Here is a 288358-nt window from a genome sequence, read left to right on the forward strand (position 1 = left end):
GAGGGCCGTGAGGGCGGTGAGGGTCATGAGTGCGTGAGGGGCGTGAGGGTGGTGAGTGGCGTGAGGGCCATGAGTGCGTGAGTGGTGTGAGGGCGGTGAGTGCGTGAGGGGTGTGAGGGCCATGAGTGCGTGAGGGCAGTGAGTGGCATGAGAGGCGTGAGGGCCGTGAGGGCCGTGAGGGCGGTGAGTGCGTGAGGCCCCCTTCAGATCGAGCATCTTTCTTAGCAATTTTGGTGTTAATGGCGGGTTGTTCTCTAGCTTTCCCTAGATCGACACGAATTGCTGAGATCGGGTCCGGCTCGAAATAAGCAAGCAACTCGGAGCAATTCGAATACGTTTGAAGCGGCTGCATCCAATCAGGGACGCAAAATTTTCACGTGATACCTCGTGCCGGTGATGATGACACCGAATGACTTGGTTCTGGTTTGAAATCGATCGTTTTTTTGGAAATCAACTGTTTCAGAAAGGTGCATTAGTATTCTTAACGAGGTTTAAATGCATAAAAACACGTTTATAAAGCGTAATTCTGTCTAAATAGTGCAAGAAAAATAAAATTTTATGATGACGATGGCAAATTGCAGCAATTGGTTGCTGCGTGTGATACCGGGCGGCCCGTGTTGCTGGTGTTACGACGTAAAGTTTTTGGGCGAAATTGCCCCATCTGAGGCTGGCCTGAGTGGCGTGAGGGCCATCAGTGCGTGAGGCGCGTGAGGGGTGTGAGGGCCGCATGGGCGGTGAGGGGCGTGAGGGCGGTGAGTGGCGTGAGGGCGGTGAGTGGCGTGAGGGCTGTGAGTGCGTGAGGGCGGTGTGGGCCGTGAGGGCCGTGAGGGCCGTGAGTGGCGTGAGTGGCGTGAGTGGCGTGAGTGGCGTGAGTGGCGTGAGTGGCGTGAGTGGCGTGAGTGGCGTGAGTGGCGTGAGTGGCGTGAGTGGCGTGAGTGGCGTGAGTGGCGTGAGTGGCGTGAGTGGCGTGAGTGGCGTGAGTGGCGTGAGTGGCGTGAGTGGCGTGAGTGGCGTGAGTGGCGTGAGTGGCGTGAGTGGCGTGAGTGGCGTGAGTGGCGTGAGTGGCGTGAGTGGCGTGAGTGGCGTGAGTGGCGTGAGTGGCGTGAGTGGCGTGAGTGGCGTGAGTGGCGTGAGTGGCGTGAGTGGCGTGAGTGGCGTGAGTGGCGTGAGTGGCGTGAGTGGCGTGAGTGGCGTGAGTGGCGTGAGTGGCGTGAGTGGCGTGAGTGGCGTGAGTGGCGTGAGTGGCGTGAGTGGCGTGAGTGGCGTGAGTGGCGTGAGTGGCGTGAGTGGCGTGAGTGGCGCGAGTGGCTCGAGTGGCTCGAGTGGCTCGAGTGGCGCGAGTGGCGCGAGTGGCGCGAGGGCCGTCAGGGCCGTGAGGGCCGTGAGGGCGGTGAGTGTGTGAGGTTCAGTGAGGGTGAGTGGAGGGCTGAAGGTGAGTGTGACTGTGAGGGTGAGGGTGAGTGAGGGGCTGAAGGTGAGTGTAGCTGTGAGGGTGAGGGTGAGTGAGGGGTTTAGGTGAGTGTGGCTGTGAGGGTGAGGGTGAGTGAGGGCGACCTAAAATGCCGACCTCTGCTCGTAACTCGTTGCGTACAAGTCTGCTCATAACACATATTTTGTGTCAAAAGTGTGGGATCCCGGTCCCTGACATACATCTATCTGTTAAAGGCATGATGTTTGATAAAAGACAAACAAATCAAAATTGTGGCGTGCTAGAGGGCCTCGAAAGGTGCTGTCCTAAATAGATATACAGGGTGCTTAATTTTAATTCGAACCCATTTATTTTTAAAAGCCGCGAAAGAAAGAATACTGCGGTCTGTGCAGGGTATTTTACGAAAAGTGGACAAATTCGATATTGCGAAAACTGCGCGTCGCAACAAAGAAAGGGTTGTGACGTTTTGGTCCTGGGCCGGGGCCTATTTAGAAAAATCATTAAACTCCAGGATAATTAAGTTTTTAATTATTTTTGCGTAATTAACTTCTTTAATGTTGTGCTTAAGGGCACGGTTTCAGTTAGAAAATTGCTCAGCATCTTCGAAAAACACGAAGTCAACAAATTGCACAGCGATAGAAGGCACGCGCAGCATTTTACGGCTTTCTGAAAAAACCGCACAAATTCGACGGGCTTTTAAGTTTCGGTTTGCTATCGGAGCGCATCTCGGCCCCGACGGCACCGCGCCCCGCGGATCAATAGTGCAACCAGTCTCTGCTGGTTGCACTCCCTCTCGTGCAACATTATGCTGGCGGTCCGAGAACACGATGAAAGGATTATCATTCGGGCGTTTCCGGACCGTCAGTCTTGCGCCTGCTGCATGAGTGGACTTTAGCGCACCCCTGTGCTTGCTTCAAATTTTACTAAAATTGCTTTGATTTAGTGATTTAGATCAGGGGTCTTCAAAATTTTTGGCTAAGGGGCCGGATGGAGGCTCTGTCTCTGTCTCGAGGGCCGGAAATATAAATGGGCAGATGTAAATGAGGCAAATCTAAATAAATACTCCTAGATATCAAACCATATTTAAAGTTAGAGTAAACATAAAACAAAAAGATTCTAAGGTGGATGAATGCATTCACATTGTTATGAAATTTAATCATTTAGCTGCTTATGACATCACAATAATTGGAGCCCAGAAAACATAGCAGCATAAACCAGAGCGCATAGGAACTTTGGCACGTTCACACGTACAGGCCAGAAGACTAGTGAGAACGATATAAGTAAAGGCCCGTTCACACTCTTACGACCGACTTCGACCGAGAGAGACCAGACCGGTTTTTAAGCCTTTTGCGACTTCTTAGGACCGGATGCGATGCAGCGGAGCTGGTCCTAAGAAGTCGCAAGAGGCTTACAAACCGGTCTGGTCTCTCTCGGTCTAACTCGGTCGCAAAAGTGTGAACGGGCCTTTATGCTGACAATATTTAATAGCTACGACACAGTACACCAAGCACAATATACATAGGGACGTACTCTAATTTTAACGTACTTAGTTACCCAGATATAGAACAGGGGACTAGGAGTGTGGGTTCTGCTAATGACAATGTCCAATTACTAATACGATCAGAGGACACGCCTTACGGTAGGCAGTTTTTTTTTTTTCTCGTTTTTTTTTTTTTCTTTTTTTTCTGGTAACGCAGAGAGAACGACGCAGGCAAAGTGAGCCATTGGCCGGGCTCCATTGGGAGGACTGCAGCCAGCCACGGGCCGGCCGGAAGACCTCCGCGGGCCGGAATCGGCCCGCGGAGGAAGCAAGTTTCTGATTGGTACCTATATGTTCATTTCACTAACTAAAAAAGGTAATTGAGGAATTTGATTTAATTACATGACTTATTGGGAGGGATGGCCCTTTATATTATGTGTCCCAATGTCATATAACCCAGGTGCACAGTCCGCATTATTCTACCTTTCGCGGCTTTTAGAAAAAAATGTATGCATTAAAATTAAACACTCTCTATATGAAAGCTCAAACGTTCAATACAACTTCGAGAAAAGCAAGTGAATCGTGCTCGTGATCTTGTGTCTTCACTTTCACAATGCCAGCTGTCTGTGCAAGAGTGAATAGCCACATGGGGCACCGTAGCAACCCATGGACATGCGCGATCTCACGTCAAGCACCATGAACCGTGAACTGAAGCCAATAGGCGGCGGCATTTATTAGGCGCATTTAAAATTATAGCGGGTGTCTGCTCTGCCTCCTGTACTTTGGGGAAAATTTCAGTTCTTTAGTGTTAACAGAGCTTTCCGAAAAATCCCAGGAGACCCTGCTGCGAGAGGAATTGTGAGGCTGTTCTGATGTACGCTCACCGACTTCAACGCTTTGTGTGTCCTGGAAGTTGCACGATTATTTTTTTCTTCTTTTCTGGTCACTAGGAGGTCAGAAGGCACATAATGTAAAGCGAACACAAAGGAGGTCATCACATACTCTTGTTTCGTTTCTTTCTGCTTCCTCTGCGTTTTGATAACGTGAACCTCGTCTTCGATTCCTGAATAATTTTACGTGCCATATACATCGAAACGTCACAGTGTGTGTCAAGCAGGCGTTAAGGACACCAGGCATTTTTTTGTTTTTTTTTTGGAAAGGTTTATTACTCACACAAAGTCAATAAATGCTTCAAATTCGGATAGAGCAATTATACTTGCAAGTGCACAACCGGAACATATTTCAGCTGCCTACTATGCGTTCAATAGCCGAGTCTTGTGGTGTTTTCTACACTGCGGGGGGCCGAGACACGCTGTGTACACTGGGATGCTCAGCTCCGCTCAGTCTGCTTTATTTTTGCCAGGGCCGGGTAGAGCTTCGCAGAGAGAACGACGCAGGCAAAAACGCACAACGTTATAACCGCGCACGAAATGGCGATGAAGGTCTTGCTTTCTGCCCTGGGGTCCAACCTGCAAACGGCACGACACGCGGCTTTTATTTACTCATCTTTTTTTTTATCTTCAGAACATCCTACGGCGCTGAAGTATTGCAGCGAGGGGAGTGTGTATTAAATAAACAAATAAATAAATGGCACGCATCATTATCACACACCAGCAAAACACACACACATACAAAAAGAAAATTAAACTTTCGATTGCATTATCCACAGGAGTCATGATATGATCCTCATGTTTGATCATACATGGGAGGCGCATTGATTCCAGGAAACTCGTACGAAGTATGGTTTAGTATTATGTACATAGCAGGAAGCGTCGGTGCCCATGCAGTGAGAGCTTCGAAGCAACGGAGACGAACGCTTGAGTCTGGGAGCGGGCGTGAACGAAGGCGTGCGTGAAATCGCCGTGGATGGTCGCTCCCACCGCCGGCTGTGCCCATGGCACCCGAAAGACAAGGCCTTTCCCCCCCAAACGTCATCACAAATGGATCCGCGCAGCGTCGCCTACAGCTCGCGTCTTGCAGCGTTTCACAACAACGCACGCGTCTGACGCTTTGCGGGGACCCACTAACGATGACGTCATAAGCAGGCCTAAGGTTCTTAACCTGCACCACGCGGTTGTGATACACGACGGTATACGGCGCTCATCCAGACCGAAACGGGCAGGGGTGGGGCTTGATCCCAGGATCTCTAGGTTCTGCAGCACGAGCTTTCGTGCCACGTGCTCCTAGCTGGGGCCCTAAACAGGACCATTGGCGAAAAAAATCGGCGAGCAATCTGGCGGCTGTGATTGGCCAACACCACCTAGACAGAAGGCCTCCGCATGGTTTCCTCTTCCTATATGAAACGTCATCACAGTCGGATCGCGCTCGGTCGGCTATTGGACCCGAGCCCGACCTTCGACGCGCTGATTGGCCACGAGCCGCAGCCGAACACTGACGCAGCACTCGTGCCCAATCTCTCGCCTCGATCGATCTGACTATGATGACGCGTGTGGAGGCCTTCTGTCTAGGTGGTGTTGGATTGGCCAACACCGGACCTCACCCCGGCGCCGGCCAATCATAGCCGCCGGATTCCTCGTCGACGTCTTCGCCAAGTGTCCAGTTTAGGGCCCCTGCAGTGCGGTAGCCCACTCGGCCACCGATCTTCCATATTGTATTCGACCATTAAAGAGACACTGAAAGGAAAAAATGCTCCCTGAGGTTTTTATTTGAGCATGACATATGAGAGCCCAACTACCCAGAACGCAATTTACGGCTCGAAATTCATTTTCTTTCCGCCCGAAAACCGCCGATCGAGAACTGGCCGGTTTGAGTCGCGCTCACTCTCTTCTCCGTGGTCACATGCCGTTTTCTGTGGTTCAAACCAACTAGGGGTGTTTAGACACAACCATAGAGTTATTATAATGTACGCTAGAGGTTCAAGTGGCGCTAGTGTGCTGCTGCAAATTGAAGCAGACAGCAACCAGTCGAAAATCGACTTCCGGTAATGCATTTCTACGGAAAAAAGCGAGTGCATTTTCTCGCTGCTCGATTATAAGAGCAAATATCACGAATATTTCGTACGTACTGGCACATTGGAACATTTCTCAGTCACGCAGACGAAATAATTGGACAGTTACGGCGTTTTTATTTGAAATTCGTGGCATTCAAAACGGTGCTAAAACCGCTTCGTACATGTATTTATGTGCACTGTCGGACACTGTTAGCGCGAACACGGCATCGGCGCTTTGCGCCATGGGGGATATGCGTGTCAAACGAACGAAGGACATGTGGCAAACCAAGAACGGCAAAAACTACGCAGTAACACTGAATAAGTAACTCCTTGTGCATGCAGGCGATCAAAATAAATTGAAAGCCACGTAACATAGTCCGATTTGCAATAAATAAGTACTGCTTTATTCTTTCTGCTCATGAATATGTGCTAAAATGAATGTTCTGGGTTAAAATCATCAACCGCACGCTCCAAATCTTTGCAAATAGGGAGAAGTCAGAGAACAGGTGCCCGATAAGAACTGCCCGAATAGGAAATAATGAAAAGGCGCACCTTTCGTAGTCCATGTACTTTATTTCTTACATTCAAATGTTTTTTAACCGATCGTAAAGATGCACGACGGAGTCATTTTCATAGAGTGACAGAACGGGCATATTAGCAATATATATAAGCGCCACCGCAATGCTAGCGAACCTTGAACACACTCTACAGTCTTTTCGATCGTTAGTTTGCTTAGAATCGTCGCTCGTTTTTACATACCTGCCATGGAACATAGGTTTGGGCCTGAAATGTAGCGAAGCTTAACATCGTTCAGTGGTAAAGAAAAATGCTGTAATTAAAGCAATTATACTTTTAGAATATTAATAAACGTACATACTATCCGGTACAACCGAAATAATAAAAGTTATTCCTGTTATTTTCCGGCGAAGAGACAAATTTCACGCGCGTTTTCCCATAGGAATGCACAGGAGCACCGCAAAAGTAGACTGGTTGCTGTCTGCTTCAATTTGCCTCCCGGAAGTCGCATAGACACTAGCGCCAGTTGAACCTCTAGCGTACGTTATAACAACTCTATGGACACAACCACCGGAGATAATAAAAGTCTTGGGTCATCGAAAACCCGCACTCAATATTAAAAATAAAAAAAAAATATGATACCCATTTTTCTGTTATTAAAAAAAAAAAAAAAAAAAAACTGCAAATACATTGATTGAGAAACATAGTTGCACAGGCACGCGACTTCCGGCACTTACTCTCACCTCTATATTTCTTCTTCCTTCCCAGTCCAGTTTCGGCTTTGTGCAGTTGCGTTTTGTGACTTTATTAAAAATGAACGTGACGCTGTTGCAAAATACTGATTGGGTAGCCATCCGACACCATAATTAATCGCCCAGAAAACAAATTAAAAAAAAATCTTTTGGAGGTGTCATTGTCTTTTTAAGCAAGATATTTATTAAAAAAATACTTCTCATTTAAATTTTTTTGTTATTTCTTTACAGCGGAGTAGCTTTCCCAGGATCGTGTCCGCGGTATGCCGACATAAACTTATAGGGAGGCTGTAGTGAGGGTAAGCGCAACTCAAAACCTGGAGAGCGTTTGCAATTTAATGGCGGCGCCTGAGGGAGAGGATTCGGGAAAGGATATGCTCCTATGTTGCCTGCACGAGAACAGACGCCCGCTCTGTTGCAACTCTGTTGCTCCATGCGCCTTTCCTCCTCTCGCCTCCCATTGCAAGCAACGAACGCCTTGGCGCAGCCTCTCTCGCTTCCTCCTCGCTCCGGGAATTGCAAACGTCGAGAGGAGAAAGCAGGGTTGCCAGACAAGCAGCAACGTCCAAGATGGCGGAATTTACCATTTTTCGCATTAAAAAAAATACTTAACCTATCGCAACAAAACTGGTGGCTTTGGAAAAGTAATCATTTATACCTTGTGTAAATTATTCAAGCACCTTAATGGGCTCTTATGACCTGAGTTAGGAAATAAAACGACACTTTTCCCCATAGACTCCCAGCAAAATTTAGCAATTAAATGGCGTCCATGTCCCGTGATCCCCGATCTAGCAGTTGCACCCACCCTCACTTGAGCCTCCCTAATAGGGAGGCAGCTACCGCCATCTATAAGCGACGGCGGCAAGCACACAACCAGTATGGTTTCCGCCGTCGCTCGTAGATGGCGGCAACATAGAATAATGAATAGTTGGGCGCGTTGGTGGGAATTCATCGTAGGAAACAGAGCGAAAAACAGACGACGACAAAGAAGAAGCACACAGTGTATCGAGTACAGCTCCGCTGGTCTTCCTTCTTCACGAGAGTGGAAAGACTGAACGATTTTTTTCTTTTTACTATTGCCCTTTCCATGGTCCGGCTGGACGGAGCACTCGGGGATGATCGCCGATGGCGGGAGCGTCGAGAACTCCGCGAGACCTTCAGTCGAATTCAGGGTCCGGCTTCTCCGCCGGGACGGGGCACTGAAAGTGCAACGGTGTGAGGGTACGGTCGTCGAAAGGAGTGGAATCTTGTAGGGGGCTTGTCACTATGTCCCAACCGGGGTCATTCGTGGTCTCTCGAGAGAAGGCATGGTCCCGCCACATGTGGGTGCCACGGTGGCGACATCGCTAGAGTAGTCGGTGCACGTCTTACACCCCCCTCTTTCCAAAGCGAGGGGGCAAAAGGAAATACCAGAAGCCGCAATGTTTTCCAGACGTTTAATGTGTTTGGGAAAAGGGGGGGGGGGGGGGGGGGGGAGACCAAAGGTGTCTGATAACGCCTTCAATGACGCATTTTCTAGAATGTTGTGAAGAAAATGCTCCATTGTTAAGATTTGAAAGAAAATTGAAAAAGAAGTGCAATGATCTCACTGCAACACTGCTAAGGTAAAAAAAAAAAAAAATCAGCAGTTAAAAACATGGTTATACGTAAAAAAAAGAAAAGAAAGAGAGTTCCCACCCTAGAAAAAGCAAAAAAGACTCAATTACTCAATTTCTAAATAAGAGCTAAAAAAAGGAAATAAACTGTTTATATCAACCTGCCCCACCTGACGGTATAACAAGTTTATGACTGGCGAGAAAAAAAAAAAAAATCGCGGGGGGCCCAGGTTTTTTGCGCTTTTTTTGTCTTTCCTTCGTTTTTCTTTTTTTTAAGTTGAGGTGAGCCTCGCCGAGCTCCGTTTCACTTTGCGTTTGACGGCATCGGACTCTATGAGCCATTCCAGCCACCAAAGCGCAGTTAATGTATCTCGTGACGTCGTTTCCTGCGCGTCACTGCTGCGCCCCTCCCAAAGGTCACGTGACACTCGCATGGCATCGGATGGCGCGCATGGCATCACATGGCATCACATGGCATCGGATGGCTCACATGGCATCGGATGGTTCATGGTAAGTTGAGGCGGGGCTTACATCTGTTCACGAAGCAGCAAGTGTCTCTCGGGTCTTCCCTTCTATCCTACGCTGGTTTCCGAAACGGGGAGATCGGTTTGTCCTACCGCCGATGCCTGGGATACGCGACGACACGTTTGGAAAAGTCAAAAAGGGCTTTCGCCGACCTTGATCTGCATTCTTTGTTTTTACTTTGACGGCGTCCCTCGTATGGAACCTTGTCTGGGCAACATTGGTCAAAGCCTGCATGTTCAAGGTCATGGCGCGGTTGTGGAAGCACGTGAAACAATGCCATTGTCGGATTCTTTGCTGCATCTTTCTCCTTTTTCCAAGACGTGAACTTGCGTTAGTTTCCCTGCAGCTAGTGGTTTCTGATTAGCCTAGGGACTTTTCATCGGCCGCCCCCTTGGCGAAGACATTGCTTTTGGCTGTTTAAGTATGAAGTGCTGTACTCGGAACTCATCTAGAGAATAATGACGACGGCGGCGGTGTTCCCCCAGAGAGCGTCGGCCCCTGAGGGCCTGCACGTGCAGCAGAGGTGGACGGCAGGCTCCAACGGCAGTCCGCCCACGTTAAAGACAGGAGCTCCCGCCTGTCTGGCGCATGGCGAGCGGCACAATGGGAAGGAGGCTGGGAGGACAAGGCGCGAGGCATTGGCAAGAGACTCTCGCAAAAGGATAAGGCGACGACGGATGTGCTCATTGGTGGTGACCGCGACGTCGGGAGACGGCCCGTTTACATGGTCAGGACTTCACCCTGGGCTCGACCCTCGGGGCACTGGGCGAAGACTCTCGCGAAAGGAACGGGCGGCGACCGACGTGCGCGGTGGTGGCGACCGCGACGGCCCGGTGACGTGGTGCAAACTTCACCCCGGGCCCGATCCTCGGGGCATTGTGAGATGAATCTCACAAAGGGAACAGGCGACGACGTAGGCGCGCTGGTAGTGACCAAGACGTCGGGACACGGCCCGGTGACGTGGTCTGTATCACCTCGAACCCGACCCTCGACGGCGGCGCCCACATGATGTGGTGTAGACAAGCTCCACTGGGACTATCGGTAGCTGCAGCGATGAAGGCGTACCTTCCCAAGGATTCCTCGATAATCCTTTTCCGATCCAGAAACCCCCAAGTAGAATGTGAGTGCAATAAACCCTTTCTGCCGAGAGCTACTCATTGCTGTGTCAGGTTCACCCGGAGACAGAAGGCCGGAGAATCGGAAAAGAACCTCACAAACTTCAAAGGTACGCGGCCTGAATATTTAGGTTCTTGTGCAATGCCCCATTGTAGAAATACATCGCGAGCTCTGGAGATGGGTAAAAAGCAGTTTACTGCTTCACACCAACTATGTACGTCTTAATTTTAGCGCATGAGACAAAACAACAACAAAAAACAAGATTTGGCGCAAGAAGTAGAAAAAGCGCAATCCGAAAGAGGGGGGTGGGGGTTGCCCCTCTGCTCGAGAACTCGTTGGTACGCCACTTTTGCATCAGATGCGTGCGTCGTTACACTCACTGTACCTGGAGTGCCCATGCACGACTGCCACTGGCACGTCTCCCACGCCGCCCTCCCGGCGGCACTCGCCAAGCGTGGCTTCGCTGCGTTCCATCGGGAAGACGTCTGGAGCCCCTCCGGCCGGGGAAAGGACGGGCCACGCCGAACCGACTGCTCAACACGTTCAGGAGACGTGTCGCTGTCGCTAGGGTGATTGAAAGGAGATTCAATCTAGATATCGATCCAGAACGGAAGTAGATGGCGCAGTAATCGAATCAGATTAAGATGTCTGCCAAGAATCGCGCGCCTTCTGGTACGTTGCCGTATATTGATAGCGGTCTGCAGTATACTCAGTCGCATGCTGCTGCTCACTACTGCATTGCACTTTATCTCACTTTCTGTAACGGACTCCTGCTACGAGAATCAACTGAGGCCTTCATGAGAACCATATCACGCGGATAATAAATATGATAATTGAGCAGTTCGACTGGGGGACGACCTGATATAGCGTGTTGTACTTCTAAAAAAAGTAGGACGTCTTCGTGGAATCTTGCGGTGTCTCGGCTAATAGCCTAAATGTGCGCCCACTGACTAAAACGGCTTCCAAAATGTAGCTCGCACATTCCTGACCAGCTGTTGCTGTTCGTTTTCCAGGCTTGGAGACGTACTTCGTGTTTTGGTGTACAGAAGAGATACATTTACCCGTAAGGTTATGTGGTCGGGCTCTTACTGGCGCAGGGAATGACGTTGAATAGAATTGGACCCTTTCACACGTCCTTCATTAGCGGAGGTACGTAGTAGTTCTTCTAAACACAAATATTCGTACAGAGCCATTTGTAATTTTCATCGTCTTTTACTTTAATAATCTGCGAAGGAAAACAAGTCGGGTTTTGTGAATATTTAAATAGCAAGAGGTCAATTGTTTCGACGCCGTGGAGGGGTACTCATCCAGTGCGGTCTGAGCTTGTTAACCTGATTCTTTAACATGCTCATAACTACTGTGATTACACGACCGACACACCCGGCCAGGGCAGTTATTGCACAGAAGCTGTACCAGTGCCTGTACAATGACTGCACATGTCGGAACAAGCAGGGGCTCGGCTCAGGTAGATTACTGACTTAGTAGGTCTATCATGTTTGCATCCAATTCAATCCCAGCACCCCCACACTTGTCTTGAAGCCGCAGATTATTTGCCTCAAAGCGCTGAAATTAAAGTGGGCTAGGCGGAAACGTGTGGTCATAGATGGGAGAGAGTTCATCAGTCGATTTATGATAAGTCAGAGCCTTAATTGCCCTAATGCGATGAGCCTAATGTATTGATATGTTCCTTATGTTCATGCGCCAGTCTACACATCTATGAGAAGGGTAAACACTTGGGCTAGTTGGTGATTTATAGTTCAGAGGGTAAAAGCACTAAAAATATAAGGGACAAGTGAAAGAAGTCAAAACCCCAGAGCGCTATTTGCAACTGAGGTTTGCTCATGGAAAGCACATATATACACAATGTGAAATCAAGACTTGTGATGACAGAAATGCGACATCATCAAACCAATGCTTATCTATCTGCTATTTACTTTTTGAGGTATTTTAAAAAACGCCACTTCAGAGTCAAACAGGGCTACCGAGGGTGCGCTGACACACGTGCCTTCAACACACCCCAATATGAAGAACGCTTCTGATATCTTACTTGTCGTTTTGTTTCGGTTTCTGGCTAAGATAATCATGTTGTCAAACTTCGGGACACACCCACATCTGTCACAGTGTACTGCCAGATTTCCCTATGGTGACGATCTTGATGACATTGCATGTTCCCTGGGCCTTTTATTTATACAACGACCCGATCGGCCTATGTATGCTCTGTCACATGATAAATGAATATTGTATACCACGCCTTCGCCGCACTCCACAAACCTGGTCTTATGTTTCTTCTGACATACTCCGACGCGTAGCGCCACTCGCTCTACTTCTCCACATAGTCCGCCTAATTTTTGAGGAGCTGAGAGTAGTACAGGAACCCCATGTTTTTGCCCAGATTATTTTTATGCTGTTGCTCACCTTACGCACATAAGGTACCACAATCGGTCGACGCCTTGGCTTCTCCTTTGCACCACCACACCCTCCCCGAAGTTTCTTTAGCAGGCCTTCTGAGCCTCCTTCTCCAGTTATTATACCTGCAACCTAAAGCTATCCCCTATCTTATGTGGGCAGGACTTCGTTAAGGAAGCCGTCAGGCACGCCCCTCTTAATTACGTTTGAGTGATTAGAATCAAAGGGTAACACCCATTTGTTAGCCCTAAAGCAATAAGACCAACAGACATGTAACTGATGAAGTAAAATCTTAAAATCTAAGAACTGTAAGTTACCATCTCTGAGACTTTCACTGGTGAAACTGAGCCCGGACGCACTGTCCTGAAACTCTTCTAACATCCTTAAAGTGAAGCCTTCTCTTTTAGAACGTTAATTCGAACGAAATAACATTAGGTAATCGTCTACGTACCAGAAAACACGAATGACTTCTTCATCCACCCGGCTTTTAATATCCCTGTCACACTTTAATAAAAAAAACAAAAAAAAACAAGTCGCTTAGCATGGGCGCCACGCTCGTCCCAATTGATATACACACTCTCCTTCTTTACGAGCTTTACCCTTCAAAACCACGTAGGTGAAGTTCAAATAGAAGCGTAACAATTCTAAAAAAAAAAACAAAAAAAAAAAACTTATGCATGCCGCACTTATTCTGAAACTTTAAAACTCTAAATGTTTTAATAGCTTCTCTAACAGCTTCAAAAAGTTCTTCATGCGGTATAGAATAAAAAAAAGGTCTTCGAAGTCGAAGGAAACTACGACCCAAGTACCGGGATTTGAATCTTTCATATATTCCACCACATTCTCCGAATTACTGACCCTAAAAGACGATTACCTGGTGTTATTTCGTTCGAAGGAAGTTTTAGGAAGAAAGGCTTCATTTAAAGAATGTTAGTGGTGTTTAAGGACAGTTCTTCCGCGCTCAGTTTAACCAGTGAATGTCCCAGAGATGGTACCTTACATAAATAAAGGAAAGAACATAAAAAAACAAGGACAGACAAGACGTTTCCCATGTGGGCAGGATTTAGTCTTGTCCCCGTCTATTTATCTCTTCCCCTTTAATTATATTACCCTTACCAGCACGCTCTCGATTCCAAGGTACCTTACAGTTTCTAGATCTTAAGATTTTACTTCAGCCTTCACATGTCTGTTGGCTTTATTGCTCTAGAGCTAGGAAAGGAGTGTTACCATTTAATTCTAACCCCACAAAAGTAATTAAGAGCAGCATTGCCTCTACATGCCTGCAGCTTCCTTAACGAAGTTCTGCCCGTATAGGATAGGGGATAGCTTTAGGTTGCAGGTAGAGAAGCCGCAGAAGGAAGGCTTTCCACCTACGCTTCTTGTGGGGGTGGCGGAAGGCCTGCTAAGGAAACTTTGGGGAGGGTGTGGAGGTGTAAGAGAAAAGCCGAGGCGTGGATCGATTGCGATACCTTGTGTGCATAAGGTGAGCCAAAGAATAAAAAAAAAAAGTGGGGCAATAACATGGGGTTCTTGTATTACTCTCAGCTCCTCAAAAAAACAAAAAAAAAAACAAAAAAACGGGCAGACTATGTGGAAAAGTAGGACGAGTGGCGCAACGCGTCGGAGTATGTCAGAAGTAACAGAAGATCAGGTTTGTGGAGTGCGGCGAAGGCGTGGTATAAGAGATTCATTTATCAGGTGGCAGAGTATACATAGGTAAATCGGGTCATTGTATAAATTACAGGCTCAAGGAACATGCACTCTCAGTAAGATCGCCACCCTCGGGAAATCTGGCAGTACACTGTAACAGATGTAGGTGTGTCCCGAAGTTTGACAACACCATTCTCTTAGCCAGAAACCGACAAAAAATACGACAAGGGAGATATCTGAAGCGTTCTTCATATGGGAGTGCGTTGAATGCACGTGTGTCAGCGCTCCATCGATGTCCCTGTTTGGCTCTGAGGTGGCATTTTTAAAATCTTTCGAAACGCAAATAGCAGATAGATATTCATTGGTTTGATGATATCGCATTTCTGTCATTACATGTCTTGATTTTACGGTGTGTATATATGTGTTTTTCCATTAGTAAACTTCAGTTGCAAGTAGCGCTTTGTGCTGTTGATCTATTTCACTTGTCCGTTGTTTTTTAGCGCTTTTACCCTCTGAATGTCTATAAGAGCTCTGACGGTACACATGGGTGCTGAAAACTAAACAGATCTGAAGCTCACCTTGGTAAAGGCATCAGAACAACTTCGACTTCTTCTTCCTCTCTTGGTGATCAAACAAATTCCATAATTGGTTAGAAGACCCACGTACGATTTCATTGATAGCATAAGTGTCGCCGCGCGAAATATGCACAGTGGGTGTTTCTGCCACAATGCGGAGAAGCGTAACAACACCTATACCATCACATCCAGCCTGCCATGCCTAACCAGGCAAGGAGCACACTTGCCCCTCCAGACCCTGTCGCACAACACAAGGCGCCGGGCATAAATCCTCTATACTTCAGGGCGACCTTTCGCTCCCCGTGCAGCTCGGAACATGGTGCGATATTTCTAGGTTCAGAAACCAGGGTTTTAATCCTGCTGGGTTTCTGGCACTCTCCTGGGCCTGCTTGCTGGTGAATGCGGGTGTCTCCCCCAGCAGTTAAAAAAGCCGCCGGAGAGATTTTGAGATCACGTGACCGGCTCCGTGGGGACAAGAGGCTCACTCTCTGTGGCAATGCAGTAAATCAATAAATCAATCAATTAAAATGTTATTGAAAATAAATAAAAGGCAGGGGAACGCTTGCCCCCTCCCAGACTGAATGCTGTTTAAAACTAGTCCACGGTAGACCGCGGTAGGTCTGCGAAAACGCTGGGAACCGATTGCTGCCAACTACCCGTCCTATCTGTTGCATGAGCCTTTCTTCCTGCATGTAGACTACAGTGCTCTAGAGGTTGTAGTGGCAAGAACGAAGCCCACTTACAATGGGCAGGGTAAAGACGGTCGACGTAGATGGCCGCGAGGGGAGAACGTGGCGCTGGAGTTCCGCGCGCGAGGAGAATTGGTCGCACAAGTGCGATGAGCGAAGAAGAAGGCGAAACTGAGGCGGTACGGAGGGGGTCAGGGCTGCCCAAAGAATCCTCAAGACAGACCCTGAGGGCAGCCCTGACCCCCTGCGTAAATCCGCTCCCGAGCGGAATGGGCAGGGGATCAACGGTGCTGCTCCGGAGGATAATCACAAACACCACATGCACACCGGCACGAAGGACGCATTGGACCAAGCCACCCACATCACCCCATTGCAGCTTCTGTCAAGACCCCAGCCTTCTTGCCGACCAAAGCCACTTACTCTGGGACTGTCCGGAGCTGGAAGAGATTCGTCGAAAACACATACCACCAGACGTATCCAGCATGGAGGAATGGGTCCATCCTCAGGGCCCTCCCGACAAACGTCGGGCGGTTATGACCACGCTCGTGGATTTCATCCACGATGCGGGGCTCACCGCCTATCTTTAACCCCCCTCAACCCCTTCCCTTGGCCATAGATCCAGGCTTGTAAGCCACCGATCTCAGCCCATTCTCCCTCCCCCAAAGGCCAATAACGCTTTCTGAACTGAACTGAACGCTTCTCCCGAACGTGGCACCGTAGCACTTTTCTTTGTGGTGTAGTGCTGGGGGAGTCTTCACCGTTTTTTTGCCAAATCGGTCATAAACGCAAGAAAAACGTCGGACACACACTTCTTTGCGCCGGGATGCAAGTCGGGATACCCGTACAATAAGGGCAGCCGGAGCACCAGCGATCGTAAGCCGTCGCAGTTTCGTGCTCCTAAGGAGGAGTCGCGCAGACTACAGTGGGAACCAAATCTTAAACGAGAAGTAAACGCCTCGCCGAGACATCAGCGGTGTACAGGGTGTCACAAAAGAAAATTTACACGGTCTTTTTTACCGCAAAAATAAACTATTCATCGCCGAAAGCTCATTCTCCGCCCAAAGGTAGCGCTAGAGGACACAACCAGATGCCAAAGTTTCAGCCCGATCCGATAACTTAATCAAAAGTTATAAGTGATTTTCTGAAAATTTCTATGGGAAAATGGCGGCCGACGGAGTTTTCGAACAGATGGGGCTCCATGGCACCAGAAACCGAAAACAGGCGAAAATAGGATCCATTTTCCCCTTGAATTTTTCAGAAAATCACTTATTACTTTTGATTAAGTCATCGGATCGGGCTGAAACTTTGGCATCTGGTTGTGACCTCTAGCTCTACCTTTGGGCGGAGAATGAGCGTTCGGCAATGCCTAGTTTATTTTTGCAGTAAAAAAGACCGTGTAAATTTTCTTTTGTGACACCCTGTACAAGAGACGTTTTGAACCGCGTCTTATCCTTTGGGACTATGTGCACTTCGTCAATGGCGAAGAGGTTAGGATTCCACGGAGTAGGCCAGTGCTCGCGGAATGGTTCTGCGCCGCGAAAAAGGTCCAGTCGAACCACAGTAGTACGCACCGAACAGCGCCGACGACGGGGCTGACGGGGGCGCGCTCCTAGGGCGCAGAACCGCAGCGCCACGGTGTCGTCTACGCGCAAAATCTTCACGAGGCCATGGCCTCCAAGATCCCGAAGCGCGCGCGCTTCGGGATCTCGGAGGTTATGACGAGGCAATCGCCGCTCTTGTCGCTACAACTCTTTAGAACACTGTACGTAACAGGCACCTGGCTTCCGTAAGTCAGTTCTTGGTTCATTTATTCAAGTTAGATTTTGCGCGGGGGATCGGTGTCTGAGGGATTCTACTTCAGGCTTTCGAGCAGAACGGTCGCCTGAATCATGAGCTCCCAAGGAGCAGCGTCATTGGCCGTAACTGGCCCTTGTGCATATTACTCTGTGACTGGCCATGGTTGTCAGATTACGTCGACCGAGGATTACAAGATTGTACTGCCTTCGCTGCCAAACGACAACGCCTCCGAAAATTTTGTTATTTATTTATTTTATTTATTTCAGAATGATACCAGTCTCTCGTGGGTCTATGGTAGGATTAGGCATATACGCTTTCTGACAAAATACAAAAAGAGGTAGACAAGTGCGACGAAGCTGAATTGGTCGTATCAATATATCTTTTAATGTCCGGCTCCGTTGAGGCGTAGTGACATTTCTTTTTCCTTTTCCTATATCTTTCTTCTTTTTTTCTTTCTTTGCTATAGCGGCGTTCCCGCGAGTCCGTCACGGCCTTCTTTCTTTCTTTCCTTTACTAACGGTTACGTGACTCCGTCACATGACGCTGCCTCAAAAAGGCGTCGACCCAAAGTAAACTATAAGCAAAAAAAAAAAAAGCGTTATGAAGACACTCTAAGCACGCAAAAAACACACTACTCCCACGCAATAATTGCAGGTCCTGTACACGTATAAAACATTGTTCTATTAAAGAGTTTTACGAAAGTGAAAATTCCGCAACAGGTTCTAGATACGGTTTCAGTTTTTCTACTTGCACGACGTTTCACCCTGAACCATCACCTTGCGCTACTTTTGAAACATAAAGGAGTTTTAACTGTTCTCGCTGTTTCACTTTGCTGACCCTGCTGCTCAAAGGAGTTTGTTTCTCATGGCCCAATGGTGTATTGTCGTGTCTCGATTTGTACGGTCCCCATCGGGGAAAACTTCTGGCGTGCCTTTCTGCTCAGCGATAAATCCCTTAGCACCTCGTAAAAAAGCAACACACCAAGAACGAATCTTGTTTTCACCAAGTACCCAACTACGGTGTGTGCGTAAGGTCCTCTATTACCTTAGTGAAGCATTTAACAAATTATTGATTTAATAGTAATAAAATAAGTACACGAGAGAATGCTCCTACCCTGCGATTTTTGTGCTGTGGCATTACCTCGGGGAGAGTCATCAGCCTTCAGGCGTTCGACCAGCGCTGTAATTGCTCTTTTTTGAGTGATTCTCTAAATTCACGCACAGAATTAACGTTCACCTTCAGTCAAAGAGATTCTAACAGCACGTTACCCATATGCCTCATATCTAACACAATCAAATAATAGGGCACATCAGGGGGGCTATGTTGCACGTTTTGGACTCCCAGGAGACTATGGAGAAGGAAGTGACGTCAACAATGCTCTTTGGATGTTGATTGGTGGAGCCGCTGATGACGGTATCTGCAGAAGATACCGTTCATGCTAAGATAGGTTCATTCACACCTACGTTACTTCCTTCTTCCTAGTCTCCTGGGAGTCCAAAACGTGAAACATAGCCCCCCAGGCTCCGTGACAGTTTCCAAATGAAATACACGTTCCTTTTCTTCGAGGGCGTTTCCAGTTGGCTTTCACCAGAAAGAGGGGAAGCAAACACGCGTGCAGAGCTTTGATCAGCGTTCAAGCGCGTTCCCATACCTTTAACTGCATGCAAAGCTGCAGAAAGTTACCCTCGAATGTAGCAGAGACCACTCGCTTAGCTAGGCGATCCGGCACACGGGGCCCTTAGATCTTTCGTAGCTTCCCCCCCCCCCCCCCCCCCTCTTCGTCACTACGCCATTGGATACGAGACATCCTATGGCCGCTCGGCGGCGCAGCTTCCGGCCACGCAATGGCGCTTCGAGCCTACTATGTCCACAATGTCCTAAAGCCACTCGATGTGTTCGTGTTTGTCTTTCAAGCAGCATCAAATGCTGCTCCAGTACACGAGGCCTGTGTCTTGAGCGGACCTTGGAAGCAAATGGCGGCATAGCACTGAAATGAGCGGCCCTTGGAAGCGAATGGCGGCGGAGCACCCGCTCGTGGTGCGTGTCTCGCGCATTTCATCAACAATGGTTGGCGGTACTTGTAAAAAGTGTCTTTTTCAAGGAGCTTTAACTATGTCCCAGTGCCGCTTTGGAAACAGGCGCTATCATGCACCACTAGAGAGGCCTTAAAGGGGCGGTGCAATGATTTTCGGACTTCGGTCAAAGATTTCTGGAAGTTGCCCCCAGACACTTCTGAAGTAAAGAACAGAAAACCGATTTCGCCTGCGTGTCCTAGTTTTTGCGTAAAAAAAAGATAAAGATTGGTATTTCGGGCACCCCTCAACTCACTCCCAGCCTTCAGGGTCACACCTGGTGGCACTCCCAGTGACGTCATTCGGAGTGCCGTGTAGCTTCCCTTGTGCTATCTCGGAGGACGCTTCCCCTCCCTCTCTCTGCGTGCATTAGCGGGCGCTATGCTGCGGCTTAGAGCCGAGCGAGGTCACGTAATCTTTCCGCCGTAGTTCCTTCGGCTGCCACTTGGGGCTGCAGGCGGGGGAAAAAGCTCGACCTTTGCTTTGCGATTATGCAGCGGAATCGCGACATTTTTAACGAAGGAAGTGTTTTCTCTATTCTCCGGGACACGATAAACAACGTAAAAATGACGAGATGCAAATTATTTTAATCATAAAATCGTTGCACCGCCCCTTTAAGACAGCGAGCTCTTATCCAGTCCGGCCGTGCTTAGCAAAGGTACAGTCTATCAAAGGGACCATTATGGTCGCCGGCGAGTCAGTTCACGATCCTCCGCGCGAGGTAAGTCTGGCGACACAAGACCGCGGGATGATTTGCCGGTTGCGGAGGGACTTATGTTAAAAAGGGGTACTGAACCAAAGATTTTAGTGCCCACAATAAGTGGCGCACGATCTTTCCACGAGCCAGCAGCCGCCGGTGTGCGCAAGCACACGCAACGAAAATGACGTCAAAGACCTCCATTCGCGCTTAAGAGGACAGTGAAATGCATGGGCTTGGGGCCAAAGGAGAATAAAGACAGGCTTTTCATCTCCACAAGTGAAAGCTACGTCCTTGTTACACCAATTAATCGCTTACCTTTTGCACCAGACACCACTGTGCAGATGAAAAACTTGTCTTTGTTCTCCTTTGGCCCGAAGCCCATACATTTCACTGTCATCTTAACCGCGAATGGAGGTCTCTGACGTCATTTCGGTTGCGTGTGCTCGCGCACACCGGCAGCTGCTGGCTCGTGGAAAGAACGTGCGCCACTTATTATGGAAACTAAATTCCTTGGTTCAGTATCCCTTTAAAGGAGCTGTGCAACGATATTCAATTGGAATGTTTTTCTCTCTACACGAGCTTACTGGCACACCTGGGACTCAAGGATACTCACACGCAACGCCATTGGCCAAGAAACTCCTTTGTTGCGGTGTAATTTCATGGACAAAAGCGATCATTTTCATTCAATCTCTCCTTTGCGAAATTTGATGACGTAACTCGGGGATCGCAGTACACCCAAGTGACGATATTTGAATGTGGTTCATAGATTGGACCCGAGCATTGCGTGGGCACTCGACTTGGGCTCGTGACAATTGCTAGCTCGAGAAGCATTCGGGTAGTGACCCGTGTCCAATCGCTGCAACGACGACAACAGCCGAGCCATAACAATGCCTGGAACTCAGCGCGTGTCCTGCGCTTTGCCAACCCCAGCGCGTGGCTATGATCAACATTGGCGGCATATAATCGGCTCCAGATCACGTGGCCGCTTGTTCTGGCTGCGAGTTGAGGGGGTGAACGCTGCTCATTTTTCTTTAATTTTTTTCTGGGACTTCTATTGCGTGGGGTGAAAAACGAACGCGTGTTTCATAGGTCATTAACGTTAGGGATCCGTTTTAAGCGGTATTTGTGCACAGTACAAAAATTGTTGCATTGCTCCTTTAAAGCGCGGCCGGGGAAGAATAAAGGCACACGGGGCCCTTAGATGTTTCGTAGCTTCCCCCCCCCCCCCCCCCCCCCCCCCCCTCTTCGTTACTACGCCACTGGATACGAGACATCCTATGGCCGCTCGGCGGCGCAGCTTCTAGCGCGTGACTTCGTTCTAATATATAGCGCGTGGTTAGCGCTTTAGTAGCGCCTTGTAAGCGCTCCAGTAGCGCCTTGTTAGCGCTCCAGTAGCGCTTTGTTAGCGCTTCAGTAGCGCCGTGTTAGCGCATCAGTAGCGCTTCTTGTACCACGGTGCTGCGGATTAGCGCGTGTAGCGCGGTTTCGGTTCCTGTGGTTGGGTGTGCATCAGCAGCACCATGGCGGACATGTGGGATGCTGAAATAGAAATGCGACCAATGCTCTTACATACGCGATTAGTGCATATGTGTGTGGACGGCTTAACGCCCAGAAGAGCCTTCTGAGTGCGCGAAATCTTTCGCCCCCGAGATACCGACAGGTACCCGGCGAACCTTAATTGTTCCCAGGATAAGGGACCGAGACACAGAGCTCTTTCGAAGGCGATTATTTTTACCTGCGTGTCCTTAAAACCAGGGTCACACATATCGAATGGAAAGCTGAGGTCGTACCCAATCAATTAGTCGCCCAGAGTCCATGACTCTGGGCCGCCTGCCCGACCCTCTGCTTAGAGAGCGGCTCTTTTACTTCCTCTTCTTTCAATGCCAAAGGGAAAACAACAACCCAATGAATCGCCGTGCACGCGCTATTCCGCAGCAGCAAGCACGGCACAAAGGGCGTGAGAGCGCTAACAGAGCGCTTCTGTAGCGCTAACAGAGAGCTAACAAAGCGCTTCTGAAGCGCTAACAGAGCGCTACATCACGCGCCAGGAAGCGTGCACATGAGTTCTCCTTGGAGCGCTCACGTAGCGCTAACTTAGCGCTCCGCTGTATGTGTGAACCGGCCTTAAAAAGGCGCACTTTCATTACGGTCTTCACAGTGCAGGTAGTTTCTGTCTGCTACCGCAAATCGGTGGGGTCGCTGCGACCTCACCCCTCCTACAGCGCTTTAACTCGTTCTAGCAAGACACCCTAATCTCACCATGTTGGCATTTTGACTCCGGGGTTGAGGTCGCCTGCCTACAAGAACTTACTCAGAACAGTTCTTCTTCGACTTCCTAAAAAAACAAATTTAAATAAACGAGCGCCTACTTATCGAAAGCCAGAAGTATTGTACTCAACGCTGTAATGTTGTTTCATATGAGTACATTGGCACACAGTTTTAATCACGGTGGTCCAAGCAGTTGTTCAGGCTAGTTCAGGCAGTACCAGGAAAGGGGTCGTTGTCGAGCCCTCATGCGATAGAAAAACTTCCATTGCTTCTAAGTTGAGAGCAAGGACCGTATAAGGAATGCCGCTGTCTAGCCCGGCCGTGGTTCAGGGTAAAGCTACTAAATGAGCCCCGGTCTGCTATACTCTGTTTCACCTTATGATGTACCGCAGGAAAGGCTACAAGCGCGAGCTCCTTGCTCCGGGGCACATCTCGGCGGCACAAGCTCTCGTGACTAAAGAGCGGCTGTCAACGCTGTGAGCTCGCGCTTCCAGCCTTCGCTGCGGTACAACATAAGGTAAAACGAAGTATAGTGGGAGCCGTCATGTTGGTGATTATTGCAGAGCAGACGCAACTCTCAATCGCCACAATTCAAAAATTTGACTTTCTTAGCTTTACACCTAGAGTTAGGAAGTTCAGGAGGTTTCATTTTTCTCTGTCGCGAACTTTTTAAACATTTCTGGAAGACAAAAGAGCGTTTTCTGCGATTTCATTTTAAACTTCAGATAACTGCAGGCCACCATGATTTTAAATACCAACATGGCGAAGTGTAGTCACTCTAAAGAGCAGCTTATTTAGTTTCTCTAGTTAAAGGTACCTCTGTGCTGACCGTGTGAATGGGGTGTAAGACGACGGAACTAGAAGAAAGGTTAACGTGCCCTTAACAAAGTCGTTCGCCGTCTGGGGACAACGTCATTAGTATGTCTCAGGATATCCCTGCATTGAAAACAGCTGCAGCCGATGCTGAAAACAGAATTCTTAGAAATATGTTATCCCTAAGCCGACCTGAAGCCGAAAGCCCAAGCGCCGATGTAAACGTCATAGCGAACTTCCGAAGACAGCGCGCTCTCTGTCAGGGCTGCCAAAACGGAAAGGAAAGTCAAAACTTCCCTAGCGGTCGCCTGAAATGTCCCTAATTCTGCTGAAATTTCTTTTCTTGCCCAGAATTGTTTTTTTGTATGACTTCCATTTTTACCATGAAAAATATGTTGGATTCGGAGCTCAAGTTCTTCTCTTCTTGCAGAAGGGTTGCGATGATGTCGGAACCCCGAGCTCTTACTGGCTGATTAGAAAAGATAATGGGTAGGCTTCTAGGCGTCTAGCATTGAGGTCTACCCACTATCCTTTCAACCAAAGCCAATCAGAGCTTGGCGTCGTGCTGACGTCACCGCGGCCCCTGCGCAGAAAGCAGACGACTTGCTCTACATACAGCCTTTACGCCTCGCGTACCGTTTCGCAATAAATTAGTTTATCGGGCCAAAACTGTGGCCAGAGCAAATCTGGCGAGAACAAGTGTTACCGGGAGATTAAAGCTGACGAATGAAACCCTATCTTCGCCTCCTGTGTTATGCTCGTCATCAGAACATAATACTGCTTTAATAACTCATTAGTGCTTTTTATAATAGTCAGTCCAAAACAAAAGGTGTAACACCAGCGAGAGTTCTCGAACTCGAACACACGGAACACGACGGTACTTCACAAAATATTATTAGTCGTGGTATGTCTATATCTCCAGACATTGCAGTACTTCTTCTTGTACAAAGTCTTTTTTTTTTCTCGAGAAGGCACAGCGGCGCTTTCAGAATCTTCGACTGGGCTGGTATCAATTCCTCCATATTTTTCAGGGTACAATGGAAACTGATTTTGCCGAAAATAGTCAGATGGATGGATAGATGCTAACAGCTGTGCCCTTTATAACGGGCGGTATCTTGCGCCACCTAGCCTTGTAATCCTCAGCATCAGTGTTGCCGGATGATCGCACCACAAACCGCCAAGCGGCTGGAGGAAATGACCCAAATGTAATCAAAGCCGCGAAAATTCGATCTCGAACAAAAAAATTGACCTATAAATTCCCAGATATATACGGTGCCCAAAAGTTCCCTCAAACTAGCAAGATTCCCCTTGTTCCCTCATAGACCTCAATATTACCTTTAAGGGGCCCTGCAATCCTATTTAAGCGTCTACCTTTTTTTGCGGTTTCCATGTCTCTTGGGGTTCGGGCAAGCCAGCGGGCACGGAGAGGGTAACTAAAGATCAGTGCGTCATATTTTAACCGGATGACGTGAAAACCTCCTCCACCTACGGGGGCGACCCGCGGTGCCGAAAGCGCGCGATATGTGACGATATCGTGACGTTTTTGGTCCTGGCCTTACTACTGGTCACAGCCGCTAAAAGCTTTTCCTTTTTTAGTCGAGATACAAAATATAAGTTGCGCGAACCGTTTCAATTATTTATGAAATTAGTTTTTGTTCATTATTTTAGATCAGAAAAGAAACAAATGCAGTTTATAAAATACGGCAACAATAAATGACCCGTCGACATACCCGCCACCAAGCGGTGGATAAGGCGGCGCATACTAGAAAGGGGTAGTGGGATCAGGCACCGACAAGTAGCGAACGTAGGAAGGTCCCGGATGTACGCGGCATTGCTGCGGTCGTATGGGCTCGAGGATCGTGACCAGTTCCGAGCGTTCCTAAGGCCTATGGCGAGCAGGTTTGGCTTGCGGTTTGGCCGCTTGGCGGTATGGCAGCGCGAAGTGGCTCCCGTTCTAGACTGATCTTTACCTTGTGTTTACTGTAGTTTGTGGCCAATGAAGTGTCATGCCGAATTAGTGTTCAATCGCTCAGCAAATGCAATGCGAGCCGCCCTGGCTTCCCGCTTCATGCAGCCTATCCAGAACATGCTTTAGTGGCGCCCTCTCGAGCCGTCGACACGAAGTGCAGCAGCCGTGAGCGCTCTCTGAGCTCACTACCCCTCCTCAAGTTCACGGCCACTCAAGCAACCAAGGACGTCATGAAGGAGGTTATTTTTTGCTTGTTTTTGTAATTTTAATTTTCCTGTAACTTTTAAAATAAAGCGAAATTCGAGAAAAGAAGTGTTTAAATTAAGTTACCGTGTTCAGTGCGCTCAGGTCCGGTGCAAATTAAAAACCAGTCAAAAAGTCGTTGCAGGCGCGCCCCTTTAATCTGTAAAATTAAAAATTTCCCTCGCATTGGCAGCCCTGTGTGACGACGCACTTTTAGCGCCATTTATTTGATTCACTCGGATCGTGGCGTCGGCCGTGGTCCCGGTGATAGCGAACCTCCGAAGACAGCGCACTCTCTGACGACTCACGTTTGGCGCCGTTTCATTGGTACCTTTCGTTTTGGTACCTTTCGTGTCGCGACGTGTTTTCGTTCTTTTTGTGTCGTCGACATGTTTTCACTGAAGTACTTTGAAGGTCGACTGAACGATGAGACATATAAGGCTGTTTTTTACCTTAAGAACCTTCTTCGGATCCAAAGCGTCCGTCTCTCCACATGCTGGATCCAGGAGCATTGAGAGAAAAAAAAAAAAGAACACACACACACACAGACACACTAGTTCAAATATCCCCGCACAAAGAGAGGGCCATCGACACAGTGAAGCAAAAACCTACCAACGTTTTTGCCCGATTTTTTTTTTTTTTATTGTCGCAAACAACTAAAAATGATTTAAACTCTGAAACTGCGTATTTGCAAAGAAATCTGTCTGATTTCTTTGCAGAAATCTGTGAATTTGTCTGGTGTAAAATTTATCTGTCCTCTGGAGAGACTCTAGCTGTTGGTTCATATTACCGGCCACCTGGATCATACAATGAGTCACTAATGTACTTATCCGAAATACTATCCTCTATTGCACGTGATTACCTAGTATTGGGGGGCGATTTTAACCTCCCTGATGTTACTTGGCGTGATGGCCAAGTTAGTGACTGTAAATCTTCAGTATTGTACTCCACATTTTCCCATCTTGTTTCAAGCTTTGGACTGATTCAACACGTTACGGAACCGACCCGAGCTGACTCGAGGCGCTCGAGCACGCTTGACCTTCTTTTTTTGTAATTCCCAGACAGCTATATCCTCAGTCACCCACCTTCCAGGAATCAGTGATCATGACATAGTAACTGCAAGAGTAAAGTGCAAGCGTGTTATGGCGGTACGACCATGCCCACGGAAAGTATATTTTTATAACCAGGGAAACTATGCTGATCTTGCAGATGAATTGTTCGACTTTTTTGCCGAATTTGAAATGAGCTCCTACGAGATGGATGTTGACAATTTGTAGAAACTCTTTAGGTTTAAGCTCATAGCTCTAATGGACACTTATATTCCGAACAAAGTAATTAGACCCAAGAAGCGAAACCACAAACCATGGATAGATAAAAATCTGCGCCGTTTATTACATAAGAAGCAACGTGCATATCTAACACATCGCAGAACGTCTAATGCAGCATCACTGGCAAGGTTACGTAACCTAGGTAAACTATTTAAAGTCAAACTAAAAATCGCTAAGAGGATTTTTCATAGCACTCTAAGTGACCGCCTAAAGAGAAGTCCCAAGGAATTCTGGAAGTTGGTAAAGAGCAACAAGAAGGACCAAGTTGGTATCCCGCCGATTGATGTATCTGGTCAGACCCTGCACGATGGCCAGGAGAAGGCAACTTGTTTCAGTAGTTACTTCCAGTGGGTATTTTCTCCATCTCCTGGCTCAAATGATTGTCCCGCTATGGCCCCTACCGCCACCCCGTTACACGATATGAAGGAACTCGTGCTTAACTCTGATGGTCTAGTTAAACTTGTACAATCACTTAACCCCAATAAATCAACTGGTCCTGATGGCATACCAAATAGGGTTCTCAGAGAATGTTCAGGTGTGATTTCAATGTTTTTATATGTCTTGTTCACTAAATCACTCTCTGATTGTACTTTGCCTAGTGCTTGGAAAGAAGCATATGTAGTGCCCGTACATAAAAATGGTCCCAGAAACAAAGTAGAAAGTTATAGGCCTATCTCGCTCCTTAGCACGTCCTCCAAACTGATGGAGCACGTCATTTACACCAGCATTGTACAGCATTTAAACGCTAACAATTTCTTCACCCCTTTCCAACATGGATTTCGCCCGGGATTGTCTTGCACAACCCAGATGGTAGAATTTTTTCACGAATTGGCACAAGCATATGACAAGGGCCTTCAGACAGACTGTATTTTTCTTGACTTTCGGAAGGCCTTTGATCTTGTACCACACAAATTTATTCTCCATAAATTATCAGCCCTCAAAATATCTCCTAACGTTTCTGGATGGCTCGTTGACTATCTTAGATCTAGGACTCAAGCAGTGGTAATTAACGGGAAATTGTCCGATTCTACCCCAGTTACCTCCGGTGTGCCCCAGGGCTCCGTGTTGGGACCGCTTCTGTTTTTGATATTTATTAATGACATTGTTGAAAACGTTTCATCTTCTATACGGTTGTATGCAGATGACTGTGTTATTTATCGCGCTGTAAGAGATTCCGATGAATGTGCTGCCCTCCAGGAGGACATCGATCGTATAGCGAGCTGGTGCTTCACTTGGGGAATGGAATTGAATGTAGCGAAATGTCACTTTGTGAGGTTCACGAAGAAACAAAAACCTGTAATTACCACGTACAATATAAACAGCGTTGTAATCAACTTGTCACTCAAAGTAAAATACCTGGGTGTCTACTTCTCTCATAATCTTTCGTGGAATCACCACATAGAATATATGACAGCTAAGGCAAACCGGATGTTAGGTTTCATCAGGCGTAACTTTAAAGATTGCCCACGCGAAGTAAAAAATACCCTTTACCTCACGAATATCAGGCCGATTCTTGAATATGCCTCCGAGCTATGGGGCCCTTACCAACAGTACCTCATCAACGACATAGAAAGTATTCAGAATAGGTCTGCCAGGTTCGTTCTTAACTCCTATAATTGGCGTCAAAGCGTGACCGCCTTAAAAGAGGAGCTCAAGTGGGAGCTTCTCCAAACTCGCCGTAAATGCCTTCGATTAAAACTACTACACGCGATCCATTACGAACTCTCTGGAATTGAAAAAGGAACATACTTACTTGAACCACATTTCATTTCCCAAAGACGTGATCACTCGAGGAAAATTAGACCTTTCTCATCCAAAACTGACATTTTTAAACATTCTTTCTTCCCGAGCACTATTCAGAGCTGGAATGAATTACCGGAGGAATTAGTGTTAGAGAAAAACAACTCAAACATTTTTCAAGCTCTGCTTGGCCTTTAGCACTCAATGTATGCTGTCTTCTTTATGTGTTATTCCTTGTTACGCGTATATTGGTGCAACAATGAGCGCGTTTCTCTGCGTTACATTTTCGCAGGGCTGGTTTCATGTTGTTCTATGCCTTGCTGCAGGCTGCGAGTGCTTTTACTTAATGTTCTGTGACGCCCTTTGTTTTTCTTCTTTTTTTTTTTTTTTTGCCCCTCCCCCACTATAATGCCTTCACGGGCGCTGTGGGGTACATGTAATAAATAAATAAATAAATATATTTTTTTTTCAAAATGCCTGATTTAAAGCACCATCCTGAATCTATGACGTAGATGGCAAAAGGGCGCACTCCTCGCCTTTTTCGATGACTTCAAATAGGAAGTGCTTTTTAACGTTCTCTCTTTCACTCTCAACGGAGAGTCAAAAGGTGCGAACGTTAACAGGTGCCCTCTCATCGATCACGGCAATCACGAGGGTCCGCGTCTGCCAACCGGCCAATCAGCGCCTACTTCGGTGTGCGTTTTCCACGGGACCTCTCTCAGCGTGCAGACGACGCGTTCCATTTTTTTTCTCTCAGCGTGCAGACGACGTGTTCCCTGGTTCCATTTTCTTTTTCTCTCGGAGTTCTACTTAGGGGGTCACAAACGCTTAAAAGTAAGAGGGACATGAAGTGTTGCTGACTTTGGTGAGCGACGCGGATAGCCCAAACTTCATGATCTCTCAACTAATGATCCCTCTAAGTCTGAGAGGCTATCCGACACCGAAAGAAGCAAGTCATCCGAGCCTTCACCTACTTTACCATCGTCCGCACCATAAAGTTATGTACGCTAGAGGTTCAAGTGGCGCTAGTGTGCTGACGCAAATTGATGCAGACAGCAACCAGTCAAAAATTGACTTCCGGTAATGCATTTCTATGGGAAAAAGTGAGTGCATTTTCTCCCTGCGCTCGATCATAAGAACAAATATCCCAAATAATTCTTACGTACTAGGTAGTCTGGAACATTTCTTAGTCAGGCCGACGAAAGAATTGGTCAGTTACGGCGTTTTTCTCTCGAATTCATCGCACTAAAAACAGTGCTAAAACGGCTTCGTACGTGTATTTATGTGCACTGTCAGACACTGTTAGTGCGAACGCGGCGTCGGCGATTTCCAGCATGGGGGATATACATGCCAAACGAACGAAGGACATCTGGAAAATCAAGAGCGGCGGCAAGAACTACGCAGCAACACCGGATCAGTAACTCGCAGTGCATGTACGATCAAAATAAATTGAGGGCCACGTAATCTATTCAATTTTAAATAAGTGATTACCGCTTTATTCTTTCTGTCCTGAGCGAAGCTGCGTGTTCTACGGTCGAAATATCACCCGCGCGCTAGACATCTTTGAGAACAAGTGCGCGATAAAAGCTGCCCGGCAGAGAAAATAATACGAAGAGACACTTTTCATATCCCACGGACTTTATTCTCTACGTTGAAGGTTTTTATCCGCTCGTGCAGGACGGGATCATTTTCATATGGTGACAGGACTGGCATATTATCAATATACAAGCGTCACCGGAATGCTGGCGAGCCTTGAACACACTCTATATTCGTTTCGATCGTAATTTTGCTTTGAATCGCCGCTTGTTTTTACACACCTGCTGCGGAACACACGTTTGGGACTGAAATGCAGCGAAGTTAAACATCGCTCACTGATGAAGAAAAATGCGCTAACTAAAGCAATTACACTTTTACAATGTTAATTAAGACACATACTATTCGGTACGACCGAAATAACCAAAGTGTTCCATGTTATTTTCCGGCGAAGAGACAAAATGCACGCGCGTTTTCCCATAGGAATGCACAGGAGCACCGCAAAAGTAGACTGATTGCTGTCTGCTTCAATTTGCGTCACGGAAGTCGCATAGAGGAAAAAGACAAGCGCCGAAAGACCAGGACAAAGTAAGAAGACGACAACACAAGGCGCTACACTGGGAAAAGGCCGAGCAAGCTGTCCTTAAGAACTTCAAGCACGCACGGCCAGGATCCCTGAACAAGGTGAAGGTGAGGGCGAAAGAACTGTGCAGCGAACTGTCCCTCTCCGCCTTGGAGAGGAAGGTGAATTCCAGCAAGAAACTTGCCTTGGACCTGTTTTTTACGGCAAAAACCCACAAGGCAGATGTACCTTTTAGAGCAATCGTTACTTAAAGAGATACGTGGCAGATCCAGGTATCTTCGTTTCTCCGCACCCACCTATCGAGCCTAAAACTGCAGGATGAGTTTTTGGTCCGGAATTCAGAAGAAGTGATTGAATTTTTGAAAGAAGGGTGTAGAGGGAAGTGCGACGCTTTTTCAGTTGATGTTGAGGATCTCTTTTATTCAATTCCGCATGCCGTCCTCTTTAACACTGTTAGAAGTTGCATCGAGAGCAGCGGTGAAACAGCCTTTCGTAGCACTTGCGGGATAAGTGTAGAAGGTTTCGTTGAACTCTTATCTTTTTACCTTGACCACACCTATGTCTCCTTTGGTGGAGAGGTGTTTTTGCAAAAACGGGGTATCTGCATCGGTTCGCGGGTTGCGCCTATTCTGTGCGACATTTTTTTGGCACACTGCAACCGCGCTATTCTTGAAAAGCTCGGAGGTGATAGTCTTTTTAAAATATACAGGTATGTTGATGATTATCTGGTCATCGCCCTCCCAGGGAACAAACTCACTGATAACAAGGTGGCTGACGTGATCGGCAAGGTTCACGTCCTGCTCTCATGGGTTAAAATTCATTTCATGAGAGGGCCACGGAGGGCTCGTTACAATTTTTGGATTTAAAACTAAAATTCTTAGATGACCATGTGTGCTGGGCTTACGAACCTCGCTCCAAGAAAGCTGTACTCCCTTTTAATTCTTCCCACTCCAAGTTAGTGAAAAGAGGTATTGCTTCTTCATGCCTCGGAGCCGCTCTGAACAAATCCTGTCCTGAGGAAATGGGAAGGAGTTTCCTTTTACAGGTAGATCGGCTCGCAAGTGCGGGTTTTCCGCTGAGATCCATTGTTGAAGCTGCAGAGGGCCTCAAAAAGAAATTTAGGGGTGCGGAAAGAAACGTTCTTGAACGCCAAAAAGTAAGAACCGCTGTAATGCCTTACATTCACGCAGTGTCTCATAACTTAAAAAAGGTGGCGGAACGTTACGACGTTCCTGTCGTTTTTTCAGCCCCTAAAAAGCTTTCTGCGTTATGCAGGAAAATCAATGATCCCGAAGGGAACACTGACGAGTGTAAGAAAAAACACCAGAATAAGTTTGTAGAATGTCACACTGGTGTTGTGTATGACATTCCGCTTTCTTGCGGTAGGTCTTACGTAGGCCAAACTGGGCGTTGTGTGGATGATCGCGCAAGAGAGCATGCTGCTTCCTTAAAACAGTCACCTTCGGGGCACCTGGCTGTGCACTGCAACCGATGTGAGTGCACACCAGTTTTCAATAACGTGGCAATCCTGGGGCGATACAGCAAAAAGATTACAAGGGAAATTCATGAGGCGTATGCAATAAGGAAGGGTGCAGATAAGTGCATAAGCGAGCCTTCAGTGACTCTGTCAGAAAAAGAGTGTCTATTCTTGGATAAAGAGTGGGCACGTGGAAAGTGACGTGGGTGTTTTTTAGCGCCTTGTGTTGTCGTCTTCTTACTTTGTCCTGGTCTTTCGGCGCTTGTCTTTTTCCATTATGAACCAACTGGCCCAACTCACCATTTTGTTGCAAGTCGCATAGACACTAGCGCCAGTTGAACCTCTAGCCTATGCTCTAGCATACATGATAATAACTCTATGGTCCGTACCCCTCTCAACGTCCTCATCACAACCGCCGAACGCCGCAATGTGGAAAATAAGAAGAAACAAAGTCTGGAGACTTCGTTTCTTTTTCGTCACTAATACTTTCGGGCTCTGAGTTTTTTACATTTCGAGGTAAGTGGCGTAGTGCGTTTATACAATTGTCGTAAGAAACATATTTGTCGAACGGACAGCTCAGAACGCGCGTGTTTGTTGCTTTGCAAGGCGAGCAGAGCACGCGCCATGTACACGGACGCTGAAAAGGTCTACACGCAGGTGAAAGGCTTATGCAACAAACAAACAGATAGGACGAGTGTAGTTGGCCGCAATCGGTTCCCAGCGTTTTCGCAGACCTACCGCGGACTACCATGAACTAGTCCGGCAGGCAGACTTGTACGCGTTACTGAAAAATAGTAAGGAATTACATTTACAATTACTCAAGGCTAAATTGTAATTTATTACAATTACAATTACCCTCCCATGAAAGTAACTGACCGTTACCCCAAAAAGTAATCCGTTACTTTCGTGGCGTTACTTTTGACATTATTGTCCTCAAGTAAGAAACAAAGGGAAGAGGGTTATTCCAGTTCTTATTCTTGCCACCTGTTCCATTTAATGACCTTGAGTATTTTGAGCAACAGCTGGCTCTCGAATGTCTCGTCAGACATTTTGCATTATCTATTACTGAATATGTCGACTGCTACGCTGAACACCATTTGAGCTGAGGCACTGGATGGGAGTGCCCTATATTGTTCCTCAGGAATGCTTTATGCTCTACAGTGAGCTTCTTCAGCGAAGCAAAGGAAGTACTAATTACCTCGAATGTAGAGCAAAGCTTCGTCGTTGCAGCCGTTGCCTGCTATTCGAGAGATTTAGTAGATCTTTCCGATACCTCCGATACCCGCGATAACGGTACCAGATAACGATATGATGTATACGCAAAGACGGCGGTGAAGTATCGGATATCGTTATCGGAGTCATCGGACCGATCTACTAAAATTGTTCAATCTCTAAATCGCGAAGCTGTAGAAGTCATCAATAGCAAAACATAGTTGTAACAGTAAGGTGATAATAAAATAATAAATAAGGTTTGGCTCGATATTCTTCTTCCTTTGGTTCTGAACAGTTCGAGCCTCACTTGAGACGTTGGTGAATAAAAAAAAAAGTATCCTGTATATAAATATAAGTAATAAAAGAAAAAGAAGGACGCTCATAACAACAATTAATTAGAACGTCGGTTAAAACGGAAATGTAAACGCATGTCGCCATGTGTACTTTTCTTGGTGCCGTTCAAAAACGCACGGAGCACGAACAGACTGCAGTTTACTCCGGTGTTCTCCAGATAGACGTCCACTGATGCCACGGGCAGCAAGGTGTAGAGTACTAAGTAAGCCGCGTTATGGCCCCACTCACGAGTTTCACTCTCACCTCAAGTCCAGAATATCAAGTCTACGTCAGCCACCATTATGTTTTATTGTAAAAATATCTGCTTGAGATGAGATGCGTCCTGCTGAGGCAAAACAGGAAGAAGAAGAAAGGAAGAATATTACTATTTTCTAAATGCTTGCAAAAAGCTGACTCACAAAAAAGGACAGGGTAGACGGAGCGTTGTCTCCTGTTGTGACATTATGAAAATGGCTGGAGTCACTATATCCGAGAAGGACATTGTTAATTCTTTTCAGTGCACTTACCGCCTCGAGCTTCTCGAAGAGGAGCACAAACACTTGGTGTCCTCCTCTCCCCGTCTTCGATCGCCAAGAAAAAACAAATTGACTAAAAAAAGAAAAGCGGAAATAACATGCTCCCTCCCCCCCTTTTTTTTCGCGAATTGTTCATTTGTATTTTTTGACACTGATGTTTGAGTCTAAAAAAAAAAAAGAGAGATTCAGGGGCTTGGTGTTGTAAAAAAAGGCTTTGCGGAACTGAAGAGTGCCAAGCCTCCTTTGCGGCTGCGCTGGTCGATTTGTGTGAAAGTGTCACTGCGCTCGACTTTACAAAAAAGAAAAAAAAAAAAAAAAAAAAAAATTTTTTTTATTTAAAATGGGGGCGGGGGGGGGGGGGGGGGGGTTGGTCCCGACAAAAAAAGTAACGGATTACAAGGAATCGGTTACGTCAAAAATGTAAGGGAATTACTTTAAAATGACTCTAGAAGATATGTAATTATTCCGTTACAAAATTACTGATAAAAGTAAGGGAATACAAGTAATTTCGTTACTTGTAACGGATTACGTACAAGTCTGCCGGCAGGTATGCAGACCTGTTTTATTATTAAAAAAAAAAAGTTATTTTCTATGTAATGCACAAAATTCCTGGGATCCTCGGACGCGTTTCTGGTCTCCAGAAACGTTCCTGTGGAAACGTTCCCAGAAAAAGTGGCATCACAGATTTGGTAGGTACCTGTTCGCGGGCAAGTGCGTCGTGTGTGTACACATTTAAGATCTCGGTGGTTGTACCGCTTTGGCTAAATTTCGGAACCACGGCGCAAAGGTCAGACACCCCTAATGATAGAGTAACGCGGCGACGTCTAAACATCCATACAACAAATTACATCTTCTAGCCTTGTTTTCACTATTTACTTCCCTTGTTTTCATCGCTATGTCAATAACATCGACCGAAATCTAGTTTTCCTTTTATTGCTCACGTCCCGGTGATTGGAAACATTGTTTGTCACCGGTCCTCGGAAAGAAGCATGATCTCTACAGGTAAAAAGTTCTTAGGCAATCGGTCTGCGCGCCCGTATCTCCGACAAAGGGAACGTTTAGACAACGTTTCTGCAGCCATCTCACATGTCACTAGTGTCGGGTGCAGCGGTCGCGAATTTCACGTAGAAGGCAGGCAAAAGTGGAGCAGCACTTCAACTGCAGCTGCAGTTTGCGAAGCTGACCGCCAAGGCAGCTGAGATAACCCCATAGTGAGGACACGCTAGGAATATACCCAGAATGAGTGACACAGGAGTTGCGGTTGTTTAAAATTCACTCACTTTTACCGATGGGAAGGGGCTGTGTGAGGATACTGCCTTCAAGGCAGATGATGCAGGCTAACTCTAAGCAACAACGAATCGAAACGAAGTTTCGTACACGTGGAACGAACAAAGAAACAATGCCTTTTATTACAATCGTGTTGCTTGTGTAAGGGTCTAGCCCTTGGTGCCTCTCTGGATCTTGTAGAAGTTTCCCTGGAAACCTATCTCCCGCGGCGCCCCCGCGACGCCGCCCCTCACTTCCACCCCGGAGGCATACAGCACCCTCCGGACGGCGTTCCAGTCCCAGTTCCCGTTGGCCAGTCCTACTGCAAGCGCCCCCAGCTGGTGCGGCACTCCGAAGGACGTCCCACTGTTGTCCAGGATGACGGCGACCCTGAACGTGACCCCGAACCTGACCAGCTTTCCGCCGACCTTCATGCCGAAAAAGTTGCCCCTGTCGTCGACCACGAGCGAGATTCCCAGTCGGTGCAAAGCCACCACAAGCTCGCCGTACTGGAAGTTTGGGACTTGAGTCGGAAGAACGCCCAAGTCCCTCGGAATGAGGAACTTCTGGCCGCGGATGACGACTTCCACGTTGCTCGGGCCAGCGCCTGTGCCTCGCGGGAACGTGTACGTCTTGCCCCGGAACACGATGGAAGCGATGTCGCCGTCTGGTGACCTGCTGACAAGGATACCGTGTTCCCCCAGTGCTTTAACAAGGAATGCGATCGCCCCGGTGCCGCCCTTCCTGACGGTGGTCACTAGGCTGTCGAACTCGTCCGGAATCTTGAACCACTGGCCGTTGAACTGGATCCTCATGGTGGACTCTCCAGGGACGTTCACAGGAACCGGCTTAGGAGAGGGCCCTGCCTCACCCCCCACGTTGAACTCGCGTCCATTGAAAACCAGGACAATCTTCCCGCCGTCGCGTTTCACTTGTACTCCTAGCTCTATGAGATTCTGAACGATTTGCTCGACTACGTGGCTGTGCTCGGGTTTGCTCATGAAAGCGACGAGGTTCGGCAAGTCGTTGGGTATTCGATAGCGGTCGTTGTTGATGGTCACCACCAATCGGATGGTGACGGGGAGTTCGAAGATCTCGAATCCTTTCTGGACGGAAGAAAGCACCCCGTCCGGCCCGGCCAGTAACTTGTAACCAGCCAGCTGAATTTGAAGCAGGAAGTCCTTTAGTAGAATCTTGTGGTTTACGAGAATTTCAGCCAGCTTGGCGTTATCTCTGGGAAGCACAAAGGTCTGGCCAGATACCACCAGTGTGGTTGTCTTCTGCTGCGGAACAGTATACCGTTTTCCGTTGAATTCTATGGCAACAACAAGCTTGTCAGCGTTGCGCACAGGAATGATTCCGTAGAGGCTGTACAGGTCGTTCAAGACCTCGCTTGGTAGACCGCTCGTCTTTAGAAAATCAATCATAGCTGGAATGTCTCTGGGGATAATAAAGTAGCGATTTCCAAGTTTCACACGCAGTCGCACTATTGCTGGGAATGGAATGGGGACTTGGTCTATGACGATGCCAACAAGATTGCCGGTTTGCGGGTCCACCGTTATCGGGACGTGCTGCTTCTGTAATTCAGATAGGAGCTGGCCGATCCAGAGCTTGCTGGGTTGGGAGAGGATAACTCTCAAGTCGGCTGGAATTGAGAACTGAATGTTGTCTATGGTCACCTTCACTGGTTTCACATACCGTACCGGATACGTCTTACCGTTGAGCGTTAAGTAATGAATTTCACCGTTTGGCCCCTTCTTGATGCGCACGCCGTAAGAGGTCAGCAAAGGTAATATCATGTGTAGAGACTTAGGGGTATCTTGTACCGCTCCGATGAGATCGACAATATCACGAGGAAGTTCGAACGCTCGTCCGTTTATCGTGACTGTGGCCTTCACGGGTCTCGGCAGTCTGGTAACCTTATTAAATAATTTATATCCCGTGATCTGGCCGCTGGCGGTAGTGACAAAGGTTGCGCCAAACTGTTGGAGTATGGTAGCAATTTGGGGCAACAGGTTCGGATTTTTTGAAATAAAATCTGCAAATTTCTTTTTATCTTTCGGTAATTCAAACTTGTGGTTTTCGATAGTGATAATGTACCGAACGGTCACTGGCTTCTGCAAGGGGACCCTCTTGCCGTTGACGATTACCCAGGTAACTGGCTTGCTCAGGTTAGGGAAGGTAACACCGTGGCGCACGAGCATCCAGTAGACAAGAACGAAAAGGTCCGGGTTTTTCTGAAGTAAATCCAAGTAAGATTCTACGTCGAAAGGCGTGTTATCCTTGGGGAGCTTGGGAACTTCCGTCAGCTCGTCAAGCTGTGGAGCTTCCGGTACTTCGGGAACTTCTGGGACCTTGGGAGCGTTCGGGACTTGAGGAGCTTCCGGCACTTGGGAAATTTCCGAAACATGGGGAGGTTCTGAAACTTGGCGTGGTTCCGAAAATGGTTCTTCAATAGGGAAGGGGACTTCCGGAACTTCTTGATTCGGCGGTGGCGCTGGGGCTTCGGAAACCTGCGGTTTCAAAGGCGATGAAGATGTCTGGAATATGTCCGGTACTAGATCTTCCGGGAACCACGGTTTCTGGTTCTCCGTAGGCGGCTGCCCGCTTGCGCCGCTACTATTGATGATCCATGTCAATGCTTGTCCTATGTCAGGAAACTTCTTAATGGTATCCAAGATTGTGAATTGTGTTCCCGGCGGTACCCGAAGGTCGTGACCACCGATGGTCACTTTGACAGTCGTCGTTCCTGGCTTGATTTTCCGTAATTTTTTGATGACCGTCAGAATAGCCTGCACTTTGGGCCCTTCGATTATCTCGAGACCTTTGCCGGGCACGATTATCCAGCCCGTGCCACGGCATTCCAACGGGCATTGGACGAGACAGTGGCAGAGGCCGGCAGTGAGCAGCAGCACCAGTGACGGTAACAACAGCGGGATTCCCTGCATGTCTCTCTGACGTTCGGTACCAGGAACAGCGGACGAAGATTGTGGCCTGTTACCCGGGAAAGCAGAGGTGAACATGAGCTTGCTTTGAACGGAGGTACATGCCAAGCACAAAGACAACGGTCTTTGAGAATATGTGCATAAGCCTAAAAACCTCAGGGAGGGACTAAATTTGGCCTCGCACTTTGCTTAAAGAAATATTAACACCTAGTAGGTTTCTTTTTTTTTCTTTTTTTACACATTAGCTCGAGCCCTTTGTTTTCATGAAATGTGCAATAAAAAATAATTAACTATTTACTATAGCTTCCAGGTTTACGTGATCCATTGCTCGCTGATACCCTGGTCATACGAGAGCCCTTAACTGCAATCACGCGTCACCGCACTTGACACACCACAAAATGCCTTCGACGACGTCATTTCGCTAACCATCTTTTTGTTGTTGTTGTTATGAGCAGCCTGGCGCCTGCAGGAGGCGAGCACTTTGAAGATTCTCATCACACTCTTAAATTGATAGTACAGAGCAGCCTATAAGTTTTATCACTACGACATCTAACAACAAAATGGCGGATGGACGTCATGTGAAAACACCCTTTACCTTCGGAGAGGTATTTCAGAAGGAGTGAACAGCGCGCATGCACGGAGTTCATGGACGCTCAAGACGCCCAAGGACACGTGCGCTAATAGCTTTGACTCCCGTTAAGTGTGCGCGTGCAACAAAACGTTGCGTGTATCTAGGGTATAGGGAGTATTCACTGGACGCCATATTTGAGGGCGATGTTTAGAGCACATGCTCAGAACGAGCTCACATTAATAGCCTGCTAAGACCGGCAACCTTGATGGTGCTAAATGCACGCTCCAAAAGGACTGCGGAAGCCAGCCGTCTGCACGCGCTCAGCAACAGCGCACACGAATATGGCCGCCAGTGAATACTCCCTATAGGGAGTATTCACTGGCGGCCATAGCTGTGTGCGCGAATGCTGAGCGCGTGCTGATGGCTAGCTTCCACAGTTCTTTTTCAACGTGCATTCCGCACCATCAAGAGTGGCGGTCTTAGCAGCCTATTAATGTGAGCTCGTTCTAAGCATGCGCTCTAAACAGCACCCACAAATATGGCGTCAAGTGAATACTCCCTATTAGTGATCGTGCTGTTAATGAAGTAGCACTGCACTGTTTATAGATCGCAAGTTGCGCAATCCAGGCCCTGCAGGTGCATCTCGCGCTTAAAATGACGACATAAGATCCCGTCCGCAACGCAAGCCTCTTGTGCATAATCTACGACACTTTTCTAGCGACATAGCATGATGGACAAGACCTGAGCGACATTAACCTCACCGCTGAATACAGTTTCAGACGGAATCTGGCGGCGTGAGAACCCGTCGGCAGCATTTTTACTTTTGACGTTAATAGCCCATCAAATCAAATCAAATCAAATCAAGTTTAGTTTCCAGAAACTCTGGTGGGAAAGCCCATACAAAAAGCTGTTAAAGAACAGCTTGACTAGGTATGCATCGTTTGCAACATCGCCCGAGCTCCTGACAAATCGTAAGCTATACCCGATTCCCCACGAGATTGGGCGGCTTAGAAATTACAGTCTGCATTCATAACTTCACTGTTCGAAATATATCTGTTTACCGCGGTAGGACGTGAATTTAAGGGGGGGGGGGGGGGGGGGTTGAGGGGGAGGAGAGATGTGCATTGGTTTGCACGGTTTCGTTGCTGCCATCGTCTCTAATTGTTCTCTTCCTTTGTTCTCTCGACATTTCTGATTGCCTTTTTTTTTATATAGAGGAAGGAGACGCACGCAAACAAATCATCGCCTTTTAAAACTTCTGGAACGAGGAGGAGCACAGGTTAGCGTCCCAAATAAGGGAATCAAGTTGATTAAAGTAGAAGTTTGGGCTAGTTGGTATTTCATGATTAAAGATTAAAACAGCGCAAGGACACGGACAAGAACGAGAAGGTAGACAAACAAGGCGCTTGTTTGTCTACCTTCTTGTTCTTGTCCGTGTCCTTGCGCTGTTTTAATCTTTAAAGGGATCAACCTTATTTCAGCCCGTCACATGACAACCTAGAGTCAGAAACAGATTCACCGCCAGGGACTGTTAGGGGGTCTAGTGTTACGACCGTGGCCATATTGACCACTGCCGAGTCCGCGGCCGCGGCATCAGATAGTTTTAGCGTAGCGTTACCGTAATACCGTTACCGTTACTGCCGTTCTGGCATCGAGTCAGTCATATAAACCTCCTATTTTATTCCACGCTGGTGTAAAAAAAAAAAAAAAAGAAATGTGGCGTAAGGCGGCGGTGAATTAAAAACTTTCATGCACATTCTGTTCTCAGCTAAGTTTCTGCATAGCGGTAACGGTATCAATATTACGGCAGCGCTATGCTAAGACTCACAATAAACCCTCATTAAAATGTGCGCGCCATCTGGTAGCTTCTGCGCAAATTATCCAAGTCGTCCATCGCTTGGGCACGCACCTTGGGCATGCAGTGGACACGAGGGCCGTGTCAGCGTTCGGCGTGAGCTCGAGACATCTCGCATCGCAAGCAAGGTGTGCGTCGGCGTTCGGTTGCGACTGGTATCCAATCACACGCTTCGTGCCATACGGATGATTGAATGGATGCTAACGGTTGTCCACCTTATAATGGGCGGTAGCTTGCGCCACCTAGCCTAGAAGTTAAGAGCCAAGAGTATGATTTCTTTTTTTTTTTTTCGCCAATCTGCTTGGAGAGAGCCGTTCGAGCCGCCGAAAGGGTAGGACGTGTTATCTCGGCGCTCCGCCATGCTGCAGGGTTCCACCCACCGCCTGCTGCTTTAACAGCCGTTCTTTAGGATGACCTTCGTGGGAAACGTTTTCTGCCGCAGGTGACCAGCTTTTTTAACGTGAGTACTTTATGTGGACACTTCGAGCTTCTTCAAGCAACGGTAGCTCCGACCGCCACGTAGGGAAGCTAGGCCTAACGGTAGGCCAAGCGTTCCCTCCCCGTTCGCATTGACTTCCGCCACCCCGCAAGGCTTTGAAATGGAGGTTATGTCCAAGAATCTTCCTCTTCCCGGCGATTGCATCCACCGACAAGCAAGGCCGGCCCCAGAAGAGGTTTAGTAGCTCCGAATTCGGCGACGATGAAGCCGACGACTATCAAGACGCAGAAGACTCCGAGCAACAATGGATCACCGTTTCACGGCGAGGTACGCACAAAGCGAACCGTGGAGGCAAACTTCCAAGGCACGAATGAGAGAAGTTCCTCGTTACTATCAGACCCAAGGGTCGTTTCGACGTCACCTCAATTCGAGCGCCCATCATTCAGGACAAGCTACAACAAGCCATCGGGGAGGACGTCCTTGACGATCGTCTAGTCTTCCGGCTAAACCCCTCCACAAACATGATGGTGTACAGTCAGCAGCACCTGGCCAGGCTACTTCAGGTCACCCAGCTAGAAACCGGTCACGGGAGGATCGAGGTACAGGCATACAGAATTACAACAGGAGAGTTCCCACGTGGGGTCATCTACGAGTTAGAGACAGGCCTAACCTCCCGGCAGCTCCTCCGGGGACTCCGCTCTGACTACTGCGAAGTAATCCAAGCCAGACCTTTGGGCTCACACGGCGCATATCCACTTAAATTCAAGAAGCAAGACATTCCAAGGGGAATTCGCTACTGCAAATAAATTTTCCAAGTCAAACCATACCGGCTGACCACAATAGTGTGCACCAACTGTCACGGGCTCGGTCACAAATGTGACCGAGCCCGTGACACTTAAGTCAAGCGCCGCGGAGCTTGCGGGAACACCATGGAAAAGGATCACAACTGCTGTAGCATCAAATGCAGGAACTGCGGATTGTAGACGACGTCACCACCTCGAAAGACTGCCCAACACGACGCGAAATGGATGAGGAAATCCAAGCCAGAACTTCCCCAGACCGACGCTCGCCCCCACAACAGAGGCTCCGTTACTATCAATGCAGAGAAAAACAAACGACGCAAGAAACACTAAGCCCCCGCTCCAACCGGGGGCGCCAAGCGCAGCTGCAGCTCCTGCCACGGAAGGAGATTCCGCCACTGCCGACTCCCAAACAGAATCTCCCCCCCCCTCCCCCTCCGCCTACATTACAACGACGACCATTTACGCACAGGTCATGCAAGGCATGGCGTCTCAGACCCCGCTCCTTGACCAGAAGAAAGCTTACCGCTCTCCTCAAGCAGTACGAGGTAGAGGAAGCCCGTCTCGCCCAGAAAGCAGCCGAGCGAAGGAAAAGGATAGCCAACCTCCACGCTAAACTCGAAGACTTAGAGAAGGATTTCCAACCCCAACCAGTCCGCCAAGTCGTACACCCACCGGCTCCGCAGCAGAAGCCCAAAGATAACCCCCAACCCCCTCTCGGCAGGCAAAAATCGCCAAAACAAAACAAGCCCTTACAACTTTGTCAGAACAGAGCAACTTCACGCAATGTTTGCCCAATCGCAAATGCAACTGCAAGCACAGCTCCAGGCACAGCTGCAGTCCCTCATCTCGCACATCCAGCAATAACCCCAACCTGCTTCCCGAACATGGGCAAAAATAACCAGTAACATCAGGCCGAGCCTCTCAACTTCCAAATCCTCCGATGGAATTACAGGGGGCTCGATAAAGTGAAAGGAGAACTTCTACTACGCATCGGCCAACCTCGCTTCGCATACACAGCCATGCTACGCCAAGAAGTCAGCCTCAAAGAACCCAAAATTGCTGAATACCACCACTTTTATACACCAACAATCCACAGAAAATACAGCAACGGGAAGATCACCGAAGCCCGAGGACAGGTGCTAGTTTAACTTCAGAAAACACTACCCCACGTTCAAATCGACACAAGCACTTGGTGCAACGTCTACAAAGGAATCGTCGCCGTCCGAACAACCCTCGAATCTCAGCCTCACCAGGTCATCTTCGTTTCGGCTTACATCAGGCCAGAAGCCAGAGCTAGTGGGACAGACAAGATAAAGGACAACTTCGAGTGGATTGAACATATTCGGAACAGATACCCAGAAGACAGAATTATTATAGCAGGAGACTTCAACGCGCATCATCAAGCCTGGGGCTGCTCTGCCGCAAGCAGGAAAGGGGAGGCTCTCCTGGAAGCCCTCGAAACAGCCTATCTAGCCCTGGCAAACGACACTCAAGCCAAAACTAGGCTCGGCAACACCACAACTCAGGGATACTCTACACCCGACCTCACCCTCATCGATCCCAAACTCCGTGTCATTTGGCTGTAGTATACCCTGACGTCTGAGGAAGCTATCACCTGCCCATCGAAATCGCCTTACCCATAGCCAAGAAAGGACCCCAGAGACGAAAATTCGCTTCCATTCTGTGGGACCGATTCAGAAAACAACTCTTCATCCCCCTTGACCCCCAAGGCCTATCCACAGGCATCTCAAAAAGCACCGTGACTGCGACCAACATTGCAGCCGTCGTGAAGGAAGTCAAGATGGAAGCTCCCACTCCGAACACACACCCCTTCTCGCTCTGGAACGAACAAACCCTTATACTCACGGAATATAGAAGCGACAGGACCCAAAAAGTCATTCGGGAACTCAACCAAATCACGTCGGAAGCAGCTGACTACGCCTAAACTCTTAAGCTGAACGAATTACTCGAGCACTGCGGCTCTTGAGGTCTACACACATCAATACGAAAACTGTGGCGGACTTTTCACGGCATGCTATGTATCAGCAAGACCAGAAATACCACTGAGCATAACCTTAGCTCTCGACAAGCCACTAGAAATCATACTACAAGATTTAGGAAATACCTTTTTCTCCCAACCCTCACCCGCTCCGGAGCCATCTCTGTACGACCCGGAACCTTTACCCGCAGACCCTTAACCTTGGAATTTCCCAATCACCATGTAAGAGCTCGAGACAGCAATCGACAAAGGCAAAGTCAAGTTGGCTCCCGGGCCTGATGACATCACCGTCAGTATGCTGAGGAGTCTCCCCACACCGGCCAAACGACAACTACTACAATGGTTCAACCAGATCTGGATCCACGAGACCTTCCCACAAGAGCGGAGAGAATCTTGGGTCACGCCGACATCCAAAGCCGGGAAACCATCCAACAAACCAAGAACACTCGCCCCATCTCTCTCACTTCCATCATGTGCAAGCCATTCGAAAGAATTGTCCTCGGACGTATCGAATGGATCGCCGAGAATCGCAAGGTGTTTCTTCCCACCCAAACCGGCTTCCGCAACCACCTGGGCACAGGAGACAGCCTTTTCCTCCTAACCAGGGACGCCTTCAGCCACAAATTAGGAAGATTTTGCTCGCTCGTCGCTGGCAACATCAGCTAAGCATTTGATTCCTTAACTCACAATGTAACCATCCGCTCACATCAGCAGAGTGGCATCACACACCGACTCCTCAATTTCGTCAAACCTTCCTAAATCAAAGAAAATATTCCATCCGGTCCGTAAACATTAAAGGCCCCACCCGGCAAAACCTCATCGGGGTACCACAAGGAGCGGTACTCTTCCCAGCCCTTTTCAACATCCTCATGGCTACCCTCGCCTAGAGGTTCAAGAAAGTTCCATCCCTCCAGTTGACCATTTACGCCGACGACATCACTAGTTGGACGCAAGAAAGCACCCCCGACAAGAGACGACAAACCCTGCAGCAAAGACTCGATATTATTGAAACTTTCCTCAAGACATAAGACTTACACCTTTCACGGACAAGACCAGGTTTTTGCCCGATGCGGAAACCCAACCCTAAGGCTTTTCACTCTCAGTCACTCTTTCGAAGGAGCCCCAACCGAGAAAGCTGATAGCCTTAAAATTCTCGGCACTATCTTCAATTCAAGAGGCTTTCCGAAAGAGTGGATCACTCAGATATCCAAAACCTGGAAGCAGGGCGCAGCTTTCATTCGTCGGATTGCCCAGAAAGCAGAGGGAGCTGGCGAACGGGTAGCCAAGACCCCGTGCCAGGCGATACTCATGTCCAAAGTTATTTACGGAGCCAATTCCTACAGACTTGGAAAGAGCCATTGCGAAGCGCTCGAAGATGCATAGCAGGCCTTCCCAAACATACCAAGCTGAAAGACTTGCTGACATGCTCACCCCTCCCCAAGCTACAAGACGTGGCCAGGGACCAACGAGAACTTCACTACATTGCTCTCCAAAACTCTAGGCAAGGCAGGGTCATCCTTCGCTGACTTGGCGAACGTATCTCTCACCTACCCAAGCTTAGACGACGTCTACCTCCTTGGAAACTCACTGACATCGTCTCCAGCATCTCCATATCGAAGAACACTGGGCCAGAACACAAAGAGCTCCGCCGACTCCTCAGTCAACGACACAAACATATCCTAGCCATGCACCCCGAAACCCCCGACATCCTCTCGGTATACACAGACGCCGAATATCACCCCCATGCCTCCGCTACTGCCTGGCACATTCCCAACACAGGCACATGGGGCCGTGAAACCAAGACCTCTAAGACACCCCATGCAGTCGAGGCCCAGGCAGTCCTGCACGTCATGGAACACGTCGCTTGGAACTGCCCGCAGGCTAAGACCGGCAACATCTACACTGACTGCCAGGAAATTCTGTGCAGCAGCTATGACTCAACAAATCCCGCCACCAGAAAAATCCTCGTTCTCGCACGACATCTCGTGGACACAATCAACACTAAAATAGCTATACACTAGATCCCTGGGACACTCGGAAATCCCAGGCAACGAGGTTGCTCATCGAGCTGTGGGAGCGTTAGCTGGTTTATTCATCTCGCAGCCGCCTCGAGATTCCTCCACCCCTGGAGCCCCCGCAACCAGCGGCCAGTTTTACGACTCCGAGGACACCCTCAGAAGAGTCAAAGGAGAAGCCCGCAGCAAGCTTCTCAACTCCCTGCCTAAGAAAGAGCACCCCATACCTAAAGGCTACTCCAGGAGGGAGCTGGTTCTCCTGCGAAGAATCCGATCCAATAGTGCCATCCCCCCACACATCAAACGACTGTGGGGCATCACGGCGAGCAAGACTGTCAAACAGAGAGCGGGAAAGGCGCAAAACGCTACCCTAGGACTCCTTCACTCTCACACCTCCACATTAGACAAACGCGAGACATGCCCTTACTGCAGACTAACCCTCACAGCAGATCTCCACTACCTCATGTAAGACTGCTCACACCTCACCCGCCAGAGACATGGCATTAGACTCACTCCCACTCAATCTGTGGCCGTTTACCCTGGAGGATTGGAACAAGCCTGCCACTGACCTCCTCAGGACGAAGATTATCTTTTAGACTCAGTGCTTTTCTTCTTCAAGACGACCGGCCTGGCCTCATATTTCTAGGGGAGGCGTCGCAAGACCAAGCCCAGCATTATGCGAGTGCTTGATGTATCAATAAACGTTTTCCACCACCACCAACCAGCTTGCCCTCTGCAATTTTGTAACTATCACCAGGCGGTGTGGGATATCACCAGGATAACCCAAGAAATGTCGTCCGCGAATGTTTCTTGAAGGAGATTCGAAAAGGGCCTATTGCAGCCAATTGTGCGAACGAGCTATTCCTTTGTTACTACGGGTCTGCTCACGGTCACTTGTCCCATGTGCTTTCACGGCTCCCAACATCGCCATTGACCTGGAGCAAAGACCGGACGTTTGTAAAGAACGCAAGTTCCCTCGTTTGGGGCGAAGAGAGGGACAGGTTGTTCGGCGACTCACTGAAGCGCGCATCACGGCTGAATTGAGAAATTTCGTAGTTGGCTGTGCCGGAATCTTTCATGAACGCCTGGGAGTCGCAAACAGGTCAGGAAGTTACTTGAATTTATAACGCTTAATGGCGGTACCAAACGGGGCACCTATCTGCCAGGCTATCTTGTTTTCAGCTTAAGTCCAGTCGAAGCCGATGCTACAAGCGCGAGCATGCGGCCCTGAACAGTGCCTGCACTGCACGAGCGCGCGTACTGGCAGGGACAGTGAAAGCCCAGAGCTTGCGCTTGTAGCACTGGCTGCGTCTGGACTTGAGCCAACTTAAGTTGAAATGAATTTTTTTTTCTATAGCAGCACGTTATGGTCGACGAATTAGTTCACTGTGAATTCTAAAAGGGGGCTATCTGTCTATTACAAAGATAATAAACGCCGCAATTCTACCCTGAAGGTTTTTACTCGAGTTCATTAACAAATCTGAGCTTCTCCCGTTTACAGACCGAGTTATCCCCTCGGGCAATATAAGCTGAAACATCGGATCTTGCCTTTTGGCGTCCCGCACAAGCTCTACTACATCTCAGCTTGACGAGTTGTATCACGGCTCTCTCAGACACTGGCACGTTGGCCAAAGGAGCACGAAGGACTATTCTTAGACGACAAAGATGGCCTTTCAAACTGAAAGACCCCGCAGGCGCCTGTAAACAGTGGCGATCTGGTTAGAGGACGGTATAACCGCAGAGTCCGGCGCAGGCGCCGACAACACTCACAGGTGGCGGCGTGCGGCGTGCAGTCAGCTTCTTTCGGTCGATGTCCGGCGCCGCGATTCTTCAGCGACCCCTTTGTTCGGTCCTGCAGTCAGAATGGCGCGATGACGAACCCGACAATCCGCGCCGTTCCCCGTGGGCCCGTCCAGTGTTCCAGGCGTTGTCCCGCCCTTTATTTGACGGGCCCCGCGAAACAAACTACGGTTGCATGACAGGTCGCGGGCAGCTGCCCTCAATGGCCGGCTTAATGAACTCGCTTAGGGGCGTCGCTTAGCGGCCTCTTGGGCTGGCAGCCTGTCGAGTCTCTGACGCGCCGACCCCGCGCCACGCCGGGCAGCGCGAGACGTTCGAAGAAAGGCGACACTTTACGGCTTCGACGAAGGGGACCGCGACGCAGCCGACGCCTGTCGCGGCCGCCGCAGCCGCCTGCGCCAGGCTTCGATCCGGCCGAATTTACGACGCTCCGAACGGGTCTCGGGCGAGCTGGAAGGCTTCCGACACGTTATCCTGTCACTCCGTGTGCTCACCCTTCGCGACAACGGTCGCGCACGCTGCACCCCGCGCCCGTCCCCATGCGTATTTCAAGCGAGCGAGCGCGCTCTCGCGTTACGGGCACCCCGCGACGTCCTCACGAGGCTTAACCACCGGTTCCGCGGAGAGCCCGATCCGTGGCCTGCCGGGGTGCGGCCTCCGACGCGTGTGCAAGAATGGTTCGAGACCGAACTCACCGGTTCGCAGGAAGCTTAGCACCGCGGGGCCCGGTCGAACCCGCGACCTCTTATAGCCGCCCTAGTCTGCACGTGCGAACGTGGCTCGATCGAGACGGCGATGAGAAAATACGGCCTTCTCGGCCGGGGCGAGCCAAGCCGTCAGTCTGTTCCAGCTGCCGATCGGACATCTTCGGCTCATGATTGCCTCTGACGGCAGCGGCTAGAGCCGAACCAGGTGTTCTCGCGTGCGCTCAGGACTTCGCGGAACGAGTGGACCGCTGAAACAACCGGTCTGGACAACGCTGATTGCCCGGAAGTTCGATGCATTGTCCGATAATTAATAAGCAAATGCAATCGGTGCAGACGCGCCTGCGAACCGGAAACATGATCGACAACAGCGCGCGTGGCAAAAGGTGGGAATTTGCGGTGCAGTTTGTCCACCTCTTCCAGGTTGGGGGTTTCTGCTTTCTTATTTGTTTTTTTCAATAAGAAACGCTGCAGAGAAATTGGCCAGCCCCGAACGTCACGAATGGAGCTTTGTCGGTGCACTTATTGGAGTTTGTTACATTTTCTTTCGCTCGTTTGTTCCGCAGTTGATACCGCGCCTGTACTACATGCAGCAATCGCATCGATATTCTTTCTTGACGTCATACGACACTCTCCCGGAAATTCTCTCGACGTAAAACTAACGTAACGTTAGGACCCTGTTTCTCCCAATTTGTGGTTCCGATTGTTAGTGACACGCTTTCGGCGTAACTGCGACGGTTCAGCCTTCTGGAGTTTGGGCATGCGTGTACACCTGAGGCCTCAAATAAACAAACAAGCAAAGAATCAAAACAGTGAGCAGAGGGAGTCTGTGTTGCCCGCCTCACTTTATGATGGCCTACATCGAAGGTTGAAAACGATCTCAGTTTTGGTAGGCGCTTTTACTGCATGAATATTCGTGAAGCCGAGACTCGCGTTGGCATAAATGGCAGGTACAGTCATGTTTAAAAAGTATACAATCAAGGGAGCGGCGATCGAACGGCTCCTAGGGTTCCTCATAGCGGCGGAAGCGGACAGTGTTTAAAGGAAGAATCCGTTTATCTTTTTTAATGCGAAAGCATTATATGCCATGTTGCATGAAAATCCGGCGTCGTCGGCGGTGTGACCAAGCGACGGTACCAAAACTGGCCGACGGCGCAAAGAGTAAAAACACGTAAAAAATGCTCGGATTGGCGTAACATTTCTCAGGGAGGTTCCTGTGAACGAAGCAAATTAATGGTGATTCAAAAACCCCGAGAGACTGCAGGTAACGACACACACACTCAAAAGTCTTGAGACTTTTGCGTGTGTGTGTGTGTCGTGACCTCCAGTCTCGGGGTTTTTGAATCATTTTTAATGTACACCAACTCGTTTGTACCTTAACATTTATTTCATTGATCCTTCAAGATGCAAATTTTGCCACCCATTCGATTTCTTATATGAACTCCAACCCACTTTCCATATCTGTTTTTCCACTTGGTGTGGGTTCTCTGCGAACTTGGACAACGTTTGGCCCAGATGGTAGGTGAGTTGTCGTACAATGGAGACTTTTGAGTGTGTTTGTCATTCATTACCTGCAGTCTCGGGGTTTTTGAATCTTGTTTAATGTACACCAGCTCGTTTGCACTCTAACATTTATTAAATTAATGGCTTCGAAAATAAAATTTGGTACATTTCGGTTTGGGCGAGAATCCAACCAGGGCCTCCGGGGTGTGAGACGAGCACGCTTAACCGACGCCACGGCGGCTCTAAGGTTACGGCTGACTAAAGTTGTGCCTAGTGCATGCGTCATGCTTTCGCGTTTCCACACGTAAGCTGTCTTAAGCGTCTCCGCCAATTTTGCTATTCATAGCGACAAATTTTAACTCTGCGGTTCCCCGCCGATGGTGCTGTTATTAGGCTCTACTCCTGAGTGACCGGCTCCGACAACGATGCAGCTCCTTTATAAAAACTTATGGTACAGCGGCGACCCGTCGTGCAGCCGCAGGCGAAAACTGGCAGATTTCGCTTAGTCATGTAGTTGAAGATATTCTAATTCCATATCGAAGGGGCGTCGTTCTCGAATAATGAACTGCCACTGTGGCTCGTGAGCTACCAATGCAAACATAATGTTGCAATGGAAGAAGCCCACCGTTGATTGAAACAAAAACTCGCGCGGTGAGGTCACTCTGTACTGCAGGTGATAATGTTCAGTTCAATGTTCAATCATTGACGGCCCATCGGTAATGAAGAGCAGCGACAGACCTTTATAGATCCACTAAATGAGCTGCGCTTAGAGTATCGGCACTCCGTTCCCCGAAATTGTTGTGGGCGGTGCCATTTTGGTGCTTGTGCAGAGCAGACGCAATTGCCGATCGTCATGATTCAAAAGTGCGACTTTCTCAGCATTAGATTCGGTGTTAGGAAGCTCATGTAATATTGTTTTGCTTTGTCGCGAACAGTTTAAACATTTTTGGAGGACGAAAAAGCGTTTCCTGTGATTTCAAGTAAAGCTTCAAATAACTGGCAACCATGATTTTAAGCCACAATATGGCCAAGTGCCGTTACTCTGAAGCGTCGCTTATTTAATGGCACTAGACCTTTCCGGATATATGTGGCGCCCCCACCGGCTGCTTTATACATTGAGGCGTTCCAGATGTGAGGCACGTGGCACTGTCCAGGGACCGAAGACGAAGTTGACGTTGGTTTAAAATTTTTTTAATCTCAAAACGCAGAGAAGGCAGAAGAACAGCAAAAGAGACTATGAATGGCCACCTTTCGTGCTTGATTTTCACGTTCTGAGCTCCTAACTCTAAGAGCGATTGAATCGTGCCACTTCCGTGATATACGGCATGCAAGTTCGTTTGCTCCTTGAGCGCCTCGTGCGTTTGTTTATCCACTAATTTGTGCACGTGCCTTTGTTTCCCCCCTACCTTAACCAATGTCTGTGCGCGCTTGGCTGCCTCCGTCGTCGTCCGTTCTCTGCACGTTATCTATGTTGCCCATTGATTCGCGTGTGCCTCCTTGCGTTCCGACGCGCCAAAGACGTATTTTAGAACACTTGCTGACTGTATACAAAGCGTTCAAGTCGGCGTGTATCCGAACAGCCCCGCAGTTACCATCGCCGCGAGGTCTCCTGGGAGTTTCCGAAAAGGTCTGTTCAAGGGCCATCAAGCCGGCGAGTGTCGCGCCACGTGTAGCCATTAGTGGGGAAGATGATGGAGGTTTTTTGTAGACCGTAATCTAGAGATATGTTTTGCTACGCTCTAAGCTCGGTAACCTACAATGTAACTTCTCAACCGGGGTAACCTAGAAAATAAAGGTTATATCGGCAGTCGTTTTGATGTTTAACTTATTTTCGTTTCGACTATAAATTACAAGGCCCAAGTTAAAAGCCACAAAGCCAATCTAAAGGTTACTCGAATGGAAACCGACGTGTAACCTCTCTCTATAAAAAACGAGGTTACGTACGATGACCTTACTGTAACCATTACGCGAGTCTTTATATTTTATTTTCACTCTCCTTCTAGTCACGTACTACGCTCACGTGACCAGACACGTGGTCACGCTCACGTGACAAGACACGGCGAGACGCTTCACCTCCCGGGAATCCGATCTAATTCACATAACATGTGAGTCCACTAGCAGTCATTTTTACTAGCGAACTTAACCGATATTAGCGAAATAGAATTCATCGGTGGTAGTTACCGAAAGAGTTGTTATTTAAAGTGCGCGCTCAAGCTGCCTTCTGCAGAATGGCGAGACACGATCTCATTTTCTCAGATTACGGCTGGCATGTCTCGTTTTGAGACATGACTATTCTCTGTCATCCCGGGGCAGCCCGTCGCTTCCCACCCGTGAACCTGGATCGCGCTCGCCCCGGGCCAAGATGCAGGTTCGTCTATCTCGAACAGGATGCACCGCCTTCCACCTTACAGTAAGACCCACTTGTACATTTAGTGGAAGAAGTGTGTAAGTTTTGTTTATTGACTGTATTGTGTCACTTTCTCATTGCAGTATGGCAGATAACCTAATACGGCCCATCATCAGCCCGGCGGGTAAAGCGAGAGGATATAAAAAGCAACCAATCTCCGGGGCCACAAGAGGCGGAAATCATGCATGTTCCTGGATTACCGAAGTATTACTGGACATAGGTAGCTCCTTTCTTGAACAAACCCCCATGATACAGGTTATCATGAACATAAAGGCGGATGTATAAAAATAGGGGTCCGTATAGTTCCGTCACAACATGTTTTGTGGAAATGCGTTTCGTGGACAACTTTGAGAAACGTTTCATCGGCAGTGCGGCATTTCGTGGAAAAATGCTCCTATGATGTGTCGTCAACAATGTATCGTTTGCTTCCTAAGTGGGTTGAATTGAATGACTGGCGTCGTTTAATTCGCTGCTTCATTGCTTTCAGCGAGGCAGTCATGAAACCTGTTCTCCTTCTATGTTTATCGTCGGTTTGGTTATCAGCTTGTCAGTCGTCGGTCCGGTAGTTGAAGGTGTTGGCCGTCCTCGTCTTGGTATAGGTTGCAGCTGTCGTCATCGTGTCAGTTTTTATGGTCCGGGAATAACTGGAGGAGGTAGTTCGAAAGAGCAATTGGTACCGGTGTGTGTTGCGTAATGGCCAAAGCAATCATATGAAAACTCCCTATTGTATTTATCCGACGCTCGTTCACTGCAGCTGCCATTGTGACATTTCTCTCCAGCGCTCATTTCAGTTTCTTAAAAAAAAATATCACCGAGCAATGAACCATACTAATATTGACAGGAATGTTTTTATACATAAACTTCAGATGTGTGGAAATTTCAACTGACACTGTGTATTCTGTGATGGGAAATTCACGCGCCACTCTCTGTTTTGTTTGTTTGTCCATCACATTCACTATTTTGTTCTGGAGTACCACTTAAACTGAGAGACACACGAAAAATAAAAAGTGTAGCAGTGACTTCAAAGGTAGAGTGAGTAGAGAGGCAAGCTTGGTTTGTGTTACACATTTTAATACGTAACCCACATGACAGGGAAAAGCTGATGACGTCTGTCTGCGGATAAAACAATGGAAAGGGAAGCGCGCCGCGTAGAGAGGAGAGGAGTGTTGAAGGAAAAGGCGAGACGGAGGCAACCTCACGGGAAGGAAGCCAATGCGCGCGGATGCTAGGGCGAGTTTGAACTCGCAGGAGTGTCAGGCAGCGGATGCCAATGCTAAGCGTGCGAGGCGTCCGAACGAGACAGAGGAGCGGAAGCAGCTCATAACTCGGTTGGCCGGAATGCGGCGCAAGAAGCGGCAAGCAGGACGACGCCGTCCTACGCGTCATCCTTGAAGTCGACCTTGAGGTCGCCCTAGACGTCGCCTTTCATGTCGCCCTCTAGGACGTCGTCCTAGGCGTCTTCTTTGAGGTCGCCCTTGAGCTTGTCTTCGACGTCGTCGAAGATGACGTCCTCTAGGACGCCAAGGATGACGTACTAGGATGTCATCCTCGACGTCACCCTTAAGGTCGTACTTAAGATCACCCTAGAAGTCGGTCTAGACGTCGTCCTCGAAGTCATGCTAGGAGTCGTCCTTCATATCGCCCTTGAGGTTGTCCTAGACATCGTCTCTGATGTCGTCCTCTAGGACGTCGTCCTTGACGTTGTCTTAGACGTCGTCCTTGAGGTTGTCCTAGACGAATGCTATCGCAGTTCAGAGACAACTAGCAATAGTGGTTTCTGCAGCCATTTCTTATCTTCGTGTGCTCGCCTCAACGCGACGCACTCCTGTCTGATTGAAACGGCGATAGACGCCACTCCGGCAGCCGTGATACCACAACCTTCGCTCATTGCTCTGGACAGCGGCCGAGCGGCTGAACTCGCGTCCTCTGCGGCACGGGCAGTTCACGCGACTCTCAAGCGCGACTCGGCAAAGTGTTAACCCCCCCCCCCCCCCCCCCCGACCCCCAACCTCCTCTTTCCCCTCTCATTTTTTTGGCGACCCACACGTACTTCTTCGGAAATGGATGGAGCATAGTACACATATGTACCGAGCAATTTTGTTTCCTGTGATTTGCTGCGGAGCAATCACAGGTGTTTCTGTCGGCTGTACACATTTATCTCTATTCAAAGGGTTTGGCGTGAATTGATAGCACAAGGACGTCACAATATCTCGTGCCCCAGAAAGCTTCCACGAACATATTTATTTGTTCTTCGAACGTTCCGAAGAATGTTTCTTCGGAAACTAATACTTAAAAAAAATATTGTGTCTAATAATAATGATAATAAGAATAAAAACACACGAGAAACAAAAGTTAAAGGAAAAGTTGAGAAGGGATCAATGGTTCACCGACAATTTTGCTTAGAATCAAACACCTGTGAATTGTTGCCAAAGCCGCAATATGTGTGGAAAGTTATGCTGCATTGCGCTTGTGATTTGTGCTCTTAAATATTGTGACGCGTACGCTAGGTATTTGTGTAGTTTGGATTGATTTATTTGTGCTGGCATAGTAAATGACCTTATTCGCACGCTTTTAATCCCTTTATTATAACCATAGATTAAGATAATGACGGGAGCAGGAGAGAGGTTGAGCGCGACAACAATTTAATCCCAAATCGTTTAGTATAAAATATAGATCGCTTTAAGGCGGCTATAGTAAAGCTTAGCTCTGGGATACGATTTACTCGGAATACGACACGAGTTCCCGCTAGCAAAGTGTAACTATAGAATACTGTCCACTAAACGTTTATAGTATTACACAGGCACGAGAAACTTTTTTTGTTTATGGCCACTGCTTCTAAGCCCGACAAAGCAGGTGGTGATGGTAGCTAATGGAGTCATTTCTTTTTCCTAGTGAAGATGTGAGCTCGCAGTGGTAGCATCACACCAGCAACGGCGCTTCACCCTGCGGCAGCGGCAGTGGCACAACGCATCATCTCATTGTCTCCTGTATTTAGCATAGGTTGGTTACCGTATTTTTTATCTGATTTGTGCGTATAACTGCTGCTGCTGCTGCCTTTTCGTGTTCTCAATTGTATTTCTATTGTGTGTTTTTGAAATGCCTAAGGACATGACTAAGTTGATAAATGAACTGAAATGTGAGCTAAAAAAAGAGTTCAAGTCAATGAAAGAAGCCCTAGAGAGGGATTTCAGAACTGATCACCGAGAGATTAACGCTGAGCTAAAAAGCATAAAGGATGGGATTAATTTCATGAACAAGGAGTTTGAAGAAATCAAGCTGAAGATCCAATTTTTTTGAGAACGCCGTTCTCAAAAAAAAAAAAAAAAAAATGACGAACTTAGCCAAAAATGTGACATGATGACCGGACTACTGAAAGAAAATGAACTGAGACTTGTTCAGTGCAAGCAGTATTCGTGACGCTACAACATCGAGGTCAAAGGAGTACTTTAAACTAAAACCGATAGCGTGAATGATCTGGTATTCAAGCTTTGTCACCTCATGGGAGAGTAGATCGCCCTTTCTGATATAGAAACATGTCATCATCATAATTTATTTTCCTTGAGGGCCCGTCATTATACAAGGGGGTGGCGATAAAACTAAAAAGGAAGATAGAACAGTAAAGACGATAATAAGACTGTAAGCTAGCTAGGAAGGTTAGATAAAGAGAGGGTAATAACTCCAACAAATTTAGCAGTATCATTAATGGAAACGTAGCTGTGAGGTAGTGAATTCCAATCTTCGATGGCCAATGGTAGTGTGGAAGTCTGGTAAGAAACAGCTGATGATCGAATTGGACGTAATTTACATAAGTGATCTAGACGCGGGAAAACACGATGGGGAGGTGATAGCAGTGGTTCTTTGAGGTGGCTATTGCGGTAAAAAATTCAATGGAGGAAATTCAATGGTCCTCTTGTTCCCACGAGAGATACGACAAAGTGCAACGTGATAGTGCAATTTCAGCGGGGACAGAAATGAGACTCCGTTCTCGATAAAGCAGAGAAAAAATTACTTGCCAAAATTTCGGACTCCTTAAAACATCGCCTGTCTATGTAAATGAACACCTGTGCCGCGGCCTAGAAAAGCAATAGGAATGGCGGTGTCAAAGAAGCGTGAGCACCAGTGGCGATACGTTTAGGTAGATAACTCTAAAGTATTTGCAGGGGAGGCGGATAGGACTCTTGTCATTACTATTTCTTACTCTGGAATTTTTGATAAAATCTGCTAAATGCAGCTGACGTGTCTCTTTTTACTGTTCCCTTTTTACTATCATGGTTCAAAATGTGGGTGTTCTGACAGTAGAGTGTCTAAATACTTTCATACAAAAAAAAAAACAAAAAAAACTAGATCGTTGAGTTTATTTTATTTAAATGTTCTATCTGTCATACTAAAAGAAGATGATATTTCACGGTTTTTTGACTCATTTCAAACTTCTTTTTATGTGCTCATGATAACTGACACGTGGTATAGAAATCAGGATGATTTGTTTTTTGTTCTTCCAGGGAATACTCAGTTCTTTTGAAACCGCACTCATAACCGCGGTCATGGCGTTTCATTGCAAACTCGTGCCTCTGGTTTCGAAATATTCAGTAATTATTCTATTGTGCCCCGGGATTATAAAATACTTTGTGTTAAAAAAAGAAATCATATTTACTCTGTTTTAGATCGACTTCCAAATGGTAATGTTTCAATTTTCATGCAGTTTTAAAAAGTGTTGTTTTGTATTGCTAGTCAAGAGAGGTGCCTCTTGTTCCTGGGGGGTGATTTCAATATAAATAGGCTTGAAGATTATCATCTCACAGATGATTTTGTTGGTTTATTGACTTCAAACAATATTTCCAATGTAATTATTCCTCCAACACGCGTCACATGTGCAACATCGACATCGCTTGATCTATTTCTAACTAATCATGATGAAAATAGTATTAGTGCTGGTGTGCTTAGTAATGTGATTAGTGATCACCTTCCAATAATCATGTTTTTCAATAAGAATATGTCAGATAGCACAGTTCCAAACTTTCCAACAATGTCAGAAGATATAAGTTCAAGGATAGTGGAGAAATTTAGAAAAAACAATCAAAATTATAGACTGGAGTCCTATGTTGAATGCTACAGATGGTGATGAGTGCTACGATTTTTTTGTAAGTACTTTCAAAAATGCTTACTCTACGTCATTCCCAATCAAATGCATCCATACAAACAAGAAATCTAGGAAGCTGTGGGTAAATGGTCCCATTTTCTGAAACTCATTAAAAAGAAAAACGTACTTTATGACTCTTTTGTGAAAACACGAGACGAAGAAATATTCCGCGAATTCAAAAAGTTCAGAAATTTCGTTAACGCTAAAATGAGACAAGATAAATAGCTTTATTACGGGGCTAAATTCGACGAATCCTGTTTAAGGCAGCCCGATATTGTCTTCGAATCCGATATCGATTTGTTCGAAACCAATAGAAAATATAATATATTCTCGACTATTAACCTTTTTTAAAAAAAAAAAAAAAAATATTTTGTGTTCACGGACTCGCAATTCGGCTTCAGAAGGTGCAGGTCCACAGAAACTACGTTATTAGGACAAAAATGAACAATATTAGAAAATTTTGAAAGTAAACTTTTAACGTTGGGAACCTTTGTCGATTTTGATAAAGCAGTTCACGGGATAAATTACAGATTTATTTTTGATAAGTTAGATTGTTATGATATTGGAGGAGTTCCGTTATCACTTATTTCATCCTATTTACAGCCGCGTTCCCTGTACGTTCAAATTAATAATTACATATCATCTACGCAGCGCATTAACTCCGGAGTCCCTCAGGAAAGTATTTTAGACCCACTATTGTATATCATACATGTTAATGATATTGTAAATATTGAATCGTCTGCTAAATTTATTATGTACGCGGATGATGCGAGCATATTTTTTTCTGATTCTAGAGAAGGGGTACTCACTTTTAAAGCAAATTATGTTTAAATAAATTAAAATCACTGGTAATTATGAATTTCCTTGTTATTAACACATAAAAAAACAAAGCCAGTTTTATTTCAGTGTTCAGGATCATGTATTAGGTTGTCACACGATTTCGTTTTAGGGGATTGTGCGATAAAGTGCGTTGATAGCATACAGACGTTGAGGGTAATATTTTCTTGTCGCATGCCTTGGAATAATCATGTTACCCACATTCCTAAAAAAAAAAAAAAAAAATAAACAGTGCAAAGTTGTCAGAATAAAGAATAAATTCAGACACATACTTCCGGTAAATATTAAAACAACTAATTTGCAATGCGTTGTTTTACCCTGTGCTCTGCTACTCCCATCTGGTGTGGGGTTAGACTGCAATGGGCAACATTGACAAGTTACGCCTATTACAGAAAAAGGCGCTTAGGGTAATCGAAAATGTTCCTCGTGACTATCATTCCCTTCCTCTTTAAAAAAAGAAAAAAAAAAACATAAAGTCATTGACATAACCAATTTGTATGTGCATCGACTGAATGCTAATTATTAACAATCCGTAAGAGAGAATATTGGCATTTCTTTAGATCTTGGTAATCTAGGAGCAAACGAGTCTGTATACCCATCGCGACGTAGTCCCCCCTGGCGTATTCCCTTTTCAAAGATATATTTGGGTCTACAAAGATATCGGCACCAATTACCATTTTTATTAAACACTCTGTCTTCCCATGACATTGAAATACTATGTTAGTCATCGTTCCATTCAAGATGGTTTATAATACGTAACCACCACTTTTTTGTATACTGTTGATTGTGAAGTTTAATTCTTGATAATTTTCTTGTGTTTATTCCTTTGTATAAGTGTATGCCTATGTATGTGCACGCCCGGACTGGAAGTGCGCGCTCTCTTTCTCTTCTTACGGCCTTAGCAATCGCCCGGGAGTCAATGGCATTTTTTTGTCCGTATGTAGTTCACTTGCTTGCCGCCAGGGGCGCAACCACCTCACCCCACTCGGAGAGTCCCTTCGAGCTGCTTTGCGCTGGTGTTCGAGCTTCGTAGGTTGTTGTTTTGGCAACGGTTTATTGAACTTCGCTCCGATTTAAGTCACTCTACCGCGTACAAATGCACACGAAGCTCTGCAACTACTCATTGCACCCTATTTTGAAGATGCGCCAACCCTAAGTTGCCCACAGGGCATTGACAACAGTCACTCAAAGCGCCTCGCTGGTTTAATTTGCAACAAGTTTCGCAGAATACTTCTGATTAACCATGCAAAGACTATCACGGACAGAAACGAAAAATCAGCTGGATATCTGCACAAGCCCCCGAGGAAGCACTTTAGGCTGTAATATGCACTGTGCGAAAATTGTACAGACTACTACACACTCGTCTAGAGCAGCTGACCGACTTCGTGTGCGGCCTATGAAATGATGATGCAGACCACGGCAATGAATATATTGGGCCTACTTACATTTCACGAGAGTGTACGATTTATTTATCATTTAAAGTTACTCCACGTAGAAAGGGTCCGTCTCCTCCTGTTCTTGATTTGCAACAGAAGTCCTGGAGGTAAAGACGAGTATAGTTATTTTTATCCGATTGCATTCGCTGTCTCTAGTTACTACTTTTTACTGCCGAATGTCTCGGAGATGTGCGTCAAATATTCACCGTTTTGGGCTCATTAAAAGCGTATTAGATAGTGGCCGAGGGTCTAAACTTAAGGATCAGGTGTCAAAGGCTATAAAAAAATCTCGGCCGCAAGTTGCGACGGCGCTGAGATACACTGTCAGACGCGCTCTGTGCAAACGGCAAAGGGTAGCCCAGGGGTGAGGTGACAGCGCCCCCCGCGAATTGCGGTGGGAGGTGGCGATTGCCCCAATTGCGAAGGCCGTAAGAAGAGAAAGAGAGCGCGCGCTTCCAGTCCGGCCCTGCTCCACTTCACTCTGTCTCACAAACATCTGCAGCGTAGACGAAGGCATCGGCACGAGTACGCGGCTTTGTAAAGTGTTTGTTATAACGGGTTCTCGTAGAAACAAACGCATTCTGCTGAGCTGAGCTCACGCGCCTCTGCTTTCGTCTTTACTGCAGACGTGTGTGAGATGGAGTATAGACGCCTTACAGCAGCTGTGCATGGGTGCCGCCATAACTGACCTTCAGTTTTTGTTCCCTCTTATTCCGTTCGCTTCACTTCATCATTACCACAGCAGGACAGGTTATTGCCATTTTAGATGTTACACTGTTCTTGTGCCCAGCATAGGCCCTTGTGAAGACCCGTCAACGCCCGCTTCAGTGGCTCGGCATCTCGGTAAGACAAGAGAAGGGCGGCTATGGCGGCTCAATCTGGCGCGTGTGTAAAGCGTCGTTTTCCCTTAAGCTTGGACTAGAAGCCCCGCCTTCAGCGCGAGCTTTCTGCCCTTGCTAACGCAAGTGTGAACACGCAGGCACACGCAACCAAAGCACCACAGAAGCAGCGAGCTCGCGCTGAACACGGAGCTTTTAGTCTAGGGCCTAATTAATAATTGGGGTTGTGGGTATATTTAGACAGCGTGTACTTGGTCAGTCATTTATAAAGTTGCGACGAGTCACTCGCTGCAGATGAGCAATTTAGCCAGTGCAGTGCAACCGCTAGCCTGGGGTCTTTAACGTGCACCAATACGCGACTGCACGCCGGTACGATGCTGACCCCGATCGAAACGGGCAGGGGTGGGGGATTGAGCCCAGGGTCCCTGGGTTCTACAGCGTGAGCTTTCGCTTCGTGCACGTGCTCCAAGCTGCTGTGCGCTAGCCCACTCGGCCACCGATCCCCCTAGTCTAGGGCCTCGTCGGCGCTAATTCATAGATTCACTCAATCCCTACCCCTGCCCGTTTCGATCGGGATGAGCATCGTACTGGCGTGCGGTCGTGTATTACTACTGCGTGATGCACGTTAAAAACACCAGGCTAGCAGTTGTATTGCACTGGCTAAATTTCTCATCTACAGCTGGGAGACTAGTCGCCCGTTGAGGCAGACCAGGTTCTAGGCTGTATAAACACAATCACAACCCAATTTTCCTCAGATTCACGCTACTTGACAAACTCAAAAACGATGCCACGGTAGCTGGCGGTGGACGAGCGGGTCCGGCGCGAGGCCCGAGCAGCGCAAAAGCATTTCTCAAGTCCGCCGCACTTCGGCAATGAACTCAAGAAACCCATCTAGATCGACGTTTTTGGTGAAGCCGCAGGCCCTAGCAAGGTGGCAGCGATCAAGCCTTGGTGTTCAGGCGTATTTGTAATTTTGAAAACAAGCACTTTTGTATATGCCCTCGAAACGCCCGTTGGTATCACACGTGCCCGCGCTGAACTATTCACGGAGTTCCTCCTTCCTCCACCGGGGGTGAACGCTCGGAGCGTCACTGGAATCAAATCATTCGCCTGGTGACGAAACGAAAATGGAGGTAGCGAAATTATAAACTTCCCGAGGCGACACGAGAGGTTTTTGCTCATGCGAGAAGAAACTCTCTAGACGTGAAGGCTTCTTTACTTTTACTCTCTCATCTCGCTTCCGAAACGCTGAAAGTAGAAAGCAAAGAAAATACAAAAAAAAAAAAAAAAATGGCGACGCCGTGAATACTTGGCACAGAAGTCTCCACGTTGGTGGATGTCATCGGATAGTTTCGCAGCTGACGCTAGTTGTTAGAGGAATATCTCTGACTTAGGACACTCGAGGCTTTTTTCTCGCACGGTCAGGTGTTCAAGTTAGCTCTTTGACCATCGTGGAACGTATGCTATGTCGGTCTGCGGTGATCCTGGTAACCTGCCCTGCCTCAGCTGTCCAACCTCAATTATTCTTTGAGGTTTCATATGTGTCAGTGATCCTTACTATCTCGACGCCTCCCGTATCACCGTTTGCAGTTGATATAAAAACATCGGTATTCATTTAACATCTGACGTTAAGTGGACGTCTCACATCAATAATATAGTAGCAAACGCAAACCGCACCCTCGGCTTTTTGCGCCGAAACCTGAAACCCGCAACACCAAGGAGAAAAAACAACTAGCATACCTAACTTTCGTTCGGTCTAAGCTCGAATTCGCTTTTTTTCTATGGTGCCCTCGGCAATCTTCGCTAGTTATAAAACTTGAATCCGTCCAACACTGAGCTCTGCGCTTTATTTTTTCCTGATTACTCACCATTCACAAGCATATCTGGATTGCGTGAAACTGCTAACCTTCACACACTTTCATTCATTAAGCGGCCGTGTGTCCCGTCTTTCTCTTCTCCACCGTATCTCTCACCATAAGATAACTCTTCGTAAATCTCTGGTTTTACCCCCGCGGCAGATGTTTCCCCGTTGTGACCACTTTTGTAAGTTGTGCCCTATTTTTTTGTCAACTACTTCATATTTTATCCTTGGCCATCAAAGACTCGAACATACTACCAAACAACATTGTTACCACAATTGACACACAAATTTGCTGCTTCTGTAACCACTTTAATTTCTGCTTTATCTGATTAATTCCTTCTACTGTGTTAAAAAAAAAAAGAAACGTTCGGTAAAAAAAGGCAATTATTGCTTTCTTTGTGTAATGCCCATAAGGGCCTTCAACGATAATACTTTATGATGATGATAATGATGATGATGATGATGACACGGACGTGCAGCTTGAAAGGTTCAGGAACATTGATGTTCTTTCCGGAATCGCAACATGTTTTGCTAGAGTACTTTTTAAAACTCCATCTGCCGGAAAGTTCGATTTCAAGGGTTCATTCGAGTTTTTAAATAAGAGCGCGTTGTATTGATTCTACCTGTACTCAGCAGAGGCGACACTTATGAATATATGACAAAGCCGAACCACAGTGTTTTGCTTACATGCCAAATCAAGCGATTTTCGAGAATGTTTCCATTTTACGTTTCTATGACTAAAGCGCCACACTCGGCAGATGTAGCTTGCGCAATACACTTTGTATTTTGAGTGCCCAGGAAGGCTCTCGCATATGACTCGAGCGGGGCTGCAGAGTTTAATTGCGAATGGTTTTCTGCCATATTTACTCCAGGTTACTTTCTACCTGCGACCGTGTCGTCTATGAAGTTGTGAGACAAGGTCTTCAAGCGACTATACAAGGTGTGCCCAGAAACCTTTTCTCCACTGACAAGGCTTTTGGCACATGGAAGCAAACCGAACATTCAGCGAGAGCTACGAAAATGCCGTTTTCAGTGGACACCTAGTTTGTATAATCTCCATTAAGACAAGAGACAAAACATTGTGAACAACTTTGGGACGTGATCTTCTCATTTTGTTTTTATACTTACAATCACTCCATCTTTAGATCACTTTCTTTAAATAATTAAATTATGTCTACACCCCTCACTAATTGTCTGCGAGAATGATGAAGGTTTGACTGAAAGCTGTGCTTAAGGCTCGTTGTTTTGTTCATTTTTGTAAAATTATTATTCCATTGTCTTGGGTTTACTATGGACGTCATTCACCAGCTCACTTGCGTTTTTTTATTAAATGTTTTATTGTTTGTCCGAAATTAACCCCTTGCCTACTCCTTTTTCACTTCAAGGAACGTACAGCAAAATTTGATTTTAAACAGGCAATTTACATTAAAATGAGACAAAAATATTTTCTCCGCTTCTATACTCTGTTTTATACATAGCGTGAAACGCTGTCAAAGCTACTGGCGCGAGTGCGTGGCTTCATCTACGGTTTTGCCTGCGCGAGAAGGCGTGCAAATGGTCAACGAGATCAAGCCCCACGCTCGTGCCAGTAGCTTTGACAGCGTTGCACCCTAAGTATGAAAGGAAGCATAGGTGTCAAATCTTGCACTAAATCAGGACTTCTGGTCCGAGTCGCACTGACGTGCAGACGCCGAAGTTGATGGAATGCTCGCAGGATTCCCATCGTTAACATCACTCCTGTCACCGCCCATCAAAAAAAAAAACTATCGTCTGATTTCTAAAAATTGAAAAGGCCGAAGGACCCGTCGTCACATAGGCCTGAGCATTAATCCCATTCGATAAGAAGGTTTTGTATCTCTTGGTCGGCTAAAGTGGACCTCCGCGCCAAAGCCATGCTCTTTTAGCGTGAAAGCTCACAAGCTACTGCTTTATCTATAAAAGAGCAAAACAAACGAGCAAACTGTAAAGGCCGCAAAGGGGGTAGTGGGTTGCCATCCGCCAGAGAGAGCTCGCTAAACAAGCGCCCAAACCGAAACGCGGGTCACTATCGTGGACGAGCTTTATGGTCCGTAAGGGGTGGCACAAGTGATACTCGGTATTTTTAGGGGGGGGGGGGGGGGGGGGTTAAAGGGACACTAACGAGGTATTTATTCTCGCCGAGGTTTTTATTTAAAACATGACCTATTAGAGCCCAGCTACCCAGAACACAACTTGCGGCTCGATATTCGCTTCCCTTTCGCCCGAATACAGACGGTCGAGAATTGGCCGGATTCCGTCGCGCTCACTCTCTTTTTTCATGGACACGTGACGTTCAAACTAAAGCGTACCATATATATTTAAAGTTGTGGGTCACGTGATTTCCGGCAACTCTTTTGTCGTCTCAATTTCCCCCTCGTTTTCGGTACACATCGTTCACATGTCGTGGCCTTGGGCTCCCGTGCTCATGTTTCGGTTTCAGTTTCAAGCAGTTGAGGTGTTTTTTTTTTTTTTTTTGCTTTTTTGGTTTTTTTAAAAAATATACGTGACTCTTTAGTAAAATATCGATTGGATAGTTTTCTGACGCCATATTAATCTGCCTGGCGAAAAAAAATTTGTGTGTGTGTGTGTGGGGGGGGGGGGGGGGGGTGGCGTTTAGAGCGACCGAAACGACAGCAACGACGAAGTCACTGGGACAATTTCGTCCCGTACGTACGGAAGATGGGAAACAATGCAAGAGGGAGCTTTGTGAAGCAATCATGAGTTAGCGCTCAATCGGTGTTCCGGTCGTTGCTGTCATTTTTGTCACTGCAACCGACGCGAATGGGCGAACCAGCTTTTACAGTAATATCAATTAAGTGCTGCAAGTTGATCGTTCTTGTTTTATTGTGTTTTTATGGTTTGCTCGTCATCATGTCCTGTTATTCAAGTGCAGTGCTGTAGGTATACACCAAATACATGGGTAAATATACCGCGCGGATATTATATGTTCCTTCAGGACATACATATTTTTTTAAAGTAAAACTTCGAAGGTGACCGACCGTGGGAGTGAGCAGGGACGGCAGAGCCCTGACCTTGCCCTCTTTCGAGCTCGACTGATTTACCGGTTTTTAACGTTGTCGGAAGGGGGCCGTAAGTCCGTAAGCGGAAGTCTGCCTCGCAGCTGGTTCGTTGCACGAAGAGAGAGATCTTAACGTGACGAGGAATATCCCGCCTGCGTTTTGTTAGGGTTGTTTTGTACCCGGTCCGCAGATTAGTGGCGGGTCTACGTCGTCGTAAGTTTTATTTATGATGTCGTGGCTTCCGCCGGCCTTTGCGCATGCGGAAACCGAAGATAGCGAGATGCGATCACGTCAGTGATAGATCTTCTTGCGGAGGTTACAAATAAAAAAAATAAAAAAAGAGTGCTTGGAGATATTCTGAGATCAGATGCCATTTAAAAATTGCACCGAAGTTGCCAGATGCTTTATTTTTTTTTCACAAAGATTCATAATTGGCCTTTTCTTTCAATTTAGTTAATGTGCCAACAAAATATTTATCAGAGGCGTGTTCTCGACATTGGGTTATCTTTCGATATTTAAAAATAAAGCAATCAATTTAATACAAGCTGATAAGTCTCGCTATAATGCATTTAAGAATTAAGAAGTCACGTGGCTTCCTTTGAGACCGACGTCTGCACCAAATATCTTACTAGTCACGATTTTCACCCCGTGTTTTTCAAAATATACCTCCACGGCTTCGTTTTTAAAGCGCCAGGCTTTGTGAAAATCTGATTAGCCCGAGAAGCTAACCTACCGTGACAACCTTCCAGTCTAGCCAGCAGATGCCATCGATTTCGCAGAAGTTGCCAATACTCACGGACAACTTTCTGTGGCTATGCGGAGGGCAAGTTCGTTTGCTTCTCGCGCAGGGGGTAGCGGTGACGTCAGAACGCCGAGCCCTGATTGGCTGATCGCGCCCCCCCTATCTGAGCGTCGTCTGCTCCTTTGCAACGTCGTCTGCTCGCAACGTCGTCTGCGTCTGTCTTACCTTTCCTGCGACTTTCGGAAGTGTAGAGGCCAGATTCACGAAACGATCTTACGCCAAAAATGTGCGTAAGACAAAACTTAAGAACAAATTCGTATTCACGAAACGAAATTTTCGTAAGTTTTGCGCAGGTTACGACAAAATCCCACGACAGCTCCGAAGCTGTCTTACGCACTTCTTACGATCAAATCAGCATGGCCGACAACGTCGCGGTCGCGACGACCCACGGACGTTTATTTTTTTACGTGCGGTTCTGAGGCGTCCCGACTTCAAGCAGCAAGAAAAAAAGTAAAAAGTACTTGAAACAGACCACGACGAACAAGAACGCTGGATCCACAAACACCCGGGAAAAGCTCCCACGGCCACGATCCCACCGAACGCGACCAAACGAGCTGGGCAGTTAGGCCTAGCAGGCTCTCCGCGACTCGGCGACCGTCTGCCCACGACCGGCTGGCGTGCTGAGTGGAATATGCCCCCGCGACCCTTGTGAACCCTTCCCGTATAATATCTTGATTGCTGAGCTCAATTTTAGATTAAGGGGTCAATTTCTTCCTCTTGTTATCTCCTTGTTTCCCGAGGCAACGGTGACTCTCGCCGTTGAAAAAGCGGTGAATCTCCGACAGACGCAGCAAAGGTAAAGCAGCCATCGTTTTGACCGCTTTGACTAGCAGACGTAAAGCAGACGACGTTAACTGCGCCAACCCGCCGACGCCGTTAAAGAGTGAGGGGTCTCGCCGCACACGAATGGAGGGAAAAAGTATTTGGGAGGGAACTTGCCTCGGTTCGAAGCAAAAAAACCTCGGCGCCCCGGGACACCTCGCCAGGGAGTCCTTTGACTTCCCTCCTTGATGCGCGTCTGCTAGTTGTTAGACAAAAACAACGTACCGCTCGAGTTATTTCGTCTGCCCTCTCTTAAAGGCGAGGTCGAGTTCGCTCCGAAAGTCGCAGGAAAGGTAAGACAGACGCAGACGACGTTGCGAGCAGACGACGTTGCAAAGGAGCAGACGACGCTGAGATAGGGGGGTCGCGATCAGCCAATCAGAGTTCGGCGTTCTGACATCACCGCTACTTCCTTTCTTATGCGCAGAAGACGAAAATGAGCCCACTTGCGAGGCGTATTGCAGTCAAAGCTATGGGCGGATGGGCGCTCCTGCCCATTGAGCGTCATTCGAAGCTGTGCACGGGCACTTTTCAGTCATAAAATGCCCCAGAAAGTTCTCCGGGAGAGAATACATTCCATCCTGCTTATTTCCATTAGACAGCGCACTTAGAGCGCCCAATTCACGACCCCCTAGCGGTATAGATACTTTGCGTCCGAAAGAACGCAGGCGCATCGCGCCCTTTACGCCGGGCGCAGACCGATGTCACCAAGCGAACTGCGCAGGCCCGCGCATTCCGGAAGTGGTGCCGCCGCCATGCTACTTGTAGTCATCCTTTTCCGGCTTCTCGGCTACATACGGCTGCGCGTACGTAGATCATCATAAATTATCATTTGGCACGCCCCGGTATCACCTTGATTCTCTTGCATGTTTTTACTTCATAAGATTGTGTTGTTTGTGATGCCTTACTTTCCTCAGCAAGTGCAGAAAAGCAGTATCAGTCGTCTTATCGCTTTAGAATCGCTTTGTCGTCTGCTTCGTCGTCGTCTGCTTCTTCGTCTTCGTGAACGCCTGAGCCCACTGCCGTTCACGGGGAAATCCCACTGCGGCCGCGAAAAAAAAAAAAAAAAAAAAAAAAAAAACCAATGACGCCTTTATTCGAGCATTCCGACTCCTCGGACGTCTCAATTACCTTGCAAACAAGTGAACATCTAGTGCAATAGCAAAGAACAAGAAAATTCGAGGGACCATCGGCTCGGTGTAGCACCACGGAACAGCATCAAATGCGATGAAACACTGAGCATGGTGGTGCTCAGTCTTGTGCATAACGTTTAATCAGCCGTCAAGTAAGAGGAGCTAAATAGATTTTCTCGGTCAGCGATAGTTTTCTAAAAGTTGTTTCATTCTGGTTGACAGCCTGTGCGACAGAGTACAGACGAACAGCGGGAGAAGCCTGCACACAAAGAATTGATCTACAGAAAGGCTATGCCTGACGCGCCGTAATAATTGGCATCTATCAAAAAGAAGCAACCATGCCAGATACCTGAAAGCTTGGGGTGGAGATGATTTTTCGTGTACAGTTTCTATTCAGTTTTATTTTGTTTGCGCAAGATCCGAACGCTAACAGTCGCCCGACGGGGAGAGCTTTTTTCTGCGGTCTCGACTGGTGCTAGTGCAGAATGGATCAGTAACACCAGCCTAATAGACCACCACAAAATCGATGAGGTTCGTTTGTTACATTTTTGGCGGTAAGTACGTGTTGCACTTCTAAATTGTATTATGTAATCTTTTCGCGTTGGTATAGAAAAAAAAAATGAAGGCTGGTTCTGAAAAAAGTTGTTTTATATCAAGTGGTGCATATCGGGAATTGCTGCTCTTTTTTAGTGATTGTCCTGATCTTTTGTAGCACAGTTGTACTTGAAACATGTCGTCGCAATAACAGTTATAAGCACCAAAATACACCGAAAAAGAAGTGTATTAAAAACGGTCTCCGCAAAGCAGTGCGGAGGGGGAACGCGACAGAACAGCACACGACAAAACAGCACGCGACAAAACAGCACGGTCAAAACAGCACGCGTCAAAACAGCACAGCGTCAAAACAGCGCGGCGACAAAACAGCACGCGTCAAAATAGCACGCGACAAAACAGCACGGTGTCAAAACGGCACAGCGACAGAAGAGCACGTGCCGAAACAGCACGGCGTCAAAAGAGCACAACGACAAAACAGCATGCATGTAAAAAGGCTCTAATAGGTAGCGTTTTAATAAAACAAAACAGAACGTAAAGAAAAAGGGTTGGACATTGCGTGGCATTATTTAACAGGTAGTGGAGAAACAATAAAAAAAAAGGTACGTTGGCGGCAACGGGATCGCACTCAAGTCAGTGTCCCGAGTGCTGCTGCCCTGTGATTGCTAAAAACAAATAAAGTTAGGAGTAGTTACTACTACTTAACTACGCTAATCTATGAAGAGATTGGGTAGTTAGAGGGGATACCTTGGCGTCGACGTTGGCTGCGTTCTCTGGCCCTTTTTTTAAGTATCAGGGAAAGACGAAAGGTTATTGGGAAAATATATATCCATAAGTTCAATTTATGAACTGCCTGGTTTGTGGCGGTCCGGTGAGGTTCCGTAGTACTCCTCGTTTCGTATTTACCACCTAAGCGTAGAACGCCCCCCCCCCCCCCTTTTCCAGAAAAAAAAAAAAAAAAAAGCGGGAGATGCGCCGATTACAGATGCATTGATAGAAACGGTAGGATAAGGTGACTTTAATGTGGAGCGTATTCAAGGAGTACCGTGGCATGGGCACCGATTCTGCGGGGTTCATTCGCCGTGAATAAAATCTCCTCGAAACACGCGGCTGGAGCTTGTAGGCGAGAAGTTGTACGTTTTGAGTTAAATTCACAGATTATTGCCGACGAAGGCCTTGATCGAGTGGAGACCGGTGAAGCAGTAACATGCCGCAGCCTCAATGCTGTGACCTTACACTGCAGCATGGGCTGAACACACCGTTGCCGCACACGCTTTCTGCTTTTTTCTTTTCTTTTAACAACTAACGACAGCACATTGCTGTGCGATTGAATTATCTATTGTAGACGATATCCCCAGCAAACTGCGCGTCAAAATGAACAAAACTGCTCGTAAAAATTGCGGTGACTTAGCTCGGCTATGCCAGGATATACGTAGTGTGAGCTTATTTTATGCGCACAAAATGAGAGGCGCTATCAAGCGGCTCCGGTGTAGCGTCAGACTTGGCTACTGCGTAACGGAGGCGCACTGTTGGGCACGCGGTGGCGCCAGTGCGTCTGCCGCGGCTATGACGTCACTCCTCTGGAATGCGCAGATCGGCGAGGCGGGCGCGGCGGCTCCGGCGCGCCAGCTGTGCGCCGTGTGACGTCACTGCTCCTCGCGCATGCGCAGCACGGAGCACGGCTCATTATGCGAGCCACGCGAAACTGCTCACCCTCGGCCAGTGTAGCTCACGCTACAAACTAGCCAGAATGAGCACCAGAGTGGACTTCGGTACTGCCCAGGGAACCGTCATGCGCGCATCGAGTATACTCCCCACTCCGAACTTGCTTCCAAAGGAACAGATTGGAAAAATTGGCCGTCGACGAGTTGGCTTTCGACGAATTGGCCTAGAACCTCAATTCCTTTACGGTGCCTTATTTGAGACGTGTATTTTTTTTACTTCAAACGCTATGTTTAGGGTCCAGAGTTTTCGGGTTAAACCCAATATAACCGGTAAAAGTACGCCGAGATCATTTTTCTAAATTAGGTCTCAACTGCAAAAGTTCAGTATTTTCGAGGGCGTTTGGAGCGGTGTGTGTGTGTGTGGGGGGGGGGGGGGGGGGGGGGGGGGGAATGTGAATCATAACTAGGATTTCGTGTTGCCTGCCAGTAAAAGTTTTGTCTATTCGGATTTATCTGTTTAACTCTGAATTTTGATGTGCCGATCCCCTCCCTCCCTCCCCCCCCCCCCCCCCCCCACACACACACACACACACATATTTTACTATTAATGGTTCAATCAGCGCGTGGAGTAAATGGTCCTGGGAAAATGCCACCACACGTATCTTTCAAATTTTGGTCAGGACAACAGATCATTGTACTATCGGGTCAAGACAAAAGTTACTGTTTATGTTTCCGGTTTGGGTCAGACTATTTGGGCCTGAGGGGAAGGAGAGGTTGTGTTTTTGTAACAGTGAAAGCTATGGACCATAGAAATTACATAAAGTGGGGAAGAGGACAGTTGAAACTTCTCTATTTCATCCTTCTCCACTCTACCTCTTGCGGCCGCGCGGTAGGTTGATGGAATAGCATGGAATGAATACAGGCTTCCCAGCAACTACCTCCAGGAGGATATTGATTTTAAGGTATCGACATTTATCAAAATAACACTTGTGTGCCACTTTTGTTCTGGGAAAAATTAGTATTGCCAGTAGTAATGGCCCTAACGCCAAATCCAAATGAAGAAAATATGAATTGATACAATCGTTTTTTTTTTCTTTTTTGTCCAGCATACGTTCACATTTGGATATTTTTGTTTATTTTTATTAAGAAACACTGCGAAATTGAGCTTCGAATTTTGGAGAATTCGGAATCAAACAAAAATAAACTCCAATAAACTCAGAAAAACATCTTCCGAACTTGACGAAAACTAAACTCCGAAAACACAGATTCCTACTCATTACTGACCTTATGACCACTTCCTTTCGAAGTTTTCAGCTTGTATGCGAGATCGGTTCAACTTTCAACAAAAGCTCCGGGGGCGCAGGGGTCTTCAGCACGAAATCTGGGGTTTTCACCTGATAGGGATTTTTACCGGATTTTTTGTTAAAAGAAGAGAGTTTAATCGTGAAATCAAACAACGGAAATCAAGAGCGTCCATAAATGCCGCGCATTTTTTAACACCCCCAGCTTCCGTCTACTAGAGGAGGGCATAACTACGAGTGTTTTATTGTTATTTCTGCCGTCGGCGTGAATTTATCACCTCTCGCAGTCGTGAAAATGGGGGAAAGCGCGCCGAGTACAACGCTTGCTAATTTCTCCATTTTGATATTTGCCTCTCCGACCGAAGTGGTACTGAAGCTCATGCTCGTCCTGTGTACAAATACGAGCACACGACGATAATGTCAGATCACGATAAGGTTCCAGTGCGTGTTACAGAACAGGTCACGTCGACTGCCAAAGACGGCAACAAATAAGAAGACCAGTGCCTGGTACTCAATATGCATTTTACACAAACGCATTTAATTATTGCATTTTCGTTAGTATACTGATTTGCGTCAATGAACCTAATATAACTGTGAAGTTTATGAGTCTACAAATATTCACCGCAATAAACCGAAAACTTCTGGTTGGAATAAAAACCGAAAAAAAGTGCGCGGAATTTCAAATAATACAAAAAGAAAACGCCGAACTCTGGCTATATTGTCAATGTCATGTTTTGACACTGTGCTATTTTGTCGCTGTGCTGTTTTGACGTTGTGCTGTTTTGACGCCGTGCTGTTTTGGCACGTGCTCTTATGTCGGTGTGCCGTTTTGACGCTGTGCTGTTTTGTCGCGTGCTATTTTGACGCGTGCTGTTTTGTCGCCGTGCTGTTTTGACGCTGTGCTGTTATGACGCGTGCTGTTTTGACCTTGCTGTTTTGTCGCGTGCTGTTATGTCGTGTGCTGTTCTGTCATGGTGCCGTGCGGAGGTCCTATTTGAGATAGAACAACGAATAGGCCGCTACAGAGCAAATGGTAGGAGAGATTCCAGCTTACGGAACACTTCGGCACGCTCTATGTCTCGTGCCCTGTAATCTTACATATTTTAGCTGACGTGCAATAATTGGATATAAATTATGAAGCAAATCGCGAAACAAACCGTAAAACGCTATTTTTCCTGCCGCTCTGTCCGGCTCTGTCGACCTTTCTTTGCCATGCTTCTTTCTTGCGGGAAGACATTATATCCGAGGCCTTTTTGCCTGGTGCTGTTATTATGGCTCCGTGGCATACAACATGTGAAGCCACCGATTGAAAACCATGAGTCAACACCTGGCTAAAAGTCTCGTGCTAACCCGAAAATTTCCAAACCCCGGGCGTACAATGCGCACCGACGCGGCCGGAAAACTGGGGAGAACTACAGGTACCAGAATGCACCGCGGCAGCGGTGGCGTCGCGCAACTCCTCGTGAGATCGGTCTATTGATGGAGAGGGCTGCCGCGGGCGCGCCGAGATACCGGATTCGCCGAGGCGGCAGAGACAGCTGTCTCGGCTGTACTCTAGTCTTCACGACGATAGGTGGCGGTTGCCACCACTACCAATTCGAAGGGTAAAACCCCGAGGCTGCTGCGCGTCCAACCGTTCCAACTACTCAAAGACCATCAGCGACGAGGCCATTGGAGTTTTGCAAAGTAAGTTATATTTCCTTGGTAAAGTATATGTCTGCACACTGGATCCCCTGCAGGCTTTTTTAAGCCGCGGCAAGACTGCTCGTAAATTGTACTAAAGACGCGGTTTTTGCCGCAGTCGTGGTGGCAGAATGATATACGGACACGTCTCGGTGCATTTTCAAAGCATGTTTGATTCATGTATGGTTCAAACATATCACATTTTTTTATGGCCAATGTTACTGGACCGTGGTACAAGGAAACGTCTCATATAACGTCCGCAGACTCCCGGTCGTGTGATGTATGTGTGACCGCGGGATTCAGCGATGCGTGGAAGCCCTTTGGGAGGCGCGCTCTTCCAGTAGCCAGGCCATTGCTCAACTTGGCGTTCGCGTCATGCGGGCAGTGGGCACCCACAAAACACGACAAGCCTATGCCTATAGGTGTCACGACCGCCTATTATGCGTATAATTGTCCGCGTTTGCCGCTAAAAGCGCGGAACAGATCTACACGACATCGGTCTGACAGCCCTCACAAGGCACAGGTGAGCGCAAGCTGGAAGCGTCCGGCGACATTAGGAATGTCACGTTTTCCCCGCCCCGACGTGAAGGTAGTTCGTGATCGAACCCCCTTTTCGAAGGATGACGGCTCGCGGTCGACGCGAGGCCTCGTGCCTCGTTGCTACCCAAGAGCGCAGCTGTGGACGCGATGCAGAGACGAAGCGAGACCAGGCGGCAGGGATGACGTATCTCTCGACGTCGGGTTGAGAAAGCCGCGCTACGCGGGACGTGCGTTTGATTGCAGGTCGCGCGTTGCTCGACTACGCCCGCGATATTGATGCGGGCTGTCTGAATGCCATCGAAACCCTTAGCTTCCATTTGGGGGCAGCGGAATGCCGGGATTGACGTAGCTGCGTCTTGCCGACGTGGGTTGAATGACGTCTGTGCCGCAGAGTAACGGAAAACCTAAAGGGAGTCAGCTATTGAAGCCCCGGCTTCCCCTTTGCGCATGTCCCTGCGTGGTGTGTTTGATGAGTTCCTCGCCTGCCGCCATGAGCGGTCTCGTCGAGGTGATTCTGAGTCTCGTATAGCGTGATTTTGAGACGTCTTACTAGTGAAGCTCCTTGCAGCTTGCGCAACGAAAAACCCTTTGCATAACTAAGGAACCTGTTTACTCATGGTGTAACTTCTATTTCTTGTGTCACGTTACGTCAGGAAGAAAGCTTACTTATCGAAAGAGGTAGAGGTTAAAGAGCCGTTGAAAGACAATATCTTGACGGGGCCGAGAAGGGAACCGCGTCTCTCCGCGTGTTTATGCGGACTCGCTTCTCCTCGTTGAATTCACCTTCGATGATGGTCAAACTCGGAGTCTTTGTATGATGTACATTATCAGTGTAACCTCGGCCTTACAAATTAAGGAGAAAGTTATTGATCAACACAGTTCTAATATTATCTTGATTAGTCGATCACCCTTAGCAATTGCCTGTTGTGCCCATTCTGGCAGACCATCCACTTCGGGGCATAGTTTGATGTTCGTGTCCCAACAGCCTATAAAAGGTGGAGCGGTAGTTCCAAGATGCCGGATGACACGGAGATGGATTTTCTGGGATCTTCCGTGCACCTGCTCGCTGGTCAGTGTGCTTAAATGATTTTATTCGGCTACAAATACGAAGCCGTTAGGGCAGGAGCATATCACAGGTGACAGAGATGTGGATGTGCGTATGTTGTTTCTTGAAAGGAGGGAAACGGAACATGGCACAATTCCTATTTTAACGCCCTCGCTTTTTTTCATTAAAATTGCATAATTTACGGGCACACCGACGAGAACCATGTGGTAAGAACAGCACCAAGTTTTACAGTCCAGGCTGCCACCGTCTTCGCCGTCGTCCCCATTCTTCTGGTTTTCCGTCCGTCCGGGAGAGGGCGCGCGACAGGCTGGGGTTTGAGGATCCGTTGAGGCAAATGGATGGGGACCAATGGGCACGAAATGTTTTCAGCTATTTATACATAATGAGTATAGACACAGAGTGTAGACAGCGCACTAGGAAATTAAGAGGAAAGTTTTTAGGCTATAGTGGAGATACGGAAGTGCAGGTCTCAGTTAAGAAGAAAGTTAAGTCCACAGAAAGAGATCGGTGGTTAGACGGAATGCAGACAAAGACGGCTCTGGAAAGTTATAAATTAAACAAAACATTTATTGCCAAAGAAAGCAATTACGACAATTCTAGGGGAAGCTCATTGTTGTTTGTGGGGAGGACGGGTGTTCTGCGAAGCAGAACATAAAGAGCGAAGTACCAGGAAATGGATACAGTGTGCACTGCTTGCGGAGAGGAGGACGAGACGGCTGAGCACTTGATACTCTACTGTAAAGGGCTTCACCTTATACCTACCGAAGACAACATATATTTAATAAAGTCATTGGGTTTTAGAGACAGCGAAGGGAAAGTGGATTTCAAGACTGTAGAGATTACCAAGCAAAGATTAAGTGAATGGTGGCAGAAAGCGAGAGAAAACTAGGTATTTTCTTAATCGCTGATGGCCAAGGGGGTTTCATAGACTCACTTTCTTTGCACTGCGGAGTGAATATAGATTTCACATTTAAATATTCTAAGCTTAAATGGTAAAACAAAATGGCTATGTGGCGTAAGCTACCACCCGATCCAAAGGGCTCAGCCGGATTCATCCATCCATCCATTCCGAATACACTGCACGAGTAATGTGGGGAAAAAAAAAAAAAAAGAGCCCATTGCGCTTGAGTGTCGACCGTGCTCCGCGACCCGAGTGAACGAACATATGAAGACAAGAGATCTTTGGGCCAGCGCATCCGGTTCGGAGATGATTCCAATTAAACCTTGTGGCCGCAGTAAGTCCGAAACGCCATCCCGGACAGAACGAGCATGCTGGCCGCGCGTCGGCTTTATCGTTTTATTGGGTCGGTGGTGCGACGGACAGCTCGCGTTACGGCGTTCATCGGCGAGGCGGGCTCCTGATGAAGGGGAACTCGAGTGTCGGCGGGGGTTTGAGGGGAGACCCGGCATACGCTCGACGAGACGATTGATTCCGTCCGCTCGTCGTAAAAGGGACCGGCGATTGGAGGACTGCGCGTTTGGCAGGACGGGGGATCTCCGATGGCCCTCCATTGTGGTTTCACGAAAAACAACAATAAAAATTACTAGTGACCTTTATTTTCAAATGTCTACGCTACGTGGGATGCAGTCGTTAAGGCTAGCGATGGTTGACGTTTGTTTAGAAGATCTGAGACAGTCATTTCAGTAAGCGAGGAACCATAATACTCATTATTTTTTCTTCTTAATTTAGCGGAAAATTTGGCGCTATTATGTTAAATGGTGGTCAACGTTATTAGACCAACTTGGTTGTGAAACTCCCGCAAATGGGGGCATCACCTTTCACTCCCTCGAGCCCTCCACCTAGGGTCACTCAAACAAGGTACGTGCAACTCGGCGATCGCTCGTCTCCGATGTCATGTGGTTTATCGACGCCCTTTCGTGACGATTTTCTGCTGTCTATGGGATCGCGACTTCAGAAAAACGGACGGCACCAAGCGGGAAAACCGGGAACCAGCCGGAACAGGTCGCTTTGCGCCTCTCCGCGTCTCTGGCGGCTTTCGCGGGTACGTGTTGTCGGCGCGGTGGCGAACAATGTAAATTGACGAAGATCCGAATATTTCTTAAGGTTGCCTGAGTGTTCACTAGTGGGGTGAAGCCTCAGTGGATTGTTCCCCTCCATCACGTGTTTTAAAGCCCGTTTACTCCACAACACACGGTGTGCTTTCGATTTCTTGGATAGGGAGGAATCACGGAGAAACTTTTTTGATTTCTTGTCTGTCTCGAATCACATTTAAAGTGAAGACTACTCGGCAACTGATAAGTGGTTTCTTTATAAGGATGTAGAACAGTGGATTGAAGACGACAGACGAGGTGTTTCATTGGGTGGAACACCAATGTTCCAGTCATGTGGATAGGAAGGTTCGAGCTGCTTTCCTTCAGTTCGGTTATGTTCGATTAGCTTCAAGATTAAGTCACCCACGCCGGTCGGTGCGTTGGCTATTCATCTCGGATGCTTTTCGCCAAAAATCCTCTGGACCATACCGAGGAAGTGGGGCTAATTTCGCAATTACTTGATTTCGGGAAACCTGCTCGCCGCACACGATTAATGAGGGAAATTTCCGGCTTTCGAAAAGTGGGGGACGCGTCTCGCAAACTTAGAAGCTGTCACGACATTATGATCTGTCGTGCCTCCAATATTTATGACATAGCCCCGTCGAAGCTAGAAGCAATATACGTCTGCATTACTAAAAAAATACTCAATTTCTCCGTTCAGGATTCGAAGTCATCTTCATTGCAGAGGGGTTCCGCGTGAATCTTCGATGAAGACTCTCTTCAGTTTGTTCGCATTCGCATTCGCAACCATTTGGCTGAGTTTAAGTGGTATCTCTCTGTCTGTCAAATATACATTTATTCAGCAGTTCACCTAATAGCGAATCGACTGAGCTCATATTTCAACCCGAAGAATATACTAATATCGCCTTAGTGCCCCCCCCCCCCCCCCCATCGTACGTAATATAATACATAACCCGTATATTCTTCAAAATGACCTCGATTGCTACTAAGACCTGAATTGAAATACGAGTATCAGCTGCTTAGTTGGGCGCCAGCGGGTTAACATGCTCCTTGGCTCACGAAGCGCTTGCTTAATTTTCGTAATTTTCCTGCAGCCTGTGTTGTTGACCGAGCAGATGACTGGAGCTGTTTCTTGAACGCGGATACGCACAAAAGCTCGATTTCACTGGCAGATAAGTCGCATGGTCGATGCATGCGATTTAGCTTAAAATTACTCTTGGTGGAACAATTCTGCAGACATCGCTGCTTTCCTTAGCTGATCAAAACTGATTAGAGTCTATTACCGCCTCTTCAAAGCCCCATTGTTTCGGTTTCGAACGAAATCTCCGAAACAAAAGTTTGACAGGAAAAGAACAAAAAGCACCGGGAAAACGAAACTATCCTCTGCGACTGCAAGCCTATGTGTGCCGGCTACACTTAACCGTCGCAGTTCAAATACTTATAAAATAGGGAATTAAACAAACGAGAATTTATTAAATTGACTGCGCTACCCGTTCAGGTGGCCCGGCCAAGCCGACGCGACTTGTCCCCAGCCGCCCTGTTTGTCTGGTGGTGGCGCCCCCTATAGGTCACTGAAGTCGCGAATAGAACGCTTTTGGAGCTTTTTCGATTTATGAAGAATTTGAAAACACTAAAATATTTTACGATAATAATAAAATGCTACCTTTCATTGCTCATTGTTTTTGTTATGATATGGAAAGTACTTTCTTAACGAAAAAAAAAAGTTAATTTTGCCATTTTGGTCTGTTTGGCAGCACTGATGTGGTGCCAACCGTCACATGTCCGTCACATAAACAATTCTAGGTCACGAATCAGCGAGACGATCTCTGGCCCAGGAATAGTCAATTGTGTGTGCATTTTTTAAAGACTTGAGCGTGTTGGTGATCTACATTGACTTAAAACAAAAGAAACACACAAGAGGACGAAACAGACAACCTCAGACGTCCTCTTTTGTGTTTCTTTCGTTTTAAGTCAAGGTGTGTGCATGCTTACGTTGGCATTCTAACAATGTCCTGGTGTGCGATTTTGCGCAGCTGCAACACCGTTACGGCTTCGAATGCGCGAGCCTACGAGTGAGACACCGCGGAACCGTGTTCCAGGAATTGTTTTGGCACTGCCTTCAGTTCACAAGTTTGATACCTTTCGTATCGGGAAAGATATCTCTATTTTTGGCAAGGCACCCTCCTACTTTCTCCAGCTGTCACAGTCTCGTTTAGAAGCTACGAATATCTTGTCTGTTAGTAGCAGGGTTACACGGAATCCCTCGCTCCCGATCTTTGAGAGCTTTCCTGCTTGAATTTATTGCATGGTTCCCTTTACTTGTAAGTGTTTAGGCTACGTGTGGTCCCCGTGGCACGTTTTGAGTCTGTCGCTCATGTGTGTTTAATGCCGGCTCAGTTCATCGGGGAAGTGAAGAAATACTGGACATGCGCTTTTTGTGCTTCATTTAGACGCCTAGTGTTTTTTGCGTTGCAAGATACCGCCCCAGACTGCTGCCGCAAAGGAAGCATAATTGTTGTTACCTTTGAGACGCTCTTTTATTTTTTCATCTAAGATGAAGGGAATCCAAACTTGGTACGGAAAAATCGGGCACCATCATGTCAGCCCGTTTCTCTACTTGTTCGCTGATTTTCTCAAACCGTTGTTCCATGCGGCTGTCACCGATAATGAGATATGGTAGACAATTATTCATTTAGTGCCGCCCCGCCCTCATCTTCTCAACTCGCACACAGATATACGGTTTACAGGATGACGAGATCGACGATTTCCACACTCGTCAACTTTAGCAACGTCGACGACATTTATTTCTTTTTCTCCCTTAACTAGCGCCCAGTAGATCCGCCAAGTGCTGCCCACGATGGCATTGCGCAGGCACAGACGCGCCATAAAAGGCGGCTCTTTTCTTTTATTAGTTTGTGTTTTTTTCGCGCTTTCTCCTCATCTCCATCTTCGTGACGGATTGCTTCATGTTTGGAGTTGCAAGTACCCTCATTTTAGTGACCCTACCGCCACCCGCCATTCGAAGCGCCATCTAGGGGCTGCATTTCCAGACTGTATTCTTCGGAAACGCTACGGTGAATGGCCATTTCGACGCTGTACTTCGAAACCTGTGCAACTGTGGTTTCCATAGCAACTGTTCCTGCAAGAAGCGTTGGCACGTCGAACGACAGCTTAATTGACATCGTAACATTGGTGGTTGGTGTTACGTGCCCTGGGGACGTGATGTGATGTCACCGTGTCACGTGACTTTGACGTCACGTAACGTCAGATCATGCGAGGCCATTTTTCTTCTTATTAATTTATTTTAGCCTGCGTCGTCCAGAAGGCATTATTGCGGGGAAGTGAGAAGTACAAATATATAAATGTCCACAAATGAACACACGAGTATAATCAAGAATATTTGTGCACGAAAAACGATAAAAAAGACATCCCAACTTTGCGTGTCAGGGGAACAATCACTAGGCGGTCAACAAAGACGGACAAAAATAACGGACGCTGAGATCGTTAAGCATCGACTCAATACGTGCTGTCCATAGCGCGTCACGTGCCATAGCAACATGGAAAACGGAACACAATGCCAAGAAGTACTATTAGTCAATGAAGAACTGAGCAGAAGATATTGTACAGATTTTAGGTAAGCTCATTTATGTCGTTGTTATTAATATACCTGGTATCGACAGTGACAAAATAGGTGACGCTGAGTTGGACAGTGAGTTCGATGACCTATTAAACGGATGATTTCATAGCCCTAATTAAACCGCAATCCGATTGCTCAAAACCACGGAAACTGCAACTACCTTCTCATAATTTTAAAGTTCGGGAGACATACACAAAGCGACGCTTCCTAGGAACACTATTATGCGTGTCGCACAAACGATAAAATAATTTTCAGTCACCCCTGAAATGCCTGCTTTCCCTTTTGCATTCTGCTTGTGCAGGGAAGCTAGCTTTCCGGAAATCCCTAACGTGAGAATCGCGGTACACTCGAAAAAGTAATGGCGCATCCACACACTGGCGTTTTTTTACCACCGAGTTTTTTTTTTTTTTTTTTTTTTTTTTTTTTTTTTATTATAACGAGATATAATACAGTGGCACACTGGCGTCATCTATGAGGCGGCCCTGGAACCGCATTTTATTAGAACAAAGGATTAGCGGTCTGAGGTAAGATAGATGCACAAACACTTGTTTAAAACACTGCCAAAATATTTTCGATCCTAAAAAGAATGATGCGCGAACGAAACGGGCATTGTGCAGAAACGCCAAGTGTTCCTCCAGTACTCGATAGATGGCGCCAGTGTGTTCTCTCGTCGTAATAGATCCGAAGAGCTTTAAAGGCACTCGGTTCCAAGCACTCGCAAGTACAGGGTGTCACAAATGAAAATTTACACGGTCTTTTTTACCGCAAAAATAAACTAGGCATCGCCGAACGCTTATTTTCCGCCCAAAGGTAGAGCTAGAGGTCACAACCAGATGCCGAAGTTTCAGCCCGATCCGATAACTTAATCAAAAGTTATAAGTGATTTTCTGAAAATTTCAACGGGAAAATGGAGCCCATTTTCGCTCGTTTTCGGTTTCTGGTGCCATAGAGCCCCATGTGTTTGAAAACTCCGTCGGCCGCCATTTTCCCATTGAAATTTTCAGAAAATCACTTATAACTTTTGATTAAGTTATCGGATCGGGTTGAAACTTTGGCATTTGGTTGTGACCTCCAGCTCTACATTTGGGCGGAGAATGAGCGTTCGGCGATGCCTAGTTTATTTTTGCGGTAAAAAAGACCGTGTAAATTTTCTTTTGTGACACCCTGTATGTGAACCAGCATTAATGCAAAAGCGGGAGAAAAATGGCGCGCAAAAAAACTAATCTGCGCCGTTTTTTTTTTTTTTTTCTGTATGTCGTCGTAACGCATTTTAGGTGGATCTACTACTTTTAAAACGAACAAGTTCACCGGAGCACCTTAGTGACCGATCCGATGTTGTGTATGCAACGACATCCTCTCAGTTCTTTAGAAGTTTGTGATCTAGCCATGTTGCATGCCAAATTATTGAACGACGACTTTTAACTTCAACAAGATCGTAGAGCTCCAGTCTAGCCAACAAAGTGTAAAAATAAAATATTTAAAACGCAAAATGTTTTTTTTTCTTTTTTTTGTCCGGACGTCCCTTCGTTTGCAAATTTCCCTGCGAAATTGTTTAGGAAAATTGACGTCGCCTGACCTGATGTTAAGATATCTATACACCAATGTAGTTCCTTCGCTAAATTTAGTGGGAAAATTAACGTCGCGTGGCCTGTCGTCACGGGATTTATAGAGACATTTAAAATTTCTTCAGTGCCTTTTTAGTCTGTAACGCCACTTGCCACGCTGCGTTCAAGATAAGTGGCAAGAAGTAAGTATTAGCTAAATATCAGCATATGCTAAGCAGCGGCTAGAGTTCATCACTTTCGAATGATACTCGTTAGGTTAGACTGTTCATTGTTTTTTTTTTTTTTTAATTTTGACATTTTGAATACGTATTGTGTGAAATAGGTGCAGTCGAGTTTCACGTTTTGAACAAAGAAAGTATTATAAATAAATAAATAAAATAACGTAATGTACTTGTCAAGATCTTAAGTGGCGCTACTGAGATTTGTGGGCAGGTATTATATCTGCTTGCCGCTAAAAACAGCTCTACAGAATGCTTGCTGATTAATATTGCGCAAACTTCGTTCACAAATAAGAAGTGCAGCTTCGAATGACTTATTCCGAAAAGCAAAAAAAAATATACAGGGAAAAATTAAAAAAAAAAAAAACAGCAATAATCAGTCAGTTTTTTTTTTTTTTGTTCAGACTCCGGGTAGCGGATACTTTGACAGTGCCTCACTAAAATGAGACGCGTTAATATTTCGCGATTATGTTTTTAAAATCTATAAAACGGTTGTTTAAATATAGCTTTGAATCAGACAGCGCAGCTTTAACACTGGAAGTGGTTACAGGTTTAACACTGTAAAGTAAGCCTGTCATAATAATAATAATAATAATAATAATAAATCGTTTATTGAGCAATTATTGTACATAATTTGATCGAAGGGCTACATAAGCGCACGAGAGCTTGTTTGCGGGATCGTGGCAAACCAACCGAGTGCTCAAAATAATTAAAACGATGGTAACACAAATATTTTGATCAGAACAGGCTATACAATGTTAAGACAGCGCCAGTAAAGTGAAAAGCAAATGAAAGCAATGTATGTATACATTTCAAACATAACGAGAGTAACACTCCTTGAATTTCTGTTTCGTGTCTTTCAGAAACGGCAAGTCGTAAAATTCTTCAAGTTTATTAAAGTAGAATAAAACATAATATTTTTTTAAACGATTTTCGTAATTTATAATAATAATCTTTATTTTTGTTGGGTGTCCAAAAACAGCACAAGGCCTAAATAGTGGTACACCGCTCGTCATCAAGGATAAATGCAGGCAACAAAACAAGGTCGTGACTATGTACAAATAATTGACTCAAGCCTATGTCGAAAAACAATCAGGTCGCTAAAGATATCTACAGCAGATTGATCCAGTTTGTTAAATTCAAGTTGCATTCTTGTTAGTGGTGACGCGACATTCAAAGCAGACGGGTAAAAAGGACTTTGAAATCGATTGGACCGCAAGGGAGCGTGAAAACAGACAGTGCTTAACAAAAGTGGTGAGTCAACAGCACCGTTTACAACCTTATGTAAAAACATTAGATCACGTAATCGTCTTCTATCGACTAACGTACACAACCCAAGTTTTTTAAGTAATTGTTCGTAGCTGTAGTAGCAAGTACGGTCGAAATATCTGTCGTAAATTATGCCTATGAAGCGTTTTTGAACACGCTCAATACAGCATGATGCAGTGAGGTTAATGCAGTTCCATACAGAAGAAGCATACTCCAGCTTCGTACGCACTAGGCAACAAAATAAACGCACAAGACAAACAGGTGAAGAAAACTTTCTCGTGAAACGAGATATCGCCCCAAGGTTTCTAAAAGAGGCGTTGCAGATAGTTAAAACGTGATGATTAAAATTTAACGATGAATCAATAAAAATTCCAAGATCTCGAATGACGGAGACTCGGGTGATGACGCTGCCACCTATTGTGTAGGAAAATGCAAGCGAATCACGCTTTCTAGTGAGAGACATTGTTCTTGTTTTTTGTTGGTTCAGTGGAAGATAATTCTTTGCACACCACTGTGAAATTTGCAATGCGTCCTCCTGAAGAAGTACGCAATCGGAGTGAGATTGTACACGTCGAAACAGTTTGATGTCATCCGCATACAAGAGCACTTTTGAATTTTTCGCACAGAGCGAAATGTCATTCACAAACATCAAAAATAATAGTGGACCCAGGTTGCTTCCTTGGGGTACTCCAGAAGGCGATGAAAAATAATCGGACATGGATCCTGACACACGAACATAATTTGTACGACATGTAAGATAACTTTTGAACCATTGGCAGTAAGTCAAGCACAAACCATAGCTATCTAGTTTCGTCAGAAGTGTGCTGTGATTAACCTTGTCGAATGCCTTCGTCATATCAAAGTATATTACGTCGACTTGCTCGCGGTTGCAAACCAATGGAACGGCATAATCTAAAAAAGAGCATAGATTGGTTTCAACCGACTTACCCTTCAGAAATCCATGTTGTTCTGGGTTCATTTTATGTCTAAAGTGCCTGTACAGACGTTTATGCATTATCATTTCAAAAACTTTGGAAAAACTGCACAACAATGAAACGGGACGATAGTTGTTTACAGTACTAGGGTCCCCTGCTTTATGAATCGGAACAACAACAGAGCGTTTCCAGATAGAAGGAAATATTCCTGAATGTATCGATAAATTAAATATGTGTAATAAGACAGGAGTTAGCAGTTCGGCACACCCTTTCACAATAAAACTTGGAATTCCATCTGAACCAGCAGACAGCTTCGATTTCATATTACGAATGCTTTCCCTGATTTCAGGTTCGTCAATTGGGATAAAAGACAGAAAATCAGATGTGCCATGGCACGTCGCGTTATTGTCAGGGACAGATGCTGATGAAAAACATGATTTAAAATGCTCAGCAAACATGTTGGCAATTTCAATTGAATCACACGTATAGCCAGAACTATTTCGCATCGGTGCCACGCTACTATTCCGCTTCTTTTTTGTCGGTACATATTTCCAAAAGTTTTGAGGCTTGGCGTACATGTCAGACTCAAGCCCATGCAAATGTGCACTTTCGTCTTTCTTAAAAAAGCCATTTTGCCAAAGCACGACACTCACTAAATTTTGCGTACCACTTGTCCAATCCCGACCTTTTAAAAAGACGGTGATAATGAAGCTTACGTCTCAAGCAACTTCTTAATTCCTTTGAGAACCACGCAGGGTACTTGTTTAGTCTCGAAACACGTTTAGGCACGAAGTCATTTATCGCGCTCGAGACCACTTCTGTAAGTGCCTCAGCAGCTGAATCAGCGCACTTGTTATTCAGGATAGGTTTCCAGTCATAGCACTGAAAGTACTTGTACATATTCAAGTAATCGCCACTGCTGTACAGTAAGTACTCATAGCTGCATAGGGCCTGTTTACGCAGCGGAAAACAAAATGACACAGCGAAAGGCGGATGGAAATGGTCAACACGTGTCAAGGGGTCAGTGATTGGCGAAATATAGTTGATTGGAGTAGAAACTAATACAAGGTCAAGCACATTTCCCGCTGAATTCTGGATGGTGTTACGTTGTTCAAACCCATTAAAATAAATAAAGTCAAACAGGCTCGAAGCTTTCAGGCTTCGAGCCTGTTTGTACACCATAGGAATGGAAAAAGTTTACGAATGTCTTAGATGTTCTTTTCTGTTGACGCGATGCTAGAAATTGTTAGTATAATAATATTTAATTAAAACTACAAATTTCCTTAATTCCTCAATATTTGCAGAGAGGAAAATTTGTCATCGTTATCAAGGGCTTCAAAATTTGAACCATATGTAATACCATCTGCAATTTTATATATTAGTCTTTTTAATTTTTTCTTCCGGTGTGCAGAACAGGAGCCGTTCACAGGGATTCCGTAACGCAAGAGGAAGACTTCTAGTGCTTCGTGTACTCTTTTCCTAAGTGAAATATTATAGATATTTCTTAGTTTGTACATACGTGCTAAGACCAGTCATAGGCGTTTTACTAGATTTTCGACGTGTGCATTCCACGTTACGCATTCATTGTAAGTTATTCGTAAATATTTTGTTTCGGTAGAATATACGAGCGGGCATCAGTCGCAAGAGTTGCAATCGGTGGAATGCAGATAGACAGGACGTATAAAGTTCACTCTTTTCTGATGTGTCCGGAAGCAGATTAAGTTGGTCTTGGTTTTGTTTACAAATATGGTAATCAACAAGAACCAGTCTACTAACTTATTTATGTCACTTTGAAAAATGAAAACTGCACCTTCGTTATTGTTATGTGTCAATACAATGTGGCAATGTTGTACGGGTATTGGTATAACTGAAAATTTAGAGACAATTTATCTGTCATTTATATAAATTCTAAATAGCGTAGGACCTAAGATGAACCTCTGTGGTACGCTGGAAGTAACGAACAAGAATTCACTTATGATACCTCTTATAGAAGTACACGTTGTGTACTGCTATGAAAGTAATTCTCAAAAAGCTGAAGAAAAGGTCATATGACCCAATATTTCTTTGTTTATTTAATAACAACCCGTAATCGATTGTATCGAACGCTTTTTTTTAGGTCAAGCAAAAGTGCTAGGACTATATTATTATTCTTTATACTCTCATAAATGTAGTCAGTAAAATCCCCCACCAAGAGAGTTGTGCTTTTTTGCTGTCTAAAGCCATACTGGCAGCTATTTAATAAAGCAAATTGTTCGAAAAACGATCAGATACTTTTAAACAAAAACGTTTTCATAATTTGGATAAAACTGGTAGAATTGCTATAGGTCTTTAGTTTGATACCAACTTTTGATTACCTTTTTTGTATATTGGAGGGACTAAGGCCACCTTCAACATATATGGTATTCTCCTAGTTTCAATATTTCCATTTAATATGGCAATCCTGAACGTCGTTGCTTTCATTGTAAAGGTTAGGAATGACGCAGCGATCTTTTATTTGAGTCCCTATTCCTTCATCCGGGGCCGTAGACTCTTCAGACACAAAGTTGAGGGGCCGGAAGTTCGCAAACTGCTGCGTCATGATCGCAAGAGTTCAATCAACGAGCTCTGTAAACTTCGGCCCCCGACTCTGTGTTTGACGAGTCCAGGCATTTTCAACTGACACCAACAGTTCACAAACGAAAGGATTATCATATTCGAAGCCCCTTAAATTATGACATTGCCCGATAAGAACTAAAAAAAAAGAAAAAAAGAACCACGCAGCAAGCAACGCGAACAAAATAAGCCACACCTCGCTCCTCCCAAGTGGTCCATTACTGTATAAACGCAGTTTTTAGGCGACGCCTGGCACTGTTTGTCAGCACGCCACCATAGGACGTAAATTTCGACACTGGTCCAGCAGGGCGGTGAACGAGGCAACGGGCAGTGCGAGCGCGCGGGCAGTGCCGATAGCAGACGCGCCTCTGGGACAGCTCCGATTGGACGAGGGCCGCTCTGACGTCATCGGGCGACGTCAAGGCGCGTGGGTTCTCGCCGTGGATCCGAAACCCGGGGTGGGTGGCGCTTCGGGCGCGAGCGAGAACCCTCATAAAATCTCGCGCACTCCTTGAAAGTCGACGGGAGACCGCGGAGTTGCGCCACGAGACCACGGTGCCGACTCGCAGCAACAGGTGAGCGCACCCTGCCTTCCTCGGAGTCGCCGGGACTCAGTCGCAGCGACGCGACGACTGCCCCCTCCGACAAACGCGTTGGGACGCCAACCGATCAACCGATCAATCAACGCTTATTTTCACTTTGAGTGTACAGAGGGAGGGCGGCGAGAAAAAGAGCAGTGTAGACTACTCACAGCTTGACAGGCACCAATGCATGTTCCAATGCATATTCCAATGCATACCGCGATGCATACTCTTATGCATACTCGTACGGGTGTACATGGTTGGGGCAGAAATCTCCAACTGACCCGGAATGAGCGAAAGGTGAAGAGTACGCGTCCCACGATGAACGTTCCTCTTTTAATTTTTATCCATGTTTTTACTTCTCTTACCTTTTTTTCTCTTTCTTCTCTTTCCGCGTCCTTTCTTCTTCCACTTTTGTGTGGAAGGAAAAAACAACAACAACAGGGAGTTGTTATCTCCGTTTCATCTTACGTCCGTACGCAGCGGACGCTACGAGCTATCCCAGCCAACCCCGTTCTGTGGACCTGACCCGTGATACGCTTTCCGTGCCTCGCTGTGCCCCGTCTCCAAGGTCACGTGACCCACAAATGGCCTTGCATTGGCTCCGATGGCTCGTAGCGTCCGCTGCGCTCGGACGTAAGGTGAAACTGAGTATAGTTTGCGCTTCTTTCTGTAGGTTGCATCGTCTTTCTGGTCTCAGTGTCGTTATTGGTAATCCTTCGCCGCACAGATTAATCAAAGCCTAAAAAAACAAAAGAAAAACAAACAAAAAAACGACTAGCCCAATTTTTAGCACTCTTAAGCATCAATAAGATAGTCTTCCCAGTTGGACAGTCAAGACGAGTACTAAAAAACAAAAAAAAAAAAGACCGTCAAAATTACCAAAACACAACACTCTAGTTCGATCAACAGTCACTTTGTCAGTAGTTCGCAGAGCCCATAAGTCAACGTTTTACTGGACGAGAGAGAGAAAGAGCTGTAGCTGTGCGGCTTATTCGATCTTACTCGATCTTTATAGACTCTCTAAAAGATGGGGTCGGCAATTAACCGCCCGCCAGGATGTTCCGGCTGGCCCGCCCGAGTCTCTGATTGATGCGTATAATGGTAAAGACAGTTGGTCTTTCGAGGCAGCGGCAGCTTGAGGTTCTATTTACAAAATATTTGAACTGAGAAAGACTAATTTACTGATTTAGGTAACACATCGATTCCGAAGAGATTAATTTCCTGCGATATGCTTTAGGGTAAAATCTTTCATTTTAATGTGTTAGCGTATTATAACGCTCGTTCTGACAAAAACCCGGTGGTGTCTTCCGTTTGTCAGCGCCGGGGAGAGAGGGAGAAGGAGGGGAGAGGATGACGCGTGCGACGCTTCCATTGGTTCGAAGCTCTGACGTCAGCACGCGTCAACCTCTCCCTCTCTCCCCGGCGCTGACAAACTGACAGACACCACCGGGTTTTCGTCAAAACGATCGAGCCCTTTCGTTTTCGGCAAAGTCACGAGCACATCTGGCGCGGAGCCAGAGAGGAGGATGCGCCGTGCAACACCTCATAGATAGCAAAGCCGTAGTGCTGAACGAGATGGCGCTATCAGAGAAGGCCAACGCTGGAAGCAGATTGGAACCGAGTGCTGCGCAAGCGCTCGGCTTCGAGTCAAGTTTGAGCCGAACGTTGACGCAATCGTCATGTTTAATCTGTGGCCAGCGTTGGCCTTCTCTGATTACACGATCTCATTCAGCACTACGGCTTTGTTATCTAAAAGGTGTTGCTCCGCGGCGCGGAGGGATGCGGGCGTGCCCAGTTGCGGCACTGCCGTCGCCGGCTGTTCTTCACTCTGGGCTTCCGTAGCAGCGGTATGTCGCATGAAACGCGCCTCCGACTGGTGTGTTTACCGCGTCTAAGGCTGTGTTTCAAAATTTACTCGATCTGACTCCGGAGCAAAGGTTTCGTACTGTTGCGTATCAAAACTTACTCGCGCTTACTCGATGTCGTCAGGATTTGCGTTCCAGAAGCGGGTTGTTTACTCCGGAGTAATTACTCAAGCTACCCTCCTCGATCGGGGGCTAACGTCGGATCAAATCGGGTAAATACGTCACAAGATCTGTTCGCCGTCTGCTCGTCGTCTGCTTTCTGCGCCAACAGTCGACAAAGATCGTTTACTCCGTTGGCTTTCGTGCAGATGTTCGAAATAACAGATAATGAGGAGCAGCCATTTATGTGTGGTTATTGAGATTTGCTGTTTTCAACGAAGATTTTGTCTGTGCATCAATCCAGACCGCGCATCTTCCCCGGGGAGGTGTAGGGACTGGCGGCCATAGCTGTGTCCGCGAATGCTGAGCGCGTGCTGATGGCGAGTTTCCACAGTTCTTCTGCAACGTGCATTCCGCAACGTGCAACGTGCTTTAAACAGCAACCACAAATATGGCGTCTAGTGAATACTCCCTATACCTGTTGTTATTATCAGAGTGCGATCATAAACAGGAGCTTCTCCGCACCTCGGCGTTGGAAAGAACTCTTTACATAAAAGGATGAAAATGTTCGAACAAATTAGATGTACAGCAAGTTTTTTTCTGCCCAAAGTGTGAGTAATGAGAGGATAACGCTTCTAAAGCAGTGAAATCATCGAAGCTTTTATGTAATATATGATATCGGTCTACAACCCCACAACATCTCCCCTCCTAAGAAATTGTTTATGGTGGTTTTGAAGTTCTCTCCGTGATTTTGTAGTCATATTCGCGTCAAAGCCAACATGAGTTACATATCACTGTTGAGAAAGCCCCGTTTGGAAGCAGTTTCCTCAAAACGTAATACGTGCAAATTACGATGCGTGGAACATAACAAAATTTTTGATGTCTAACTGAAAGGAGTAAGTAATTTTGATCTCAATATACATCCAAAGAGGAAGGTGAGCAAAAAGAGCTGGTGGAGCCACCTCAGAAAACACCGCGTCATCATTGTCAGAGAAAAACTTCGAACCGGTTAACATTATCGTCTCTTCGAGTGGTTTTTTCATGATCAAGAGAAATCGTCTGCTATTTTCCGTCATCGCTGCTATGCTTTCTTTTTGCCGTAGTCGAAGACGAAGCCAATCCGCGTAACATCCAGGTGGTGATCCCGGCCGTTCCAAAATCGAGTTACGGATCGTTTGCTCGCGTTGTCACGTGGTATTACCCACTGGCGTAGGAAACAGGCTACTTGGGTAAGATTTGGAACATACCCCCAAAAAAGTGGTCCCTCGATTTCCGCCTGATGACGTCATAGAGGTGCCATGCTGTCGCCGGTTGCGATCCTGACGGCGTCCCAACAGCTGTGGTATATGTGGCAGACGCCTGTTCTGCTGCAGGTCGCTCTCCACTGCGACAGTTCACGGAAGCTTCGGCAACCAGAAGTTGGGACGCCGTGACGACAGCTACACTCGCCTTCGCTCGTGCTACTCACAGCCTTTTCGTTAGCATTTCTACGACCAACCGCCAGGATCGTGACATGCAGAAGCGTGACACTTCGGCTTCTCTGACGTCATTTTTTGCTACTTCGGGACCACTTTGGATGTATGAGCAGTATAGGACGCTAAACACACCAGTCGTAGACGCGCCCTGGGCACCACAGTAGCGGAGCGTGGGCTGTGATGTGTGTGTGTAGTTAAAACGATGGATGCGGTTTTCTCCGCGAGGGACATGGATGGGGTTCCTTACCCGAGTGTTATGGCTGTGGTTTTTTCTCCATGAGTGATATGGATGACCGTATCCAAGGATGTCGGCGATTACGTGACTTGTGTACTATACTTTGTTTCACCTTAAGTCCAGAGCAGCCGACGCTACGAGCGGATGGGATCAATCTGATATCGTCAAAAACGCACCATAATGGTGTTCGCCGTGTTTCTTTACGTGTTTTATTGTCACCGAACCAATCACAAACAGAAAAGTCCCTGTGACTTGCATTTTTGTCGCTGCTTGATTGGTCCCATTAGCGCGGAACATCGGCTGTTTCTGGACAACAGCTAAAACTCCCTCTTCTTTTCTTCATGTTTGCGCTTTTGAGTTTTAACAATGTATAGCCAACTAGCCCAACAGTTAATTTTAATTTTGATTAAGCTGAAACAAAGTGTAGCCAAACCTTCGGGTGACGGGTGGAATATCCGACATCTTTTTTTTTTCTCTCTCTCTTAATAGTGCGAAATATAATAAACAACTTAGAATGAAGAGCGTGCTGGGGTAAAATATGTTCTTCTCTTTTTTTTGTATTACAATAAACAACTTTGTATCATGTGTTACTCTTTTTTGTACATGACGCTGAATGTAGATTCATGATATTGATATATCTTTAATATCCTTAGCTTCTCAAAAAAGCTTCTTAATACTCTTTTCGACAATAAAATTATTTGTGCTGATTAGTTTTAATTATTGCATCCCAAACAAATAGACAGTAGCTCAAGTGAGACAAAGATAGTGAGTTATATAAAAGGAGATTTGCGTTGAATGGAAGAATGAAATGATGTCTATTCAACAAACCAACGACACATGTCAGTTTAGAACTAATACAGCGATGTGTTCGGCGCACTACATCAGCTTTTTATTTTGGGGGTTAACGAAGATAGCTTTCGTGTTGTTCTCATTTATTTAAGATTAAGGGGAAAAAAAACGAGGCTGCCGAGCTTTTAAATCGTATTTAAACGAGTTTTGATGCTACAATGACTCGCCTACATGATGCAGTCAGTGGTATGAAAAGGTAATATATTGGCTCGCCCGGCAACACGTAAGTCTATACATTATTGCTAAGTTATATCCCCGTTCCTGTTTGTTTCAATCTGAATACGCATCGTACCAGCGTGCACACAGTGTAGTACCGCGTGCTTCACGCTAAAGATCTCAGAGGAGTAGTGGCACTTTCTCGTTTACATTAAAACCAGAGACGTCATTCCTCAAAGGCAGATTGACCTTTTGCGGTCTAAACAATGAACGTCTTAATCGTTTTTCCCATAAAGCAAATTTTATTTTTGCTAAACTGCCGTTGAAACGCATTTTATATTCTGTCCATAAAAAAAAAAAAGAAAAAAAAACAGAAATAGACCGTACTTGAAGAAACACAAACGAAGCACTAGAAGTTTTGTTGTCTGTTTCGTTTTTAAATGTTTCGCAGCTACTATTTTCCTGCATGTGATTCATGGGATGCACAAACAGAGCTTGGGAAATTTCGTTGTCGAAATCTCACTATCTAAGGCCATGTTTTTTTTTGTTTTTTTTTCCTATGAATAAAATGGCGGAACTATCGCGCGTTTAGACTTAGCACACAGTGTTTCTTGGGCGCTACAAACGCCAAAAATAATAAAAAGAATTGTTTCGAACGCCGTCCGTCTTAGGAACGCTGGAACTTCGTTTATCGTGCCGCATGTTATTCATCTCGCGGCATTCCCGCCGTGTTTTTTCATGGCACCCGTCACCCGTTCTTGATACCTACGTCCGTACTTTCAGGCCGTACGTGTGGCAGTCTGCGTCTTATTTCACCGTCCTGGCTGCTCTCGTTGGTCATATTTTAAACCACGAAACAGAGTTCGCACGTTCGCCTTTCGAGTAAACTCTTTTTCTTGAAGTGACAAGATTAGAGTATGACTGCAGGAAAATTTGTTTCCCCAAACTCTCTCGTCGTACCACCGCCGACTGGCAAGAACCACATCTTGCAGACACTGCCAGTACGTCGCGCTATCAACCTTCTTTTGCGAGCGTGGGCTCGATCAACTCGGGAACCAGAGGACGTGCTTGGGAATATGAAGAAGTCATAAAGGTCCTGCGGAAAATCGCTCGACTCTTCGAAACGCTGATTTTTTTTTTTTCGACGGACAACATCGGGTTTTTTTGGCCACCGGCCTTGGTGGAAATCGGCAGTTTTTGAGCACCGACTTCGGCACTCGAGGACAATAAAGGGATTCGCGGCCAGCGACCAAGCGATCATCTGTGAAGCGGTCGTCGCTCCGGTGCCGTTTGCCCGCGAGCCACGCGTCTGACCGCCCGGTCAGACGCGTGGCTCGCGGACGACGTCGGTGTGGCCTCATGCATATGGAAGCCGATCAGCGGGGTCCCCTACCTTTCGCAGCGCCCTCTGGGACGCTGTTTCCACGGCGTCCGCTTTATTCCGTGCACGCGTCATTGTTTTGTTCGTTGTTGTCTTGGCGGAAGTTAAGCAATGCGTTTAAAGGAGCTGTGCAACGATTTTACCGTGGAAAGAATTGACGTCTTCTACTTTTGACATTGTTCACCTAGTCACAAAGGACAGACAATGCATCTCCTTCCTTCGAAATGTTGCGATTCCGCCGCGTAATCGGGAGGCAAAAATTAGAATATTCCCCAACCTGCAGCCGCGAGCGGCGGCCATGAGAAACACGCGGCGTGACGTCAAAGGTGAATCTTGTAGAAAAATAGCAAGTTGTGCGAATACCTGCTCGATAAAAGGTAACTTTTCTATAAATCTTGTCGTTCCAACATAAATATAAATGCGTCAAAAACCTGGTATCATCGACAAAACTTTCATTATACGGAGTTTTAGTGGCGCCATCTATCCTCGACCAGAAAACCGTCACCTCTAGGGTGCCTTCATGTGCGCTTTGCTTAGGGTGGAGACATCTGGCCATTTTGTCTCACACTTTCATTTTTCTGTTTCGTTGAGAAGCGTGTGAAAGAGCGTGTCCCTGAACGCGTTTGTGGCGCCGACTGTGCTATGGCGACATTTTGTTTTCGTCGATTTCTTTGTATTTTTCCCGTGAGCGCGTGCTGTCGGCATCGGGTACTACAAAGGATGGCATCACCCTAAACAAAAGGACATTCAGGCACCCTATAGTCCGTTGCAACGTAAGAACGAAGGGCGAGGGTAAGACGGGCCGGGGAGGAGGAAGCAGACGGAACGCTGGAGAAGAGAGGGGAAAACCTCCTTCTCTCTTTAGCGTTCCGTCTGCTTCCTCCTCCCCGGCCCGTCTTATCCTCGCCCTTCGTTCTTACGTTGCAACGGACTATAGTCAGCTCTATCCGCTACCGCGAACAGCCGCCAGAAGCCGGAGGGGGAGGGGGACAGGGCCGGACGGGTATGGCCGGACCCGGATGAGACTTTCCTCCTTTCACCATATTGTTCGCGCTGCACCCACCGGCACGTGGTCACGCGGTCGCAACTCGCGAGCGGATAAGTTCTCGCTGCTCACTGATGGCTCTAGAGAGAGAGCTTCACCGGAACCCCGCGCCAACCCCATTGACGTCACAGCACACGTGACTCGGAAGATGGGGAAGGAGTTGATTGGTGCCGAAAACCTCAATTTTTGTCGATTTTTTTAAAATAAAAATTTGGAGATGCAGGCACAAGCGGTTTTTTGTTCCTTACTTCAGAAAGGTCGAGACACCAACTCCCAAATTATTTAAGCAAAGCACTGAAACTGTTACACAGCTCCTTTAAGCCGATTCCGTTTGCTTTAAAACAGTCACATAGAGCCAGTCATGCGGCCTTTGTTGAGAGCCGTTTCCAAGGGCGTCAGCAAATTCTCCCTGAATCTTGGACCATCAAGAGGATCTTTTTATAAAACGACTGGAAATGGCTTAGACACGTCACTTCCTCCCGCCACAAAACGCGGTCACGCTCAAGAGCGAAGACACTTGAATCTGTGACAGAGATGTACACGCTACTGAAGAGAAGTAAATGCATAAATACCGCTCAATGTTACTCGCTCAAAAGTAACTTGGTACGCTACTCGTCACTGAGATTCAAAATAAGCACGTTACTTCAGCTCAAAAGTAGAGTTACTTGCTCATTTCTTTTGGATGTGTCGTTCCTTCTCAAGCAGTAGCCGCCTTCCAGTACTTTCTGTTGTTAATAATTCCTGGCTTTTAGAGCGCTGCTCTTAGGCGCTTGTTTCCGGGTAGAGCGGCATCGCCGTCGGCGTCGGCGTAACCACACGGTGCATTATGGGACGCGTGACGTCACTGATGACGTCATCAGTGACGATGCCGATGCCGATGACGTATCAGTGACGTCATGACTATGACATCATTGTGATGACGTCATCGTCATGTGACCTCACAGGGGTCACGTGCCCTCACGAGGTCACGTGACCCCCGTGAAATCACGTAATCCTCGTGAGACGACGGCGACGCCGCTCGGAGGGAGGGGTAGCAGACAGGATGAGGAGGTGAGGAGGAGGGGTATACCCTCCCCTGAGTACCGTTCCCCCCTCCTCCTCAAGAGCTGCGCTCTAATTCGGCGTTACAGGGAGTTGTAAACGGCATTCATCTTTTTAACTAACTCACGAACATCTTTTTTTATCAATAGTGACAGATGGGCCAGTTGGTACATGACTTATTTTGACAAAACGTGCCGCAAGACAAGGACAGAGTAAATAAGGACACAGTCATGTTGTCTTACTTACTCTGTCCTTGTCTCGCGGCACATCTTCTTCATTTTCTTGTTGGAGCTTTTTTTAAATGAAGTCATAGGCGCGAGCTGGTGCGAAAACCAAATAAGGATTAATAATTTTCTTGTGTTGTACTACACGTTCTTCTTCAGAAGTACCTAACTGAATGCCATTACTTTTTACTTCATCAAAAATCAACGAAGATACGTATTCGTTCCTTCTTTCGGAAAGTTGCCATACCGCTACTTCACTACCGAAAAAAAAATACACTACTTGAAGTAACCCGTTACGTATAATACAACGTCGCTTGCTTTTGGTCTTGGCTTGGGAGGAAAAGGGCAAGGTGGGCCACAGCCGAGAACCTACTTAGCCTGAATGCTTGAGTGCCAAATCCAGCTTCCAAGCTCCGAGCTCGTACCCCGATGGCCTCGCCCGCGTTCAACTCTGTGTGCCTCCAGCCACAGTGGGGCACGAGAGATGCGTCGGTTGTCCCCGAGGATGCCGTGGTGGCAAACCAAGGAGCGTGTCCTCCCTACTGAATCCACATCTCGATGCTTGCCGGAAACGAAGACAACGCAGAGCGAGCGATCGACTAGAGGACTGCGCCGTACTGAGCTTGTTAGTTTTCACTTTCCAAGAAGGAGCAAAAACAACGCGGCCAATGTGTTTTTTTTTTTTTTTGCAAGGGCGTCCTAAACATTCGGGGTGCAGGCACTTTGGAATTACTTCCCTTCACTTGGTAAACTAAGCGAAAAAACAAGAAGAATAAAACTTACTGTAGCAGGCACGAATATATAAAGGGGGAGGGGGTATAGAAGAACAATACACACAAGTCTGAGACGGTGTTGATCTGTCCTTTTTAGCTCCTTGTCTCTGGGTTTTTCTACTATGACACAGCGGTTTTTTTCCGTTTTTATTAAAGATAAGCTTTTATTTTTATGGACTGATAAATATTAGGCCAGCAAAATAGGTCTAGGAAACTCTTAGCCCGTGACGTGACATCCGTCTAGGACGCCAGCTCTCTTTGTTGACTCCTCCCCTGACCCATAAATTCGCCCCTATACTGTATTTCCCAAGTTGTTTGCTCTAAATTAAAAACAAAACAGCGTAAAGACGACGACAAAATAAAAGGTAACCAACAGGACACAGCGCTGGACTCTTCACTTCGCACCATGAGACGCTGTGCCCTGCTGGTTACCTTTTATTTTTTACTCGCCTTTAGGCTTTTTTGTTTTTAACTATACCAACTACCCGATACTTCGACGTTGTTTGCTCCCTTTTCCGCGCGGTGCTTTTGTTTGCTTTTTATCTCATAACGCTCTTTTGAACTCAGCGAAGGACGGCAACGCAAACTTTGATAAACAGTGCTTTTTTTCTCCTTCTCACGCCCACATTTCACTCACTGTAGTGAGCGTGAGTCAGTGTGTTAAAAAAAAAAAAGAGTATGTTATTACAACGGTGAAACGAACGTTTCGTGCGGGTCACCTACTTTCGATGCGTTTTTGAGCGACTCGTACGATGGACTCGTGTTTCCTAAGATGACGCCGCACAAGGCCAAATGCTCTCGCGTATGTGAGCGGTCACTTCGAGTACGGATTATGGCTGCGGGCGGCGTCCAAAGTTAAAATTCGCGCGACAATCATCGTAAGTGCCTTCCATCATTTGTTCGAATATTGTGTTTTGTTTTTCGCGCGCCAAAAATTCATGCGGGCGCTTTGAAAATATAAAAAAAAATTAATAAATGTTAGGCAACACCGTCAGAGTAACGCATTACATAATCATATACGGCATGCGACTTGGGGATGAGTTTTATACTTTTTCCGTGACCAGGAATAAACATATTGGTTTTATTAGTGAAAGTTTTTACTAAACTAGTCTAAATATCCGAGCTCTAATCAGAAGAAATAGTGGGCAGACCCAGAGCCCTATATCGGGAAAGTTTGGCTAATGGGCGGAGCAACGGCCGCCTCCAGCGCCGAATATTTCCCCCGCGGTTAGAGCGTTAACTAAAAGTGCGACACAGCGCCGAACAATCGGCAGACCGCTAAGTCACAATATTGGAAACGACGTTTTAAGCGTGAAATAGAAGCGTTAAATCTCGCAGCAGCAAGGATCTGAACTACCCAGTTTGTTCTGGTTTGGAAAGCGCGTTCGTTTATTCTACCGTTGAATATGAACGTGACGGAAACCCAACGAGGTAGAGGGGCTTAGAGCGATAAATTGGTATTCCCTTTCACCAGTCAAAAGTGACCGCTACTTGACTGCCGCCATGTTGTACAATTTTGACCACTAGACACTTATCCGTACCAAATCCCGAGGCTTTTACGCAAAACTGAGACAAAATTTGTATTGCGATCACTTTAAAAACATGATAATTTTTTTAAATACTGTTAGCTCCACAGATCAATGTGTAGCTCCGATGAAAACCCAAAATACAGCACCGCGGATGACGGCATCTAGCGGAGGCATTGCGAAGCTGCCCGAGTTTTTGTTGTAAAAGCACCTTTTTGGACTTAAAACAAACGAAACATAACTTAGGTCGTCGGTACTGTTATTAGAGGTCAATAGTAAATCATTTGTGCGCGATACTTCGTTAAAATCAAGACGTAAAAGTACAAGGTCACGTGTCTAGGGGTCAAAAATGTGCAGTATGGCGGCGGCCAATTGAGGGTCACTTGCAGGTTCCAGCTTATAGCTCTAAGGCCCTCTACCTCGTCGCGAAAACCTCACACGCACCAAGTTTTCAGTCACCAAGAGTTACACCTTTTTACTCTAGCGACACTAAAACGGCTTAAATTAGTCGAGTCGCATTTTTAGGGATCACGACTACCGCTAGGGGTTGTTTCGCGGCCTGTGGTTGACCACGAGATGCTAGCCTATTCAAACCAATGAATGGCTATACTCTCCCAATATACGGCTCTGAGTAAACCTAAAGCTAGATGCCCTTGTATCCACTGCACTCATCGAACGCTTTAGAACACGGAACGCCTCCATCCGGTGTTTGGCTTTCGACGAGTGCAGGGTAGGCTTTAGACCTACCCACTAATCATTCCAACCAGAGCTCGGCATTTTGACGTCACCAGCGCTCGCGTCTCCTCCTCTCCCTCACTTTCTCGGTGCATAGAAATAAAAAAAAAAAAACATAATTATGACATTGCTTTACAATAAAACTTATATTATAACAAAAGAAGGATAGACATATCAAAGGCCGGTTCTCACATGCAGCGAAGCGTTGATGTAGCGCTGCTCACGTGTCGTCAGCTAATTGTCGTCTGCCATCAGCAACAGGTCTGACGGTACAATAAAATGCTGGTGAACGCTCCCGTCAGCACGCCGCGCTTAGCGCAAGGTCAGCGCTATGCTTGTAGCCCTCTGCTGAATGTGTGAACAGGCCTTAAAGCGAAATACACCATCAATAGCATGCGCCTACAGCACGGTGGCCTGCAGTACAGCGCCGCGCAATAATTGCCGATGATGAGTAGGCGGCTGCCTTTGACGCCTGTCTCGGGGTCTGTTTAGCAGGATGGTTCAACACCACCCAGAAGACAAGGCCTACGCCCCCCTCCCCCACCCCAGGAAAAAAAAAAGAAAAAGAGAAAAACTTTACCACTAGTGGGCCCACGTAGTGCCGCCTCGCTCGCGTCAGCGTTTCCGCCAGCGTGTCTTGATAGTCTTGAAAGGTTTCGCTATGCGGAAGCCGCAAAACGGCAGACGCAGCGACGCCTCGAATAAGACGTTTTAGGGGCGAAGCTCCTTAGGGGCTAGCCATGTCCGTATGTCCGTCCGCCGTCGGGTGCACGTGCTCTTGCTCGTGAGCTCACGCGCTCACGAGCACGTGAGCACGTGCTCCCGTGCTCGTGTAGGGAAAAAAAAAAACAAAAAAAAAAACGACCTCATCTCCACGTGTTGAATGATGTTGATTGGGGCGAAGCTCCGGTGGTGCTTGTCTGCGTAGACGGTGAGCCGCAGCATGCCGAGCCTTTCGTTCGTTTTCATCCATGTCAGAAAGAAAATGTGTGCTATAGAACGTGGTTATATACGCATTTGAGCATTTGACCGCAGCGTGACATGGATGAAAACAAACGAAAAGCTCGGCATGCTCCGGCTCAGCGTCTACGCAGACAAACACCAAGCTTCGCTTCAATCTACATCATTCACCATGTGGAGATGCGTTTTTTTTTTTTTTTCTTTTTGCTTTAGTTTTTTTTTTTTAGAAAAGGGGGGGGGGGTGAAGGAGCAAAACTTGTCCTTTAGGTGGTATAAACCTGTAACTTTCAAGTTTTGGAACAGCGCCCCTGGCGAGCGAATTCGGATACCTTATTTTAGGTCGCGTTTCCGTTGTGTTTCGCGTTTCCTCCTTTCGGGCGCTCTGTCAGTGCCCGTTTACGGACGCTGAGGAACGCTGACACACAACTCTTTCTGCGGTCGCGTCTCGTGGAAGCCACATCACCCCCTGGCCGAGGGAAACAGGCCTAATTGCCGCATTGCCCCACGTTTTTTTTTTTTCCTTCTTCATCCCGACGGCTCGTCTGCTTTTCGTCCCGCCCTGTCGGGTGTTCGTCTTTCTTGTCCGATCCTTCGTTGCTGCTTTTGTTATTACATTCCTATCGGCTTACCACGTGACGTGTGCCGCACTCCTCTGCTCTGTTCTGCGCACAAGGCACGGTGGCGCGGGACTCGGCTTCCGAGGAGAATTCCAAGAAGACATCGGTTTCTCCCTTTCTTTGGAATTCCGGCGAAAACGGGGCTGAGCCTTCTGTACACCGACTGCAAATTGGCTATTAACGAGTGCGTGTCGGTATCGCATCGCAGTGTGCCTCCGCATTTCTCTGGTTGGCATTGTGTATAACGAGGTCTCTTTATTCAGACCCCAAGCAACGGGAAAAGAAGGGTTTGTTTTCTTATAGCTATTTTTTTTTTGGTATCCCGATAAAACGTGACTTCGTATTTGTACAAAATATAGAATAAACGAGAAAAGAGACGAGATGTTTGCATTTGCAGCGCGTGGGATGGGATTTTCGCTATTGCCTTTCGCTATTCGCCAGCACACTCGTCTATGATGCGCCCTAGCAGCAAAGTGTGGGACTAAGCTTACTTTCGGTGTTATTTAGCTTTTACACGCCCAAGGATAGGGGTGCGAGGGGGAGACATCAAAGATGCTTATCTTTCGAACTGCGTCTTGCGCAGAAAGCAGCCTACAGTGGTGCACAAAAAGCGATCGGCGGCGATAGCTGTGTACAATGCTGCGTGGGTAGACAGCAAGTTTCGCCGAGGTGCGCGACCAAGCGCGTCGCTGCGGTTGGCCTTTCAGAATTGGCCAAAGGACTATGACCTCTTTGGAGGGATCTTTCATCGGAACAAGAGCGGGTGACGTAAGACGGTCAATTCAGACGGTGGTGGTTGAAGAATGTGATGACTTCGTGCTTCCACCATGCTTTTTACGCGCAGCATCGAACATATAGTTTGCAACAGAAGATTCAAGTCGGGGCCTCACAGGAGGGAACCACGAGAGGTCGCCACCGAAACATCTCGCCGTTAATATCCTTACATGTGTTTTGTAGTTCCTTTCAGCATATATCCGCTCAACCTATTAAGAAATAACAAAGAAAAATGTGCTCAGATTATTGGTTATACTAAAATCTTAGTTCACACTGTGTTTGCGCACAATGTGCATCTTTTTTTTTTTTACCGTTTCATGCCGGGTAAAATAATAAAAAAAAAGTTTGAACCATTTTCAAATGTAAAAAAAAAACAATTGGGGTGTGTGTGTATTTATACAGCCTATAACTTAGTCTGCCTCAACGGACAACTTCTCTCCCAGCTGTAGATGAGAAATTTAACTAGTGCACTAGAACCGCTAGCCTGGGGTCTTTAACGTGCATCACGCAGCAGTAATACACGACCGCAAGCCGGTACGATGCTCATCCAGATCGAAACGGGCAGGGTCAAAAACCCAGGGTTTTTGTGTCCTGCAATTCTCGGTAAGCACTGCTGGCCGCGCTAATACAGTGTACTAGAATACGGTGTAGTGTTAGGACCGGCGAGACTCAATACTGGGAACTTGTGAGTTTGTGCGTGTAGACAACAATCGCGGCGCTGCAGTCGACTAGGCAGCAGAAAAACGCCGCAGACAGCACGTGCCGGCGCACGTGCTCGCGCACACGGTGCACGCGCACAACCACCACCATACTGACCCTACTGCCTATGCACCGGTATCGACACCTATCGCGATATACACCACACGCCTCACGCGAGCCGCTCCGGTCCCAACACTAAACCGTATTCTAGTAGACTGAAGCGCTTGCTTCCCGGGTGGCTCTCAACGCAGCGAAGTTAAAAAGAAAGTAACAATGTCTTTTAATGGAAAAAAGGAACCTGCGAAATTGCACTGTAGGAAAGTAAAAAATTTTGCATCTGAATATTTCTTACGATCTTCATAGAAGCGTCGTAAACGCCAACTAAAAATTACAGGAGAACGCTTAAGCTTCGCATTTATGTGTAACGCGGTAGTTAAACATGAACACCCGCTCGTTGCCAAGCCATTCAGGCGGCCTTACAGTAATAAAAATAAAAACGTGTCTGCGTGAATTAGTGGACAGCGTGTCTGGCTGGCAACTGACGGCGCTGGCAACCGACTTGTGCCCGTTACTTGAAAAAAGTAATTAATTACAATTAGAACTACTTGACCGTAAAACTAACGAATTACCGCTACAAATTACTGGTTACAAGAAGTAATCGATTGATTACTTCATTACTTTACTCGATTACTTTTCAATTACTTCCAGAAAGACATGCAAAGACGTGATTTGCGCCTAGTATCCATGTATGCGCTGATAAAATACCTTATTTCCGATCCGTAGATAGCGACTAATTTATATTTGTCTTCTCCACAGCTGAAGAGAACAAACAGTTGCGTGACAGTTCGACCTGTCCAGGAATATTGGTTCCTTGATTTCCGTCACGGCGGTGTTTGGCCCCGAGCGCGAACCCAAACATTCGGTGATAAATTGATCGTCACCGAGCGCAGTCTCTGTGACTCGTGCTTGTATCGAATTCGAGTTGATTTTTGGGTCGCGTGCGTAGACACGGCGGATCTTCGCGGTGTAAAGCGCGGAGGCGGGAGCCCGCGGATCATCGCGAAGGAGAGAATAAAAGACACTGCTTTCATTAGCGGCGAGATGTTTTGGTGGCGCCCTCCTATTGTTCCCCCTTGTGACGTCATTACCTTGCGAACAACAAGTTCGATGGTGTTTGTGAATAGCATGGTGGAAGCCTGAAATCATTGCGCTCTCAAAGCAACACTGCCAACACCGTCGAAATTAAAGTTCTTTCATTCCTCTTATCTCCGTCGATGGTATACCCTTTCCGACGTCATAGTCAGCTTTTGGGCCGATCGTGGAAGGCCGACCACAGCGACGCTTTCGGTCGCGCACGTCGCCAGGCCAACATGAAGGTACCTTTAATATAAGGTGTATTCACTGGGCGCCATATTTGTGGGTGATGTCTAGAGCGCATGCTCTGAACGAGCCCACATTGCTAAGACCGGCAATCCTGAGGGTGCGGAATGCACGTTACAAAAGAAATGTGGAAGCTCGCCATCAGCGCGCGCACAGCAGTCGTGCACACAGCTATGACCGCCAGTGAATACTTCCTTTGACCTTTGAAGTCGGCGAATCAGCCACTGCTCTGGGGTCGCGAGCAGATGCCACGCGCGAAGGATCGCGAACGAATTCGCCGCAAACCAATGAAGGTCCATACAGCTAAAAGAACCTTTATGATCGTGCGAGTAGGCTTTTAGATTTCATTGCAGAAATAGCGTTTATAGCTCCTCGTGCAATAGGCTGTTTTGACCCACTAGCAATATTCAGTTAGTAATATTCGAGCCCAAAATCGTTTCATGGTCAGTTAAAAAAACTAATTTGAACATATTTCTAGGTCCACAACCGTTTTTATAAATGATTGTGGGCTAGTACGTTTTAGAAGATCGAATGTTTTGCCGAATTGTTTTTGCAGGCCCATACCGCTCCTGCCGCAATACCTACGGTATGCTTGGAAGTAGCATGATGAGCGGCCGATACTAATATCGTTTTACGGAAATACAATTGGCGCCAATTCCCTGAGCAACTGTTCGAAGCGTACTTTACGCCTCATGTCAGTGGAAACACATGGGCGGAAAAAAACAATCAAAGGCAATGTTGCGAGTGCGAAACTGTGATACAATCGCCAAATTATGAACCACACAAAAAATAATTAAATCTTTCAAAAGCTGGTTTCCGCAAAAAAAAAAAAAAAAAAAGTGGGGTGGAGGGCGTTTACCTTTACATGTTTTTTAGGTCGGAATTCGTGGACTTGCATATTAAAGCACCTTTCTTTTGAGGAGGCAGAGTAGGCATTGAAACTCTAAATTCAGAGTTCACTTGGTGTCTTGAAACGTGAACATAGGATCTAACGACGGTCATGGTTACAGTGGAAGAGACATGCTGAATGCTATCTGCTGGAACCTTTCGCGTGTTTTTCTTTTTTTTTTTTTTTTGTAGCCGTGGTCAGCGAGCTAGAGGCGGGACCTCAGTAAAAAATATTTAACAGCACAAAAGAAGATTTCTACAGATAAAGGTGTCCTACATAAGTACGAGGATGATAAAAGGTCTAGGAGAGAGACGGGATTTGGAAATGGCTACACCCTACTAAGGCGACGAGAACGCGAGGTTCTTGCAACAAAACAAAGCTACGGAACGGAAACGGAAAAATTAATTCGCAGAAAACTCATCAGCCGACGTGGTGACTATTGTGAGTATGGTTCTCCAAGACCGCACTAGGTTCGCTTGTAGGTTCAACTAGGGCTCTGGTGTTCGTCTTTGTTTTGACCATAAAGTTGGAAACCTCAAGCCTCTATCACGGGAATAAAACGACATGCTTTCATCGCCGTTTAACAAGAAAATAGAAAAAAAAATGACACGTAAAACATCACAAGGCACTGGAGTTCTAAAATTTTCTTAGAACTGGACATCACCTGGCCTTCAGTTCCTGCAAAAAAAAAACCCTACTCGGAGCTCAGAGCAACTTCGACTCGTCCCCCGCACAAAACGCAAACAAACAAAAAAAGAAGAAAAAAAGGGGAGGGAAAGCTGACGTTTTACCGGCCTCAGTGCATAGACAGCCGCAGTTACTATTGTTTTTATTTAAAAAAAAGGCGCGAAGGAAAGCTATTAGTCCAACTTCGAGCTTACTTTCAGGCTGTTGCTTGTGCCTTGATCCACGTCCTTGTGCTTCTAAACTTTATGTCAGGGCTGGAATTGAATTGCACTAACTTTCCGATAATGATCTTTGCAACACAAAACCATCAGACGCGACCCAACCCAACCCACAGTTTTAGTTTGGGAGATCGGTGCCATGTGAACGTTTTATAAACCATTACTCTTCTATTCTTCCTTCACCGCACCCCGAACCTAGTTGTCAAGGCTCAGATGCCTCCTCTTCTTGCGAAAAAGCGACCGAAACGCAGCGTTTCAGCATCGTTTAAGCGACCCGTCTGTTGAGGCCTCCTAGCTGACCTGTTTTCTGTGAAAATTCCCGTTTGCTTTCTTTGCGTATTTTGTGTTGGGACCCTTCTCTTAATGGGGACCTTTAGCAAACCGTTGCCGTGCTCCGCGTACCGCACTACCGGAGCCTTTAAAGCATGCTTCAAAGGCTCCGGCAGGCTTGTACGAGATACTCACTAAAAGTATTTAAGTTAAGTTACTGAGTACCACGAGAAATAGTAACTGAGGAGAGTACTAAATACTCAAATTTGTAAAGTAATTGAGTAAAGTACAAAATACTCCGAAAAAGTAACTCGTTACTTTCAAGATACTCTCAAGTTACAATTTTCTCTGCAATTCATTGTCAAGCACAACCGAAGTCAGAAAAAATTCTTCCTCCCAGCTACTACTATGGAATCTCCTGAAAATCTCTTAGCAAGACTTTAGCTGCCACTCAGGCTTCTAGGAAGTCTCAAGTAACTACGAATGAAACAAAATAAAAAAACGTTTTCCTTTCTTAAACTTGCTATGGCGAGGACATAGGCGGGAGCAGCGCGGGGCCTGTTCGCCTGCGGATGGAGTGTCTATACAGTCAGTGAATTCTTGCATCATACCCCAGCCACATGGCAAAAGGAATGTAATTCCAATCGAATTACATTATGGGATCGACAAATCCGCTTGCGGCGCTCGTATACTCACTCAAGACTGCGAGCTCATTACATCCCATATCATTTAATGAAACTATATTAACTTTTCCGTGTTGCAGGGATACAAAACTTACTAGTTACAGTCAACTAATTTACTTCTCCCTATGGGCTCGAGCTGCCTTAGAACAAAATATAACTTATTTTGTATACAATAATACTATTATCTTATACAGTTAGGATTCTAGCATAAACGCGGTAAAGGCAATAAAATAACATTAGTATAAACAGATGACCACAAACAACGCACTTTCATTAATCACCCAAACTTGTGTTTCACCTTACAATGAAAACTAGATTACCACGCATATTTACAAATGTCGACGCAACTGCACACGGATAACGTCAAAGAACTAAAAAATCTAGCTAAAAAAAAATCGACTGCAACACTTTACTCGCGTTTTACATGACCAGGAAAGCCCGTAAATGAGTTGTTTCTCACCTGTCGATCGTATCTATACGTCCCACAATATCCGTGACGAAAACATATGAATACAAACTCCAAAAAGTCTCTCTTTATCGAGAGAGAGGTCTATCGATAATCGGCCAGTGCCATCGTTGTCTAGTTGTCACACATTTCACTCAAACCGTAGCAGGACTGGTTCCACAAATCCACGTAAATGCCGTAGTATCAAGAGGACACACACAAACAAAACTATCCGAGACTTCGATGACGACAGAGAAGTGACGGGAAGACGGAAACAAGTCTCAAAGGAACCACACACGAAAGCAGCGGCGACGGAAGGCTTAACTTTGTCGAGCCATCTCTTGCTCGAACGTGCTCCCTGCGGCGATGACTGGATTTTCCTTCGGTTTTCTTTCCTTCTGAAACGTCTAAACGTTCCTTTTCAGGCAGTCAGCAGCTCACACACAACGTAAATTTACCAGAATCGGAGCCCGTATGAGGGAAGATGATCTGAGCTGGTTCATTCGAAAAGTGTGGGGAGCTGCGGGACTGCACGTAGTCCCGCGGTTACGGGGATACTCATAAATATAAATTTGGCACTTTCAACGTTGGTAACTGCTTGTATATTACGTTTATATTATATATATATATATAATAAATTGTACAAGACTGCGCTTTTAAGACGTATATTAATGTCGGATAAACGCGCACGAACGCCACCATGCCGCTCGAGAAGAAACATTTTTTTCACGTCGATACCAGATTTTCTTACGTAGTTGCGCCATGGCCTTCCTTCCTCCGACATTGTGACGTGACCACTCGGAGCGCTACGGCTTTTTTCTCTAGGAGGTGTTGCGTGTAGTCGCGTCTTGCGAGGCTTGTGTGCGGAGAGCCCAGTGGAACGAACGAGCGGTGTGTGCGACTGCGTGCGGATGCAGAGGCATTTCTGAAGCTGGAAGGCTCGCTTTTACCTGCTTTCACTCCGTAACATAGAAAAATAAACCCCGGTTTACTGTCGACTCTTACCAGACACCTGTAGAACCCACCCTCTCTCCGACGCAAGTGCCTCTGGCTTGTACCCTTTTAGACATCTTATGCTTTCACCCGGATGCCCTTTTGTTTCGCAATCTCTGTTGCTCTTGGGCTTGGTCACGAACAAATTGTAAGAAAATGTGCTTTCACGGTTTGCCAAGTTAGAAGACACGTCACGCGTCCACTCGGCTTGACGCTGCGACACCTGCTTCTCCGTGTCACCTTTTTAAGCAGAAGCAGGGAAGTGCACTGTATTACCTGGCACGAAGTGTATCTGCAATGGCAGGGCGCCTCGCCAAAATAACTGGAGTTCAATATTTTCCAAGCTTCCCGCCTCTAAAGAAAATAAAAAATAGAAAGTAACTTAAAAGTAACTTTAAAATGAGCACAAGTTACTTGAAAAAAAGTAGTTAAGTACTAAATACTGAAGTTCGAAAGTATTTGCAAGATATCAAGTTACTCACAAAAGTATTTACGATACAGTAACTTGAGTAGAATATTTAAGTTACGCACAAGTCTGGGCTCCGGTGGTGCCGTACGCAGAGCACGGAAACGGTTTGCTAAAGGTCCCTATTATCGTGCTCGGGGGATAACAGAGTCAACTCCCTTTTTTGTTTTCCTATCCCCACTCTATGTGCCGTGCCCCCCCCCCCCCCCCCCCCCCCCCCCCCCCTGACGCGACCCCAAAAACATATTTTAACGATTCATTTTAGTAATTCTTACTGAAAAAGTAATTCGATTACATTACAAATTACATTAAAAAAAAGAAACGGATTAATTACTAAATTACGAGAAACATAATTAATTACAAGTGATCCCGTCACTTGTAACGGATTACTTCCAAGTCTGCCGAAGGGTCGTGAGCCCGATCCCACTCCGCCCAAACATTCTTCGAATTTTGTTTCGTTAGGCAACATAATTACTAATGGACCCATCAGGATTTTCCAGACCCACCGACGCCGACACCGACGCCGGCTTTTCCGCACAGCGAGCCCCTTAAAGCTATCGCTTTAAAATTCCTACGTAGCCCTTCCCGTTGCGGCGCGCCGATCGCACGAGAGCGCAGGAGCGAACGACAGCCGAGTGAAAAACTAACAGAAGTGTCGTCATCGGTGGGGTCAGATGAGCCCTGCTCGCCACCGACATTACAAGATTAGGTCAGTTACGGAACAGCCCAAAGTCGCTTGCACGAGCGGTACCCCCCCTCTCTCTCTCTCTTTCTCCCCCCCCCCCCCCCTCTCCCTTCCCCTCCACGGCTCGCCTTTCGTCGTTCGACGCGCCGGACGGCTACAATGGTACCTTTAGTTGCACTAGCGTAATCTATGGAATAGGTATAGTATATGTTTCGAAGCACAGCGTTTCTATAGAACACGCAGTTTTGAAACGAAAATCGAGATGGCGCTTCAAACGACGGGAGGTGGACTGAAATGAATGACGGGGGTCACCCCTCTCTTCGAGAGCTCCACAACTTTGAACAGATAACGTGCAGCAGAGATGCCCTGCAACAAATGCTGCACTTTTTGTTTTCCAAAATAAATGCGGTTTGTGTAAAAAAAAAAAGAACTATAGAAGTCCGCTCCTGATTCTGATTCTTGAAAACTGCGCCAGCTTCCCTTTAAGTACAACACGCGGACACTCGCTGTCGTTAGATTCTACTTGCTTCGTCAAGAGTAATGGCGAGGAAGCGAAGCGGAGAAGAGTCGAGCACGAAAGGGAGCGTGCAGTCTCAGGTGTGCGAAAGTCCTCGCCGCGGTTCCCTTTCTCAGCGGGCCGCCTTGGGGTCCCCCGAGGCGTCCCGCTCTGAATCGAGCAAATTCACCCGAAAGAGCATTTGCATGGAAATTGGAGCACTGGAATGACGCCTTCTCATGGCTCTGGTCTCGAACCTGGATATTTTTTTTTATTTTTTTATTCTTTTTTGTTGCACAGAGTTGTGCTCTGTGTCACGTGGGAGGGGGAGGTGCAGTTTCACGGGTGAACCTTAGGATGTCATTTTGAGAAAGCAAGCTTCAAACGCCGTCATTTGTGTGCAGGTCATCTCAAAGACTTTTCTTTTCTGATGGGGCGTTTGTTTTTGTTTGTTTTTTCTAGCTTGTTTTATTGACTTTTTTTCCCGTAAAATCAAACGCGTAGGTCATAGAAACGCTAGACTGTTACTGCAGACGCGATGACATAATGATGCACGTCTCAAGCATGTTAGAAGAATTTATTCCTTGTATACATATTATGCTTCAAACATGCCTACAGACAGTGTTTGTATGATAAATGTACAAGGAAGAAACCATACAGTCTTGCGCCCGCTACTTTAAAAATGTAATGGATTACAATTACAAATTACCGAGTCTCAAATGTCATGGATTACCTCTGCAATTACTTTCGCTGAAAAGTAGCGTACTACTTTACTCGTTACGTTACGAATTACTTTCACGTTACTTTCTCCGTACACTTACCAACTAAACAAAAAATATTTTGTATGTTTTCAAAAACGTTCTGCAAAACTGCTTTCCATTTATAACACACCCGTGTTATGATAGACTTTGTAGAAATGAAATATTGTATCTAACAGGAAGGATGTAGGTGCACTCTGTTCACATTTAAGCTGACAAGGCACCGAAAGCTGCAACCACACCCGCCATCCCACTAGCTTGCAGCGACCGGAAATGATCCCTGGAATTGAGCAGACAAAGGTAGCGGTGCGCATGCCCAGTAGCAGCGTCTACTTCCGCTCATAGATTCGGAGGTAAGGAACCGTTCTACGAAAGCTGCCTTTTGATACGGGCCTTTCAAGCGAGACGGCAGCGTCTCAAAGCCACGGTCTCGTGCCTGTAGCTTGACGCATTGTCAGCTTATTCATGAACGGAATATATACTTCACCGTTCACACTTAAGGGCACAGGGTAAGTCCTATACTCCCCATGCATTTGAGGCCATGTTGAGGAACAGTTTTCTCGGTGACTATTAGGAGTATTCCTGTCATGTAAATATCATTTTGTTCGAAATATTGTGTTTTATCCACTGAACTAGAATTATTTAAACCAATCTAAAAGAAGTTTTTTTATATATTTTTTTATTCTAGTACTGAAATTTTAGTTGTTTTCATCTATTAAACACTTCGTAACTCAAAAACTGCTAGGTGCACATTTTTAATTTTAGTTCAGTATTTTTAAACACCCATGTATGTGTGTAATCGTATGGTCGTTTCAAATAAAATAACTTCTTGATAATAAACGAGGTCTTGACGAATGGGTTTTTGGAATTAAAGAAACACTGGATTTAATATTCTTGATGCAATTTGAGTTTACAAGACGGACACTATTGGTGGTCGCGTACCACCATCGCACACACACTCTCGCTTTGAGTCCCGCTGTTAGACTGACGCATAGTTTTCTTGAGCAGCTTGGTCTCGCCCAAGGCTGTAACCCGATCCGCATCCTGCCCGACGCCAGCCAGTCGCGCCTTCATGGCACGGGCATCCACGTGCGAGATTCCCGGCGCCGAGGAGTTCAAATAAGTCACGATCTTCTGAGAACTGAACCTTGCGCCCAGCGAAATAAAAGAAAAAGGCAAAACACAATGGCGCCTGCTTGGAATGCGCTCGGCGAAATAAAATAAAAGAGCCAGTACAGAATGGCGCTCGCTTACATGTGGTAGGAACAAAAAATCAACCCTCTATAATGTCAGGTTAAGGAAAAAATGGTACCTATGTACTAAAAAACACTGTTTTGAGATAATTGAGTTTAAAGTAAAAAAACTGGTGAATAACGAATTTCTGTTGGCACCAACAGCCTCAGAGTCATTTTTTCAATAGCCGCCAGCTTGAAAGGCATTGCTAAAGTCATGTCTTCGCCTTTAGGCTTATCGCCTTGCTTGCCGGGCCTCTTTTGTGACCTGCCATGTCGCTTGGTCCGTAAAGTATATTAGAGTGACGTCAACTTCCCTCAGCCACTTGATGGCTTTCCAAACAGGGTTCCATCCACAAAACTTCAAAACATTGGCTTGTGCAATGCTGCCACCATTGAATAAAGGAACAGCATCCAATGGCGCCATTTTGTCGTTACGAAAACACAAACGCTTGAATGTACACACGGTACACACCTGGGAAAAACGTGCACCGCGTCTCGTGATTGTCTTGGTTGAAAAAAAAGCTATGCAATAGTTGTGAAATAATTTTTTGAGATTATCTGTTACTGGACAAGCTTTTAGGTCTTGTGTTGATTTTGTTTTGTTGGAGAATTCATCGATAAACAGGGAGTGTATCCCAAAAGGAGGCGTGGTCACCTGCTACTTGCTTTCGGAAGAAGTGATTTTCAGCCCGAAATATAGCTTTCTAAAAACACTGGGACGATGAAAAATGTGCAGAAAGAACTAAACTTTTCAAATTGCGAAAAAAACTAAAATCGAATTTTTTTTCAATTTTACCTTACCCTGTGCCCTTAAAGGCTGACAACCAGACTTGAGATTCTGCAAGACAGAAGATAATCCTCACCAAGAAAGAGGAGGAAACAGGCAACGGTCGACAGGGTAGTAGAGGCCAGAGGGAGAGGAGGAAGCTTGGGAAATGTAGAAAGCGCGAGCTGCTTGTCGGTCTTTAATGTGCAACCCTACTGTGTATGTCGGTATGGTTCCTTTTTGACGCTGTATAACTTCCTTCGTATGTATTCTACAATCTTAAAGTTGATGTCAAATTAAAGAACTGTTTTTCAACTAGACTTTAATGTCTCGATATTACGATTATTTTTGTCGCTTGCTTATTATTTAGCTTCTAATAGACCACAGTCTTAATAATTTTTTTTTCGAGTTATAACACCCCTACGTTTTTAATAATTTACGTGAAGCGTCTGTTGGAAATAAGAAAATAAAAAAGTAAGCAACAAATTGTACAAAAACAGTAGATTTCTGAAGAAAAAAATTTAAAATGATGTTATTTCATTGTTTCATGAAAACGAAATCATGTCAAATCATAAAAATTGAGAGACATTAAATTTTAGAAGCATCCTTCGCTGTTACATTTTCCAGAACTTACACATCGATATATTACACATGAAGTTTGTATTAGACCTCAAACTTTTCCTATTCAGTTACGACAAATTGCAGTTTTTTTATTATCAAATACAGATGGTGACACGTGATCAAGAATAGCTTGACGTGCATTTGCGATTGTATTCCGCTTGGAATGCCGCGTGAAACACAGAAAAAGCGCCAGATGTTAGGGTGTTAGATGATGCCCACAGTGAGCGAGCCCGACACGCTAAAACAACAAGCGCGAGGCTACGAATGCACCACAGCTGCTTTTGCGCACGCTCCACTGTGCGTCGATATACATGCCAGGCACGGCCAGGCGCGATCCAAATGAAATAAGCACCATAAAAGAGATCCCCCCCCCCCCCCCCCCCCCCAGTTGCAATTCCGCTACGTATGCCAAAAAAATCCAATGTTTTTATTAGTTGGAAAAAAAAATTCGCAATCGGACTATGGCTTGTCGGAATGATTCGACTATATATTCTTTCTCAGTCCCTTCTCTGGCTTTTAATTGGCAATGATGTTAAAACCAAACAGAACACATTAAAACGTCTCAGTGGCTGCGTTTAAGCACGTGAAGCTAAAGTTCGCGCTGAGAAACCCAGGAATTTGGGGTTGAAACAGCAACGGTCAGGGACGGTGTTCAAACCAACCCCACCCTGTTTTTTTCAATCCGGATGAGCATCGTACCGGAGTGGGGTCGTGTATCACTAGTGCGTGATGCACGTTAAAGACCTCAGGCTAAAGTTTTACTGCACTGGCTAAATTTCTCATATACAGTTGAGAAAAGTCGCCCGTTGAATCAGACTAAGTTAAGGCTGTATAAACATAAACACACCCCAATAGGTGAGCGGCGTTTGGCGACTTCCGGTTCTTTAAGAAAATGTGTTTAGCTGTTCACAAACAACGACGATGATCTGCAAGCCTGTCTAAACATGGTTCCGAAAACTACAGTCTGAAGGTTTTAGAATTATGCTTGCTCGGGCATGCAGATCATTGTCGTGGTTTGTCAGCAGTGGAACAAAATTTCCTAAGGAACCGGAAGTTGCAAAACGCCGCTCACCGTTTACATGGATTCGACTAGAGCCACTAAATGAGCTGCGCTTAGAGTATCGGCACTCTGTTCCCCGATATTGTTGTGGGCGCCGCCATTTGGGTGATTGTGCAGAGCAGACGCAACTGACAATCGTCATAAATCAAAAGCGCGACTTCCTCAGCATTAGTTTCGGTGTTAGGAAGCTTTGCTTTGTCGCGAACTGTTTAAACATTTGCGGAAGACGGAAAAGCGTTTCCTGTGAGATCAGATAAAGCTTCAGATAACTGGCAACCATGATCTTAGGCCACAATATGGGCAAGTTTCGTTACTCTGAAGCGTAGCTTATTTAGTGGCATTAAAGTCTATCCAATATTTTTTCAATCAAAGCCAATCCGAATATTTAAAAATGTCAACCACACACGGACAAGGAAGATAGACAGAGACACAGCGCTGTCTCTGTCGTCTGTCTAGCGCTGTGTGTCTATCTTTCTTGTCTTTGTCTCGTTACGTTTTTAAATATCATGGACTACAAACTGGCCCAACATTCCATCCTTGATAATCATGGCTCGGCGTCGTTCTGACGTCACTGCAAGTCGTGCGCTAGAAGCAGACGACTTGCTCTTCGGACAGTGATACACAATCCCAGGCTAGTATTTTCATCTACGGGGGTAGAAGAGACTGCTATACTCTTACATCTACAGTCCCAGGCTACAGTCTTATCTACGGGGGTAACAATCTCACCGTACGAAACTCCTGCTGTCTAAAATAATGCCGACTAATTTTGAATGCGCCTTGACATCGCATTTTTACTGTATGTGCGCGTTCGCTTCTTTGTCTTCTAAAACCTTAGATTAGGCGGCTCCTACCTACCATAAAACACAGTGTACTTTTCCGACTTCTGGGAGAACAATATATAACTAAATTGGCACGTTAACGTAAAAAGAAACAACAAAAAACAGGCGCGTTTAATTTAGGAAAACAGGTAATGAGAGCAGTTTTTACAATAGTGATTTAAATGCAGTAGCATTTCGCTCCTAAATCAATTTCGGTTTGAGCGTATCAAAAGCGTTACGTCTTTTCCACAAGGGCGCAGCCATCTTGAATGCCGTCACTGCATCTATGCGGAAAAACACCGTGTTGATCTCTCCACACTGATGGAAGGTGTTTAGGAAAAATGCGTGATTCTCACACATTCTTGCTTTGCCTCACCTATATTTTTCGCATAATCCTGGCTGAAATGTTTTAATATTCTTTTCGTCCCGCATACCAGATACGGAGCTCACGTGACTAAGAATGACAGGAAACAGAAAACGTCTATAAGCTCCGTGCTTTGAACGGCTCTGCCGAACATGTGCGCTTGTTGAGGGCAGCGTTGTCACGCTTGAAGGTTACGCTCGCTCGTACTTATGGTTAAATTACGGTGCCTTTATGTCCGCTTTGCTTAGGGTGATGACATATAACCCTTTTGTTCTGAACGCTTATTTCTCTTTTTTGTTTTGTTCTTGAGCGAGTAAAAGTGCGTCTTCCTGCACGCTCTCTTGGTGTTGACTGTGCTACGAAGGCATATTGTTTTCTGCAATTTCTTCGCATTTTCTTTAGAGCGCGTGCTCTCGGCATCAGGTACTACACTTCGACTCACATTAGCATGGTCTATTGTTAGCCGCGCATGTTAAAAGCGCGAGCTAGTTGCTTTGGACGAAGCTTCGGCGGCTGCACGAACGCTCGTGCAGCGAGTGCTCTATCAAGGCAGTCAAGGTTAGCCGCTCGCACTCGCTCAGCCTTTGCATTTAGTCCATGCTAAGGTGAGACAAAGTATACAAAGGATGTTATCATCCTAAACAGAAGGTCATTGAAGCACCCTAGATGAAACCAAATATATTAGTGGTAAAGTATTTTGTGAAACAAAGCTTATCTTCTGCATATGCAATGCCCTCAGTTTTCACGTGACTACACGGTTGTTTATCATAGTTTTTGTTTGTAGTCCAACTGAGATTTGGCTCAAGTTATTTTGTATGCACCGTGCATTAAACACCAAGGTAACTCAGAAGCAAACTATTTCCCAGATCGCAAAAAAAAAAAAAAAAAAAAAAAAAAAAACACGATGTTAGTGGTCACTTGTGCCACAGTCAGCAAAACCTATACAAATCTTCACATGTGGCTGTTCGCGTAGGTAAGCGTTGTTATTTGTCAGGAACAAATGTGACGACACGGTATAAAATCGCGTGGCAAAGTCTCGCTATTAGCACGCGCTTTATCGCTATCCCTATGCAGCCAGTGAATATTCATTATCGGCGCCGAGATAATTGGCAGATGTCAGAAGGCGGAGTTTTTCTACCAACGCGAGTTAGAGTATTTCGTTTTGTTGTGATGTAAGTAATCAGGAGACAGTAAAATAAATGTAAGGGCGCAAACGAGCTGGTGTACATTAAACATGATTAAAAAAAACCGAGACTGCAGGTAACGACGCACATTCTAAAAGAAGTCTCAAACACAGCTGACATTTTATTTTCCAAAACCTAATTAAATAGGAAAAAAAAAAAAAACGAAAAGGGGAAAAAAAAGAGAAAGAAAAAAAAATGCGTGTCGCGGAGGCCATCATTGTCCTGCTCACAGTTTGGAATGTACATTTGTGGAAAAAGGTGTTCTTGGAGTTTTCGCTTCTCCCTTTTCGTTCGTTTTTTTTTTCTTCCTATTTAAACAGGTTTTGAAAAATAAAATTTCAGCTGTGTTTGAGACTTCTGAATGTGTGTGTCGTTACTTATAGTTTCGGGGGTTTTGCATCATGCAGGAGGCAGCTTACACCAAGCCTGAAAGGAATATAAGGTACCATGAAAATTCCAATATTAGAGCCTGAGCGGTACGTGTAGAAGATTTAGCATTCAATATACCCTTACCTTTCAATGCGCTCAAGGCTGATGTAACACGTAGCGCTGCTTCAGTGGTCATCAGCGTGCGATGTGCGTACATTCACCGTGTTCTACACAACGTCAATTTCCACTTTATGCAATTTTTTTTTTTTTTTTGCACACCATTATAGTTGATGACAGGTTAAGAGTTCAGGGAAAGCTCCTCTCACTTCTTTCCACTTAGGCAGAGCGAACGCTGGAAAACCCGTCATTTCTATTCAAGCATTTGCTCTGCTTAAGTGGAAAGGAGGTAGGGGAGGAGATTCCTTATAACTATTAGACTGTACTGAGTATTAGCCCCGAGAAGTTTGCGTGGCGGCGAACCGGGATGACGTCACGCTGAGGACAGAATTTTTCCCCGACTCGCCCCGTTCGCCTTCTGGAGGCTGTGACGACGCTACTTGTCGGCGCGCCCGTTTCTATTTACTTTTCTTTGTGTGCGTATTTTTCGTATGAAGTGTGAATTTCCATATGTGGTTTCATTGAGGTATGGTCCGTAGCTGCAGGCGAAACTTCAACCAACATTTCAGTCGTGGTTGACGGGGCAGGCAGCCCATAAATCGCAGCTGGTATGTGAAAACGAAGAAATGTGGCCTCACTTGCAGGAGCATCACGATAGATTTACATCCCACAATCAATGCTGCTGATGGTCTGAATGAGTTGACAAGTTATGCATAATATTTCATGTCTTCTTCTTTTTTATGTTTGCGTCCCTGCTTCCGAACAAAAACGCCGAAGCAGAAAGGCTGCGTGCTGCTCGAGCAATGTGCTGCCTCCTCTATACAGATAAAGCTTGGCAGTTCGATGACCGAGCCGTAGAGTGCCCGGTCGCAAATTTGGAGCGCGAGGATCTGGTACTACAGAGCATTTTTCAGGGTGCCTGTAGTCAGCGCACGACTTTTCCAGCGGCGAGGACCCGAAACACGGTTTTTAAACTCGACGAAAAAAGAAGCGGTAGCCCGAGGAACACAAGGAGCACGAGCGGACATTCCATCGCTAGGGACAAGTGTGTTTCGGCGTCTCGCCGCAGCGGGGTGCCAGTTACGTGCCTCTTGTTTGCCGCTCTACCTTTTCACTTTCGGCGGCCGCGTCTCGTGGCGCTCAATCAAAATCAATTTATCCGCTGCATAAAAAAAAAAAAAAAAAAAAAAAAAAAGCAGAATCGTTTTTGCAGCGAAGCCGACCTGCGGAAACTGCGTTTGGTCGTTCCGAGAACATGGGTGCGACTTCGATCACTTCTCGAAAAGATGCACCAAAAAAGGAGGAGATCGCATTAAGCCAATTGAAAGTTAATACGATTGGCAGCAATAATAAAAAGATTGAACTAAATAAAAAAAAAAATTTTTTTCTATAAAGTGGATTCAAAATATCGGTAAATTTCATTTTCGACGATATTTCAGATTTTATATAAAACATTCTGTGAAAATGAAATAAACTAAACAAACGCCCGTCGATAGCCCATGTATAGGACTACACTCGACTAGTATTTGAGAAGCGACAAATATAATACCTCATGATATACACGGCTCTGAATATGCCACCGGATTGTCAAAGAGCCGATGTTTGGCATTTTTTTTACCTCTGTAAAACAAATACTCAAATATTTTCCTTTGAACTAAAAAATGGTGCGTTTCGCTGGTCAAATTTAAAGCGAGAGATAGCGAGCTCTCGAGCACGTCACTTCGTTTTTGTACCCTCTTAAGTGATAGGGCGTGTAATAGCTAAGTATATCTGCATAGATTTAAGCTAAAGTTGCATAGACTCTTTAAACATTCGCCAGATTGAGCCGCCATAACCGACCTTCTCTTCTTTCACCGAGACGCCAAGCCACTGAAGCGGGCGTTTAGAAGCCTAGAGGCCTATGCATGCTGGGAAGAAGGACGCAAGCACTTAAAGGGGTAACGATGTAGTGACGTAAGCGCAATAAGAGGAAACAAAAACTGAAGGTCGGTTATGGCGGCGCCCATGGATGCACAGCTGCTGCAAAGCGACTATGATCTCTAGTCGTCAGGTCTTTCTATTTTTCCTCTTCCGTTATGTAAAGCGCTGTCTGCTTCTTTACGATCCGTGGTCCCACCTATTTAACAAAGAGAAGTCGCGCGGTCATGAAAATAGTTAACGAAGAAAAGTATCGCGCTCGTAAAGTCAAGACTTGCTACAGGGCCAAGGGTACTGTAGTTACGAGCGTCACCGCTTGGTAGCGCCAACGCGTGGCAATCTCGCCTAGTAGGAATATCCGAGGTCTGTACGCTCAATGGCCTATACATAGCTTGCCCGTAACGTGAATCGCGACCGTACCGGTATTTCATGTTCCACGAGCGTTCGTACGCCATGTTTAGCTTCACACAGCAGAAGTATAGCAGCTCGAGGGAACCCGCAAGTAGAAATAGCCGTCACTACGCAGCAATGGCGGCACCTGCGAGCTATGTATATAAGGAAGTCACTGGGAATCATATTTGAGCGCGTTATTCGCAGCGCATCCTGGGGGAATGCGGTATTCGTGGCGAACAGTTTGGGTATCACCGCGTGGTGAAATTTTTTCACAACCCGGAGTGAGGATACTTCAACTTCCTCTGCTGGTGCAAGCACCTGCAAGGTGCTTGCACCAGCACTATACCACTATACACTTGCACTTACACTTGCACTTGCACTGTACACTTGCACTATACACTATGAAAATTTCAACAAAATTGCGTGGGTAGCCCGTGCACTACCGAAAGTGAGGAAAACAGAAGCGCCCCTAGCGAGCGTCTCACAGCGAATAGTTGGTCTGACAAAGGTCCCCGCCATCCTCAGATCAAGCTCCTACCTATCGTCTGCAAAAAACGGCGATCTTAATAGTGTGGAATGCACGTTGCGGAAGCACCGTGGAAGCTTTAACATATGCAACGAAGTAAGCTCTTTAGCATTCTCTGCCGAGTCACATGCTGTAAGTCCACGAGCAAACCAATCTGCCGCGAACTGGCACTGCTTCTTACATACTAATGACGTGGCGGCATTCCAAGTGAGCTTCACGGGCCTCCATCGGGCGCGGTTTCGAAATCTATTCATTCGTTTAAAAATTAGGTTTCTAGACTTTTTCTGGCGGTAGCCCAGAAACGCCAGTATAGACTATACCAATTTTCACCTCAAGAACCTTAGTAAAAAAAAAAAAAAAAAGTTCGGCTCCGCGCGGAGCATTACTAACTTCCCCCTTTATATAGATAAATAAGATATATGTAGGCGAAATCTAGATTAGATATATGCTATCTTATCAAGATGTACACGTTCCAAACACCAGAAGAATCACTATTTCCTCCGACAACCAAATCTCGTAACAACTATACTTCGCGCCGCGTATGAAGAATGCGCAAAACTTGCTTTTTTTTTTTTAAGCTGAAAACCGGTATAGTGTTTTTGGGCTTCCAGCAAAACATCGACCACATCTAAACAGGGATATAAGTTCAAATATTCCGTTTCCTTATCCCTTTTAAAGTTGGACCGGAGCCTACAGTATGCGGAGCGCCAGTTCGTCTGCTTCTGTTGCGGGGGTTGTGGTGACGTCAGAAAGCCGAGCTCTGATGCGTTCTGATTGAAGAAGGATAGTGGGTAAACCTTGGAGGAAGCTGCCTTTCAGGTTTACCCACTATCCTTCAATCAGAGCCAATCAGAATTCCGCATTCTGACGTCCACACAACCCCCGCAACAGGAGCAGACGAACTAGCGTTGCGCACTTTTTGAGGAATTATGTAACCTAGTCCTTTTCACTTCCTCCATATCAACTCCGCCCTAAAGAAAAATGGTTTGTTTCGCCATCACATACATTATATTATAACCACACGCCAAATCACCAATGAACTACTTTATTAAATGAATTATTTTTAAAAGGTGTTGATATTCATGCAATGACGCTGGCAGACGTACGAGCACTATTTCAGAGTTGTTTTCTTAGGTAGGGCTAAGGCACACGGATCATTGTACCATTGTATACCACAATGAATGTATTATTTTTATTTTTTTCTCTCGTTTTTGTTTGATCTATGGTCTGTACATTTAAAATAGTGTTCTTTCTTTCAATGTAGCTATTGTGTTCGTTTTTGAAATTGCTTAGGAATCGCTTGCTGCAAAGGGGGCCAGGACCTCCGTCAAGCTGCTGCAGAAACTCTTTGTCTTGGTCCCCCGTTTCAGTGATGAAACAAAATAAAGATTTATTATTATTATTATTATTATTATACGATCCGATCAAGCCCCGAACTGTGCGCCATTCTCATTGCCTTTGTACTTACGTTTGCTTTCGCCGACTAAACAGATCACGCGCAGTAAAGGGCTGTTTATACTCCGACGTTGAGCGCACTGAACGCAGCGTAGCTCAGAACGCGCGCCTTTCATTGGCCGGCAACCAGGAACTCGATATCTGCGACCAATCAGTATCTGTGCGCTCTGCGCTATGCCGCGCCCGTCGACGTCACGTTGGAGTATAAAGGCCGGTTCTCACGTGCAGCGAAGCGCTGATGTAGCGCTCCTCACGTGCCGTCAGCTACTTATCGTCTGCCATGAGCTACAGTTTTGACGGTGCGATACAAAGCTGGTGAACGCTCCCATCAGCACGCGCTTAGCGCGAGGTAAGCGCTATGCTTGTAGCGCTCCTCTGCATGTGGGAACAGGCCTTTAACGTACCTTAAACGCGTCGCGATGCTACGCTTTTTTTTTTCTGTCGGCGAGTGGTTTTAGGACCGATAAGAGCGCATCCACAAAGGCAAGAAGCACCGCCACGATAAACGTTTGGCGTTGTTTGATTGGCTCCATCGGACCATCCGCTGCAGTGGGTCTTATGAAACAGTATAGCTTCCTGAGATGTTTCGGTGGTGCCCACCTGTGATTCCTATCCGTGGCGTCACGTTTCTTTTTGCGAACAACAATTAAGTTGCACGGTGAAAAGCACGACTGTCGCTGAACGCCTGAAAAAAAAAAAGAGAAATGCGGGGCGCGCTTTAATTTGTATTTGCTTTCTGATCGGTTCTTGGGCATTTTGATCGGCTAATGCGACAATCCCATTGGCTACAGAGCTATAATCAGGTGCCGGGGGGCTCGACGCACGCCGCGTTTCTTAAATTTTTCGCGGCCATTTGCGACTCCAGTGACCCCTACGGGTGGCCACCCGGGACAAAATATGGCGGGCCAAAAACAGGTTCGGTCGTTCCATGTGCCAGTTCAAATACCGAACGCGCGCGTTTAATCGTGTTAAGTGGTTCAATCTCCGCCCCTGCCCGTCTCGGTCTAAATGAGCATCGCACCGGCGTGCGGTCGTGTGTCATCGCTACTGCGTGGTGCACGTCAAAGACTCCGGGCTAGCGGTTGTACCGCACTGGCTAAATTGCTTATCTACATTACGAATTTAAAAGTAGCGCTAAAGCCCGTCACATGATCCTTGTGCTTATCTACAGCTGAGACGCCAGACGCCCATTGAGGCAGACTATAACTTCCGGCTGTATAAACATACGCGCAACAAATTTCTTTATCCACTGCGTTTCAAATCAGCGGCGCAGTGTTGGCGCACGCGTGTTTCTGGAAGCTTAGCCTTCTTCGGGGAAGCGATGGCCTTTACAAACACCATCGAACTTGTGGTTCGCAAGGTAATGACGTCAGGAGAAGAAATTATGAGAGGGCGCCACCAAAACATTTCACCGCCAATAGCTCTCGTTCAGAGCACCCTGGCAACACGCTCGTACGACGGTAATGACGGGTTCACCCGGACAACGGTTTCACCGCGCAAACCGCCGACAGCTCGCAATCGCGGAAGCCGCGACAAACGAGCAGAAATCGCGAAAGGACCGCTTCCGGCCAGTTCAGTGGTTTTCCGCTGGGTAGCGTTCGTTTTACTGGAGTCGCAAGTAAAAACCGTACGCTCAACTAAAAAAACAAAAAACGTAGAGGTTGACTTTCGCGCATTGTCCTCGTAAGTATAATGTAAAGACGTCAAGCGATGCGTAAATGCGAATGATAAGGTTCATCATTCGCGTTGTCGGACCGCCAGCCTCGCACCTGTTGCGCGAGTGGTAAATTCAGCGCACTTTCGCGCGCCCCACGCGGTCCGAATCGTTCTAAAATCTACTGGCTTTTGATGGTACTCAGCAAGTTTCTAACTGGGGCCCTGTGTTTTGTTTTCAAAACCTACAAAGTAAATGAGCAAATCTTAGTTCATTATCTACTTATTGTCACGATGAGCCCACTGTCTTACGACTTCCTGGCAGTGGAACTCATCTGCACAGACCGGATTAGCCTAGCTTTCACGACTTTTTACAGCATCAGTGATTATAGTGACCCGTCCCCCGGTTTCGCAACGGCGTAAATGTCAGCGAAAAAAAAAAATAATAAACGAGCTTGAGAGCGCGCTGCTTGGTCTCTCGGCTGTGCTGTCATTTCACGTGGACGAGTACTATAACCCAGATACGTGCAAAAAAAAAAAAAAAAAGCGTTCCCGTGTGTTTGAGTTGAGGTGAATCCCTTTGATGGCACTCGGTGGAATTCACGTTGCTGTGGCGCATCTTGCCTAATCGTCGTTTTTACAATGGATTTTCGTTTCAGACATTCAGTATCGCCATTTGCGAAATCGTGATACTCAAGAGATCATCGCGTAAAATCTAATAAAACAAAAACACGTCACGACCTTCAAACCATTTTATTCATCAACATCGTTGCTAAATCAACGCAACGTCATTTCAGTATCAGATTACTTTATGACGCACTATTAGTACAATGTCAATCGGTTGTCATCGTCACATCGTCAAATGAGCAGCAGAGTTGACGTTGTCTAAACCGTGGTCTAGACCATAGTCTCCTCTATACTCACAAAGCCTGACAGTGAGCCATAGAGGGCCCAGTTGCAGATTTGGAGCGCGAGGATCTGGTAGCAGAGCGCATTTCTGCTATTCAGCGCACAGCTTCTGCAGCGGCGAGGACCCGAAACATGGTCTTCAAACCCCACGAGAAAAGAAGCGGTAGAGCGAAGATCCACAAGCGAACATTCGATCGCCTGAGAGAAGTGTGTTTCGGCGTCTCGCCGCAGCGGGGCGCCCCTACATGCCTCTCCTCTCATCCGTTGTCTGCTACGCTACCTTTTCCATCTCGGGGGCCGCGTCTCGTGGCGATTCGCCAGGCTTTGTCAGTATAGAGGAGGCTATGTCTAAACGCATCACGTCGTGTGATCGTCGCGCAGTTTTTATTTTTTATTTTCTGTAAGTCTGCAAAGCGAAAACAAAAACAAAAAAAACCTTTACTTATAAACGAAACGCAACCATATGCAATTTGCCTAAAACCTCAAGTCCCCAGTGCCGTCAGTTATCTCCACGCTGTCCACTTTTGTCTCGACAGGGGCCTTTGTTCGATCTTCTTTCGATTGTTTCGATAAAACTCCCGAAACGAGTTTACCCGCGCCGAGGTTCATTTGAATTTGGATTCGATTTTAGAGCATTATGGACTCCAATTTAGGGAGACACTGGATGTAACAGCCTGCATACCGGACGCGCGGGGATTCCCTCTGAAGGATCGGGAAATAGAGTGATGGGGGGAGGGCGGGGGGTGGCGAAGAACGAAGTGTCTTTTTAGGCAAGATAGATTTCGAGGGTTTAGCATATTTTCCGCGCATTTTCGCTCGGGCAGGTCCAGCGTCGACTCGACTGGCGTTTGGGACAAAGAGACGAGGACGTTGTAAGGGTTGCCACCAGGACCTCTACTAGAATAGAGCGAGCCGAGCGGAGGGTAGGACGGAGAATATATAATAATTTTAATAAAAAAAAAGCTAGGAACGCTCCGCGGAGTTCCTTATCGTCTTCTTTTGTTTCGTCAGTTTGTTGGGCGAGCGCCTTAAATATTCGATAAACGGTAGCCAAGCCTTGAATGGGACGAATTTGCATTCGCTTTGCACCTGTCGAGACTGACTTGTTTGAAAACGCAGCGGCTATTTGCAGTCTTCTTTCGCTACATTTGCGGGTCGAAGCGTTCCTTCATCGCCGGTCGCAACGCCGGTGTCCCAGGAGCACTGAACGGAGCGCCCTCTCTCGCGCGGTTGCTCGAAGAGGTCCTTCCGATGTGTCTCTTTGCCGGGGGCACCTGCGCTCATTGTCCGCTTCAGTCGCTGCATCGGGCGCGGAAGGCTGAGAGACCGCAGGTGCGCGATAAACCTTCCGTGGCCAACCGACAAAGTTGGGTCCCAACGAAACTTACGTGGGAAATGAAGGTACTTGCGAGAGAACCATCGGACGTCATGGACATCACGTGAGCGTTAACGACCGCATTTTTTTTTTTTTTTTATGGCGTGACTTTTTTTTTTTTTTTTTTAACAGAACCATCGACGATTTTGACATTTTGTCCGTCCGTCTGTCTGTCCGCGCATTTTTTCCGCTACATTTAACGGGAAAATTGATGTCACCTAATCTATACACCGATTCAGTTTATCCGCTACATTTAGCGAGAAAATTCATTTCACGTGACCTATACACCAATTTAGTTTCCCCGCTAAATTTGGCGGGGAAAATGATACCACGTGACGTTTATGCCAAATTAGTTTCCCTAATACATTTAGCGGATAAATGAATAAAAATATGGATTCTTCACTCCTCGAAACGACTGTTTATTGCGTTCGAAACTAATTTAAGCGATCGCTCCTGAAATACCGCATTTCATGCGTTATTGGCGGCCAGGTGTTTTGGTGGCCACCCCCCTAAAATGCTCCCTCTTTTGATGTGTCATCGCCTTGCGAACGACAAGTTTGATAATGCTTGTAATTAGCATGGTGTAAGCTTAAAATCATTACGCTCTGAACGAAACACCGAAAACACCCTCAACATAGAAGTTGGCACATCACTCTTATTTCCGTCGATGAAAAATCCTTTGCTGACGTCATAGTCAACATTCGGCCAATTCACGACAGGCCCACCACAGCGGCGCTTTCGATTGGTCACGTCGCCAGTGGGACTTTAAAAAGGTCGCTGTGAATTGTTTGGCTTCCTCGAGACAGTTAGTGCTGCTGACGTCATCACGTGCGCAGCGCGTGTAACCACGATTGCGTCATAGTCATCAGAGGGCCGTTTCCATCGGCGTCCCGGTGGCAGGGACGCGCAGTGGAAGCGGACACCTCCACTTCCGATCAGGGACGACGGGGGCTGCGACGGTCCTCGTGTCCGGGAACCGGCAGCTGGGCCGAGAGCGGAAAACTTTCGGAACTCAAACGAACGCCTCCGGAATTATTCGAAACGCGCCGAGCCGTCGTGGTGAAGGAGGGGTCCCCTTTCAAAACAGCGCGGTTAATTGTCACACTATCCGACCGAGGAGGCGCGGCTTGGGTCATAGTAATCTCGCTGAGGACATGCCCGCTGGCCCCAATTAATGCGTGTTCGTTAAAGGTCCGTCTGTTTCCGGCGTCTTCGAGCGCTCGTGATGTTGGGGCGGAGGGATGGTACATGACAGACCCGTTTGACGACTCGGTCGGGGACCAGGTCTCTATAGCTTGAGGGGAAAAGTTCCCCCCCCCCCCCTTCTCCCCAACCATGAAATTGAAAACTTTCCGTATGTTGCCAGTGATTATACATCATTTCAGTCTTTACAACTTCACAACCCAGCATGTGCATATTCGTCGCTTCAGAAAGCGAGCGAAGCCTGCGTCATACGCACGAACGTTGAACATGGCATCGGCTAGAACCCTTTTTCTGTGAAAACCTATAAACCCTTTTTTTTTCTTATAAGGTCGCCGCCATTTTGAGTATTTCGACACCGATGATGCCGTCTAGTGTGATAAAACCACGGTGGCAGAAACACATCTAGGTGATGCCACTGGCCCCCGCGGAGAGCGAGCGAACAGATCGTGTTCGCCGCTAGCCACAAACCAGGAGTTCCGCGCCGCCGCGGAGGGCGCAGTGGCTGGCCCCGTGTTTTTCTTTGGTTCTGTGTCGAAGACAGGTGCCACCATCGTGCACGAAGGTGAGCCTTAACCCGAAAAATAAGAAGAAGAGGAAGAAAGAGAACACAGATTTACGGACTCTGGCGACTTGGTGACGGCGTGGCGGAGGTGAGATACAACAAGAAGCGGTGAGCGAGGGAATACGGGACCACCGCTGGGAGAAACAACAGGAGCGGTCGGTTTGGGAGGGACCCCATACTTGGGCGCCATCTATCCCCGTGCGAGTGAAGCGCGCTCGGAGCGCCGAACATATTGTGACCGCCGCGTCGGACAGAGATTCGTCACCTAAATGTGGTCCTTCCACCATGGGTACAACAAGAAGCGATGAGCGAGGGAATGCGGGACCACCGCTGGGAGAAACAACTGGAGCGGTCGGTTTGGGACGGACATACTTTAGTAGGGTACACATCGCGACACTGTTAGCGCAAACACGACATCGGTGCATTTTCGCATTTTACTTCTAAATCGTATTAGCGAGCACGAAATGTTTTCGCTTACATTATAGAAATAGATGAGCTCTTTCCGTAGCAATAATAACTTGGATCACATCCCTTAGTTTCAAAGAAAAAAACTGGAAAAACCAGCGATCGCTTGTTCGCGTTAACAGTGTCGCGCTCTGTACGTTGTTGGGCTAGTTTGTTCATCTTTGTTAAACATAAAATAGCGCAGAAAAGACAAGGACAAGAATTATACAGGACAAGCGCTAACTTTCAACTAGTTTTAAGGAGGAAAAGCAAAGCATATATACACACCACAGGCGAAGCATCATCACATAAAAGTTGATCAATTTAGTACGTGATTATTCAAAAACTGAAATTCATTTCCATGCAGCACAATAGAAGTGTCGTTGACACATGCCGTCCGACTTTTTTTTTTTTTTTTTTATAAAGAATGTCTTTAATAGTTTGCGAGAGACCGTCTCACGGCTTCTCCCAGAATCCTTATCTGCTGAAGTCACGGAGCACAGCCACACCTGTTGCAATGTATAGGCGAATGCGAGCCATATTTAATTTTAACTGATAGTGCGTGCTACCATGCTCGTTCATTGATGCACCGCCTCGTCTGGCTCATGTCGTACTTTACGAGATTGTTCTTATGCTTATTGAAAATACTTGAGCTCCGGACGACGACACGGTGATAGCTAGAGGACCGTAGACTTCCCGAAACTATAACGCGGTAAAATGAATCACTGGGAACTAACTCACGCAGGACGTCTGTCTTTAAGCCTTTTCGGCCACACCTTCGGTGGCCGCATACCCCAAGGCCAGCGGACAATTCGAAAATGCTCCGGGCCAAGGTTGCGTCAGTTGCGCGCTGGTTCGGGGTGACACAATAAAGGTCTATAGACCATTCCAATGTTTGCTAATTCCCAGCCCACCATGCGATGTTCAGAGTCTAGCAGACGCATATTCGTCTCTTTGGAAATCTAGTGAAGCACGCGCCATACACACAAACGCTGAGCATGGCATCGGCTAGAAGCCTTTTTCTGGTAAAGAATGTGCGAGCAGAAAGTGAGGGAGAGGAGGAGGTCGAAGCGCACGGGGACGCCGAATAGCCGAGCTCAAACTCTAATCGTGATTTTTGTGATTTCTGGGATTGTGATTTCTAATTGTGATTTTTTTTATCCGCCATTACGCTGTCTACCAAGGTGAACGAGGCGACACATGCAGCGAATTGAAATAGAAGAACACGCGTGAAAATGAGACAATTTCTGACATCTTCGATGATTTGGAGCAAGGCAGCGAAATGCGTGTCGTGTTACGCCCTCGCGGATTCCTCGATTTTACGACGGTGCGCGGCGCGGAGGACACCGCGCAAAGAAGGGCGGATTACGAACTGCTCAGAAAACTGAAGGCGCAGAAGTCGAGCCGACTAAGAAATCGTCTCAAATTCGACGGGGTAGCGGATTGTGCCTACGCTATTTGCGCCTGCACAAATTCGGCGTCCCCCCCCCCCCCCCCTCCCCCCCTTTAAAAAAAATTGTGTTTGGAGGTTTGGAACTGCAATCTCGAGAGTTCGGCGAAGGGCTAAGAATGGTTCGCAAGATGCGTGACCTTTTTTTTTTTTTTTGCAAATATTTCACGTTAACTTAGAATTTTGTAAATGCGCTTTTGCGTTTCACCTTTGACAACGCTGCGCATAACTCGAGGAACTACGTACATAGTTTTCGCTTAATAATTACTTTATACTCAAAAGGTACACACCAGGAACGTTCAAATTTTAAAATCTCAAAATCTTTTCTTCTTTTTATTTGTGTGCAGGTATAGGCCCTAAAAAACATTTAAAATATGCGAAATTTCATTGCGAATGAGCGCAAGACGCAGCATCATTGTTATAAAGTCATCCAACGATTGTGGCGCCACCTGGTTGCACCAATGTTTCAGACACTAAAAATGGCAATGTTCACCTCAGAAGAGCAGCATGTTAGATTTTATTTTTCCTGGAAAGCATTGTATAAGGAGATCTTGTCTCATGGAAGCGTCATGAATGATTATTTAATTTCGTCACTTGTCACAACAACAACAAAAAAGTTGAACGCCATTTTTCAATGTCCATTTCAATTCGCCAAGTTCTGGGCTTTTGGTGCTGCGGAGGAGACGGTGATGGGTGGCTATCTTCGGGAAAAGTGAAGGCGTCAGACTCACCCACTGAATCTCGAGGAGCACGACTGCTACCAGTCGTACCCTTCAAATTATAAAATAAAATATCTTCCCGCTTTGGAGAAGAAACGGCCAGAAAAGACCACATTCGCAATCTTTCATTTCATCGATCCTGCTCATCGGGTGATACTTCTGTAAGCGAGCGCCATTCTGTACTGGCTCTTTTATTTTATTTCGCCGAGCGCATTCCAAGCAGGCGCCATTGTGTTTTGCCTTTTTCTTTTATTTCGCTGGGCGCAAGGTTCAGTTCTCAGAAGATCGTGACTTATTTGAACTCCTCGGCGCCGGGAATCTCGCACGTGGATGCCCGTGCCATGAAGGCGCGACTGGCTGGCGTCGGGCAGGATGCGGATCGGGTTACAGCCTTGGGCGAGACCAAGCTGCTCAAGAAAACTATGCGGCAGTCTAACAGCGGGACTCAAAGCGAGAGTGTGTGTGCGATGGTGGTACGCGAGCGCCAATAGTGTCCGTCTTGTAAGCTCAAATTGTATCAAGAATATTAAATCCAGTGTTTTTTTAATTCCAAAAACCCATTCGTCAAGACCTCGTTTATTATCAAGAAGTTATTTTATTTGAAACGGCCATACGATTACACTTCTTCAAACTTTTTTTCAGAAAAAGGCGCTCAAACGCGTGTGAACGCATTTGAGTGCGTTGCGGCGTCTTTGGGACCAGGAGCGGTCGCTTGCGGTACGACGCGCGCCGGCGCGCAGCGCTCACAAAGCGTTGCGGTGCGTTCAACCAATCAGAAGCCGAGAAAGGAGGGGAGGGTCACGTGTTCGCTCGCCCTGGCTCTCCGTTCGCGGAACCTATACGGAGCGCAACTTCGTCTGCTTCCTGCACAGGGGTTGCGATGATGTCAGAACGCTGCGTTCTTATTGGCTGATTGAATCAAAATAGTGAGTAGCCAATCAGAGCACGGCGTCCTTCTGACGTCACTGCAGCTCTTGCGCAGGAAGCAGACGACTTGCACTCCTCCGCATTGGTGAGCCACTAGCGACGATAGCGCGTTCTTATTGGCTCTTGACTGCGGTTGACTGCGTGTCAACGCAGCTGCGTGTACAAGCTTGGCGCAAGGAACTTGAATGCCCTCCTACTAATGGTTGCTTACACGCGATACTGGAAACAAAGGCACCGTTTGAGAGCATGTGTATCAGGGAGGAAACGCGATACGGGTAGGAGAGAGAGGGCGCTCGAGTGACGTCCCTTGAAGACGTGGGTGGGAATGGTGTGGCCTTCGACGCCACTGAGCGAACATCCCGCGTGACACCGGATTTTTCCACTAATTTATTTCAACGTCGAAGCTCGTCGCTGGGTCTTGGAACCCGGCGCGGACACCCCAAGGACAGAAAATAAGATGGCGGAAGAACGTTGCGCAAGAACGTTAGTACAGCGCGACACTTCGGATATCAATTACGTTTTTTCGCAGACATCGCAGGCCCTGGGCAACCCCAAAGAGAAATAGTCTACTAAGAAACTGCAGTTCGTCTCAACTTTTTTTTTTTTTTTTTTTAAGAGTGTTTTGTCTGACGGGGAGTTTACTGCCGCGAACACCGGATGTTGCCAAGCTTTCCCTCTTCACTTCTTTCTTCCCTGGGCCGTCTGAGCTTCGTGACGTCATCCTCCGGCGGAAGTGACGTCACGCTGACGTCGGGCAGTCGACCTGGTAGTTTAAACGAGAGCTGCGGGGTGCGATTATTGCGGTTGGATCCGGACGTCTCGCTGATGAGCTCGTTCTCCGGATGCAAGTTGCGCAGCTCTCGTAACGTGGTAGGCGCAAAGTCGTTTTCGGAACGGTTCTTTTTTTCACTCGTCTGCATCTGGTAATGCGCGCGGCCGACGTCATTTCCCTGGTTTTGTTTGGCGTTTTATCTTCTTGACTTCAGCGCTGGGTGAGTTTCCGTCAATTACCGAGCTTTCGTGTTTCTTTGTTTTGTTTTCTACGTAAACTATAATCTGCTGCTTAATATATATTAACGCTCGAGGAGTAGTGCTCATTGTCGCTGATTCCGATCGTTTATTTGATGCTCACTGAGGCCTTTGTTCAGTCTCTGTTTCGAGAGAGGATTAACGCGGACATAATTTGCTTTTTGTCCGCATTGTGTGGCTTGCACAACTGCAATCTTAATTAAAATTGTATTAAAAAAAGTAAGTAAGAACTAAAATATTTTACGCATTTTAATTGGCTTTTATTACCATGACCGTTGAGCTTTCCTAGCCAGGTCCAAACATATCTAAAGAGTCCACTAATTCTTGTTTAAAATTAAGTAAGACTTCTGCGGTTGCTAGAACCCTCATTTCAGGCAACGTGTGTGTGGATTTCGTTAGCTGCTTCTCAGTCGATACACTCGCTCAGTTGGCGTTAGGAACCTCGGCGTTTATTTGTACATAAAAATAGCCTGAAAATTTAATGGGTGCGTTCTTTATTTAATACAGTGATTCCAGTAAATGATTATTCTTATAATTACGCGTCTAACCTTAAAAATATTAAAAAAAAAAAAAAAAAAAAAAAAAACATGTCAGAACTATACCGTCAGATCATCTTCCCCAAGTACAAGGGAGTTCCTGGGGATCATGGTCTGAAGGCAGTTTCGACATGTTTTTATTTTTATTTTGGCTCGCCGCAACGCTTTGGGAGTACGGAACAGCCAAGGGTGTCGCACTACACAAGCGCAGGAGTACTGCGCATGCGCAGCGACAGGTGGTGAGCTGTTTGGGGGACCCAAAGAGTTGGCTTCCTTATTCTAAAACTCCCTACTACCTACCTGCTTTTTTTGGGGGGAAATGGCATAACAGATAGGCAAAAAGCAACTGAAAAAAAATAAGGTGCTTCAACATTTACTCTATGAGAACATGGGGACAAGGACTTGCGGAGAGAACTGCGTGAACACTAACCCTCATGAATCAGCGCGTATGACTTCTAGCAGTGCAGTTCCAGTATAGATAAAAAGCGGCAGGTTTTGCGTAAAGTGTCCGTGCACCGCGTGTGGACAATGTGGGAAAAAGCGCGAACGAACTCGAATCACTGTTCGTAGAAGAGCGATGCGGAAAAATTTAGGGAATGTGGTTTTGTTTCATCGATGATTACCACAACTTGAACGCGTTTCTATCGTGCACCTTGTGTCAAGCTGATTTGAAAGGCTTTTATCGAAGGTACAGGAGGAGGAAGCATGTACAATTTGTATATTTGATAGAAGTAAACCATTGAAACTGGATGATCAGTGGCCGAGTAAACTAAAGCACACCTACAGATTCGGGATCTCTGGGATTGAACCCAGGGAACCTGGGTTCAGTTCTAACCCTTCCCCATTTCTATCTGTATGAGCATTGTACCGGCGGGCGGACGTGTATCACTACTGCTTGATACGTTAAAGACCTCAAGCTAGCGGTTGCACATCACTGGCTAACTTTCTCATCTACAGTTGAGACACCAGACGCACATTGAGGCTGAATAACTTCCCGCTGTATAAACATACACGCACCATTATTACTATTCTTTAAGTTAAAAACACTGCAAATCTGACAACTTGCTCCTCCAACGTTTATGTTTGTATTCTCAGTGTACCCACAACCTCGGCATAGCGTGTCCGTTTCGCACTTGGTCGAAACGCTATGTTATGGGACAATACAGGCAGCGCTAAGAGTCCCTTTGCGCTTGCGCATACTAAGCGCCGCTCAAAGCTATTCACACGCACTCTTCATTTCTGCAGAAATACCACAAAACGTAGTCCTAGGAAACTGTAAACCGTCCTCACGACTGGTTGCGTGAGAGTCCCGCCAGTCTAGGACTCCCATTAGTTTTTTTTCGAACTTGTAGGATACCGACGTCAATAGTTGCGGCGTACGAGGTCAAGATAACTGAAGCAAGTAGGGGTCGTAGGATCGTCGTCTAGTTTCAAAGTCAAAGTTGTATGGATGTCGAGGCAGCCGGGTGCTAGTTGGGGAGGCTATAATGTCTACGATGCAGGCGAAAAATTGGGCCAGTGAAGAATGGCTGCTCGACTAGGATTTCTGACGCCAATCATTTCGTGATGATGTCACGAACGCAAGCCGGTACGACGCTCGTCCACATCAAAACGGACAGCGGTCTGCATCAAATCCGGGATTACTGGTATCTGATTTGACTTTGCACTCTAAAGAATGCCTGCGCGTCTACTTAGCCGCAAAACACTCGAAGAGCCAATCTCTGCCATCTACGAAATCAGCTCAGCGAATGAAGCCGAGGCTGTGGCGTGCAATGCAAAGCGTCATGCTTGCATTGCGTAATGCCACAGCGCGGACTTAATTTTGGGGTCTGAACAGATGTTCCGCCTCATTATTCGCTGAGCTGATTTCGTTGATCGCAAAGATTGGTTCTTCGAGTGTTTTACGGGTAAGTAGACGCGCAGGTATTTCTTAGAGTGTGTGTCAATAGCCATTCAAGCGCCCCTAAGCTTTTCGCTTTATTTTGTTTTCATCGTCTTTTTATCTTCAACGTAAAGGACGACGCGGTTCATTCTGTTTCGCATCTCGACGATTACGACATCCTCATAAAACGTATTGTCAGGACGGGAGCAAATACTTCCAAGATGCCGATGAAGACGACTGCAGTCAACTGGCCGGGAGCATTCCTCTGACGCTCTGGCAGCTGCCATCAGGTTTTATATCCGGTGTCGTCATCATGATCGTCATAGCGCGGTCTTCATAACCCTGATTATCTTCTTCATTGAATTTTAGCTTTATTGTACCGCCTGTTCCATTAGACTGACTCCAGCTATAGTAACACTACATTCGTACTTGTTCTCGCGGCAACCGCTCACGACGGGACTATGCTTCGGGACAATGCTTTCGCGCTTGAGGGTATGTACAATAAATGAATAAATAAAAACCTACATAATAGGGCACACACTATATGAGTATCCGAAGGACCCAATTTTAACTACGCCTGTACACTAGCAATAGAAACGTTCTTGTAGTGACCAGTATGGTCTCTTATTTTCGTTCAGCGTACATAGAAAAATGTTTAGTCGCATTTTAGCGACCGTCACTTCAATGTGGAAGTGCGGAAAAATTGTACAAGCGCAAACAAGCTCACCGATTGAAAATTTGGTCTATAGCTGCACGAGAATTTGTTCGGTTGAGACTCGCTTTCTCTTCGTTGTTCCATTTCACCATTGGTGGGACCAACGCCGAAGCTACAAGTGCGGGCGTTGGTCCCACCGACCACACTTGCTTGGAACGTCATTGCCCGCTTCTGCTTCTTTCGTGTTGTCGTGAGGCGAAGTCGGTTTCACAACGGCGACGAAATGCCGGTCCGCGGTCACGCTTTGGCGATAGTCCTACCACGGGCATGACCACGCTCACTGTCCAATCGAGACGCGGAAATAGAACTGTCCATGCTGCTGGGTTGACATCGGCGGCGCAGCCTGCGCAGGCTGCCACCGAGGGTCAACCTGCGTTTCGTTTGGTGATCTGGCTGAGCACCGAAGAGGCAAGACGTCGCTTGCTCTCTCGGAGGGTTCCTGGGGTTCCTTCCCAATTTCGCTCCCGGTTGTTTCAGCTTAAACGACGAGAGTTGGCGTAGATTTATGGTTGTTTTTGCTATACGACGGCTTCATTGAAAGAATATCGCAACTCGCGCCCTCCGTTCGCCCTCTCGTGGGCGAAGGAAGAACCAGAAAAGTGGGGACGGCGGCGGAGGCGGTGGCAAGGACTGGAGGGCGGGAGGCCTTGGTGCTGCTGCCACCGCATGCTTTTGGTCGGCGTTCTTGTAAATTATGCAGTTTTAACGAAGGTACAGAGTCCGTTAAGATAGAAATTGTTTTGTTCCGCTTCCTAACAGCGTTGCACGAAGGAATCGGAATCTCTCATATAATTGCGGACATTTTGTAGATCGTATACGCTCTGGATATCGGGTCCTGCGGTCGCCAGCTCAATCTGTGCTCAACGTGAACGTGACGGCAAACGCTCCTGCTAATAGTGCAAATGTCTCGTGTACGATCTACGAAAAGTATATTCTTTTCTTCAGAGTAGAAGACAGCCCCTCGGTCAAAGGTGTGTCGAGCAATCGACATCTTGAATGGGTGAGCGTTTTACGCACTGAAAGGCCGTGACAAGGAACATGACCGTTTGATCCAAACGCTTCCAAGAGACAGACTACGCATACTTGCATCTAGGTAATCATGAAGGCACAAAGAAATGTTCTTAACATTTTTAAGTGCGTTTGTGTAAGCCAGAACAGGTAGTTTTGGCGATGCAGGTCACGGTGCTACAGATAACACAGTACAGAGATGCAGTGCACTGTATATTAGAATATGTTTTTATAGAGCAATAAATGTAATCTTTAATTACGCCGATGTCATTAACATTCAGTTTTAGCAGATCGTTATCGCAGGCGACCGTGGGCATGGCAACGCTCCTTGTGCGAGCCGAAAATCAAGCTTGAAATGTGCAGCATCAGGAACCGGTTGAAATACCGCACCGAAAGGTACCCTGCGTCCACGCTATGATAAAAGGAACTATTAGTAACCACGATGAAGGTTGATAACGCGTTGCAATACATCAAAAACCACGACGGTGTTCATTAACTTCTGAGCCTCTGACACAGAGACATCAGTGTGAGCGCTATTCTTCCGGAGCTCGACGGTCACCCTGCACTGCTCACTTTTTTGAGCACTGGTGGCCAGGCAGAAAGAAAGCGCCACGATATTTCCACCACCCTCAAAAATATTCTGACACACACAATTACGTGGCAGGCGCCCAAAACGCGCCACGGAACTTTTAAACTTGAACATAAAACTGAGGTTTCCGCACATTTTAAAAATGTACCTGCTCTTTTTCTGGCGCACGTCAACATATCGGGCGCACGAAAAATCCTGGCAAATCTATCCCAGTCTCTTCCGCCATGTTGGAAGTACCGCCGCGCCACCTATAGGACGTTGGAGTTGAGATATAAAGAGATGACGATGATTTCTTTTTTTAATAATCTATAAGCCTTCAGACACTACGAAATAAAACATCGAACTGAAGGTCCGTTCGTCTTGTCCGTTATTTTATTTCTGCGTGTCTCAGGGTTTAGATTATGATGTTTCATAGCCGGTTTGCCTGATGACTTTCGCTTTGTGAGATTATACTTTCTTCTTTCTCTTTACCTTTTCCTCGATCTTTATTGTTGCGCATTCTTCGATGAACTCGCCGTAGCGGAGATGCCGCTGCTGCAATGCCTTTGCTGATATGGAAACGCAAGTTTTCGGAGGTCATTAACGAATGCGCGTTTTATGCTTGTTGTTTTTCGGTGCTAGCTTGTGCTTTTATTTTCAGACCAAAATTCGAAGCTTACTTAGCCTAAAAAACTTTTTTTCCAGATATTTAAGACTTTTTTGGTGATAAAGTTCACCAAAAGATATAATGTTGACCAAGTTTTGATGTTCTTACGCTGATCTGGAAATCGACTGGCGCTCATTGAAACTGGCAATGAGAAACTCACACGAATCCTGAGTTTTAAGCAACGGCCTCTATTTTTACCACATAGTTACAACGTCAAGCAACCAGAACAAAAAAAAAATGGTCGTGTATACATATTACATCTTTCAAACGGGCTGTGCAGTCACGAACATAGGGAAACCTAACTGCGATGTTGACCTCATTGGCAACATAATTTTGAGCTCACAGTAGACCCCTATTGATTATCCGCAGAATAGTTCTGGCTGAGAACGTCTTGATCCTAATGCTGCAAATCCAAAAGCAGCTGCGCTATTGGTCATGCACTTTACAGATACATAATTTTAGCTGTATTTTTGTAGACACTTTCGTGCTTAAACTGGAGTTTGCGCGCCACGTGCGGTTAAAGCTTTTTGAAGTTATGCACCGCAATCTTACGGCCGCATCACCACTTTTGTTTCCCACTTAAATCAGTTGGGTCACAAAATGTTTCTCGCTTGATTTGATTGTTGAAAGTCGTTCGAACAAAAAGTGTCGCTGCCAACCGTTCTAATTTCAGCCCCGGCTATGACTTGTTTAACCATCGTTATAAAAAAAAAAAAAAAAAAAAAAAAAAAATTGATTTTTTTTTTTTTTTTTTTTTTGAAGGCAAATTTATGCGTTTTTGTTCATCGCAAATAACTTGTAAATATATTTTTAACGAAACCACATGTTCGGTGTAGGAGCAGTAAATATACTTCCTTTTTTTTTAACGTGAAACGTTTTCATAGGCTAGGCTTTCAAATGAAGTGAAACCACAAGAAACGTAACCACGATTTAAATATTGACGTCACACGACACGATGTCACGTGAACTATACGCAAAATCAGTTTCCCCGCTCAATTTAGAAGGAAAACTGACGTCTCTTGACCTTAACATAAATTCATTTTACTCGCTACATGCTAGTTGTCTAGCACCCTTAGCGCTGAACCAAGAATATATGACGTAGGAACACAACTACAAAACAATTTTCAACACACAAATATATATATAACTGAGAAGAAAAAAACCCTTAGTGAAAAACAGCAACAACGGACGATTTAATCTTCGACGTTTCGGCCGGAGTCCGGCCTTCGTATATATATATATATACATATATATATATATATATATATAGAGAGAGAGAGAGAGATAGATAGATAGATAGATAGATAGATATTTTGGAGCTATTTCTTAAACTTTCACTTTTGAAAGATTTCGATGTTTTTTTGCGGATCTATGCGGAGGGCAAGTTTGTCTGCTTCTTGCGCTGGGGGTAGCGGTGACGTCAGAACGCCGAGCCCTGATTGGCTGATCGCGACCCCCTATCTGAGCGTCGTCTGCTCCTTTGCAACGTCGTCTGCGTCTGTCTTACTTTTCCTGCGACTTTCGGAAGTGCAGAAGCCAGATTCACGAAACGATCTTACGCCAAAAATGTGCGTAAGACATAACTTCAGAACAAATTCGTATTCACGAAACGAAATTTTCGTACGTTTTGCGCAGGTTACGACGACAGCCTACGACAGCTCCGAAGCTGTCTTACGCACTTCTTACGATCAAGTCAGCATGGCCGACAGCGTAGCGGTCGCGACGACCAACGGACGTTTATTTTTGTGCGTGCGCTTCTCACGCGTCCCGACTTCAAGCAGCAAGAAAAAAGTAAAAACTACTTTAAACAGACCACGACGAACAAGAACGCTGGATCCACAAACACCCGGGAAAAGTTCCAACGGCCACGATTCCACCGACAACGACCAAGCGAGCTCGGCAGATAAGCCTAGCAGGCACTCCGACTCCGCGACCGTCTGCCCACGACCGGCTGGCGTGCTGAATGGAATATGCCCGCGCGACTTTGTGAAACCTTCCCGTCTTATACTTTGATCGCTGACCTCAATTCCTCTTGTTATCTCCTTGTTTCCCGAGGCAACGGTGACTCTCGCCGGTGAAAAAGCGGCGAATCTCCGACAGACGCAGGAAAGGTAAAGCAGCCATCGCTTTGACTAGCAGACGTAAAGCAGACGACGTTAACTGCGCCAACCCGCCAACGCCGTTAGAGATTGGGGGGTCTCACCGCACACGAATGGAGGGAAAAAGTATTTGGGAGGGAACTCGCGGACACTAACACGCTCACTCTCGGTTCTAAGCAAACAAACCTCGGCGCCTCGGGACTCCTCGCCACCGAGTCCTTTGACTTCCCTCCTTGATGCGCGTCTGCTAGTTGTTAGACAAAAACAACGTACCGCTCGAATTATTTCGTCTGCCCTCTTTTAAAGACGAAGTCGAGTTCACTCCGAAAGTCGCAGAACGGTAAGACAGACGCAGACGATGTTGCGAGCAGACGACGTTGCAAAGGAGCAGACGACGCTCAGATCGCGATCAGCCAATCAGGGCTCGGCGTTCTGACGTCACCGCTACTTCCTTTCTCATGCGCAGAAGACGAAAATGAGCCCACTTGCGAGGCGTATATACGTTAATTAAACAAATGAATTCAAGAGCTTTGCTCGCTTAGAATGTAACGAAGTACGTTGCTCGTTACTAAGATGTAAGGGTAGCGTTTCAGCTCGAAAGTAACGCGATACTTTCTTATTGTCCTGAATGTGTCCTTTTTTTTTCTTTTTTTTTCAAAGCAGTACCTGCATTCCAATATTTTTCGTCATTAATAATTCCTCAATTTTTAGCCCATTCATTTAAGTATAACTGTGTCTATAGTGCCGTACGTTGTTCACTAGTTTGTATCGTTTATCTAGGCTTTTTCTCTTTCACTAAATACCGTCACACGTTACTTGATCAAAGGGTAACAAAAATACTTTACTCGTTCATACTCTAGAAAAGTAACGAAGTCATTACTTCGTTACCGAAAGAAGTAACTAGGTACAAGTAACTAATTACAAGTCTGGTTTTTCATACATGTCTGTTTTAAAAGCGCAGGCGACCCGGTGGTTAAGCTACAAGGGGGCAAAGCGGCCTGACAAACGTCGAGGCAATATAGAAGGGAAAGTTTAGACAGTGCGGTACGACTGCTCGCCTGAGGGCTTTCACGCGGAGCATGTAATAGCGGTTACGCGACCGCACGCCCGTACGATGCTAATCCGAATCGAAACGGGCAGGGGTGGGGATGGAACCCAGGATCCCTTTGTTCAGCAGCACGGGCTTTTGCTCCACGTGCTCCGAGCTGCGGTGCACTACTAAGCCACCCCTCCATACTTCCGCAATAGTGAACACGACGCCACCTGGTGAGAGCTCGCATCATCTTTGGATTAGCCACTAGAGGAAAACAAAAAGCGAGTAAGCGTCTGGGAGAGGGAAGCAGAAACCCCAGCAGCGGGAAGAGCCAATACCACAACTAAGACAAGGCCTCCGCCCTTACCCTCATGACGTCATCATTGGTGGATCTACTCAACGTTGCCTAAATTGCGCCAGCGTCGCCGCTAGCACGTCTAAAAGCGTCTCCCAACGAGTGCGACGCTAACACGCGTCGACGCCAAGACGGGCGCGTCTGCCGCCTTGCAGAGAGTCTCTTCGAGCTTCGGCGTGTTTGCCGCTTGGGGCGGGTTGGGAATCCACTAACGATGACGTCATGAGCAGGCCTCGTCTTCTAGCTGGTGTACGAAGAGCGCGCGAACTCGCGCCGCTGGAGCGTACGGTTTTGCCGACGTACGGCTGTTCCGGCTGCCCCCTTGGCAATGGAGGTGAAGCAACGTCGTAGCGCCGCGGCTGGGAATGTGCGCAACGATGAGAGCGGGCAGGAAGCAAATTCGATGAGTCGATACGCGCGTGGATGGAGGGCCCAAGGAGGTGCGCGGAGCAAAACAATGACCCGACCGTGCCCAGACTGGCAATCACCGGCGCGGTCGTACCAGGAGCCGGTTTCTGAGCACCGAGGCCTGTTCTACCCATCTGGACATCGGTTGAAATCGAGAACAAAGGCAGAAAAAAGGTAGAAACCCCAAGGTACCACATAACCTAAACTGCATTCTCCTCATGCTATTCGAATGTGGTCACGTGGCGCGTTGCTTAAAAAGTGGTACGCGCGAGCAGCTTTCGTAAGCAGCACACTCTCGAACAAAGAAGTGCCCCAGACATCTCCGCAACAGACCCAACCCGAGAAAGAAGCCTCGTCCCATCGTGCTACCGTTTCACGTTTTTCTGCCTCCTCTGACTTTTATGTTCTTTTTTTGTACAAGTGAAAGGTTTGAGAAAGAGCCGACTGTATTCTGAAGAATCCAAGACAAATTGGTTTCTTACCCCTTTTTTATTATTATTATTATTCTTTCGTCTAGTGCCAACCCGCGTGCGCTTTCAACGGGTTTTAGAGGGAATATTTGGTTTTTCTTGTCTTTTCTCTTGCTGGAAAAAAAAAAAGCGGGGGGGAAAGGGGGGGGGGGGGGGGTTCGACGCATCTTTTTTTTTACCGGATGGATCACGTTCTGGCAGGTCTTGTGTGCGTCAGACACATGGTTGTAACCTGCTTTTCTGCTCACTTGAGGGAGGGAAAGGGAGGAGATAGCTCGGCTCGTTGGACGGCTATTGTGTGCTTCTTGTATCGACTATGACAGACGATGATACAATGATAACGGGAGCTTCTGGAAATAACTAAAGTTGAAAGAAGTATGCCGAGTGGAATAGATACGTAACGTGCTGTTTCACAAGGAGGGCATGTTCAACTTCGAGTGTGTCTTGGAGCCCTGTCTTATGCGCACACACGCAGTCGCGATAGAGAAGCAAGGGAGGACACGTGAATGATGCTTCACGCTTTTCATAAAGAGAGAATGTTCATATAAAGAACTATTTCTGCACACGGGTTACATCCTGAATGGTAATCGTGCCGACAATTCTTGGACTTCGTTATAAACAGTGTGCCCAAAAGTCCCGCCCTGATGGAGAAACATGCGTGTTGCGTTGAAGCGAATCGACATCACTTCGTGCGCCCGCGTTATTAAAGCGTTAACATTAGAACGTTCGATTTGACGAATACCCGGCGGTGTCCTTTGTTTGTCAGCGCTGGGGAGAAAAGGAGAAGGAGGGGAAAAGTCTGACATTTGCGACGCTCCCATTAGTTCGAAACGCTGACGTCAGCACGCGTCAACCTCTCTCTCTCTCTCCCCGGCGCTGACAAACTAATAGACGCTGCCAATTTTTTTTTTTTTTTAAATAAAAATGAGTCGTTTTGTTTTCGTCAAAGGAGCGTCGCAAGGCTGGCGCGAGCCAGAGAGGAGAAGGCGCCGCGGCGTGGTGGAATCCGGGAGTGCTCAGTTTCCGCTTTTCCGTCGCCGGTGGTTCTTGGCTCTGGGTTACCGTAGTAGCGTTGCGTGAGCTACGCTGATGATTGTGTGCAGATGATTGCAGATGATGCAGATGATGATTGTGTGCAGTTAAAACGATGGATGCGGCTCCCTCCACGAGTGGTATGGACGTGGTTTTTTCCACGACTGATATGGATGACCGTTTCCAAGGTCGTCCACTTCCTCTGACAGGCGCTGCACAGAAAAGAAGGGAAAAAAAATTACAGGAAGATTCAATGGGGGATTTTAGGGAACCCATTAGCATGACCCTTGGGAAACGCTACGCACGTCCCTTTTCGGAAACGCTAAAGGCTCATTCACACTTCCCCATTTTCTTACGTTAATTTACGTTACGAAATATTACGTTGAAGTCACCGGGACCTCTGTGTCTCATGGTAAGTGAGGCTACCAGTTCAAGGAGAAGGCATGACACACGGCATTCGAGACACGAATGTTTCGGTGACTTATACGTAACGTAACTTAACTTAAGAAAATGGGGCAGTGTGAATGAACCTTAACACGGACCCTGTAGGCCAAAAAGAGGCGTAACAAAATATAGACGATTGCAAGCTGGGCGACTGGCCGCCGTCATGTCTCTGCTCGAGCAGGCACGCCCGTGCGATTACGAGCTTCCCAAAGCTACGTTCAGAGGAGGAAGAAGAATCCTATTTGACTAGGTCGCCATTGTTTCTTCTCTTGTTTGAATTTTTCGACACGTATATTTTATGACGCCCATTCAAGTCAACCTTGGCCTTACGAGGCAGGGGTACACCTGGTATGTCCTGTGCCGATGGACATCCCCCAGCCACGACCTCGGATATTACCGAATCAGACCATACCTACAATGGAACACAAGTAAGCCCCCAAACTAAGCGACGTAAGGGAGACGGTGATGATGAGGAGATATCAGTGAACGACCACCCGGAAAAAATGGAAGAGACGGAAGCCGGAGAGGACTCTGAGTTCACCTTAGTGCAACATCGTCGACAGAGGACGACAGGGGTTCCAGTCCTGCTAACGCCCGTGCAGGAGGATAAGCGGTTGCAGCAACAAAATCCGCTTAAACTGTCTGCTGAAGTAGAGACACTGGCTGGCGCGCCCATCGTGAGACATCGTTTCACAGCGAGGGGAGGTCTTTTACTTGATGTCTCAGAAGTACCGACTGTGCATCGACTTCTCAAAGTGCACTCCCTTTGTGGGATCCCGGTACAAGCAACAATACCCAAAGCGTACCTACAAAACTTCGGTCTAATCAAAGGGGTACCAAAGTGGTACACTGATAATGACCTTAACGAATTTCTGGGACCAGCCGGTGTGATCGCCGCTCGTCGGCTCTACCAGCGACGCGAAAATGCAACAGATGTTGCCCAACCGACCGACCGAGTGGTTCTAACATTCCGTCCAAACACCGAGCGACCGGACAAGATCAACCTCGGCTTCACACGGCACGAGGTAACCGAGTACATTGCAGCACCTCCAAGGTGTTTCAACTGCCAGGCCCTTGGCCACATTGCAAAGTACTGCAAGGGGAAAACAAAATGCAAAAGATGTGGAGAACCACACTCGTCCAACGAATGCCCTGGCACACTTCCCACCAAATGTGCGAACTGTCTCGGTGACCATCCTGCTTCTTATGCAAATTGCAAGGTACGCCTGGCAGCACTTACAAGGAAAAAATCTTTCATTCACGGACCAAAGCTTGTTGAAACACAACGTGAACTACCTGTAGCACAAGAAGAATATCCTGCGCTCCAAAAAGAAACAACGCACGCAGATCGTTCCCATGCGCAAGCAGGACGAAAAAATCAACCTAAGAAGGACTCGCCAAAAAGAGCTGCATCGAGGTCAATGAATATTTTTTCTAAACGTTCTCCAACCACTGATAAAGAAAACTCAGGAAAGTCAGATGCGAAGAAGGACCAACAAGAAATGACCCAGACTAGACCAAATAGAAACCTTGCATACAGTGATGTACTTTCTGGTCGACGTGTGTCTGAGGAGCCAGCGCAAGAATCAGCCACATCCGCTGATAGCTTAATAGGCTTCATCTTCTCTGCACTGCGGAGTGCCATTGCACAAATGCCACCAAGCACATTGAAGACAATTTTACAAGGAATGATGCTCTTTGAGACAGCTATCGTCGGAATCGTGAAAAATTCTCAACACAGCGATGCCTGAGAGCAACGCTGCAGGATCCCCTGTGCGCGCGCCGGTAGCGCCGGGTCGTATCACGATGCTTCCATCGATCATCCAGTGGAATGTTAATACTCTCCGACCTCGACTTTCCGAACTTCGTCGCCGCCTCCTGGAGCTTCAACCAAATGTTCTTGCTCTTCAAGAAACGTATGTGCAACCAGGACCTCATCGATTATCCCCATACGTCCAATATCACAGTAAGACACCGCACCTCGACGGGAAGTCTAGGACATCTATATTCGTGCAGAATCACCTCAAACAAATGGAAATCGACCTTAGCGACTTGAACACTCTATACAGTGAGCATACAGCCGTAACAATAAGAATGGACAAGCGTGATATTACTGTTGTCTCAAGCTACATACGTCCTCACCAACCATGGGACCCCGATGAAATGAGAAAGATCAGAAAACGCTGTCCTGGGCCAATTATATGGTGCGGAGATTTTAATGCGAACCACCCTGTTTGGGGAAGTGACACAACCACACAAAGGGGAAATGCGCTCATTGATGTAACAAAAGATCTAGGCTTAAGATGCCTCAACAACGGATCGCCAACATTCATTCGTCCTCTTCTTAAAACAGACAGCGTTCTCGATCTAACATTCGTATCACCCGAAATACAACAAATGGTCTGGAATGCAGAACCTGATACATGGGGAAGTGACCACGTGCCCATCTTGCTCCTCCCCATCACGGCCATTCCACGGAAGATCAGAACGCATCAGATTACCAACTGGGCCGTTTATCGCGTAACCCTTAGCACGATATTAACAGGCCAAAATCCTCCAGCAATTGAGGAGGCCGTAATCACCGCCTTCAAAGTCGCCACTAAGCAAATAACGCTCCCAACAACAAAACCAGTCCCAGACCTGACATATCTGAACCTTCGCGCCGCATCCCGGCGAGCTCAAAGAATAGCTAGACGCTCTAAGCGACCCCAAGACTGGACAACATCACGACGAATTGAGGCCAAGCTTCGCAGATATACCGTACAACTTGGCCGTCATCAATGGCAACAGAGAAGTAATTCACTAAACACTGACGCTGGATCCCGCCTCCCATGGACGACAGTCAAATGCCTACTCACTGCAGTCCCACCTAAAGACCACTTCGCAGCAATCGCCATCAAAAACAAAATCTCATTCGCTACCCTCAGAGAACGATTTGCAGATGAATTCACCGCTCATATCAACTTACCAAAGGCGGTTTTTCTTGGACCAAGGCCTCCCGTTCTACACTTCCCTAAAAAGTCAGTTGATGACGACTTCACATTATCAGAGTTAAATTACGCCTTGTGAAACTGCCGTTGACGGAGTGCCCCAGGACCTGACGGTATAACTAACCAGGCTTTAAAAAACATCGACGAAGAAGACCGACCCAAACTACTCGCCTACTTCAACGACATTTGGCAGAGAGGAGTTCTACCCGATGCCTGGCTACAATCGACCGTGATATCTGTCAAGAAAGCAGGAAAGCGCGCGAATGACTTGTCCTCATATCGCCCAATATCGCTGACGTCCTGCACCTGCAAGCTAATGGAAAGGATGATCCACCGCCGTCTCACTTGGCAACTTGAACATACAAACGCGTTCCCACACGAACTGTCGGGCTTCAGAAGAGGTCGATCCACAGCAGATGCCATCGGAGATCTTGCCTCGTCTCTTGAAGAGACCAAAGCACAGAAACATGTTCTACATGCTGTGTTCTTGGATATACATCGTGCTTTCGACGCTCTTCCTCACGAAATAATAATAGAGAGATTGCAATTAATTGGGGTAGGAGGTCGGGCCCTGGCCTTTGTGCGATCTTTTCTAAACAAATGAACGCTCCAAGTTAGACTGGCCAGGCATTTGAGTACGCCACGCGAGTGCACACAAGGAGTGCCACAGGGAAGTGTCCTCAGCCCGCTACTTTTCAATGTTGTCATGGCAGCACTCCCCCCTGCTTTGCCAAAGGAAAGTATATTTCCAGTCAAATGTGCAATATACGCTGACGACGTCCTACTGTGGTGCGCTGGCCCAACGCTCCTCTCAACAACAGTTGAAGCACAACTCCAAAAGGCTCTTAACACCACCTCGGCATTTCTCTTTCACGCTGGCCTCACATTGTCTACTGCTAAGACCTCCGCACTCACCTACAGACCACGAGGGCGATTACGTTCCGAATTCTCAAGACTTCGCGTGGAAGGAGAACGGATTCGAAGGCGGACACAAGTTAAATACCTTGGCGTCATTATAGACGACAGAGTGAACTGGCGCCCTGCTGTTAAGAACGTCATGAAAAAGTCTCGCAAACTATGTGGTGCTCTTCACCGCATCGCGAGTCAAAACTGGGGTCCGTTCCAGTCATCACTGTTGACGCTCTATCGGGGTCTCATTGTAAGCAGAGTGCTCTACGCACTACCCCTACTCGACATAGCAAGACCACAATGGACAATTCTTGAAACTTTCCACCGAACGGCGCTAAGGTTCTGCCTCGGCCTGCCCTGCTCATCACAAAATGTGCCCACACTCGTAGAAGCCGGCGACTCCCCACTACGGAATCAAGCACAAGAACGAGTGCTTCGACATTTCACTAGGCTCCAAAGTGCACCTAATGCAATCAAACTCATGGAAGGCATCATAGCAAGGCATAATTCTTTTTTGGGAAGGATGGGTGAAGCATTTCGTTCAACAATCGGCTATCCTTCTAACGTTCCAGAGACACTTCCGCCTCACTGTGACGAAGAGAAACTGCAAATATTGGCAACTATTCCTGACCTGCCTCGGCGAGGTAGGGTCGCAGATTGTGTAGCACGGTCTATTACTGAAGAGTTGATAACCACAGACTACGCAGGACAAACGCACATATATACAGATGGTAGCATACGTGGTAATTCCGCCACAGCTGCCTACTGCATTCCCCAACTTAGAATTCACATGAAAGGTCGATTGGACATCTGCATGAACACCGCATGTGCCGAGCTTGCTGCCATCTGGCTTGCCGTACAAGAAATTTTCAAGCACGCGGAGCTACACCACTTTGTCATCTTCTCCGACTCCCAAGCAGCTCTGAAGCAACTCACGAACCTGGAAAGAGCATCTCCGCTAGCTCGCACTATAGCCTACCTAGTGCAGAAGGCAGCTGTCGAAGGTGCATCCATCCAGTTTCAGTGGATCCCTTCCCACGTTGGCATTCAGGGAAATGAGACTGCGGATTCTCTCGCACGGGCTGCTCATGCGGATGTCACACCAACAATCTCCGTACATCCATATAATTCGTCAAACAGCCTTATTCAAAAAGCCATTCAGAAACTTCACCCTGACCCTGAAACTGCGGCTGGAACACCGCCGTACATAATTCCCAAGAAAAGCTTCAGCAGGCTGGAACAAGCTCTACTTCATCGGATAAGGGTAGGCTGCGCCCGAACCGCTTCTCGACTGCATCTCATCAAACGCCTGTCATCCCCAGCCTGCAGTGCCTGTGGTGCCACGGAGGACATCGAACACATTCTCTGGCATTGCAGAGCGGTGAGCAACCACCGAGAAACACTTGTGACCACCCTCAAACAGCTTAACATTCCTGCTGGCAACACCAAGTCACTCCTGTTCCCCACCGGTTCGCGGCATTCGAGAACAAAAGCTTTAAGAGCACTGCTTGACTATTTAAAATCCGCAGGCTATAGCAGCCTGTAATACGTCAGGAAAGGACCAAGATCACAATTAGCCACGCAATTCGTTTAATATTGTATCACAGTGTAAATAGTGTATCATAGTGTATTATAGTGTATCATAGTGTTTGTTGCGCCACCTCTCCTTCAACCACTCTTGGTTCCCCCTATTCCCCTAGCAAGGCGAGAAAGCTGACCCCACCACTGGGAGACTAACCTTTCGCCTTGCTTCTACCCCCTTTTCACTTTACAATAAACTACTACTACTACTACTACGTTCACCCGCGCGTTGCACGCGCTTGCACGCATGGGGCACCACCTGTGGCGCCATGCTTGCAATTGTCTATAGACGATTGCAAGCTGGGCGACTGGCCGCCGCCATGTCTCTGCTCGAGCAGGCACGCCCGTGCGATTACGAGCTTGCCAAAGCTACGTTCACCCGCGCGTTGCACGCGCTTGCACGCATGGGGCACCATTTGTGGCGCCATGCTTGCAATTGTCTATAGGAAGCGCAAGAAAAAGCCAAAAACAAAGTCAGAACAGAAAGTGATGGGGTCAGAATTAGCGTTTCCGAAAGGGTACTTGTGGGGCGTTTCTCTAAAGCAGAGGTCACACTGCTCATGCATCATACAAAACACAGTTTACAGACACTAGTCACTGCAATATTCGTAGTTCGAATGCCGCGTGCCAAGCATTCTCTTTGAGCTCATTGCCATAGGGCACTGGAGGCACGAATCTCGTGGTGACTCAGGTTCAAATTTCTTTGCAGTCTTTTGTATGATGTACAAAGAGCGTGACCCGGCTTAAGAATCCATTTTTTTTTAATTTTATTATTGTTTGGTTTGCGATAGCTCGTGCTACGAAATACAAGAAAGCGACCCAAAACCGGAAGGACGGATCTCACTGAGTATTGCATGCATGCGTAACGCCACCATAAGTATAGTCCACAGGAGCTAGATGGGAGTGCACGACACAGCTCATGCAGTTATGTGCCATGTTCGCGCTGAGCCGCAGTGAGGTAGTCGCACGTACAGAAAGAGTAGAGTTCTATCGGTGCATCGTTGCGGCGGCGACGTAAAGGCCGGTTCAGACACTTGCGTTTGAGTGCGTTCGACTGCGTTGCGTCGAGAACCGAAAGCGAGTCACCGGCACATCTGTGCTTCGTATAAAGCGTGCAATCCAATTCAAAGAATCATCTTAGCACGCGATATAAGTAGTAGGGATGTCCTGGTTTCTCGCTGCCGCAACGCAGTCAAACGCAGTCAAACGCAACTGTCTGAACCAGGCTTAAGAATTCTCGCTACTGAGATCGATTCCGGCTACTGAGGTCGGTTATCGTTCTCGCTTTATCTCCTGATTTTCGCTGTGAATAATATTTTTCGCCTGTCAATTGCATTTTTTTTGTATTATTCAGAACGATTGCATACAACTCGGAAAAACCGGCTTAGAACTTTTTTTTTTTTTTTTCACATGGAAACAATCTTCACAGATGAGACACTTGAATGGAACTGCCCAATAAAAAGAATACGACGAGCAAGTGTTCCAAAATGCGTCTTCGGCCCATCGGAACGCGAGGAAGAGCAGGGCACGTGCAATGACGAAGCAGCCAAGAACGCCCCGGCGTCGGTTCAGGTCGGGGGAGACAAAAACACGAGGGCACGTTTGGGGAGTAAGCAGACGAACGAAGAGCGCATGGAGCAGACGAACTTGTACGCGGTATATGCAGAGAGCAAGTCGTCTGCTTCTTGCACAGGAGTTGCGGTGACGTCAGAACGATGCTGAGCTCTGATTGGCTTTGATCGAAAGGATCGTGGACCTTAATGCTAGATGCCTTGAGCTCTACCCACTATTTTTCTCAATCAGCCAGTAAGAGCTCGGCTTTTTGGCAGCATCGCAACCCCTGTGCATGAAGCAGACGAACTTGCGCTCCGTATATTCTTTTTGTTTACTCTCGTCCCCAGCCACCTGGTAGACATACCACAATGAACGACAGAACAAGAATAATTAAAACATCTCAACTTGCAAATTGTAAAAAAAAAAAAAAAAAAAAAAAATAGAGGTAAGGCAAAACGAGAATGTGTCAAGGTTTCGCTTATATCCTGAATGTCTTCGACTGGCGCGCCAATGGCGAAACAATCTTTCTGCCCAAGGTGGAAATGACGAAATTCAAGATGGCGTCGCCCCTGTGGAAAAGGTGTATACATCTGGAGTCTCGCTTTTCATTGTGTAAATGTAGAACGAGTATGTATCTTTTCCCGAGCGATCCGTGTCGATAGAAAACCGGGCGGGTTTGAGCGGCGCGGAGCAGCTAATTTCCCCGAAGCCCGTCCCATACGCGCATCTACGGGCAAGAAGTTTCCCATCCGCCCAACTCCGGGACAATGAAGTAGTGGAGTGAGCCGCGGAGGGACCCGCTCGGTTTTGCGGAGATACGCGGTGGCAGATTTGTAAAGAAACCCGACAAAAGACGATTCCTGGGGCGCTTTGTTAGCGGCTTTTATGAGGGACGGAAATAGTATCCTACTATTTCCGTCCCTTATAAAAGCCCTACTCTTAGTAGGGCGAGTCCTGTCTAGCTTTGTTTTGTTGTTTGTTTGTACAGTCGCTACGACACGCAATGCCTCGGAGTGTCCGTTGCACTCGACGCGGCCAAGCTCGGTTTAATGGAAAGCACGCGATATCGGCCAGCTTGCGACTACGAGATTGCTTTGCAGTGTTTCGTTAACGAAATGAAACTGGCCGCGGAGAGAAAGGGTACCCGAGTCCCACTATATTCCGTTCACACTGAAGCTGAAACTTGAAGCTCCGCCTTCAGCGCGAGCTTTCTGCTCTTGCCAGTGCAAGTGTGAGCAAGCAGGCACGCGCAAACGAAGCACCGCGGAAGTCTCTCGGTACTTGTAAAGTAAGCAGGAGGGATTGCAAGCCTGCTAAAGTTACCTTCGCGTGCATGTTGCCCGTGCCTGAGGCTTGGTGTCTATTGTTTCTGTTTGTCGCTCTAGTGGCACTTTGGTTGCAGGACTTACTTGATCTTGAAACGGTCCGCTGTTTGCCTCGGTGCCAGATGACATCAAAGCAGGTGTAATTTCTACGGGCATACAAGAGCATTACCTAACGTCCCAAATCAGCGATGTGTTCCTCGCAGCATGCGGAATCGGCATAAAAAATCGGGAGAGACCCCCAAATTGAGGACATATTGCGGTATGTGGATGACATCTTAGTCCTTTCTAACACACAAATAGAAGATCTAGGCAAAGGGTGCCATACCTCTGTTATGAGAAGCTTTGAGCAGAGCTGTTCGACTCTTAAGTATACCCATGAACTACCTGTAAATAAATAAATCTGGTTCCCAGATCTCCCTTTAAATTCTAAAGAGGAGCACGCGTGTTGGCGATCCAAAGTTCGGTCCTGAAAAGGAATTCTACGTTAGGACTACGAACACTCAAAGAATATAAAACGTGGAGTTGCCACCATCGCGCTAATATGGGATAAAAACATCTCGGGAACATCAGATTAAAAAAAAAAAAAACACTTTGACATGCAAATCTCTAGATTACTTGATCCTGAATATCCTAACACATTACTGTTGGCGGTACGTGAAAAAAAAAGGTAAACTCTACGTTACCCGTAAGGTGAAACACTGCGACAGCTAAGGTGTGACGTTGAAGCTGCTAAGACGTCATTTAGGAACGCAGATAAACTGGATGAACGGTAAAGGTGCGAGCGCGCATCATAAAGTCCGCAGGGGCGTTTTGTGTTGAACCGAGTAACACACCGAACGAAAATTTTATAGCGGTTTGAAACCAATAAGGTTGTATTACGTGTTGAGAATATCGTGAACCTGTTGGACAATTTTATTGGGCACAAACTAGGACTGGCTTGTGGTGATTAAAGAACACTTCCGAAATCGCGCTCTCAAGTTTGAACCGTGTAGTTCCACCTAATATCACGCCCGTAGTTTCGCCGTATTAACAATCACTTAGCTTTATTGGTTTTATCGCCCGAGAAGATTAGCGAAAACGTTTCGTTTTCTTTTTTTTCCGTTATCAGCAGTCTCATGTTTATGTTTTTATGTGTTGCCATGGTGTTTTATCGCCCGAGTTTTATCGCCCGGGAAGATTAGCGAAAACGTTTCGTTTTCTTTTTTTTCCGTTATCAGCAGTCTCATGTTTATGTTTTTATGTGTTGCCATGGTGTCGATTGACGACGTATTGTCACGTGATGTCTGAATGTCATGTGACGTCATAGTATCACGTGACGTCATGACATCGGGTGATTCACGTGGTTTCACCTGACGTCATTAGGTCACGTGCTGTCACTATGCAACGTGACTTGACATGACAATGGCACGTCAAGGTGTCGGTTGACGCCAGGTAACCGGTGACTTGTCAATGCAAATAATGCAAGGTTGCAGGCGAGCTGGACAGAATAAACGATCCTTCATTCTGTCGAACTCTCCTTCAACCTAGCATTAATTTCATTAACATCGTAAACTCAAAATGCTGGCCGTTCACCCTTGTTGATGTTAGACTGGTGGCAGCTGATAAAACCCGTTTGCTCTACTGACGTCTAACTCTCCGCTCTGTCGGTAGAGCGCTCCACTGGAAATGAAAAGGCCCCTGGTTCGATACCGGGACTATACGGATTTTTTTTTTTTTCAGCAAGTACTAGTCACCCAGCTGCGTTTGGAGATTTGTGTTTGTCCTTTGTCCCGGCTGTTTACCTTCTTCAGTGAATATTACAGTTTAGGTGACGTGGTGCGCGGATCACGTCAAAATCATGTCGAGCGGCGTGACGTAAATGTGAAATCTTTTGGCGGAGTGCTGAAAATGGTCCGCGTCGATGGGAAAAGCGGTCAACGGCGCGGAACTTGCGAAGTGTCCCACGATCTGCTATCGCGGTAATATCTCCAAGAATGTGAAGCCCAGACCAACGGGAGTTGACCAATCAACAAGGAAGACGACTATGATGATACTCACAGGCAGTGTTGTAGGCGTTACCAAAAAAAAAAGTAACGAAATATGTTACTCCTTACTTGCAATTAAAAAAAGACGCGTTACCGACCTAGGTTAACTCGAAAAAAAAGGAACGCGGTACCGTTACGGTTACCGATAGAAAGTAACGTACGTTACTTTTGCGTTACTTCTTTTTAAATTACGAATTAACTCGTTTTACTACTTTGACAATACAGGAATGCATAAGCGCCATATTTCAAGAAGCATTATGTTCATGCAGACACTGATCATAATTACTTTATCTTTCTTACGGGTTTACCTAAAAACTAAGAAGAAAAACGCAAAAAAACTTAAACATTTACACGACTTCGCGCCTAAAACCATAAAAAATAGAATTGTAATTGTTTTTAGATATTGCGAAGAAAATGTAACGAGTAACGTAACTGCGTTACCCGTTACCTGAAATAACTAACCTAAGTACGTTACCCGTTACTGTTTTGAAAAAGTAAAGTGTATGTAGTACGTTACCGAAAAAAGTAACGCGTTAGTGGTAACGTCGTTACTTGCAACGCGTTACCGCCAACACTGTCACAGCTTAAAGAACATCGCAGGCCGGCAAGGGTTTTAAGTTGTATGCTCAGCGCCGGACAAGGCCTATTCCATCTGCGGCAGGGTAAACAAAGACGTGACCAACGGACACAAAAGTGACACAGACCAAAGGACCAACGGAGAAAACTATGACACAGTACACAAAACAAAGTTTGCTCATTGTCAAAAAAGAGGTTGTCTATAGAATAGCCCTGGCAGCTGGTAAATTCTATACTGGTCAAACCGGCCGATGTATAAACGACCGCACACAAGAACATGCTGCATCCATAAGAAACCTTCAACAGCGGGGCACCTTGCAGCTCATTGTCGTGAATGCCGAAGGGTGGCAAGATTGTCCGGCATCTCCGTTCTGTGCAAACGTCGAAACCAACTTGGGCGAAATTTTCTGGAAGCCCTAGCCATTAGTGAGAATAGAGAAGATTGCGTCAGAGCCCTCCTCTCTAGCGCTGCACCAAAAATAGAGAATGTTCCTGCCGGAAAGGGGGGCGGGTGAGGGAAAGGGGAGTAGGGGGGCATAAATGTTTAGAACTCCCATTATGAACAAAAATTACAATCGCCTTCATTCCAACAGCTTGGGCAAATGTCGATAAATGAATATTAAGAGGAGAAGTAACTAGAAGAAACAAAAAATAAGACAAAGCAGAAAGGAACAATTAAGAAAATGGGGCATTAAACGCTTGATATACTCCATTCATCCTTAAGCTGAATGTGCAGCCAATGCCACAAGCGCTTGAGCTCGAGATCGCTGCTTCGAAGCGTCCTTCTGCAAACGAACACTCGCGCTAGAAATGCATGTCTCAGAGCCAGGAGCGCGGGCTAGCCCGAGCTCGTAGCTTTAATAACAGAGTATAGTCCAGCAGTGTTTATGGGTAACGTTTTGTGAATGTATTTATTTTTATTGTGTTCACCTAGCCACTTTCACGAGTAACACCCGACAACAGGCATCGACACGCGTGCAAATATTGCGCGCTCGCAGCAGACAACGCTGTAGTCATATATTGGTGTTTAGGCAGTGGGCGTCAGCAGCGGGGTTTATGCACTCATTTCCTGGGATATTTTGCGGACTCAGTGTTTAACAGGTGCCTTGATTCAAACTCAAGCCACTGAATGTTCAAAGAAAACCGAATCTCTCGAGCTTCCTTTCAGAACCGCGTCACGGGGATGAGATGGACGGCAACAATATGACGGCATTTTGCATCACACCGGCGCGTACCTAACAAAGCCTGCAGCCGAGGGAGAAAGGGCCGGCGTTATAGATTGCGGACCACTTGATAAAGCAAGCCCTAGCAAAACCAACACGCCTATCGCAATTCCGACCGGTCATAATTCACCGGCTTTTGACAGCTCTCGTGCATATACGTCTGTTTTTCTCTTTTTTCTGTTTTCTTGGCATCAACGCGACCATCAGTAAAGAAAAAACTCGCTTAAAACTTTTTTCCCAGTTCGAGCGAGTGCAACGAATTGCGGTACGTGAGGAATGTTCAGTGGCTCTTGTTCCCACGTGTTTCGTAAACCGGTGAACATAGAAAGTTATAGTTAGGTTTTCGCTCTATAAAGCAAGTAAGCGGCGAATAACCGACAAACTTCCCGCGGTACCGTGTTTGCTTTGCGCGCGGCGCAACAGCGCCTCTCTTCTGACACGCCGAGCGGACGCCGCCGCTCAAAGTTCATCACCAAGTTCGCAGAATACTCGCTCAGTGAATAGACCGATCTCACAGCCAGTTTGATTTCGCCACTGCTGCCACTATTCATCGTGGGATTTGTAATCTCTCCGCACGTGCGACACTCGCTTTGAAGGTCTGCGTGAGCGGCATAAACTATCTCTGGCACTGGCGCCTGCCTTCTATGAACTACAGTTATGGCGGCGTCACGCATGCGTGGAACGCTTAGTGAGATTGGTATATTCCAGCTTTTACATCGCATATACCAAGCATTTACCTTGTTTCACCGCTGATCAAAACGCAGTAAAAACCGATGAAAGGTTACGCACAAACAGGCAAAGGACGCTCTTGGCACTGCTCGATTGGCCTCATCTGCTCGTAGCATCAGCTACGCTTCGAAGGATGGCGAAACGAAGTATAGGGTGGTTCAAGTCACCAGGCTCGGTCTAAAATGGACCGTAAAAATCGACGCCTGCACGTAGCCATCTAAACTTTTCGTCAAAGATGTATTTCATAGGTCGGTTTTCTCTCGTAAAATTACAAAGCGTAGCTCTGTTTCTGTAAAAAATAAGGCCAAGAAACTTGCCAGGGTCTACGGCGGACAGCCACACAGACGACAGGGGTCCAGTAGCGGGGTGTGTTTGTTGTCGTTCGTATTGATAGATGGCGCTACCTCCTAGTCACGACGGCTCGTGACCGCCGTGATTTATTGAAATGAATATAATCTTTTTTAAATGCACCTTTGGTTAAAAAATTAATGCGAACAATAAAAGAAAAACTTAAAGTAAAAAAAAAACGTGTCTGCATAACGGCGGCGCTTTTGCTGCCAAGGGATTTCGTTTGCGTGTCGTCTGCTATCTTTCGCTGGTCGGCTGCACCTTCAGACGCTGCTCCCGGCGCCATCTATCAATACAAGCGGCAAACACAGCCCGCTACTGGACTTGCTCGTCTGCATCACCGCCCGCCGTAGACCCTGGCAAGTTTCTTGGCCCTATTTTTTACTAAAAAAGAACTACGCTCCGTAATTTTACAAGAAAAAACGGACTTGTGAAATACACCTTTGACGAAAAGTATAGATGGCTACGTGCAGGCGTAGATTTTTACGGTTCATCTTAGAACATCGAACCTGGTGACTTGAACCACCCTATATAGTGTACGAGTAAGTGGCCCTAGTTTAGCGACTAACATTGTTTAAGTATCAATGAATGGCGTTACTTTTTGCTACTGTCAGCTCTCTACAGCTAAATTCTGGGGCAATTTTTCGTTGCAATGCAGTCGAAGGCAAACACGGACGTAATGCGTTACAAGTAATGCGTTACTTGTAACTAGTTACTTTTTTTTATACTTGTTACGATGTTATAAGAAGGATGCGTCAAGGTACACGCCTAATATCGTCCCTGGCGCATGATTCACTGCGACGCGTCCCCGACGCCCGTGCGCTGCGCTTTTTTTATTTCCACGTGCCAAATGGTCATAGACGGTGTTAGCTTCTATTTATTACCCTCGTAACAATAACTAAGTAACAACTCACTTACTTTTCGAGAGAAGAATCGAGTAACCTACTTTCCTAACTTTTTTTAATAGAATAACGAGTAATGATTTTCGTACTTGTGGAGGTGGAACGCGTACAGGTTACCCAATTTGGTTTTCTTCTAAAAAGAGGAACGTTAAATCAAAGGATGTTATCCCGCTAAAACTCAGAGATAATAGGCTACTTCCATAAATCCCTGCATGCAACACTGCGCGTGTTGCACTCTGAAGTAGCATCAAAACGGGAGGACTTTTGGGAAAGAAAGCGGGAGGCATCAGCATTAATACAGGCCAAAACTGGGAGGGCAGAGGTCCAGTGTAGGGTAGAGATAAACCAGAAGGATGGGAATGCGGCAGAGAGGTTCTGGGAACATATCAGTGCACACGGAAAAAAGACTGAGGGGTGCCAGCAGTCACTGACCATAACAGGAAGGGACAAAGGTAGAGCGGGAAGGGGCAAGAGAATACATTAGACATAAAAATTGAAGTAGCATTTTGGAGTTGGAACCAGATCAGGCCGTAGGGAATGGTAGCGTCTACACAACCCAAGAGGAGGATCGTACTGAAGAAGAGGAAATGACCACGGGAGAATTGGAAAAAGCAGGAGGGAAGGTTCCGGCTGGGACTGCGACAGGTCCAGACGGCATGTCAATGAGTTGGATTAATGTTCTAGGCAAAACAAGCAAATTGAAACTAAGGCAGGTGATTGACCAGATACTTAGGGGAAGGGAGGTACCCAGTGACCGGAAATTGAGCAGGAGGAGATTACTATATGAGGGCAAGGGAGACAAAGTCAGTATCAAATCATACTGACCAATCACAGTAACTTCAGTAATATACGGACTAGCTATGCAAATTGCAAAAGAAGAATGGAAGAATGGGCAAAGAGAGAGCAGATTCTGGGGGAGCTTCAAAACGGTTTCAGAAAAGATAGACGACAAAATAACTTATTCGTAATCACTTAGTGATCACTTAGGGCATAGAGATAGCAATGACAAGTCAAAGGCCGTTATGGGTAGCATTTTTGGAAGTCAAAGGGGCCTATGTGAATCATAAAAAAACTCTGGGTCCAACTAAAGGGATATGGTCTTGGACTTTAGGGGGAACCATGGTTAAGTTTCTTGAACAGGTTTATGCGGAGAATAGGGTGGTTATAACATGGGAAGCCGAAACTAGAAAACCAGCAGCAATAAAAAGAGAACTTAGACATGATTGCCCATTGTCTCACCTGCTCTTTATGATATGCCTCACTGAGATGGAAAAAAAGATTAGAGCAGTGCAACCTAGGTTTTGACCTGACTTAGAAGGAGGAAGGAATTAAAGTGAATCAAGTATTGCTAGGGTTAATGTATGCAGACGACATTGTTCTCGTATCACAAAGCCGTGAAAGAATACAGGGACTGATTAGGATCTTCAGCAAGGAAGGGGACAGTTTAGGTCTAAAATTCAGTAAGGACAAGTCGTGTATAATAGTTTTGAACGACGAGAAGGGGGAACCCCTGGAGATACAAGATACAGTGATAGAAAACGTAGAAACGTACACATATCTGGGAGTATGGTTCGGTGAGGGAAGAAAGTATCTAAAAGAACATGAAGATATTGTAATTAAGAACTCTAACCTAGACTCAGCCATTATGAAACACAGGGCACTCTGGAACTATAATAGGTATGAAGTCGTTAGGGCTGTATGGAAGGGAGTTATGGTTCTAGGATTGTCATTTGGGAATGCGGTATTGTGTATGAGGTCAGAAATGCAAGTAGGTTTAGAGATACAGCAAAAGAGTGTGGGTAGGTGGGCATTGGGGGACACATGGGAATAGAGTCTGCTTTTTCTCGGAAGTGCCTTACAGATTATTGCTACTTTCAGTTGTACAAGGATTCGTTTACAGACTTCTCATGGCGAACACATCGCAGAGAGTTTTTTTCTTTTTTAAGTGTAGCGAGCGGAAGTGGTATTCTACACTTCGGAGAATTGCGGCGCCTCCGCGTGCACCTGATCCGACGGCAAGGGCCTCCCACTCCCCGAAAGATTGAGTCTTCTTTTTAATGGACGAAGAGCGTGTCCGTGCGGGTCAAGATTGAAGAAAGTATAAACATGTAGGGACGAAGACGGCACAATAACATCTCCGTTGTATGCCGGTTCATTGGCCTTCTTCAAAAAGACGCTTCGCCAAGGATTTCATCTCCTGGCGTTCTCTCCGTTCACTTGAATGATGGGCTTGTGCTTACAAACAGAAGTTGTCTCGTGCTCCCCGCGCGAATTACAGTCGCTCTGTTTCGTTAAGCGTTCCGGCCTTGTTTATGGCACACTTTCTAAAACGTTTAGATGCAAAAAAGAAAAAAAAAATAAGACTACGAAGTTGGAGATTTAGTTAGTACCTTCTGCGGTGTTACTAAACTAAATCTAGGTTGTCTTTTTTGTATTATATGAGTGTCCAAACCTCTTCAGCAAACCTCTCACTAACGACCACTTAGCTAAGCACTAATGAATTATCTTTCGTTTTAATTGGAAATATTTTATGGGCGTTGCGTAGAGTAGTGTTATGGTAGGCAATGCTTTTTCTCGCTTTTGATTGGAAGTTTGCAGAGGCCTAACATACGACCGCGCCTTTTTGGGCCATTTTTTTGGTGGGTGCACGGTCCACTTCTGCAGCAAAACACAGTGCACAAAAGAGACTACGCCCACAAAAGGCAGAGCTCGGCTCCCCCCACAAAGGTGCCTGTGGGCCTTCTGGTAAACAGCTGCTCAGTTTAAGCAGCTAAATAATATTTGCAACTTTATGTGGTTCCATGCTGCGACGCCAGAAAAACTGCGCCTTTTTCTTCGCTAGATCTTTCGAGGATTCTTGGACGGCGCCTCCCGCATTTCACGTTGAGGCAAATTCTGGTCCTATTACCGCCACGGCCGACATAAGCCACATACAAAAAAACAATCGCAATTTTTTTAAGCGTTAGTGTATACGTGTTTGTAGTCGATTCTGGCTTGTTTCGCGTTCTTCGTTTCCAAAGCCCGCAAGACCGGGCTGTGCGCAGGTGGGCTCTGCTGCCCCTGCCGACACTTGGGATAAAGGATTGCAGGCGTCTCGGAAAAAGGCGTCAGTGTGGCAACTTTCGGTTTCCCTGTTGCTCTCTCGCCGTTCGATGAGGCATGAGGTCAAAAGGCGACGACACCCTAGATCAGTTACTTCTTTTTTTTCTTTTCCGAACACTTGGAGTGGGGGATAAAGGAACGATTCCAGGGCGCTAAACAAATATAGGCGCGCACAAAACAGGGCTAGGGGACGGGCTATTCGACGGCGGCGAATAAAAAGAAAACTGAAAAATAACAATAAAAAAATTAAATCCGTTTGTCCCTGTAACGCCGAATTGAAGCGCAGCTCTTGAGGAGAAGGAGGCAAGGGTACTGAGGGGAGGGTATACCCCTTCTTTCTCCTCCTCCCCTCACGGGGGTCACGTGAGCTGGGGGGTTACGTGATCTCGGGGGGCGGGGTCACGTGACCTGGGGGCTCACGTGACCTGTGGGGGTCACGTCACCTGGGGGTCACGTGACCTGTGGTGGGTCACGTGACCTGTGGGGGTCACGTGACCTTACGGTTACGCCGACGGCGACGCCGACGCCACTCAAGCCGGAAACGGGCGCCTAAGAGCTGCGCTCTAAAAAAATTAACGTCACGAAGCACGAGACATTTCAGCTTCCTGTGGCACTGTTGTCGCTTTGTGTCTCGTCACAAAGTTTTTAGAGCGCAGCTCTTAGGGGCCCGTTTCCGGCTTGAGCGGCGTCGCCGTCGGCGTCGGCGTCGGCGTCGGCGTCGGCGTCGCCGTCGCCGTCGGCGTCGGCGTAACCGCGCGGTGCATCATGGGAAATGTCCCATAATGCACCGCGCGAGCCCCCCACCAAGGTCACGTGACCTCGTGGGGGGTCACGTGACCCCCCGAAGTCACGTGGCCCCCTCCTCGAGGTCACGTGACCCCCGCCGATGTCGCGTGACCCCCCGATGACGTCATCGTCACTGATGACGTCACCGGCATCCACATCGTCATCGTCATCATCACTGATGACGTCACCGGCATCCACATCGTCATCGTCATCATCACTGATGACGTCACCGGCATCCGCATCGTCATCGTCATCATCACTGATGACGTCACCGGCATCCACATCGTCATCGTCATCATCACTGATGACGTCACCGGCATCCACATCGTCATCGTCATCATCACTGATGACGTCACCGGCATCCGCATCGTCATCGTCATCATCACTGATGACGTCACCGGCATCCACATCGTCATCGTCATCATCACTGATGACGTCACCGGCATCCACATCGTCATCGTCATCATCACTGATGACGTCACCGGCATCCACATCGTCATCGTCATCATCACTGATGACGTCACCGACATCCGCATTGTCATCGTCATCATCACTGATGACGTCATCAGTGACGTCACTGATGTCGTCACCGGCATCCGCATCGTCATCGTCATCATCACTGATGACGTCACCGACATTCGCATCGTCATCGTCATCATCACTGGTGAAGTCATCAGTGACGTCACTAATGACGTCATCGGTACCCGCATCGTCATCGTCACTGATGACGTCATCAGTGACGTCAGTGATGTCATCATCGGCATTGGGGGTCACGTGACCCCCAAGGTAACGTGACCCCCCCCTGGTTAGTTTAACCCCCCCCCCAGTGCCCTTCCCTCCTCCTCCTCAAGAGCTGCGCTCTAATTCGGCGTTACAGGGAGTTGTAAGCGGCTTTCATTTTTTCGCTGTTAACCGTTTTGTAGTTTCCAATTTTATTAAATATTAAATCATATTTTGTAAAAAATTTCCCATTATGTACAAATATTTCCTCGATATCGTTATGTTTATGAACACTGAAACGAAGTCAGATGCGTTGCGGTTGTTTACGCGAGACACAGTGCCAAGAACTGCGTCATTCTGTACATATTGCAATATATCTTTGCGCCACAAAGACTACAGACAACAACTATGTAAAAAAAACACACATACAAAAAAAAAACTGTCGAATCGTTCATGTATTCCAAGATCGACGTGATTCAAGTTTTGTTTTTATATTCCGTTATATTAGGACTTGGTAGAAACACGAGAGTGAAAGAAACCTTCTGTGAGCGTAGGAACGGTATTTTTTTACCTGTTTCCGGGTCCCTGAGCTCGGAAGACCGCTCGCGTTCGTGTGTAGTTTCTTTCTTCCGTGTAAACTGTTTGCTCAACGGGCACCAGGCGGTGCTGTACACGCAATAGTAAAAAAAAGTAACTAGATACCGTTACTTGTTACTAGCTAAGAAAGTAATTAAGTACGTCACGCGTTCCCGAGGTTAAAAAAGAAAAAAAGAACGCGATATTTCAGCTGCGAAAGAACCAGTTACTTTCTCGTTACTTTCGGTGTGTCGTTTCTCTGAAGCAGAAGCCGCCTTCTAATAAATCCTGCTGTTAATATTGCCTAGCATTTTGGCGTATTCTTTGGAATTGCTTACAAATGTTTTTGTTGAAGCTTTTCTTACCGTGAAAGTCACGGGCTCGAGCTGGGGTGAAAACCAAATAGGTTTTACCGTTTGTTGTACACAGAATTAATTAGATATCTATATTTATTACTTGATCAAAAATAAATGAAAAGAAGTTACTCGTTCATTCGCTCAAAGTGTAGCAAAAAAAATGTTTTCGTTCGCAAAAAAAAAGGAAATGTAACTAGATAGAAGTAACGCGTAACCCAAACGCGTTACCTAGAAGCCTTACGTCGAGGTGGTGAATGGGAGAGAGGCGCTCTCTCTTCCTTTCCACGGGCCCCTATCTGGACACTTGGTAAAAAAGTCGGCGAGAAATTCGGTAGCTGTGATTGGCCGACGCCAAGGTCACGTGCGACATCGGCCAATCATGCCCGCCGAATTTCTCGCCGACGTTTTCGTCAATGCACTCTAAAAAAAGTCCGTACGTCCACTTTCCCGCAAAACACTCGGAGAGCCAATCACCGGAACTTACGGAGGCAGCTCAGCGAATGATAATGCGGAAACATATGTTTAGACCAAGAAACGCAGTCTGAGTTGTGACATTAAGCAATGCAAAAGGGGACGTTTTGCATTGCTTAATGTCACAACTCAGACTGCGTTTCTTGGTCTAAACATATATGTTTCGGCATCGTCATTCGCTGAGCTGCCTCCGTAAGTTGTGGTGATTGGCTCTCCGAGTGCTGTGCGTGAAAGTAGACGCACAGACATTTTTTAGAGTGTGGGTCAGATTAGGGCCGCAGGCAGCGTATAGGTTTTTCCTCACAGAGTCAAACCATGGGGTGAATAGATCTATATCACTAAGCGTCCAGCGCATGCGTGACGCCGCCATACCTTTAGTTGACAGGAGGCAAACGGTCGTACATGCGAGGGCTCGTGCCGTCTCGTGCTCAACATGCGCAGAGCTCCAGCAAGGTTATTGCACGTGCAAAGAGACTAAAGTTCCCTCGGTCATAGCCTCCTCTGCACTCACAAAGCCTGGCAGTTCGACGTCGGAGCCATAGAGTGTCCGGTTGCAGATTTGGAGCGCGAGGATCTGGTAGCACAGAGCAATTCTCGGGGAATTTAGAGGGCCTTCATACACACGCGCGCTTTTGCTGGAGTGGTGACATCTCAGCCATTTTTCCACCCAATCGGTTTTTATGCATTTTGAAGTGCGCGCAATCCGGTGTCACTCAGACTTGTACCTAACACGTTACAAGTAATGGATTACTTGGAATCGATTGCATTTTACTGTAATTTTGTAACGCTTCAATTACTTCCTTTAAGGAGTAACAATCCTTGTGATTGAATTACTTTTTTGCTGTAATCGATTACACAACTACCCATTACAATTTTTCTCTTTTTTAATGGGGGGGGGGGGGGGAGGGGTTAGTGTGCTGGAGTCACTCAGTTCTGGGCACCGGTCAATTCTTTTTCTCTTTTTTTTTTCCGAAACCACTAAGCATGGGACCTCGAGGATTAGTTGGTCACTTCATTATGCCTCGTTTCTTGGGTACATTTTTTTTGGTACACCGAAGACTACGTCCGGGGATGAAAAATTACTTTATCGAGCCTCTTGTAAGTAATTCCTTTAAACAGCGCTCTTTTTATTTCATTTTTTTTTACGAGAGGAATTTGATGTGTTGGCATCATTCACTCAGATCTAAGCAAAAACGGTCAAGGCATCTTTTTTTTTCGGAACAAACTGAGCGCGAGACCCCAAGGGTTGTGCTAGTGTAATAAAAAGGTTGAACGAAAAGTAACGTGAGAAGTAATGGATTACTTTAGAGTAATTTTTCGATTCCTTTTTTGAGGCTGTAATTGTAATCGGTTACTTTTGATAGTGAGGTAATTGTAATTGTAATCGGTTACTTCTTTTCAGTAACGTGTACAAGTCTGGTGTCACTCAGCTCGAGCGCGTAGCTTTTGCTGATGCATAGACGCCATTTTACCGCCCAAGTCACGCACCGAGTGCGCCAGAACGTCATGCATGCGCCGGTCTGAATGCGCCGCTGGATGCATTCAGGGCAACAATGGATGTCTTCACCTTGAAACAGACAGACATGTAAGGTATCCTAAGGGTATCTGGTCGTCAGATCATAGCTTTTGCAGCTGCGAGAACTCGAGATATGGTTTTCAAACCCAACGAAAAAGAAGCGCTAGCGCGGGGAACGCGAAGAGCACGAGCGAACATTCCATCGCTCGGAAGAAGTGTGTATCGGCATCTCGCTGCAGCGGGGCGCCCGTCACATGGCTCTCCTCTCATCCGTTGTCTGCCGGTCTACCTTTTTAATTTCAGCGGCCGCGTCTCGTTGCGATCTGCCAGGCTTTTTCAGCATAGTGAGATATTTGGTAGACCTAGAGGTAGCTTGCTTTGAGGTCCACCCACTATCCTTCAATCAGAGCCAATCAGAGCTCGGAGCTCTGACGTCACCACAACCCCCTGCAAAAGAAGCAGACGAACTTGCGGCGACGCTACGAGCTAAACGGACCAATTCAGCAGCGTCAAAAGCGCAAGTCACTGGACTTTTTCACTTTAAAATTGGTTCAGCGATGATAGGAAACGTACAGAAACATGTTTGTTATAGGCGATGTAGTGGAAAGAGGAAACAGGCAATCGCATGACGAACACAATGATGGTGAGCTTCTGACGCTGTCTAATTTATCCCTTCAGCTCGTAGCGTCGGCTGCGTCTTTAGTTAAAGGTGAAACGTATATAGTCGCACGCGGGGACTTGAGTTTCTTTTGTGACTACACACGTTGCCTTGGTTTACGCTGTAGAGAAAGAACAAGGAGAGGGGAGGGGGCATTGAGGCTTGGGTGAACAGCCGGCAGTGTTTCACGCATACACGGATGCCTCCTCGAAGATTTGGTTGGCTCCCCGTCAACGCTGATCGGTTTACTGTCACGAGCCGTCTGTCCTAAACAACAAAGAACGAGCGCGAAAGGGTTACTTGCGGTCATCTGCTGCTTGCGAAAGAGCGGGACGTTCGAATAGGCCAATCAGGGTCCTATTTTTTTCTCGATGGTTTTACTGCGTGAGGAAGTCCCAATACGCTCCCCGGCACCAGCGACATGCGTAGTGCTTGGCAGTGTTGGAACTAACGAGTTAAAAGTAACGACGTTACTGGTAACCCAGTTACAAAAATAAGGATTGTGTCGCAGGCTAGCTGGTGAAGGTTCGTGCTTATAAAAAATCCGAGACAGGAGAAAAAGATGGGACAAACACATCGAAGTCTCAAGAGACTTCGATGAGTTTGTCCCTTCCTTTTCCCCTGTCTCTGGTTTTTTATAGGTATGTTACTGGTAAGGCGTTAGTTATTTTTACTAATATACTAACGTACTAGTTAGAGTCCCAAATGGCTAACAAGTAATGTCGTTATTATTTTACGGTATCTCTATCAAATGACGTTACCCGTTCCTCAGCGCCCCTAGCTACTCCAGCTGGTCACATCTTTCTCTTCAAAACAAACAAATACTCGTTCTGTCAACAACGGGAAGGATAAACTCTTGGTTTGGAAGCGTCGACGTTCCCACGCTTTGAAGCAAAACAAGCGTGTCAATGGTGGCCGGGTGCTGACGTGTCGCTAATTGAATATGCGACGTTGGTTTGGGAAGGAATAAAATAACGTATATTTTACCGGATTAACTTCGATTACATGAAAACGTCTATTTTGCGTCTGTTACGTGGCGTGCACCCGGTCGTTCTTTTCAAAGCGATTTCTTCTTCCCAGGCAGGTGATAGGCAAGGTTCAGTTCTCCGAGTCAGGCTCGCGAAGCGTCGCGTGTTCGAGGATGTACATTACAGATCCTGCCCAGAGTGAATCTTTTATTAACCTGATCATGGCAATGTCAATTTCTTTATTATTTTTTAGCGTTACTCAAATTTTAAAATTTTAATATTGCGTGTTGTTTTGAATTGTTTATTTATATTGTTGGTTGCCGGCTTGTGCTGTATGTGAGAGTATCCAACGTATGAATGTGATCTGTACCTCACTCTTCTGCTGTAATGCTCCGGCGCTGCAAGAGCACAGATGAATAAATAAATAAATAATCCCTTTAAAGAAGTGTATTGTTGCCGAAGTTTATAGAGGCGACTTATTATAAACAGCTGGCATACAGTAAGATTGAAACACAAAGTAGCGAAAAACAAATGTAAAAGTAACGTGCGCTTGTCATGGCAAGAAACGACGCCTGTATTTCGTTACATTTGGAAAATGGTAACGAGGCTCTGTACCGCGTTAGCTATTTCTATTTCGTTACGTATTTTCCGTAACAGGCACACCACTGGCGCTTGGACGAAGTGGCGAAGCAGGCGAGTTGGCTCGTGGCTTATAAGATTAAAAGCGCTAACTATGAACAAGGACAATGAGGTAGGTGGACAGGACGAGCGCTTACTCTCAACTAGACATTTATTGAAAAAAAAAAAATGCAATCACATCATTAAGTGATTCCTTGTTTTTTTGTTTTCGTTTTTTCGTGGTTGTTTGCTTTAGCTGTTTTTCCATAAATGTTGAATTGAGAGTAAGTGCTCGTCCTGTTTGCTTCCCCTATTGTACTTGTCCGTTGTTAGCGCTTTTCATTTTATAGTGCTCGGCGACGGAGCTTGCTAATGCGTTCTCGCCTTCCTAAAAACGTTGTCCGCCATTGCTATTCCTTTTCTCGGCCCTCCCGTAATTCCTTTTGGTGATACGAAGGCGCCATTTTTCTTTCCCCTCTATCGGCAATGAAACGAAAACAAGTTGGCCCTATTCGGCTCTGAATAGTCGGGCCGTTGCATTTATTTCCGAATGTACCGATTCGGTCTTGTTCGGCTGCTTTTTGTGTTTGTTTTTTTTGTCTTGTTTTTTGTGCTTCTCTCAACTTCAAACACGTGTTTTTACGTATTTTTTGTTGCAAAATCTAATGTGTACCTTTAATTTGCATATTCCATTTCTGCTGTTGAACGAGAGGCAACATTTTGTGTACACGCGTAATTTATCGGCGAGTCAAACTTTTTTCCCTCGCTACCAAGGCTGTTTTTAAAAATTATTATTTTTAATATTTCTGGTCGTATTTTTTTAAACTTTAACACTATTTATTACTTGTTGTTTTTTTATATATAAAAACGCAATTGAAGAAGAATAGACTTCTCGGGCTGTATGGACGTTACCCTCTGGAATTCGTTCTTATTTCGTAAGTTATTTTTGTGTTCCGGTAGATTGTTTTGTTCGATGAGTGTTCAGATTATCTAAGCGCTGCACGTAAATCTTGATACAGAATGAATACAGAAACAAGTACAGCGTTTTCATAATAGGATACGGATTCATACACGTCACATGCACGGACGTGCATACGCGGCGATGGAAGATTTGTAAGTGCGAGGAGGTTGAAGGAATTTAAGTGAAGGAGAGAAAAAGTAAGCCATAAATAAGAGGTGAAAGAGGTTTAATGCTTTCGATGGCTTTCTTACTCCCACGGAGCGAAGTGGTGGCGATGCTGGGGAATCTCGAGTCTGCGTTATTATATTCGAGGATCCTCGTAGCTCGGAAAAAAAAAATGGCGGCTTTGGGAAGCTGTCGTCGTCTGCTCGGAAGCTTTGAGGCGAAGGGGGGGTCGGCCGTTATGAGCGGCGCGTTCTCGAAACGACTTGGGGCAGTCGTCGTCACAGCTTGACTTTGACGAAGAGATTCGCACGGCTTTGGAGAGCAGACGCCTACGCCATGAAACTATAAATAGAAATCGAGATGAAGGGAGCGAGGCGTCCGAGACTTAGGGAAATCTCCAGAGAAAGAGGGAAGGGGGGGGGGGACTTTTGTTTTACGCGTTTGTGTCGTCTGCTTCGAAAAGAAGGAAGCGCAGGAAGGGAAGTGAAAATGTGCGTGGTCAGAGTGTATTCTCTTCAGGATTCACACTGTCAACCATATCATGTCGTTTGGAGCTCTAGAATGAGCGTGGAGCTTTCTTATCTAGATACCTTTTAATATATTTCTCAAGCATCAACGTTTTCCAGCGGGTTGTTGTTGATTTTGCACCGTCAGCGTGTTTGGCCTCGAACGTGTTCAGTGGTTTCGATTGAACTCAAAGTCGTTTGGTAAATCAGCCAATTTGGCTCGTTTTCCCAAAAATTCTGACTTTGACTGTGACTTTGGCTAGACTTGACTTGGATGTCGCAACCGCGTCCAGCGTGGTCATGAAAGAAACCGCAATATATGGGCCATTTAGAGCCACTGGAGTATCATAATTTATTGTAGCTTTCGGAATTCCAGTTAATTGGGGAAGTCTGGGCTTATGCGGTTGAGGGTCATAAAGACGGAGTCGACATACTATAAAAAACAAACTAGGGGAAGTGAAGAAGAGGACATAAAGGGAGAGATAATCTCTTTGTCTCGAAGTCGTACAGTCTAGCTCTCGGACCGGGAGTTTGACCAGCATCACCTAAAAGACGAGGCCCGGTAGTTTTCCCCACAAATATCATCACTAGTGAATCCACGAAGCCCCGCCTTCCCTGCGTCAGCATCGTCGCCAGCGCGTCCTGCAGCGTCTCCCAACGAGAGCAACGCTAGCACGCGGAGTCGCCAAAACGCTATAGCGTCTGCCACTCTGCGGCGTTTCTCGTCTCCGGCTTCAGCTTGCTTGCCGCTTGCGGCGGTTCGGGGTTACGCCAACGATGACGTCATGAGCGGGCCTTGTCTTCTAGCTGGTGTTGGCTTGACAGTATACAGTGCGCAAGTTCGTCTGCTTCTTTTCCAGGGGTCGTGGTGACGTCAGAACGCCGAGCTCTGATTGGATCTGATTTAAAGATAGTGGGTAGATCTCAAAGCAAGCTGTCTTGAAGTATACCCACTATCTTTCAATCAGAGCCAATCAGAGTTAGGCGTTCTGACGTCACCACGACCCCTGGAAAAGAAGCAGACGAACTTGCGCTCCGTATAGGCCTGTCTCTTTTGGCCAGGGGGCGCTGTAGAGTTCACCAGACGCGACCACCAAAGAGGTGCCTCTGGTAGCGCCCGCGAGACGCGAACATTTCATGCTCACGCGAAGCGGCGTCCTAGCGTTCCATCATGCACGGACTAGCGTCTGTCGGCGTCCCTCGGCGTCTATTCATACGCACCAACGGAGCCTTTGGAAGAACGCAAGGCGACGGAAAACGGAAACGCGACCTAAAGGTACCCGAGTTTGCTCGCCAGGGACGCTGCTCGAAACTTGAGAAGTACAGGTCTATAGAGCGGAAGGACATTTAAATATCTCTTGGTTGGGAAATCGCTCCGTTCGAGTTGTGATCTTACTTTTTGCAGCTCTATTTGAATCTCGAAGCATCTCGTCAGCTCTGACGATTCAGACGTTTTCGCCTACAAAGTCACTAAAAGTCTGGTCTTAAATATGAAGGCGAGGAACCACGACCATGCTATCTAGCACCACCAACCTCGTTTTCACTCGTATTTGCGTGTAGCATGCTAGGCTTTGGCCCAGGGGTCCAGTACCGGGCTTAGTTGTTAGGAAAAAATAAAATGGTTGTGCATTTCATTGTGATATTATGACAGGGTGCAAGAGCACAAACCACACCCCGCTTATTTAATTTCCATTTTGTTATTCAAGATAAGGGCCAGTATTTTTTTATCGCTCAAATTGCAAGGAAAGTAGAGATCTTTATTTACATTCCAAGGTAATCTTTCTCACTAAATTATGAACACCATAAGCTAACTATCTTGGCTTCGTGTTTGTGGAAAATTTCAAAAGGTCATTGTTTTTTGTGCGTTTTTTATCGCTCAAATTTGTAGGAAAGTAACACTTTTTATTCATATTCCCAGGTAATTTTTCTCGCTGAAATATGAAAATCATAATCAAACTACTTGGTTTCGTATTTGTAGAAAACTACAACGCGCTTAGTGAACTTACAGATATACTGCCCTCCCAAAAATAAGGTGCATTGCCATACAGATTTTACTTCCCCTATGTTAGACGAGTGTCACGCTTCCAATGTTATAAATACCCTCCTCTATAGACCCTTTTTGGTTTACTTTCTTTCTCAATCATGTGGTTTACATATAGATATGAGGTATGGGCGATGGAAGATTGATGAACACTTAAACAAGTAACGAAATAAACGCGAGTTCAAATAACATCCATGGACATTAACACTTAGAACGTAAACACCTTTCTAAGGCGTTGTCAGTGCAGAAACAATATTTTGCCCATACACGAGGTTCTCGATTAAATATGGCACCGGCCACGTAGAGCAGATGTATGTTGTAGGCTCCACAATTGTGCGCAGCTTGTCCGAACCCTGCTCTACATTGCAGGTTTCAAGATGGCGGCGATGTCGATGTTGTCACAATCATGGAGAATAGAAGGGTAGGAGAGGGCATGGCGTCGGCCGCGTAGCCTCCACAAGCCATGCTCCCTTGACGCCTCGCCTCTTTCTCATTTTCCTCCTTACTCTCCTCACTTACCATGTCAACGTGACCACATCACGTGACCGTAGCTAGCCTTCGTCTTGCTATGGGGTACTAGAAGACACCACAGTCTAGCCTTCGATCCGATAAAACCTACCGGACGGAGCACGCGCCAGCCTGGAAGGGGTCCTTCTACAATCAACCATCCATCACACACGTGACATGTCACGCGCACCAATCACCAGACAGATCTGCGGTCACGCTGGGCACAAAATCGTTTAAACTTTTTATGACTAGGCTTCACCAATATTGCAACGTGCCCTCTCCTAGTACTTCTAACCTCCTTGGTCACAATCCTGTTGAGGGACCTCGTAGCGGCTCACACTAATTGTCGCCGCTTCATCGACATCGGCGCAAAAAAGCCGCGCGTATGTATCACGCCTCTAATCGAATCGGAGAGCCCGCAGGCGTCGTTAGTTTCTCATTACGACAGCATGCACCATTTATTTTTTACGAGGCTCGGGAAAAAGCCTCCTTTTGTAGCTTTTTTTTCTTCTTTTTTTTCGGCTTTGATATGGCGCTTTATAACTCATTTCTCGAGTTTTCGCGAAGTGTGACTTTATTCGCGGGAAAGACAAACACTGCGGTAGTTCTCTGCATACGCCGTTCTGATGTCGGCACAGACCAACTTCTTTGCAGAGTGCAAAGTTCGGTGAACAAGAAAAGATTCGACCTCGCGGAAAATTTGAAATGTCATTACAATACATAAATAAGAAGAACGCTCGCTGACTCGATTCTACGGCGCTCAAAATTGAAAAAAAGGGCCGCTCATTTTTTTTTTTTTAACTGTTTTCGCGGTAGTGTATTTGGCTTATTCGATGGCAGTCGTCCCAATCTGCTACTGCCTGAAAGGATGGTTATTTCAGGCGTACTGCACCAACTATGTTTACAGTACGAACTAGGACACGTATACAAAAGCTTCTCGCGATGTAACAAGTAGGGGTACGGTGCCTCAAACGCGCGTCCGACTGCTGCGTTTAGCGTTCTATACAGCGCATGCATCGAAAGTAGTGCCAAGGTGGCAACAAATGACGTCACGAAATTCGCGATGTTGTGCTGTTGGATGTCGCCGCGATCCTGGCGGTTGGGCGCAGAAGTTCCGAAAAAAAGCGCCAGGGAACGCGAGTGTGGCTTTCGTCGCGGCGTCCCAACTCTTGGCTGCCGAAGCTGCCGATGACTGTCACACTGCAGAGCGATCAGCAGCAGAACAGGCGTCTGCTACTTAGACCACCGCTGCTGTGACACCGCCAGGATCGTGGCCGGCAACAGCGTGATACTTTGATGACGTCATCAGGTGGAAATCGGGGACCACTTTTTCTGATGCGGTAAACACACCAGTTGGGGACGCGTTCCAGGCACCGGAGTACGCATAATAAGCGATATAATATTTACAGTTTTATTTATTTATTTATTTACTCGCGTGTTGCCCTTGAAGGGACATATCAAATTTTAACTAAGGCTGAACGAAGAAGAAGCGCTACCCATCATTATGTAGAATACAATGATGAGAAACCAGAAATTAACACGTACCAAACAGAAGGTATTCAGATTAAAAGTAATAACCACTGTGATACAAAAAGAAGAGAAATAAAAGATGGCGAAAGTGGGGAAAAAATTGCTCTTGACAGGCACTACGCATCTTTTGTCCGTGCGAGCTCAGTGTGCGATCGAAAAGCCTTGAGGCTGTGGTACGTGCGGTATCAGAACTAATTCATTGGCACAGTTCTCACACTGCCTATGCGGTCACAAACGAAACTGAAGAAGCTTTAACAATAGGCACGACACTCCGACACCTTTCTACAAAAAATCTCACCAACCGCGTTTACAAAAAACAAAAAAACAAAAAAAAACACTGAATTTGGTCATTATATTACGTGCACTCGAATAAAAAAAAGAAAAAGAGAAAACACGGGGAGACGTCTTGCGTAAGTAAATTACGCGTGCCGAAACTTTACTCGAAGCTAGAAATGTTTAACATCTAACAATTTTCGCGTGATATGTATACATTTTTTGTTGTTGTTGTTGTTAGTTCTGCGTTGTGGTTGTGACGCAGGGAGCTCTTTTCTAGAAATTCCTTTGCAAAGCTCGAAACCCAATTTTCTGTTGCGATAGGTGACCCCACATCAACACACAGATGCTTGTTTGCTTTATTTTCTCGCTGACTGCTTTTGTGCTTTGGATATTCCCGCTTGCAAAGAACAAGGACGCGATTTGAGAACGTTGTACATAGAGCTGCATGTTTCTTTGCGTCCTCTGTGCCTACACGTAAAAATTTGTATTTTGGTTCGCGCTAATAATTTTTTTGGCAAGATTGGATACCTTCCAAAAACGCCTCCGCTTCTGTCGCAGCCCGACCGCTTGCCATCTTTTTTGTTGCATTCCTCGGATGCGTTTAAAATCAACTCTCGCCTGACTTCTTTTCACGAGATTCTCCGTAGAACGCTTTAAACGCCAGTGCGACCAACCGATTTTGTTTTCCTTCGTTTTCTTGTAGCAAAATTCGTTTTATCAGTGTTCTCAATTTTTTTTTTTTTTTTTTGCTGGAAAACCGCGTTGTTGTTTTTCTTCATGACCAAGGCAGGAATTCGCTGATACGTCGCTCACTTTTCTTTCGTTAAAATTGCTTTTATATTTTTGCGGCGTCGCAACGTCACCTTGGCAAGGGGTATAGAATTAGAGTGTAGTTTATTGTCGGCGTTATTTATTTATTTATTTTATTTGCAGTTCTCAGGGTCTAATATTGCATGAAATGCTTAAAACAAAACCACATTTTTCAGAAACATCATAACGCGTAAAATTTAAACAAAAAAAAAAAAAAAAAACGTTGTCTGAGTTGTGACATTAGGCAATGCAAAACGTCACGCTTACATTGCTTAACGTCACAACTCAGACTGCGTTTTTACAGCGGAGCTGTTAACGGCTAGTTTCCCCAGGATCATGTCCCCCGCAAAGAAATGAAGACACCGAGCTCTGGGCATCTAGCGCCATCTACGAGCAACGGCGGCAAGCCACATATCTGGTTGCCGCCTTCGCTCATAGATGGCGGCAGCCTTTCCACTCTGGTGCGCCAACGTGCGGCCGGTCATTACTTTCCATTGTACAGCTTCGCTGGTCTTCCTTCTTCTGCAGGGTGGAAAGGCTGAAAGTTTCTTTTTTAGTCTAAACATATGTTTCGGCATCGCCATTCGCTGAGCTGCCTCCGTAAGTTGGGTGATTAGCCCTACGAGTGTTGTGCGGGAAAGTAGACACACGAGATTTTTTTTTTAAGGCCGGTTCTCACATGCAGCGGAGCGCTGATGTAGCGCTTCTCACGTGCCGTCAGCTACTTATCGTCTGCCATGAGCAACGGTTTTGACGGTGCGATGCAAAGCTGGTGAATGCTCCCGTCAGCACGCGCTTAGCGCGAGGTAAGCGCTATGCTTGTAGCGCTCCGCTGCATGTGTGAACAGGCCTTTAGAGTGTAGGTTTGGCTGCGTCAGGACTTCAGCTGAAACGAAGCAGAGCAGCGCGATTGCTGCTTCAGTATACTTCGTTTCGCCTTACATTTTTCCGGTGACGGTTGTAACGTACTCGTTACCACTTCAAAACTCTAACGCGTAACGTACCTAAGTTACTTATTTTGAGTACCGTGTAAGGTAGTTACGTTACTCGTTACTTCTTCGTCCCAAGACATAAAAAATACACTTATTTTTTTTATATAACTTCTTTTTTCCATTTTTTTTTGGTGGGGGCGGGGGGTAGAGTTTTTTTGCGTTATTTTTTAGTATTTAGTTGGAATCTCGTAAAAGATAAGCTAATTATGTTCAGTTTCTAGATAGACGTAACGTTTCTTGAAATATGGCGCTTATGCATACCTGTGACGTCAAAAAGTAAAACGTGTACATTCATACTTTTTAAAAAAGTGACGCAAGAGTAACATGCGTTAGGTTTAGACTGTATTGGTAGTGTTAACGCGTTCCTTTTATTTTGATGCAGCGTAGGTCGGTAACGCGTTATTTTTATTTGCCAGTAACGAGTAACTTCCTTCGTTACTTTTTTTTTTTTTGGCAACGCCTGCAACAGTGTTAGGGTGAAATAAATGATCGTTGAGGCTACATAATGTTTACGAGGAAATGATTTTAGTGTTCGGAGTTCGCGTACGTCTAAGTAACGAACGATGTCCTCGAGAATTCGGTGCATTAAGTGTTAATTTAATTCGATATCTTCTTTGTAGCGAGCAATGAGTCTCAGTGACACAGGTACTCGGATCAAGGATGTGTAACCTCTCTCAACATGGTGGTCCTGTTTCTTAAAACTAACAAGCAGCCAGAACACCGTGCTCACTCCTCATCAAGAACGGGTTTTCGGTGACCCGAAATGCCTTCAGAAGTACGCTTTGTTTCACATATGTGCTTTCTTGTAGTCAGTCGTCAGACATTCATTTAAAAGCAGCATATAATATAACCTGGCGCCCAAAAACAAAAAAACAAAAAACATTGCAGTGTAATATTTCTCAAGTTTTGGGAAGAAGAGGTAACGACAAACCTAACCACGTTACCCGTTACACTAAATAAGTTACGTAAGTACGTTATCCGCTACAGTTTTGAAAATGTAACGAATACGTTACTGCGCTACCAAAAACGCAACGCTGTATCGGTAACATCGTTACTTGTGACGCGTTACTACCGACATGGTTCAAAAGAAAGGTCTCGCGCATATTGGCGTGTTGTCGAGCAGTGTTTGCTGCTCACGTTTCTTCTAGGAGCTGGTTTTAACGATGACCATAAGTCTGACATTTGTCCGGTTCGAGAGCGTCGTGGGACATTTCCTGCCCAGTGGCGAGCCGAACGGCCGTTTCATGCCTGCATGCCTAGTCCAGCACGTCGACTCGACCAAACGCATCTCTCGACTCAGAAAATGCGCGACTTTAGCCGACGGGATGACACAGCTTTCCTCTTAAGACGTCAAGCCTCCGCACGCTAGCCTGTCTTAATTTCACGCTCTACATAAGTTTGCGAGGGATAATTGTAATTGAGGCACCATCCAGCGGAATGTTATTCTAAGATAAACTACAACATCGATAAAGACGTATGAAAACAACCTTTTTGTTTACGTTGCCACTTTTCGAGTTTGAAAGCCTCGAGCGAAAGTTTTAAGTCAAGTATACCTTTATGCTAGATTCACAGATGACGCAATGGAACGCTCTTTGTAATGTTTGGTCATCAGTTACCTGGTACGAAACAGTAGACAGAGACTTTGAAACCAAAACCTAACATTTTTCATATTGATCTAGCGTGACTTTAAGAGATACCGCGGATGAAATATATATTTGTTTTTGCATTATTACTCCGATTACCGAGCCAGATATAGTGTTTGGTAGTTTTGTCGACCACTAGACAGATGCCCCAAAAAAGTGGCATAAGCCATTCACGGAATCGTACCAGCACGAGCCGTCAGAATGATCGCCCTTGTGAAGAACCGTGGAAACGGCTCCTAGGCACATAGAAATTATTCCTCCGTCCTCTCTCAGCGAGTATTGGAGCGCTGAGCCAATGCCACATAGGAAACAAAACCTGCGCATGTTGTCTTTGTTGGTAGATCCCCGACGTGTCTCACGCGAAAAACACGCCGAATCTCGACGAGAGGGCCAGAAACGTCTGTCTTGGCGTTGCCGCAATCTAGCGTCGCGCTCATTGCGAGATGCTGGAAAACGCGCTCGCCATACTTTCCAACCCTTCGGGTGAATATTGTGGAACACGCCACTCTAAGAGGCCTGCTTCGCGAGTTTGGCGAACTCCCCCAACGTTTGCTGCGGCAAGGGAAAGGACATCTTCCGTTAACGCTAACGACTAGTATAAGTCGCCCACTTAATGATTCTTTCACGAGAGGTGCATTAAAACGGTGACGTTGAGGCAGGAGCAAAGAATTGCCGAGCAGAGCTCATTGGGTCATTGCGTGTGCTCAACGCAACCGACTGCGGCCGAGCGTTAAATCAAGTTGCGTGGGCCCGTTCCGCATCCGCCGCCACCTCCGCTGCCTTTCCTCGGCCTAGCTGGCTTGCAGACGCCAACCGGAATGCACGTGCCCGTAATATTCGATGCGCGATGATGCGAACGCGTGATTAAGAGATGGAACCAGTTCTCCAACTTACCGCTCATTTGTATGTTTGTCTGTGTATATATTTGTGTGCGTGCAAGCGTGTACGTGTCCGTGCACGTCTGTGTGTGCGCGCACGCGTCTCTCTCTCTTTCTGTGTGTGTGTGTGTGTGTGTATATTTGTGTGGGCGTGTCAGTGTATCCCAGTGGTTCAGAAGTTTTTGGCCCGACAGGTAACTTTGCTAGTTTACATCCAAGAGATGACAGAATATGTCGCCTATTTTGCTCCCGAGTCGGTATTTGTTTGCGTGCTAATCTGATTGTTTTTTTTGGTTTTTTTCTCGTTTTTGTTACTTTCAATGAAAACCGGTTCGAGCGGAATAACATGTCGGTGTTCTTTTAAAAATAATTGCTGTAGAAAGGTACTTTTTTTTAACTCACATAATCAACACCTGCAATTTTCTATGCAGATTTTATATAGCTCGGGTTAGTCCTAATCAATAAAAACGCTTATGTAAACAAAATGTATTCTTTAGAAAAACCTTAACAAGTATTCTTCTTTTTAAGCTAAAAATGATCACAAAAGATGTTTTTGTGTTTTTTTTTCAAAAAAAGCAAACGACAGTACTTCACACTAATGGAGTGATTAATTAGCGTAGTTCAGGCCAACGGAATGCTCAGATGCAGCGATTTACTCTGAGTTGCACTTTTTTCGGCTCGCTCCAACATGCCGCAAGCGACTCCTTTTTGAGCACTCCAACGCCGGTCCCCTTCCCAACGCACTGCGGACGCCAACTCAAATGAGACATACTCGCTGTTCGACGACGTAACATATACATCGTACGATGAACATTTAAAGTATTTTCAACGTTTAATGTTAACATATCAAACTGCTACCAAACGTGACCACGAACCTTTATCGAGCTTGCTGATATCCATTTAAACATTTTATTAAACAAAATTTGCCGAATTCAACCCTGACGTAATCCTCAATTGCGAACAAACTTTGGATTTCACGGAATGAATGTTGTACTTCTCTTAATTGTTAAATTGCATCGCATCATTAGAAATCATCACTACTGTGTTTAGTATCAAGTACATACTTAACATCGTATTGGTGTGCATGGACCTATTTTGCCGTATGTAATTTGTTTTTAGTTGTTGGTGCCTGCTTTTTGGGAGTCCGGGGAGCTCGTCACGCTGCGCGAACCGCCCTTTTTCTCTGATCATCGACAGCGGACACAAACAATATTTAGGGAGAACAGTTATAATACGGATCGTCATTCCAAACGTGATCTGCGAGTGTCCGAGGTACTCATACATCACTCTATTCGCATGCTCGACAGCCAGTCTTGGCGGTAACACGTTACAAGTAACGGCGTTACATGTAACGCGTTACTTTTTCCAGTAACGTAGTAGCGTACTCGTTACTTGTTTCAAAACAGTAATAAATAAAGTGATTAAGTTACTTCTTTCGAGTCATCTTCTTAAAAAATTACACATTTTTTTTCTTGTATGCGTGTTTCTAGGTATTAAGTTATATTGCCACGCGCAGGGCTGAGCAAGTAGCGTTCGGTCACGGTATTCTCGAACATTCGAGCTTATTCTTATTGGAGGCGTAACTTTTATAATTTCGCCCTAGTTTCTTGTTCTCGAAAGTGCCTGTTCATTCCCATTCCGAACAGCCGGGGCTCGAACCTTCAGGGCCAAAGTTTCCCGATGCCGACGCACGCTAGATAAGGAGCTGCCCGCGACCTTGTCGAGTCAGTCTCGCTCTCGCTTGCTGTTACGCCGCCAAATCGCCGCACACTTTTCCTGCTGCCTCGACGCTCGTTTTTATTTTGTTTGGCGGAAATGGGCAGTTAAACCTTTATTTTCAGTTCATAATTTATCGTACCTTCGCCTTACTCCGTGACACTCATCCCATCCGTGACACTCATCCCACTTAACTTCAAAATGGTGCCTTTCTTTTCCTGGTGCAAACACTCCCACATTCTCTATGGAAATAATTTTTCTTAAAATATAGCCTTTATGGAACGTCAAAACAGTAAAACGTATTCGTTTGTACATAAAAAAGTAACGCAAAAGTAACGTGCGTTACTCTTTATTTATAACAGTAACGCGTTCCTTTTATTTTGAGGTAACGTAGGTCGGTAACGCGTGGCTTTTATTCGCACGTAACGAATTACGTATTTTTGTGACTTTTCGTTGTCGTCGTATTTTGTTACTTCTTACTTAATAATAACTTTATTTTCCAAATGAATTGGAGGGGCAGAAGGGAAAAAGCCTCCAATAAAGGCTTGACGAGCCCGAGGCCCCAAAGGGCCTCGGGCTCGTCAAGCAAATACAAACAAATACAAAAGCAAATACAAAAAACAAATACAAACAAATACAAGCAAATACAAAGAAGCCTCGGGCTTCTTTGTATTTTTGTTACTGCCGGCATGCGACGTGGATTAGGCTCCTCCACCAACGTCCGCTTGTTCTTACCCCACCTTCGCGCATCAAAAGGAAACAAGAGACCTTTCTCGTAATTTGCGTCACGGCGGTGACACAAGGTTTGTGGGAGCGGTCCGAGATTCTTCTTTCTTGGTTCCGAGTCCGCGCCGGGGCGTATTTTTTCCGACTCGCCGGTCCGTGCGCTCGCTTCTGCCGAAGCGCCAAGACCCGATGGGGTGGAACTGAATCGACGACCGATTAAAATTCTCGCCCGTTTAATCAAACCTCTCGGGGGCACTCATTCAAGGTGGGCACAGAGGTACCAGGTTCCTTTTAGCGCCATCCTCTCCCTTTTGTTCTTAAGTACTTTGATCTAGTGAATCGTACTGTATTTTTATGCGAACCGTCGGTGTTACCGTCTCCGCCCAGCCGAATGCACACGTTTCATCGGTACACTGAATCCGAGCTGGAGGCGCCTTTGATTCGGGAAGCAGACGGAAAGAATGGGAAAAAACAAAAAACAGCTAAAGAACGACTCAAAATAAGTCAAGCTGCTGCGTCTAAAAAAAAGATATTTGTTTTTAGTTTTCGTTGTATATAAGGTATATCTGGTATCTGGGTTTCTGGTTTTTAGGAAGGAAGTATTTTGTACGCGAATGTTCTGTGACGCACGTTTTATGAATACGGCATACTTTTACGTTTTTATTTTGCGACATAAGTAGTTTAGAAGATTAGTGTACTGATATATGTGTTTTAGGACACCAACGCTTTCTGGAAAAAATACTTTTGGCACGAAAAATATTCTCAGACACGAAAATACTAATTCTCTGATCCCAGTGGGCTCCGGAAGACATGCGTTGTGCAAAACAAAACATAAAAAAAAATGTTCTAAGTGGTAAAAACAGACAGACAGACAGACAGAGAGAGAGAGAGAGAAAGAGAGAGCATGAGAGAGAAAGAGTAGCAGGTGAGAGAGCACGGTGATGTCAAAACAGCGAGCTCTGGTTGGAATGATTAGAGGGTAGACTCGAAGCTGGCCTCCCTTTGTCCCTAGTCAATCTCCGAGCGCGTTCGAACGCTGAACACCGATGTCTGGCGTTCGGCGTTCGCACGCGTTCAAGCAGTGAGTAGAACAGCAGGGTGTCTCTCTCGGATAGCCGGTCTCAAGCACGCGCTTCTCGCTTTCCGCCGTGCTGGGGTTGCGCCTTCGAGGCTCACGAGACGTTCAAGTGTTGCCGAAGATAGAAATATCGCGCTCGAGTAGGGATTCCTTCCGCTCTTATCCTCTCGGTGACTGTAGGACTATACATTTTTGGTCATAAACATTTCGAGGTTAAGACTTTACAGGAACACAAGCACATACCAAAACTATAGTTAAAAAAAGAAAAAAAAACTCGCCCTGAAAGTGACGATTTTCAGCAGAGTTACTCATAGACACTTATGGGACACGGGCATATACCGGAATTTTAGGACTTTACGAAGACAGCGGTTACAGAATACGCTTCAGAAGCATGTATTTTGAGTGAAACGGATACACTTGGGACAAAATAAACTGGGGGGTTAGTTGGTTAAACGTTGTGGTCACGAACAACGGAAACGACGAGCTCAAAGATCACGCTCAATCCATCGAGTCCTCTCCGGCAGGACATCTCGCAATACACGTTCGAAACGGATAATGCTCGCCCTTTTTTCACTCACTCAAGTCCTGAGGCGGTTTCAGGACAAGTGCTAGAGAGGAGTGTATGAAGCTCAAGTCATTTTAACCAAAGGAGACTCACGTAGGAGTGCCCCCCCCCCCTTTCTTTTTCTCGTGACACTACCTGCCAAGGAATTGTCCAATTTGATCCTCGGCTCTTAAAGCCATATTCATATCAAACTTCTTTATTTTTTTCTTCTTGTTTTCCAATTTATTCTTGAAGTTTTTCTATATTTTTGGTACTTTCTTTTACATAAAGTTTATTAAGATATAAATTCAACTTATATTTATTTATAGTATTTTTTATTCTAGATTCGCATCTACTTTTTTTTTTTCCTCCTTTGCTTCCTTCTATACCTTCCCTTACATTTTTTCTTTCAACTCTTTCTCATTCTTGCGTACTAAAACGTCAGTTGTTAGTCAGCGTTCGTTCAGCACACTTTTTTTTACTAATTTTTGTCGTTTTCGTGGCTTCTGACCATAATACACTTGGACATCAGTTGGATGAAAAAAGCGTTGTGAAAACAACGGTTATGGAATCAGATCATTCTGATCCATCTCTACCGGGACACAGCGCCGGTGCACACAATTTTGCTTCAATGCAAGTGTGCCGTCAAACTATTTTTTTTTTAAAGTCACGTACTCTGGGAACCGAGTTACGTTCTCTATGTAAAAAAAAAAAAAAAAGGTTGAGGATCTAGTGGTCCTAGAAACAAAAAAAAGCTTGCGAAAAACAAGTGATCGGTTAGAAATGTATTCTCAACTTTTTCCCGAACGAACTTAAAAGTAATTTACATCAAAAGAAGTACTAAACACATGAACACAAAAAAAAAAAAAAACACTTTCGATTTACTTTTGTCGGTTTTCTTTGAATATTTTGCGTCTATTTTTGTTCTGTATTATTTTATTTTACTCCTAACTAATGTAAAGTTTGATAGAAATCCAGCGTGTCCATTCAATGCCCCTAAACTTCGGCAGGCGTTTAACCGAGAGTACAAAATGTAGGCGAAGAAACAATCTAAACCGCAAATGAGACCAAAGAGACTCGTGCTATTTCAACATAGCTCAGTTTCTTTCTTTTTTTTTTGTCGAGGTTTTATTTGGAATACAAAATATCACCGTCCATCGTCGTATATTTTCTCGAAAAGTTCACACTGCACAATTGAGCAAGACCACACTACCCTCTATTATGATTGCTAATTTATCGCGTTATTAGCTAATTTATCGCGTGGAAACATCGAAACGTCGGCAAGTAAGAAACAGCCACTGCGCGGTTTTTCAGGCTTTTTTTTTTGCCACAAACCCTCGAGCATTCTCGCCGACTTGCATGTTCTCGCTGGTGTCACGCTCATAGAGATTTCTACACTCGTAAATTATTCCAGACTCTCGACGCGTTGTTGCGTACACTCGCGGGGTCTCGCATTTATTCACCGACAACAATTAGCGAAAGACACTATCGTAGGTAATATGTAAGTGTTTTAATTGTATCTTGAGAGTGTGGTGCAGAGGTTTGAATGCCCTCTCACTTAAAGCGGTTTGCACTACATCGGGACCTCTCTCGCGTCACACTATTCTGTTGAGCCAAGTTGCGTTAACACACTGGGCCACTGGGAGGTATGCAACAATTCAAGTAAATCGTCGCTCTTGAGTTTTTGTCCTGATTATTCGCATATATTTGTATTCCAGATTAGGTCGTGCTGGAAGAACCGGATTTAAGTAAACACCAGATGTACATGCCAATCTCGTATTTACCGCATTTTGCTGGAGTTGGTACCACGAGGGTGCCACAGTATTTGGTGCCCCAGTAGACTTCCGCTAGTGTATTCATTTCTTCTTCAGCAAGGCGCAGTGATCGGGTAAAAAGATCTTCCTGCGGAGAAGTACCTGTAATACGTTTGTAAAAACCAGTGCGCTTTGTAGAACCTAGTACAAACAAAAAAATGATGTGAGACAAAAGAAAAATAACTCCGGAAGCGCGCAGGGGTCCGCCAACAGCGTACGGCATAGAGCTTGTCTGCAAACAAACATCGGTGATTATTCATGATTCGACAGTTCGGCTTTTTGCTTCAAGCTTCAGCACTTTGTAACATAGTTGACCTTCGAGCTATTACCGCAACTTTTCTTAAGTTCTCTTAGCAGCTTTGTGTTTTCCTGCGGGACGTGTCTGACACTTCTATTAGCCGAGGCGGTTATAACTTGACGACTGACACCGCCAAGGAGGGCGATATTTAGGAGCCCACTTCACCGTCTCGCGCTAGCGGTTCGTAGCGTTGGCTTTCCCACATAATGAGTGTGCTCGAGGGAAAGCCCACTCAAGAAAGGCGGCGACTCCTCGAGGAACGTATTTCGCGGGGAATTCTTTGTTGACCCCGACGACCTGAGTTGCCTAATTTATTTATTTTTCTCTACTATAGCTATAGATTCCAAATATAGACATATCAAAGTTAAAACAACAGTTTTGATGAGATTGGCAGTTAGTGCTTTGCACCTAATCTGCCTTCTCGTAGGGAGGGTACAGCATTTTGGCTGAAATATGAAATCGTCAGTTGTTCGTTGCACCACATTCGTAAAAAAACGGGACTTGATTCCTAGGATGGAAGTTTTTAGAAACCGTTTCTAAAGATGGCAGAGGCAAAGCCGCCTTTACTTACATTTCTCCAAAGCGTTTTTTCTTTTTAATTTTATTTTAATGATTTAAACATCGAGTGAAAACTGTCGCGTCAGATAACCTAACGAGAACCTATGCAGCGTCGTCTGCGGTGAACGCTGTGGATTCTGCGCAAAGCAACGCATGAGAGACGCAGTTGCCGTCATGGTCGATACGGTCTCCGCTGTCCAACGATGCTGGCTCGTTTCAGGCTAGCCGTTTCATTATCGAAGCTCCGGCGACTTCGGTCAACAATAGACAGGCCAGTCAGAGCGTCAGGCTCGACGCGACGTTTTTCTTTCTTCCTTTCAAAAGGCAATCAAGCTAACTCGACCCTCGATCCTTACTTCCTTCGCTTACGCTAATCGCCTCACTCTTAGCTATTTTTATGATAATCCTCCAATCCACGCAGGAGGTCAAGCATGAGGTGTATTTGTAAAAATATAATAACGCAATAACAGGTTCATTTTGCTTACTTGTTATTGTTGTTGTTCGTAGACGGGCTAACCTTTGTAGTTCATGATTTGCACATGTATGTCAGTTCCCCTAACCGGCACGACAGATGGTTCCGGTTAGGATGGAATGCCCCGCCTTTTACAAGTTGCGAAAACCATGCAGCGATGACGAAGCAGTTTTTTTAATTAAAAATCTACGCTTTTCAGCGATGAAATTTCTTGCGCGTCGCCATGATTCCTTTTTTTTTTTTTTTTTTTGAGTTGCACCGCTGCGCCCAATCAACCACGCGAAGGTTGTCTCAATGCGTAAAATTCGCAGTGTGCGCCTTTTTTAACGTGATACGTTTTGTGACTATGTCTTCGGCGTTCCGTGAAGCCCAAATAAAAGCGTGACCGCGAGGCTCGACATTGATTGGTTGACAGGGGAGAGAAGGAGTGAGTTGCTCGACGCTGATTGGTTAACGAAGAGGTTATGTGACCGTAGAGCTACAATGCAACCATTGTAGCTCTAAATGTTATAAAAGATTTTATCATAGTTTAATTATTTTGTCAGCGGCATTTGAAGTACCATGACTCGAAGCACAAAAAAGTGCTACGTTTGATATAAACTATCTAAACAAAAAAAAATTTACACAACTTTAAATTTTTTTTGCATATTACCAATTTTAAGCACTACATCTGTAGCTAATTTCATTGCCCTAACGCGTGTCATTAAAAACATATTTGTGCTGAGAAATGTCAATTTTAGGGCAATATTTGGAGGGATGAAAAGAACAAAGTAGTGCAAATACCAAAAAAGTGTATCGTTACATTCTGCTCCGACATCATCTTAACAAAACTGCTATATTGGAACCGTGTTATCTTTAATGGATCGTTCATAAAACATGAACTAGCGGAGCAAGTGAGGGTCCACGCCATCATATTCGCAACGCTACAAATGCGCATGAACAGTAAAAACCAACGCATACATAATATCAAATAAAGAGGATTGCATTGCCTTTCTGATGACATCAATCCCACAAAACAGTATTTAAAAGATGAGTAATGACCTGCCAAGAAGTACCTAAACTGCCATAATTTAGTGGGACCGTGGCCTTAGGCGTAATATCAGGGAAGACATGATCATAGATAAAATCACCAGGGTCATTGATCTCAAATTTGAAGTAATCCATAAAAACTTCCACACCATGATCACGCAATTCGCCGAGAATTGTAATGTCAAAATTACGGCCCTAGAAAACGCTCAACAGAGGCCCAGCGTAGGGCCCATTAAAGTAACTAAACCTTACAGCCGCCCGACTAATGATGGCCAGGATTAGCGGTAAAAACCCTACGCACATCATATGGCAATGGAACTGCCGCGGATTCCGCCGTAAAAGGCGGAATCCGCGGCAGTTCCTACAAAATAAAAATTCCGAAGTGCCAGACATAATTGCACTCCAAGAGATGGGGGGGGGGGGGGGGGGGGGGGGGGCAAATTATCAGGCTATACGTCCTTCTGTCCCGATGTATCGGGCACAGGCAACGCGACAATCACTACGTTAGTCAAACGAAACATACCGGCGCTCCTGCAAGAGACCGGCATTACGTCGATAGAACACGTCCTAGTGAAAATTATTCCTACAGCAAAGCGAAGAACTGGCAGTCTGTTTGTGCTCAACATATACAGCAACCCTAAACAGCAACACCGATTTCTCAGTCTGTTCTGGAAAGCAATACAAGTAGTAAACAAACAACCCCTAGTCATAGTAGGAGATTTCAATGCGCACTACTCTGCATGGGGTTATTCCACCGATCACCGCAAGGGCCGCCTATTATGGCTAGACGCACAGCAGGAGCAACTAACGTTGCTCACAGACCCGACACATCCCACTCGCATGGGAAACTGCACCAGCGTAGACACTACACCTGACTTAACCTTCACAAAAAACGCGTCAGGTGCCACATGGCTCAACACGCAAGAAAACTTGGGAAGTGACCACTTCATAGTGGCCACCAGAATCCAAACGGGTCCCGCCAAACCTAAAGGCAGACGAATCCACCCCGCGGACTGGGATGCCTTTAGGCAATCACAAAGAAACAAGAACGAACCTAGCGTTTCTGAGATAATAGACACAAAGGCATGGGTCGACAGCTTACAACAAAATGTTATGCAGGCGACCAAAACCATACCAGAAGAAGCTAATATCCAGGCGGCAGATGCCAAGCTACTTCACATGTGGGAAGCAACAGCTAGCTTACAAACACGACTAAACATACACATACTGAATAGATTCCTGCGCAAACGCCTAACAATCTTAAACAAACAAATTGAAAACTATGCGGACCAACTAACACGCCAAAACTGGCATAGTGCGTGTGATGGCATGGAAGCGCAAATAGGCATGGCCAAAACATGACGCATACTCAGATGCCTACTCGATCCCGAGAACAGTAAGACTACGCAGAGGCACAACCTCAGCAAAATAATCCATACTTACCTAGGATCAGACAAAGACCTAATCAATAAACTCAAAAATCGATACCTCGGAAACCATACCAAAATGCCCTTGCCCTCATACACGGGAGACCCAAACCTAATAATGGACGAGCTTTTTACGGCAGCAGAAGTACGCGAGGCCATGCATGGTCTACGAACGCACTCCGCTCCGGGTCTAGACAGAGTAACAAACAAAACCATACGAAACCTGGACGATGATTCCATAGAAGCACTAACTAAGTATTTCAACAAATGCTGGGAAACTGACCATATTTCTGAACAGTGGAAGGAAGCTAAAATTGTAATGATACCAAAGCCAGGGAAGAGGTTGCAGCCAGAGAACCTAAGCCCCATCTCGCTCACCTCCTGCCTAGGCAAACTCCTGGAACACATCATTCTTACTCGCTTAAACAAACACATGGAAGACCACGACCTGTACCCTCACACGATGATTGGATTCGGGCCCAAGTTGTCCACGCAGGACATTATGTTTCAAATTAAACACCAGATAATAGACGGTGATCACACCTCAGAACTCGATACCTGAGCCATTCTTGGCCTTGATCTAATCAAAGCCTTTGATAATGTTCACCACGAAACCATCCTAACCCAGCTAAACAAACTAGGAATTGGCTTCAGAGCTTACAATTATATAAAAGACTTTTTTACAGACAGGACAGCCACTATTACCGTCGGTGGGATAACCTCGGAGAGCATTTCGCTCGGGAACAGAGGGACACCCCAGGGGTCGGTCCTATCTCCTTACCTCTTTAATATGGCCATGCTAGGATTGCCAAGCAAGCTAGCCAAAATCCCTAAATTACATCATAGCTTATATGCAGACGACGGGACACTCTGGGTAACCGGAGGAAGTGACGGAGATATATAGTAAACTTTACAACGAATACGTAACACCTAAAGGACTCTCCTGTTCCCCGCAAAAGTCAGAGTTATTACTGTATAGGCCTACGTGCAGAGGTAGAAAAACTTCCTCCATACCCCCTCAAATCACGCTCAGATCAAAGGGATTGGACATTCCAATAGTATCGAGCATCAGGATCCTTGGACTTAGAATACAGACCAATGGACACAACAATGAAGCGATAAAGGCGCTGAACTCACACGTGCATCAAACGACAAGACTCGTTTCGCGCATCGCCAACAGACATCACGGCATGAAAGAAACTAATCTACTCAGACTGGTACAGGCTTTCGTTATAAGCAGAATAGTCTACGCTGCAACTAAAGAATGATGAACGTTCCAAACTTAACCTCATGATCAAGAGAGCCTACAAGGCTCTACACGTCCCAATTACCACCGCGAACGAAAAGTTTGAGGCTCTAGGAATACACAATACTCTTGACGAGCTCATAGAAGCCCAAAGAATTGCCCAGCTGGAGAGACTCTCGCAGTCCCCGACGGGGCAACATATTCTCCAATCACTCGGGATTACATACAGCACCCAAATCGGACCAAAGCTGGACATTACCATAGAGGTCAGAAAAGACATACACGTCTCACCATTACCTAAAAACATCCACCCTCTGTACAACCAAGAGCGCAGAAAGAAAAGAGCCAGAGCCTTACAAAAGCGCTTTGCAAATTCTAAAGACGTGGCCTATGTAGACGCGGCCGAGTATCGTGATCGAGACGCCATGGTAGTGGCTGTACTTGATCAACAAAATCAAACCATCGCTGCAAGCTCAGTCATTACAACCTCGCCGGAGGTCGGGGAGGAAGTCGCAATCGCCTTGGCATACGCTTCATCCTCAGCCAAATTCATAGTCAGCGACTCAAAGTCAGCTCTAAGAAACTTCGCGAAAGGGCGTATTTCGCCCGAAGCCCTCAAAATTTTAGTCCAGGTACCCAAAACCCGGCGCAGATGGACACATCTCGTTTGGGCACCGGCGCACTCCGATCTCCCGGGAAACGAAGCTGCTCACAGTGCGGCCCGAGAATTAACCATCCGCGGCCGCACGACAACCTCTCACGATGAGCAGCTCGAATCCCTTCGTCGTTCAGGTAAAGACCGGATGGTGTCCTATAAAGAGGTCCTGCAATACTACAGACAGGGCAGGGGGCATTACCCCGCCGCTCACAAAAACTTAGATAAAAAGCAATCAGTTACTCGGCGCCTTTTACAAACGCACACATTCCCAAACCCAGTGACATATAGTCATCTGTATCCAGGGCTATATACAGCAGATTGTAAATTATGCGCAGGTAGGGCCGATATTCACCACATCATGTGGGCGTGCCCCCTGATAAGCACCCAAAAACGCACCAGCTCATTACCTCCTCTTCCCATTACCACCTTAGAGCAGTGGGAGACTGCATTGCTTAGCTCAGACCCGGATCTCCAACTTCGGGTCGTCCAGATGGCCGAAGACGCCGCCAAAGCCCAAGGCCTGGCCGCCGCCTGAGGAAGAGGAGGACGGGCACTCCCACTCCCCTCCTCTCTAAACCCCATCTTGAACAAAATAAAGTTTACTACTACTACTGCTATCTAAACATAAGGTCGGCGTCTAAAAGAGTTTCGTAACACCGTTAATAATTGAAGAGCGCTTAAAGTCTTTGACTGTTTCGTTCGAGTTTGAAAATTTGTTCGAGAATGGATACACAAACAAATAACTGTTGCTTCTCAGCGAGAATTAAAATTCGATCCAATCGGCTTACGTGCCTGTGTTTACAAAAAGAAATATAGATATAAGAAAATATTGAAGTTCAATGCTCGCCGTTTTGATAAGTAACGACAATTTATGTTTATCAAGTTTCTTAGAGGGGGAAAACAAAAATGCTTAAGCTTAAAGCTTTTGTAATTTCACCAACATTTGCTCATTTAATTTTACGTGGGTTTCCTGTTGCCTCCTGTAACGCCGACTGTTTATAGATTTGCGTACAACGTAACCAATCTGTTGCGTAGCGTGGATTAGCAGTAATGTGGTCGGTCATTTTCGTAGCTGATTTTGCTACGCAAATGTCGCTGAAAAGTGGATCCACTTGAACATTTATGCTCGTTGGACCTTCAGACTTGACTGAATATTTATTTTGACCAGATTGTTCCTTTGGCATGCTCGACATTTCATCCCACTTCTCACGTGATCGATTAAATACTCTAAGATACGTATACATTTAGCAGCGTTGTGTCAAATACTCAACAAACGTATTTAAGATAAGATACTCAATACTCATTTGGAAATGTATTTAGAGTAGTATTCAAGTTACGTTTCGTACGAACTATCGAGTAAAGTGCAAATACTTTCAAAAAGTAATTGAATTGCATTCCAAAGTACTTAGCAAGTTTTGTAAGCTGGTAATATGAGAATCAAAAGTCCGAAAGGGGTGCTCTATTTTTTATTACTTCTCTGAAAATGCCATTTTACTGTGATCTTGGTGAACTTCAAGAAGCTCCTTAGCTGCTGCAATCGAAGTTTACTCTGGAATATTTCGTAATATGCAACAATGCGTGCCGAAATATTTTTAGGACAGGCTTTAGTTTGACGGCAGGATCGGCTCATGATAATGGATTCCGCAGTAAGTTCGTAATATGCCCCGCCGCGATTGGGGGGACTTTACATGTAGTCCGGCATTGCACATCTATAACAGCCGAACTAGAAGGTGAGCAGGTTGCCAGACTTGTTTAGAAGTACGCGATTGATCGACACACGTCCACGCTCAGGAGAAACATCGACTGAAAAAAAAAACAGCCTCTGTCAAAAAAAAAAGGAAAAAGAAAACGAATAAGAAGTTCAGGAGAGACACAGGAAACACAGGAGAGTGTTCGGAAAACCGCTTTTAACCCCCCGTCCACTCCCCCCTTTTTACCAGTTCAAACCATTCTTGACGCATTGAGGTCAAGATGGTTAAGATATCAGAATTAGAATCCACAAGTTCATACATAACTCCACTTGGCGGAAAAACTAATTTCGGGGATTTTGAGGATCAAACAATGCGCGCATTTGGAAGGAGATAAAATAAACGATTTTGAACGAGCTTCGGAGCGAAAGTCAAACCACAACAGGCGGCTTTGGGGAAGCCCAATGTAGGTCATTGCAGCTCAATAAAGCCAGCAGGGTCGAGCCTCTTTGGCCTAGGGAGTGCCTGTGCTCGCATAAAAACGTGTTCGCTCATTTTAATACTGGAACCCCCCTTACCGGCGATTTCCGAAAATGATTCATTGTGATCGTACCGCGCGATGGCGTCAATACCCTCCGCTGACAGAACCACTCTAGCTCCAGATAAAGATGCGAGGTCTGAGTGTAAACTCCGGATGACGTCACCAGCACTTTACTAACTCCATGCAAAACCAGAAGAGAAAAGAAAAAGAAAAGCGGTTCAGATGACACAGAGAGGAGGCGTATTTGGTGCTATCCATTTTGTCCTTCTTTGACATTTGGAGACTGCGTGTAGCTCGTGCCTTTTTTCCTGTTCTGTGTTCGGCCGCTTGGCTCTCCTTGTTTGCAATCGGGTCAACTTTGCACTGGAGTCTGACAATCCCTCTTTCCGTAGATTGTTCCGTCAAATATTTTTTTCTTAGGTTGCAAAATGTACTTGAGATACTAGGTACAAGAGAGCGAGAAATGTAATTAAGATAGAGTAGCAAATACTCTATAGACCAGGGGTCGGCATCCCACGGCCCGTAAGGCAGTTTTATGCGGCACCCAGCACGACATCAAAAAGCACCCCCCCCCCCCCTCCCCCCTCTCTGCCGCTTCCTCACACAAACTCCAGGACCACATGGCGGTTTTCACCAGCGCTGAAACGAAGTACGTTACTCGTTACTTCTAAATAAAAGTAACGCGTTACCGACCCGTTACCGATAAAAAGCAACGCATGTTACGTTTGCGTTGCTTTTTGTAATTATGAATGAACACGTTTTACTGTTTTGACGGTACAGGTACGCATAAGCGCCATATTTCAAGAAACGTTATGTTCATGCAAAAACTGACCGTAATTAATTTTTATTTTTTACTGTTCCACCTAAATACTCACAACAAAAAACGTAAAGAAAAGCGCAAAAAAAAAACTAAAAAATTCAGATGGCTTGGCACCTAAAAACACAAAACAAATTAAAGTGTAACTTTTTTAAGATTTTAGTAGAAGTAACGAGTAACGTAACTACGGTATACACGTTACTTGAAAACAATAACATAAGCACGTCACCCCTGACTGTTTTGAAAAAAAGTAACGAGTTAGTTACTAAGTCACTGAAAACAGTAAAGCGCTACCAGTAACGTAGCTACTTGTAACGGGTTACCATCAACAATGGCTTTGACCTCAAATGGGGTTTGTCCGGCACCCCATACTTGGGAGGAGAACATCTTCTCTTCCTTTATGCCTCTTCTTCAACTTCCCCCCCCTCTTTTTTTTTTTTTTTTGCGACCTGTTGTCCGGCCCCCTCCTTGTCGGGTCCATGGCTACTCGGCCCGCCGCTGAAAAAGGTTGCCGATTCCTGCTCCAGACTAAATGTATTTGCAAGATACCAAAGATACTATATATCAAAAGTATTTTGAAATGCAGTATCTTGAGTAGAGCGTTTAAAATAGGCACAAGTATGATACACTGCAATAGGGATAAGGGGAATCGGTGGCCGAGTGGGCTAGCGCACACCAGCTCGGAGCGAGTAAAGCAAAAGCTCGCGCTACAGAACCCAGATATCTTGGGCTCAGTCCCCAGCCCTGCCCGTTTCGATCTGGATGAGCATTGTACCGGCGTGCGGTCGTGTATCACTACTGCGTGGTGCACCTTATAGGCCCCAGGCTAGCGTTTGTACAGCAATGATTAAATTTATCATCGACAGTTGAGACACCAGACGCCCATTGAGGCCGACTAACTTTCTACTATATAAACATACACACAAAATTATTATTAGAGATAAAGATAGACGTTATCGTCCCTTATTTACGATCGGTGGTTGCATCGGGCTTGTATCACTAGACGGAAGGTTGAGCGGTTAGAAATATTTCGGGGTTTCCAAGGAGAAGTCGGGAAATGGCATTCCGTCGCGTGACCTCATTTCGCCGATTCTCGTTTCCTACTTTGTGGGCGCCGAGAGTTTCGTGACGCCATCAGATCTCGCGTGACTTTTCGGGAACACGTGGTGAGTTCTCCCGCATCCTATAGATCATTAATAAAAACACACGCGGCCAAGCGCACACACGCATGTGCACGCCCACGTACCAGCTCAAAAACCTACCCATGTGCGCACGTGTGCACACGGAAATTTGTCCACTAGTAGGAATAAACACAGCGCCGCGATCGGAACAAAGCGCTCCAAATAACAAATGAGGTCACCAAGTTCAACACAGGTAGCCCAAACATGCGGTCGCCGGGATTCCTGTTTTCCCTAACCAACTGTAAAGCTGTCATCAAAACTACTGACAATGTGTAACGGAGCGCCTCGACTGAAAGACAACTTTAAGGCGGTGAAACTTGGGCCGTGTCGGTGCTTTGTTCGAGCACATTGGGAAAAAGCGCCGACGTCGTGTTCGCACTAAGTGTGTCATTAGTGGACGCATAAATACAAGCTCAACCACAGATGCGTGCTTACCGCTGCACGCGGATGCCAATCGCCACGCGCATCAGCAAGCGCGCACGTGCATATTCACACTTCTCGTACATCGTATAAAAGCTGGATGACATATCTTCGTACTAATGCATGCTTCCGACGTGACAATTCTTCTATGCCAATGTGACTGGACCGTCGTAGAAGAAACACGCATTGAACATTGTCTGCGGACTGTCTTTTGTATGAGGGTGAGGGAATAATGACCAGGCGCATTATGCGCGTTTTGCGAAGTTCGAATTCGAAACGTAGATACCTGAAACTTGGCGCATGAACGCCGTTTTGCAAAATGTCTTATGTCTAATTTTTTGTGGAGTTTAACTCGGATGTGGCGAAATGTTACGAATAATTTAAAAACGACGGGCGTGCATTTCCTATGTCTTATACCGGTTGTCCGTCGTCTGTAAACTGGTTTGCGAGCTTGGTCCCAGCTGGTCATCATTCATACATTTCGTTGAAATTATTCCTTATCGCGATTATCCTGCTCGTTGTCAGCTTCTACTATGCATTCTCAAACGTTTTACTTCGTCCTAGGAATTGCACGGCCGCCGTTTTTGCTTTTTCCTTTTTCTTATATTTTACCACCTCCAAGTTGAGCTCTAAAAATATTTAAAAAAAAACAACCTTTTTGCGAAACGACGATCACGTACCCAATTTCAGATAGGTATGACCGTTTGGAGTTTGAATTTTACAAGGTGTCGATCATGGCGCGCGTGCAAAATGGCACGCGCGCGACCGCATGCGCTTGTGATACACATCATGCACGCGCACTCGCACGCTCCCAAGCCCACGAAGGCACACACGCATGTGCAAAAAACCCTGCGCGGTCTTTCGTATAAGAACAAACCTGTTTCGTTGTTCTACCGTCTTCCGGGTGTTTCGTTTGTTTGTTTTATTCTTTTTCCTCTCTTTGATCTTGCCCTCTTTACTCTCTGTGCGCCCATGTTTACCCCTTTCGTCGCATCCCACTTCAGAACCCTCCACTTCGGAAGTTTGATTCAATCGCAAATAGAAAGTACCGGTTTGTGGATTTTTTTTTTTTTTTGTCTCGATGTTTAGCGCGCTTTGTTTTTAGTTGTAGGGGTTTGTGTTGCCGTTTGGCTGCTTCGTGTCTGCTGTGACCTCTGCTCCCGGGGAGTTTTAATTTCCGGCAACGGTAACAACGATAAATTGAATGCGCTGAACAAGGTTCCGCCGATTCTTTTGTTTTGAGCGCCTTCTGTCGGAAGACAGAATTAAACGAAATTCTTTGGCCAGAGGTATGTTTCCGCACGAACTACCTCTTGGGGCACTACGTCTGTGGCGTCAACGGAGGACACCATACACCAAAATGGCTACCAGGCGTCATGACGCATTCCGTCGCTTGTACCACTCCACTGCAGGTTGCTTAGCTACCGCAGATATAATGTATCCCACTATTTCTGTCCCCGAGCCCCCGAACATCAATTTGAAATTGCTGAAATTTTTACCCCCACCCAGTATCGTTAACTACAGACATAGCTAGATGCGAATGAACCAAAATAAAAGATGAAAAGAAAAACAACTTGTGCCCATTCGTTTTTTTTTTCAATTATTATTATTCGTCTTATTTTACAAACTCGATCAGTTTACCATTTGTAAGCAACCAAGTCGAACAAATGTTGGAATGTCAGAACAACATCGTTTCTTGTTACTTTTACTTGGGTGCATCATTGCTACTAAAGCAGTAACTTTTGGCAACGAAAATGAGTTACTTTACAGACCGTTCCATTAGGGTCAGAGCAGAGAAGGTAATAGAAAAAAAAAATGCCCTCTCATCCGCATTTCGTCTGCTCCGCCGAGTGGGCTGTACCTAGCATCCGGCTGGCGTACAAACTCTGTTTAAAATCGCGTCATTTTGTAAATTTCAAGCGCAAATGCGCAGATTTTAGTAAGCCAGTTATCGTGTAATAATATGCTAGATAAAAAGACTCACAGGGTCCAATTGCGCTGTTATGTGCGTGCAAATAAAAAAAAAATAAGGAAAACTGTGTCAGATTGCCCGGTCTCTCCGGCGAAAAGTAAATCCGGTTGCTGTACCTTTTTTCCTATACAAAGTTTGTACTGATGTAGGCCTTTAGCGACCGTGAGTGGAAGTCCGAAATAATAAATAAAAACGTATCTCCTGCCGCAATACACGCAGTAGTTGAGGGGAGTACTGCCGGTTGACTCAACTGCTATTTAAGTAATGGAAAAAAGATATGCTAGTTGATCATTTACCGAAATAGAACAACAGAGAGCTATAGGCTGATTTTGGAGTAGCCATAACTATTCTAAGAACGCGAACCACTTCACAACGGTAGCCACGAAACAGCAGACCGGCGGGCTGTTCCGTACAGCCCGCCGGTGCAGCCCAAAGATGGAGAATGGCAACCTTCCGGTTTGTCGTCTGCTAGCGTAGTCGGGCGCGCGCTCTCTCTCTCGGTTTAGCCCGCCGAACCTGCTGAATTTCCCGGATGTATGGAGAGGGCGCTGCTGTCGAACAAAATGGTGCCGCCCAGAGAGCGCTAAATGGAATGGTCTATAGTTGAAATGGAAGTTACATTTAAATAACCTGAAAATGTTTTTTAGACCCGTTTCTCAATTTGTTTCTCTCCTCCCACCCTCTTTCGCACTCGGTTGTTTATCGTTGATCTTGTTTTAACACAGCACAAGAACAGCTGACAACGGAGCTGTTGTCCTTGAAATCTCCAAACGACTTTCGCAAGACAATTTGCGAGACAGCTTGCGAAGGTCTCGCGAGAGTCCGCGTGACTATCGGAAATCAGTTCCGTTGCAGAAAAGAGCAATTCCTCCGAGAAATGACTAACATGTTTTATGCGTTTATTTTCGCCTTCGTCGCGAATTGTTCCTAGCAGTTCCGTCTTCCGCCATTGGCTGTGTGCTAGGTTCATGACGTCATCATCAACCAGAACATAGGCCGTCATCTTATGTCGCTCGTTGGAATCCAGATAGGGACCAGGATTACAACAGATCCCCTTGGGGTCTCTAGCATCGTAAAAAATAAATAAAAAGCATGACAAAATGGAGAGAATCAAAATGGTTGCATACGCGATCATTTCCTGCCGTTAACGCACCACTGTCAGGTGGATCAACTGCATTCGAATTCGCTCTGCATCTGTAAGTGTAATTTAATCTAGAAAATTTCCACCTACTCGTGTTCCCTTGGGCCGCACACGAAAGTTTCGCGGATTCTATTTTGCGTCGTGCGGTATTTCGAAGCGTGGTCGTAGCAAGTTGCGTATTCTTTCGTTCCTGCCCCTCGCCCGTCTCGCTGCTGCTACGAGATGGCAGCTTACGGGACAGCTCCAAATAGACTTGCCTTGGTTTCCATAAAAAAACAGGTCCTATAGTTACGAATTTGTTACCCTAATATTGATTAACAAGATCGAGTAACTGTAAATGCTTTTTCTTAGGAAGTGTCAGAGTTGCGGAAGAGCTGCACTCTCTGTAGCGAGAGAAAGGTCGCCGCCGTAATGTTTTTGGCATCTCACAAAGATCGCGTGGGTCCCTTGATTCACGTTGCTCTTGGCCCTTGGCCGGTGGTTCACTATCGGGCAGGGTTTGAACGGAAGGAAGCTGTTTTGGTATGCGAAGAGGGATCACACAACATGGTGCCGATCCGTCGGGTATTCTGCGCATTGTCAATGCATTTTTCACTTGCCCGAGTGGGGAAAAAAACTGATTTGCAAGCAAAATATCAGTCAGCCCGCTTTTTGTGAGCCACCGGCAGAAAATAGTTTCGTTTTCTGCTAAAAATGGGATAGGCGCAATTTTCTCCTCGCGTTTCGGAATCGTTAATGAAAGGGTTCCGCAGCGGTCTGGTAAGATTCAAAATGAGAAAATGTGATTAAACTTTCTAAACATAAGGTTATGTATATCTCGTGAAGAATTTACCAGTTTGTGATTTTTTTTTTTTCATAGTAATGTGAAGTTACCGATTAGTTCCGAGTCCTTAGCCCTAAAGTCGGGGTGCAGTTTATGACGTCGATTCGGCCTACATTTCGTGAAAATATCTTGTTGGTATTTAGTATTTTCACAGAAAAAAAAGAGCCTTGGGACTTGTATTTATTTATAAAGGAAGTTTTTTTTGTTTTTTTTTTTTGTTTTTAAGCATGTGTGGCGTTTCCATGGAAACAACGTTTTCTCTGTGCATATCTTAAAATGGTGCCTCCCCGCCAGCCAAGTTCCGTGACTGCGGGTGCTACCAATCCCAATTTTTACGGTAGGCCTAAGAAACACTACGAAGAAATCTGAGGTGCTTTTTTTAAAGATTATTATTGGGAATTGCAAAGTGGGGTGAAAGTCATGAATCGTGAACGCGTTGCCCTCCACGTCCTTCTGAAATTTCACTTCGTTGCTTCGAGCTCGGGCTGCCACGCGCTGCCATATTTCAGTAAGTGCAGGATCCACTGCGGTCCATGGCGCTCGCAGAATTCTACTTCCTAACTGTGCATCTTTGATGCCATCCGATATCTGAATCAAAGAGACAGCTTTAAACTGGCCTATAAAATGGAAACTACTGATGGAAGTTATGAACTAAAACACATTCGTGTTTTCTGAGTTTTCGGTTCGAGTACCTTTTTGCAACATCGTATCATGAACACCTATGTCTTTCTTTTTTTTTTTCTTTAGTTAAAACTGTTTAACGGCCCTTTTAATGTATTTTTGTTGCTTCTTTCTGACCAGTATTTCCGATTTTGGTTTTTAATCGCTCAAATAGAATTCCTCAACTGTAGAATACGTATGGATTGCGCGATCTATCAGAATCGTGAGTTTGAATTTTTTTATCAACGTTTACAATGTCACCGGCCATCCATGCAAAAAATAATCTCTGAAAACAGCATCTTCCAAAATAAATAAAAATTCGGGAACAACAAAAATGGCATACGAAGCACTCTTGCAATGCTAGCCTATACAACAAGAACACGTCACGTTATATAAATAACGTGACATCGTAACTAAAAAATAAACAAAAAACATCGCGCTTTATAAATATTTTTTTACAGAAGATAGCAAGATCTGTCTACGTTTTAAAGATTCCATGAAGAGTTAAAAGGAATTTTCCACCACGAGAGGGACTCACAGGTGAATTAAAACACAAACCGAAAACCACTAAAGAGCGACATTTGTTTAGGTGACGGTAAGCCAGAGATGGCAAAATTACTTTCAAGAAGTAATTAAATTCCATTACTAATTACTTTTCTGAAAACTGCCAAAATGTAATGAAAATACATTACAAATTACCGCAGACTGAAGGTAATGACATTAAATTACAATTACTTTTTAAAAGTAATTAAATTACTTTGAAATTACTTTGACATTACTTTTGAATACCTTGAGGCAGTAATTCGCGATCATTTTATTTACCATATCCAGAAACAGTGTTTACAAAACAAGCCCTCGTACCAAAACTCAGATATTCCTGTTTACACCGCAACAACCTTATGTGCCTCAGAGTGAACCGTACTCAAACAGTGGTTTTGCTGGCGCCAGGGACTCAAACCGTAACCGTAACCGAAACCGAAAACCGTTTAGGAACGAAATTTTTTCTGTAACCGTAACCGGAACGAAACCGTTATTTGATATTTGTAAAAACCGTAACCGTAACCGGAACCGTAAATTATTCACCGGTAGCCGGTTTTAACCAATATTAACCGAAAAATAAACTATTAGTTTTTCTGAAGTATGACCTGGAGGAGGGATCTTAAATTGTTGTGGCCATTTGACAGAGTTACTGTCAGCGAGTGGTGCATCTGGTTACATATTTCCATTCAATCTGACTTTAGGATTAAGAATACTCAGATTGAATTAGTGGTCGAGCTTATAATTAAAAAAATTCTATATTTCTAAATCTGCCACACTCCTACATCGCTACATGTATTCAGTACGTGTCGCTTTCAGTGTATTAACTAATAAGTTCGAATTCTCAGATGTCCATCCAACTCGGTTCTATCAAAACCACCGATGTTCCTGACATGCAGTAGCCAGTATAAAGAAACGAGGTAAATTGGCCATCATGCAGAGCTGGCGGAAAAGAAAACCTGGGCCCGTTTGCTCGAAGCGCTAACCGCGGCTAAAGTTAGCAGCAGTACCTAGGAGAGGGAGTTTGAAATCACGTGACTGGGGGCTGGGATGCCGGGAAGCATGGCGGCACCCCGGTGCGTGAGCGCCGCTCGCTTTGTAACTAATATGTCGTTGTAGCTGCACTATCGGGCGCGTTAGTCAGCAACGAATGGTGCAGGAGGCTTTCGCTTTGCCTTACCTCGCTTAAATCGCAAAGCACGAGCAATGACTTCGCGGCATTTGTTGCATAGTCTTTCGATTCTGGCCTTTCTAAGCCTAAATGAACGCGATAAGTGTCGGCATGGCAACGTCTTTGGAAAGCGGATTGCCTTGACTCAATCGACCGGATATTAATAGTACAAAAAAGAAGACCAGCGTCCCGCCCCGACAGACCTTTTTCTAAATTACCCAAGCATCGAGAAGAACGCTGGAAGTGTAATTCTATGGTCCGCGCTCGCTGTCCTTCCTCTTATAAAAGATTCGAAGTAAATAATCATTATAAGACTTGGACGAACGCGCGTGCAAGGCAAAATTTGTTTTAGACTTTTTCCTTTAGAACGATAGGCCCGTAGCTCACAAGTTTTGAGCAGCGCTGCAGGCGAGCAAAATAGAATATTTGGCTCGCGTTTCGAACATGCATCAATACGCTTCCCCACTAGAGTTTTTTCTACTCAGTTCCATTCTAAGTTCCAGCGTAGCGGAGGCTACAAGAGCGAGCTGCGAGCTTTCCGCGTCCCTGCCAAGCATGCTCGCTCGTGCAGTGCGAGCATCGTTCAGGATGACGCGCTTTTCCGAGTAGCTTCGGCTTCACTATCACGTAAAGTGAAATATACGTGCTCGCGGAAGCTGTGAAAGAAAGCAAATATGAAAGGAATGTTTAATGGAACGCTGCGGCCGCAAGCAGCATAATTCTGTTCTTTTTTTAACTTTTTTTAGACGTTTTGTTACCGCACATCTACAGATGCTCACAGCGGCTTGTATTCGAACGTGGCACGTGCAAAATCGAACGTTACAGCGCCACACGGATGATGCAGCCAGCAAAACTTGGTCGCGTCTTGCGTAAGTCTTTCGGACGCGCTCGCGCCCCCTGCCCAGAGCAACGGGTATACGTATTACTACTGCATGCATACGCCAGCACGCGCAATGCCTGCAACTACACTCGTAACATGCACCTCGGTGCTTGGGAAATTTGTGTGCTATCAATACGAGGCCGATTGAGTTAAGGCAATCCACTTTCCAAAGACGTTTCCATGCATGCCGACAATTATCGTGTTCATTTAGGCTTAAAAATGGCCAGAATCGAAATACTATCTAAAAATGCGGCGAGGTCATTGCTCATGCTTTGCGATTTAAGTGAGGTAAGGCAAAGCGAACGCCTCCTGCACCATTAGTTACTGACTAACGCGCGCGATATTGCAGCTACAACGACATATTAGTTCCGAAGCGAGCGGCGCTCACTTTGCGGGGCACCGCCATGTTTTCCCGCATCCCTACCGATCCCTGTCACATGATCAGAATCCCTCTCCTAGGTACTGCGGCTAACTTTAGCCGCGGTTAGCGCTTCGAGCAAACGGGCCCTAAAGCCCCTGTATCCTGGGAAAAGTGGCGCCTTCATTGTTGTGGAAACGCGCGAGACACGTTCAGCGCGCCACTTCTGGAAAGGACATGGCGTCTGAAATCTAGCTCAGTGCTGCGCTGTGCCGCCATGACCTTCTCAAGGGATGCACGTTGAACGTGCCTCGTGCATCGACGCACTTTGCGCTACTTTTGAAACATGAAGGTGCTTTAATGGGCCCTGCTGTTCATTAATAATGTTTATGTTGTTCATTTAGTGTGAAACCTGCCGCGAGTGACGATTTTGAAACAACACAGAAAGAAAAAAAAAGTCAGGGGTTTGACATTGGCGTTTTGTATTATATATACAATATATATATATATATATATGCTCGGGCTGAGAGTGGTGGAAGGAGCGAGGAAACGTCAGAGGGGTGTCCGAGTTTTTTTCTTTTCCTTCCCGCGCCGAGACCCTTCTTCAAACCGAGTGGCACCCGCCGCCTAAAGCCCCTTCATGTTTCAAAAGTAGCGCAATGTTCGTCGATGCACAAGGCACGTGCAACGTGCAGCCCTTGGGAAGATCATGGCAGCACAGCGCAACACTTAGCTATTTCAGACGGCATGAATTTCCCAGAAGTAGCGCGTCGCACGTGCCTCGAGCATTTAACAACAATGAACGGCGCCACTTTTCCCAGGATAGAGGGGCTTTACCGTCGCCGGCAGTGCCACGCCTCTCAGCTTCTCAACATGACAAAAGAAAAAGCCAAGGAGAAGGATGCCTCCTCGTCAAACGCGCCACCGCGCCACCCTCGTCCAACAGACATGGGATGCAATTTCTGCCTCCTTCGCCTGAACCTTGGGAGCTGCCCTGCTTCCAATCGTCGATGGCCTGGCCAATCTCGCCCCACACGGCCAGCAGTCTCAACAGTCTCTCTCGCAAAACTGTAAACGCGAGCTATTCGAACGTCGGCACGGTGAGGTCGAACATCCACAGACGCGCCGAGAGATCGCTTCCAGCATCGCCGGAGGCCTCCCCCTGCCACCGCCGGAGGTATGGCTTCTACGAGAATCATTTCTACCAGAGCCACCAGCACGATCCAACTACCTCTGATAGAGCCCCCACCACCCATGCCGGAGCGATGGTCCATCATGCCTACGACATTCTGAGCCACCTCGCCCAGGACACCATAAGTTTCTGCACGAGAGATGTCCATGGGATCAGGCATCTCCCCCGCCATCGGTTCTACTGGGATGACATGCTCCCCGAACACCAGCACCTCATTTTCGATAGACTGGAACTCTTCCACGTCGTCGCGAGAGGGAACTGTAGGACGGCAGTCCTATCCTAGACGTCGAGGATTCGAGTCTGAGGTTTTCAGAGAGCTCCCCGACCAGCTACCCAACCAGCCTCGACGCGGACGCCACACGCCTCGTGCTCCCGCGCACACCAGCTACCGCCCAGACACCAAGTCGAAGAGGCCCCCTAATCGTGAGTCCGGCAGCTACGCTGAGTCTTCGAAACCCACCAGTGCCGTCATCGGCGGCACAGTCGTCTCCTCGACGCTCCTGTGCGTTTTTCCTGTCGAGGACATTCTCGCCCATGCTCTTTGCGAGGCTGGCGTCTCGGCCGACCGTGCCCGAGCTTGATCTTGGATCGAAGAAAACGACCCAATAGATCCCGACTCGACAACCACCGCCACCGAGCGAATCCTGGAGTGGCTCAGCAGGACCGACACTGTCTTTGAGCCCCACGCCGATGACGGCTCCTTCGACACGTACGATGGCAATGAGGAAAACCACACCAACACAAAGGAACACACTACAGACAAACAAAGCGTCGTCGAAGACTCTCAGTCGGACCTGGGTAGCACTGCCTACAAGTCAAAAGCGACGGGACCTACACCGCCAGTCCACTCGACCCAGCAGGCACCTGAAGTCGACTGGGCAGTGTTTAGTGAGGCAAGTAGTTTTCACGGGCCGCCCGACTACGGCGGACTTTCCATTCGCGGCACGAAGGCTTCTTGCCTCACGGCCCGCCCAGCCCAGCTCTCAATTTTATTACTTCATTCCACTTAGCAGTATTTTACTAGTGGATGGCTGTAGTTCTGTTCCTTCCTTCAGTGAAGCGAAGACTCGCCTGCATGTATGAGGTTGAAATCAACTGTAGCGACGAGAAAGTGCGAATGGTTCTTCCAGCATCAAGTGGGAACTTTCTTAGGGTAATTGTTTATAAATGATGCCAAACAACAGAGTAGCGGTGTTTATTTTAATTTTTATTATATAGAACGCGATGATCCCCGAGTACTAGAAGTAACATGTATGCTCGGGCATCAAACTAAATAATGTAAGTAGATGTAGTGAACAAGAGTTGGAGCTAGGAACGTGTGCAACTTCTGACCAATTAGAAGTATTAAAACGTTTCTAGGTTCCTTGTATTTCACGTTATTGGATATCTGAGACTACTTTAAACAGTTTTTTCTAAAATGGCTGTCTAGCATTTCAATTTGACAAATTATTGGAAAAACCGAAATAAACCGGTTTTTATGAACGTGTAACCGGTAACCGAAACCGTAAAAATTAAAACCGTAAAAAACCGAAACTAAACCGTTATCAACAGGAAGTGGTAACCGTAACCGTAACCGAAACGTTATATTTTTCGGTTTGAGTCCCTGGCTGGCGCACCCGACATAAGTGTTAAACATGATAAATAGATTCTTTAGATGCGACTCAGAAAGACAGTCGACTCGCCGGTTTCGCTGTCCATTCAACGGTGAAGGTTCTTACTAAAAGTGTGATCTGTTTCCGTTTTCCTGATTTAGAAGTTGTAGTCCGTGTCAGTTTGTTAAGTCGGGCAACGGCAGCTCGTTCTTACAAGGAGTCGTCACGTGAAACGTTTCCCTTCCGCCTCCTGGACGCAATCTAATTCTATTCTCCCGAGAGCACTGTATTCGGCGATACCTTTCCTTGGCAATGCAGTGGAGAGGAGGAGAGCCCACGCACAGCTTTATTCAGCGCTCAAAATGAGAGAGGGTACGCGTGCCTGTACCCTCCACTGCATTGCCAAGAAAAGTTGACACCGAGTATAGTTGACCTATTCTGGGTCATTCTTTTGAAGGAGCATTTTTCCGAAACACCCGAAGAGTCCAAGCTTTTGGGCATTGTCTTGCTAAGCAGAAGCGTCGCCAGTTGGGGAATGGCGCGAACTTCCTAAATTGTGTACTTTCCCAACAAAGGGTTGCGATATCTGCGTGTAGGCTTATTTCCGAATAAACTTCCTAAGGGAAGGCCGCGAGGGATACCGCGAGCGGCACCTGCTTTGCTCGAGGACGCACGAAACGTTCTGGGAACTTGACAAGGCATTTGGAATTAACAATTTATTCCGGTCGTTTGTTGTTCACAGTGGTCAAAGCTTACTGTTTGACCTCGCTTGACGAAAGTACAAGGCTGGGGATCTGTTTGTCCTGTCCTCTCAGGTTTCAAACTATGTTTAACTCACTGGTGATGTGCCCGTCGCCTTGTAGCCTATGAGCCGTTCATCCCTAAGCTGGTGCACTGTCAGCTTAGAGATGAACGGTGGAAGCTACGTGTTTGTTGGAGCAGTCACACGTCTATCGTTCTCCATGTAACCACGCTCTCGTTCATACCCACGCGCAGAGAAAGAGACGGGACACGTGATTAAAGGAAGGTGTTTGATTGGTTCTGGTTAGCGTGCAGCTCCCACAGCACTGCCAGCTTAGGGATGAACAAAGTATAGTATCGTCGTGATGACGCGACGCCGTGAATCTGTCGTGCCTGGAGTTCGTAAGCCGTTGCCTTCCAGCGATGTCTACACGTAATCTTTCCTCCTTCGCCTTTCCAGCCCTCCTTTGTGCGTCTGTCCAGTTCTTCGTACAAGGCTTTGCGCTCAGGTGGCCGTCGTTTATTTCCTCTGATGCTCTTTCGCAACATTTCACCATACGAAGTAATTTTTCTCTTCTTTCTTAATGCTTGTAAACTAATTTTCTAATTTAGGACAAAAGTAATTTCAAAAGTAATGAGTAATTTTTTCTAAAATTACTGCCTGAAAGTAATTCATTACATTACTAAATTACTAGCCTAGAGAAGTAATTCATTACATTACTCATTACTCAAAAAAATTTAATTACTGTAATTCTATTACAGTAATGTCATTACTGCAATCTCTGACGGCAGTAATGACATTACTCGCGTAGTGGCTCTCGCACTACGCATTACTACGCGAGTGCAAGCACTCGCGAAGTGGCTTGTGTCCAACCACTGCGGTGATCAGAATAGCCGAACTTTTAGAATGCCTGGAGCTTATCACACGTTTTCTACTATGCCGACCCCAGCGCGTGACTATGATTAACGTTGGCGGCATAGAATAGACCGATCTCACTAAACGTTCGGCGCATGCGTGACGCCGCCATAACTTTAGTCCTCAGGAGGCAGACGGCCGTGCACGCGAGGGCTCGTGCCTTCTCGTGCTGTACACGCGCAGTGCTCCAGCGAGGTTATCGCATGTGCAAAAAGACTAAAGTTTCTTCGATGCATTGCGGCAGCGGTGGCGTAGTCAAACTGGCTGATGAGAGCGTAGAACGTGAATGACGCGCTTGGACGTCGTGGCATGCATCGTGTAAACTTCCAATCACTTACAGTACGCATCGACCATGACTCCGCAGATGCGAATACGTTTCGCCACCCACCGACTGAATAGAGGATCGTTTTCAGTTACTGCTCATGATGGCGCTGGACTCGAGGAAGACTTAGAGTCGTTCCGCAAAGTTAGCCCAGGTGTCAACACCTTTGTCAAAAGCGGTAAGTGCTCGAAACGTCGACAACGACGGTAGTGACGTGTTTTGCTTGACACTGGACACTTACCATTCGCTGAGAAGAAACTTGCTTGTTCGTCTACCACGAGTCGTCCGATATCAGGTCATCACCGCAACTCCATCTCCCGACAAAACAGGTCTTCATTGTCCACATGTCCATAGCTAGCAATCATATGAACTTATAAATTCCAGAACGCTCATCACTAGCCGTCGCTAAACGCCACTCAATCATAGCGTCTTCATTGCAAATAAACGTCTTCCCATTTATACTGATGCTTTTCATCATATTCCTCCTAAGCTGTACTTACAACATAATGTGCGTCGGTACTTCCGAATATAATGCAATGGCCGTTTGTTCTCTGGGAACCTATAATGTAACAATTTTTACAACATCTTCCGGATCCCGTGAAACACAATATTTCGGTACGTCATCTTTCAGTCTCATTATAATAGTGAGGTAAGTACCGTAAATCGCGAAGCAGTTTACTTTACGTCCGCTTCCACTGGTGTCTTGGAAGATTGAGTCTACTGAGCGTGCATTCCTGCAGAAGAATTTTTCATTGACAGATTATTGACACGTCAATCAACAATTGATTATTTCATGTTAAGATATATTCCGAAAGCCCGTGGCAACCACCGAACCGCATGTCCCTATATCAGCCTGACATTCTCGCATACATGAGTTTGCTGTGCCACTGCCAGCGGCGCGAGCAAGGCCACGAGGGGAACGTGATGGTACTCGAGCCATCCTACCGTGAACCAATATTTCGGCCACCCCACGGGTGCGTGTCGCCATCTATTGATTGAACTAACGCCTTGTTCAAGATGGCTGACGTGGGACCGCAGCCTTAACGTGCACCACGCAGTAGTAACGCACGCCGGTACGATGCTCATCCAGATCGAAACTGGCAGGGGTGGGGATTGAGCCCAGGATTGCTGGGTCAGGCAGGCTTCAGGCAGGCAGGACTGGCAGGCTTGCTTTCAACAGTCTAAGCTAAGATGCTGATTCTACCATGCCGGCCCTGGAGTGGCGTTTATACTCAATGGTTCATACCAGTCAATTTCGAACTGATTTTATTAAAGTAGACAGTGATCTGTTACGCCGAATGGATTTTAAATAATAATTAAGTGCCAGGAAATAAACCAATAACCAAGGGCCCTGAAGATCACGTCCTCGTGGAGTAAGCGAAGGCGGCAGAAGACAATGCCAACACTTGGCTATTGCTTTAACGCCTCCCCCTTCCCTCAGTTTCTTGGCGCATAGGCCTGTGGATTTCAAGTTTTGAGCCGCACCTCTGACAAGCAGAATAGGATATTTTTAGATCGAGTTTCTTCTGCGCGACATTATGCTCCTCCACGTTGCTCACGGACGCTAGAAAAACAAAAAAAAACAAAAAAGCAACTGAAAGGAACGCATTTTAGGCGTTTTCCCAAAACCCTGAGGCCGCAAATATTATTTTTTTTTTATTTATTGATTTTTTTTTCGGGTACTCTCTTGGTGCGCATAGACAGACACTGACAGACGCTTGTATTCGAACCTGCCCGGTGCATTATCTTAAAGTTCCTGCAGGGGATTTTCATTATCTGACGCTACAGCTTCGCCTTTGCTGTCAAGTCTCGCAGGCGGCGCCGCTAGTATGACAATGTCGCGTCTTGAGGACGCGCTTGCGTCCCCTTGGCCCAAAAAAACAAGCCCATGAGGGGGTCCTTCGACCGTGTGTCGCAAAATGCTTTAGCTGTTGGAATATTTAGGGTGTCTGAAATGCCGAGGCTCAATCTAAAATGGGTCGAAAAAATCGGCTCCCGCACGTAGCAATCTAAATTTTCCGTCAAAGGCATATTTCACTGGTGGTTTATACCTTGTAAAATTACAAGGCGTAGCTCCCTTTCTGTAAAAACAAATAGGGCCAAAACACTTGCTAGGATCAACAGCGGATGGTGACGCAGACGACCGAGTCGAGTGGCGGGGCGCGTTTGGGGCTCGTTAATATATGTCGCTACCCTTTAAAAATATCTAGACTGCCTGCGACGACCGCGGTCTATTAAAATGAACGTAATATGCTCCTTTGGTTTAAAAAAAAATACGGGGGATGATAGCAAAACTCGATGTAACAAAAGAAAACGCAGCTTCATAACGACGGCGCTCTTGCTGCTGACGGATTTCGTCTGCGTGTCGTCTGCTTTCTTTCGCTGGTGGGATACGCCTTCCGGCGCTGCTCCTGAGATTGCACCATCTACCAATACGTGCGCCAAACGCGTTCCGCCACTCGACTCCGTCGTCTGCATCGCCGTCCGCCGTTGATTCTGGCAAGATTTTTGGCTTTCATTTGTACAAAAAAGGAGCTATGCCTCGCAAGTTCGCAAGGTAAAGCCCTCCTGTAAAATACACCTTTGACGAAAAGTTGAGATTTATATGTGCAGGCGCTGATTTTTGCGGCCCATTTTAGATTGAGCGTGAGTATTTGAAACACCCTATACTTCGAAAGAGGGGGGGGGGGGGGGGGGGGGGAGCGTTGGAGTAATACTACATAAACAATAAGACTTGCGTATGACGTCATCGTTAGTAGATCCCCGACCCGCCCCAAGCGGCAAGCAGCTCAAGCTCGACGAGAGAGACACCGCAAAGCGGCAGACGTGTCCGTCTTGGCGTCGCCGCCTGCTAGCGTCGCGCTCGGTGTGAGACGCTGCACGAAGCGTTGGCGGCGATGCTGACGCCAGCTAGGAGACGCTGCGTGGAAGCTGCATTCCTCGTTTTTTTAGGTAGTATTGACTGGAGCCGTCGGAGATGAAGGGCGGGAGGGTCGACTTGCGAGGCTGTGCTTTGCCATAGCCTCCTATATTCTGACAAAGCCTGGCAGATCGCCACGAGAAGTGGCCGCCGAAATCGAAAAGGTGGAGCGGCAGACAACGGATGAGAGGAGAGCCACGTGACTGGCGCCCCGCTGCGGCGAGACTCCGAAACACACTTCTCCTGAGCGAACGAGTGTGTTTCGGGTCCTCGCCGCTTCAAAAGCTTTGCGCTGACGTCCAGGTTCCCCGAGAAATCGCTCTTTGATGCTCTGTGCTACCAGATCCTCGCGCTCCAGATCTGCTACCGGGCACTCTATGGCTCCGTCTACGAACTGCCAGACTTCGATTAGTATAGAGGAGGTAATGATTTTGCGCTCGGGACGGTTCCTTTGTCCCCGCTACCGCCCATCTCTTGCGTTTGAGCGCATACGTGTAGAAAGGGCGGCGTGAGTCCACGTGCTCTTCGAACGCTAATCTTCGTGAAAGTTGAAGAGGCTGCCTGTCCGATTATCTTGAACAGGATTCAGGGGGTCATTCCAGACCCCATGTGCGTTTACGAGCTGTTGAGCAATTTTTCTCGGGGAACAAAGAAAACAAAAACCTCCTCAGAAATTTTGTTAAAGACCTCTCTAAATCCCTCACCAGCCAACCGAGAAGTGGAGAAATCGGCTAACGAGAAAAGTGTCGAAGTAAGAGCATGTAAGCTAATTAGGCTTAGGTTGACTCATTAATTAAGCAAATCTCTCTGGGGATATCGAAACGCGGGGAGCCGCACTCGTGTTTGCTGTTGTCGTTGCCTACGCGAACTCACCAACAACGCATGCGCTTTCGAAGGAGCGGAAAGATTAAGGAAGGGGGAAGAAAAATGGAAAGGTCGGCTGAGATCCGTTAGTTTTTGCCCCCCGTTAGGCTTAAGGACTGATGATACAGTTTCAGGGGGTCTCGGGTATAATTCATCTTTTTGTGCTTTATTTTTCTTTTTGAAAAAAAAAACTATATATATATATATACACAAAAGAATAGGTGAAAAAAAAAAAAAGCAAGTTTTATGTTATCATCCTTTCATATGTTTGTCGCTTTTTACATTCCTGAATTTAGCTGTAACGTTAAGCCTAACGTGGAGGGCAAGATGCAACGCTGATGACGGCCTCAGCGGCCCCTGCTTTCTGTTTTGTTTTTCTCGATGTATTGTATATTTGTTTATCGGGGGAAAAAGTACGAAAGAGACGAAAACAAAGGGGGGGATACTCTATTACATTCTTTTGTTTTGAATGACCTATTGTCGCTTCAGTTTTTATCACGGTTAGCTCAATGCCCCTAGTATGTATGCGACGAGCGGAGGCGCTCCCTTTCCAGCGCGTCTCTGAGTTTCGGAGGCTTAGGAAGATCGTTGCGGGCCTCGCGTCGTTCGTAATTAGAGATTCCTTCCTCCGCGGAATAGCTTGTTGCGCCAGACACGTTTTGATGAGAGGCCATGTTTTTCACGGGGCTAAAACTTCTTAATTGGCGGGAAGAATGAATAGGGAAGAGGGGGGAGGGGGATTTTGCGCCATTGTTCGCCTAGAACTTGCGTTTTCGTGCTTTTATGTCCGGCAAACGACGCACTGGAGGTTTCCCCACAAGGCTGTGATTCGAATTTGAATTGAGGGTCTTGTCGCCGCGGTCGTGAGGCGTCCTACGCGCGTGTGTTTCTCGGCACATCCAGTATTCGGATAGGAGCTAAGGGAGAGGAGGAGATGAAAGGGCGCGGGAATATAACGAGCTCTGGTTGCCTTTGTCTCCCCTCAATGTTCGAACGCGAACATTGAAGGCCAGACACCGGCATTCGCCGTTCCAACGCACACGAAGGGTGCACTTTTCGTGCGCGTTGGAACAACGTACGTCGGTGTTTGACGTTCAACGTTCGCGTTCGAACACTTTATTTTTTTTTCACTGGATCTTGGTTTAGTGATTTTACTTCCGGCAAGCCATTCGCAGCGAAGAAGCCGCTACTGCGCCTGCGCGCCGATGGCCTTGATTCCGGGTATTGTAGCGGGTTCTGGAGAGCTTTGCAGGGCGGTGAAAACCGTCTACGGAAACTCCCTATTATCTGTCGTTCTGCGTTCTCCCTTTTTGCGAGAAATTCCCCTTCCCGTAATCCCTTTCCGTAGCCCTTTTTTCACTGCCGTGCTTTGCAATGAATACCGGCCTACTTGCCTCTCCGCTGTAGACGAGCTATTCGACAAGTGCGGAGCGACCGCTAACCAGGCGCCTTCGCGCGCGACCGAGTTACTTTTTACGAGGAAAACGAATAACTTATTAATCGTTACATTTTGATGAAGTAACGAGAAATTGTATTTCGTTACTTCTGGACGAGAACGTGTGCGACACGGACACCCAAAATAGATCTCACTCATGCTCGCGCCTGCAACTTGCACGACGAGAAAACGTTCGATAGACCATAAAAATATGTCCACAAAGTATTTCAGTATAGTTTCACTTATCACTGAAGGAACGCGCTAAAACGCGAGGAATTATTAGGCAGGTTTCGTATACCGCGTTTCCCCCTCCGCTGAGCCCTCCGCAACGAAGAAGCCGCTACTGCGCCTGCGCGCCGATAGCCTTGACTGTAGAGTACGGGTGTCGTAGGGGGTTGAGGAGAGCCGTTGCGGGACGGCAAAAACAATCTACGAAAACTCCCTAATAACGCGTACACGTATGATCGTATGGTAGTGGTTGCACGAGCGCACGCTGCTACGATGGCCGACTTTGCGCGATGTCTCAGTACCCAGGTTGCGCTTGCGGTAAAAAGCCACGCAGAGTTCGGACAGATTTTCTAAATAAATGTGACATCCTTCGGCAGGGTCGCCGTGGCAAAGACCGGCGTCACTTTGGACACCAAGAAACAACAGAAGACTGCTCGGAGACGCATCAAGCGCACAATGTTAACGACCTTGTTTTGATTGTTTTGATGCTTCAGCGTCATTCTCAGGCCACTACGTAAAATGTTCGCCAATAGGGGCTTTTGGCAAACCGTTAAACAAGCATGCTTCAAAGTCTCCGTTTGCGCGGTACGCGGAACACGGAAACGGTTTGCTAAAAGTCCCTACTAAGTGGGTAGGCTGCCGGGTTTCCGGAAATACTGTTTTCTTTTGCTCGAGCATTTTCGAACACATAAAATATTATCGACAAAAGCAGACGCATTCGCCTTACTTACAGCGTTCGTCGATAGGCTGTTCTATTTGTCGATACGTTGACAGAAGAAATCATCCCCGAATGAATCTGCGTTAGAGTGATCATGGGTGATGTATTTGTTGCGTTTAGTTCTAGCCTCGTTATCGGAGCTTGCCTGGGTACGAGGCATATTTCAGTGTGTCAGTAAGACGATGGCCGAGTAGAGAGTAGAAAAATAATTTCATCTGAGTTAACACCATTCAAGCAGCTCTAGGAAGGAGGCCTGCAGCCAAATTCAGACTTTACAGTTCTCCTCATGTCCTTCACTGCAGAAAATAGGCGGTTAAAAGAAAAGAACTGTCGCTAGTGGGTTTTTTTTTTTTTTTTGGTACATCTGGTCGGATATTATGCACAGGGGCACGTCCGCTTGCGAGAAGAACACACGATACCTTTGACTAATACCGAAAAGCAAAGTTCACATGATCAAATAATTAACTGAGTTAATAACACACCCAATATAAAGTATACACAAGCATTTACGATATTTCAGAAAGAATGCGGATCACTGTTGGTAGGCAGCGATAACAATTTTCAATGAAATGCAGTGAAAAAAAAAAATAACGTATGACTTTTTTATTGTTTTTTTTTATGCTTTTAGATGTTTTAGGTTATCTGTTTACGTCCATATATTCGATCATTCCTGTATATGGTGTGTTTTATATTATTAGTTTCCTCGTTATATTTTATATTGCTACGTTATCGGGAGGGTGCCGATTGCTAGGTTTAAGTTTGGAATTTTCAGCTGAATGCATATTTTTTTTCTGCCCATATATGCGAGTATTTCTGCGCACTGTAAGGGACCAGTACCGAGCTTCTTGGCCTTTTTTACTGGCCCCTCTTCGGACCTTGCCCAAAAACAAACAAACAAACAATCAAAACTAAATGTTCACGGTGCCGGTAGGGCAATCGGCGAGTCTCGTTTCATCATCCCCAAAGCCTAAATTCTTCCTCTGACGACTAAGAGAAGAGAACGAGAGAGAGAGAGAGAGAGAGAGTAGTTGACCACATGACGCAAGAGCAGACACGAGTTGCCCGTCGCTAACTCGCACCTGCTCACACCGGACACACTTTTTTTTTTTTTTCAAAAACCGTCTTTCCTGCAAAAATATTTCCCGTGCTAGTTTATTTTCTTCTTTTTCTTTTTAGGGGGTGATTACTTTTTTTATGTTTGTGTTTTCTTCTGGAAGTGGCGGTAAGAAAAAAGGCAGCTTCCCCGACGAGGAAGGGAGGGGCGCAAGAAGAACTTCAAAGCGGGGTCGTGCAGGCTAGAGATGCCCAAGGTGGGCATCGAGGGGGCCTCAGGAAGCCAAGTTATTGTTGGCAGTACAATCAAGGGGGAGAAGGGGGGGGGGGGGGGGGGGGAGGGGGGGGGGGGGGAGCGGGGGGTCACCCAACGGTCACCCGACGGCACTCGGGTATTTGAGGGGTCGGGGGCCTAGAAAGGTTGCGCACCCCTGGCGTACCTAGTCTAGGCTTCCAGGAGCATTACGCGGCGGAGGTTGGATGGAGTAGACGCAGCTCCACGAGGGCGGGTTTGAGTGCCATTTTTTTTTTCCTCTTTGTTTTTTGGGAGTAGGGCCTTGAATCTTCATAAAGGGAGCTTAGAGCTGTTTTCATAAGGGGCTTCGAAGTGTTCTAATTAACATCCGTCGTTGTCCTCTCACTTTGTATCCGACGTCTCCGGTTTTAACTCTATGTTTTAATCATGTTAAACTATGGAGGTTTCCAATTAATTACGAGAGACTTCCTGCCGTAAAAAAAATGAGTCGAGATAAAATATGCCTTCATTTTTTACGAGTCTATTTACGAGTACTACGTATACAATCACACGAAAAAAGAAAAGAAAAAAGAAAACCGCACATAGCGGTAACACAAGTAAAAAAGAAGGAAAACAGAAACGGCAAAACGTGCGGACAGCAAAAGGGCGGAAGCGGTGTCACGCCTTTTGTGTTATTGCAAGTACGAGGTGCGTACGACTGTGCTCGTGTATATGACCGACTATACACTATATATAACGTTCGTCTGACCTATTACTGTGGCTCCACAACCATTTTGTTTTTGTTTCACACTTGTTCAGGGTCACTTCATGCGCGCCGCTACGCAGAGGCACCGTCGAGCGCTGCGTGTCCACATGATGCGTGGCGCAGGTTCAACGAAACATAAAACTGGCAAAAACTTCAGCAATCCAGCTTGGCACGTTCCACCTTAAGCCAACGACGCCGTCAAGTTGACCGAGCTTCGATTTGAATTCGGTTGATCACCAAATTCGTTAATCACGCGAGCTGTGTCAAGTCACAGAAACCTTCGTTCCTTTTACATTAGCGTGGACTATGAGAGCGCGAGGTCATGGTATGGGATCAAGTTGAGGTTGCGTAACCGCTCGTGCAAAGGGGGCTCTTTCTCCCCCGTAGGGAGTACTCACCGGAGGCCATAGCTGTCTGCGCGACTGCTGAGCGCGTGCCGAAGGCGAGCTTCCACAGTTCTTTTGCAGCGTGCATTCCGCACCATCAAGAGTGCCGGTCTTAGCAGCCTACAAATGTGAGCTCTTTCTGAGCATGCGCTCTAAGCATTGCCCTCGAATATGGCGTCCAATGACCGTTTTTTCGTGGTAGCAGTTATGTTGAATCCTGACGTAGCTGAGTTGGGTCAAAATAGCAAATCATTGTTTTTGCTGAATTGAAGGTGCTAGAATTCAAGGGGGGTCGCGCCAATAGTTCTACTTTTTTCTTGGTGATACTTTTATATTGCAGTTGCGCCTAAACTAGTTACTTTATTTTTTGTCGCCCAACCTGTCACATTTCAGCAGGGCGACCGTCAGACGAAAACGGTCTCACAGACAGTCTAAGAAACGCGGGGCGGGGCGAGCATCTCATTATCGCTCAACAGCCAATGAAATTGCGCCAATGAGAATGCCGGAGAATAAATCAGGAAGCAAGAAGCGTGATTATTATAACCCCCGTTATTCTTAAACTGTCAGTGGCTGCTCTATGCGAGCATGTGCTGATCGTAGCACGATTTATCCGTAGTCTGGTCGCATCGGTCTGGGCTGGAACCGCACCCTCTGCCGGTTGCGGTGAACATCGCATCCTGCCGGCCTGCGGTCGTGCACAATCACCAGTGCGCGACGCCGCTCACAGGCTCTGGCTTAGCGGTCGGACTGCGCTCGCCAAACTGCTTACGTACACCGGAGACGCCGGATAGCTTCCCACTGCCCAAGACCTGCGTGCCACGAGTCTGACTCTTCTCTTTCTGTTCTGCCTCTTCTCAGCTTCATTCGAAAAAAACCGCACCCGAGCGCCTTCCCCAATATTCCCGCGATACGCAGTACGGACTCACCTGTCGGGAAAGGGGGGTTATAAATCTGCGGCTACACGACGTAGCACCTAGTTTCGGAGTCCCATAGTTGCGCGGGCTAATGAGTTTGCGATAATCGTGCAGAATGAAGCCCCCGCAAATCGAAACCTTCGGGAATCAGAAGCGGGCGTCCATCAACGCAACCTCCGCTCGCACGTCTTCGAAGCAGCCAGAGCTTGACGGCGAAAGATCCAAGGCAGACCCGCGCACACATTAGCTCGATTGAACGCCTCTCAAAGGCAGACGTAGCTGGCTTTCTAGACTGCCACACGACGCCTGCACTTCCCTCATTAGGATAGACACCTCCGCAGGTTTGTGATTTGAACCAGTCGCCAAGCTCCACCAGTCTTCGAAACCACCCATAGCTCCTCTTGAAAACGGGGGAGAACCCAAGAGAGAGAGAGAGAGAGAGAACCACGTATTTCAGCTTCGGTCACACGAATCTCAACGACTCTCACCTAGTCCTCAGATATAAATGACAGGTGTGTCCTGGGTATCATCGTTGCTGAACGGTGATTGGTCTACGTGCCCGTGACGTGTCCATGACGTAGCCGCGTTGGGTGTGGGTTGCAGTGCGAGCGGGTGTTTCGGGGCGGAGCTTGCCTCGAGCGCGGTATAAGAAAGGAGACTTCCGTGCTTCCAACCAATGGTGCGTTCGCATTGCAGGCGGCACAGAGAAGCCATGTCGACCAAGCTTGCGTTCCTGGTGATATTCTGCGCGGTGGTGTTGCTGCCAGCCATCGTCCAGTGCAGGTCCCTCTACAAGTGAGTGGGATACCGATTTTCTATACCGCGCACTTTCAATTCGCTTCTGTACTTGCTCCGAACTCGCTCGGCGGAACTATGCCAAGATCATCTGGTGGGCCATACGGTTAAACGTATGAAGATATTCAAGAAAAAGTGCGCCAACGTATTGCGGTCAGCGAAGACGAGTGCGTGGATTATGCGTTGTCTATTGTGTGGGCCCTCAATCTGACGTCCCTGGTGCCAGTGTTACTATTAACACCCTCTACATAAGAAAGCCCTAGTGCTGAATTTACCTGCGTCATCAAAAAAGGCCCCCGTAAGGTGCAGATTGGACATGACGGTGACGTCATCGTTCGGCTGGGACTCGGGTTCTCACTGATCAGAGCTGGCAGTAATGCAATTACTGTAATGAAATTACAGTAATTTAATTACTTGTTCCAGTAATTAGTAATGTAATTCATTACTTTTTGTAGCGGGTAATTTAGTAATGTAATGAATTACTCCAGCGACGGTAATTGTAATTAAATTACCTAATTACTTTTTCGCACCAGGCATATTTTTTTGTGTCCACAATACACAAGAGCGCTTTTCTTTTTATTTTACTTTTTCTTCTTCCTCTACACCTTTCCAAAAAACGCTCTTTGGCCGCCGCTATGTTGCTTATGCTAATGCGGCTGGTGCGACTCTCGCGCCCGCTATCAGCTAGACATTTTCTGCCACTCTCTTGAATGTCAAAACCCGCTCAGTGCGATTCTCTACCTATGTTTTGCGGTTTTGCATTCGACGTTTTCTGGCCCCTCTTGAAAGTTTCCGCTTACTTTTTCTGATGTATACTGCGTACCCTCTCTGTGTTATCTTCCACTGTGAGAAATAGGGCTGGTAAGTGCCTTCCATTCGAGCTTTTCTGCTCGACATTCACGGGAAACGAAGGAGCGGAAGTAGGTCGAACTAAGGCCTCTGGTGGAACGGCCCTCGACGCGATTTTGTGAACAATGACAAGTGTTCTCCCCCTCCCAGAGATTATCCGCGTAGGGCCCTCAGTCATCTCCAAAAATAGTTGTCCGGGTTGGGGTGGGAAACGGATCAGTCGCGTGCGTTCCTCTGTCCATCGGTAAACATGCAACAGAGAGTTCTAGCTGTGTGCCATGAACTGTGTAAATAATGTAAATAAAGTTATCAGTAAAAGGAAGTTATCAATAGCTCCTTTATATTCAAAAGTATACAAAAGTAATGCGAAAGTAATGTCATTACTTTTAAAAGTAATTTGTAATGGTAATTAATTACTTTCTGGCTGTGGTAATTTGTAATGTAATTTAATTACATTTCAGAAATTTTCAGCAAAGTAATTAGTAATGTAATTTAATTACAAAATATGAGTAATTTGGCCAGCTCTGTTACTGATAGGACACGAGTGGCAGCCGAACGCTGACGCGACACTCGGGTCCAATCGGTACCCGGTGGCCTTTTGCAGGTGACGCAAGAGAGCACTTCGGCTTTTTTGCCTCGTAGGTGTTACTGTAAACAGGGAAGCTCCTCTTTTTAAATTTAGGAGAGCGAACGCTGGAGAGGAGGTCGCCTCACCTCCAGCGTTACTCTGCTGAAGTGAAAAAAGGAGAGGAGCTTCCCCTGAACCCTTTACCTATTGTGCAACTCCCGCGAAGAACCCCCCCATTTTCAGCCCGTCTCCCGGCGTTTCAAGCGCCATCTAAATTATCGTTTCAAGGCTGTGTTCCATGGAGTACGGTGAAACACCGTCTAGACGCTGTGTTTCAAAACATATGTATTCTACAGAATATACCCTGCAATTACCCCAAAACGGTGGCGCGCTGAACGACGAAAGACGGGCCGTGGGAAGAAAGGGGGAGGGGGTTATTTCTCGTGGAAGCACTGTCTATGGGAAGTTCCGTAACTGAACTAATCTATTAAAAAAAGTAAGAAAAAAAAAATAATGTAGTCCGGTGCTGCTTCGTTACGTCATTTGGGACGTCAGCACTCTGGAGCCTTCATCCTTTCACGAAACCGTCGACGGCAGACACCTATTTGAAGGCGTCTGAAAGCGCGTAAAATGAAAAAAAAAAAGCAAAAGAAAAAACAACGTTATGTACTTTTTCCGGTTCCGAGCTTGAAAGGGAGGCACTGCTTTCATTGGACTGCCTCAGCTGTTTTTCTAAAGTTGAGATTCTGTACCACAGGCGCCCGAGTTAACCGGATTAGCGCGTATTATCAACTGCCTCAAGAACCGAGGTTCAGACTGTTTTTACTTTCGTGCGAAGTTCTCCTCTAAATGGCAGCTGTAGTGTACGTCCGCGTTTTGTTCGTTTTCGAGTCTCGAGGGCATGAATACTTCACCTTAGGCAGCGTGTAGAGCCTAATTTAATTTTTAGGTGGTCCAGTCTCGGCTTTATGATCGAAGCGCGACTCCGACTGAGGCCCCCACGGTGCTCTGTTCGGGCAGCCCTGGTTGTCAGCACGTGCATCGTGCGTGCCAAGGCCACTTGGGGCAGGAATGCAGTCGCACTATGGTGCCTGGAAAGCTGCGACGTCAACGACACTCGCGTTGCCTCGTTCATTCTACCAGAACTTCCGCGACCAACCGCCAGGATCGCGACATCCGACAGCGTGACACTCGAGCTTTTGTGACGTCATTCGTTGCTGCCTGGAGACCGCTTTCCATGTGAGGGCGGAATAAGACACACGAGTCGAAGACGCGTTCCGGGTACCGAAGTGCTCGCCCACACAAACGGAGACGCGGCTTTGACACGAGGTTTAAGTCGCAGTCCCTCCGCTCATACACCGCACACTATAGGCTGCGCAGCATGTACAGAAAGCCAGGTGCTTCATCTTCGTATTTGAATGTATCGCGGTGGTACATACGTATACTTGGAACATGCGTGCGGATCGTTCTTTTCGTGACCAATGTGACTAGGAAAACACACCTCGAACAGTCTATGCAGGCATTTAAAAAGGCTATCTATCCCATTACGGTGTGTACGTATGTCCGCTGTTTTATCTCTTCTCCGTCTGGAGAGTTATAATTCCGAGGCACGGGGCCTATCCGCAGTCGTGGCTGAAAGTGAAAATTCGTGGCGTGTCTTAAAACGGTATTTATCCGGGCCGCTGCCAGCTGGCGCTGCTGGCCCGTTTGAAGTGTCCCCCCCCCCCCCCCCCCCCCCCCCCCCCCCCCCCCCCCAGAGCCGCGTGTCGTCGAGCTTCGCGTCGTGTGTGCCCCTTACATCTTTGATGGCTGGCCAGGGCCTTTATGACTGGCCCAACAGCCTGGGTGGATTATAGATGGCGTCGCGTGCGCGCGATGGGGAAGAAGGGCAAACGGGAGGCGAGGCGTTCGTGCTGTGCGCGCCTGCCACTTCCAGAACCGATGGCCCAAGCGCGTTTACGATGCGACGACTCGTGAACCCTGCTCGCTCCGATGCCCACGTGACCAACCATGAACCCCCTGGGGACGATTTCTTTCACGATATTTGTTTCCACTAGTCCGTCAAACTGCTGTACACTTTCGCGGCGTTTAGTAGCGGAAACTGTGGCGGACGAATTTGTAAGTGACCAGCTACCCGAGTAGTTCGGTACAAAGAGACGGTACTAATACTATCCCCTTCCAGATTTATCACCCATTCCGTCTGAGTTCGAAATCTTGTCTATGACCCCACTTTAGAAACCCTACTCGGGTTCGCTTCATGGACAGCAAATGTGTGCACGCGCCAGGAATGTGTCCGTTGTAGGAAATCAGTAGTGCGACTTCGTCCCACGGCACCTGGATGGCCTTTTTTATGCTGAAAGCCTGGCATGTCAGCGATCTTATATCGCAGAGAGCTGAATTGATAAAAGCGGATAACGCAGGCAGCGCTCGTACAAGGCAGGGGCCGATTTCGAAAATGTTGCCGCCAGTTTTTTCTCATGACTTCGAAGAGGAGAGCAGCAACAGTCCGACGAACAAGAAACAAAAAAAAAAAGGACGAAATGTTCTAAATTTTTATGCAGACTGCACCACGGACCTGCATATGTGTACGCTGTTCCATATATTCATGCTTTGATTCGCGCCGTTACAACTTGGAGTTTTGAATGCAGTGGTCTTCTGAGAAAATCAGAATGTCGAGCCTTCTTCTTGCCATCCACTTTGTTGGTTAGTTGCGTAACGCCCTATAGCGAGTAAAGAAAAGCGCGAAAAAAAGAAACTAATACTAAAAAGCAATGTCGCTAGAAAAGCCAAACGCTAAAGAAAATTAAAAATAAATCTTTCTCACTAACTACTAAAATACCAATATGTTTTCGATGTACCGTGGCGGGATTTACCCGATAAAAAGATTTTTAATAAAAATGTATTTTAAAATTACAGCATTTCTTTCTTCCGCAATGTTTTCGGTGATCGGACGAATTAATCGATCAATCTGTCATGTTTAAAAATACAACTAGTGCGCAAAGAGCATCATTTTATAGCTACAGTAATTTAAATCAAATAAATCATATTTAAATCAAATAAACTTTTCTCCACCAGGTCGCTATGTACTGTTCATATCACAATCACCCGGAACTTGCAAATTAAGTTCAGTGTAGAAAAAAATTCTCATATTTGTACGAAGCGAAGATACAGTACAAATACCATGGGACATAAAAAAAACATAACTCGACACAGCACCAAAGCATGCTGCACGAGCACACAGAAAAAAGACCAACCGATGCTTAGCACCATTTCTCCAGTGAAAGCATGACTGTGCCGCCTCGTTACCTGTAAACAATTCTCCACAGAAACTTCGGGGCACGTTTGTCAAGGTGGGCGTGCCAATAGATCCATTTCAAAATTTCGCGCCATCGAGGAGCTGCAGCGTTGTTTGGGTACGTGTTAATTGTGAGCCTCTATTGGACACGAATATGACGTCAGCGTTCGGGGAGGACTCGGATACAGTTCCACAGTTCGTGCCCGAGAAATGGCGACCGCCACTACTGCTTCGTGGAGCTTTAAAAAGGGTTTGCTCTGTGGCTAGCGCTCCGTTGTGACGTCACAGGCCCGGGTAGACCTTCTGGGTGACCGAATGCCAGCGCAGCGGAGGCGAGTCACTGAACTCTGGGCCTTGTTCCGCTTTCAGCCGCAGCCGGCGAAGCGGCATCTCCGACCAGCGGCTGGCCGAACTGGAGACCCTTGCTGGGCTCAAGTCCCTCCGGCACCGGCTCAAGGGTATCTCGTTCCCAGTTGCCTACGGACTCGTCGACCCCAACAAAATGTGAGTTCCGCCACGTCCCACCTTGACGATCTGTGCGTGCTACGAGCCATTCCAACCTATTCAGCCTCGCGACTGTTTCGATCTGGATGGGCATCGTAGCGACGTGCGATCTTGTATCACCACTGCGGGATGCACGTTAAAGACCCCAGGCTAGCACTGGCTAGCTTCTTCATCTTCAGCGTCAGCTTCGACGCACCTCGAAGGCAGACGCTTGCTCTCGTGACTGTGCACATTCGGTCGTTATCCGTGGTAGTTGAAGAACCAACCATTTTCATAAACCACCTAAGCCTGGGTACACAACGCATACAAAGTGGAAGAGAAAAGGAACAGAGTGACACGAGATATCTCAATTATGTTTTCATTCTGTTGTCTTTCTTCTTTCATTTTGTCTTCATTCTGTCCCTTTTTTTTTCTCTTACACTTCGGATTCTTCTTGTTCTCTACCCAGTCTCAGGTGGTTTAAAAAAAAAAAAAGGTAAGTCTAGACCTACCGCTTTATTTAAAAATAAGATGTTTGTTACTAGGCGACTGTCTAGACACAACAGGTTGATTTTTTTTTTCTAAATCACTTAAACCAGTGTGTAAAACAAACTTATCTTCAATTTAATTTTGTCATAGAGTGCAGTTTAATTAAGAGTCTTTTTTTATGAAACAACACGCCACACTTTTTTTTTTGTAGATGTTTGATCTTTTTTGGCCAATATACGAGCAGGCCGCACCAAAAAGCTGGAAAGAACCGAAGGGAAAACATAAGGGAGTGTCTAAATCCACGCACCGGGATGTATAGCCAAGTCGAGGGGGGATTGGGTACATCCACGCACTACGGCACTTTCCGCGTGGATGTAGCTTACGTAATAGTGGGGTCCAATCTATGAGCCGCATTCAAATATCGTCATTAGGAAATACTGCGATCCTCCAGCTACGTCATCAAACTTTGCGAAAGAGAGAAATAAAAAAAAAAACGCTCGCTTTTGTCTTTGCGATTACAACCCAACAAAGAAGTTTCTTGGTCAGTGGCGTTATGTGCGAGTATACTTGGGTCCCTTTAGTGCCAATAAGCTCGTGTAAAATGAAAACTTTCCAAGCGAATATCGTTGCACCGTCCTTGTAAGTACAACATAAAAAGTGGAAAGCAGTAAAAATTTCAAAGCTCTAAAATTGCTCGCCCGCGCACTGTTGTTCGCACTTGTTCAGCCCTATCTAAATTTTTGTTGTTTGTTTTACTTCAGCACAAAAATTAACACACATGAAAAGATTAAAATGGTGAAAGGAACAGTACGCAAATATATTCACAGCGAGGAGTTTGGGCGTCGCCGCCTGGTGGACAAACAAACTCAGAACTCCAAAGGACAAACTCAAAACTCCAAACACTGCTAGGTGACGGTGCGCGACCGAAAAAACCCGCCTGGTCCTGGTGTCAAACCAGGGACCTCCCTATCCAGTGGAACGCTCTAGCAACTGAGCTAAGCAGGAGTTAGACGACAGTAGAGCAAACGGGTTTTATCAGCAGCTACCAGTCTAACACCAACAACGGAGAAACGGCCTGCATTTTAAGGTTATGATGCTAACGCAAATAATGCAAAGGTGGCAAGCGAGTTGGACAAGAATGGCAATAATAATCTCTGGAGAAGGGGAACAAGGGGGACGAAGGACAAACACCATGTTTGGAGTTTTGTGTATGTTCCCCTTGTTCTTCTTCTCCGGGGATCATTATCATCATTCTTGTCCAGCTCGATCGCACCTTTGCATTATTTTCATTGTCATTATATAAATCAAATAGAAATTAAATCACTACCTAAATATATTTTCTTGACCTTGCTAGGGATGCTGAGATAATCTAAAGTTGTGGCCAAACTCGCATCGCATGAAATCTAGATTGGCGATATCGTCGCCCTCGCAACGGATGTTCTTTGAAAATACTGCTATACGAGATCCCTTTGTGGGGTGTGAAACAGGGGTGTAAATACGGGTGCAGAACGCGGCAAATTGTAGCCGCTGACCTCGGTGGCACCGAGAGAAAGAACGAGAAAGGGAGCGACAAAAAAGCAGACAATGGGTAAAGCGTGTTCGTTTTGTCGTGACGAGTTGACGTCGTTCGAGTGCTTGTCACCTTTATTTAGCTTTATGCAATGTGCGATTCCAGTTCTTTCTTGTAAAGTTAGCTAAATAAATAAATAAAGAAAACAAAAAGCTAGGCACATAATTTACGGGTGATGTTTTGTTGCTTCTATGTGTAAATTGGCGTCGCCAGCGATATGGCAACATCGATAAACCACCCACTGAGACCAAGGATGTTCGCGTCTATGCCCCGCCATTTCGAAACCCTTTTCTCTAGATTATTATATTTACTCAGTGTTGCGAGATACTTTAGTACATTGCGCTTAAAGTACTACTTTAAGTAGGTTTAGGAAACTTGTACTTTATTTGAAATACATTCTCCGAGTGTGTACTTGAACACTCATGAGCGATATGAAGGTGGGCAGCCTTCTTCTTGTTTTTGACGCTCCTGCAAGTTTTGGAACAAGCTCTGTTCCAGAAAAGGTCTAGAACGCAAAGTTTAGACCCCCAAGCCACGTACGATTTGAGAAGTTGAGAGTTAATATAGCTCTAGGGAGCCGTAAAACAGATAAGAAACCAGGTAAGGTGTTCACCTTTATATTGCCGGCGGATGTACGCTATTTAAAGTATTTTTCTGGTACTTTCCGAGGAAAGTACTACTTCCGACTTTAAAGCACGCACTCTCCAAATTGGGTCTTGCTAAATTTTCATCGCAATATGATGCTTTGTCAACACTGAAGAAATACTGGGAGGGATATTCTACTAAATATAAAAAATAAGAACATAAAACACAGTTCTTCCTATTATTCATACATATATCCTTCTCAGCACGTTCTCCTTAACACGCCAAGAATATCCTAGTCTCAACAGAAACGCGAGCAGACGACGCGATGCTCCGTTTGTACGGAGGGGGGGGGGGGGGAGCGGAGTGGGGGGTTACAATTCTAAGGAGAGGACACTCCTCCACGAGGGTATTGCTTGCGGAAACTACGGGGCTGACGGAAATCGGAAGGACTTCTGAATTTGGCAAAATTTCCGAAAATAACTACTTTGTGGCTGATTGACTATCACATATTCGCCACCATTTCCAAAAATAACTCATGCACCCGCGATTACTTCTAAAGCAATGCACACCAGTTAAAAGAAAATACACTGTATAGTCTGGTGACCATATCCCTCAAGGTAGAAAACGGGTCATCATAGTGGAAAAGGGTGGGGGGGGGGGGGGGGGTACTAAAGTTTTAGATTGAGAGAAAAAATTTAATGAAATTCTACATGCGTGCTATATCTACATGATTGTACATCCGTGTTATATCCAGAAACTAATATATATATATAAACATTTCCTCACACGCGCCTTCGCAAGGGAAAAGGCGCTTGTGGGCAAGAGCAGTTCTAAATTTTACTCTCTGGGTAAATAGTTTAAAGTACCTACCGTTATTTTTGTAAAATATACTTGTAACGAATAGGCATAGTTGCGGTTTGCTTCTACTCGCTTGGAGCCAATTTCGAAACTATGTACTCGTGCGAAAACAGGACATGATTCTATATTGGGATAAAAAGACGGGACGGCAGAAGTGGACCTCAAAAACGGGACTGCCCCGGCCAAAACAGGACGTCTGGTCACTCTATGCATAGAGGAATAAAGGAGCATCATGAAAAACTGTTAAAAGGTTATTGTACTTTACTTTAAAAGTACATTGTGTTTATAGTACATTACTTCAAGTACGTTGTGCCCGGAGTACTTACTACTTTACTTGACATACATAAGCTCTCCCTTACTTTGTACTTTAGTTCAATTATTTTTTGGGCGTACTTCACTGTATTTACTTTATGGTGTGATATTCAACAGCGGCAAGCGCAAGCGCTCGTTCGAGTCCCTCGAAGACAGTCAGCAGCCGCAGCAGCAGCAGGGCGGCGAATACCAGACCGGAGAGGACGGCGGCCTCGAAGACCTGCTGAGCGGCATGCCGACGCCCGACATGGTGTCCCGGATGCGGCCGTCCTCTGACCAGCTGCTCAGGATATAGGCGCCTTCTTCCCAGCGCCGCGCTCCCACCCTTCTGTCCCCGCGACGGACGAACGAACATACAAGCAAAAACAAAACGAACCGAACTTCTAGTCACGGCCCTCGCTCGACGTGCGACTTCCCCCAATCGTCTCGTTAATGGGCCACGTTCGGTGTTGCCGCGAGGCTTCGTGTTGAAACGGTGTTAGAATCGTTCGAAAGTACCCTTCAGCTTTTCCCGAGCTGAAGGGTACGCGATCGAAAGTACCCTTCAGCTTTTCCCGAGCTGAAGGGTACGCGAGCTTTCTGAGCGCACAACGTATGCGAAATTGTAAAAAAATGGCGTATGCGAGCTGCTTGCAGAAGAGGTAGGCTACGCAGTAACGTTGAATGATATTGAAGGCGGCAGGGTGAAGCCGTAATCTCGTTTTGCATAAAGGTAGCTACGGTGTGTTTCTGTTTCCTTTCTCCCAACGCTCGTTGAACGACGACGACGGCGCTATCTGGTACTTAGCACAGTAGCTGACGCCGTGATCGAACGTCCGTTTGCATGCTTCCTTCGACTTGTTCCACATCATGTAGAAGAGGGAGTACTGGTTTCATTGACAGTGCTAGTTATCGATGATCTCTGTAGTACTATCCGTGCTCCATAAAATTTTCTTCACGCAGTCGTTAGGATCAATAAAATCATTTAGCTAGGCCTGTAACGGTTCATTAAGTGGCCACACAACTCTCGTTATCGTCTGCTCAGTGGTAATGCAGTTCCGCCTTCGCGTGACTGTAGTTCTACTTAGACGAGTCTTCAACTGTTATGTCGTCGTAAAAAGTTTATGCATTTATATATTTATTTATTTATTTATTTATTTATGAGCCCCTTTACACACCTTTCATGGTATTTGTTGTTGCCGTTTGTAAATAGTTCGGTGGCTGTACTTTCTGTTATTTATTATAAGTGGCGTGAAATACGTTCGATCATTCGTTTGCGTACCTTGTTGGGGACAAGTAATTGTTCTGTGAAATAAAATTCGAAGTGACGTCACGTTTATCCCTGTCTTATTTGTGATCGAGTGCATAGATCGAATATCAATCCTACGAAGCCCTGTCTTCGAGTATAACACCGAACTGTCAAACATGTGTGTACAAAACAGAACCGTTGATTTCCCGATAGTATCGACAATAAATTAAGAAAGTAACACGTTAACCTTTTTATGTGAATAAATTTGTAAAAACAAAAGCAAAGAAAAACAAAGAAAACAGATGGACGACGATAATAATCCCTGTAAAAGGGGAACAAGGGGCAAACACAAAACTCCAAGCAGAGATAGGTGACTGGCGAGCGACTGAAAAAATCCGCCTGGTCCTGGTATCGAACCAGGGACCTCTCCATTTCGAGTGGAGCGCTCTACTAACTGAGCTAACCAGTAGTTGGACGTCAGTAGAACAAACGGATTTTAACAGCTGCCACCAGTCTAACCCCAACAAGGGTGAACGGCCAGCATTTTAAGGTCATGATAATATTAATAATACTAATAATAATAATAATGTTTTTTTATTCACTTTACAAATACATATAAATAATGCTGGCCTACAAAAGCAGTATTCTGCTTGTGCGTAATGGAATGGAATTAATGCAAAGGTGCAAGCGAGCTGGACAATAGCGATAATAATCCCTGGAGAAGGGGAACAAGAGCTGTGCTTGGAGTTTTGCGTTCGTCCTTTTTCCCTCTTGTTCGTCTTCTCCAGGGATTATTGCCATTATTTTTTACCAACTCGCTTGCACCTTTGGATTTGAATTGAACTTGAATTGAACTTTATTTTCAGCAACATTATGCCGAGTACACCGGATAAAGGGCTACCAAAAGCTAGCTTGACTCTGTCCTGTGCCCTGGCATGTTCAGGGAATGCATGATTTAAAAACTATCCTATTTATACATTTCTAAAATTTATACAAAACAAGTCCCAACACATTTCATACAAACTCCTATCAAAACAACTGAAAACATTCGTATAAAATTGCCGCAAAAAGAATTATATTTACCTAAACAGAATAAAAAAAAAGGCGCACAGTATTTTTAGTTTTACGTGAATACAAATGCGGTTCATACAAATACTGTTAAACAGTGTAGGTAGGTTATGAGCTAGAGATGCAGTGTATAATTTGTACGAAAATGAGGAACGTTCCAGAATTCTCTGTGACTAACATTGATGACTGATTCACGTTTAATCAGGTTTGCTAGATCCACCAAGAAAGCAATGCACTCCAAATTTGAAAAGGCGTAAGAAAATAACACACGATAGGCATAAACACTGAAAATTTTCAAAACGTTGTAGTTCAAAAATAGTGGTTTGGTATGTGTGTTGCATGGAACATTTGCCATAAAACGAAGCATTTTTTTTTCGTTGTGCCCCAGACTAAATGGCAGTAGTCCATTTATGAGCCAAACGAGCATGATAAATTTGAATCTCAACTTTTTAGGCAGAAGAGAGCGACATTGAACAGTACTGCCAGCCACATTTGAGTTTATGAGTTAGGAACTCTATGGTGTTGATTCCATTGCATAAACATTGAAAAAAAAAAATGACGCCTAGCGTTTTATGATTTTTCACTATTTCAGTCTGGCTGCTACCAATTTTAAGCGAATAATCAGTGTCAATATCTTTATTTGCTGGGCTAAATACAATCGCTTTTGTTTTAGCAGTATTTACATAAATGCCATTTTGTTATGACCATATAAGAAACTTCTCAAAGACAGCTATATCTTTAATTATCAGTTCATCAATATTCGTCACAGTAATGAATATTCTAGAATCATCTGCATACATTATGAAACGTGCGTGTTGACAGATGTTGACGATGTCATTAATATACACATTGAACAAAAATGGGCCAAGTATACTGCCCTGTGGAACACACGACTTCAAAAGTTGCAACGAAGAAATAAAACCATTTATTAAAACACACTGCTTGCAATGTTCTAGGTATGAATGAATAAGTCCTAAAGACGTGCCCCGTACTCCATAATAGGAAAGTTAATCAGTGAGCGTTATATGGTTAAGAGAATCGAAAGCTTTGCTAAAGTCAATAAAAAGTCCAAGTGTCAACTCTCTTTGCTCTATATTTCTTAATATTAGTTCATTATGAGATAACTAAGCACATTTTGCGGGCTTTTCCTTGCAGAAGCCAAAGTGAAAGTCAGTTAACACTGAACGTTTAATAAAACAAAGTCATCTAAACGACGCAAAATAATTTTTTTAGCCCTTTAGAAAATATTGGTAATGACAGATAGTGGTCTATAATTTGTAACGACATTTTTATCCCCTCTTTTGTGCAAAACAGAAAAGTTTGCAAATTTCATGGTATTTGAGAACTTTCCAGTTGACAAGGCCAACTTAAGTATGTATACTAACACTGGGGCAATTATATCAATCACAAATGTAGCGGGCTTTATTTGTATGCCATCAATGTCGTGACTTCTTCTATTAATTAGCCCCATAAATGCGCGAAACACTTCTGGGCAAAAAAAAAAACTGATTTGTCTACTCGACTCGAGATAAACAAGGAACCACACTGATTGTGAGCGCTAGAAGGTAAGTTGGGTGAAGTGGCGGTTAAAATACTCGGATAGCGGTATTAAAGTTGACATTTGGGCTAGTTGGTAGTCTAACATATCGAGGTATTTATTGCACAAAGTAGAAAGAAGAACAACAGGACAGAAAACAGCGCCACTCACAACTATGTTAACTGTATTCCCGACACTCTTTCACTAAGTACTGAAAGCGTACCTATTGATTTCTTTTAATTGCTGCTTTGAACAACATCGTTAAGGAACTACCATACAAAGGTGTGACGCTTTTTGTGCGTGTCATAAAAAAGACGTTTGTGACAATCTGATTTCCATTTTTTTTTAAGTGTAGATGTAAGTTGATTACGATATTTCTTGAACGCAGTAATGTCACGGTCATCTCTTGACGACAGATAAGTGGGATACAAGCGACTTTTTTCTCGTATCTTTGATAAAATATTTGGGGTAACCCCAGCCTTCCTTATTCGGTTTTTAACCGTAACTGTCTTATACGGTAAAGACGCAACATATATAAACTTAAACGTACCAATAAACTCGTCATATGTGCTGTTCACGCAGTGCTTCAAAAATACAGTGCTCCGTCAGATTCCATGACTGTATTTTGAAAACATCACAGTTAGCGGCCTGTCACAGATTGAAAAGTGAAATGTTTACTAGAGCTGCTGGATAGTTAGAGAGTTTTAAAACATAAAAATATAGGTAAATGGTCGCTTAATTATGTCACTACTTATCGTACCCGCACTGCCAACAGCAGTGTTTATATTCGCAATGAAAGCATCAGTAGAAGTTGATGTAGTATGGATGATTCAAGTAGGAGACAAAATGACATTGAAAAACTCGCCACTAAGAGTGTCATTATAAGTCGCGACGAAAAAGACGAGTTCTTTCAAATATTTACGTTTAAATCACCGTCAAGAAAAAGCATACAGTTATTCACACCAACAAAATCTAAATATATCTCAAGAAAAGTTAAGCAATTGTTAAAATTGTCGTCTGGAAGGCAATACATTACCGATAGCAGCTGACGCCCATGTTTCAGGCTCACAATTTTATAGTAATCTGTAGTTTCATTAAATTCGTCAAGTATTTCGCACCGAACATCTTCTTTCAGATAAATGTAAACCCCGGCCCCTCGTTTACAATTCCGGTTTAATAAAAAATAATTGTAATCAGATAAAAGCATCCTCTTCACTTTGGTACCGTGTTTCGGAAAACATTATATTATTTGAAACATGAATCGGAACTGGTATAAAAAAATGAAAGACGTTTACAAACTTTTCTGTAACGCGAAATTGAGCCCAGCTCTTGAGGAGGAGGAGGGAGAGTACGGAGGGAGGTTATGTCCCTCCTCTTCCTCCATACCCTCCCCTCCACATGTGCGTACCCTCCCATCCCCCTCCTCCGTACCCTCCATCCCTCCCACAGTTTCCCCGCTAAATTTATCTGAAAAATTAACGCCCCGTTATCTCAACAGCAATTGATTCGCCGCTAAATTTAGCGGGAAATTGAAATGCTGTTGAGGTCACATTACGTCAATTTTCCAGCTAAATTTAGCTGAGCAACTGAATTCGTTCATAGGTTCAATTCCCCGCTAAATTTAGCGGGGAATAGAATTGCTGTTGAGGTCACGTGACGTCAATTTTCCTAATAAAACTAGCGGAGAAATTGAATTTTTTCATAGGTGACGTGACATCAAATAATGTGACGTCATTTTCCCCGCTAAATTTAGCGCGCAATTGAATTAGTGTTGAGGTTCACATGACGTCAATTTTCCCGCTAAATTTAGCGCATTTACGCTGACGGCGACGCCAACTCCGCGAAACCCGGGAGCGGGTGCCTAAGAGCTGCGCTCTAAAATTGTAATAAAACTGTACGCTTTACATTTCACCGAACGGATATTTGCGCGTTGATTTACTTCTGCGGGCAACAAGAATCTGTCATGAGGCTAAGATTCGATTCCGCCCCCCCACAGTGCCCGAAACAAACGTCCCTATCTGCGTTTCCGAAACGGCGTAATTGAGAAAGCAGAAAACTACCTGAAAATACTGTCCTCGGGCAAGACAGACACACCGTTTACTGCCTCAAATCCTTCTTTATCAACAAGAGTGTGAAAAGATGCATAATACGGGAGTTTCGTTTTCAGTTTAGTGCAGACGGATAGTTTACCTACATGTAGTGGAGCAGGTGTGACCAAGTCCGCAACGTCTTTGCTTGTTGTTTCAGGACAGAGCCATGACACAACACAGTGTATACTTTTATGGGGGGACAGGAGGAATTGCAGCTATTCTGGATGTTGGCAGGAGGAATTGCAGCTATTCTGCATGTTTTCGAAGTCGCGACAGATGGATTAACGGGCTTGCGGTATACGGGACAATGGGTGAAGCCGTCCGCATCCACCGTATATCTCGCCGAACAGTTTCCCGCTGCTCCATGGAAACTGGAGGAAATGGTCCAGAACGACCGGTGATGCCCGTCGAGGCCTTGCTTCGTGGTGTTGATTGCATTATCATCCAAACAGATGAATTTCCTTTTTAAGGAACCCGAGAATCGCTCCTAACCTTTGAACCAGAATGCGTCAAGCTCTGAAACTTGGAAATCTAGTCCGAACTCGCTAGATTTGGGTCGAGCCCGAGTCTTCGGCAATGCGTAGATAACGTTTTCTTTATAAAAGTTTTTTTTTCCGGAATACTTTGCATTTTAATTATATTTTAAACAATTCCCACAATGTTTTTTTTTTTTTTTTTTTGTGCAAATGAAGACGATCGACGCATCGCCGAACTCTCATTCTCCGTCCAAATGTATCGCTATCGGTGAGAACCAGATGCCAAAGTTTCTAAACGAACCGCTGTCTTAATAAAAATTATAGGCGGTGTTTGAAAATTTTCAAGTAAAAAAAGGTGGCTGACAAAGCCCACGAATACGTGGGAATAGTTGGCGCCAACTACCGGAAACATGTCCCATTTTACAGTTGAAAGTTTCAGAAAGTACTTTTTTAACAAGGTAACTGTTAGCTATGAAACACTGACATCTGGTCCGCACCGCTAGTACTACATTTGGGTGGAGACACAGCCTTCGGCGATGCGTAGTTATTATTTTGCAATAAAAAAAACGCTACTTTTTTTTTTTTTTTTTTTTTGGTGAGGCGGTGTGTTTCAGTAGACGCACAAGCGTGCGGGCTATCGCCTTTCTCTTTCATCCTCGCGAGCCATCCGGGTTAACATTCCTGCGCAAACAAAGGTCACTAGAAGAACGCGGCAAGGAAATGTGTGCCATTTCACAAGGATTGCGTTTGACTTCTGCATTTCAGCGAAACGTAAGTTTCAAGATCGCGTTGCCATCTGCCAATAGCACGGCCGGTTTGACGGTTTGACTGTGTGAGTAAAAACAGTCAAGCATTTCACGGAGCGTGTCATTTCTCGAAGGCTGTTACAAGGAAAAAACGGCAGTCTGATACTTTAGACCCATGTTACGGATTAAAAAAAGAAACACAAGGCGCGGGATGGCCAAGAAACCCGCCAGTCCACGCAAGTACACCGCAGACGAACTGAGGGAGCGGAATAACGCGGCACAACGATCCGGGAGGCAGGCAGCGAAGGGAGGCGCTCGCTTGATCGAATGACGTTTTAGCGAACGTCCACGTTTCATCGAACGACACTTTAGCGAATAGTCGGACGCCGCGAAGCGGCGTTTTCGGGTGGGCCAAGTGAGTTCATATTTTTGTAATGAGTTGCCGTAGACTGTCGCCGCGAAGCGGCGTAAAGCGCAGCGCGACGGATGGGTTAACGCGCGCCCCCGTTATTCGCTAAAACGACCATTCGCTCAAATGTCGCCGTTCGCTAAAATGTCATTCGCTCTTGTGATATGAACCCGAGACAGAACAAAGCCTTTCGAAAGCGTGAGGCGCAGGCGGATCGCGATTCAAAGCGTCTCAGGCGGCAAGAGGACGAGGCCCTTCGACAACGCGAGGTGGAAGCAATACGTCGCAGGCGGCATGCTTTCGCATTCACAACTCATATAGTGTCCTAGAACGTTCTTTTCCCACGGTCTGTTTAAAACAATAATAACAAAAATAAACTTCAAGAGGACAACTGGCAGCACCCGAAGACATTGTACAAAAAGGCAATATAAAATTCGATTTAATCGGAGTGATTATTACAAGCTCACTTGATTGAGCGTCGCACTACTTATAGCACGTTGGTCGAGCTTTTTTTTTTTTTTTTTTAATTCTGTGTGATGCTGAAGAACGGAAAAAAAAAAAAAAAAAAAAAACACATTTGGACGCCAGAAATTGGCCAAACTCAACGCCGCAAGACAATCGAAAGGGCCAAATTCATGACACCACCGCTAGGGTACGCGTCTCTTATTGCTGGGTGCTGACGTCAAAACAACTGTGTCACGCCGCTTTCATTTTTCTTTTCTTTTTCATGTCTACTTTGGAACGCGTGAAACGGCATCTTTTGTCTCACGCTCTTAGCGTCTTAGCTTTGACGGCGTTCGAATTTTTGTTGTTTCTTTGTATTTTCATCGTGATCTCGCGCTCTGCACCAGAGCAGACACGCTTCTGCATGCGTGACAGTTTGAGACGCTAAAGTTTGTACTACCCAAAACAATTCCTAACAAGTCTCTTTTTGCAGAAGAGACTTGTGCAGAAGAGACTGGCTTGTGTGCGTTTCAACGCACATTAACCAGCACTGAAATGCGAAAACCAGCCGCAAGGCAGCAGAAGCCTAGCAAAGCAACGCGCCAACCGGGCAAAAAAAAAGCTAGAATATATATATTTATAACTCTAGGTGGCGCAAGCTACCGCCCATCCATCCAACCATAATGGCGCTGCCGTGCAGTTTCGGTTTTGGTTTCACTGTGCCGCCATGTTGATTTTAGTACAGCCACCAGATACCAGGGGATTCAAATGGCGCTGCGGCCTCCCAGGGTTTTCCAATGGACCTTTTCCGGGAAGCGTTCCGCGCACGCGCGAGCGCCCGATGCCAAGCGGTGGAAGTCGGCACGAACTGCGCGGGTTGTTTGAGCAGTGGGCTGCTCAAACAACCCGCTGCGTAACCCGGAGGCGCTTTTTCACAAGTTTTCAACGGACCGGAAATTGGAGAAAATGCGGGTGAATGTTGTTCGACGAGCGGACTTTGGCTTTTACGCGCCCAAGGAAAAAAGAACGGAAAAGTGAAACCCGTTTACAACTCCCTGTAACGCCGAATTGGAGTGCAGCACTTGAGGAGGAGGAAAGGGTACTGAGGGTAGGGTAGACCCCTCTTCCTCCACCTCTCATTCTTTAATATGCTCCGGGGGGGGGGGGCCGCCTGACCTTGGAGGGAGGGGGCCACGTGACCTCGGGGGGTCATGTGCCCCTTGGGGGGTCACGTGACCTTGGAAGGGGTCACGTGAGATTGGGAGGGGTCAAGTGACCTTGGGGGGTCATGTGACCTTGGTTACGCCGACGGCGACGCCGCTCAAGCCGGAAACGGGCGCCTAAGAGCTGTGCTCTAAAAACAGACGTGTACAGCCCAGCACACGTGTGTTCGGGTGCTGCGGTCCACACCGGAGAGCCTCAAAGCTTCGCGTCTGGGACTGACTCGCAGCACGAAAGCGAGAAGGCCCCCAGTACTGCACGTTCGTCACTGGCAGCGCGGCGTGGAGGAACGCAGCTCCATCCACGGAGCCCCGATGACAATTTAGGCCTAGCGACGAGTATGGAAGACCGCACGCACGGCGACAGCTGCCGAGTACGACACCGAACGAGTTCACTCATTTTCCAGTCGCTAGCGTTTTGGGTATACAAGCGACGAGTACGGCATAGCACACGCACGGCGGCGGCCGCCGAGTACGGCACCGAACGAGTTCACGGGTTTTCCAGTCGCTAGCTTTTGGGTATACCCACTCACTCTTGCTACACATGCCGGATAACTACCACGTATACAGAATTAAAACAAAATCAGCTTACCTCCTATCTTTAGACAGCTAGCGCAACAGAGGAAGGTGCCGCTCGGCCTGCATACTCGTTGAACGAGAACGATCCTGACGTCATGTTCACTAGCGGCTGATTTCCAGTGTCGCCGGGTCCTCGAGCGGTTAGTTTCGGCTTTGTTGGCCGCACCCCAAACAAAACTTTGAAACGTCGATATCTTTAAAACTACGCACAATAACGGGAAAAAGAAATTACACTTTGCAATTCAGGGACGCCTGACTGTACTAAAAACAGTCATAATCCCAAAATCAAAAGTATGGACCGGAGTTGCCCTAGAAACCGAATTTTGCTGTCAATTTTAAAGAGCCTGGCCTCTCCTTGAATCACCCTGTAGTTACTCCAGCCTCCAGTCCCTCAATGCGCCAGAATGTTGTTATGGTAAATGTAGTGTATTCTATAGAATAGGCATGTTCCGAAGCACATAGTCTAAATGGCATTTTACCGTACCCTGTGGAACACAGTTTTGAAACGGAAATTGAGATGGCGCTTCAGACGGAAATTGGCCTGAAGTGAGTGGGGGAGGGGCGGGCGGGAGAAGTGACCCCCTCAGCAGAAGTTCCACAACTTAAGTAATCTAGTAATGTTGACTGTGGGCTGGACGATGTGATGGCAGTGCACGATGGAACAATCTTGCAACGGACGTGAGATCGCTACTTCGGAACTGTCGTTTGCTGTAGCGGTCAATCTATTTTCAAGCACAGCAACAGCAAAACAATCGCACGGCAAACAGTGCATGCAGTCATCGTCGTCATTGTCCGCTTCACACACCAGAAAAGCGGAGTAACGGAACAAAAACTGTATAAAGCGATAGCCTTTTGACGTCCGGCAGCCCTCTCCTACTCCCGAGTACATTTAGTTGGCCATGACTCTCCGTGCTCATGTATTGATTTTGGAGCAGATGCAGTTTTTTTCTTCATTAGAAAAATAAGCTAATCTACAGCAAAATATTGAGTGGCTAGTGTCCTGACACCATTATAAATTTTCTAGCAAAAAATATAAAAGATTTTTTTAGAGGGATGTCACTGCTTTTTTAAGAGTTTAGGAGAAACTCCTCCCACGTCTTTCCACTTTAGTATAGACCAAACACTGGAGAAGAGGCGACCCTCTCTACAGCATTTGCTCCGCTAGAGTGGAAAGAGGTGGGAGAGACTCCCCTAAACTCTTAACCCAGAGATGGGAGGAGCTTCCCCCCCGAGCTCTAGACCTGCCACCGAATATAGGGATGTTGTGAACCTGCCAAGGTCTGAGTTTGACCTTTTCAAACTTCTAACAAAAAGTTTGACACAAGTTCAACCGAAGTTTAATTTTCGTGCATGCGCAAGTACAGGGTGTCACAAAAGAAAATTTACACGGTCCTTTTTACCGCAAAAATAAACTAGGCATCGCCGAATGCTCATTCTCCGCCCGAAGGTAGAGCTAGAGGTCACAGCCAGATGCCAAAGTTTCAGCCTGATCCGATAACTTAATCAAAAGTTATAAGTGATTTTCTGAAAATTTCAATGAAAAAAAGGCGGCCGACGGAGTTTTCAAACACATGGGGCTCTATGGCACCAGAAACCGAAAACGGGCAAAAATGGGCTCCATCTTCCCATTGAAATTTTCAGATAATCACTTATAACTTTTTATTAAGTTATTGGATCGGGCTGAAACTTTGGAATCTGGTTGTGACCTCTAGCTCTACCATGGGACGGAGAATGAGCGTTCGGCGGTGCTTAGTTTATTTTTGCGGTAAAAAAGAATGTGTAAATTTTCTTTGGCGACACCCTGTATTTGGAAATAAGCCAACGCCACCAGGCAGAAGCAAAAGTGCGATAATTTTTGGTTCCCTGTCTGCCCGTAACTTGTTCCAAATACAAAAATGATCCTATATAGTTTGCAATTTCCTTTCGCAATATGATAAGCTTTTTATTCCAAGGCGGAAAAAGACAATTGAAAGGACAAAACACAAAGTGAAGAGCGTCACTGTTCCGAAGGTACTCGAAGCCCGGTCACCTAGACACAAACCCGTGATCGGTGAGGCCCTGAGGGGAGCTGTGGCCAATGAGGGGTTGCTGATGGGGGGACCCTTCGCAACAGCTGCCAAACGCCGGGTGACCTTGCTGCATCACCAGCTGCTGAGCACCAGGATACTGTTCGGCGAGTTGCACAAACCCATTGGTAGGAAAACCCTGGCGGTCAACTCCTTCGGCATCCACGGGCGAAGGCACCGGAGCGAACAGGTATGTGTGGCAGCTCTGCGGTCCGTCCGAGTTCGAAGGACACGACACTGAGTCGATCGTGTTTGGCTCCGTGCTGCCCGACGCCGGGCACGCACGCTGCTGGAAATGGGTGGGAGAGAGCGTCCCCTGCACATACTCATTGGGACGCGAGTATGCGTGCGGCGCGACAGACTGGCCGCAAAAGTCCCGGTCAAATGCCGAGCACTGGCAGGAGCAGCGTTCAGCCCGTCGAGCCTGCCACGGGTCGTTGCATTCGACACCAGCAGCAGCCGAACCGCATTGGTGACCGTCGAGGTCGCTCGGTGGACAAACGTCGTCGACGACCTCGTTGCCGAAAACGTGCAACGGGAGGGGCTGGTAGGAGCCCTGGCATCGTGGAGAAACGCTTTGGGATTGCGGAGTCGTCCGCAAGACCGCCCTAGGGGCCGGCACCGCCGGAGACCCGCTCGGAGGAGACGCGGAGCCAAACCTCTTCAAAGGGGTGGTGTTCTTCGAAGCCCTCGAAGTCTGCTGGACCGGAGGAGACTTCGAGAGTCGTGCCTTGGACGCAGCCGACACGTTCGACCGACGTGACTGCCCGGACTTGATCTCTCGCATCTCGATCTCTTCGACGGTCGCCGGCTCGGCCGCGGAGGTCCCGGGGGTGGGGGCGGCCTCGGCCCCCTGCTCCGTCTGTGTCTCCCGGCTGGTGCGCGGCCTTGGGGACATGGCGGCCAGCTCGGCGATGAGCCTTTGCCTCTCCTCGACCGCGAGCCGTGCCGAGAGCAGCTCCGGGCTGCGGAGCCCCACGTCCGTGAACTCCGAGTCCGACGTGACGATGGGCACGAAGCCGGACTCACTCATGCTGTCGGGCATCGGGTGCAACGGGATCAGCGGGGTGTGCCTGGGGTCCAGGTCCGGGTACGAGGCAAAGCCCTGTCCGTAGGGGAACACGCCCGGGTAGAAGGGAAAGCCCCCGTAGAAGGCGGGCGGGTAGCCATAGGGCAGGACGTCCGCGGGAGGCATGCGCAGGGCGCTCAAGTAGCCCATGTACGCCGCGTACGGGTTGGGTACTGCGGCGAAGGGGCCTACCAGTCCCGGCATCCCACCTGCGGGTGCCCCTTGGGCATTGGAGGTGTCGTTGGGACTGGCTGTTGGGGCAGCGGCGCTAGCAGACGGCGCTACGTCGGTTGCGGTGCTCGCGGCGCGCCGTGTCGACGCACGGGTCGCGCTTGCGTCTGACATGCCGTGCGTGAACGGGGGGTCAATGAGGACCCGGTCTCTCTTGACGGGGGGCCGTCCGAGCGACAGGTAGTTGTGTGGGATGACGGAGCCGGGGTTCAGGTCGCCAGTGCTCGTGGCCCTGGCCACGAGGGAGGCCCTGGGGGCGAAGGGGGCGCGGGGCCGCATGCTCTGGAGCGTGGCGGCCAGGCTCTGGGCGGAGGAGTCGCTCCCGCGCCGCAGGGACAGCACCGGGAAAGGGGACTGGCAGAGACCTGCCGGGCGCTCACGCTCGCGGCGCGTCTTGCGGCGCTGGTGCCGCAGCCACTGCTTCTCCGCGGCCAGCTGGTGGTAGCTGGCCTGGGAGTCCAGCGACTGGCGGCGCACGCTCATCGACAGCTGCCGGCTCACATCTGCACAGAGCAAGAGCTGCTGGTACTCGGTGACACGACGGCTCCGAGCAAATGGTCGACGCTAAAAGTAGAGTGCGGGATAAAATGTAGAATGTTTTGTACTTCCGTCGGTCTTACACTTAAACCGTGGCTTATGCCTTTCTCAGCAGATCGTTTTTACTAGTGATGGGCCAAACTTTTGCCGAATCGAAAATTCGGCGTCGACTCTTCAAGTTCGGCAAAGCCAAACTTTTGTCGAAATTTCTAAAGATTCGGCAAAAATGCATAGTTGCCAGACTTAACATTGATATTTCATTTTTTTCTTGCAAAAAAACGTTTTACGTTTTGTTTTTCTTAACTTAAATAAAACATGTAATGCATAATGACACATTTATAACTAGATAAGGCAATATTCCACAAGATAATTGTATCGGTGCCATTTTTGTGTGTTTACTGGCAAATTTACAGTGACTTTTTGCAGAAGTGGCGTGACGACGAGGTTGGGTAGTAGCGAGTGCGGTCACGAATCACGCTACAAGAGTTTTTGTTTTGAGGCCTCATCAGCCCAAACCTGCAAGTGTGTGTACATTGATAAAATAAAGGATATTAGAGTGAAGACGCAGGTGAGCTGGTGACAAATCAGAGAAGAAAAACCCAGAGACAAGGAGCTAAAAAGGACAAGAACAGAACTGTCTCAGGTCTGAAACTGTGTAGTGCTTGTCCTTTTTAGCTCCTCGTCTCTGGGGTTTTCTACTATGTTAAAATAAAGGCAATAACACTGCGTTCTTACTTTCTATGAGTCACCGTCTCGTGCGCGAATAGGAATGCAACGATTGCTGAGGCTTTACCAGCAGAGATAACAATATTATTGTAAATAATATTGTTATCTCGCCCCCCTCCAGTCCGCCCTGGGCCGGTGCGCTCTTCCTTAGGCGACCTGGCAGCATCGGGCTCCCCCGCGCCCGCCATATCGAAGCCCCGCTTAGCGCGGACGCCCTGTCGGCACGGACACAGCCGGGGTTGAGGCCCCGCGCCGCGTCCGTGCCGACAGGGCGTCCGCGCTAAGCTGGGCGTCGATATGGCGGGCCCGGGGGAGCCCGATGCTGCCAGGTCGCCTAAGGAAGAGCGCACCGGCCCAGGGCGGACTGGAGGGGGGCGCTACATACTTGTTATAGGTAGAGTTAGGAATGTCGGATGCGCAACGTTGAGCATGCATAAAACTAAACACAGAACTATAGTTCTGTGTTTAGTTTTATGCAGATGCATGAAAACCGCGACATATCGCTAATTAAAACGCAATATTTTGTTTTGGTACAAACTACTTGCGAGCCGAAAAGAGGATTGTTCTAATTGCAAGGAGTGCTTTAAAGTAATTGTTAGTCAATGTTTCAACTACTTCGTTGCATCACTGGAAATGTCAAATAAAAATCACGTCATCCAGAACGTACCACATCATTTGTCACTCGGGCAGCAGACTGCGTAAATTACTGGTAAATTATCTCTTTTCGAGGTAGAAAAAACGTGAAGAAAACCACACTTGCAAAGGCTCGCAAACACACAGTTACCATGTTGTCTACTCCACACCTTGCCGCAACCGCTGGTCGTACTATACCGTACGATGGTAACCGCACAACCGCACGGCATTCATTTCCAATCCATGGCCCCGTCGCATTCTTACGTGTGCTCAGACATTCGCCGAATCTTTGACAAACTCTCCTTCAAAAGTTCGGCATGTGCCGAACTTTGCCGAATCTGAAGTTCGGCAGATTCGGTCCATCACTAGTTTTTACGGTCCTCTCGGCACGAGCTAGTGACACGCGCATGGAAAGCATCAATTTAGCTATTTCGGAGTCGAGGGTGAGGTTGGCTCACATTTCTATAAATGCAGCGAGAGCAAGCTTATTGCTTTCAAATATGGTTCCGATATAAATACAAGCACTTGTGTAACAGTCTAATACGGTGGTTCTCAACCACTGCTTCTGCGACCCTTCTAGATTGGCGGAAGTGACGGCGAACCCCATCGACCAGTTGAGAGGGGGGGGCGGGGAGGGGGGTATTCGACGGTCACCGTGACAAAAGAGTAAATGAAAGAAACTAAACGTGTGAGAACCATTCAAAGCCCTGAAATGAAGAATAATCGACCCCACTCACACGGCGCGCATGGTTTGTTCCGTTTGCTTTGTGCAACAACCAGCATCAATAAAAAGACAGTTTTATTGCTCCGCTCGACCGACGGCGGAAGGCTTTGAAGACCCCAAGAAGGCCTTCGTGCACCCCAAAGGGTCCGTGAACCCTTATTTTAGAACCACCAGTCTAAAGCTCGCGTTCGGAGCCTTTGCAAAATAGAGACCAAGGTAGCGATGGGGACAGACATTTGCGCAGAGCAAGGTTTCCAGGGTGATGTCCACGAGAACTGCATTAGGAACGTACCGGAAGTGGAGGAGTATCGGCGCACGGGCAGTGCCCCCGCACCTGCCACAGCACCCCTCCGGGTCAGGAAGCTGGGCAGGGCCGCCGCCCACGTCGACGACAAGTCCTGGGACGTCACGCTGTTGACGTCCAGGTTCATGCCTGCACGGACGACGAACGGGACTGACGTCGGAGGAGGACCCCTAGACCCCTAACAATGGAACAAGATGGCCTCCAGGGCCCATAAGAATCCAGAAAACTGTTTGCGCATAATAATGAAGGTACACAAATTTTGCCAACATCTCAACAAAGCCACAATCATGACGGCTGAATCTTACAGCTGAGCAGCGAAGGTCTACCCAGAGTGCATGGAAGTGGTTTGGCTGCCCACCAGTCTCGCTGACTGCCTCTCTCTTCTACGTCCAGCCCACCTCTATAGTTTGCCTTCACCGGACAAGACAATGCTTATTTTGAAAATGCACGATGCCCCACACTGTCACGTTTGGCAGACTTGCGCTGAACTATGCGACAGAACTGTACAGTCCCCGTGAACAAAAACACTGTTGCGCAGCAAAGAAAGTGGCGAAAACACCAGAAGTTGCAGCAATCACCACCTCCTCCTTCCAAAACACACTGGAAATCGTCAGATGTCCACATCTCAGACATTTCTGGGGAGAACCCTAGTTACGAAGGGGGGTCGTTGATGTAGATGATGTTTGGCCACTTGCAACAAGGGGCCTGATGGCGAACATGTTGCGAAGTGAAGTTCAGTCAGGTGGTACAAGACTTTAACTTAGATAGATTTATTTAACATAGTACGTTCACAGTTGTGGGCGTGACCAGACGTCGCCGCCCGACACTTTACGTCCTCCAAACCCCCGACAAGGGACCTAACCCCCACCCAGCTCGATCTGTCTCAAAAAGCCTCTTCTCATCCTTTGCCCCTCCGTTTTAAAGTCGGAGTCAGGTTCCCTCTCCCAATCGTCCGAACCAATCGCCCAGTTTCCCACGCGATTTTCTTTCTGGTAGATGGTTGGTCCTAAAAGCACACAAGCAGAACAACAACATGCTGTCGTCTCAAACGGATAACCAAAATAAAACACACAAAGACCCCACGTTTTCTTCGACGGTCATTACAAGAAGCTGCCGTGAAGATAGGCGCACCCACGAACCCGGCCCGCTCATACAATGAAAGCAAAGCCGACATGTTCAACACCGTTTACTACCCAAGAAGCCCCATCCAGCAGCCACCCGTAGAAGTGCATCCCATTGTCCCGGCTCCTTAATTAGGCAGACGCCCGCTCGAGACACCCGTGAAAGCAACATTCCTGCGACACTCCCTCATTCCTGGTCAGGCCTCCGTCTTCCCCCGCCGCCCGGGGTGATCCTTCCGACGACACAGTTGCGCTTTGACCCAAACCGACCAAAAAAGAATGAATAATATGCCTATACCTAATTACCCTGTTGATCGGGTCGACCAAAATTAAGCTGCAAAGAATGTAACTGCGCCGTCGCTAACTAGTACGAAAAATCCTCTCGACTTGGAAAGTGCCCCTGCACCTCGCCGAACCCATGGAAGCCAACCCACCAACAGGGTCGTCGTGAGCGCCGTGGAAGCTGACGGAGCCCTGGCCCCGGTTGAGCTCGTTGCGTCTCGCAAAAGCCTCGGCGATCAGCTTGTGGCGCTGCAGCTTGACCGGCTCGTCCAATGGCCGGCGCAGGATCGTCCTGCAAGGCAGGGGGGGGTGAGGGTCTCCGGAAACGCGGCGCTCCGGGGTCACTTTTAAGGTATGGTTCGCGACTGGTTACGACCTCTTCCACAGTTGTTGCTGCTAGTTTTCATGCCCCAGTCTTGGGTAATTCATCGGTACGACCGTCTACCTAAAAATCACTTAGAATTCGTGACAACCAAGAAAAGATGCCATCTATTGGGTAACACTCACCAGTTTCTGGAAATTCTTTTTTATTTTTTTGTGCATCTTTTTTTTTTCAAAAGCTTTTGGCAGTAGCTTCCTTCGATTTACCTGCACCGGTGCAGAAAGGTGTAGGGCACTGTACTTCCGGTATATGATTTGAGATACAAACGAAAGTACACCGCCCTACACTTTTCTGCACCGGTTCGATTTACCTGCACCGGAGGCACAGGTAAATCGAACGAAGAACGAAGCTAGTGTTACAAATGACTATTGCTCATAGATACTAGTACACACATTCAATCTCACAAATACCGCCAAACCTTCACTCTAGTGAAATCCATTTCCAGGGTCACCTCGTAGATGGCACCAGTGTGCCAGTCTGTTCTCTCTCGTCGTAAGAGAGCGCAAGAGATCCTTCCAAAGAAAGCGCGAGTGTGTGAACGGGCCTTAACCCGTCAGCACGATGGGTACGACATGGCGCGAGCTTCTTCGAAAGCAGCAAGTGCAGCTCATTACCTTTAAAAGTGCTTTGGCCGTGCAAGCGAGAGCACTGCGGAACCGTCCGATGAGTCGCACTCATAGGCTACGCCGGCTGGGCCGGAGTCAACTTTACTAGAACAACTCAGGTGGGAAACTGCCACAGCAGCATGTTTTGAAAAAGCAGCTCCGACCCGTACTCAAGAACTGAACTAGACGCGATCGCAACGCCGCCATTTCTTCTGCAGCGGCCACACCGGGAATTGCATGGCCGGACGTGCCGGATCGGTTGAGTCGTACATGGGCCGGTGGCGCCATCTCGCAGGGCCATCTTGCAGTAGCTATATAAAGCAACTTCCGTGTTTCGACTCGCCGTTCAAGGGTGGCACTGTAATCATATCTAGTTCGCTCTCCGTGGATGCGAGCAATCTGGACTTTACCTTTGCGGTCAGATACTCTGACCGACTGGTCAATCTGGTCAGGAATTATTTTGGATGCATAAGCCCCGGAAAAGTAAAATTATTTCGGCATACTAAGGTAACGTCTCACACTGAATGTAAAAACAGAAAAGTCCGGGAGATTGTTTGTGTACAAACTCTGGAACGATGTTTGTGGCAGAGCGGCTCCGCGGCTGCTGTCTTGCGCAGTCGTTTCATATTCATCACTACTTTCACTCAAGTCACAGAGGTCGCCTCCCCATCATCTGATGGAACGATATAGTCGTCCTCTTCACTGAAATCGTCATCACTTTCAATTACATCACGCAGAGAGTTACATAAAACGAGCGTGGCTGGAACGTGGCTCTAACCGTTGTGCCACCGAAGTTGAAATTTGCGCACTCTTCCGTTGCGCAAAAAAACATACAACATAGAACATGTCTCTTTTTTTTTTTTAGGACTAGTTGTGCCCTCCATAAGAAGAAACTCAAACCCTTTCAAGAGTGATGTGATTGAAGTGTTTTCCAAGAGATGGCGCCACCAATCCAGCAAAGAGAGCGAAGGAGCATGTTTAAAAGGACGCGGGAATGCGTGTCGGGCGACGCCCGACTCCTGACCGGAAGCGCATTTCTCCTGTGTCGGGCCTCGCCCGACAGATGACCACAAAGGGTTAAAGGCGAGTTTCCCAACTGAGTGTTTTAGTAACGTTGGCCGGAGTCAAGGCAGAGAGGAATCAAAATTGTTTGGCAGGGAGATACGAGCAAACAAAACGGAACTTGTCATAGAATGTAGGACGGATGCTGCGTTCGGCCAGCGGGAAGTTAGTCCGCCTCGAAAGGGCAACGGACGTCTCCGCCGCCGCTGAGGAATTTGACCCGTACGGCACAGCGGTACGAAAGCAAACGTTTGTCTGTGTTTTTCGCTTCGTACCTCGAGCCCCCCGAGGAGCAACTGTTTTGCACATTGTCATCGACCCAAAAAGTACGAACGACGCTTTTCGCGCAGGGCGCCATTCGGCCTTCGTACGACGCTGGAGATGCACCTCCGTTTCTCCGCAGTGCGGCCCACTCCCCGTCGGATAGTGCACGATCCAGGCACATCCTTTTCCGTTCGTTTCTCATTTTGCCGCCTTTCTGCATTGCAGAACACTGTCCCGTGCGTCGTGAATCTTTCTAGAGGCCTTTGCTCGTCACTGGAAGAACTACGAGCGCAGCTAAACTCCGTTTCACGTTAAGTACGACTGCAGCCAATGCTACGATCCGATGGAACCAATCGAGCAGTGCCAGAAGCGCATCGTCACCGAGCTCGTCGTCTTTGTGCGTCTGCTATCACTGGCTCAACCCATCACGTGCATGAAAAAGCGCAGGATCACGCCGCATTCACTCCACGAAATAGGTTTTGCCGGGGATGGCAAGTGCACAAGGACGGAGAGCTCCGCAAGGGTGCACTTTCCACGCCACTGAACCAACTTCATCAGATCGTGTCGTTGGCTGCGGTCGAACTCGGAGTGAAACGGAGCGTGGTGGAAGCCCCGTACCTGCACCAGAAGCGTTTCCAGGTGGCGGCGGTGGCGGCGGTGAGCACCCAGGAAGACAGTGCAACGCAGGCTCCCAGAAAGGCCACCAGGTGGAGCTGGAGCATCGCGAGGCTGGGCCGAGAGCCGGGGTCGCAGCTCTGGGGTTCCTCCGGCAGGAACCGCTGGGCCGCACCCACATTGGCACGGCAGCTGCAACACCCGACGCCACAACGCTGAGGAAAAAACCCGGGGAGGGGGATTTCTTGCTTCCGGGGGCATTGGATGCAACCAAAGGACTCTGCCAAGTAGAGTGCTTAGATTGTGTGTCCCACTCTTGTGTCTATAGCGTCCTGTTCTGCCCGTGCATCCAAAGTGTCCCGAAATGGCAAGAAATGACATCGCAAGAATGTCATGCTGTCGGCGGGGCCAAATCAAGAGTAACCGGAGCCCAGTTTGAAAAAAAAAATGGGGGGGCCTGTCTATCTCGCAACTCGTCACTTTTGTTGCATTAATTTCAAAGAAAAAATATTGATATACCTCCGTAATTAATTTTTGCATTATGCTTCAGCTTTTATAAGGGTGTGTTAACATACATAAATATTTCTGTAAAACTTACCCACTTTTTGTTTTATGCCAAGTACCATTACAAATATAACAGAAGCTTATATTACTTCTCGCCTCGAGCATAAAAAGCATCCATTTTTTGATAATATCTTACTTTATCAGCATATTTCTTTAGAGAAAGGCAATGTATTTAGATTATCTGCTAACTTGAGTGCTCCTTATTAAGTTTGAGTCAGGTACCGGTACTTCTTTTAATATATTACAATCAAAAACTCTTTTACTGACTTTACCAGTGAAATGAAAACAACATTCAAAGATGCCATCTTTGTTCGACGCTGTATACGCAAGCAAAAGCTATGACTTATCAAACAAGTTAGGAAATGAGGCGACAAAGTCTAGTGGAACTGTTCCAAAATATCCTACTTAAATACTATCTCACAGGAGATTCAGGAAGGAGCCATTAGTGCCGATTAACATGTTCACATCTCTCTAGATGAGTGGTTCTCAAATGGGGGTCCGCAGACCCTTTGGGGTCAGCAAAGTCATTCTAGGGGTCCGCGAAGCCCTGCCTCATCAGTAAAACCCAGCAATAAAAGCTGTCTTTTTTTAGATCGAGAAATGTTTCAGCTTTCGGGCGAATTTACTCGTATGTATGTCAATAAGAGAAGTCTACTTCACACTAGCCCTTAGTCATGTTCATTTATTAAATCATTATCATATTTAACCTATACCTTTCCCCTCCCTCTGCTACGAACGGGGTCTTCCATCAACCCGGCTGATCCACAAGGGGTCCACGAAACATCGATGTTTGAGAACTATTGCTCTAGATAAAACTATTTCCAACAAAAAAATTTGAATGCTACAAAAAAAAAGACATTCTGCCACGACTGAATAGCGTCGTAGGTCATAACCCTAAAGAATATAAAACTATGTTCAATATCTTTAATGGAACATCACACCAAGGTACATTATAAAACTTAGGAGTATATCTATTAGGTAGTTTTTTAAATGTTTATTGAGATATGGTTAGTAATAAAACCTTGTGTTTAATAGAACATAGTGCAAATAAATGCTTGTTTCAAAGTGTCATTTGTTGCAGGGAAATGGTATCTTCGCTCGCTCTACGAGAGACAAATTAGATCTCGCTCCCATGGTGACCGAAATCGGACCCCCGGAGAACCGTGCACCCAAAGTGAGGGAAAGGAGGGAGCAGCGAAAACATTCCAAACTCACGCCACATAGTTTCGGAGGCTCTCCGTCCACACTGGCTGGCTCTTGAACTCGTAGATGTGGCAGACGAAGGTGCACGACACTAAAAGCACCATGGTGACAACAAACAGACCTGGCAGACATAAAAAGAATTGGAGGACGCTTCAGCTTCGCCTATAAGAGTGGAATGCGATAGCTAAACAGATAAGCACATAAGCACCCGCTCACTCCCAAGCCGTGCAAGCATCTCTGTGTGGCCTAGTCAGAAGCGTGTCTGGCTCGCAACCAAAAGGTCGTGGGTTCGAATCCCGTCTAAAATTCTTAAAATTTTTCTTTGAGGCAAAAGAATTACTATATAGGGTGAAATCATTTGAGACATGCTGCGACCTTTAATTTGCATTACATGTCATGTTTGTTAATCACTTTCATTCCACACAAGACGTCACATTTCACGTGAGCATTGTGGGTTGTTAGAAATTCCTGCGCGAGGCCATGCGGCCCTATGGCCCTGGTTGGTTGATAGGCCTTGACCCTATCAACCAACCAGGGTTTTAGCATCATGTCGCCGACGCCGGCTTTTCTGAGACACAAGCTCTTTAAAGCTATCGTGTTAAAAGTCATGTGAGGACACTTACGCACGTGCCCTGTCAGCGTCAGGGTGATTTGGAGTAAAAGCATCCAGTTACCCCACCTTGAACCGTAGACCACTCGGCTAAAACTATACTTCGTTCCCCCTTAAGTCCAACTGTAGATGAAACTACAAGAGTGAGCTTCAGGTTCCAGCATTCCTGCCAAGCACGCGACCTCGTGCAGTGCTAGCATCATTTGGGGCCAGTGTTCGGAGCTTGGGCTTTGTTCGCATATAAAGTGAAACAAACCATAGTAATGCCCAAACCCCTCTGCTCTGCATACTTCACTCCGTTCCAGCATAACCTGGCAAAGGGCAGATGCAATGCCCCCTACGAGTCAATCAAAGAAATGGGGTGAAGTGGGTGACAACTCTCCACAGGGGGGAGTGCACTTCAATACCACATTCCAACGTGCCTCCTTCCGGCTCAGTGATTAGCTAGGTGGAGTCATAGCTTCCACTGTTTGCCAAGTTACCTTGAAATGAAGAATAGATAAGCCATGTAAGGTAAGTAATATGGAAGCTACTCAGACCTCAATGTTAGTCCACTCATATTAGACTTAAAACTCATTCCACACATTATGTATCAAACTGAAATAAGAACCAAAATTAGAAAAGGGTAAATATTAAAGAAAAAAGAATAGTCTGCACCCATCAATACAAATAAAATAGAAAAAGAAATAAAGCTAACTTTGCAGCTTTATGTTGATGATTCCACAGCAATAATATGCCGTAATTGTTTCTTCAGAAAGACAGAAATTTGACTTGGCTCATCCTGTCTTTCATCTGGTTTCTGAAGTCACAACAATTGATTTTGCGCTTTGCACGTGGACAGAAAATAGATTTGGTGGGAAAAGGCACTATCTTTGCATATAAAATTATTGAAAAGGTACATTTAACTTCGACCATTATGATGTGCCAAATCACCATATCCAAAATGCTAAAAAATCTACGCTGTAGCTAGGTCCGCCATGCTGAGATACAATGGCGCATTCAAGGGGCAGCCATCATTAAAGGAGCTGTGCAACGATATTCAATTGAAATGTTTTTCACTTGACACGAGCTTACTGGCACACCTGGGACTCAAGGATACTCGCACGCAACGCCACTGGCCAAGAAACTCCTTTGTTGCGGTGTAATTTCAAGGACAAAAGCGATCACTTTCATTCAATCTCTCCTTCGAAAAATTTGGTGACGTACCGTGGGGATCGCAGTACACCCAAGTGACGATGTTTGAATGCGGTTCATAGATTGGTCCCGAGCATTGCGTGGGCACTCGACTTGGGCTCGTGATAATCGCTACCTCGGGTAGTGACCCGTGTCCAATCGCTGCAACGACGACAACAGCCGAGCCATAACAATGTCTGGAACTCAGCGCGTGTCCTGCGCTTTGCCAACCCCAGCGCGTGGCTATGATCAACACTGGCGGCATATAATCGGCTTCAGATCACGTGGCCGCTTGTACTAGCTGCGAGTTGAGGGGGTGAACGCTGCTCGTTTGTCTTTAATTTTTTTCTGGGACTTCTATTGCGTGGGGTGAAAAACGAACGCGTGTTTCATAAGTCATTAACGTTAGGGATCGGTTTTAAGCGGTATTTGCGCAAAGTACAAAAATTGTTGCATCGCTCCTTTAAAGATTGCTGACAGCACGTTTGGCTCAGAAAAAAAGGACATACCGATCCTGAGTATCATGCTTTGGATCTTGGTGCGAACTCTGTCGTTGAGCACGTCACTGTTGCTCACTTTCAGGGTTATCAGCTTGTAGAACTCTACAAAAGAAGAGGCACGTTCAAAATCAACCGTAAGGATGGCACGCAAAGCTTTATTGCAAGTTGCTGCGAGGATATATCACATATCAAGACCTTTCATGATGTTCATTATTCCAGTTTTTATTTAAAAGACGCACGAGCAAAAAGAAGTTTTTCTATCCCCCAAACAATGTTTGAACTCGTCATGAAAATGTTAGTTTAACAATTCCAGCGTTTGTGGTTACTAGGATAGGCCAAACTTTTGCCGAATGAAAACTTCAGGGCCGAATCTTGGGATTCGGCAGCAAATTTTTGATTCAGCAAAAGTTTTCGATTTGGCCTAATTTTTGTCGAATTTTTCTAAACATTTGGCAAAGATTCAGCAAAAATACATTGTTGCCAGACCTAAAAGTGAATATATTGTTTTATTGTGCAAAAAAAGATTTTAGCTTTTTTTTTTTTTTAAATACATTTTGATACAGTTATTTCTAAATAAGGTGATATTCTACAAGATAATTGTATCGGTGTCATTTGTGTGTTTAAAGGTATGTATTTTCAAAGTGACTTTTTGCAGAAGTGGTGTGACAAAGAGGTTGGGTAGTAGCGGGCGCAATGAGTGCAGTCATGATACTTGAGTTTCAGTTTGAGGCCTCATCAGTGCAAGCCTGCAAGTATGTATTGTTGAAATAAAGGCGCTAACACTGTGTTCTATACTTTCTCTGTAAGACACCATTTCGTGCGAGAGAATGAATGAAACGGCTGCTGAGCCTTCACCAGACGAGAGAACAATATTATTTTAAATATGCATATTTTTCGATTTGAGTCACTTCAGCTTTGCATGAAAGTGTGCGTCCCATATTCACAGTGTCTCACTTTTAACTTTGGAAATGCCGGTTTCTGACATTAGGACGCACGCAGACGTCTAGGAAGATGGGAAGATTTTGGGGTGTCGGATGTGCAACGTCGAGCATGATAGTTCTGTGTTTAGTTTTATGCGGAAAAATGAAAACCGCAAAATAAGACAAATTGAAATTTGTGTTACTTTTCTTTCGGCGGGCTATGCACGCCAGAAGAGAGAATAAACTTGTTGAGAGTTGAACGCTGTCCGTGTCTGACGTGTTTTTGTGTGTCCCTTGTCTCCTTTTGCATTCACATACCAAGAGGAATATTATTTTGTTTTGGCACAAACTACTTATGAGCCAAAAATAGGATTGCTATAATGGCGAGGAGTGCTTTAAAGTACTTGTCAGTCAATGTTGCAACTACTTCATGCATCACTGGAATTATTAAAAATGAAAATCATGTTATCCCGAATGTACCGCACTGTTTGTCACTTGCGCAGTGAACTGCGTCGTTTTTGCGCCAATTTCTGGTCGATCTTCTGTTCTTGACGCCGAAAACATTGAAGAGAACCACACTTACTCACAAAGACTGACAAACACAGTTACCATGTCGCCTACTCCGCACCTCGCCGTAACTGCACTGTCGTGCAGCGTCCATTAGCAATCCATGGCCCCGTTGCGTTCTCACATGTGCGCAGACGTTCGCCTAATTTTTGCCTATTCTTTGCCGAATCTTTGCTGAACTTTCCTTCAAAAGTTTGGCATGTGCCAAACGAGTCTGAAGTTTGGCAGAATCGGTTTATCACTAGTGGTTACATTTGCAACAGTAATAATGCAATTTTTTAGCATTCTTTTAGCCAAGACTTGCATCTCACGGGAACAAATACCACAAACCGTGCACGCAGCAGATTTATGTTTTATGGTGCAATAAACATGTGAAAACCCGCTCCAAACTTGCCTGCCACAGGAACCAATATTGCGTGCGCAGATCGCGGACAAAAACGCAAAAATTTGCTACAGAATAGTATGTTACGGGAACAAATACCACGGATCGCAAATGCAGCACAGTTGCATTTCATGATCTGGTATACACGCGGGACCAACTTGAGTAGAATCAAGATGGCGCATCCGGATCGCGGGCAAAAACGCAAGAATGCGCTACAAACTTTATGTCACGAGAACGGATATCGCAGATTGTGGATGCAGCAGATTCACATTTCACGGTGCAACATACACACAGGAAAAACTCGCGTGTTACGGGAGCCAGTATCACACGCACAGATCGTGGACAAAAACATGGGAACCCGCTATGAACTCGCCTGTCAGACATGCTGGCACAGCAAATTGCGTGCTTGATGCGATTCCCATCGGATATCGCGTGACGTTCGACGGGAATCGGGGGGAGGGCGATGTTTCGGAATTTTTACGTTACAGATATTAAGCCAGAAAAACGAGAAGGCAATCTCTCGGGGGCGAGCATTCTCTCAGAACTTCACGGTAATTCTTTTATTGTCAAGACTATTTAAGAATGGAACAAGCTGTCAGAGAAACAAGTGTGGTAAGAAACCGAAGAATGTTTTTTTGTTTTTTTTTCCACGCCCGTAACTTTTTTGCAATAATGCCACCAGGCAATGCAAAGTAATTCTTGAACAAAAAATAAAGAATGAATAAAGTTGTTATCTCTGATCTCGAAGTCTCTGTTGATTGCAATTATTGACAATAAGCATGCTCCACGGAAAGGTGATAACACATGCCTTGTTGGTAAACAGTGCGTCTACATATTACTTAATTAAACACAGTGACTTAACAGTAGAGAGTAGTCCAGGGTTCCACATAATTTTTTATGCAAAAAATTCAAGGACTTTTTTAGCGATTTCAAGGGCATCAGAAGACATAATTTCAAGGCAACACAAAGCAAAAATGGTGAAGATACGGGACACCTTGGATTAGATTGAAGCGCCCTTTAAAATGGGCGCATGTTGCATGACGCAACCATGTTGACGATTCACGCAAGTGTTGGCGGCTTCACAACGAAAAATGTGAGATGCAATTCTAGCCTGATTAAAATTGTCAGATATGTCTTCTGTTGTGGGTTGCATAGACTCCACCATGAGCCCCTCAATGGGGCCCAGTAACATAACACGGCACACCACAAGACCGCAATGCCAACCATGTGAACACCAGCTCTCTGCACTCACTATACCTTCCCAAGCCTTTACCTCTCGCTTGACGCTCTGGGAATGTGCCCTCCGCATTCCCAGACAACTCTCCCTGTGTTCCAAACTGTGTTCTCATGCCGTGCCTGCTGCTTACTTCACTTTGCGGACCAGACCGCCTTTGCCTCGAGCCCTGTAAACATCTAATCCTCTAAACTCGTCAATGAAGTTCCTAATTATTACCTCTACGCCCGGCCACAGCCCTGCCTCACACCGTGCACGGATCAGGCACATTTAGAAGCATAAACAATGTATTTTCTATAGGCCAAAGTCTGTTGGCAATGCATCTAGCAGCAAACGAAAGTATGCCACCATGTTGGTTGTTGGCAACCAGGCGAACACTTTTCTCCAACAATATTGTTGCACGCTACAAGGCACCGCCACTCAACGCATCGTCGTGGCACAGATGAATAAAGAGAAGCGAAATGTATCCCCGTTCATGTAAATCAACAACGTTTACAGAAAGAGCACCCTTCTCTTTTATTTTTGTAATGTTATTTGACTGTTTGCACTCGGGAGTCCATGCTTCCAGATACGCTTTTCGTGAGCAAACTTCCCAAACCGCCGTGATTCACAAAATTATGTTCATTCTCAAATTTTCAAGGCATGCAAGGAGCGTGGGAAGTTTCAAGGAAATTTAAGGGCCCTTAAACGGCTTTTATTGAAATCCCGGGTATTAAAGGATTTCAAGCAGCTGTACAAACCCTGGTAGTCTTCTAGCAGTTGTGTCAATGTGTCGCAAAATACGTACTGGCAGTACTTCCGAACCTGTACCCACCCAGCAACTTTAATGCAAAACGAACGTCAGAAGATCACAAGTCAGACAATTGGTGGTACTTACATGACAATCCACTGGAAAGCACAGACACAAAGCAAGAAAGTGAGTGTTAATGAGAGCTAATATCAAAGGTATTCAACAAAACTGAACAAATCCTGAGCAATCAATAACAATCGAATACTGCAACCTGGTAAGAGTGAAAGGTAAAAAGCTGCCTCTAGTTTATTGCTTCCTCCTGCACCCTCGTCAGAGCCAGCAATCACAGTCACTTCCAATCGTAACCCAAAACACAGGTTTTAGGTTCACTCCCGATCTCCCGTAACTACGCTTAGCCACAGTGACTCAACGAAACATACACCTTGGAATGTATATCAAGATGTGCGCACAATGGGGTGAAAGAAGGAAATAAATAAATTTCAAAAGAGTTCTCGCGGCATCTATAAACTGAAAACCAGCCATTATTTTTCTTCTTTCGAGCTGCCCCCTTCTTTATGCGAGGTTCTGATATGTATTTTTCTTCATGCAAGCTCGTACTAATGCTATTTATGCGCATACAAAAAACCTCTACATAAAGACTAGTCAAAACAAAAAGATTGGGCTTTGCGATTTGTTACTGCACCGAAACACGCTGCTCACACTATATGGTAGTTCTAAAAGCTGCTTTGAAAACATACTTGCACTACAGTCTACACTCTTCATCCAAAATTTGAAGTTTGTTTTTCCCGAAACAGGTGGATGACAATTTTTTGCGATTGGTTTTCCCATTCAATGGACAAGGTACACCAAGCTACGACCGGTTGCCACCGAGAAGGCTATATAGAGAATAGCTGGAGGAGGGGCCGAAGCCTGGAGCACCTTCTGTCGTTAGCAAGCTGGCAGGGCACCTCCGTTATGGCAGTTCCTCATTTAGCCTCTTTGGTCGCCACCGACCCGTCTGCTACAGAGCTCGGGTGCCAAACGTACGACCTCATAATTCTAAGGTAGTCTACAACTTTCTAACTAAAATCTGATGTGGGGAACACTGGCAAAAGATAGAAAACATGCACAAGGGAACACGGTCAGAAAGAGTGCACGGCACGAAGTAGGAAGAGAGACACGCACCTCGGACAAGAAAGTAGCCACCGACAAAGAAGGCGACGGTGACGGGCAAGAGCACAAACGCAGACCGGACAATGGGGTTGGCGGACGTGACAAAGCAGATGCCTGAAACGGGGTCCCCGTCCACCTGCACGCAGTTGCCAGAGGCGGCAAGCCAGCAGACGCCACAAAGGCCGTCAACACAACACAAGGTAGCACGGGCACCTGGTCTCGGGAACGGACAAATAAAATGTTATTGTCACTGGCAGTTCTGTTGATTACGCTACATGGTGCGCGGAACGGATCTCTGACCGGTGTGTTTAGCATCCCATTCTGCCCGTGCATCGAAAGTGGCCCCAAAATGGCAGCAAATTACATAAAAAAAGCAGGAATGTTATGCCGTCGGATGTCATTATCCTGGCAGTTGGTCGTAGATCTGGTAAAAAACTTGGGCAAACACGAGTGTCGCCGTCCTCGCGGTGTCTGAACTCCCGGCTTCCGAAGCTTCTGGCACTGTGGAGATGGAGAGCAATCTGCAGCGGAACAGCTGTCCCCCACATCCGCCGTCGCTGCTGTGACGCCGCCAAGATCGCAACTGGCAACGGCGTGACACTTTGACGACGTCGTCCGGCAGAAATCGAGGGACCACCTTTTTGGATGCATTAAACACATCAGTTAAAGATGCGTTCCAGGCACCATTCATAATTACGCTATTGAGTTTCCGTGCACAGACTTGGTAGCGTCAGTCGCAGTTTGAATACCACCTCTCTGTCCCCAGACGGTCGTGGGCTGCCATAAACAAATTTAAACTCCAATCAGCGCATATACAGTGGAATCCACTTATAATGATACCTTATATAACAATGTACCGCTTATAACAATCAGTTTCTAGACTTTGTAGACTTGAAACAATCAGTTTCTAGTCCAGGTACAACGATAATCGGTTATAACGGTTGAATTTTCGGGGGTTTTCAGCATCGTTATATGTGGATTGCACAGTGCTACCGTATAGCTTGTAAAAGATGTGAAAAGATGACGACAAGCCAGAAGAATGGCAAGCTTCGCGCTCATGAGAGAAGTAATTTTGATCCCGGCACTAGTACACCGTGTGTGACTTTCAAGTCACAGAAAAAGCAAGCTCCAAGTTCTTGAAGTTTCTCCATGGCGTCAATCGTGTCACCGAGATAGAGTGCAACACTTCCCAGTTTTGAAAAGCTTTACCGGCCTCGGCCATCTCTCTGATCAACCCATCACGGCAGCCATGTCGAGAGAGCCGGCTACTGCAGCGCAGGCATCGCCATATCCAATTCTCCCAGGATCGCAATGTCATCGAGCAGATATCGAGAGGAAAAAGAAAGACACTAGTCGCAGATGGATATCAGGCACCTCACCCATAGAGTTAATGTAATAATCTAGAGGAAAAGGTCCAGTGCATTTCGGCCACTTTGGAACGGCTGACACAGACGCAGACGTCGGTGGTCCTGATGGAACTATATTGCTGGCGACGCTATGATATACGCATTGAAGCAGGAAAACAACGCTTGCAAAGTCTGTATATAGTATTTCTTTTTTTTTTTTAGCCTTATTTTTCACGAAATTACTGGCATCACGCATTGTATACAACTAAATAGAAGTTGACGAGCACTCTAACAACTTCAACTTATTGCAGCAAAACGAACATGCCTAACCTATTGTCTGCTTTCTTTCTCCGCTCTACCGTAGCTCTCTTTCAGATTCTTTCTGACGGGACCACCGATATCAGAGCATCCGATTTGCCGCGTTCTGCTCCCCTCTTTATCCCTCGATCTCGCCTAAACTAAACTGACACACGTCGGAAGCGTTGGAAGACCAAGACTGCAACAGGTGCAGGAACACAGAGAGAGTGACTTGCCTTTCCCAGGGCCATGACAGTGATGGTGAGCACGAAGGGCACGCACCAGGCGATGAGGTGGAAGTAGGCCGCCTTTGCGTCCAGGGACTCTCTGGGCACACTGGCCCTCGTCTGGAAGCGGTGGTCCCAGGCGTACGTGAGCATCACGAACCAGCACAGGGCCGCCAGCAGGAAGTAGTACACCAGGCAGAAGATCACCACGCACGACAGGTTCTCGCCAGAGCTGCATGCAATGAGGCCGAGGTCAACTAAGCCAAACGCCGCGGCTGTAAACACTGCAAGGTCCAAATGATTTTCAAGTCGACAAGGAAGAACAGTGGAAGTTCCATGCAGCAGTCTCTTTTCGACTAATCATTTTGATTCGAACGAGATCAGCCTTCGACAGTCATAACACGAAGGGTTCCCCATATGGTTGCCCTTTTCTGGCAGATCATAGCATTGTGTACTTTAGAAGCGAGGTTTACAATGTTTAACTGACCTCGGTTGTAGCGTAAGACAGTTTGTTATACGGACAGGGATCCGAGCAACTTGCAGAAGAGAAGAAATGCAGCAAAGTTAGGGGAACTGCCAATGCTGTGAAGGACAGTTATGCAAAATTAACTATGCTAATCAATTACATGTTAATTATGCAGAGTTAATAAGTGAATTATGCAAACATACCCATCTCTTGTCTGAACACTAAATTTAGTGACATACAGCTTTAAGCATTTGTCACTACCCCCTTTGTGTAAAAGCTATATTTATAAAAAGAAAAAGAAGCTAAACCTACAGAAGCAGTTTAGCAAACCTTACACCGAACCTACAAGGGCTACGCAAACACTGAGCAGATCAAAACAACCATGCACCTTCCTACTTCAGGCCCCACCCTGAAGTCTAGAATGAGCGCACATCGAGACTTCGCTTTCAAAATGAGCAACGTTTTACGAGACTCTGCTCGACACGCAACACATTGCAGTCCCCGTTAAATAAAAACTGAAACCTGAACATCTACAAGCAGTGTTATAGCTTGGGCATCCGCGTCTTCCCTCGTCGTTTTTGCGGAGAAAAAGAATGAATGGAGCGAGATGTTGGGAAGAAAGTTGGCAGCAAGGCACCTGGGCTCGCCGCTCCGCAGAGTCCCGTCCCTCCGGCAGGTGATGTCCTCGCGAGCCCCGGGCACAAACTGTGCCAGCCAGCCAACGCACATGAGCAGCAGGCACAGGTTGATGTAGAACACCATGACGTTGGGGTACTGCCTTGACTCCTTCCAGCCAATCATGAAGGTCAGCTGCACAGGACGTTGTCACGTCAGCTATGCACTCCACACAAGCACCAGCCTTTTTTTGTTCCCCTCTTCCAGTATAATGTCACAGGCTGCCAGGGGCATACGATCCGTAACCGTACGGTCTCTTAGCAATGACGACAACGAAAGCTAGTGAGCCTGTTATCTAGCTGTACCTGGCACCTTCAAAATTTACAACTTAAAGGGGAGTGCAATGATTTCCAAACTTCAGTCAAAGTTTGTGCAAGTTGCCCTCTGACACTTCTGAAGTAAAGAACAGAAAACCAATTTCGCCTGCGTGTCCTAGTTGTTGCGTAAAAAAAAGATAAATATTCACATTTCTGGCACCCCTCAGCTCACTCCCAGCCTTCAGGGTCACACATGATCCCCTCCTAGTGACGTAATTCGGGGTGCCGTGTAGGTTTCCGTGTGCTCTCTCGGAGGACGCTTCCTCTCCCTCTCTCTGCTGAGATTAGGGGGCGTTATGCTGCAGCTTAGAGCCGAGCAAGGTCACGTAAGCTCCTCGCCGTAGTTCCTTCGGCTGCCACTTGCAACTGCAGGTGGGGGAAAAAGCTAGACTTTTGCTTTGCAATTATGCAGCGGAATTGCGACATTTTTAATGAAGGAGATGTTTTCTCTATCCTCCAGGACACGGTAAACAACGTAAAAATGACGAGATGCCAATTCTTTTAATCTTAAAATCATTGCACCCCCCCTTTAAAGGGAAGCAATTTTGTATTTGATACAAAACATGTAATTTGGCCTCCGAGATCACGAACATTAAAATTACTTCTTAATTTGACCCGCGGGGTAACCACCAAAGTGTTTTCAAAACAGCACCAAAGGCTCTCTTCCCTGGCATAATCAATGCGAGGAGGACGTCTGAGAAAGAGTGTAACCTCATCCCCACAGCCTTTCCCCAGTGGTCGACGATACGTCTGTGGTTCACCTTTCTGCTACCATCATTGGCTCGCCCGCTTGTTAAAGAATTAATTTTTACTTTGTGCTTATTATTTTTTTTTACTTTATGGCTGCACTTTATGGCTGCACCGTAGTTTCGTGACCTTGCCCAACTTCTATGGAGGTGGCCTCACAGGTAACCATACGAAAGCTCACCGGACAGAAACTCACTGGACAAAAGTCCACCCGTTTTTTCATAAAACCAAAGTCTCACCGCTTTTTTTTTTTTGGCTACCTGGGCAAAACATGGGCTGAGAAACAGTGTGGACACAATGGCCATTGCACCATTTTTAGGAGAACTTGTAACCCATCCTAAGTAAGCCATAACAGGCACAGAAACAATGATTTGGGACCAAACTTCAGTCCACCGAAACTGAGTGGAGCTGATAAGATCAAGTTTGGTTGACCCTTGTGCAACACCCAACAAACTTCGTGAACCGAAGTTTCTGAGCCCGAAGAAGCAAGGTCACCCTTTGGTGACCTCGCTTCTTCATTGCGCTTATGTCATGCCAAACAAACACATAAAGGTTAGGCAGAATGTCTCTTCATTACTAATGCATGGGTTTTCTTGGGGTTCAGAGTAATATTTGAAATGAATGGCTAAGAAAAATTAAATTGTTTCCGTCACTGCGCGTCGTAAATGTATTTGAAATCGAGGATTATCTCAGGGTGATGTGAAAGGGAAACTGAAGCAAAACTGTATTAAACAAACTACTGAGTTGCGAATTTTTTTTTAATATTTTACATGTATGAAAGTTGGGCTTTTTAGACAAGTACACTGAACTACTTTGATGGCATGTATATCAACGGCCCCTTCCGTGATACTTCCATTCCTTGTGCTGCAGCACACAGAGCGATTTCTTTGCTTTGCCTGACTGTGCGACGACGACGACTGGAGTTTCCCCCGGAATGGTGGAATCTGTACGACGTCACTTTTCAAGGTAAAGACAGGTCAGACAACACCTGCGAAGGATGCAATAACGGGTTCCAGAAGCTTGTCGGCCATGCCCATCCAAGCGTCTGGAGGCTGACTGAATGCCTACAGCAAGATCAGGCGCTCTTTGCCACGGCATTTACACAAGCCCGGAGAAGTGAGCCCACAGTGAAGTGGGTGCAAGAAACCACTCTGCGCCTGCAGAACCGTCTGAAAAATATTTGCGACTGCATTTGCTTCTAACCAATTGATAATTAAACTTGTTTTCACTCCAATCAACACACCATGTGCCTGTCAGATTTAATTTATTGTTGCATTTTAGTGTCGCATGCATGCACCTAAATTGTCCGCAATCATGTTAAAACCAAGATTAAACTGTCTCCTCGCGAGCTTTTGTCTGGGCCTGTGAAAAAATAGGTGAGTTTTTAAACGAGATTCGGCCTCACAACGGCGTCGCCAGCTGTGGTGAAGTGCGTGGGCATTCCCACGCCTCAGGCACTTATCAAAGCTGCGCACGAGTGCTCTTCGCTTCTCTAGGAATGCAACGTAAAGTGGTCCTTGAGCATACACAATTGCGAGCATGGTGTCCAACTGGTGCCCCAGGCATGCGGGCACTCATGTGAGTTTCACTTAAGCATTCTCGCAGTTCTACACATTTGCCTCCACGAGTTATAGCCGGGCAGCCAAAAGCTCTGGAATTAACCTCACTCATTGTCTGGCAGTTATTTTCGCGCTTCTTTTCCCTCACATTTCGCAATTTGTCGAGGGAATCTGACAATCATTTGGTTGTCGTATTCAGATTACACGGGACAAAGATATGATTTCTCCTCAAGTTAATCTCTTTTTTGGGAACTCCTCATATACAGTCACTGACAGGATAAGAGTGGGGTGGGGGGGGGGGGGGGGGGGGGGGAGTGAAGGGGATTTTTGGTTGTCCTACCTCCAGTACGCGCTTCCTGCCTTCGGTAAGGGCAACTAGCGAGTCTTGATGGTGCAAGTGCAGCCAAAGCACCGTGAAAGGCAGCGAGCACGCACTAGAAGTCAGGCGTTCGAAAGAGATACCCTCTCATCCTGCGGGCAACCATAGCAGCGGGCGGACAGGAGTGTGGGGGGGGGGGGGGGGGCCACGCACCACGGCAAAGAGGCTGGTGAGGGTGGCGATGGAGGACACCACCACGACGAAGGTGCGCATGCCGAGCCGCTCGTCCTCGGTGAGCAGCGGGTGGCGGCAGCCTACGCCGCAGCCTTCCACCTCCGCGTACCAGCTCGTCTCCCTCGGGGTCGCCACCAGGGGAGCCGCACAGCGCCCGCTTGTGTTGAACTTGATCTCGCGCATCTCATTCTGGAGCAGGAGGCGGCAAACGTACCGTCTGAACTCAAAGCACGTACACCATAGCAGAGGTGTGGTTAAGCTGGTGCTCGAGGGCTTGTGTTTCAAAGAGAGGTGCCACAAACCTCTTTAGAAACCAAAGTCTCGAGATTCAGGAGTTCCAAAAGGTTGAAAATTTATAAAATTCTACGATTTTCTAACTTTTAAAAGGATTTCACTAAAGATTCCACAAATATCAAGATAACCAGCCTGCAATGTTCCAAGGTTTGACAAACTTCAAAACTGTGTCTAGATAGCAAAGAGAATTCGTAATGAATCAAATGCTACTATAGGTTCCGCATTACTCCTTTTAAATTCTTAGCAAATGCTGCACATTAACGATAATCAAGATCGTACCGTGCCTTCGCATGCCTCCAAAGCCCTGTCCATTAGCCAACAATAGCGTATTCGGCTGTTTCTCGCCAGCATTGCATTTTGGTGACTTTCGATCGGATTATGTCCAGTTTGCCAAGAGGTACAAGGACGCTTGCTGGACTGCCTTAAGGGTGCTCGATAGTTCAACAACTCAGTCGTATAAAGATATTGAACTCGACACTTTTTGAGGTAATGACCTAAAGTTTAACTGGCCCCACGGGCCGCAGGAAAACAGTTAGCAAGCCACATGCTGCCCATATGTTGTGCAGCCCTGCTTTAAGGGCATTAAAGGGACGCTGAACCGAAATCTGGCTTCCACAAAACACGGCTGCAAAGGCGTGCAATGGGATGCTACAAACACGAAAACATCACTCATACTGCGATATCTCAAACAGATGACCGTATTTTCAAAAAAAGGAGGCGCATTTGACAGATATGTTTACGTCTTGTTTCTCTGAGAAGGAGCGGAAACGGCCTTGCGTCTTCTCCGCCTCGCTGCTTTGAGGGGGCGAAGCGAAGAGAGGAGGAAACGGGATATCTTGAAATCACGCGCCTCGTCGGCCTCGTTCAATCTCGACCTCTTTTTCCCAAAATACGGCCGTCTATTAGATATTTCACCTTATGAGTATATATAGTGTTGTAGGGATTGTAGCGTCCCGCCTACATCTCCTGCACTGTTTTTTTTAAATCCAAATTTCAGTTCACCATCCTTTTAAAGACATGTCTAAGAGTGTAAGTAAAGTTTGTTAAACCCAATCTGTAATTTCTCAAGACGAATTTGGAAAAAGCTTCAAAGGTAGATCAAGGAAGGTTCGGGCTTCAACATTTTAGCTGGAGTGAGGCACCCTCTACTTGAATCGCTGTGAGGTTTCTAAGTAACCTAAAACATTATTTACACCAGAAAACGTTTGTGACACTCCACCCCTATTTCTGCAAAAGTAAATGTGGTGAGTGCAAGATATCTCGAGAGGTAAAATAGAGCTAGACGGGACCGACACTTTCTAACTCTGGTTAGGACAGAGGCACACGTTTCGTGGGTCACGGTGCATTCATAGTTTTATGGTCGCCATTTCTCACAGCTCGCAGAACAGAGCACCCAAAAGGTATTCGAAGACCGGGTTCGAGTAACTTAAAACAACACATCCGTTCCAGATTTCGTCCAAATGCTAAAACAGAGATGTAGCTGACCTTGCAGCCCGAGGCGAAGATGTCGTGCTGGCACCTGAGGAAGGAGGGCCACTCCGAACCGAGGGCAACGATCTTGCAGAAGCCCCTCACCAGGCGGCACATCTCCTGGCTGGGCAGCGTGACCCGGCCGTCGGCACACTTGGGCCGGTACACGGCACACAAAAGCGGCTGCACCACAGCCCAGCAGCGGGGAATCTGCTGGAGGCCCTGCCACAGGTCCAGGCGCTCCTGCGGGCATGGGGCTGGTGTGGGTCAACAGGCTCACGGGGAAGAGAGCCAGACGCAGAAACAAAAGAAACGACACAAGCCGGCGTTCACCGTAGGCACATGTTTGTTCGGAGCATGGTGCAAGATACTAATGGGTAAGGACACACAGCACCGCGAACGCTGAAATACGATCAACTGGATGAAGTTCTTTTGGCATGCACCCAAGTATTCCGACAGCGTCTCCGTCGGCCAGAAGGCGCAACCGAGGAAAAAAACAAACAAACAAAAACAAAAAAATGTCTCATTGCCATGGCACCTGAGTGCATCCATTTTCTGCTTGGTGCGTTTGTCTTGTCCTTGATGGACGCTGGCTCGAACACCACATGAAAGATTGCTCCACTTCAAAAACTTTATAGTAGTGCTCTTGTCGCTGTTGAGGTGCGAAACTGAGGTCGGCGACAGAGCTGTGTCTAAACAACATGTATTGCACAAGTGACAAGTTCTGCACAAGATGGCACAACCAGAAAACAGCTTTAAGAACGAGCATGTTTGCCATAGAGAAGCACGGGAAATCGGGCACATGACAGTCCACCACTAGGCACCTATCGAAGAGTCATCTGATAGCACCACTAGCAACCAAGGTAAGGAAAGGACTTAACCCGACAGCTGCGTCGCATGCAGTGTCCATACCCATATATACCTCATACTGTGGTTCGGATACACAAGACAACTCGATCCCTCAACAATGCGACCTGCACTGCAAACAAGGAATGGGAAAATAACTATCAAAAAGTGATTAAATTAGATTACTAATTACTTTTCTGAAAACTGCAAAAATATAATTAAATTGCATTACGAATTACTTCAGATTAAAAGTTATTACATTACAACTACTTTCCAAGAGTAATGAAATTACTGAATTTACTTCTGGATACCTTGAGGCAGTAATTAGCGCTTTCTTTTTGGAGTATATGTACCAACACTCAGATCTACATTGGAACAGCCATATGAGCCTCAAAGTTAAGAATATTAGCAGTCGTTTGGCTGGCGCGCACGACAGAAGTATTAAACATCATGAATAACTTCTCCTTTCGATGTGACTCAAAGACAGTCAACTCACCGTTTCCACTGTTCATTGAATGGTGAAGGTCCTTAGTTAAAGGGTGACATGATTCCGCCTTCCTGATTTTGAAGAAGTTATAGACCGTGTCAGTGAGTTAAGTCAAGCCATGAAAGCTCATTAGCCTATTCCTGAATCAATATTTGCTTGTTTACTTATCCTCAAATAAACTCCCCAAGGAAAGGGAGAGTGGCCTACTGAGAGCGGAACCTGCTTTGCTCGCTTCCAGTCTTTTCAAACTACAAATAGCACCTTTACTTAACAAGGCAAAGGATATGCACAAAATGTTCTGGGGCCTTGACAAGGAATTCTGGATTATCTATTTATTTTGGTCATTTGTTGTTCACGATAGTCGAAGCTTACTGTTTGACCTTGCTCGACAAAAGAGCAAGAAGGCAGGAGATCCGCCCGTCCCGTCCTCTGAGGTTTTAAAATGTGTTTACTTCATTGGTGATATGCCCTTCACCTTGTAGCCTATAAGCCAGTCACCTTTAAGCTGACAGTGCAGTGGAAGCAACATGCTCGTCGCAATAGTCGCACATGTATCGCCACGTAACCACGCTCTCGTTCATACCCATGCGCAGAGGAGGGGTTGGGTCAGGTGATGAAAGGAAGGTGGTTAATTGGTTCCGGTGAGTTTGTAGCACCCACCGCACTGGCAGCTTAGGGATGAACAAAGTACAGTATCGTCGTGATGGTGTGACGCCATGAATCTGTCTTGCCTGAAGTTCATAAGCCGTGAACTTCTAGCCATGTTTTTACATTCTCCTTCGCCTTTCCAGCCCGCCTTCGTACGTCCGTCGTGTTCCTCGTATGAGACTTTGCACTCATATGGCTGTCTTTTATTTGCTCTGATGCCTCTTTCACAACATTATACCATGCAAAATGATTTCCATTTTTTTCTTAAAGCTTGCAAACAAACTTTCTCATTAGGGACACAAGTAATTTCAAAAGTAATGAGTAATTTTCTCGAATTACTGCCTGAAAATAATTTATTACATTACTATATTACTAGCTATCAAAGTAATTCATTACATTACTGATCACCACAACAAATATATCCATTACTGTAATTTCATTACAGTAATGTCATTACTGCCATCTCTGCTGCAAATGGTCTCATCCCACTGGCATGACAAACGCCAACTTCTGCCCACCGACAACACGAGATAGACTTTTGGGCAGTATGAGCGGTCTTCCGCAGTGCGACCTGCACTCCAACGCATTCTTCTGATCCCGGTAGCGAAGCTCTGGTGCGGGAAAGAGAGCCAACGAGATGCACTTCCCGTGACTGTAAGCGGTGTTTATGGCCAATCACTCAGGGGCTCTGTTCAAATGGAGTTGCGCTGGTCAAGCAAGAAAAGAAGGAGTCCCTTATGAACTTTGCGATACACGATAATCCACAATGGGCACGAAAGAGACTTAAGAGGAGTTAAATCTAGGTCACTGCTTATTCGATGAAGCCACCAGAATCCAGTATCGCCTTCGAAGGTTCGATAATGCGCGTGTTCCTACGAATTCATCGGTCCCTACCAAATATTCTCGAAGCTGAGTAACCAAGCGGCAAGCCACACAAAGAGTAGGTCGGGGCTCGGTATCTACCGGCTGTGTCACCCTCGGAAGACTGCTCCGTGCTCGAGGCGAAACGACGGACAAACCTGGATCTCCAGTTGCGACGTCGAGTCGTTGACGAGCTCGACGGTGGTGTGGCCGTAGGGCAGTGACACTCCGAAGCAGGTGGCGTTGATGATCGGCTCGCAGGTCGCCGCCCGGAAGCACTTCTCCGAGTTGGTCCAAGCGTGGTCCAGGGGCGTCGAATGCCTCGCCAGGAGACCCTTGGACGCACCGCGGCCCGTGTCGAGACTCAGGCGCTTCGAATCGTGACCTTGTACCGCTTCGTGCCGAGACAAACCCGCGTCAATCTCGTTGAAGCCGTGGTCAGGAGCAGCCACGCTGCTGGTCGAGGCGTTCCCGTTGTCAGCGACGCTGCCCCGTTTGAGTCGCGCGTGGGCTTTGAAAGGGTGCACGTCAACTGCCGCTGGGATAGCGTCGGCGAAGCGCACAGTGACAGCGACGCAGCAAAGCGACAGCCACAACGCCAGCATTGCGCGTGTAACCTCGGCGGGTGGAGAGCACTTCATGGCAGCGCTCAGAGCACGCGAACAACTTTCTACATCCTATCTGTAGTGGACAAAACCACGTGTTGGAAGTCAGAAGCTTCCTTACCCGGAATCTGCTAGCAACGACACAAGAACTCGCGACTACGGCTACGAAACGTTGCAGAAACGAGGCGAAGACCAGTGTCAACACACACACCCACAGCGTCACTTGAATGCGCCCGTGTGCTTTGGCACGGAGGTTTCATCGCTGATTTTGAGCGTTGTCGGTGCAGAGGTTCGTAGTCAATGCGAGCTCCAGGCTAAATTCCAGTGGGCCTAATATTATTTAACTCTTTTAACGGGCTCACCCCTAACACCGACCAAAACCCACGAACAAAAGTACCGAGGAGAGACCACCAACGTCGTTTCAAACTTGGGTACTGTTCGATTCTTACGCGATGCATGAAGAGCACAAGTTGTGTACGTCATAACTCGCATCTACACTGGCTACTCGTTCCAATAGTTCAGTGTAGGCCACATCCCTGGATCGCAGGGGGGTAAAGGTGGGTGAGGAGGAGTGGCAAATCCCGTGCGCCGACACCCGGGGTCCCGAGTGAACGATCGCAAAAGAGAGCGACAGAACACGAGAAAAAAAAAGCAACGTTGCCATGGTAAACGCGAAGAGTGAAAACTCTTAGCAATATAAACAGTGATAATTTAACATTGCAAACTAAATTCTGAGCTAATCTAACGCTTATAAAAAGCAATAAAGTCATTACGCTGCATTAACTTCCCTTCTGTCGAAATCTCAGAAATCTGGTGGTTGCGCAGTTTCGTATTCAGCTTAGTGTTAACGCGAGGCCGTACATCTGCGTGCTATGCAAAAAGAAAGATTCGAAAGGAACGTGAATATCTTTCCACCGGTAAGTTCGTTGATTGTTGAAGTTCACGAAACTGCTCTGATGATGTAACCGATGTAACCGTGTTTGGGACCCCGAGGGTCTGCCTGCATGATCCGCCGCTTGCGGCAGCCAGAATGTATGGGAAAATGGCGGACCTTTTCCTCTAGAGTTAGTATGTATAATCTCTTTACTGGATCGTGCTTCCCACTCCCGCGAGTGAAGCCACCAGACGGCCATCTTGCATGTTGAAAAATCGCGTCTTTGGAGCGTCGTGGAGGCTGGCGGCAGCGTGCTGAAAACACGTTCCCTACTCGTTTGTCGTCATTCGCCGAAGAAGCTTTTAAAAACACTGTATAAGCGGTGAGACTTTCCGTTGAGAATACAAGTAAATATTTACAAAAGCTCAGTGCCACAGGAAAAAGCCACAACTCGTTGAAAGCAAGTTTCGCCGGGCTCGCGGCGTGATCAAAGCTTCCTTATAATTAAAATGAGAACACCGACTTGACATAACAGAAAAAACAACTTCATTAGACGTTTCGCCTCCCATGCGGGAGGCATCATCAGTAGTTACACAGCAAATGCAGGGTTCAACCTAAACTCAACGCTATTTATCACGAATGTCCGTTTAAGCTTCGTGGAGAGGGCCGCGGTTTTTGTTGCACAGGGATGTGTCCCTGCGAAGAAACCACGAGTCTAGAAGCTTTCGGGGCCCCTAGCTGTCCTCTCTCGCCAAGGTCGTCGCGGCCGGAAAGTCGAAATAATGCCCCATTGTCCACGCATGGTCCACCCGTTCAGTCTTCAGTCGCGTCGCGTGGGATGCGTACGTGACGTCACGCTTGTGTTCTTTGAGTCTGGTATCTCTCCTCCGTCCGGTTTCACCAATGTAGGACGCTGGGCAGTCACTGCAGGGGATCTTGTAGATAACGCCTCTTTGGACGTTCGCCGGGGTTGGATCCTTTGGTTTGGAAACGGAATTTCCAATAGTTCTGTATGGCTTGAAAACAGTTCGGATGCCAAGGGGCCTCAAAGCGCGACTAAGAGGTTCGGAGACTCCTTTGACATAGGGGATGCACACTACATTCTTATCTCTTTCCCTTTCGCATGGTTCCACATTTTGTTTCATTTTGTTTTTGACCTCGTCAACAAAACGCCTCGGGTAGTGACGTTTCACCAAAGCTCCCTGAAAATGAGTCATCTCATTTGCACCATGGAGCTCATTAGATGACACGGTATTTGATCTCTGTACAAACGATCGCACTACTGATTTCTTGTGTTGCACTGGGTGATGGGACAAAAAATCAAAAAAATTATCTGTTTCACATGGTTTGCGGTACACCCCCGTTTCAATCCTGTGGTTCGGCTCGCCTGTCCTTATTACAGATACATCTAGGAAGGGCAATTTGCACTGCTGTTCTGCCTCGCAAGAAAACTGTATCGCGGGGTGAACACTGTTTAGCTCCCGGTGGAAATCATTAGCATGACTTTTATCTAAAATGACGAAAGTGTCATCCACATATCGGCGGTAAAATTTGACCGGGAAGTCCAGGGCCGTACCCAGAAAAAAATTTCGGGGGGGGGGGGGGGGGGGGGTTTTGGGGACAACGGCGGCCATTTTGAAAGTGTCTATTGTCTTATTTTCGCCTATGAATCATGTGCATCGGTGGCATATAATGGAGAGTTACAGCAAACCGGAGATCCGGTCCCGGTTTGGTACCCGGTAGCCGACCGGCGCCACTGCGCGTGCGCAGAGGTGGAGATTAAAATCGGCTGGCTGCCAGTGCACCGACCAGGGCCGTACACAGAAAAAAATTTCGGGGGGGTCAGAACCCCCTATCCCCCCCCCCCCCCCCCCCCCCCTGGTTACGGCCCTGCCGGGAACAGAACTTTTTTCAGAACTTTCTCCTCAATATGCTCCATAACGAGATTGGCAACACTGACGGATACCGGGCTCCCTATCGGACACCCGTTCACCTGATGATACGTCTCCCCGCGGAAGGCGAAAAAACATTGGTTTAAGCAAAAACGCAAAAGTAAAGTTATATCATCAACGTGAAGTGACGTGCGTGCTCTTAGGCTTTGATCATCAAGTAGACGCTCGCGTGCGACATCAATGGCAACATCGTTAGGAACATTAGTGAAGAGGGAAACTACATCAAAAGAAAACATGCCTTCATTCGGAAGGAGGGTCTGGGCGCGGACTAACTGAACGAATTCTTGGGAATTCTGCACACAAAGACCATTTTTCCCTGTCACCGGCGCCAGTAGCTCTACCAAATATTTTGACAGGTCGTACGTGGGGCTACCGATAAAGGATACAATCGGGCGGAGAGGACATTCTGGTTTGTGCACTTTAGGTAGGCCGTACATTTTAGGTGTGCATCCGTCGGAGGAAAAAAGGCGGCGGCACAGAGAATCATTTATCCTACCCTTCTTTCGAAGTTCCCGGAGATGATCAACTAACGACCGTTCGGTTTTCCCAGTTGGGTCGCGAGCTAGTTTGACAAAGTGTGCGGGATTACTAAGAACGTTATAGATTTTCTGGTCGTAGTCGGTCTTGTCGAGAATCACCGTTCCCCCACCCTTATCAGCACGTACAGTGCTAATCACACTTGTCTATAACGCGCGAGCGTGCGGCTTTCTCCGGGGAGCGCTAGACTGGTGGCATTCGCGGAAAGTAAGCTTGTCACGTGGCGCAACATGGAACGGCCGGCTCGAGGGGTGTCCTGCCAACTCTATCAGTTGGCGGCGAACGCGGAAGGCGGCTTGCACGCTTTTTACAAACGTCATTGCTTGAACAATAAACAAACTGAAGCATTAAGGTGTATCAACGATGTCGTCATAAAAAAATATATATATATATATCATAAAGCACTTCACTTTTATCGCTTATCAAGCTGATAGAGTGGGCAGGACACCCCTCGAGCGGGCCGTTCCATGTCGCACCACGTGACTAGCTTACTTTCCGCGAATGCCACCAGTAGCGCTCCCCGGAGAAAGCCGCACGCTCGCGCGTTATAGACAAGTGTGATTAGCACTGTACAATGACGATCGACTCATCAGCTCTCAACTCCTGCAACGCCTTGCGTTCATGCTGGTCCAGGTTTGGCTGCGGCGGCTTGGCATTGTTCAAAATGGACAACACTCGACTTCGGGCAAGGTTGACGCCAGTCTCGCTAGATATGTGGCGGAGTTTCTCCTCGATTTCGACAATGAAGTCACGCTTGGGGACGTACCGGGGTGCCATTGCAAAGTTGAGACCTTTTGAAAGAAGACTCACGTGGTGGTCCGTCAATTCCTTGAAGAGTAGTTGAACACACTCCTTTTCTCGTTCTGGGAAGTTGGTTCCGGGGGCATTACCCGTGCGAGCTTCTTGTTGTGCAGTTCTGACTGTTTGTTCTTTTCCATGTCCTCGGCCTGTTTTCGTGCGAACACCGACTTATGTCAAGTCGGTGTTCTCATTTCAATTATGACGTCTCCCGGCTTTTGGAGTATTTTTGCAAAGCTTCCTTGGCACGCCAAAGTGTTGACTCTCTGTGCCTTCGCACGCTTGGATACCGATCAAGAATCGGCGCCGCGGTAAAGTTTTGAAGGTGTGTCGGCCATATATCGGCCACTGAGTTCTGGATTGTCTAGCTGTTTCGGCGAGTTGCTATCATTAAAAGGGGGGGGGGGGGGGGATCAGTACGGTTGCTCCTATGCACTATTAACCGTGGCTATGTTCCGAATCTACTCTAATAGATAACATGGCAGCACAAATAGAGCAACGCTGGAGCAAGGAGCGTTTTCGAAGACAAAAGTACAAGACGGCGAGAACGAAAATCTTTGAAGCGCGGCCCATATGGTCGTGTGTAATATGTCGACCAATCACAATTAGCCGAGCCGCGCTCAGACGTCAAGTGCACTTAAGTAGGATTGATAATGAGCCAGCACCGATCGGTGATGAGGAGCTGTTGTGAGTGGTATATTGTGAACCTTCAAAGTCCCTGTATTGCCATATCAATAAGAAACGAACCGTTCTGCCATTTAAATACTGCATTGGAGACATAGGATTGAGCAATATGGAGCACTTTTAGTACCTCGGTGTCACGTTTTCTAGAGACCTAACCTGGACCAAGCATATCGACACCGTGTGCACATCGGCATATAAAAGCTTTGTTTTTTTTTAGACACAAATTAAAACATACAACGAAAGAAATCAAAACGGTTGCTTATAAGTAAGGCTCCGTGTTTTCGGATAAATCCCCAAAACTCCGAAAAACACCCGCCGGTAAAATTTTTGTCAATTCGGATTTATCCGATAAACTCCGAATTGTTATGTGCCCATGCCCAAACCCCCACCCCTTTTCCACAACAAAAACAACATTTTTTTTTTTTTTTTTTTTTACAGTTTGAGCAGAGCGTGACCAATGGTCCTGGGAAAAAGACACCATAATTATATTTCAAGCCTCGGACCGATGTCAATAGGGGGTGTCACGGCTTGTCTCGTCAAGGTTGGTTCAGGGAAACAGGTCATCGTGCCATTCGTGTCACGACAACAGCCACTCTTTTGGTTTCCAGTTTGGGCCATGGGATTTGGGATTTAGAGAAAGGAGACGGTATGTTTCTGGGGGTAACAGTGAAAGCTATGGACCGTAGAGATTGTGTGAAATAGGGAAGACGGGCAGTTGAAACTTCTCTATTACATCCTTAACCACTCCACCTCGCGCGGCCGCGGGATAGATTGATGGGATGACTACGAGCTTCCTTGCGGCTACCTCCGGCAGTGTATTGATTTTAAGGTATCGACGTTTATCGAAGCCACACTTGTGTGCGACTTCTGTCGTGGGACAAATTAGTATTGCCAATGACACCAACGCCAAATTCAACTCAAGAAATCGTAATTGATACAAGCGCGATTTATTTTTTATCTGGCATAGGTTTGCATCCGGTTATTATTTATTATTTTTAATACGAAACACTGCGAAATTAATATCCGAATTTCGGAGAATTGGGGATTTACGAAAAATAAACTCCGATAAACACCGAATTTTCGCTAAAAAATAAACTCCGAAAAACACCCTCCGAATTTCACGAAAAATAAACTCCGAAAACACGGAGCCCTACTTATAAGACATACATTAGGCCCATCTTGGAATATGGTCGTGTCGTCTGGGATCCTTTAACGAAAAAAGACATCGATAGGCTACAAAAGGTCCAGCGACAAGCTGCGCGTTTTATTCACTCTAACTACAGACAGACAGCATCCCCAACGGAAATGCTCAGAGCTAGTGATACAGAACCCCTGCACATAAGGAGAAAAGTTGCACGCCTGAAATTGCTTTATTTAATGATCAGCGACAAGCGAAATTTAAGCCCCAAAAAATACGTTGTCCCCTCAAGCTCAAAACGATCAAGTAGACTGAATCATACAAAAACATGCCAAACTTATAAATGCCGAATAGATACCTTTAAACAGTCTTTCTTTGTAAAAACTATTGATGATGTTGTAAATTTGGGAACCGTGTCCTCCTTTGAAGATTCCATTGCAAAGCTGTTAACATAATAAGAACTTAAAGTGATGCCCTTTAAGTGTGCAATTTGTAATAATTATGTGGGTTAATTTGTCCAATTTGTCTATTTGTTTAGAGGGCCAAGGTTGTGCCTTGTTGTTATCGCTTGTTCGAACAGCAGTGTCTGCTAAATTGCCCATTTCATATGCTTGCGTTTTTTGTGTCATCACAACGATGAATATATACTCCCCCTCTAATAGCCCTCAAGAAAGGGCTGACAGTATTTTCAAGTAAATCAAAAATAAAAACGACGCGGGAGGAAATCCCAATTTCCCTCCGTCCCGCCTGTCCCCAGCTATGCTAGTAAGTAGTGCATCATTCAATTTTTCCTAGATCCATTTCCACCAATCTTCTAATCGCCTCTTTGTGACTGAAGTCCTTTTCTCTTCCGTCCTCCCATCGTCGCCAGCGAAACCCAGGGCCCTGGCGAGCAGAGTTGGCAATGGATAGCCCTGCCTGAGCCCTCTTTTTATTGCTGCGGGCTGCTTCCCATGTTATAACTACTTTATTGTCTGTGTACACCTGCCGAAGAAACCTAAACAAATTTGCATCTAAATTATACTCCTTCAGGATTTCAGCTGACCCCCGAGTTTTTCTTGGCTCACATTATCGTACTCTCCCGTGATGTCCAAATAAGCTAGTTTGGTTCTTCACTGCTATTTCTATGCATTGACTCCAGTCTTCTATCTCTTGGGAATCCGTTTTGGAGCTCACCCAGTATTTGCATATCTTCTGCCCATTCCTTCATTCTCTGCTTTACTGTCTGTATACAACTGCAGTTACCGTTATCGGGCAGTATTAATTTTATCTTTGTTTCCTCTGCCTTTATATATTAGTCTCATTTTACCTAGTTTCCAGTGATTGGGTACCTCCCCTCCCATAATTATTTGATGATTCACATGCTGCAACTTCAATTTGCTTGTTCTTCGTCTTTATGAGTTGCATGGGTATGTCTTTTGGGCCTGTCGCTGTACCTGCTGGAATTCAAGAAAGGTGGTTGTTTGGGCGAGTTGGTTTGACATCTGATACAATCTTGTGCGCAGCAAGGACGAGGACAAAAGAAGAGAACAGGACACACCAAGGCCTTGTTGTGTCCTCTTCTCTTCTTTTGTCCTCGTCCTTGCTGCGCACAAGATTGTATAACCTGCTGGAACCCTACCTTCTGCCTTGTCCCATTCTTTTGTGGTCGTCTCCATTGTTACGTAATTCTGCTCCTCCTCTACACGTTGCTGTCAGTGTTATCCACTATCCTCCTCTGCTCAACCTGGGAGAGAGCCCCTTCCATTACACGCCTAATATATTCCCGTGCCTCTCTCCCTCCCCCCCTCCCCTACTCTTCCCCCTCATGTGTTGTCAGTAAGTGTTGGAAACCCTCTGTCTTTCTCCCCCTGCGCTTTTATGTGCTCGCAAACAGTGGCGGATTCAGAGGGGGGAGGGGGGTCTCTGGCAGGGTTGTAAAGTACCTAGGTACAAGTAACTGTAAATCGGTATCTAGGTACTTTTGTTGTACCTGAGGTACAAACCTAGGCACTTTCATTTCTCAGTATCTGTATCTGTATCTTAGGTACATTTTCCAGTAACTTGTAACTAAGTGAAGTTACTTTTTACAGGTACTTTTCTATTCACTTGGTCAAAATCGTAGAAAATACAATATAACATATAACTGAAAATAAATTATAATTACAGTCGTCAAGCAATTTAACTTCACGTAGTGTTTCCACGCAATAAATCCAACTCAAAATTTGCACTTTACAAAACTGAAAATGTTCGTGAAGAAAAACAAAATGGGAGGACGATTAACCTTCGCCTTTAAGAGTTGAACGCGACAGGGTTATCGGGCCCCGTTCGCATGGCCTTCTCAATCGCTTCTCATACTCTTGAGTCACACAACGACCTAGTTCTTATGATACAACCCTCCCGGCGCGATCGAGGAGCTTTTACCAGTGCTTTGATGTCATTTTACCCCGCAATGTTTATTTATGTGTTTGCTCGGCACGCGCTAACAACACACGATGCGATAATGCCTTTACCCTGACACAGACAGACATCGAGGCTCTATAATGACGGCAGGATCGCAGTGCCATTCCCAAGCCCTCCGTTGCCTAGTCGGTAGCATGTCTGGCTCGCAACCGAAGGGTCGTGAGTGCGATCCTGCGTAAATTCTTCAAATTTTTCTTTAAGGCAAATGAATTAGTTTATCAAGTGGGATCATTTGAAGCATGCGGCGACCATTAATTCGTATGTATTTAACCACCTTCATTCCACGCAAGACGTCACGTTTCACATGAGCGTTGTGGGTTGTTTGAAATTCCCGCGCGAAGCCATGTGGCTGTGACGTCACGACCCTATCGACCATTCAGGAATTTCCCGTCACGCCACCGACATCCGACAGATTTTCTGTGACCCGAGCTCGCAAACGCGCTCGCCGTTAAAATATTCTCTGCCTTCCTAAAAACGAAAGAAAAAACGTGAAAGCTTGAAGACTTTCGCTCGTCGTTGCGTTGCGAAGGTTAGGTGCGTGTACACTCGACTCTTCGTTTCTCCATGCCGCCGACGTCTTCTGGGCCCGCCAATGGCTTCAATGCCAGTGCTGGCGCTGAAGGGCAAGCCACGTCAACAAGCGAGTTTGAGCGGGACGTCGTAAACAGTGGAAGCTGTGTCCTCGGTGAGCCAATTGAAGCGTGAGAGTAAGGCACGTGAGGACTCAACTCCAATCCTTCAGCAAGTGCTCGGCATTATGGAAGAAGCAAGCGAGGTCTAATATGGTTGCTGACGCCATCTCTTCAAGCTGTGAAGGATATTTGCCCACGCCTGTCCTCACGCGGTGAAACTCTATACATACGATTGCCTCAAATCGCTTCACGGAATGCTTGTCACAGTGAGGGAAAGTTGAAGGAAGTTTGTGAGAATTTTAAAATTTCGCGATTCACGAAGTCAGACATTGACTTTATTGATGAGTATGTTCAGGTGTTTACGCCTCTCACACAAGCTATAACTTGCGCAAAAACAGCATGTTTATGGCATATCTCCTGCCTACAGTGGCTTCACTTCACAAAAAATGTCCGCGTTGCTGACGGAGAACTTGAGGTACTGCCGCCTGGTGGTCGAGAGCTTAATCACGGCGATCAATAAGAGGTTTGCAGGTAGGGAGGAAGAAAAACATTTGATAATATCTGCCGTATGCCATCCAAAATTTTAGGTTGCAGGGATAGACAACGAAGTGGAACGGAAGCGGGCCTGGGATTATCTAAAGAACGAACTTATGCGAACATCAACTATAAAAAAAGCGTCGTCAGGCGAACAAAGTGGTGAGGATGAAGAAGACTGTAAGCACTTCATTAACTTCGAAACATCGTCCTCATCTGCTTCATGGGAATAGTAGTTTGTACAGTACACCGAACTTGCTCCGACAAAAAGTCTGGACAGTCTCAAGCACATGCCGCTTCTGAAAAGCGTGTTCTTAAAATTCAACACGGGGCTTCCAAGCAGTGCGGCGCTGGAGCGCGTTTTTAGCATAGGAGGAACAATTGCTACCAAACTGCGATTGAAGATGTCGGATGAACATTTCGAAGAAGTCCTGATTCTGAGGTCAAATCGAGCACTCAGGTGAAAAAGACAAAGTCTTCGAATGCTCTGGTGAGAGCGTTTTGCCTTATTTCTCCCATTGACACCAATAAAGCACGTTTATCAAACTTGTTTTGGTGTACATCCCAGTATACAAAGGATTTACTTCCAATATTAATGTGACAAATTTGAGAAAAATACTTGACGTGAAAATAAAATGTACCTTTGAAGTAACTGTACCTGTACCTAGGTACATTTTTAAGCGAGTAGCTAGATACGCACCTAGGTACATTTTCGTATGAGTAACTGTAACTGTATCTTAGGTACATTTTTTAAGTAACTTTTACAACCCTGAGGCCAGATTCACAAAACGATCTTACGCCAAAAATGTGCGTAAGACAAAACTTAAGAACAAATCCGTATTCACGAAACGAAATTTTCGTAAGTTTTGCGCAGGTTACGACGAAATCCTACGACAGCTCCGAAGCTGTCTTACGCACTTCTTACGATCAAATCAGCATGGCCGACAGCGTCGCTCAGTTGGTCGCGACAACCAACGGATGTTTATTTTTCTACGTGCGCAATTCTCACGCGTCCCGACTTCAAGCAGCAAGCAACAAGTAAAAAGTACTTGAAACAGACCACGACGAACGAACAAGAATGCTGGATCCACGGACACCCGGGAAAAACTCCAAGGGCCACGAGTACGGACTCCGACCGATCGGCAGATAGGCCTAGCAAGCACTCCGACTCGGCGCAGCGATGATCTGACGGTCCTTGGCGAAGACCGTCTGCCCACGACCGGCTGGCGTGCTGAATGGAATATGCCCACGCGACCCTTGTGAACCCTTCCCGTATATAGTTTGATCGCTGACCTCAATTCTAGATTAAGAGGTCAATCTCTTCCTCTTGTCATCTCCTTGTTTTCCGAGGCAACGGTGACGAACGCTGTCGTCGAAAAGGGGCTCTCATCGATTCTATCTCTGTTTTGTGTGATATCAAGCTCAAATAAACGCCGTATGGATTACCTTCGCAACATGGTATGTACACTTTGTTATTAGTATTCCATTTTATTCTGACACGACTGCACCTCACAGTCGATCGCTGTAACAGTTCGTGGGTCGCAATGCCGGTCCAACCTTTCTTCGCCGGGTGTCACGTCAGCATCGAGTTGCAATTGTAAAGGGTCGTTCCCGAAGCGCTTATCAATTCACGGTCCAACAGCGCAAATCCAGCACTTCGATCAAACGCGCGCGTCCGTTCCGTAGTGTGAACAGGCATTTACGTGGTTCTTGCTTACACTGTCATAGTTCAAACGTATCTTTTTTAACGTCGGCTCGCTCCTGCATTTCCGAGGCCGCAAAAAACGCCGCGGCAATTTGTTCCCATCTACGTCGCTCTGCAAACGACTGCGGGCCGTTTTTTACCAACGATGACAGTTGTGTTGACTTGGTAGCGATCGAGTTCGTAGCAGTCAATGGGAATGGTTACGCATCCCGGCCTCGGCATTCCGGCGAGTTTAAATCGTGTTAGCGTCGACATATCACTGCACGGATACGAACCCCACACCAGCGGTGGCAGAAAGGCCGCCTGTGTTTGTTATGAAAAATCCACGTGCTCCGAACGGCTCCGAACGGCTCCGAACAAATGCCGAGCTCTCCGATTGGTTGTTCGTGCTGCCGAAGACGCCGTCACCATAGCAACAGCACCGGTAAGTTTTAGTTTTTCCGTACGACAACGTCGCTTTCCTCCTCTCACTTAAGAACGCGTTCGTGAATACCTATTTCACCTCTTCTTACGATGTTCTTAACTTACGAACTTCTTAGCTAAGTTGTCGTAAACTAAGAAGCTCTTCGTGAATCTGGCCTCTGGTCTCTGGATGTTCAGATTTCCCTCTTGAACTCTGCATGCTCTGCATCTGTAATTATTTATGGCCGGGAAACGAGAAAAATGTGTGTGTGTGTGTGTGTGTGGGGGGGGGGGGGGGGAGGGGGACCAGGGGGTTCTCCAGCGTATGATACACTGACCCCCCCCAGCCCCCCGCCCCCCCCCCCCCCCCCCCCCCGACACACACACACACGCGCACGCACTCTCAAAATACCTGCGTGTACCCCTGCTCTCGAAACTTTTTGCCGCATTCCTATCCTTGTAGAGCGTATCTCTTAGGCGCCCGTTTCCGGGTTGAGCGGCGTCGGCATCGACGTAAACGCGCGTTGCATCATGGGACGTTTCCCATAATGACGTCACGAGGGTAAAATTTTCCCGTCAAACCTTGCGTGAAAATTTTTCGCTAGATTTGACGGGAAATCTTACCCTCGTGACGTCACGCAACGTCACGCAAAATTAGCGAAAATTTTTCTGCTAAATTTGGCAGGTAGTTGACGTCACGCGACCTCAACACCGATTCAGTTTCCCCGCTAAATTTCGCGGGGTAATGTTCGCGAAATTTCGCATTAAATTTAGCGGGAATATTTCCCCGCTAAATTTTCGCTTAATTTAGCGGGAAATTAAGCGAAAATTTTCCGCTAAATGGGGAGAAGGGTAAGGCATGGAGGGGGAGCAGGGACGAACCCTCCTCTCCGTACCCTCCCCTTCTCCTCCGCAAGAGCTGCGCTCTAATTCTGCATTACAGAGTGTTGCAAACGTCTTTCATTTTTTTTTTTTTTTTATTTATTACCATCATCTACTGCACTGCTACACTCCCAGTTTCTGCCTGTATTAAAGCGGATGCCTCTCTTTTCCACTTTTGGAAGTTCTCCCATTTTGATGCTACTTCAGCTGGCAAGGCTCCCCTTTTCTTTGCCCGCCTATGCTCCCTAGATGCCCCTTGGCGCCGTAATATGGTTGCTTTGGCCTCCTTATCCCACCAGCATTTTGGTTTGTGTCTCCTTTTTTGCGTTCTTCTTTGTTTAAATCGATGCTTCTCTAATCCTCTTTTAAAGATTCCTATTAGTTCCTCATACGTCCATTCTCTTTCTGGTTGTTTCGATACTATTTTCTCAATACTTTTAGATAATTTCTGTATTTGAGCTTCACTTAGTTTCGGCTTACCCCCTCGTTCCTGAGCTTGTTGTGGTTCGGACGCACCAACTGCAATCTTAATTCTTTTGTGGTCACTCCCTAAGCTTTTTGTACGGTCCTCATCTATTTCCATACTTCCTAACCTGTCATACAGTGTGTGGGATATGAGTCCATTGTTGAGTGTGAGTTGTTTCGTCCTCACATTATTTTCACGTTGCATTTTTACATGTGCATTAACTAACACTAGGCTCAGGACATCACAGGAATCTTCCAACAACTTTCCGGTTGTATCTGTGAACCCGTCAAACTCTTCTAAGTGGGCATTCATGTCTCCGACGATAATTATTTCCTGATTAAGGCCAATCTATCTGATGTCCCTCGATATACATGTCAAGTGTGTGTATTTTCCTTCCTTGACTCATTTCCTGTTTTTAGGTAAGCAGACCCCAGGAGAGTGTTCAGACCGGTTACCCTACCTTTCAACCAGAAGTGTTCTCCTGCGGCTTTCCTTCTCCCGTTCCCAGTCTTGCCCTTTAACTTACATGCCTAGACCTCGGCCTTTGCGTTCACCTCCCCTCTGGTTGCATCCCATCCAGGAGTAGCCTGGTATGTACGGTGGTTCCTCTTGATCTCTAAGGTGCGTTTCTGCCAACTCAGATACTGTGAAATATTCATCCTCTAATTGTTCACCAATCTCATCCCACTCTACTGTTTCTACCTCCCTGCATGTTGACGAATCCTATATTGAGCCGATTCTTCTCTTATTTCTGCGAGGCTTCCTCCTGCTCTCCCTGCTGCTCCTGCGGTGCTCACACCCAGGAGCTTCTACGACCCTGGTACCGGTGCATGTCATTATAGGTTGTTTGCACATGACGTCAATCCGCCATTTTGTTGTTAGTTTGGTTTTTCGAACGAATTTACTACATTGAAGGATTACATCGTAACCGGTTGAAATGATGTCAGCGGTGCTCTACGCATTTGAGAAGGCATGTAAATCCTTGAAATGCTCGAGTTTGGCACACGCCAGACAGATCGCAACAACAAAATGGCGGACGAAATTACGTCAGTGAAAACTCCCTATAGTACATTTACGCCGGTGCCCTCCGGGCTCTGTTGTTTCCAAAAAAAGCTGCAACGTGACGACGCAGCCTCTCTCTCAAACTCCTACCTGTGTCTCCACTATGGTGGATTCCGCCCCGTTTAAAAGGGCAGGAGGCAGCCGCATAAACTTCCCAGTTTATCTCATCTATCATCATCTATTGCAAGACGCGTTTACGCGGGCAAAGGACGGCGCTTGCAGTCAGCTTCGATTGCGGAGCCGGCAAAGGGATCGACATCACAGGCACTCTTTGCACGCGTAATTTAGGCTCCCTAGCTTAGTTTCGGTTTGAAGCAGTGTACAAGGGCGTCATATTTCTCGCTCCACCCACTGCTAGTCTTTTTCATGAAAAATTTACGCCCCCGTTAGACCGAACTGAAGTTGAGCGTCAAATGAGAATGTAAAAAAAAAAAAAAAAAGTTTATGAAAACGTTCTAGTTCAATAGCAAACAAATTACACCATTTCGCCTTTTTACTTGCGGCCGCAGTAACATTACCTTGATCCCAAGATAAAGAAAAAAAAAACGCTAACGCAAGTTCCTTTTTTAACTTCTAAATCTACTTAAAAAAAGAAAGAAAAAAATACTTTGCATAATAATTTGCATCAGAGCTCGCCCATCATTGGGCCACGTGAAGAAACTCACTGTCATAATTGACGCAAACCAACTCGAGTCTCAGTGCAGAATGCCTGCAGCAACTGCTGCCGCACGTTTACTTGTTGTAACCGGGTCAACGGTTACAACACTTCTTCCCCTTTTATAAAGAGTCGTCCATCATACAAAACTAGCAGTAAAAAAAATTAACAACAGGCTGGAACAACGCAAGGTAACTGTTCATCACACTCTTCAAGGCGAGAACCGAACCACCGGCTTCCTTATTCGTGTGCCCCGACGAACTGGAGTCTGCGGATGTATCGCTGGCTCTGGTCGAACAGTGAGCCCAGTCCTTGTGATGGAATGGGCACCTTGGTGCCTGTTGTCTCCAGAAACAGCAGTCAACTCGGCGCCCACCTGCGGAGAACACGCAGCTGGAGCAGCAGTGGCGTCAGCAGCAGGCTCACTGGTGTCCGCAGCAGATGATTCGACACTGGCCGTGCTTGGGCAAGTGGTGAGTGAGGGTCCCGGGCAAGGTGTAAGAGAGACAGGTGGGGAAACGAGAGCCAAATGAGCGACCGGATTGTGTCCCCCTCGGTTTTCTCTTTTTCTGTGGCGCCATCTATGTTGAGCACCGCGGACTCTCACTCCGGGTGGGCGAACGGTGGCGACCGGCTAAACTGACGGAGAAGGTTTCTCGTGGATTTTCAATGGAGGACTGTCGTGCTCTCGGTTTATTTTGCGCACTCTCCCATAAAGTTCCATCCAAATCCGATTCCAATTTTTTTCTTCTCGCCGCAGCGCCATCTCTCGCAAATCGGGGGTACCCTCAAGCAGACGAGTACACAATCCGGTCACGGCGCTGCGGTAGGTTTCTATGGACCGTTTCCCCACCTGTCTATCTTACACCCTGGTCCCGGGCCACCAGACAAGCTGTGGGGTTCTGGTGCTCCACGGATGTGATTATGGTGCCTTGTCCACACTCGGCCATCCGGTAGCCGCAGTGATGACGCAAACCCCTGGTCGGACTCCACAGTACCCGGCACCCAACTCAGGTCAGGTCGGAAATTACAGGTGTACACTGGCATCCCGGGCTGGATATCCACGAGTCTCGGTGTTTGTTGTTCCGAAAATTCTGCTGGAGCTGCTTCAGATTCACCACAGTTCGAAGATCTGGTCGCAGTAAGTTCAGTGCGGTCTTGAGCTTGCGGCCCATCAAAAGTTCAGCAGGACTACAACCAGTCACTTCATGCGGCGTTGTCCTGTATGAGAGCAACAGTCTTGCTACCTCTGTGTGAAGGTCTCCAGATCCGGCCTTCTTCAACTTCTGCTTGATAGTCTGCACCGCACGCTCGGTGGCCCCATTAGATGCAGGATGGTACGGGGGCACCAGCACCTGTCTGACACCATTCCTCCGCAAAAACGCCTTGAATTCCTCGCTGACGAATGCCGGACCATTGTTTGATACAACCACATCTGGCAGACCTTGAATTGCAAACATCCTCCGCAGACACTCGACAGTCGCGGACGCCGAAGGTGTCTTCACTGGGAACACCTCAATCCATTTGAAAAATGCGTCGACCGCGATAAATAGATAGGTGTTCCTCAGGGGTCCCGCAAAGTCTACATTTAGCCGAGACCACGGCCTCTCCGGAAATGGCCATGGCCTGACTGGTACCGGCCTTGGCGCTCGCTGATTTTCTTGACAGGTACCGCATGCCTCCACTGCTGCCACGATGTCCTCATCCAGAGCTGGCCACCAAACGTGGCTCCGAGCCACTGCCTTCATCTTCGAGACTCCCGGGTGACTTTCATGTAGCAGCTGGAGCACCTCTTTCTGCAACGATTGGGGGATAACCACTCTGCTTCCCAGCAAAATACAGTTTCTGCTGATGCCAGTAGTGCCTTGCTTGGGTAGAAAGCCTCCTCTTCAGGCGACGTCCATGTCCACCGCACGTCCGGAACCAGCAGACTATTCAGCGGGTGCACTACTGCCGACAGTTTGGGAATAAACTTGCGATAAAAATTAACAAGGCCAAAATAGCTCTGAAGGGTGTTAACGTCCTGCGGCCTTGGAGCCAAGAGGACTGCTTCGACATTCTTGGGGCTAGGATGCAATCCTTTGCTCGTGATAACATGTCCCAAGTACTCTACGCGCTCCTTCATGAACTCACACTTGGTTAGCTTCAGACGAAGACCGGCCCCCTGAAGGCGCCCGAGAACCCGGCAAACATTTTCCCAATTATCTTCGTCACTTGCACCGGTCACGAGGATATCATCGAAATAGACTGCCACGTGTGGCAGGTCGCCCAGAAGGTTATCCATTTCTCGCTGAAACATTGCAGGGGCAGACACAACGCCAAATGGGAGCCTTTTAAACTGGAAAAGGCCCTTTAATGTTTTGATCGTGACCAACTCTAGTGACTGTGCATCCAATTGGACCTGTTGATAGGCGTCCTTTAAGTCAAGCTTGGTGAACTTCACCCCGGTGCTCAGTTTTGCGAACAGTTCCTCAATCCTAGGGATCGGATGGCTTTCGCTGACCGTCGCTGGATTAATGGTGATCTTAAAATAGCCACAAAGACGAACGCGGCCATCCTGTTTCACCACTGGAACCACTGGCGCGGCCCACTGCGATGTCTTCACGGAGCGCAAGATCCCTTCACGCTGCATGCGCTGCAGTTCCTCCACGACTCTGTCTCGGAGTGCAAACGGCACTGGTCTTGCTTTAAAAAATTTGGGTTTTGGCCCTTCCTTCAGAACAACCTTTGCAGACACGCCCTTCAACGTTCCGAGCGTTTCGGCGAAAACTTCACTAAACTGTTCGACTAAGCTTGTGACAGAGCTGACCGCATTCACCCCCTCAGGCTTCGAAATGGTAATCTTGAATGCTTCCATCCAGTCTCTGCCCAGGAGCGTCGGGCATGTGCCTTTCACAACGAACAAAGGCAGCGTCGACTCACGCGTCCCCACCTTGACTGCTGCGGTAATCTTCCCCAGGACCGCGGAGAGTTCGCCTGAATAGCTCTTCAGCCTCACTTCAGAGGGTTCCAACGACGTTCCCGGAAAGATTGCATTGAACTTCGGTTTACCGATTCTTGAGACGCTGGCGCCGGTGTCTAGCTCCACCACCAGCGGCAGGTCGTTCACGATGGCTTCGATCTGCATGGGCCCGGGTCCCGCTGTTCGCAGCGACCACATAGTGCACTCGTCGACGTCGGGCTGTGTTTCTGGGAGGTCGTCCATTCGGTGCACGGAACGACAGTCCGCTCGATTCTTTGGGCCAGTCGCTGTGGCTCTGCATGCCCTTGCGATATGTCCCTGCCGTCCACACTTGAAGCAGGTCCTCGCACGATGTCGGCATCGGGACGTCTGGTGTTTACCTCCGCACCGGACACAGCCCCGCTCAGCTGCGTGGGCAGCATCCCGTCTGGGTGGTTCGACGAAGTTTGCGGCCTCCACCGTGCTCGCTGACGTAACCTGCGGACACAGGGCGTGAGCGTCTTTCCTTGCGGCTTCCATTGCGATGACAGCTGCTTGACGGACTCCAGGCTGCTTGACGATTCCAACAACCGTGTCTGCATTCCCGTGTCGCTAATGCCGGACACTATCTGGTCCCTCATCATGCAGTCACGTGTAGTGCCGAAGTTGCAGTCGTCGACCAACTTGTTCAGCGCCGCTACGTAGTCGCTGACGGACTCGCCTTCCTGCCTTCGCTTTGAAAAGAACTTGAAGCTTGCGACGACTTCCGATACCTTTGGCTTGAAATGGGCGTTAAGAACTGCGAAGATTTCGGTGAGCGTCGCCTCCCCTCGTTTCGTTGGCGCAAGCAGACTTCGCAGCAGGGAGTACGTCGTCGTCCCGCGGCTAGTCAGAAATACGGCAGGCTGCTTTGCCGTGCCCACATCGTTGGCCAGGAAATACAGCAGACCTCGCTCCTGGTACTCCGCCCATTCAGTTGTGCTTGCGTCGAACGCTTCAAGCTTCCCAACGGACAGCATCTTGCCAGCCCCACCCGCTCCGCGCAATCTCGCCGCGGCGCCAGGCACCGCGTGACAGCGTGCTTTATCTCTCGTCGCCAGTTGTCATAATTGACGCAACCCAACTCGAGTCTCAGTGCAGAATGCCTGCAGCGACTGCTGCCGCACGTTTATTTATCAGGGGCGCAGTGGCGCCCCCCACCGGGTCAACGGTTACAACACTCACCTTCCTGTACCCGAATGATTCCGGGTTGGAAAAATTCCCCCGACGGGGATACCACAGCTCCAGCCCCCACAGATCGTGGCAGACATTTGGGGTTCGCCGCAAAAAAACCAGGACGGGTTTTGCACTCTAAATTATGATGTCGATAAGTTTCTTTCCTGTTTGTGGTTGGTGTCGAAAACCTAAATAAGTGTGCATAATAAATCTAGGAAAGTAAAATTATACTCATACTACTATAAAAAAGTTTTATTTGATGCTTGAAACATCATTGCTCACCATACGGAGGCCGAAAATGAGAAACTCAACCTCTCAGTCGTTCTGGAAAAACAAACATACCAACAAAAAACATCTACATATTTTGTTGATGAGCAAATCGTCATTTAAATACACAAACATTCTGCTTCTTAATAATTATTAAAAAAAACAAAAAAAACACAGAGCGAGATACAAAACATGAACACACCGCAGGTGGCGCTGACTTTAGATGGATGATTATGTCTGTGACATAATCGTCCATCAGTGCCTAGAAGGATGTATACTAGGTGCCATGGACACCTAGTATACATCCCTCTAGCCACTCATAGCTGAAGCAACGCAGGGCGAGTCCCGTGCGCATCTTTTTGTTATCACTCCGTCGCCAATGAGAAGGCGGTGCTAAGGGTTAAGAACGCCGAGTCCCCAAGCAAGTCACCGTTTCCAGACGACAAACTTGAAAGTCAGCACTATGGTGTGTTCTATCTGCCCGTGTGTCGTCGCTTGCGTTGTACGTTTTTAATTAGCAATAACCAACGCGCGAAATCTTCCATCCTAACAACTTTTCAAATTTTCAATTCTGAAATAATAAAAAAAAGAAAACAGGTTTTAAAATCTCAAACGTTAAAAGGAATTTGAAAACTTTTACACGCACGATAGTGTACCATTTTCTTCGAAACAACTTCTACACATCTCAGATGGCTAAACAAACCTGGTGCAAAAGGTAAGCCTAAAAAAAATCGATCCGTTCAGTTGTAACTACCGTCCCGTTATTTAAAAACCTATTTTTTAAGAAAAAAAAAAAGATGTGCCTTAATAGCACGTGAATCAACCCTCTAATCTTTAGGCCGATCTAAACAAAGCACGCAGACACAGACACAAACTCGAAAAAACATTATTTCTTTGTTTATTTTTTGAGCGCAACTCTTCTATCCCCCATTGCAACGAGCAGGTTTTGGCTGTAAAAGGACTCAATATTACCCCCCCCCCCCCCCCCCCCCCTTTATCGCATTTTAGAACCACAGGCAGGGCAGAGATTATCGGTCCAACCTCTCTTTTTTTTACCATCAGCCTTCCACATTCTGGCATCAGCTCCACAGATATGTGATCGACCAACACGCATTGTCTAACGGCGCATCGCTTCACAAAACAAAAGTCGATCATCCTGCAGGGAACATTCTTCGGCAACTTGGTCCAAAAATGGGATGACGTCGCTGATTTTGGTGAGTCTCTGAAACGGTCTTCATTCACCGTCTGCCAACCTTCAAGGTCATACGTCACAAGACAAAAAAAAAAAAAAAGTCACGTGCGTTTAAGCGGGTAACATCACTGAACAAAACTGAACAACAATTAAGCGTGTTTTGTTTCTAAAGATAATTTTCGCCCCCGCAAAATGCAATAGCAACAGATTCCAGAACGCAAGACATAGCCCAACTATTCCAGACATTGTGGTCAGCGATTCGCCTGTAGGGATTCGTAACGCAAAGGTGTCCATCCACGCTTGCACACACCAAGCGAACTCAAAAGGTACCGCAATCGATATGAAATGCGTAGCATTCATAGGGCCATTCCTTAGCGCTTTCGCGTCCGTGGCACGTAAGCCCCGACGATGACGACTTCGCCGTGTTCACGTGAACTCCACACCATTGTAAGAGGCTCATCGTGACGTCATCACGCGAGGACCATAATGACGTCAGGATGTATATAACTTCATCAGCGTGACGGTCGTCACGTGCCACCATGACGTCGCATGACACCGTGTTTGCGCGTGATGTCACGTTGTCATGTGACATCACGGTACGTCAAGACTTTTTATTCGCAGAACATTCGAAATGTTCCCTTCGGTAGCCTCTTTCTGTGCCCGCCAAAGGAGGAGCGGTGAGAGGCCCTTCAAATTCTACGCATTCGGAACGCTTTCGGGACAGGACAGAAAGAGACAATTTCATTAATTAGTGACGCTTAAAATCTCAATTTGTTCAGCGTTTCGCATGTTTTTCTATGTAACACATCCACAAAACCAAACACTCTCCAGAGCACACCGTTTTTCTTCAACCGTAGTTGATTGGACACAGCAGACGAAACCCCGTCTTTTCTGAAGTCTAATCAAATGAACGAACGAAAAAAAAAAAAGCAAGACAGCTTTTCTTCTTACTTTTGGCAATAGCACCAAACTTCAATCATCTCACGGCTAGCGGTTCTACACAAAAAGCAATGACATGACGATTATCAAAATATTAAAGGGACCATGAAACTGAAGCTGACAATGAAGAAACAAGGGGTACTTCCTTCGCAAGATTATAAGAGTGTGAAGTCACAACGAAGGAGACAACTGGCCACTGGTTCATCAATGTTGTGTGCTATACGATGCGTATAGACAAACGTAAGGATTTTGATCTGAGCATAAGTTAGCTAAAATTGAAGAAGACATCGTTTCATGGTCCCTTTCGAGTCAATTAAATTTACGCAACTACCCCGGTGGTTTCTCCGGGGCAACAATGTCGTTTTCCATCCCTCGAACATCGCCACCAAGCCGACAGAAGTCGAGACTTGGAGGCCAAATATACGCACATCCTCAGCGTGACTCAAGTAGCATTCGAATAACCTCCTTTCAGTCTTTAAACGTCTCCTTCCAACGACCCGAAATCTCTCAATTTAGCGACCGCCGTCTGTCTGGGAAACGTGAACAAAATGCCTCGCTGCCTCCAGTTGTACACAAAGAATCGTCCCCCCCCCCCCCACCGATTTTATCCCCTCCTCTATAATGTTTTCTATAGTATTAATGGAAAAGGAGCAAGACGAAAGTCGGAACGCCGCCGTTTTGTCGAAAAACCGATTCGCCTGGCCAGTGGCAGCAACGACAACAGCGCCGACGGCCTCAGCTGGATCGCAGGTTGGCTGGCAACTCGGCACCCGACATGGCGTGCGAGACGAACCCGAACGGATGCACCGGCGTCAATTTTGGGTCCAGGCGTTCTTCCAAGACGAAGCGATTCGGACAACGAATTCAACCCGCGGGGCACCGACAAAAAGATGAGTCTCTGGATATTCAAGCGCCAGCTAAACGTGCTCATGGACGGTCGGAACAAAACGCGTCAGTAATAAATATATATATTATATGTATATATATATTTATATACTCCGTTCGGCATCGCGCAGATCAGTCGTTAGAGTGTACAAAAACGTTTCGTTGGTGCAATGTCTCGGGATGGGGTTTGAAGCCGGGCGTTGGGTGAAAACAGCTGCGGACGCGAATTAACCTCGCAACGCTGCTCCGCTCGAACAAGTCAGATATCGTGCTACGAAGGGCTACTTTCGCAATGAACGGTCAACACGGGGCAACTCTAACAAGGCGCACTTTATCCTCGCTCCTGC

General features: G+C 46.6%; 4 protein-coding genes, 1 non-coding gene and 1 pseudogene across 7 annotated transcripts; 3 read left to right on the top strand and 3 right to left on the bottom strand.

Moving 5' to 3' along the window:
- Positions 1-35674: 35674 nt before the first annotated feature.
- Positions 35675-38501, bottom strand: LOC8035889. Its single transcript, XM_002411557.3, has one exon. It carries the CDS (start codon positions 38499-38501, stop codon positions 35724-35726), a length of 2778 nt encoding a protein of 925 aa, XP_002411602.3. The 3' UTR covers positions 35675-35723.
- A 49476-nt stretch (positions 38502-87977) lies between these two features.
- Positions 87978-226245, top strand: LOC115309366. 3 transcript variants are annotated; one of them, XM_040500076.2, is made up of 4 exons: positions 87978-88109; positions 215830-215928; positions 221010-221144; positions 225055-226245. In XM_040500076.2, the coding sequence occupies exons 2-4, from the start codon at positions 215846-215848 to the stop codon at positions 225230-225232; spliced, it is 396 nt and encodes a 131-aa protein (XP_040356010.1). In that variant the 5' UTR covers positions 87978-88109; positions 215830-215845; the 3' UTR covers positions 225233-226245. The 3 variants fall into 3 exon arrangements, with proteins under 3 accessions (XP_040356010.1, XP_040063819.1, XP_029823490.2); XM_040207885.3 differs by lacking the exon at positions 87978-88109 and adding an exon at positions 131401-131601; XM_029967630.4 differs by lacking the exon at positions 87978-88109 and having other exon boundaries at positions 215217-215928.
- LOC115316666 lies at positions 143206-144632 on the top strand. The gene has a single exon (XM_029976104.4). The coding sequence runs from the start codon at positions 143206-143208 to the stop codon at positions 144604-144606; it is 1401 nt and encodes a 466-aa protein (XP_029831964.2). The 3' UTR covers positions 144607-144632.
- Positions 144687-189197, top strand: LOC120838125 (annotated as a pseudogene).
- A 313-nt stretch (positions 226246-226558) lies between the features above and the next one.
- Trnas-cga lies at positions 226559-226634 on the bottom strand. Its single transcript has one exon. It is a non-coding gene; the product is annotated as a tRNA-Ser (tRNA).
- Positions 226635-236640: 10006 nt separating this feature from the next.
- Positions 236641-266276, bottom strand: LOC8035903. The gene is made up of 12 exons (XM_040207883.3): positions 265363-266276; positions 262378-262605; positions 260578-260787; positions 257385-257557; positions 256291-256513; positions 254424-254547; positions 249415-249507; positions 247135-247243; positions 245359-245547; positions 242580-242719; positions 241013-241153; positions 236641-238603 (listed from the first exon to the last, which is right to left on the bottom strand). The coding sequence occupies exons 1-12, from the start codon at positions 265843-265845 to the stop codon at positions 236760-236762; spliced, it is 3957 nt and encodes a 1318-aa protein (XP_040063817.1). The 5' UTR covers positions 265846-266276; the 3' UTR covers positions 236641-236759.
- Positions 266277-288358: the final 22082 nt, after the last annotated feature.

This window comes from Ixodes scapularis, unplaced genomic scaffold (assembly GCF_016920785.2).
Source record: "Ixodes scapularis isolate PalLabHiFi unplaced genomic scaffold, ASM1692078v2 PGA_scaffold7__128_contigs__length_106722199, whole genome shotgun sequence".
NCBI classification, from domain to species: domain Eukaryota; kingdom Metazoa; phylum Arthropoda; class Arachnida; order Ixodida; family Ixodidae; genus Ixodes; species Ixodes scapularis.

Coding starts and splice junctions, on each gene's coding strand:
- LOC115309366 (XM_029967630.4), top strand. CDS start 215,810: ATGGTGCGTTCGCATTGCAGGCGGCACAGAGAAGCCATGTCGACCAAG. Junction 215,929..221,009: donor CAGTGCAGGTCCCTCTACAA/GTGAGTGGGATA, acceptor TTCCGCTTTCAG/CCGCAGCCGGCGAAGCGGCA. Junction 221,145..225,054: donor CTCGTCGACCCCAACAAAAT/GTGAGTTCCGCC, acceptor GATATTCAACAG/CGGCAAGCGCAAGCGCTCGT.
- LOC8035889 (XM_002411557.3), bottom strand. CDS start 38,501: ATGCAGGGAATCCCGCTGTTGTTACCGTCACTGGTGCTGCTGCTCACT.
- LOC8035903 (XM_040207883.3), bottom strand. CDS start 265,845: ATGAAGTGCTCTCCACCCGCCGAGGTTACACGCGCAATGCTGGCGTTG. Junction 249,508..254,423: donor TGGCTACTTTCTTGTCCGAG/GTGCGTGTCTCT, acceptor CTTCTTTTGTAG/AGTTCTACAAGCTGATAACC. Junction 242,720..245,358: donor TGGAAACGCTTCTGGTGCAG/GTACGGGGCTTC, acceptor CCTGCCTTGCAG/GACGATCCTGCGCCGGCCAT.
- LOC115316666 (XM_029976104.4), top strand. CDS start 143,206: ATGTCCTGTGCCGATGGACATCCCCCAGCCACGACCTCGGATATTACC.